The sequence below is a fragment of the Micrasema longulum genome, unplaced genomic scaffold (genome assembly GCF_059751315.1).
Source record: "Micrasema longulum isolate JH-2025_06_02 unplaced genomic scaffold, ASM5975131v1 h1tg000401l, whole genome shotgun sequence".
NCBI classification, from domain to species: domain Eukaryota; kingdom Metazoa; phylum Arthropoda; class Insecta; order Trichoptera; family Brachycentridae; genus Micrasema; species Micrasema longulum.
In genome coordinates, this window is record NW_028277601.1 from 224,301 (window position 1) to 512,658 (window position 288,358).

The 288,358-nt window shown below is 32.3% G+C and overlaps 4 protein-coding genes and 3 long non-coding RNA genes across 16 annotated transcripts; 4 read left to right on the forward strand and 3 right to left on the reverse strand.

Annotated features, from left to right (window-relative positions):
* Positions 1 to 21,334: 21,334 nt before the first annotated feature.
* On the reverse strand, positions 21,335 to 36,711 carry LOC148281907 (uncharacterized). Its single transcript, XM_088225911.1, has 2 exons — positions 36,407 to 36,711; positions 21,335 to 22,679 (listed from the first exon to the last, which is right to left on the reverse strand). Exons 1-2 carry the CDS (start codon positions 36,459 to 36,461, stop codon positions 22,408 to 22,410), a joined length of 327 nt encoding a protein of 108 aa, XP_088082037.1. The 5' UTR covers positions 36,462 to 36,711; the 3' UTR covers positions 21,335 to 22,407.
* Positions 36,712 to 52,409: 15,698 nt separating this feature from the next.
* On the reverse strand, positions 52,410 to 53,700 carry LOC148281908 (uncharacterized). The gene is made up of 3 exons (XR_015822240.1): positions 53,191 to 53,700; positions 52,709 to 52,861; positions 52,410 to 52,616 (listed from the first exon to the last, which is right to left on the reverse strand). It is a non-coding gene; the product is annotated as an uncharacterized LOC148281908 (long non-coding RNA).
* An 8,129-nt stretch (positions 53,701 to 61,829) lies between these two features.
* LOC148281909 (RNA-binding protein 38-like) lies at positions 61,830 to 172,772 on the forward strand. 9 transcript variants are annotated; one of them, XR_015822233.1, is made up of 7 exons: positions 61,830 to 63,041; positions 90,910 to 91,036; positions 122,146 to 122,205; positions 155,699 to 155,762; positions 157,671 to 157,870; positions 169,040 to 169,269; positions 169,694 to 172,772. XR_015822233.1 is itself a non-coding variant. In XM_088225915.1 (6 exons), the coding sequence occupies exons 1-6, from the start codon at positions 62,814 to 62,816 to the stop codon at positions 169,840 to 169,842; spliced, it is 858 nt and encodes a 285-aa protein (XP_088082041.1). In that variant the 5' UTR covers positions 61,830 to 62,813; the 3' UTR covers positions 169,843 to 172,772. The 9 variants fall into 9 exon arrangements, 6 of the variants coding, with proteins under 6 accessions (XP_088082041.1, XP_088082042.1, XP_088082043.1 ...); XR_015822234.1 differs by lacking the exon at positions 122,146 to 122,205; XR_015822235.1 differs by lacking the exon at positions 122,146 to 122,205 and having other exon boundaries at positions 169,040 to 169,260.
* LOC148281910 (uncharacterized) lies at positions 70,972 to 73,503 on the reverse strand. 2 transcript variants are annotated; one of them, XR_015822236.1, is made up of 3 exons: positions 73,470 to 73,503; positions 72,791 to 73,044; positions 70,972 to 71,229 (listed from the first exon to the last, which is right to left on the reverse strand). It is a non-coding gene; the product is annotated as an uncharacterized LOC148281910 (long non-coding RNA). The 2 variants fall into 2 exon arrangements; XR_015822237.1 differs by having other exon boundaries at positions 72,791 to 72,925; positions 73,470 to 73,499.
* Positions 172,773 to 174,880: 2,108 nt separating the features above from the next.
* LOC148281911 (uncharacterized) lies at positions 174,881 to 184,742 on the forward strand. Its single transcript, XM_088225922.1, has 6 exons — positions 174,881 to 175,100; positions 175,237 to 175,331; positions 179,230 to 179,540; positions 180,898 to 180,970; positions 183,199 to 183,339; positions 184,479 to 184,742. Exons 1-6 carry the CDS (start codon positions 174,980 to 174,982, stop codon positions 184,704 to 184,706), a joined length of 969 nt encoding a protein of 322 aa, XP_088082048.1. The 5' UTR covers positions 174,881 to 174,979; the 3' UTR covers positions 184,707 to 184,742.
* A 2,769-nt stretch (positions 184,743 to 187,511) lies between these two features.
* On the forward strand, positions 187,512 to 197,848 carry LOC148281912 (mediator of RNA polymerase II transcription subunit 30-like). Its single transcript, XM_088225923.1, has 6 exons — positions 187,512 to 187,979; positions 188,760 to 188,839; positions 189,721 to 189,866; positions 191,670 to 191,742; positions 194,455 to 194,595; positions 197,174 to 197,848. Exons 1-6 carry the CDS (start codon positions 187,844 to 187,846, stop codon positions 197,402 to 197,404), a joined length of 807 nt encoding a protein of 268 aa, XP_088082049.1. The 5' UTR covers positions 187,512 to 187,843; the 3' UTR covers positions 197,405 to 197,848.
* Positions 197,849 to 273,063: 75,215 nt separating this feature from the next.
* LOC148281913 (uncharacterized) lies at positions 273,064 to 275,260 on the forward strand. Its single transcript, XR_015822239.1, has 2 exons — positions 273,064 to 273,253; positions 273,924 to 275,260. It is a non-coding gene; the product is annotated as an uncharacterized LOC148281913 (long non-coding RNA).
* The last annotated feature ends 13,098 nt before the right edge of the window (positions 275,261 to 288,358 follow it).

Here is a 288,358-nt window from a genome sequence, read left to right on the forward strand (position 1 = left end):
AAAATCCGCATAGTTAATTATTTTTTATCTTGTTCCTTGAAAGAAGTGATCCGTCGTTACATTAGTTGCAATACCTCCAACATATCATTTTAAATATACATTGAGACGGAAGTATCATTATTTCAAATATGTCTCGCGCGAGTCACTTCCACACATATGGCACCGCGGTTATTTGAAGAATTATTACGATGAAAAGAAACTACTAAAAAATAATAATCTTACATGTGTCGGCCAGGTGACGTCACATAGAATTATAATAAAATAATTCTGGATACACATCACATGTAAATAAGCGCGAGAGTGAATTGAAAAAATGATATAATATAAATGTATTTGGAGGCATTTCCGTTACTTCGAAATATATTTATTTTTATATTAATGTTACTCTTCGTTTCCTTGATTGGTTAATTACAAACAATTTACATTACAATTTATATTGACTTATAGACAAAAAGACTGGATTTATTAGTCCCATTCGTAATATTTAGTAAACATCAATTCATTAGTTTATTTATTTTATAGAAACAAACAGTCGACAATGATAAAGTAACATAAAAAAAAATACAGTTTAAAGACAGACCAGCTAAGTTTCTAAATCAGAATCATACACATTATTAAATGGTGTTACAACAAAAGGGTGTGTTTATGTGTATTTGTATGAGAGTAAGTGTAGATGTGTGTTTATGTGTATTGGTGTAGGAGTAAGTGTTCAGGTGTGTGTATTAGTTAAGTAAGTATTTAAGTATACCTTGATAAAAAAAGCTTGAATAATTTTGAACCCGGTCGGTAGAAAATCGAATAAGAATCGGGTTGTGGTCCTGTGGCTAGTGGCTCGGACTCACGGACCGAAGGTCCGTGGTTCGAATCTCTCTCTACCACAACTCGATTCGAAAAAAAATAATATTTAAAAAAATGGTTAGAAAAAAGTTTTTTTCTTTTGTTCAGGAAACGTACATTAAAATTACATAGTAACTACTCATTGCAGTACCCATCATTGTTCCCTTTAGATATGCGTGGCATCACAATTTTGCCGGCCAGAAGGAGCATTGCCTTTAAACATCTGAGCGGGTTAATTAATAATCCCAACATTATGAAGCGCCTAAAATTATATGTACCGAGCAACTATTTAAGAGCTTGGCAACACAGACCATTCGTTCTTCCTGAATGCGGGACAAATTTACCATTGATGATGCCTGTGGGTGGAATGTTTGATCTGTTGAGTAGCCTACCGAAAGAGGTGGACTTTTTCCATGCTGGGGATTACCAGTTTAAGACACTTCCTCCGTGTATCATAATGTATCAAAAAAGTACTACCATACAAGCAAATAATATTTTACAATACGATGATATTTGTGCAGAATATTATAATTTCTATAAAAAAACACACAGAATTCGGAAAAAAACATATGGTCAAAACCTACATGAACATGATAACAATATAAGAGAAAAGATAAAAATCAGACTCCCATTTAAAAAAAGGCGAAATCACAAAATTCCATTTTATATAAAAGGCAGTAAAAAAATATATTTTTTTTTAGAAAAATAAATATTTTTGTTATGATTTACCCAAATATTTCATCTTGAGGGCCATTTTCAACTAGTTGTAAATAACTCACTATTAGATTGAGATTTAAACCACGGACCTTTGAGCCGTCAGTCCGAGACACTAGCCACGGGACCACAAACCGATTCTTGATATTTATTTATTTTATTTATACTTTTACATTGTTTGTATTCTATTTTTTATACATAATAATGTTCCCTCACTGGGGTGTCCCGTGCCGAGGGAAACATTTTACAAAATGTGAAACATGCCTTAAATTAGTTATTTAACATAGTTAACATAATAATAATAATAGAAATACGTAATCATCTAATCAACCTAATTATCATTAACATTATAAGAAATATAAACTAAAATAATCATAACAAACATCACCAATTGATACAGATCAATAGAACAAACTTCATAAACACTACACACATTTGACCTATTTGGCTTGATCCACTCATCGTTCCATGCGCAACCCACCTCCACTATCTATTTCTTAATAGCAATTTTATATTGAGAGTACTTACTGATTGTCCTTTTGGATAATAAAAGTAGTAATATGACATGGGGAAAAGCATTAATGAATAAAAAACATTTTAAAATTCAAACTAAAGGTAAAAAAATATAGGTTAACAACGTATAAATTAAATATATGTACCTTGTTATTATCAGAGTACACATTATAATAAGATTCAAAATAAATAATGCGTTAATATTTAAAGCATCATTTTTGCGGTCAAACATATAACTAAATTTTATCAAACATTTTATAAAGCCACTTAATGACTTTTTAAAAAAATCAGGTATTTACTAATTTAAATGCAATTCTTCTCCACCTGTTTACGTTGGAAGAACGTCAAGAAATTAAAATACGACACATTAGGTGTCTTCACAAAAACAAATTTTCCGAATTCTTAAATCATCTTATCAATTTTAATCATGGCTTTAATAAAGATACAGCTTATTTAAATCTTACATACAAATAATAAAGGATTAAAAGCAAATAATATGGAAATATTTCTCATGGGGAAAGCTTTAAAAATAATGTTAAAAGGTGGTTTGATTATTGATCTTAATCAATAAGCAAACCACCTTTTAATACAGTCAATTATACAATGTTCCATAGTAATGATCACCCTATACCTATTAAACTCACACCTCATACCCCTCCCTTCAACCCCCCTCTCTTTTTTCAACTATTTCTCCGACAACATAAAATATTTTCAAAACACTTTGTCAATATTTGTGTTCATACTGTTTGTTTACCGAATATTATTTTTTTTATATAAAAAATACCTAATCAGTGCATGTAAGGGTTACTTATTGAAATGCATGCCATATTGGTTTTATGTACTTGTGCAACAACTATGGTGAAGGTGTATAGTGAGTTTTGCACGTTGGTTTAGTTGGCGTCCTGACGAAGAGACGGGTACGTCTTGAAACTGGTGGACGTAGACAGAAAAGTCGGTAAGTGGTTAAATATAAATATTTAGAAATAATAATATGTATTAGTAACTTATTCGTCTTTTTTACTATCGTTTTTATGGACTCTATGTTGGACCTCAAGGATCTATTAGGCTTTTTTTATGTTTTTGTTGTTAACTATACACTTTACACATGTACATTGTACATTAAAATAAATAAATCAAAATAAAATCAAAATTCTAGGCAAGGTGGTTTTATAATAATAACGATCCTATATCAGATAAAAGAACTAAAAAATATTTGTCAGACTGGTGTCGTCATAACATTATTTTTCATGATGTAGAAAGTCAAATTATTTATGTTTTTTTAAATTTTTATCATCTTGTTTTCATAAAAATGTTTTAAAACTCAACATGATCAATGAAATAAAAAAGATTAGATTAAATATTAATTAAGTGTATAGGTGTAATTCAATTATTGTAAATGTATAATTCAGATAATTTGTGAGAAAAATGTTAGTTACATAATAATCTTGACTCCTTAATCATTAATATTGAATTAATTTGACTTCAATTACGTGGCGCTGGCCGTGTAACTTTATTGTCACAGAAATATTTTGATAAATAAATATATATACAGGTGTTCATTAAACCCTGACACATCCGAAACCACGATGATCAGTATGAGAAAGAAGACATATTGGCACATTAAAATAAATTTTTAGAACAAATAAAATTTAAAAAAATAAAACATCGAAAAAGCAAATGGTTGCTTACTTTTGCAGGGGAGAGACGGGTGGGGGAGGGGGGAGTCTGATACGCCGACAACCATGCGGCCGCGCTCCCCTCGCTTCTCTCCTGCAGAAGTAAGCAACCATTTGTTTTTTTTAATATGCCAATATGTCTTCTTGCCCATACTGATCATCGTGGTTTCGGATGTGACAGGGTTTGAAGAACACTTGTTTATATGTATTATAGTCTAATTCAAAAGGGACTACTCAATATATTCCATTTTTTGAAGAGCGCAATGCAAACGGTTGGCGGCAAAGCTTTTCACATCATGTTACGGAAAAAGGCTTAGGATATAAACATTGGTATTTGCGTTCGCCACAGATACAATTAAAAAAGATTGGTTGTAATTATTTTATGTGACGAGTAGCGAATATTATCCGTTACAATCTATAAAATTTTTCACAAGTAAAAAATCATCGTTTTAGTGCCATAATAAAGGAAGAAAATATATTTGAAGAAACGTCAGACCGCGCATCTTTGTAATTAATCAACTTATTTAAATGACACTCCATTAGCCCTGTAAATGCCAAAACTTCCGTATTCTCTTCTCAAAATGTTTTTTTTCTCTCTCTTGCCAATAACTCATTATGAATTCATGTTGAAAACGTTAAATATTTATGAAATTATAAAGTAATTAACAATATGCTCAGTGAAAAAATAAATACTTAATAAGCTAAATATTGAACATAGAAATAATTCAAAGAAATTAGTTGAGATTCGTTATTTTTTATTAAATATTCCCTCAGTTAACATTGATTACACGTTTCGATTAGACCCGAAATGTAATTTTATAAGGTCGTAGAAAATGAATGACCGCCATTTTTATTTTAATTTTTAAATTCAGCTCGATTGTTGTGAACTCTTGAATTTTATTAACTTCAAAAAACTAATCGAGTTACTAAAAGTACTGAGTTGTTTGCAACTACATACGTAGGTACTAACTATGCACGACACTTTCCGATTCCGCGTTTACATTCCTTAGCCAACAAATTTACTTGTGATATAGACATTTTAAAAGAAAAATAATTATATAATTGTTATCAAAAATATATACACTTTGTGGTATGACATTTTCCACTTATATATTTATAAGTTTGTATAAACATATAAGTGTCAACAATAATTAATCATATTTAAATTTATTTCAACAGAGAGGGAAATCTTTTTTGAGAAGGGAATGTGGAAGTCTAGGCATTTACAGGGCTTATGACCTGTCATTGACTAGTTTAAGTGACCACTTTACACACTGTGTAACATTCACCATTCTGCACATGTTTGAACATCCACATTTCTTCAACTCTTTCATCTGTTGACTTTTGTAAAGTAAAAGAGCTGAAACCTTTTTTCACGTGAGTTATATTGAGGAAAAAACTTTGTATATTTTATAAAAAATAAATTCGAATTATTATCCCATAAACTTGTTTTATTTTGTATACATTACCAAATTTAATATGGAATTCTATCAATTGTGTGCATACACAATAAATACTATCAATTAATGTTACATTATATATTTACTATATTTTTCCCTATTTTATAACACTAAGTTTTACTTTTGATTTTACATTTCTTTTAAACTTAATTTATATGTCTTTTAAAAAGAAATATAAAACGTCATGTGTTTTTTTGAATTTTTATTATTTCATTTTTTTTTACTTTATTTGCACTTACCCGTATTAGTTTTGTAATTGCCCGGTGGGCAAAATGCACAATCAAATTTTCAAAAATAAAATAATAATAACATTTAAAAAATACTGATAATAAAACTCCGACATGCCACGGTAAATGTACTAATGCAGTGCCCTAAACATCATTAAGTCGGATAAAATAATGATGATGATACAGGTAATGAAGTTTTCATAGGTCATGAACATTGTTATGAACGGTAGGTATAATAAAATAATGCACGAAGATCGAAGTTGTCTCTAAGGAATGTTTCATCTAAATGATGGCCTTTAAAATAAATGGCATGGCGTCGCGACGCTGACAGAAACGTCAGGCGTCGGGCCACAACAGCTGTCCGTAATCTTTCATCCAGTTTTACTGCTAATCGTACGAACAACTGACATTATTTCGCTTTATTTTAGGATAGACCCCTAAACAAGACTACATTGTAACTCCTAACTCACGGCTTTATTACGAGTACTTTTGGCCTCAAGACATTTATAATATACGTTTTTTATGGAGGCAGGTAGGTATTCCACACTTTGTATTTAGGGCAGGCTGAATTTTTTTACGTCCACACGGCTAATAGTGCATAAAGAGCTGCATTGGTACATTAAATGCAGCGTATATCGATCGTTACAGGAATGTAAGGTTATCAGCCTCATGCTTCAAGTGGCCGTCCAGGAACATGAAATATTGTAGTAAAGAATAACTTTTCAAATAAATATCTTAAAGGCATTTCCGAAGATAAATACGTAGCGTTAACGGGTTTGTACATGTTAAGATCACTCCGCAAATTATTTAAAATACCCCCCAATGAGGAAGTTCAGTGCTACGGAAAATTGGAAATAAAAATGTTTTCTTACACGCGGTAAAAATGAGAGCATAAATTATACAGCGACGTTTCTCGAAAATGTACTAAAAAATTAATTAAAATTAAATTACTTTAAACTAAGTCTAAAGTTTTTCTGAATCAACAAATGATGAGTGGTTTGATGGATTTTCGGTTTCAGGGATCAGTCCTACCAATCAGAACAACTCGCCAAAGAAAACTAGTGACGTCGTGGGCGGAGTAATTTCAAAATTACGAACCTTTAAACAACCATACCATACATAATTATTATTTTTTTAATTGGCTTAGTTTGGTGGTCTATTAAATATACTTTTTTTTAAACCACTGAAGTTCCTCATTAACCATTTAATGAAATACCCATAGATAACCATAGAAATGCTAGTTCATAAACAGCAAAAAAATACATAAATTGTCCACCTGACTTCATGTAAAATCTATAATGCTTAAGTACGTCGTCGTTAGTAATAATTAAATTAGTAAACTCATTACAATATTTTCATCTATAATTGGAAATGTGGTGGGATTGCCAGGCTGAGGAAGGTGTTGACTGCATTTTTAATCCATATTGGTCGGAGGGAGTCAGAAAAATTGTTGTCCGATGTAGAAGGACGTAAGCTGGTTTCTTATTTTACTAGTAATGACTTAGGACTTAGGATTTAGAAATGTTGGTATTATTTAGGTTTTCCTGGGTATTTATTGTTTACTTTTAAGACTGAAAATAGCACACATAATGATAAAACTGTAATTACTTTTTAATATTATTATAAAATACATAATTTACTGCCTTAGGACGGGGAAGCTATTCCTAGTTAGGCAGTTAAGATGAACCAACAGCAAAAATAAAAAATATATATGTTACTTTTACTACTTAATTAATTTGTTGTATAAATAATAATTACTTGTAAATTGCTGTAATAAATATGTAAAAAAAAAAAAAAAATCAAATGTTTATAAAAATAATGTTTGTGAAACATATTTTGCTAAGGAGCAAGTTTTGGCTAGCGGCCAAGGCAGGCACAAAATATTCCCTAGCATATTTCTGAAAAAGCTAAAGTTGCACCAAAAAAGTAATGATTGACGGAGAAAGTATTAAAAGACACGTTGCAAGTTTTGTTTATATCACATGAAACGCAAAAAAAGAAAATAATTATAAATATAAACTAAACACAGTTTAGGAAAAGGACACAAAATACCAGCATTGTTATTACCCTATCCTGACTCAGTGGTGAATAGGGCATTGCATCGGTACACATTATAGAAAAATAAAACAAAATTGTTTCCCAACATAATAGTAAAATTACATCGGGTATGTATACCAAAACATAATTAACAGTAACGTTTCTACCTCTTTCTACACAGTTTTTACTCTATTTGAGAGGTAAAAAAGAGGAAGTTTGTTTTGCATTCATTTTTTTTAACTGCTCATTAAATTGATTATAAGATATTAGCTTACGGGGTGCGTGTCTGGGGTCTCACCTTCCTGTTAAAGGGGATTGTACCAGAAAGCATAATCCGCGAGGCGAAACATTTACAACATATATTTTTAAATTATGTAATGTCCTGCCGGTAAAACAACTTTGTGACTACAAATTGACTGTAGATCACTTTGTTGATCCGGAATATAAAAAAATAGTTTTCCACACTCACAACACTAAATTAAAAACTAAGGGCTCCCTGATCGTTTCGCGAATTACAAATTACTTCGGAGAGCGAACATTAAATTTCGTTTTTCCAAGGTTGTTCAATGATCTCCGAATTTAAGAATAAATGAAAAAACCAATTAAATAATAAAATATTTTAAAGTTATATACAAGAAAATCGTAAGTACTGTTTCATCCAGCTGGTTAAAGTGAACAAAAAAATGTATATATTATGAAATGTATATGTAAATAAATATAATTACCATTCACCATCTTTGAAAAAGTTCAAAAGGTTTGTTCTATAGGAATAATACCTTACACTAATGAAACCATGAAACCTTTATTGATATGGGTGAGATTCATCTGGATTATAAAAGTTCAGAGGGCGGCACTCATTGACCTCGTGCACGAATTGATGAATTAATGATAAAATATATAAAATAAATTAAAGTTACCCCTGGTTTACTTTTCAAAAAGAAATAATATTTCTATTCACAAATCTTCCTTTCAGAATTTGTGTTTTGATGGTTTTCAAAATGAGTATTTGTATAACCTCGTTAGAATTTAGGAAAAACTAGATTAAAGTAGATAGTCCTTTGAATCCCATGGTGAACTATTTTGAAATCACAGATAGAAATCGTGCTCTTTAATATTTATGAGAATAGAATATATTTACATTAAAACCTTCTAAAACGCAAAAACCCACGTTTACCAACTTATGTTTTGGTGGGGTCAGCGTTTTTACCTAAGGGCAAAAGGCAAAGGCTTTCGTATCCGTTTAGAATCTTTTTAGAGCCCTTACCATTGAAAAATTTAGTTCCAAAATCAACAAACACACAATACTTTAGGTTGACAAAGGTTAAGTGAGTTTGGTTGTTACCTTTTTATGTATTAGGCTTTAGTAAAAATAATTATAATAATTTATTAATCTTTGCTAACATAAGTTGTGTCAGTATTTCTGAATGAAGAGAACTAGAAGACACAACAAAAAAAAATAAAAGTAATGAGTCAATAATGTATTCTCCTTTATTATTTTACAACAGATTACTCCATAATTCAAAGCATCTTCACCGTACACTGCGCAAATATCGCGAGCTGTTTGGCAGCTTTATTCCTCGATTGAACGCGGACAAAAGGAGGTGTCGAAAATTCTCACTGTCGTCTTGACGTTCCGTTTTGAAGGCTTGTAATCAACCGGATTGTGGTCCCGTGGCTAGTGTCGCGGACTCACTGTTCAAAGGTCCGAGGTTCGCACCCCGCTTCAATTTTCTAGTAGTGAGTTTATTAAAACTTGTTGAAAATGGCCACCAAAATTGAAATATTTGAGTAAATCATAAGAACGCAAATATTTATTTTTCTATTTAAAAAAAAATCAAATGACATATGTAACGTAAAAGCAAATACAATATCTTGTAGAGCAGAACATTTCATTTCGAATGACGTCAAATCTTCGCTGTTTTACTTTGGGTGATCATTTTTAAATTTGTAAACTCCAGTAAGCCATCCAGTAAGAATCTCCAATCCGTGGCATGCACCAACCTCTCTGACTCCCTGCGACCAATGTCATGAAAGAGCGAGGTCAACACTTTCTTCAATGTGTTTTTTCCCATATAATATTTTACAGTTTTTGGACGGGTACTTGAAGCGTAAGACTGATCAACGTACCTTCATATAACAAAACATTATCGACATACCATGCGGGTAGTGTGCGAATGCATGTCCATATTCACTTATTAGGTGCGGATAAACAAATGATGACTATACGATTATTTTTTGGTAAAAGGCCGTAACGAAAAAAACCGAATTCAAATATTTACCTACCAATCATTTATGCGTGAAATGCGCTACGTAGATAGCAAAGTTTACGGAGGAAATAATTAAAGGACTAGGGGTGAAAATTAAAAATGCAAGCGCTGTAAGCGTGCTCAAGTAGTGAGTTGATTATCTGATGCTGCACTGGATCTTGAAGCTCAATATCCACTCATGCTCGTCTGGTTTCCGAACTTATTCATTACCCGGTGATACGAGTACATTCAACCCCTCAAAAAATCTCCGCATTCACTGTTTTATGTTAAGCCTTTCAGACCACGTAATCACTTATAAACTTTATTTTAAAATCACTAACTTCTTAATAGTAATTAATAATATTTTCTTAAATCCACTCCTGTCTAGTTTTGAAAATCGTATTCATCTTATTTCACACTTCCCATCTTCACGAGAACAAGATGACAAAAATACGACTTATTAGCTCCATATGTTTAGATTTAATATTTACTAAACACAATGTTTGAGCATGTCCAAATGCATACAGACTGGCTGGATTTCCTCCCTAGGGAGTTACTCATATTAAAATTTATTCAATAAACAAAAGTCAACAGATGGAAGAGTTGAGGGAATGTGGATGTTCAAACATGAGCAGAATTGTGAATGTTACACATTGTGTAAAGTGGCCACTTAAACCAGCCAATGACATGTCATTAGCCCTGTAAATGCCCAGACTTTCATTTTCTCTTCTCAAAAATGTTTTCCCTGTTTGATGAAATAAATTTTAATTCGCTAAACACTGTTAAAATAAAATAGGAGAAGATTCGTAACTAAATTATATCTAGATAAATAAGCTTGTGTACTGCGTAGCTTTGAAACCGGTCGGTGGAAAAAAAAAGTTGTTAAAAACGAAGTTGTTCGATATTCATTTTATTACAAATTAATTAGAGAAATTAAATTAAATTTATTGCAGGAGACTGCTGCTAGATAAAATGTGCTGTCCAGATGTTTATTGAAATATGTGTTTACGTTATAATTTTAAATAAAAAAAATCCTATTATTTGACAATTTAACATGCTTCCACTTTCCATTATGTTGTATCCTAACTCAATACAAGGCTCTTGGCCTCATAGATTTAGGGATACGTTATTATTTTTTTATTGCAATATATGTGTATTTATATTTGAATAACTAAAAAAAAAAATTTTTTTTAATTTACTTGAAAATTATATTAAAGGACATAAACATAATATATTAAAATAGAATCGACAGAGGTGGGGTTTTCAGAGATGACACGGGCTGCGATAGGGAAGTATCACATACTACAAATACCAATAAAGATAAATTAAATGGATTTAGAATAATTAACTGTATTTTCAAAATCAATATGGATGCTGTGGAGAAATCTTTTCATACATAAATGTAAAAAATAAATTTCATAAAAATACGTTGCTAGAAAAACGCGACGTGTTTGGCCCTAGTTGTTGTGACGTCAATATTCGTGATAATGTTCTAAACGAATTTCAATGGCCAGGAACAAATAAACATGAATCGTGAAGTATTAGGGGCGTGGCCAATAAAATGACGGTTTTTGCGAGAATTCAAAATTACAAATTTGAAATATTTTTTATGCTACTGATAATTAGCAAAAAAATACGTTTTTAACGGGACAGTATTTCATTAGACCTTTATTACTTTAAAAACGTAATCAAAAAATGATATTTCTTTATTGTGGAGAGGTGCAGCATAATCCTGACAAATGCGGCTGACTTGTGAAGAGGATGGTGGCGGTATCTGTCGCTGCACATTGAAGATGCAAGGACTGAGGTATCACCAAATATTGCAATTTTGAGATCATTTTCAACGAGTCGTGAATAAATGGGCATCAAATTGGTGTAGAATGGGGTTGGAACCTCGAACCTCTGAACCGTGAGTCCACAACACTAGCCACGGGACCACAACCCGATTCATGTGATAATATGTTCTCAGTATAAATACAATAGGGTATTTTCATAAACTGGGGATATGATTTTTAATGTATCCAGTATTTAAAGAATATTTTTACGATTCGAACCATATTACTATCAAAATCTGAAACGAATGTTTTCATTTATAATTTCCTATTTAAAGTTTGATAGAAATAAAACGGCCCGTAACAGGCCAAAAGGGTTGATGACGTCACGCGTGACTTATATATCCTACGTTCACTCAAATCCTATACTGAGATACTCCGACGCGGGCGGCTTGTGGCTTTTTATTTGTTTTTTCTAGTTAAATTTCGTCTTTTCCTTTGTTTTTTTTTGTTTTCATTTATAAACATCCATAGCATTATGACTAAATTTGGTTTTTTACAAGGAAAGTCCGATAACTTGCCCAAAATAGATATAATCATGATGGGTATTTTTTTCTCATCCAATACAAACTTTTTAAGTTCGAGTATAGAAATGTAAAGGCCGTAAGGTAAACAAATATATAATGTTTGCTTCCAGAATGTATCCATTCAAATAGTTGTATTATTTGCATGTACTATAAATATATTGTTTAGCGTACGTTTAATGCAAAAGGGAAGTAACGTGACTTTGACACAACATAATCCATAAAATACCATTGCTTGTAAACATCTCTGTTGCTCGAGTGCGTGTTAATGCCTTTTTTTATTAAATGTGATTTACTTATTAATATATCAGCTAAGGTAAATTACGGAGACAGTGCCATAGATTACATTCAAGTAAAACGGACGGGTGATATTTGAATGGTAAAAGGTCGAGCCACCCCAGCAGAACTTAAAGTTAGAACCAAATCGTACTCGGTGACGTTGATTTGCGATGAAGTCTAGGAAATAATAGATTCCTGCAAGTTTGAAGACTGTCCAGCGTCTCAAGGTCAGTTGCCATTTTGTAAATGCAATAAATTTCACAAATAAATAAGGTAGGATTTCATACAGGAATTTTTTTGTAATTTTATTTTTTATTCATATAGAAAACCAACAGTTTCACAAATTAAACTAAGTAACATAAGTACAGAAATATAATACAAATATAAACAATAACGTTCAAAGAATAAACTATTTTAGTATTGTAGTACCTGTCAAGCTTTATAAGTGCTAATTTCAGTACCTACTGTTAGTAAATGTTTATAGTCTACAGTCTACACCATAAAATATAGTATTTTGTACTGAACAAGACCTACGGAAAAAAGAATAGTGGTTTGTTTTTTTTAACATCTCGTTTCATAACGTTCAAATGCGTTAAACCATTTTTTCTGCATTTTTTCATTAGGTACTAGGAATGGCGAAAAAAGCTTTATTTTGCGTCTTCACTGTAGTGTTTGTGCACATCGGAATTAAACAGTACTTGTATCTTATAACTAAAGACATTTTATGCGCGTTAATTAGTTAAAACAACCAATTACAACAAAAACAACACGTAGGCTATACAAATTCGTATGAATTTGTTTGAACGGTCAGTCAAATTCGTAACGCGTGACGTCACAAGCCCATACGGCATCCGAATGTTCGTTTTAAGGCTAATTCAAAGTATACGTTTTTAAACCGCTCTGAAAAATTAACGCGTGGACATAAAAAAATAAAAACTGTACAGTTACCATCGTAATTTTTTTTTCTATTTTTTTGCAAAATAAAAAAAAAACGTGAAAATACCCTATTATAATAAAAATAAGATCCCGGAGGGGTCGCCAGATATCTTTTACTCGTAAAGGGGTCACGTATTCAAAGATGTTGAAAAACAATAATATAAATAATAAACGTTTTCCTTTATATAATTGGTACATATATTATTTATAATATGATGTACTACATTACTTTATATTTGTATTTATTATGATATATTTCACTAAATTATTTATGTTTAAGTAACAAGTTCTTTTGGTCATTTTCTAAAACATTAAGAGCCACTAATAGTAACAACCTAAGTTGATGAATTTTGATGATGAATGTGTGAGTAATGGAAAAGATTTTCTATTAGTGCCCTGTCAGGTATCCCTAACGTTGGCAATCACTCTGGACAAAGTCTCTCTGTCCTGTGCTGCCCGGAAAATCTACTCTACAGTCCTGAAGCCAGTCCAGTCTCGTATATTTCGCAGCCAGGACATCTGTCTTCTTCCAGCCTCCCTGTGACCCTCAATCTTGCCTCTCAAAATTATATGAAGCAAGTAGTACTTTTCTCCACGCATTATATGCCCCAGATATTAAATTTTACGAACTTTTATGTTGGTTAAGAGTTCTCTGTTCGTTCTAGCTTGACTTAAGATTTCTGAGTTCGTTTTCAGGTATTTCCAAGATTTATTAAACATTCTGCGATGCAACCACATCTCAAAAGCTTCCAGCCTATTCATAGTGTTCACTTTCAGAGTCCAAGTCTCACAGCCATACAACAATACAGACCACACATAACATTTTACCAATCTTTGCCTTATTTTCAAGTTTGGATTAATATTGCAAAAGAGAGATTTCATTTTATTAAAAGCAGGTCTTGCTGTCTCAATTCTGCATTTAATTTCTATATCTGAGTCAAGGGTCTCTGTTCAAATGCTGCCGAGGTATTTAAATTTGTCCACCTTTTCAATGTCACTACCCTTTAGCTTGCAATTGAAAGAAAATGCGGAGTAATCAAGTCGGCCAAATGTTATCAAATTTTGTTTTGCCAACATTAATTGTTAAACCTAGTTGTTTGCCAAATGCATCCACACTATTTAACAGCTCCTGAAGATTGGTAATCCACCAGCAAAACAGTGTCGTCAGCGTACCTGATATTGTTGATTACAACTCCATTGATCTTCAGGCCTATTTCATTGTTGTTCAACGCTTTCTTAAAAACATAGTCAGAATACAAGTTGAAAAGCAAGGGGAAGAGGATGCAACCTTGTCGCACTCCCCGTTGAATGGGTATTGCATCTGATATTTCATTTCCGCGTCTGATTTCAGCTGTTTGGTACCAGTATAGGTTTTGGATAAACATTTGATCGTTGGTGTCTATATTACACTCCCTCAACATTTCCATCAAATTATAATGTTTTACCCTGTCAAATGCTTTCTTATAATCTATAAAACATTCAAAAATCTCTTTGCTTTGATCACGGCATTTCAGCAACAAAACATTGATATCTAATAAAGCCTTTCTTGTACCGAATGGTACAAGAAAGGCTTTATTAGCTATCAATCAATATCTAAAGCCAAACTGCGTATCATCCAGATCCTGTTCGCATTTATTCCGAATCCTCGCATGTATAATTTTAAGGAACAATTTCAGTCAATGCATTTTTTTGGGTGCTGCTTTTTGGGCAATATCACAAAAGTAGATCTCAACCAGTCTTGGGGATAACCCCTATGTCATAAAAAGCATTAAATAACCTCAGCAGGTAGTCAATATTATCGTCACTGATGGGATTCACTACCTCAACTGGAATATTATCTGGTCCGCAAGCTTTTCTATTTTATGTGTTTATTGCATGAAGAATTTTCGATTTTAATATTGGTGGTCCATACAAGTCATTAGCATTATAAGTTGGGTTGTTAGATATATTATCTTTAAATACTTCAAGAATTTACTTCTCCAATGTAAGCATAATTTACTTTTCGTCTAATATTAATTTATTAGAGTCGTCAACCAAATATGATGGAGTAGTTTTTCGTGCGAAACCTGTTAATTATTTTAGTTTATTAAAATATAGTCAGTTTGACTCCTAACGATGTCATACCTTTGGTTCCCATTTTAAGGTGATCTCAAAGTGTAAAGTCTACGTTTTGGCAGTTTAAACCAGGTATTCAAAACAATCATATTTTTTTCTTGACAAAATTCATAAAGCCTGTCGCCTTTTTGGTTGCTTATACCCAATCCGTATTCACCAACAATGTATGAACGACGGCCTTGACCAATCTTAGCATTAAAGTCACCAATGACACAATTCACTTCTCCGTTTAAGTTTTATAATGTACTGGCTAATGAATTGTAAAAACATTCTACATCATTATCATATCTCTTTTCGGCGGTAGATGCATATTTATACCTGTATGATGTTTATATTTATTGGTTGTAAATGTAATTGTAGAAGAATAATTCTGTCTGAGATAGGTATAAAATTTTTAACATATTTTTCAAATTCCTTCTTGACAAAAATGGCAACTCTATTTCTACGGTTTCTATTCTGTGGGTCACTTCCTGAGAAATATAATTTTCCTTTATCATGTTAACGAGTAGTATTTGCCAGTAGTGTTGCTGATGTTATACAACAGAGCGTTATGCAGTATTAACCAGGCTCAAATTTTACAGCAAGAAGTAAATTCCTGCGACTCCTACTGACCGTTTGAATCCCTTGAAAAGGTAGATATTATAAAAGGTGCAGGACCCGATCAAATACCAAGTGCATTTATACAAAATTGTAGTAATAAGTTATGTATACCACTGCAATTTTTTTAAAATAAATGTCTAAATGAATGTTTATGTGGAAGATTGCAAAAAACGTGATTCCAATAGATAAATTTGGAGACAAATCATTGGATAAACATCATGGGCCAATTCCTTCTTCTATCATGTTTTGCTAAAATTTTTGAGTCGTTGGTCTATGCAGTAATTTTCATCCACTCATTTGTCTTCAGCAACATGGATTTATTTCAAAGAGGTCCATTGCGTCCAACCTACTAGAATTTTGTGATTATATTTGCTCGCCAATGACTCCCAAAAAGCCTTTGATAAAGTCAACCATCATATTCTAGTAAAAAAAATAAGCAATTGGCGTACATAGTAATTTTTTGCGTTGGGTGAAATCATATTTGGAAAATAGAAGGCAGATTGTTTGCATAAATGAATTCGAATCATCACCAGTACCTGTGATATCTGGTGTGCCTCAAGGATCAAATCTTGGGCCGCTTTTATTGTTAGTTTTTATAAATGATCTTGGCTCTCTCTTAAAATGTGATTTTCTGCCGTATGCTGACGATCTAAAGGTATTCCGTAAAATTGAAACATCAGCTGACCAACAAATACTCCAAAGAGATCTCGATGCTTTATGTACTTGGTGTAATCTGAATGATATGCACCTAAATGTTACAATATTACATTTACAAGGAAAAGAACAACAAAAGATATCATTTACAGTATTAAAAATATGAACATTCATTCAGTTAACACGATTCGAGATCTAGGAATAACACTTGCCTAACGCTTTACATTTTCCACTCATTTTAATAATATAAAAAAAGCCCTAAAGATGTTAGAATTTATATTCAGAATATGTAAACTTTTTAAATCTGTATCATTGATAATTTGTCAATTCATAAATTCGTAGTAATTTGGAATTTGGATATGTAGTCTGGTCACCACATTACATAACTCACATTCATTTAATTGAATCTGTGCAAAAAAAAAATCGTATCCTAACATTTAAATGTAACTTAGGCAGAACCCTTCAGTCTTATTATCAGCGCCTAGGACATTTTAATGTAGATAAGTTGGAATTTAGGAGACAGATTTTAATCTTGATTTATGTTTATAAAATAATCCATTGTTATGTTGATTCAACTTTTTGTTTGGAGAATGTACCCTTGAATGTACCCAGTCAGCGATTGAGAACGTACACAACATTTTATTTTCCAACCCTCAATAATAATATGGCGCACTTTGATGCATTATCGCGTATGAAGATTGTATAATAATGTAGAAAGTAATGCGGATATTGATATCTTAACGATATATTTAATAATTATAGGAAAACTGTAACGCAATTTATAAAATCAAATAGTCACTTATGTTAGTTAGGTAAAATAATTTGTAATAACCTGTTAGTAATAGTTTATTGTCATAACTTTTATAACAATCGTAGAATTCAATTCAGCTAGAAATTTAAAAAAAAATATCATAAACATATTTTTTTACTTTATTTTGCATGCTGTGTTCATATATAAATGATGAACAATATCTATAATAACAAATAACAACAAAACAATAACGATTAGTATACCAATGTCATTTGTATTGTTTATTGTTTATGAACCATAATAAATCAAAACAAAAAAAATAAAAAATAATAAGTATTCTTAGCACATATACTTTATATTTATAAAATAATGATTATTTAATTCTAACATTTGATTAGCTATGCATTTATAATAAGGGAGTTTTTTTTTTGTAAACTTTATATTAGTACAGAACTACTTATACTTAAAAGCATGAAAAAAATCTCCATCTTAGAACCGGCTAAGCCATGTAAGATGGAGACTATCCTAACCAGAGGACGCTCTGTATTCATTTTCTAATCCAAGAGAATACAGATTTCCTGGTATTAAACATGTATACTTGGGTTGTGGTCCCGTGGCTAGTGTCTCGGACTCACGGACCAAAGGTCCGTCGTTCGAATCCCACTCTACCCCAACTTGATTCCATTTTCTAATAGTGAGTTATTTATAACTCGTTAAGAATGGCCCTCAAAATTAAATATTTGGGTAAATCATAAGAACGAAAATATTTCTTTTTAAAAAAAAATAAAAAAAATAAAAAATTTATGCAATAAATTTATAAAATAAAATAAATTGTAGGCACAAATGAGAATACTACTTGCAAACCCGGCAAAATCCATCTTTCTTTATTTTGAACAAATCGCATAAAACTGATACAATACTTAACTTCAACTTTTTTTTAAAACTTATTTTTTTATTATTATCAGTGAATATTTTATACGTAAGCAGTGATGACATAAGCATGATTATGTCAAGAAACAGTAGTGAAATAATAAATGAAATTTTATACATTACCAACTTTGCAATACTCAAGTAGAGGTCGCCATATTTGCAACAAAGCCGATAATTTAAAAGTCAAGTCTTACAAATTAAGCCGTATTTTTAACTGAAAATGTTAAAATTATTGTAAAAAATCGTATTCTGAATAAGTTTCAATTAATATATCACATTTTTTTATTTTGGATTTTGCCGGGTTTGCAAGTAGTACCCTCAAATTACGATAACAGTATTATATTATTTTGTTGTTTTAACTTTAATTTATTTTCAAAGTAATTATGTGTAGGTAGGTATGTATCACGTGAATTGTGAAAATCAGATTATGATTATGAAAGGACTATGAAAATTTTACAGCTGTACCTCCTGAAATCACAGCAAAGAATAAATTGAGACATAGGTGGCTTAAGGCGTTATGTAACAAAAACAAAAAGCAAAGATATCTGGGGTTTTTAAAAAGTTGTAGACACCAGTAAAAATATTTTTATTAAGTTAATTATTTTATTTAATTGGAAAAACAACAGAAGATTTATAAGCTATTCACACGATAACAGTAATATGTGAGTCCAATCAAATTTTTTCCCAACTACACAACACTTTTTTTAAACATACTAATGAACAAACAAATATGAACGAGTTCAAAATATATAAAAATATTAATAACATAACACCTTTATTCGCTTTCAATATCGGTTTTTTGACACTTCTTTAAGCTGTAATTGCTTTTATATTACAGGGCAGTACATAAACGTTCATCTATGTAAAAATGTTATTTTTTAATTTGCGACATAAAGCCTTCACCCAATCATGCCTTCAATTGTTTTTGTAATAAAAAAATAATCTCTCTTCACTTTCGATCGCTTATCTTATAAATAAATAATGTCTTCAGCGATAAGATACTTTTGAAAATTCGTAAAAAAAGATAACTTCATTAAACAAAAACAGAATACATTACGTCATAATTTCAATACGCAGAAAATATTGTCATTCCTTGCATAAATGTGGAATAATCTAAAATTATCTGTGGATTTGAACAAGCAATGAGTAAAATTATGCCTTGTAAATTTCAACAAAGTTGTTTTAATCAATAAGTAACAAGTAATCGTCTAAAAAAACAAATGTAAGTGTAAAAAAAATATGCTTAATACATACCCATGTATTAAGCATATTTTAACGGTAAAAAACACACGGTAAAAAAATAATAAATATTTTCAGTTTAAGGTAAAGTATTAATTTATTAACTAAAAATATTTATAATAGTTATAAAATAATTATGTAATAGTGCAAAAATATATTTTTTAAATTAATCATTTTCTTGGTACGTTCAGTGGCATAATAATATGATATTTTATATGAAATATCGAATTCTACCCACATTATATGAACGAATAAAGCCGTTTGATTACTTAAATAATTTGATTGATAGGTATAATTAGTTTCGTGTATGTAACAAAAAATACATTTTATTGTTATCAGAGGTTCTTGAAAAAATATGATTGAATTATAATTCAATAATCGGTAGAAATAATCTCAAAAAATGTCTACTTAATTAGGTTTTTGCTTATTCCAAAAATATGAAGAATTTATTTAGGTGATAGAAATATTTATCGTGTGGTATTTTATTACATGCGGTATTTCTATTATTGCAGTAGTTAAAGATAATATTTTTTTTACATTTCAAATAATTAATAAGACGTTGTGAAGCAAAAATAAACTGCAGTAAATCAAACGATATTTTTCTAAAATCAAAGTAAAGACTTATCGGTATCATTTTTAAACATAAAAACAGTAACCAATCTAGTAAACAGTGACATTTTGGATAATAAACTTAAAACAAGATAAAAAAGGATTATTAATTTAATAACTGTACAGTAGAATTTCTACATTAATATATATTTTTTAAAATAGTATGTACGTATGCATATTTTAAATCACAATTCTTCAACATTTTTGTGTTGTTTCTAAAATAACAACTCACTGATAATCGGATACCTGATCATCGATTTACTGATTACCGATTTTATTCGGAGAAGAGTCTAGTTATTAATATTCTATACAATCTTCATTGATAATAGACTAGAGGGCATTTTATTATATATAGAGGTTTCAGTATTTCTTAGATGTTTATTCGCAGTAAGCGCCGCATATTTTTTATAAAGACAAGAGGGGAGTCATTTTTACCTACTTTGATTTCGCAAAATGCAGTTCTTTTTTATTATTTTATATTTTCTTGTTCACTCAGCAAGAAAATGTAAGATTTTTGAAAAGAAAAACCGGTACGCTTATTTTTTCTCTAATGACTTCTATCCAACTGTTCCGTTAGATGTGTTTATAAAGTGATAAAAATCATCTAATGAATTTACTAATCGAGTAATTAGAAATTGAATTAATAAAATAATTGAATAAATAAATTGAACGAATCATTGATTTCTGACTAGTAATTCATTCAAGTGAATTGCTACATTCGAACTTCCATTCGAATGAATTTAGTAATCGAATGCATTAGATTATTTTCATTCGAATGAATTATTTCCAGTTTAAAACAAATCCTGTTTGTCTGATTGTGGCAAAATGTGAATACATTATTATATTATATTCGTGATTTTAGTAATTTTACCGGCATTGTGACTTTCGTTCTAGTCACATCAACAATACAATCACATATAATATCCGCTATGTTAGCTTGAGGCGGGTAACATGATTGGTAACTATATAATCGATAAATGCACATGAACATTTCAATTATATGTTTTCATTTAGGGTTGTTTTCTGTTAACCATGTTTCGGCGAACATCTGTATAACATATCTTGCCATCCAATTGTAATCGAAGGACAGGTGTTTAATCGACGTGATCGAATATAAAAATAGGCATTGTTGTTGTAGGTGTGATATTTCTTTGGTTATCTGTTGAATTAGATGTCCACATCAAAGATGTTCAAATTTAGGGATACGGACAATGCGGTGTAAATATTTCGTGTAAACAATTTTTAAATATGGAGTGAACGGCCTTCCCAGACCAATCGAAACATTTTGTCACAGAATGCAACAAAGTCGAGACTTTAGCAGTGTGATACAATAAAAAATATGAATAAGACACGTTATTTTTTTAATAGCTTTATCGATGATATGGCAAATATTTCGTTATCCACTACGATTTATAAAAAAAGATAGCAAATCAGGATATACAAAGAAACTATCCTACAAATTAAAATGCCATCTACTGCGCGTTTGTAACTTGTCGTGCAAGTTCTGCTCATTCTAATTGTATGTGGCTTACGTAAATATTTTTTTTCATCGATATACCACTCTGTCCCATTTCATTGAATAAGATTAATAATACTATTGATTGAATCGGCATAAACTTAGTGGAATGACATAATTAACACATATAATTAATAAAAAACTTTGTTTTTAGACCAGTTGAGTTTATTTTGAACTACAAGTTTCTAGCTAAATAGCTAAACTAAGTAGTTTCTAGCTAGTTATTAGCTCCTCTCACCTCTGTCAGTACCTAGATTTTTCATTTCTGTATATTTATGTTAAATTTATAATAACTCTAGTAGATGGAAGTAACTAAAAGTGCTTCAAAATAAACTCAAGTGGTCTAAAAACAAAGTTTTTTTATTAAATATGTATTTTAAGAGTTAATAAATTTAACAATTGCCAACAGTTCTGTTATAAGATCAATTATGTAAATATTGTTGTAAAGCTATTAAAGTTCACAACAATGAGTTTTAGATTTTTTTTTTAATTCATGGAAAGAATAAACTAAAGTTTCATATAAATTATTGGCTATAGTCGTCTGTATTGTTTAATTTTGTACGTGTTTGTAAATGTCTCTCTCGTAATTTGTTATTGAAACCAAATAAATATGAATGTTGTATCCCCTCATTGAAATATAATTGGTCTTGTGAATCTATCAAGTAGTGTCTCTCTCTCCTCAATGTATCTTGTTCTGGTTCCCTTCGCGCACTTAGTCGAACCGGGCCCCGCAGTTGCTACAGCGCTTGTCCCTCATGAGTAGGCAGCACAGAATGCCGATGGGGAAGAAGAAGATGGCGCAGAAGATCCCGCAGCACGTGAAGTCGTCCTGCATGACGCCCGCCCGGCACGACGGGCAGCCGCCCACTGCTATGATCGGGGTGGTGATGATGACGTTGGGTTGTTGGAACTGAGGCTGCTGGAACTGGGGCTGCTGGAACTGGGGCTGGGGGTAGGCTTGCTGTGGGTAGGCGGGGGCGGGAGCTGGAAACGAACAACAAACCATTATATATCATATAGCGGCCCCGTGATGTAATAGTTAAAAAACAAAGTGATTTTATTTTATTTTAAAATATGAAATATTTTATATTTGCAGGACCGGGATTTAGACTAAGATAGACAGGTAATCTTGATTTCACTTAATAAAAGATCTATGTTCATTGTATATTTAACACTGTCAAAGCAGTTTTGAATATTCCAATTTTATTAATAATTTTACCTATTACATTAAACAGATATAGCATTACATAAGTAAACTAATAGACATTTGAATGAAACGAGTTGTGGTCGTATAGCTAGTGTCGCGGATTCACTGATCAGTGGTCCGAGAATCGAACCCCGCTCTTTACTTGTTGACCAATACATATTTAGTGAGTTATGTACAACTCGTTAAAAACTTCACTCAAAATTAGAGCAGGAATATTTATTTCCTTAAAAATAATTTGTCATATGCAAGTAAGAATTTTTATTTTGTGCTTCAGATGCACATCCACGGACTGAAATATTTCAGTGAAAAAAATACTCCAGTTTTCGTAATATAAAAAATCCGTTTTCATCATGGAAGTTATTGTTTAGATTCGGTGTTCCTCAGTGGGTAGGTTTCAGTGCATTAGATGCACATATTGGTTTATATGTGGAGCTACCCCCGGAGAATTTATAAGGTAATGAAATAGGTCGTCTTCTTCCGAAGTTATAGTCGTGTCCCTGCAGTACCAGAGCCCTCCAGAGTAATCTTAGATAATCCAATCATAAATCTCTACAGAGAAACAATGCCTTCAATTACATTCTTCAGCTACAAAAATATGAAAAGGAACCTTCACATGTATAATATTAATACTAGATAAGTTAAACTTATACAACAATGTTCTAAGTATGTCCAAATACTTGCAGACTGGCTGGATTTTATCCCTAGGGAGTTCTCCGAAAACAATGTTGAATTAACTACCTAGTAAAAGAAGAAGTATAAAAATTGAAAAATTGCTTTTAGGCGTTGCCTAGTAGGTGAATTGGTTCAGCCGGATGAATCTCAACCACATAATAAAAGTTTCAGCTCTTTTACTTCTCAAAAGTCAACAGATAGAAGAGTTGAAGAAATGTAGATGAAACATAGGCAGAACTGTGAATGTTACACAATGTGTAAAGTGGCCACTTAAACCAGCCAATGACAGGTCATAAGCCCTGAAAATGAATAGACTCCCATTATCCCTTCTCAAAAATGGTTTCCATCTCTGTTGCAACAAATTTAAATTTAAACTTATACATAAATCTGCACACGTAAAACAGTATCCCAGAATTCAGTAGTATTTAAACTCTATCAACCATGAAACAATAAAAAATGTCCAAAGTGAAAAACAGCAAGGCTGCATCACAAGTTATTGTCGTTTTTACCGACACTAGTATCGTAGTAGAGTTGTAATATATAAGATGGTCGCGGGGCTACTGGGAACCCAAGGTGACAACGGACTGAGGTCAATACCTACTGCAGTGTAATGAGAAATCATTTGAAAGGAAGTCCTCACAAACTACAATAGGAAAATCAATCGGCAATAATAAATTACAGAAAAAGACAAGTCTATTTTCAAAATTGCTTGGACGAAGATATTTAAATTAGATTTTTTTTCAATGGACGATAACATAGTAAACAAAACCAGAAACCCTTGGGCAATGGTTCGATATTTTTTAGGTATAATACTTTCCAGTAGCAAAAAATATTTGCCTCGAAAACATAGTTTCACTAATGTGAAAAATGTCTGTCTCCAAAGTGATCATGTTCAGCTGCATGACTGCTCTTCCGATCGGCATAACCAGTGTCAGATTGGTTCTGAAAGCCGTGAGGTAAGAGTCTGCGCTTTATGCTGACGCTGTGAAAGATATCCATTAGTATCATAAAATTTGATATTCTCTAAAATGGCCGAGTTATCTATATAAGCTCTTACCAGTCTGAAAAAATGGGTCACTGTGAGCCCACATTTCTAAGTTGCAAACTGTCAGTCCCAAGCATGCCCAAGAGGATTATGACTATGTTTGAACATCATTATATCTGTAATTCTTACATCGGTTAATTTTTGTGAAATAAAAAAACCGAAACTTTATTATGCTAGTATTTCGATCCCATATCCGCCACATACGAATGGACGCTCTTTGACTCTTAATTCTAACTACTCAGGGGTACGCCTACCCTCTCAGAGTAATCATTAATTATCTCTCTACTCATCTCTCTACCCCTGCATGCTTTTTAGTTTATATCACAGTTATTTTTGAGATTTTTTTTTACTTATAAGTAGTTTATTACATAGTTTTTGAGACATAAATCCCAAATCCATGGGACTAAAAGTCCTGATTTGAGTTGAGACAAGTGATTAGTTGACGTGGTTGACACAAACATAAGAGTATATCACCACGAATATTATATTGGGTCAAAAACAACAATAATTTTATTAAATAAATATATGGCTCATCAATATGGTAAACAGCAAACCTGGTACCAACATTTTGCTGATATCTCTCCTTATTATTCGACCAGAAGTGTGTAAGTGCTTATTTTAGGTACAGTTGTCTCATATCCAGCACCTTCATTTATTGAAAGAATTGTTCTGACGGGTATGTTAGAGGGCGCCTGAATATTATTCTCAACAATAATTTATGTGTAATTATGATAGGCTTTAAGACGGATGCCGCACAACCCCCCCGGCCAACAATTTCATAGCTTGCAGTGGATTGAAACAGAGCAAAGTACATACTTCTGGACGACCTAACTTAAGTAAAAGCAATACAATATTGGTAACTAGAACGCAAATGTTTATTTTAAAACAAACGGTCTGTTTATAGTATTCCGTATATGAATTTAACAGGAGTATTGTTAAACAAATAAACAAATTAAATAGGCACGCAGTACATACTTGAATGATTCACTATACGTCATCATACAATTTTAAGTTTTAATCAACTTACGTAACAGTTTTAATTATAAATGTAATTAATCATATTTTTTTCTTCTATCAATGCGATAAAAAGGGATTTCGACAAGTTGGTTTGTTTTTTTTTTAGTATTAATAATTGCTGCAACCATTCTTAACAAACTTTCTCTTAACTATTGGGCCCAGTGCAGTACAGTGGCGTAATGGTTAAGATGCTTGCCTCACGCCCGGTGGATCCGGGTTCGATTACTGGTTAAATCACAACACTAAAATTGAAATGTGATGTTTCTCACGTGGCTGTAATTCATCATTGTATTTGGGTTTCTTGGCCCGTTGACATGAAACAAAATTGAATTCTGGTAAATCGAATATAATAAATGTGTAAATCTGCGAAAAATATTCAAAATAGAATAGCAAATTATTATTATCAAAGGTCCTTAACTCTTAAAAGACTGCGAAAAAAAACCCCCGTAAACGGTTCTGTTACATCACAAAAGACGAATGATTTGAAACGCAGGTTAGTAAATATTGGTATATTACCACATACCGACTTTTAATGTCTACAGGTTTCGAGACGTACCCGTCTCTTCGTCACTACTACACATGCAAATACTAAAATTCATTCACTTTCACCTTTAGCATCACCGAAGTACGCATCGTAGTTACGAAAAAATACATAAATTATATGCAGAGTTAAAGGCGATGCAAACACCACCATATCCATGTTGGTGTGGTGAGTGTCCTGAACTCTGAATGTCACTGAACTCCTCCTAAACGGCTTACCCGATATACGTGCGGTTTTCAGCGAAATGTAGACTTTTGCGCTGCGCGTGTTCGTAGATATTAAAATTGTTTATCGAATATGTAAAGAAAAAAGTTTGAACCATAAATCTTTTTTTCATCGACCTACCCAGGTTGCATTCGACGAGAGTGCATTTACAAAAAAATGGATGGATGTTTTTTTTTGTGTTTAAAAAAAGTTTCATTTTGAATGTTTACAAACAACATTTGATTTTTATGGATCCCAATCAGATTCTTTCCTTACATTCCTTATAATTTCTTCCCATTTATTTCTTTTTACTGAATTTTTGGTAATACTAAAATAATATTAACTGGCATTCAATACATTTTTGAAAATCACATTCATGAATAAAGTCCCCCCCCCCGTAGGTGAGAAGAGATGAATTTGACACTTGAAAAAATAATTATATATTTGAAAATGAGGTATTTTATGTTTTGGAATTCAACCACAAACAAGTACCTAGGTACCCCATTTATCAATGAAAAGTCTTATTCTAAGGTAATAGCAGGCAAGCCAACGTTCGGGCAGGACAACGTGTGTCGGGTCCGCTAGTATACTTATATTTACTAACATTAGTTAAAATAATGTTTGACCACAAAGTTATTTTATTTATATAAATATACCATAAATTAGGTGCGAAGGTTTGCACGGTCACTCTTATCTACATGTTTTTTTTTTGGGTGATACCGTGTGAGTTGGATTTGTTCCGACGTTTACCAAAAACAGTTTACCCTAAAGATATCTCCTGCAAGGTAGCCGAAACGTCGGAACAAATCCAACACACACGGTATCACCCAAAAAATAAACATATTGATACTATATATCGTTTAATAATCTGTTTATCATAATTTATATAAACAATCGTACTATTTAGGCTTGCAGTACGACAATACGACTTCATTATTTTTTTTAATGAGAGAAGTATATTAAGTCTTGTATTATTTGTACGCTGTACACTCGTGTTACATCATGGCCACATTAAACATAAAAACACAACACTTATTCATATTTTTACTTTACGACTAGGTAGTAATATTATGAGTAATGAATTTACAATGGCCAGCATTACACTTTAATATTGGTTGTTAAAATACCTACTACCTCTGTCATAAAATAATAATCAGTTTTCAAAACATTTCAGGTGGGTAAAGCGAAAAAAACTCTTGATAGTAAATATTACCTACTTGTTTGTTTGAGATTACTATTTATGGCCTTAATTTTATCGATAAGTTTGAACATTATTTCAACCAGGGTGGCAACTACCATCGCAAGTTAACATAGTTATCTTTGACTGACAATAAAGTAACATCGATATTGATGAAGGAAATGTATATATTTTCTTGCCTCCTCTTTCACAGTAGTAGCCGCTCGATTGTGGAATAATCTACCCACGAATGTTAGAGACACCTCTTCTTTATTTATATTTAAGTCAAGATTGAAATGTCACTATCTAAATATTAAATTGTTCCTTTATCCTTCATCTTTCCTTCCCATCCCCTCTCCTCTCTTCATATAATAGTGTTAATTTTTTTTTAAACTTTGCTTTTAATTTTTGTATAAAATTGTAAGATTCAATATGTCCATGTATTTATAATTTTCTCAAACTGAACGGTTTGGGTAGGTAAAAAGAAATTGCCAAGACAATATGCCCGCCCTTATATGTATATATATTGTATATGTATATAAAGTGTCAAATAAATATATATTTGCATGAAAATTCAAAGTATCTACGTCGGTAACCTGTCATTGTAAACATACTCTATTTTTCATACAGAAAAACATACTTAATTTTACTTTGTTGCTAAAATTAAAGATGAATTGAAATTTCCCATTGCAATCATAAAATATTTCTTACGCATTATTATACTTTGGTTTTATATTATAACTTCAAGTACAAAATATTTTTGGCAGACTTGTAGCAAAAAGAAATATCTTCCAGCCAACCAAAAAACAGACTGATCAAAAGAAAAGATTGTTCAAATTTTTGTACCAAAAAACCAAAAAACCATAAATAAATATCAAAAGATACATACATTTGTTAAAATAAAATAAAACTAATTCATTAAAAATGACAGCGGTTTTATAATTAGGAGATAAGGCTAGCACATATTAACATTAATAAAAAAAATAAGTACATAAATGATAAGGAATGTGGGATCAGATAATGAGTTTGGAAGGAGAAAGAAAGAGGAACCAAGGAAGAAAAAAGTGATAAAAAAATATGTATGAGAAGGAAAAAAAATCAGCAAAAACTCGGGAAGTACAGGATTCTGGGGATATATATAAATGCTTCTTGAAGGTGGCTAGAGAAGGTGCATTTTTTATATGTAGAGGTAGCTCATTCCAAAGTCTAGCAGCTTGGACGGAATAGGAATAGCTGAAAAATGATGTCGGCCTCGTGGTGTAATGGTCAGTGTATTCGCCTACCATGTAAGAGGTCTCGGGTTCGATTCCCGATATGGTTGATATGAAATATTATTTAAAAGGGTGTTTTACACTAGTATATTTTACAGTCCCTGGACTGGTACCTGAAGCGTAAGACTGATCACCTTACCTTAATGTAACAAAAATGATCAAGATACGCTGCGATTGGTGCACCTATGCACCATTAGGTGCGGAAAGGGAATGACGACGACGATGAAAAATGATGTGCTATGTCGAGGAATGGAAAGTGTTCTCTCCTGAGAAGGGCGAAGCGAAAGACCGTGGATCAGAACGGTAAATGAAATTCTCAGCAAGATATTTTGGAGCTCAAGGATTGTGAAGAATATTATAAAGAAGTGAGAGAGATTAAACGTTTATGCGCTGATAAAAATGAAGCCACTTGAATTCGGAACGAAATGTGGTCATACTTTCTGAGATTGAAAATATAGCGGATGCGTTGATTCTGCAAACGCTCCAGACGATCTGTAAGTTTCGTATTGGCGTCAAGATAGCAAATATTAGCATTGCACTGAGAGGACAATAGAATAGATTGGGACAGTTTTTTTGGTTGTGATTGGAAGAAAATTCTGCAGTTAAGCGCAAGGTTTTGATAATGTTGCTACAGAAATTATAAAGGCAGGAGGTAAAATAATTTTTGCATGGTTACACTAGCTTTTAAACGATGTTTATAGAAAGACACTCCTTCAGAGTGAAGGACAGTTTTTCTGCTTCTTTTTGATTTATTTTACTTAATTTTATTTCATTTAAATGTACAATACAGCACTACTGCCAATAACAATCTACATAAATTATATTATTAGGTATTTACAAAAACATGTTTTAAAAAAACACTATAGATTATTAATCTAACGTATAGTCCATACAAACAATAGTAAACAAAGACGAATAAGTCACTAATACACATTATGATACATAGTTAGAGAAGAAGAGTCAAACACTGATAACCCCAGCATGGAAAAGATCCACCTCTCTCGGTAGGCTGTTCAACAGACCAATCATTTTCCACACAGGCATCATCGACGATAAATTTGTACTGCATTCAGGAAGGACTGTGTTAAAGTATGTGTTGCCCGCTACAGCTAGCTAGTTGCTCGGTTTAAATAATTTTATACGCTCCAAAATTTTGGGATTGTAAATTAACCGGTTCAGAAATTTAATGGAAATAAATTATATGCGAGGGAAAGGGCTCTAGGGTAGAATGCGAAAATTATAGAGCATCAGCCTTCAAAGCCCGGTTGCCAAATTTTTGGAAGAATACTGATTGAGAGAGTAAGAAAAGAAAAAGTATACTTTACGAAATATTTTTTTTTTGGACAAAAAACCAAAAGCTATTCTGCGCATTTTTCGACCTGCAAAAAGGGTTTGATATAATTGACAGACATACATAATTATGGTGGTATAAGAGAATGGAGTGAGCGGATATCTGACATGGGCTATTGCTTCTCTGTATAAAGTCAGCACATCATGTGTAAGGGTAAATGGATCACACCCACCGTAGTTTGATATTTCTAAAGGAGTCAAACGGGGATGTGTGATGTCGCCGTGGCTGTTCAACGTATATATCGATAACCGAATGAAAGAACTGAACGGTTCCAGAATGGGAGCATGGGTGTCAACTGTCCTTTGTATGCTGATGGTTCCGTGCTTCTTGCTAGATATAAATAGAACCTGTAATTCTGATTAGTAAAAGTCTACGATATATGCAACGAAAGCGATTTGCTGATGAATGTCGATAAATCGAATGTGGTGATTTTTGAAAGAAATTAAAGTATGACTAAATGTGAGATCACTCGGAATAAGGTTATACTAAAACAGGTAGAGGAATTGTATCTGAAAAGTATTTTTACTAGGAATGGAATAAGTCAGAAAAATATTGAAAGGAGGTCGAGAGCCCAGGAATAGAGTGAACGGTCCATTTAAATCAACTCTGATAAATAAATGTTTGTCGCAGGAGGCAAAATTAGCAGCTCACAACGAAATCCTGGTGCCGAGCCTGATGTATGAAATTGGAAAATCAAGGATGAAATGACTTATTTTGACACCAGAAGAAATATTATTAGTCGTTTTATCATGTTAGTATCTAGATCTTGTAGTAATTATTAATTGGATGTAAGTTTAGGGCTGTAGTCTGACAAAACGCACGCAAAAAGGGGAAAATCATACGTTTTTGCCATTTTAAAACGAATGTTTTTTTTTAATCGCGCAATAATAAAAACCTAAATTAGATAAAAACAAAATTGTTTAAGGTATTTCTGTTAAAAAATGTACTTAAAGGTTTAATGTAACTAAAATGTAATTACTGTTAGACCGGCAGATTACGCCATTTCAAATTTAGACTAAACTTAGGTATCTGGGGTCTCAATAAAGACTAAGTATCGAACGAAAATTTGATGTAATTATTTAAAGATAGTAAATTGAACATGAAAGTGGCCGAAGCAAAACTTTAATTTGTTGTCATGGAAAAGAAATACAAGAATTTTAAATTACGTTTGTGACATTTTCCTTTATTTCAACGTAAAATTATGCCTATTTATTTTAATTAGAAACATCGCTGGTCTGTCTTTAAACCATATATTTTTGGATGTTAATATATCATTGTTTACTATTTGTTTCTGTAAAATAAATAAATATGTATATATTTTTTTATTTTATTATTATGATACGTTACGAATGCAATAAAAATATTAAATGTTTACTACCTGTACAGTATAGGTTTCTACTTTCTACCCCTCGACAACACAAACGTTCAAATTGAAAAGTAATTAAACCATCATAATTTTTATGTTTTGTTAACCTACATAATTACGAGAGACTGTTGAAGTATTGATTTTATAAAAACCACTTAAACTTCCGCCCCAGACACAATTTTGTTTGCTTACTGTTTCATATGCTCCAAAAATAAGGATATTTTTTTGCTAATAAAATATTTGAACTAAACCACACAATAAAGCAAGTGTATAGTAATAGTAAATACGTGTCATATAACTATGTACTTTTTACTCATTTGAATTTTTTTGTGAATAATACACGGATCAATCTAGCGCAGTGCTTTATGCATCATTGAGAGTGGATGAATGTCAGATGTCAAAATTTGCCATGTAGCCATAAATAAATATTGAGGCTTACCTATATTATGTCATTTTTACTCTGGAGCCCGGGTGTAAAGTTATGTGGCATATATACACGGTTTTTCAGGGCCAGACCGCGAAACTTTAGAAGAACATCCCTCATGGTGAGTTTTAAAACAAATCCTATTTTTTTTTTCCAAAAAGCCATTTAAAAAAAATAAAAAAATATAGGGTAGGGGCTTGCGTTAGGGATGCTAGTCCGAGAAATTAAAAATTTACTCCATTTTGAGATTATACATTTTTAAGTGACCTGTTGGAAATTTTTTTTTAGGATTTTATCCAAGCTTACTGTAAGGAATGTTCCTCCGAAGTTTTGCGGTCTGGCCCTGAAAATCGTGCATAAAGTTGAACAATGAGGAACTTCAGCCCCAAGAAAATTGGATACAAAAAATGTTTTCTTACGCGCGATAAAAATTAGAGAATTAAATTATACGGCAAAATTACTTAAAAATGAAGGAAAAAAATATTTTACTAAAAACGAAATACTTCGAACGACGTCACTAGTTCATGTGAATTAACAAACTTAAATAAAAATATAGAAAGTGTTACTTACAATAATGACACGGTGTTTCAGGGCAAGACTAAGTAATATTCCTCACGGTTAACTTTTAAAAAATTCTAATAATTAACATATTAAAACAGAGATAAAGAACATTTTAGAGAAAGTAATATAGAAGTCTTGGGATTTACGGGGCTTATGACCTGTCATTGGCTGGTTTAAGTGGCCACTTACACCCTGTGTAACATTCACACTTCTGCCTATATTTGAACATCGAAATTCCTTCAATTCCTTCATCTGCTGATGTTTGTGAAGTTAAAGAGCTGAAACCTTTATTTATATAGGTGAGATTCGTGTAATTAAATTTTATCACCTGCATACTGGGCAACGCCTGAATATTTTTTTTTTAATTTCTATACTTCTTCATAGACCAGGTGGATTTATCAACAATATTTTGAGTTTTTACTAATTTTTGTAGACAAGGACTGGATTTAACTCCCTGGGGAGCTTATAATATTAACATATTACAACAGAGATGAAGAACATTTTAGAGAAAGTAATATAGATGTAGATGCCTAGACTTCTATATTACCTTTTCTAAAATGTTCTTCATCTCTGCAGTAATATGTTGATATTATAAGCAGAGGCGGTTCCTTAGTATGTGCATAGGTGAAGTGCACTGCCAAGTTAAAATGTGTCTAAATAAATTAGTTATCTTATTGATAGTAAAAATATGTTATAAGTAGGAAGACAGAAACAGGGATTCGTTGCAATATTGTACACGTAAACATCATAATATTCAATACTAGCGCCAAAAGATCTAGCGAAATCGACTCTAGCGGATGATTTTCTCATCTTGTCTACGCATGCGCAATCGTCCCCGTGCATATTCTGTTTTGCACAATCTTTTACCCTGAATTCGTAAGAAATATATCATATCTCCTAAAATCGTCATTTGAGCTAGACAGACAATGATTTGTACCGATGAATGGTGCGTTAGAGGGAGAAGATAATAAACATATTCCGGGCATTGCCAACGCATGTGCAGATTTGAAGTTCGTTTGTAATGTCACTTTGAACATGCGTAATGACATGATATTGGTACGAATTTTGCTAACTATAACGTGCGTATTATATTGAGCGCATTTAGCGTTTCTGGTTCCGCGCGGGCTATCATACTATTGCTCGTTTATCACGTCAGACCTATCATATAATTATAATATTATTGAACTGAATTATAAACAAGTTGACAAAATGTAAAGAAATGCATTGCCAATGTTTTCGGTCAGGAGCCGCCAGTGATTATAAGCTTCCAGGGAGTTGAATCCAGTCCTCGTCTATCGAAATTTGGACAAACTCAAAATATTGTTGATAAATCCTAATAATTGTTTTCAAAAAACGTTTTTTTTTAATAATTTGAAAATGAAGTAAATAATTCATTTCTCGGCCTAGCATCTCTTCCACCAACCTCTTTTACTCCTCCTCTTCTCAACCGCTTTGATTGTCGGCGTCCGGTGCTTATTGCTTCTTGGCGTAAATGCATATTTTTAATCATATTTTTTTTTTGCAGGGGAGGGTTAGGGATTCGTGGAAGGGATGCTTGTCCGAGTAATCGAAGACTTACTTCATTTTCAGAGTACAAAAAAAAAATGTTTTTAAAAAAAAAAATGGATTTTTTTTTTGAAGTTTCACGGTCTGGCAAATGGAATCATTTTGACAAAATATAAAAAAAAAGGCGAAGCGTTCGAAATATCTACAAATTTACTAATAGCGTAAACGCTGACACTGACCTTTCAGTCAACCGACAAATTTAGTATTGTAAAGATAAATAGAGCGTGTTATGTCAGAGGACAACCTTAAGGCTCATATTTACCATGATGAAATAATGATAAAAACATTATTCATTATGTGTATTAAAAAATATTTAAGTCACTATTAATAGTGTTAATTGTTAACAATCTGAGGAACAAGATGCGGATAGCAGGTCATTGATGATTGCAGACAAGGAGCAGAGCATCATCAGGATCACTAATCTTTTGTCTCACTGGCATACTGGCGATCGTCCGTCTCACCGTCTTAATATGAGAATCTTGCTCGATTGAGGTAAAAACGTGAAATATATAAAATGAGTACGTTCAGTACTACGGGAAATAGGGTCTAAAAAATGTTATCTAGTATGCGGTAAAAATAAGAGCATTTAATTGTACAGTAAAGTAGGTATCTAAAAAAAGTATGAAAAAAATAAAAAATAAACTACTTTGAACTACGGCTCATACTGCATAGAGCACTGCATTGGTAAATCAATCGCATTGTTACGTGATCATTTTTGTTTCACGAAGGTTAGATGATCAGTCTTACACTTCAGGTGCCAATCCAGGGACTATGCAATATTTTAGTTTAAAAACACCTATTAAGTCTAGTAGACAGAACGTTCCCATATTGATTTATTATTTATGTAAAACATTTTTTTATCTATCATTGAATACATTTTTGTTATTTTCCTAACCTTTTCTTTTATTTCTTTCTTATTTTATTAACATTTTTTGGATCTTAATTTTTATAGGTACTTTTAATTATCTTATTATTTTTACTTTTTTATGTAGATTTGAATTGCAATTCTTGTTTTACTCTGTTTTATTTTTTTATCTTGTTTTAATTATATTTATGAGCACACACACTATTAAAAATGTGTTTAATTTTTTTCTTATATTTAAAATATATTCTAGTGAATTGCTGTTCTTTAATTTTAATTGTATTATTTCACTCTATTTTATTACTTTAAAAAAATATTCTTTAAACTATTTTTATCTGTTCATTATTTTAATTTATTTTATGTTCAGTATTTTATACGTAAACAGTATTATATCTGTACTATTTTTATTTGATTATTAATTAAAACTAATGTCTGAGCGCCCGATGAAAAACTATTATCAAGTAGTTTATCGGGACAATATATATAAAACAAAAAAAATCAATGAAATAGAATAATAATAGATTTGTAAGTAATTATTTTTTTATTAAAAAAAAATCTTTGAGTTTTATGATTTACCTAAATATTTCAATTTTGGTGGCCATTTTCAACGAGTTGTAAATAACTCACTATTAGAAAATGAAAGTTTGGACATGTAGAACGAATGGACAGCGAAAGAACGGCTAAGAATATTTACAATGCGAATGTTGATGGATGCAGAAATAGAGGAAGACCGAGAAAGACATGGCATGACCAATTCCAACAAATACTTAAAGATGGACATGTCAAAAGTCGGAATAATCGGCGCGCGTGCATAAGAAGATGTATGAATGTAGAGGAAGCGAAATCTGTATGCAAAGATAGAGTGTTGTGGCGTTCTATCCTCTCTGCCTACCCCTGCGGGGAAACGGCGTGATGGTTTGTTTTGGTTTGTTTGAAATCAAGTTGTGGTAGATTGGGGTGCGAACCTCGGATCTTTGATCCGTTAATCCACGACAATAGCCACGGGACCACAGCCCGATTCATTCAATGACATTTCATGTCAGCCATGTCGGGAATCGAACCCGAGACCTCTCGCATGGTAGGCAATCGCGCTGACGATACGATAGACAATATATGTTTGAATTTTTTGGTAGCCTATTTACTAATACAAAAATTGAAAAACCTCCGAACTTCCTCATTTTAATATATGTTTATAAAAATGAAAAAAAATGTTTGGCATTTTTCATTATTTATTATTAAAAAATGGTTTTATTTTGTTATACCTGTACTAGAAGGTAACGTTGGAGTATATCCAATTTAAATAAAATAGTTTTTATCAGCGACGCAGATAAGAAATATCAATGATTTATTATCATTATGGGCGCCTAGAGACTATGATGAAAAAAAACTTATGTTAATTGCGCGGCTGATATTAAATAAGGAATAAATATTTTAAAATATTACTGACCTGGCATTGGCATGGCGTTGTGGTTGTAAGGTGGTGGTGCCATTTTATTTTCCATCTTTGCTGTTTTGAGGACAATATATAATAAATAAATACAATAGCACTGCTTCGAAAATTCGAAAACAACTGTGTTAAATCCAAATTGAAACCGGCGCAGTTATTGGTAGGTGCAGAAATTACAATTATTGATTGTCACGGTATTACGTTAGCCAGGCTAGGCTGTGTTCGAGCAACTGTTAGAATTTAGTGAGTAGTGTATTGTGTTTGTACGGGCGGACGTTACGCCGACGTTTTCAGTTTACACTGGCAATGCAAAATATGGGTATGAAACGAAAGTCCGCTGTGCGAAGCGATGACGAATGACGATACTCGGCACTTTTTCGTTGCTATAGAAAGAACGCAGGGCTATCGTGTAAATACTTGAAGGATTCAACGTTATCTCTGGCCAATAGACAGACGCTAAGAGAGATATCAGATATTATATTGTAGTACGTGCTTAAGATAACAATATTTCCTCGAAAATGAGTCACGAACATTATATTTAATATTCCTCAGCTCTCAGTCTCATCATGCGAATGTTTTGCGACATTCTGCGTTTTGCAACACTGTGTAGTGTAGTCAGGGCCTGTTTTAGCACTACCAGCGCTCTGGGCGGGATTTCTACGGCGCCCCCATCTTCCACCCTTTCAGACCCATACGAAAAAAGGCAAGGTTTATAATGAAATAACCATTTTCGATTGACAAAGATGCCAGGTTTGTGAATCTAGATTGACATATGGTCGATTGTAGATATGTTTTTATCAGTTTAAGCTTAAAAAAAAACTCCTGTCCCTACTAGCAACCGTTACAGGTAGGTATAGTGATCAATATTCGCAACGCTATCCATACATTTTGATACAGTTCTTGTAAGTTACGATCTTTGAAAACATTCAAAACAATGACAGGATTAACCATATTCTGATCAGGCAAAAATGATTTCAGATTTATGAGTTCATCACACAACACACAACCATCTATATCGGATTTAGAATCTACGGTTAATTTCAATTGGAAATCACCACAGAGTTTGAGAAGGTCGGGTTTTTCCCGAATCTGAATATATATATATATATATAGTACAGTGTATATATATATATTGAACAGAAAAGGTCAAGATTTTGAGTACATATTTAACTTTTCAAATCTTTCATTGAGTGAAATTAAGGTAGGGTCCAAAAGGCTGTAGAAAAATTCAACTTCAAATGACTTTTTTGGAGAAGTTATGGGCTCATCATGGGCCACTATAACGAGTTTGTCGCTAGATTTAGGAAATTTACGAGTAAGTTGGACTCGCTCGATGAGCGAGTGGATAAAATGGGGCGCCTACAGCGCCCCTTCATATCTGGCGCCCTGGGCGGTCGCCCAACCGCACCCTACCCTAACGCCGCTACTGAGTGTAATATAATTACGACAAATGCACCTCTGGGCTGGTATTCCAAACGCTCTTGCGGCCGTATTATCTCGTGTATTTACATACAAAATACACAAGAAAAACTGTTTTCTCGTGCCGCGAGAGTGATTCAGAATAGCACCCCTGGGCCGCGATTAAATCTTGTGTAGCTGTGATGTCACACTAGTCGACATTAGACTTGATATATCTCTCTTGTTTTTTTAAACGATTAATTCGTATTTTCACACCCGATTTGGAAAGTAAAATTTGTATTTCTATGCTAAATATTAATGCGAAAAATATTTATCCGTGCTACGCGAAAAATGAATGTCCGCTAATTCAGCAACACATCTATACAGATACCTTATACGAGAGAGAGCACGGAGATACGAGTAGAACTCATAACAAGGAAGACTGAGACGCTGTTCTGCTGCGGGTGTTGTCTATAACAGATTAAGTCTTTAGTCTTCAGTAATGATGGAAATAATCGAAATATTTAGATAATCGAAATACAAGCATTCGAGACATGCAAATAATCGAATTCAAACATCGAATCAATCGAATTTTTTTACCGTGAAATGTCAGAAAACGGCAAAAAAAAACATTGCTTAATGAGAGGGGGGGTAAACAAATACATGTGTAATAACAAAGTACTTCAAAATAATATCGAGGAAGTTCAGCCCTACGGGAAATTGGGTATAAAACATATTTATTACGCACGGTAAAAATTAAAGCAATAAATTGTAAATTTCTTGAAAACGTATGAAAATTTTTTTTAAAAATAAAAACGAACTAATTTGAATGACCGTAAGTCGGCCTCGTGGTGTAGTGGTCAGCGCGTTTGCCTACCATGCGAGAGGTCTCGGATTCGATTCCCGACATGGTTGATTTGAAATATTTATTTAAAAGGGTGTTTTCATACTAAAATATTTCATAGTCCCTGGACTGGCATCTGAAGCGTAAGACTGATCATCTTACCTTCATGTGACACAAAATGATCAAGATACGCTGTGATTGGTTTACCATTGCAGTGCTCTATGCACCATTAGGTGCAGAAAGGGAATGATGATGATGATAGTTATCCTATTTCCGGGAAACAAACTAACAAACATCGCTTTCGTTCTATGAAACATAGTGATAGGGCTTCTCCATAGGTTCACGCATTATTACTCTGAAATGTAGATCGACAAGCATAGCAATCCTTAAATTCAATAATAAATACGGGAAAAGAACACTAGAGTACAATATACCAAAAATGTATAATGTGCTGAAAATCTGGCTTTTAGAACGTGGTTTTTTAAAAAGTTTTTTTTTGTGTTTTTCTTTTTTATGTTTCTACGTGTAACATATTTTTGATGCACTCGGGAATATAGATTTTCTTTGTTTCCATAATAATAAGAGTTTTTATATGTTTTAGAATTTAAGAGATAAGATTATGTATTTATATTAGAACTTAATTATAAGCACCTGCCGACGAACTGCATTTTATGCAATTGTTCAGCAGGACTTGATCATTTGTATTGTAATTTTTGTATGTTTTTGATAAATAAATAAATAAAATATTTAAAAAAAAAAGTTTTTTCAAATAAACAATCCAAATTCAATAAATATCCTCTAATACTTTGATATAAATGACTAAAAATTACAATATTTTTAGTTTTTCCAAATGTTTGCAGACAAAAGACCTAATTTCACTTCCTAGGGATTAACAAATTACATACCTATGATACTATATTAAAAAAACAATTAAATTTTTAAAAAAATTCAATCTAAATAAAAGAATAACATTGAAAACTTATAAAGGTAATATAATATAAATTATGCCTATAAAGTAACAGACATAAACCGGAATAAAAAATAATAATATCATTTAAATTAATATAATATATATAGTACTCGTACATAAAAATAATTGTTATTATAATTTACATATGGTATTTAAAGTATAAATAAAAATAATCACCAAAATAACGGCTTAAACGATATAAAAAAATTAAGGAATCATAAAAATATATGATTTTTTTTTTGTCTTAGTTTGATAGCCTATTAACAAATGAAAAATTAATAAGAAAATTTTTGAACTTTATAATTGCTTGCTATTTTGGGCCCATGTGAGGTGCTACGATGCGCATCCCTGGGGTGGTATTCTGAATCTTCTCTACCCCCTAGAGAGTGGTTAATTTGAGGATTTTTATTTTTTGAATGCGATGACACTTTACTTTATATAATAGCTACACTGATGATTAAACGACAAATGAAATATAAAACTATAAAAAAACGGGAAAAAACGAAGACGATTTGGTCAATTCAACCTAATTATGTAAGTGTTTTGGGTAATGCTTATGGTCGCAATAATGTTCCAAATAATAATCTCTATGTACGGTTTCACGTGTGCGTATTTATTTGACGTTTAATCAGTGTGGCCATAAATGAAGCAAAGTTTAGGTGCATGCAAAAAAATATAAATCCCCAAATTAATCACTCTCTAGGGGATAGAGGAGATTTAGAATACCACCCCTGGGGAAGAATAGATGATGTGCAGAGTTGTACAGTGTACAGAAGTTATACTGGATTTTACCCCCCGATTAATTATTGTTTAAAGAAGTGAAATATTTCTTTATTATTTTTTTTTCCCAAATGTGGTGTGACAAAAATAACGTGACCTCACTGAGGTTACCCGTGCCGAGGACACTTAACAATGTACTTTTTTTGTTTACAAGCGAGAATATACAAAGAAGACTTAATATACAGAGATAAATTACAAAATGTTAAGACAGTTTTAAACACTACATATTTATGTTCATATTTAATATTTGTTTAGATATGTATATTACCATTTTATAAAACGCACAATGAAATACTAAAAACATAACATACATAAACTATACGTTTGTGGAGCAGATGATTGAGTATTGGTTTGGGCGAATAAGACAATCCATTTTACTTCTACCCATATTTGAAATACATTTAAATAGTCCTGAAAATGAGTAAGTTAGTCAATCAAAAGCTAATAAAAACAAATCAATAACTCTGCAATGTAAAACCACCTTCATGGTCATACAACTATCTACACGTACCGTACACACGATGGACTATACGGCACATTGAAACACCAAATGTAGCGTACTTCAATTATCACATATGTAACATGAAAAGGGTGATCAGCTTTACGCTTCAGGTGCTTACGCTACAAGGACAAAAAAATTTGTGCAATAAAAAAAGTGCTAAGCCACATCTGAAAAAATGTTTCGAACCCGGGTCCTCAAGCGTGGTAGGCGAATGTGCCCACCAGTACCCCACGAGGCGGACTTATGCCCATTTTTTTCAGGATAAATTACTTGATAAAAGATTGAGTCGACAATACTCGTGAAGGGTTCTAATTCTATTCCACTCGCATAATTGAATTTTTTATCTGCCTGGACACGCTGTTGTGAAACTAAGTCATTCGAAAATCATATAATATTTCGTTCGTTTCATATAAAGTTACATACAGTTTTACAAATCTGCTTTCCTTCCATACTCTTTTACTTTTATTTGCTTTTTATATATATTGATAATTTTTATGTTTTTCTTATCATGTATTTTTGTATAATTTAATTTAGTACGTACTGTTATTTGGCATATGATTTATTGCTCCTATTCCTTATATTTCTTACTATAATTGAGTGAATTTCTAGAAAACATAACTCAATTATCATTTCAATTATGCTTTTATATATATTGATATTCTTTTTCTGTTGATTTAAATCATGCTCTTATTTTGTGTTTTTTTTTTTTTAATACTACTATATTATACTATTATTTTGTTGATTTTAATGATACCACTATTTTGTATATTTGATTATGTGTGATTCTTAATTTGTATAATTTATATTTTAAAAAATATTTCTGAATATCTTTTTTGCATTGTATTCTTTGGAATTTGATTATTTATTACTCTTACCTTTTTTTCTAGATTGTGATTCTATGTCATTATAATTTGATCTAATTAATTTTACTATGTATTATTATTGTTATTTATTGTGGCTTGACACGGGCATAGCCTAAAAAGCCTTAATAAGTTCATAAATATTTATTTTGTAATTTTGAATGAATAAATAAATAAATAAATACTCGTAAGCGTGCGTCAGTTCCTTTTCAGCTTTGTGAAATTCATATGTAATTAGTAATTAGTAATCAGTATTGTTAAGGTTATTTATATAAATATGTACATTGGTATTTTATGATTACGAACAAATAAAAATTACTGATTTATTCAAAATGATAAGATGATTTTATGTTTTTTTTCTATCATTATTTGCTTTTGAATATCAAGAAAATAAATTCACGTGTAATCTTCTTAATTATTTATGATTATCAATGGCGTTCAATTAAATTGACATGCTACAGGCGCGCAGTAGATGGTATTTCAATTTGTGGGTAACTGTCTTCTTTGCCTTCATTCTCTAACGGACTTTTGTCGTAATCAATCTTGACCCAATGCAAAAAAATGCCTCCTTGTGTGATAAAAAAATTATCAAATGAATCTGCAACTCCGAAAAACCGAACAGATTCTTATATACCGTCATCATAAGCTCGACAGTCCTGGGTAGGCCTTGGCTGAATTCAGGAGTCTCCTCCACTCTTGCCGGTCTGCTGCCCTTCCTCTCCAGTTTCTCACTTGGATCATTGTCATAGATGCAATTCATCCATCGTTTTAAGGCCTTCCTGGTCTTCGTCGTCCTTGTGGCACATAGAGAGTTAGGCGTTTTATGGGATTTTTTAGATTCTTATATATGTATTTATATATTTATTTATCAATTTAGACTGCATTGCTTTACGGGTTGTTTAACCCATCACGTAATGCAGTCTGTAAATATACTATTTCTACTTCCTTTCCACATCTAATGGTGCATAGGGTACCGTATAACTTGTTAAGTTTGCCTTTAACAAGTACCTTTGCCTACTATACTTTTTTTGGTCCTGTAATCTGTTGTTTCCATTAACTCTATTAGTTAGGATGTCAGCATAATCATTGTTTATCTTCAACAATATTACAGTAGTATTGTGCAGTTTACGTTATACCCAAGCGTGATACAGCAATTTTTGTGGACACATTATTTGATTTGTGACTTAATTATCTGAGAAAAGTTTACTCCAGAAGAATACATATTAAAGGTATGTTAATAATTTATTTACATTAAATTGTAGATACTTTAATTTATCTGTATCGATAGTAATATTTCTGATAGCTTCTCAAATATTATTGTTCTATACGAAAATATGACAAATAAAGCAGATAAAATGTAATAATAGTAACTTTGCCTATGAATAGGGTTGTTACTTTAGTTAAATTGTAAACATAAAGTAAAAAAATAACAGTGTTTTCTAATCCGTTAAATATGGAAACTGGTGGAAATACAAGTAACAGTTGAAAAAAAATAGACATATTTAGGGTCAATACAAAATACCACATCTTAAACATTTTGGTGATGCAATTAGTTTGAATTTTATTTTTAGAAATGGCTGGAAATGGACAAAAGCAATCAAGAAAATTGGGAGCCAAAATATATGGCCAAGAAATGGCAGTGGATTTTGTGCAGATAAAACAGTGGAAATGTATAGAATTGCATGGTAGATAAATGTTCTGACCACTAGGCCGACTAATATAAGGGAGAAGTTAATGAATAGAAAGCAGATAGCTGCTAAACTTTTTTTTGTTATTTAGTAAAAAAGATAAATACTTGAGTTCTTATTATTTATTTAAATATTTAAATTTTCAGACCATTTCCTAAAAGTCGTAAATAACTTGTGGTGGAAAAATAAAAATCGAGTTGAGCTAGAGTGGGATTTGAACCTGGGACCTTTGTTCCGTGAGTCTACAATACTACCACGGGACCACAAACTGCCGATATGTACAGAAAAATAGTTCCATATTATCTGCAGATGCAGTATTCAGCAAGCGAATTGCCAAGACACATAAAACAAGACATGAGATCTTGCTCTAGTATAATTACAGGTAATAATGTATATGTTTTTGCAAACATAATATTTTTGGAAGGAAAAATATTATGTTTGCAAAACACTTACATTCGCAACACTGGAAATGAAAGTAAATTGCAAAAAATGTTCATTTAAAGGGGGTACATATACATGTCTATAAAAATATTAAGTATAATTGCAATAAAAGCAAAGGAAATTAATTTCATCAAAAAATTTGTAAGAGTGTTAAAAGTGTTTTTAATTGATAAATGTTATTATAGAATATTCGATAGATGAAACAGAGTAAATTTAAATGTATTTAAAGTAAATAATATAAACACTAAGCACCATAATTAATATTACGAGTGTATTAAACCGTTGTATATTTTCTTCACTTTTTATTTCATATTTTTCAAATTAGTTTTTTATTATTATTATTTTATTTTAATTTTTTTATTGGTAAGACTGTAAAAAATTGCTAGCAACATTAAGTCCACCTTTTAATCATGTATACTTTTGTTTTATTATTTTGTATTTATAGCAATGGTATATTATGGTTAACAAATATTTATTATTATTAATAATTGAAATATTAGGTATATACTTTTAAAGTTATGATTGAATAAGTGGAAATGTAATTATTGATGTACTATTTATTTCTCTATTTAATACTTCACCATAATATGATTTTTTAATGTTCTATGATTTTTAAATGTTTGAATATCGTGCAGTTAATAATAGAGAAAGTATTCAAATGTTTGAAACTATAAATACCAGTATCTTGGAAACCTTACGTGACGGGGAAAAACCGATAAAATATTAGAATTTCGAAAAAAAAAACTATCACAAACAAAAAACATTTTCTTTTGTTGTCCGGTGTAATTAGTATGTCGATAATAGGAGCCAAGTTCAAAAACGATTTAATTTATATGGTTTTTATCAAATTACTAGTGGCATCTAGCGGCACTGTTTTTAACCAAAAGGTTTTTGCTGCATTATTTTACCTTCCACAGGTAAACATTATTACAATCTACAATCTAGTTACCTATATATAAAGTTATGTTTGTTATATTTTGTTGTAATTTTTCTAGATATTAAGTTTTATCTACCCATATTTTATTGTATTTATCTCTTATACGCTATCAGATTTTTGGTGGGTTTTTCTGATAGTGCCTATTTCAATTTCCTACAAAATGTAGGAATTTTATTAGATTGCGTACATGTTTATTATTACAAATATTATTTATACATAAACTTTTGTTGTCTATTGTTCTAGTCCATATTTTTTGTTTTTTTATTTTTATTAAATTGAAAACATATTATACATAATTATATACAATATTCCCAAGGAGTTTTAAAAAAAAACTCATTTATGGACATACAGATAACAAATTTATTTAAAGACGTTTTTATATTTTAAACTATAATATTATTTACAAAAGCAGAAAAATTAAAATTATTGTATTAAAAAGGGTATGAAAATTACTTGAAAATAACAAAATCAACATAATACTAGGCATGGAAATAAATTTAAAATGATGTATACATTATGCAATCTGGGAAAGAAAATTTAAAAAATATAAAAAGTTTAAAAATTACATGGATGTATAAGTATATACAACTGAACTAGTACAAAATATTTTATTTTTTTTAATTAACAAAATATGCGCACACCCAATACAGGTTAATTTTTTTTATCAAAAACCTATTAAAATTACGTATACAACTAAAAAAGTATATAAAAAAAATGTTATTCCTTTCTCTTTGTGTTGTTTTAATGTTGTTTTTATTACTAATTTCTACCTTGGTTTTGTCCTAAATTATCATGTTTTAGTAGAAGGCCCTAATAAAGGGGAAAAAAGGTAACCTTTGCCAGGTAAGTATTTCGTACTTATTATCTGGATATATATTATATGAATAAATACGTAATGCACAAGGAGATCGGCAGGTCACCGCAAGTAGCGTGACCCTCCTTGTATAATGTGTTTCCTTTTTGAATGCAATATCTTTTGTATCCTGTTTGTCCATTATTTTAACATCCCATTAACTGTGCAGAATATGTTGAGAATATTTCTGGCATCTTGAAATTTTATAATAAAGTGTGATTCAACTTTTGATTGAACAAGCAAATATTTATTAGAACGAGTTTGTTGTGATTGTGATCGGACCTATGTAAATAATAGATTCACCACTTTCTTCATTCTTAAAAGCATTTTTTTATATATTTATTCAGCTTGCGTAAAGGTTTTTTGGCGTATATATTGTTGTGCTTTATTTAGTTATAAAGGTGCTAAACTTGCTTTGTTTCTTTGTTGTTCTTAACATGTTTTTTTATGTTGATATCATTTAAGTCCCGAATTGAGTTGTTGTAACTCTTCAGAATGTAATTCAATGTATTATACTTGTAAAATACTTTGTATTATATGATTTATAAATAAAAAATATATATTAATTTCCACAAGTATGGAACGAGAAGTGGTTGGCAGCGTTTACTTTAAAGGTTTGAAAATGTTTAATGAGTGGCCTGAAAGTCTCAGGGAAGCTCGACGCACCTCCACCTTTCGATCAAAATTCTTTTTTTACATAAGGGTCAAATAATATATTATGTTAAATATATATATAAAAAAAAAAAAAATTTTTTTTACAAAAGAAATATTTGCGTTCTTATGATTTACCAAAATATTTAATTTTGAGTACCATTTTTAACGAGTTGTAAATAACTCACTATTTTAAAATGGGAATCAAGTTGGTGTAGAAAAGGATTCGAACCATGGACCTTTGATCCGTGAGTCCGAGACACTAGCCACAGGACCACAACCCGACTAAAGATAAATTTAAGTAAGGTAATCATTATATTAACTAGCAAGTAAATTTAAATAACATTGTAATTTTACAATCTAAATTAATGAATACGTATTTTGTTATTTATTTATTTAATGGCAGACAAACAAACTAACCAGTAGGTACAACACGAGGATGACTAATCTCCAATCGATTTCCTTTTGAAGGATTTTTCCTAAGAGTAGCCGTCGAATAATTTTTAAAGAGTACAATAAATGTCCATTCATTCTAATTTTATTGTGCCGTGTGGATTTGGCCGACATGTCTGTGTGTGATCGGCCGTTATCTTATCGCAAAGCATAAAACCACCTCAAATCAAAATGTATTCAAAATAATCTCAATTTATTGAGTTTCTGGGTAAATTGTGAATTGCAAGATATTATTTTAGTGTGCTGGTTATGAGGTGGCATTATTTTACGATTAATTTCCAGCTTCCACCCTGGACTGGTATAAACCAGGTTGTATGGAGTAAACCAGTATGTTGATGTTATACGTATAGGATGTTTTATAACATATTCCTGGTCCCCGTGAAGTATCTCGGATTAACTTGACGAGTCAGACTTCCGAGTTTCCTTCCTTGCTCTTCAATAAAATAAAATTGAATTATTTTTTTTAATTTTTTTTTTTTAATGTTTTTTTATGTCCCGGCTTGTTAGAAAATTCCGTGTTAAGTCGGGACTCTTCGGTATATAAATCAAAAATATTTATTTACATATTAAAACAATATGCAAAATAATCAAAACAATATACAAAATAATAATAGAAAAATAAAAATAATAAAAATTGATACATGTCGAAAATGGAATCTACAGTTATACAATAATACGTATGACAGTGATGACATACACAATCCTATTTTCTTTATCATCTTTTAAGTACGACATGTAAAAAATTGTTTTGAAATCGAAATATTTTGGTCGATCGTAGGGACGCGAGTATTATTTTAATTTTAAAAAAAATGTCTTGACTAGGTCAACCCTCGCTCACCGTATCTTTGGAGGACCACCAGTCAAACATGAGGATGTTAATGAGCTCCCCCGATACTTTTCCAATCTGGACTTGGAGGATGCCTCGCCTTCCACACAGTAGCCAGGCTCTTTAAACACCTGAGCTTGGAGGGTGAGCAATATTTACGGGAACCGTCATAATAGATCTTCACAGGTCGCAGTGACGTCAAAATTGTATACAGCACTAACCCCCACTTCATAGAATATGAATAAAATCAACTACCATTAGTGTAATTTACGAACAAGAAAATTCTTTAACAACAATTTTCTTGTTCGTAAATTTTGTCAAAAGCAGACAGAACCGAAGGGCATGTATGACAAGATGTATGAATGTGGAAGAGGCTAGGAGTGTATGCCAGAATAGACGTGTGTGGCGGTCCATTCTCTCTGCCTACCCCTACGGGGAAATGGCGTGATGGTAGTAGTAGTAGTATTTAAAAAATCAGGAGATTTTTCATTAGTTCAAATTTTTGTATTCAAAAAAGTATTTCATTTTTAAATCTTCAAGAATTCCCCTAACAAATTGATATCTCCTCAATATTTTAAGTATGCCTTAATAAAAAAGTTGACAGATATCTCAACAAAGATTATTTAAATATTATTACTCTTTTTTTTGCACCACAACAGGCCAGGAGGCCTAATTACAGTGGTGAATTACATCACAGAGCACCCAGGCTTCAGAAAAATCACTTTTTTTTTTGAGTTCTCACCGGGAATCGAACCCGGAACCTTCCGTGCGTGAGTCAAGCGTCTTGACCACTACACCACGGAGGCCGCCTATAATTTCGCCGCCGCCGATTATAATTTCTCCCGTGGTGTAGTGAATAATGCGTTTGTTTCACGTACTGAGGTTTTGGGTTAAATGCCTGGCGAAATCACAATAATCAGATAATGTTATTTTTTCCAACAATGTTTGATTATGTCTAAATGCTTGCAGACTGGCTGGATTTCCTCCCTAGGGAGTTGTTCGTATTTAAATTTATTTCAACAGAGAGGGAAAAAGTTTTCGAGAAGGGAATATGGAAGTCTAGGCATTTACAGGGCTTATGACCTGTCATTGGCTGGTTTAAGTGGCCACTTTACACACTGTGTAACATTCACCATTCTGCCCATGTTTGATCATCCACATTTCCTCAACTCTTTCATCTGTTGACTTTTGTGAAGTAAAAGAGCTGAAACCTTTATCACGTGGGTGAGATTTTTTCCACCCTGAAGTGGTGTACTGCGCATCACTCTTGCACTGTAGCCAGGAGTTCGATTGTTTAATTGTAATATTTGTTTTTCTTTTATTCTGTATATTTGGTGATCAGTGGTTAGACCATCACCCCTTTCGGAACTTTTCATGAACACCTGTTTGTTGATATATATATTTATCAGAGTCGGAAAACCTTTTGAAGAAGGGATTTTAGGTATTTGGTGTAGTCCGCTAAAGAAATTATTTTTGTGTGTATATATATTTTTAATACATTTCAATTTGAAACTACTTTAATCCCACCAAGCCACTTTTTGTGTAACTTATAATAAAATGATCTTTTTTTTAATCAATGAATTTACGTATTTAACAATATACTAATTACATAAATTAGTTATCGAAGTAATTTGCTTCCGAGAAAAACTTTATATTGTTATTTTGTCAAAAATATTGAGAATCGGGAAGCATGTTTCGGCTGTTGCCTGTTTTAGGAGCTTCTCTGCATTTGCTCTAATGACAACGAAAGCACGGAAAATTAGGAAATGGCAAATTGTTGTCGTTCAAAAGTCCACCCGTTCCATTTAAAGGGAGTTCGACATTTGGTGTTCTGCTATCACCGTATTATTATCCTAACTAGTATACCTATCATGTACAATACTACCTCTAATGACAAGTCCTTATGACTTATAACTGTATGTTCATCTTTATCCAGACCGGCATTGCGCATCCAGTTGTAGTCTCCGTAAACTGAAAAGGAGGCAATGCATAGATATATGAGGAACATCTTGGAGAGAAACATCGCCACTTGGGCAAGTGTCGATCTCGGATAGCTTGAATCTGTGCAGGTAGATCATGATCCCACTATGACCCGTCAAGATTTGTCTAAGTTCGTGTACTGCACGCTGCATTTTCCTGAAATAAAAAACATGGTGGCAAAAATATTGTTGCCTTTCCTGTAGATTCTAGTAAATAGCGCTGTCATTCCAGAGCTGCGAATTTCTGCTTCTTTTCTCTTGGTGGAATGTCAGCGAAATCAGGAACCGTCTTCTTTAAATTTAATTACCAGCAATTCCGTAGTGTCCTTGTATCAAGCCAATGTACACATTCTGCGGTAGATTTTTCATCTTCGTGAGATCAGTTCGAATATTCATAACGCGCAAATATTTTTTTACAAACAATTTTAAATACAATAGATCAAAATGATTTTCTTTTCATGTACCTACCAATTTATTTTTTAATTTAATTTAATAACCAAATAGTTTTAGAAGAACACTTTGCTTTCTACAGGGTTATTCACAAAAAAAATACATAATAACACATATAAAAATGTATCTGAGAAGGGTTTTTTTTCCTTCATTTATCAAAAACATACAACAAGTAAAATAAAATAAAATACAAATTATCAAGTCCTACTAAACTGCATAAAATGCAGTTCGTCGGCAGGTGCTATAGTTAAGTTCTAATTTATATAGATAATCTTATCTCTTAAATTCGATCTTTATATATATAATTAATCTGTACGTGTGACTGTACTGACTAAACGGCTTAACCGATTTACGTGGGGTTTTCAGCGAAATTTATATCTTTGCACGGAGCGTGTTCGTAGTTAAAATTTTCAAAAAAAAAAGTTAGGAGCATAAATCTTTTTTCCATCCACCTACCAGGGTTGCATTCAACGAGAATACATGTACAAATAAAATGGAAGGATGTTGTTTTTTTTGTTTAAAACAGTTTGTTTTTAATGTTTACAAACAGCATGCGCTTTTTATGGATCCCAATCAGATTCGTTTTTTACATTCCTTATAATGTCTTCCCATTTATTTATTTTTATCGAATTTTGTTAGTACTAAAATAATATTATCTGATATTTAATAATTTAGACCGACAAGAAAACTTCTGTTTTACACTAAAAACGCGTCAACAAACTATTTTAAACAATCTACAATACCTATAATATGCGACCAATATAATATTAGATTTACCGAGGCTGACATTTTTTGTGACAATGTATGTAAATTTAGGTTAAAAATTATAGAAATTTTGAGAGAAGCAGATATTTAACTTTTTTATTATAAACATATTTTTTCATTTCGTTTCTTTTATATTTATTATATTGAACATATTTTAAATTATTGTAAACAATTTTTTTTGGTGTGTGCATGAGTTTCTTACACTAATACACAAAGAAATTGGCAATATTTGTGAACAAACTGTTCGTTTACCTAATAAAATAAATAAATACGTTTTTGAAAATCGCATTCATGAATAAAGTGCACTAAAGTAGAGCTTGACATTTGCAAAAATAATGCTTTATTTGAAAATAAATTATTTTATGTTTTGGAATCCAACCATAAACAAGTACCTAGGTACCTACTTAAATTCAATATTTAAATATTAATATTTTTTTAGTTTTGGAATTCAATTATAAACAAGTATCTAGGTACCTGCTTATCTATTTGTTTAAATTCCAAGCTTATAGCAGGCAAGCCAACGTTCGGGCAGAATAACGTATGTCGGTTCCGCTAGTAACATATAAAAAAACTATCATTTCCAAATATATATTTCCATGTGCATCGGAAATATGTTACACGTAGAGAAAAAAAAATTGTCCAAACAAAAAGAGAAAAACACAAAAAAAAACATTATAAAAAGCTCGTTCTAAAAATCAGATTTTCTGCAAACTTCTTTCTCTTGAGCCAGGTAAGTTTTTTTGTTTTTTCAATATTTAATATAGCATATTAATAATAGATATTTTGAGTTTGTCCAAATTTTTGTAGAAATGGACTGGATTCAACACCCAGGGAACTGTTAATATTGACATATTACAACAGACGCGAAGAACATTTTACAGAAGGGAATACAAAAGTCTCCGTAGGGTTTATGACCTATCACTGGCTGGTTTAAGTGGCCACTTTACACACTGTGTGACATTTACCATTCTGCCTATATTCGAACATCTATACTCCTTCGACTCTTCCACCTGTTGACGTTTGTGAAGTTAAAGAGCTGATATTTTCAGGCGTTGCCTAGTATGTAAGTGAAATAATTCAATCAAATGAATCTCACCCGCAACAAAAAAGGTGTCAGCTCTTTAACTTCACAAACGTCAACAGACGGAAGAGTCGAAGGAATTTATGTTTGGATGGCTAGACTTCTTTATTCCTTACTGTAAAATGTTCTTCTTGTCTGTTGTAATATGTCAATAGAGTTAGTTTATAATATAGGTAATGACATAAGACCAGCTTATTACCCAAGCAACAATATGGGAAATAAACTTTAAAATACACAGCGAAAAAACTATTAAATGAGATAAATCTGGCATTTACAAGTTAACTAATTATGACTGCAATTAATTTTATACCGAAAAAAACATCAGGCGCATTAACTAGAGTTAAAAAAACATATGAGATGTATTCGTATAAATCCAAATAATGATAACTCATTCAACTTTGAAGATAGTTTCGAAATTTAACACACACACAAAAAAGGAAGTGCACATAATAATCTAGAAATATTAGAAATTAGAAAGGCAATAAATAACGATTTAAATATTATTCATTTGCAGTTTATTATTCGTTTTTTGAGACAAGTCCTAACTAACTTCATGGGACCAAAAGTCACGTGTCCAGTTATGAAGAGTAATAATTAAATAAAAATAAGCAATAGTCCTATTTTTAAAATATTTCCTCTTCGCCCCTCTCCACACATAAACCTTCCTCTTTACTCCCTTAGCCACGTCCGCGGTATTTGATCCACTGTACACTATGCGCCTATTTTGATTTTCTAGTCAAACAAACACAAATTACTAAGTTTGTTTATGATAGTGATACTGTTATATAAAATCAGAATATACGTAGTTTACAAGAAAAACTTACCCTTCAAATTTAGTTTTGAGATACAAAAAAAAAGAAATGGGTGCACCACGCGTTTTCCCTCTGATACCTTTTTTGTAATTGTAGGGAGTATAGGTATACGTGCAGGGTCCTTGATCCACTGTACCCACCAGAGCCACTGTCGCATGTCGGCACCTTGACCCCACAAAAAAGAAACAAAGTTTTTTTTTGTCTATTAATTAATAATGTTCCACAAATTTAGTGTTCAATATAATCATATTTAACCAATAATGTCATACATGTGAAACTATGAATAAAAAAATATTAGATTACCAATGAGGAGAAAAACAGTCACAAAACGCATTGTACAAGGGATTAAAGCTGGTACAATGAGTAACCTGAATAAATAGAAAGCATTGAAATATTCCAAATTCATTTATAAAAATAAAATCTAGAGAAATTTTAATAAAAAAATGTAAAATTATTAGTAGTTTATATTAGTTCTTAAGATATTATGAACTCACTGATAAGGCTGATATCTTTGTTTCTGGACTTGATAGTTGTAAAACAGGTCTAATTTTTTTTCTCTCGCAATATAATTGTGTACTAAAAAGGTTGTTTATTTTTGCTTTTTCATATTTATGTATTTATTTCGTTGATATTTTTGGTTGCTTGAGTATATTATTTTTTTATGTATTGATGTATGCATTTTTATATGTACATAAATGTTTTTTCTTCTTCATATTTGTATTATGTTAGAAGCAATTTATGCCGTTTATGTAAAAATAAGTAAAAAATAACTTAATAAAGCATAAATGAACAAATAAATATTAAAAATACATCATATTCAATTTGTTGCAACAGACAGGGAAAACATTTTTGAGAAAGAAAAATGGAAGTTTAGACATTTTTTAAATATAAATAACGGCTTAGGGAGGAAATTCAGCCTATCTACAAACTTTTGGACATATTCGAAACACTGTTGATTTACAATACTCTTTAAAAAAAGGTTTACTCTCCCTGTTACACGTCTGTCTACTATCTAATTGTCTACTGTCTACGTGTCTACACTGTCTACGTATTTTCGCATTTCCCACAACGGTGACATATGCGATTGCGTTGAACAACATTACCACATGCAAAGTATACTAGTCTCGCTCACACTCGATACAATAACTTTTAGGAGTAAATGAAAAACACTTATTAAGACGAATAATATTTTGATGACGGGTTGTCTCTGTCTATCGCGTGTGAAAATGCGAAAGTGGGGCAGGGACAGAGCAGGGGAGCGATTGATAAAAGCTTAATTGAATTGGTCTCACGTAGCAATTCAACAACAAATAATTAAATAAAAACGTTGAACTCATTAAAAAAACATACATCTGTATTATTTTCGTTTAATCGGTACTTAGTGCTATTTATTTTGAAACAATAACAGATGTAAGCTAGCAAGACATTTAACCCTTTTTAACAAGGGATTTTTTTTTTACTCTCGTATCTACCTAAATTCAAAAGACGTGAGTTTTTTTAAACTTATTGAAACCCTTAAGTACCCCTTTATTTTTTTATACGTCAGTAATCAGCAGTACACTTCTGCAGCAGCTTCTGGTTGGTTTTGTTTGTTTTTGGGGTGAATTCTTGTTGTCATTATAAAAGATATGGAACGCAAGTTTTACTCATATTTTGATAAAATTAAATAAATTTGATTGACTAACATATATAACCCTTTTAAATTAATGTTGTCGGTTGATTATTAATTTGAGACCCATTGTTAATAAACAAAATAATGTTAAATAAATTCCAAAATATAAAAAGAACATTAAACATACCAAAATTATTATTAGTATTTTATTTCTGGTTTTTATTAGTTCTATATTAAGGAATTATTTTTTTTATTACAATTTGTGTGGTTAATTTTATTTGTATTTTATTTTATTGACGTTAACATGTGTGTACATAAGATGTTTTTTATATTTATTAATTTTAAATTTTATTTTATTTTAATTTTAATCATTTATATATGTATTTTATTAGTGTTTACATGTAATTTATGGGAAATAAGTAGAGTCTTTTTAATTTGGATATTTCTGTATATTATCTAATATTTTTCATCGTTTGTAAACCAAATAAATTTAAAAAAAACAAATATTTCCTTTAATACTCACAGAATTAATATTTTTTTATATTCACAAGAATGAATTCAAGTCTGAAAGAGTCAAAAACACATAGGTGCAAAACAAATTATTACAAGACAAATGATCCTAAAAAACTGTCCATGGCTTGCAAGTAATAAAAATAAATAATTTGCCAAAATATCAATTAGAAAGTATTATAGTTTAAAAAAATACAAAGGAATAAAGAAAAGCTGGGTAAAATCAGTATGAGTAAAAATGATGAAAATTTATGTATATTGGGTACTAACCCAATGGGGTAAGCCCTTAAACTTCCGATCGGCTTGATTTATAATCCCAACATTTTAGAGTGTATAAAAGTATTTGTAGGTACCGAGCAATTATTTGAGAGCTGCGCAACACAGGCCATTTGTTCTTCTTGAATGCAGGACAAATTTGATAATAGCTGTGGGGAGGATGATTGGTCTTTTGAACAGCCTACCGAGAGAGGTGGATCTTTTCCATGCTGGGATTATCAGTTTTAGACTATTCCTCTGTAAGTATCATAATGCGTGTTAGTGACTTTGTTTGCTATTGTTTTTATGGGCTACATGTTGTAACTTAATAATTTATTATGTACTTTAAAAAAAAACATATTTCAGTAAATTCCTAATTATGTATGTACATTGTAATAATTAGCCTTGTGATGTATTGTAGATTTAAATTAAATAAATAACAGTTTGTTTTTAATGAATATTCTGTACTTCGTGAAATGATTTTTATATTATTTACAATTTAATTTAAGTAGTCAGCACATTTGCCTACCACGCCAGAGGCTTAGGTTCAATTTCTAATATATATGGCATGAAATATTGATTCGAATATGTGTTTATACGCAATGTTTCACAGTAATAAATATTAGTTAATATTTACAAATGTACAACTATTTACCGACTTTTCGATGTCTACCGATTTCAAAACACACTACTTAAAATAAAATGCAATTCCCACTATACACCATCACCATAGTAGTTGTACAAAAATATAAAACCAAGCGGGGAGAGTCTGAATTTACTAGGTCGGTATAAGGTGATCATTACAATGAAACATCGTATAATGGGCTATATTGAAATGTTATTTGATTATTGATTAAAGGTACATAATTTTTGAAAGCCTTCATAATTTAAAATATTTTATTTATTGAAACGTGAGACCACAAAGTGAATGATTTAAATATAAAAAATATTTCATAGTCCCTGGGCTGTCCCTAAAACGAAAAACTGATCGTCTTACCTTCATGAAACAAACATGGACAATTTCGCTGCGGTTAGTGTACCAATGCAGCACCCTATGAACTATAAGATGCGGAAAGAGAATAATGAATTAATTATAAATTTATTCACACATAATTAAGTATATAATGAACACACTATTTTTTCAACCTTCGTATTTTAGGATGCTTCAAATAATCCCTTAATGGTTCATATTATTTTTTGTGTCCGGGCGGATGAAAAATCCGCCTGAAAAATTATATGTGTGAAATAGAACAACCAGAACCCTGGACGAGTGTTTTTGAGTCGATTTCTAGTCTGAGTCAAACATTCCGTAAAAGGAAATCGACTTGAATATTGGCTCCAAAAGTAGTTCTGCTCCACAATATTTTATTATCCCTGGACTAGGGCACCTGAAGCGTAAGACTAATTAGTAGCAATGCAGTGCCTTATGCACCACTGGGTTCAAATAGGGAAATAATGATGACAATTGAAAAAAATGCAATTTCATAATTACGCAAATACATTTCCGATAATAAAAAAACTAAGTATTTTTAAAAAGTTGGTACCAAAAAAATTTCCAAAATCAGTTTGGTGAAAAAAATGTTCAGATTAGATTTTTTTTTTTTCAAGTGATGGTTTTAATTATTTACTCGGTAACCAGGTTTTGCCATTACCGACATCTAAGTTGAACGTCCGTTGATTCACCCAGTGGGAGCCCGGAACATGTGTGACGACCACGTGACGACGGTGAACAGAGTAGGTGAGTAGGGGGTACTGAATAGGGATGGGAATAATCGGTTATTGTAATTAAATAACTCGATTTATTGATAATCGATTGTCCTACAGATAAATTGGTTATTTTAATTATTCCGGTTTTAAACTTCTTTTAAACCTTATGTGACTTTGTGTTCATAATTTGTTCATAGTTTCTTGTGAATCAGCGGACTCGTTTCCGTGTGGCGATTTCTTGCAACCATCTAATAAGACAAATCTATGTACGTAAACAGAATTAAATAAATTAATAGATAAACGCGTATGCGTATTTCAATAACTTACTTTTAACGAGTCTCTTATATAAAATAATAAATAAAGGAGAAATAAAAAGAAGACTTTGAGATAAAGTTAGAAATTGAATAAAACAGCTGGGAACCCAAAAATTGTGATTTCCAGCAACGCAACGTTATTAAAAAATTAATAACTTTTGAAAAACACAATTGGGGTATGTATTTTATAAATGACACTATCAAAGTATTGATATTTATAATAATAATTGTAATGATAATTTAAATAGCAGTTAGTACTTTTTTTTGGTGGTAACAATTAAATGGGAAAAATTGTGACGAACGAACATCAAATTTCGTAAATTAAGGCCACTAGAATGGGTCTGACGAGCTGCACTTTTCATGTTAACTTATTTATTTCTTAATTTATTTATTATGGAAATCATAGTCTTTTTAACAAAATAAAGGTACAAGAAAACAATTTTAAAAAGTTAGACCAATTACAGATTTCACATGAATGTATTATAAATACAGAAGAAGAGGGAATTTTTTTTTTTTTATAAATAAATATTATAAAAATTAAATAAAAAAGTGCATAAAACGGAAAAGACATGGTAAAGTTCTAACTCCACCTTCCTCCCCCTCTCTCTCTGCTTCCATGAACATTTATATTTATCACTAAAAAATGCACAACCATCAATAATTTTTAAGATTCACAAGTATTAGATGTATGCAAAAGTTAAAAGTTAAGCGGGAGATAAATTTAAAATATCTTTAACAGATCTGATAAAACTATAGTATTTACAGTGTGATATATCGATGTCACTAAAACTGTTATTAAAGGTAGTCTGTATTCTTCAAAGAGTGCTGTTCTTTATATAATTACTATGTGAGCATGGAATGTCACATGTCAAATACTTGTACTTTTTAAATAATTACATGTGAAACATATTTTTTTGTTTAACATATTTTCTATTGTTAGTTACACATTAAATATACTCATTTTTGTACAATCAAAACTTAAATTTACTAATAATAATTACTTTTGCAGCCGAAACGAAAAAAAAACGCTTTTAATATTAGTTTTATGACAGCAAAAATAAAACTGTAATTAAATGTCGTATTCGCGATTTTTTTCGAAAACTTTATTGCATTTCTAAAAAAAACCCTAATGTTTGATGAGTTTTTTTTAAACCTAACTTTATTTAACAAAAGATTTTCGAAATATTTTATTACTTTGTTAATGCAGTTATTTTACAATAATTTAGTTTGACAAACATACATCTTCATATATTACGCTGAGATTGCTTCGCCCTATGCAGTTAATTCGGTGAACAAGCATTTAAAAAATAATTATAGTAATAATTAAGTACTCATAAACGAATGATGATGATGATGACGTATTTATTTATTTGAAATGATTTACCATAATTAATAATAGTTTATTCCTAAAACACACATAAAATATATTAGGCCTAAATAAATCTCAATATGGAGAGTGCAAAAAAAAACAAATCGGGCTTCATTTTAATACAGCGTAATAATCGGAAGTCCAATTGTTATTTTTCCGAATTCGATTTTGTGAACTCGTTGATTATTTCTGTAATCGGTTAATACATTATATGTGTGCATTTCTAGTACTGGGTGTCGGGTACAGAGCACATCAGAACATGTGTGAGGTATATCGCACGACAGCTGTGCTAGAGACATAACCTATTCGCGATCAGTGGCGTAGAGAAAATCATCTACTGAAATACTGATCTGATTAAATACAAACATTAGCTAATAAAGCATGCATCGCAGCGTTTGAAGATTTGCGAGCATTTTGTATATGAATCGATTGCATTCAATTATTATACAATCGATAAAACGCGTATTTATAACCAGGACAGTTCGCCGGCAGTTTATGACTTGAGGACGGGAAGCAGAATTTGCATAGTATTTACCAGACACCATGATTGGTACGGCATCTTAATTTGGACTTTTTTGAAAATTATGATTTAGTCATTTCACAGTTATACAAAATTAAACTATACATAAAAAGTAACAACAAATAATTAGACCAATTAAGGGTTTCACATAAGAAAAACAACAATTACAAATTTTGCTCATGTAACGTTTCTTACGCAATTTTCATGTTTAAATAAAAAAAATAATTTAGTTTTAAAAAAAATCTTGCATAATAAAGTAATTGTCGGATGAGGGTCATACTTCATACTTGATTGATATGCAAAAAAGGTGTATTAATCTGCTATTGAATCTATAGCCCGATCACAAATAACTATTAACGTGCTTAAAAACATACGTAAGCATTTGAGCGTTCACAATGAACATGCTTAAGTTATCGCAGTCATAAGTCAACGCGTGTGTAATCTATAAGTCAACGCTCGTGTTAGTTTGTTTATTGTTTCCCTCGTAAATAAATACAGTTCACTGGCGAAACATCGACGTATACTATAAAAAAATACAATACATTGCATTTGCAAAATAGTAAGGAGTATCTCATACAAAAAAGTGAAAATATAATTACAATTACTACAGTGACTGATTTTTTGACATTTGGCTCGCCAACCTTTGGCTAAATGCAATAAATAACACGATAAATAATAAATGAATAAATAAAAAAATTGTGTTTTGGAATATTTTCAATATTTACACCGGTAGAATTCAAATGCGTGATTGCGCAGCAGGATTATACGTCGTGAAACGTAAATATCATGACATTCAATATTAGGTGTTTACGGATATTTATTTATAATATATACCTGCTCATGAACTTTGATCTTTTTTCGCTATTTATTTTATAATCGTGCACCCACAACCGACTTATAAGTATAACATGCATCGTAAAAGTCAAACATAAATGATACACAAGTTGACATACTAAAAATAATATTTGTCTGATTTATGCAGCACCACATTTAGTTCAAAATGGTTGTTTAATAATTCGTTCATATATTCCTTAATTTTCTAATAAATGTTTCATTGTTATAATGTATTGCAAATTTCGTTTGTCTTTATGTAAATAATATTTTATTTTCCTCGTGTGCAAAAAGTGAATAAAAAATACTTCGCTTCTGTTATTCAGTTTGATATAATAATAATGTCTCATGATACATGATGTCTTTATTTAAGTAATTTGCGACGAATTAAAATACTTTGATTTGGGTCTAGTATCACTATCCATCATTTTTTTTAAATCAACAAAGACAACTACACCTTTTCAGGAATTCAGATTTTAAACATTTTTTCCTCTTATTTATGGAGATGAGTTGGTTTTGTATCAATTCCAGAAGAATTAAATAATATAAAAAAATACAAAGAAATAGGTGATCCATATTCTAATGTCCTTAACTATAAATAATATGTTTTTGTTCAAAAGTTTAATATTGAATAATGATTTTTACATAAATAACGATAAAGTGTACTTTTTTTTTTTTTTTGTTTTATTTTCATAATACCATATCAGGCTTAAATTATTTTTTTATGTGGGTATAAAAATATTTTTACGTACCAGTTATCTAAATTAATTCTTATTAATAATGAATAATTCTTTTGTGTATTTACAATTAATTGTTCGCCTTCAATATAATAATAGCATGAATTTAATTTTTGTAGGGAGATAGGTAGGTACTTATTGTTTATATTAAAGTTAACTTTTTTGTTTACACCTGGTATCATTGTTTTTAATTCTACAAATGAACCAGCCCTGTTCAAAAATAAATAAATAAAATAATTCAATTTAAATTTAGGATGGTGGTACCATGGTAATATTACGGACTGGTTAACCATCTTTCCAGCATTTTACGTATTTTTTCATTGTGAATTATTTTAATATTATTACTTACGTATAATGTCAAAAATAGATGTTAATGAATAATTGAGGGGGTTAATGCAAAACCACCACTGTGCAAGATTACTATTTTCGGAAGACCAACCAAACCAAAAGAAAAAAGACTATTCATTTAAGTTGAATGTGCACATTGAACTTAAAAAAAATAATCATTTGGCTACTGGTTTTGTCGATCTTCCAATAAATAATTTAACACCTTCAATTGTTTTAGCATCATCCATGAAAAAAAATGCAGCAAAATAGGTCCTGCCTAAAATGGGAATTTCCTAGCTAGTGGAGACCTGAAACAATGAACCTCTGTACATTGTAGCAAAATGTGCTTTTTTAATACGTAAAACTGAATGAATATTATTTTATAATTAATATTTTCTTTCTTTCTCTGTTCGGTGAAAATGACATAAATACCCACCCGATGGCAACGCATTCACCAATAATAATTTATAATTTTCAAGTAATTTTAAATGGATTTAGTTATTTGTTCGTTGCTGTAGGAAATATGTAAGAAATAAAGCATACCTATTGTTTCTTGAATTATATTTACTCGCGTCTAAGCGGGGCTTGCCACTGCTTTATGAAGTCTTACATTTAATATGTTATTATTGGAATAAATGTTATTATTGAAAGGTAATTATATAATAATGTAGATAAGCGTATAGAACTGTTACAGTTTCTCGATAACCCCTGTGATGTGTGAAGACTCGATTGGCCGATGAGCGGTGAGGGGTGAGGGGAGGAGAGGTGTATGGTGTAGAGTGTGTCCCGGAGCCGAGTAGCGAGCCGAGCCGCGCGGTCGGGAAAGTGAGTAATCTCCGTCACTGCACGAGCTAGGGGGCTAATATTAGCTAGGGCCGATGCGGGGGGGACACCCGTCCCGCACCCGCGGTAGGCGGCAGCCAGTGCTGCCACTGTCGCGAGCAGACTGCTAGTTGCATTCTGTCCTCCGCGGTGAGCCGCCGTCCCTACAGCCACGCTACCTGCACTCACGTGGTGGAACACGCGCTTCACGAACTATTTTACTCCGACCGGCACCCGATTCGTGCCAAACAATAAGTTCGCGACAAGTTCTACGACCGTCACGACTTCGCGAGTGTCCGTCGAAACTTTCCGACCTTCCGTTGGCAGTTTTCACTTAGCGCGTAGAAAGATCAATCGAAGTTTTGAATAAAAAGAAAAGCGCGCGCGTCACTCGAGCGACATATCCTCGGGAATCAGCGACGCCGACGTGTCAACACTGTCAACATCGGAAAATTGCTCCGTTATTTTTGTGTTCGGCGCTTCGACCATTTTGAATGCCGCAATTACGCGCCACAATATGACAATATACGTAAATAGTTTAATGACTCTAGTCCGTTCCAGTTTGTAAGCTATTCGTCGTATTTATTATTTGCTCAAATAAAAATATTCCTATCCTATTTATAAATCAGCGCGATGAAAAGTTCGCCGACGAGAGTGCAATTTTTCGAGAGCGACTAGAGACGATCGGAAAATTTTGCCGCGCGAGCTTTTCTCGAAGTCGACTAGCGCCGTTCTTCGTACTTTCCGAGGACCTCTCGAGTACCCCACGTTCGCGGTCATTATAACTAGCTGACTGAGGGAAACTGAGACGCCTCTTCACGAGAGCCCTTCTGAATATCCAATATCGAAATAATTGCGCGATTAATTCGGCGGCACTTATTTTCCGCTGCACAAAAAATAATTTCTCGTCGATAAATTCCGAATAACTCGGAGAAGAAATTCCGATCGGCATAAACCCGCGGAAGTAGGGGAAGAGATCCGCTGTTCGGCAAGGCGGCACCGGCAGCAGCGGAGCTGGAGAGCGAGTGGCAGCGGTTGGAAGCGACCGCCAAGATTCTCGCTCAACTCCCTCCGGAGCGCTCCCTGCCGGCGGGCGGGGCGGAGGCTCTGAGGATGCTCATGCCGAGTCTGGGGGCTGCGGAGCCCGAGGGGCTGGCCCTGGCCACGCTGGGCTCGCTGGGCCAGCAGAAGGACACCACGTGGACCAAGCTCTTCGTGGGGGGGCTGCCCTACCACACCACGGACAAGAGCTTGAGAGAACACTTCGCCGTTTACGGGGAGATCGAGGAGGCTGTAGTCATCACAGATAGACAGACCAGTAAAAGCAGAGGATACGGATTCGTAAGTATTATTCAGTCATAATTTTATAACCGAACTTGTGTTTAAATACAGTTAAGCATCCTTGAAATAATATTTCGTAAAAAAACTGCGCTACATAAATCGTCCATGATTATGCATTATAATTAAGATTTGTAGACGTCATTCCGCACACTTTCACAATATTAAGTACCTGAGTATTATGTAGTACATATGTACATGTACACATTTTATTAACTTTTTATGTTTTATTTATTTCGTAAAAGTGAATATCAATATAGAAAAACGATTCTTACACAATTTAATCACTTACATTAATTAAGCAAAAAAATGTAGCAAAAACAACACATCAATGTAAATTTATAATATTATTCTAATGAAACTGAGATTTATTCAAGGTCAAAATACACATTTTATCACACTTAAAATATGTTTGAAATACAAAATAACAATTTAAAATCAGTACTGTTAGGATTGTATGCCAAAATGCATAGACCCTGCGCTGCGTTGGTTGCATTCCATACTTTCTGCTTTTAGTGATGATAAAAAAAGTAAAACCGAAGTTTTCTATCTCTTCACTGTCTGTCGGACTATAAAGCCTAAAACGGCTGGCATCTCTAAGGCTCGACATTAGTTCTATCTCTTCACTGTCTGTCGGACTATAAAGCCTAAAACGGCTAGCATCTCTAAGGCTCGACATTAGTTCTATCTATTCACTGTCTGTCGGACTATAAAGCCTAAAACGGCTGGCATCTCTAAGGCTCGACATTATTTGATATCCCCAAATTCTGTGGGAATTGTAGTTTTATATTATTGGTATTGACATATTACAACAGAGATAGAGAACATTTTAGAGAAGAGAACGAAGTTCATTTGGACAAACTCAAAATGTGGTTGCTTGTATTATTAGCATGGCGAGGAAAATCATAACCTATTGTACCAATTAGATTTTCCTTTGAACGTAAATAAATTTAAACGATTTTTGACAAACGATACAATTTGAATTATACTCAAATGACTAGTAAGTACACCATACTATAAGCAATTGAAAATTATACCACAACATAAATATTACTTATTTTTACAACTAATCATTGCAGTTTTTATTAAAATGAACTCATAACTGATTGGTAATATTATAAGTCTTAATAAAAACTATTAATTAATCTTATTTTTGTACCGAAAAATATTTTTTTTTTCAAACTGTTTTTCATATTTATTTACAGGCTAAGTACAGCTCTCGGTAAAATGACAAAACAACTGATCCAATTAATAAACTGGGCAATTTTCGTCATATCAGATAATTAAATCATTAAATTTTCTGTGTCACGGCGGACTAAGAATAAAGTTCTGAGTGTGAAATAGAACCAGAATTCTGGACGAGTACTTTCGACTCTATGGCTACACTCAGGTAAAATGTGTTGTCACGTTCGCCCGCCATGCTTCGCATTCTAGGACCAATTACCGATGTAAATTATTTTATTTTAAATGTGGTTCTACTATGCAATGTTTCATCGTTCTTGGAGAGTAAGACTGATTACTTTACCGTTTATGTAACAAAAATGATCAAGATACGCCGCAGTCGGAGTGCCTTATGCACCACTGGGTGCTGATAGGAAAATGGTAATGATGAAATCGCTCCATGTTTATTATCACGTAGGCCACTTTCAAACATTACAATTTACGTATTCTTAATAAAAAATGTACCCACGTACTTACTGAATGCGGGATTCTCAATTTCATTACAAATTCGGGAAAATTGTCTCATAAAAAATATGGTTAATACCTTTAACCCCGTTCGTTTGTATCATCAGTTTGAAATCGAAAATGTGAAATCCTTTTTTTTTTTAATCTCTTGTTATGTAAACATGACATGAGTATTTTATCAAGCAATTCAATATTCAAAAACACAACGGAAAATCTCTTATTAAATTTCATTATTACCCCATGTACAAATAACGCTCTTCCTTGGCTGTAATAAATAATTCAAGGTTTATTAGAGAAAAAAACTTCAGTAGACAGTGGATAATGATCGAAATGCGTAAACAATTCTTAGTGAGTAAAGAATCCATTTTTTACACAATAATCATGATATTGTAATCCTCTCGTGTTATCAAGCACCGTAATTTTTCCAAGCTGAAATAATAATATTTATCTTATAAGAAACACGAACGTAACGTATCCACTGTATTAGTGTATTACCTACTGATTAGTGATGTGTGTGTACTGAACAGTTTGTAGAAAATAACCGAATAATATATACGTATATATATGTTCATACTTTATTTCATCGTAATTTATAAGATATACATAAAAACAGTTGTCACCGGAGTTTGCTGCGTCCGTTCTCTCTTTACTTCATTCCGCACAAAGCCAAACCACCGTACATCCAAACTTCTTTTGAGACACCTATTCTCACAACCCTGTATTTTGCTGTTTTGGGCCCTAGTAAGGTGCCACGATTCGCATCCGTAGAGGAGAATAGGTGTTATGCAGGCGTTATATAAGCGGCATTTGATTTTCACTGAGTAAAATATCTGATCTCCAGACAGCTCTAATACTGATGAATGTGGTACTGCTATTCCTAGCCGCACTCCCAGTCATTTTTGGAAGCTGCCATTTTCCGTAATATCTACTCCTTGGTATTTGAATCGACCATTTCGATTACTCCGTTTGACAGAGTCAGGGGATTTTGGGCATCAAAGCATGAATTGTTAAGCTAGGGTTTCCTAGGACAGCGGTGCCCGTATTTTAACGGCCGTAGTGAACGGTGATGCGGTGGACAGCCGTCGTAACGGTGACTAGAGTGTAGTTTCCTAGGAAAACGGTGTTATCAACACCATTTAACACAGTTTCCCTAGAAAACCACTCTCTAGTCGACGTTACGACGGGTGTCCACCGCATCGCCGTTCACTACGGCCGTTAAGATGCGGGCACCGCTGTCCTAGGAAACCCTAGCTTTAGACAATACATGGGTTTTTGCGATATTGTTTTTTTTTTTTTGCGATTTGCGGTACTCCGCATGGCTCGTAGTACGTATCTGCAGTGGCCTGAAGACTCCTGACTGAATCGTCAATTATAACCACATCATCGGCATACTCTCTAGGTCGCAGAGTTTTCGGAAGGAGGAGATGGATGTTCCTCGATCTAGTGGAATTGACTTCCTTAAGATGAAGTTCACGAGGATTATAAAATAGAACGGTCCAAGGACGCAACCTTGATGAACTCCGGTGGTGACCTCAAACCAATTTGCGACAACATCGTAGATTCTGATTCAGCATTCGCTATTTATAAAAATAAAAACCCTCTAAGCCGCAAGACCAGGGCCGCGATTATAAAGACTATCTTCATCGGTACATATCGAGACGAAATAAGTCAAATCGATATTTATAAACGAAAATGTGTACATTAGTTTATAAATTTAAAGTACCTTCGTCGGTAACCTGAAATAGAAAATGATTTTAAAAAAAAACATATTTCGTTTTTCAAATAGAAAACTTAATTTTACTTTGTAGATAAAATTGAAGATAAATGTTAACTTTTTTTTATACGGGTCGAGCTTGTCATCAGATTTTGTTTTTATCATAAGTAGATGTAAAAAAAGTTAGTTAAATTAAGATGTCTAAAAAATAATATCAAAATAAATATCTTTTTATATCTACAAATGTGTCAAAAATTGTCTATTCATATTGCTAAAAATCTGCAGCGGTTATTCGAAATACCACCATCATTTTTTTATTCCAGTGGTGCATAGGGTACCGAATCGGTTCTCTAATTGCTGCGAAGCTACATATCTCGAACATACATGAACTATGAAATAATATTGCATTGTAAAACCACATGTCAAAAATTAATTTATGTACCAGGAATCGAACCTGAGACAGACCCAGGAAAGAATGCTAGGCAAAAACTAGGAGGCAGACTTGTCACAGCTCGACTTACTTCATCCGAATTTTTAGTTGAGTGGTAATTGAAAGTTAAAAAAAAAAATGGTTTGTATTTCAAAACCTCTAATTAAAAACACGGATACAATATTATAAAAATTGTTAACTATAATAACGCATCATCCGAATACTAAATTCACGAATATTGAAATAACCGAGCCTATTCGATTACAACAATCGAATATTTCTGTCACTAAGTGCCGGGTATTATAATATTTTTATTACCTTGCTTAGATAATAATACGATCAATTAATGATAGTCAAAAGAAAATCCAAGGCAGTCAACGATTACTGAAATAACACTTTATAATATCGTTACGTAAAAAAATAACTGTTTAGTCTCATATTTTTGACATTTGGAATTTTTCAGTAAATCAGAAAATGAGAAAAAAAAACTACAATGCAGTGCGCCTGATACATCATTATTCCGATTGACAGATATTTTAACAAATATAAAAACCTTCATGATAAAGCCATATAAAATTCTAGAGATTTAAAGGGCTTTTGACCTCACATTGGATGGTTAATGTCATAGGTTCTCTTTCACCCACCGCCCACATTGAGAAACCTCATAAAATATTTAAATATACCATCTTTTGCCTATCTTAAAAACAGTTATTTCCATTCATACTTTTAAATGTGCCATATCCTATTTCTAATCTCAAGCTTATATTTGAAAGGAGTCTTATTAAAAAGAGCAATCAAAACGCATCTTTTGAGGAGTATTTTCATTAAAATTAAAACTTATCTAATGTGATGGATAAGGGAAACAAACACGGCACACTGGCTTAGAAAGCCGCTATAAATAAAACAAAAACAGGGTAGGAATAATAACGAAATCAATTTTAATTTGAAGTGTAGAGAAAACATAATTTTTCGCCTTTTGAAAAAATCAGTCTTCGCCCCCTTAGACCGCCTCAACGCCCCCCTATTTTTCATAGACTTCGCCCCCTGAAGACCCTCAGCGCCCACGGGAGAGCGTTATCACCCACTTTGAGAAATATTGTTTTAAGTATTTTTTTAAACCAGCCAATGACAGGTCAAACTCAAGTGTGCTAAAAGTTAAAATCGAGTAAAGATTTCGACTTTGTCTGTGACCGGGCGGTTAAATAATGCATTTCTGTGTGTCAAATTTAACCAAAATCCTGTACGAGTGTTTTCAACTCGATGGTTACTCAACTAAAATCCTGAAAAAAGAAATTTAGTGGAGAAAAGTCCACCTCGTAACGTAGTGGTATCGCCTATCTTGCTTGAGATCCTGGGTTTGATTTCTGGGAGAGCCAACATTTATTTCACATATTTAATGTATTAAATTGATTTTATTTATTTATTTATTCACATAAAGATACATATTACAAAAATAATAATAACGTATTCCTAACTCTATAAGGTCAAGAGCGGATACAACAAAAAGAAAGAGGAAACATGCATATTATTAAGGAATACTACAAAAAAATAAATTACAAAAACATAAATGTCTGGACAACACGCTTAATAGTACTATATATAAATCTATGCATTGTCTCGCAGCAGTCTCCTGCAATAGTCTCTTCTCTTAGACAAATACTGTACAGATTTCAGAGAATGCTTCCAGTTTCGCTGCTTCGAGCAATCTATTTTTCTATGGTCCATTCGCATTTATCATACCTATGCTGTGTTTGGGGTTTTGCAACTAAGAGCAAAATTTCTGAGGTGCAGATTATTCAGAATAGAGCGATCAGAAATGTGTTTCACCTACCGTATGATACTCATGTAAGGGACATTTATTTTGAAACAAAAATCATGCCTTTTAGCATGCTTTCCTATTTCGAGATAACTGACACTATCATTAATACTACTCTCGACTCAATGCACAGTAACATAAAGCCAGCTTTCATTGGAGACATCCATCGGTACAGTACTCGATCAAAAAACAATATAAGTATATATTGGATCTGTGAAGTCTACGAAGTTTGGTACTCGATCTTTACAATACATAGGTTTCAAGGAATTTAATAAATTGCCACAAAAATTTAAAGTACCTATTTCAAAATATAGAAACAGGACGTGCGAATTGAAGAATTATTTTTTCCAGAAGTACTTTGAATAAATAATGTTAGTTTATAGAGAATGCGCATCTTGAACATATACCTTTTAATATTTCACCGTTTTTGCTTGTATATGTAATTTTTAATACTATTTAAATGTTATTTGTGTTTTTTTCTTTTTATATACTTTTTTTGGCTTGTATACATAATTTCAATTTTTTCAACGTTTTTGAAAAAAATTAACCTGTATTGGGTGTGCGCATATTTTGTTAATTAAAAAAAATGATTTTATTTTGTACTAGTTCAGTATGTATATATACATCCATGTAATTTTTAAACTTTTTCAATTTTCTTTCCCAGATTGCATAATGTAAACATTATTTTGAATTTATTTCCATGCCTAGTATTCTGTTTATTCTGTTATTTTCAAGTATTTTTCATACCCTTTTTAATTTGTAGTATATCATAATTTTAATTTTTCTGCTTTTGTTAAATAATATTATAGTTTAAAATTTAAAAACGTCTCTAAAAAAATTATTATCTGTATGTCCCTAAATGAGTTTTTTTTTAAAAAACTCCTTGGGAATATTGTATATAATTATGTATAATATGTTTTCAATATAATAAAAAAAAAATTTTAAAAAAAATCCAAACTTGTTCACTTCTGAAAAAAGCTTTCGTTTTGGAGAACTTAATATGTTCATCCGGGACGTTGAACACTCTTGGGGCCACAAAAGAGGAATTTCTCTGAGCGAAAGTCGTACGTGTTTTTGGTATTGAATAATTCAAATTACAGGAAAACCTCGTACGAGCATTCTGTTAGGATTTTCTCTTGTAACCAGAAATGTGTCGATGACACTTTTTTTTAAAATTGTCTAAAATCCAGTTCCCTTATAAATTGAAACGATGTCTTAAATAGGATAGTTGAGGGACATCGAAGCATCACTCTAAGAATTATTTTTTGTAAATTTATTAGGGTGTTCATGATAGACACCGTGCAATCTCTCCAGAGCACTATAACATTGGTAGCTACTGACAAAAATATGAAACATTTATTTATAAGGTGGTTTTTCACTGCAATATTTAACTGTCCCTGGATTGGAACCTGAAGCGTAGGACTGATCGCCTTACCTTCCTGTAACAAATGATCGAGACACAGTGCATGAATTATTCCAATACAGTACCCTATGAACTCCCTATATGTTTGATGATAAAAGATTTGGATATATAGATCAGGGTTGTGGTCCTGTGGTAATGTTGTGGACTGATGGATTAAAGGCCCGAGGATCAATTCCTACTCTACCACAACTCGATTCCAAGTTTTCCATTGCAAGTTATTTGCATATTTTAGGAAATGGCCAGAAAATTAAAATATTCTGATTAATAATAACACAAATATGTATATTGATTAAATCTCCTCTTATTTTTCTTGAGGATCAGTGAGGTGAGGATCAGTGCTATGCAAGCTCCTAACGTCACTGTGACCTGTGAAGATCTGTTGTGTCGGGTCCCCGTGAGTAGTTCTCGCCCTCCAAGCCCGGGTCTATAAAGATCCTGGCTACTGTGTGAAAGGCGAGAGTTTACATGTTGCTAAATCTCCCCCTACAAGCCCTGTTCCGTAAAGTATCGGGCTATTAGGTCGAGGGCGAGCTCTTTAACATCCTCAGGTTTAACCAGTGGTCCCCCGAGGATGAGACTCCTTTTATGATGTAAAGCATCACAATAACATATAACGTGTATAGGCGTATCCTCATCTGCACTGCAGAACCTACATCTAGAAGTTTGGGAAAGGTTCAGTCTAGCAAGGTGTTTGTTCAATCTGCCGTGCCCTGGGCGGGCTCTAGTGATAACCCTCACTTGATGAGACTGAGCTTTATTAGGTCAAAAGCAAAACTTTGCGAGTACCCTCAATCTTAAATCTCCTTACAATATTGTCAGTATTATTTTAATGTGATCTCCCACCATGCTTAAATTTCCATGTTCGATTACTGGCAGAGTTGACGTAAAACATTTATTTATTTTATGTTAATTTTTATTTAACAAATTTACGGACAATGTCCAATTTAAACAAAATAAATAACGAAAAACAATAATAATACAGTAACAAATAATAGAAGGAATACAACAAAGAAAAGCAAAGACAAATTAATACATTAGACAGGCATTATAGAATCCTGGACTTATTTTTAATGTTCTACTATACTGCGGTATTTACGTATTTCATTGTCCTAGGACTGGTACCTGAAACACAAGACATTGTAAAAAAAACCATACCTTATTTGTAACAAAAATCATACAAACCCCGTAATTTAGTACACAAATGCAGTGCCCTATGCCCCATTAGGTGCTGATAAAAAAATTATATTAATTATTTCAATTATATGTAAAAGGGGCCTAGATTTCTTACCCGCAAGACGTGTTATGATAATTCATTGTAAAAGTAAAACTAGAACCCGACCACTCTGTGGATGCAAGACATGCGGGGATATTTACTGTACATCGCCCGTAAGGTGTTTTTTCAAAAGGGAAAAAATAATATTCGAGTTCGCATTACTTGCACAAACATTTCAATTAATTGATACCGAATACCATTGTTCCTAAATTTTGTAAATAACTAGTGCTGGAAAAATGGGAATCGAGTTGTGGTAGAATGAGATTGTAACCTCGAACCATAGATCCGTGAGTTCACAACACGACCACTGGACCACAACCCGGTTTATATATTAATTATCAATATGAATAATAATTGAAAATCATTTTTTAGTCTAGTAAATTTCTAGGAAAAACTTAACTAATTTAAAAAGCCAAAGATAATAAAAGGTAGTTTATAAATACAGGAATTTCATTCGTTTTATTAATTGAGCGATCCTAAGGTTTTTCCTGCATTTTTCAAATTACTACTATAATAACCCGTTGGTTGGTACATAAAACGTGTATTTTGTTGTAACGTTGAACAAGGAATATAACCTTTAAACGCAACGATCTTGGTTAGTAAATAATAAAAATTAGCTTAAACGTTCTAATGAGTGGTAAGAATGCCGACGTAGAATCATTTTCTCAATTTACTCTCAACTGTTCTTAAATAAAACTCTCAACGTCATTATCACTCCTTATTCCGTTCCTAGTGGTGCATAGAGCACTGAGTTGGTAAACCAAATGCAGTGTTTTTCGATCATCTGTTACATGAAGGTGAGGTTATCAGTTTTACTTTTCAGATACCACTCCAGGAAAAAATCAATATTGCAGTTAAAATAATCTTTTAAATCAATATTTCACGTCCAGTCTTCCAGGAATCAAACCCAGGACCTCAATAATGGTACAAGAACTCGCCAACCATTTCAAGTAGGAATTATTTCCACTCGATTGACTTATTTGGGATTTTTACCTGAGAGCAGCCGTCGAGTCGAAAACACTAGTCGTGTGACCTTATAAAGCTATTTTATAATATTTCAATCACGTGCTATATTATTGTCATGAAATGTTCGCAAAAATATAAAGTCAATAAATGATAGTTTTTTTTTTGTATTGCAAAAACGCCATTTGTGTTTATACAAATAAAGTAGATATATATTTCTTCAAGGTTTTTCAGGTACCGCAATGTGTTATTTGCACTTTGCAAAGTATTATAAGTACCAAAAAACACATGGCATCAATCTAACATCAAACTAAATACCTCCTATTTGGCAATACAAAGTCATTTCAATATGTTGTGGTTGCATCTACACACTTAATTTGGGCAGATTTCATTTTTTTACAAATGCCGACACCAAAGGTGAAAAACGAACCGATCTTAAATACTCACATCTCATATCCTCAGGTGACAGTAACAATAGTCTGTTGTTTTGGTCCAGCTGATGAATTGTCACATTAATCTTCATCAGATGCATTCTTGACCTCCATTTTCCTCTCGGCGACATGAACTGTTATCATGTTTTTACTGCCAGAATTCATTATAACAGAAATGTTATCAGTTTCTTGTCATTAGATACAATGATCCAGAAATGTGGAAAAAGCCTTTAAATACTCGTAAATTAGAAAAAGTCTTAGTATTGACACCTGAAATAAAGCCTTTACCTATATATTGATAGACAAAACTGTGAAAGATATGAAGAGATACAAAGCATTTCAATCATTATAAAACACTCATGCGCATATGATGCATGTGCATTGCTAAATAAAATGCAGCGTATCTCGATCATCTGTTACAGCAAGGCGATCAGTCTTACCCTTAAGGTGTCAGTCCAAAGACAATGAAATGCGATTTGTAAAACCACCAATAATAATAAATATTTGATTTCGACCTTCCTAGGCATTGAACCCGGGACCTCGAGCATGGTAGGCGAATGCGCAACCATGCTAACACCAACTTGTACCGAAGTGCAAATTAGTTACGGATATGTCTCCTTACGAAGAGACGGGTACGTCTCAAAATCTGTAGACATATATGTCTATATTTACTAACATTTATTAAAACTGCTTACCGGTCGTGCTTTTTTTCGTCACGTTCAGAGCATGTCAAAAAATCGTATTCTTAAATCAAATGTAATTTCCCAAATTATTATTCAAGCGTCATCAAACAAAATTATGAATTAAATAATGAACATAGTACTTATTTGCTTTATGAAGCATCTTCAAAATTTTATCTGAAGTTCACCCACAGGTTCAAGTATTATCAAAGAGCTCAAAAAAATAGTTTGAATTTTCTAATTGAAAAAGATTATATCGCAGAATATCAATCCTTACATTTTGATACAATGTTTGTAATGGCATGGCGATTTGAATAATTAAACTATTTACATTTGTATATTTTTGTTTTAATTAACTGTTGTTAATAAAACAATATTGTCCTACTTATCAAATATGTAAATAATAAAAATGTTTATTTTTAAATAATGTATTGAACATCCAAATCTTTTATCATAAGCACAAGGAGGGGCTATGTATAGCGTGTGAGCTCGCCAATATATGACAGTAAAATTTTTATTGTCTTTGAATTTCCTAGAGTTAAAGAAGATTGCAAATCAAATCAACAGACAATGGAAATTTGATGTGTATTATTTTAGTAGATTATTTATAACAGAAAAATACATAGAGAAATATGCATTTTTATTTTTTGTAATAAAAACAGTCTAGTAAATTCGAATAAATAAAAATACGCTTTATATTAACAATATTAATTAAAATGCAAAAATAACATTGAATACTTGAAAAATAAATATTATTGAGTGTTACAAACATAATTTAAAAAACGGATAGCGATTAAAAGTAAAAACTATCTTTAGTTTAATTCTTATAGCGATAAATACATAAACATTATAAAACAGGAGTTATAAAAATACAAAAATAATATTGTAACTAGGCGGCTACCTACACGGTTAAATTTCGAAACACCACGCAATTTCTTATCTCGGCTACGCTATGTAAAATGAAAAAAAATATTTAAATTAATAATTTCATCACGTCATGAAGTCGCCCCTGGGTAGCGCCTGCTAACGTCAATCAACAAAAACATCCTCGTTTTAATTACAATATTTCGGCTACGCCATGAATCTCTTTTTTTAAATAATTTCTCACGTTACAAAGTCGCCCCTGGGTAGCGCCTGCTAACGTCAATCAACAAAAACATCCTCGTTTTTATAACAGTATTTCGGCTACGCCATGAATTTCTTATAAAAAATGTCAAAACGTCACAAAGCCACTCTCTGAGTGTCGCTACTGACATCATTTACAAAAACATAATTATTTGTGCTTTTTTCAGGTACGCAACATTTTTTTTTTAATACACCTACCTAACCGATAAAATACTATTAGTAATGAAACCAAGGTATGCTTTAAAGTTCCGTATGTCCAAATAATATGATTTATTATTAGAATATTATTGACATGTAGTTCAAGCATTGCTGCATTCACGTTGCTTTACTTCTGAGAGCTCAACTGCAATGTTTTTCTATGGTTATGTTTACTGTCATCTGTCATGTATTGGCGAGCTCACAGGCTATACTTACGCCCACAAGGAGTTTGTTAATATAATTAAATAAATATAAATGTATTACGTAGGCAAATAAGTTGATGTAATATAGGGTGTAAAATGATCACCTAAATCACCCAATGACGGTTTAAAAGACTTGTGAATAGCCAAGACTTTAATATTTTAATTTTCAAGAGGTTAAAGAACCTCCCCAAAGAGCTCTGTTGAAATATCTGTTAATAATTTATTTATTTATTTGTCAAGTAAGTTTTTTTTTATTTTTTTTTATTTTCTTTTATTTAGGAAACATACAGTACAGTTACAAAGTTCAATATTTTACATACACCGCAAGACAAATAAATTTACGAGTTCTCAAAAAAAACTAAAATTGACATATAATGAATTATTCTTGATATTTAATTAGTTTTTTTTATATTGTTTGACATATGTGATGACTACTCGTTATTTCAAGGTTAAAATAAAAAATCTTACTCATGAATTGTACTTAGAAATTGCCATTATATATCAGGTATCAGATTACCCGAACCTTAGAGACCCATAACGGTTCATTTATGGTCGAGTGTTTGTGATGGAATAATAAAAGACATATTATTTTTTAATTCATATTTAAGAAGTAGGTTCTTATCGCTTTATTTTAAATTAAAGTATTTTACATTTAAACATATTTATAACATTTAAAAATATTTAGTACTTAGTGAATTCACCTTTATTTTTTATAACATGTAAAATTCTATTATTTAGAGAAGCGTAAAGCGAATCTAAAATTTCTGATGTTATTTCTTCTTCCCAAACTTGAATTAAGTTTTTTTTTAATTCCTCAATGTTTTTTTATTTTTTTTTCCCGACTTTTTTTTTCATAATCGCCCATAAATTTTCTATCGGGTTCAAATCAGGGCTATTCCCGGGCCACGTCAACGATTTTAAGCCAATTTTCTCCTTGAATTCATTGATCTATAAAAAAACAATAAATTATTTATCATGTGGTCACAAAATGCATTTAAAAATATATATATTTGTACTCACAGTGCGGGCTCTATGGCACGGCGCAGAATCGTCCTGTAAAATTGGGTCCGCGGTATACTGCGTAATGTCCTCGATTGTTGGAATAATATGTTTTTTTAACACTTTTTTGTACTGAATGGCATTCATCGTACCCTGTACAAAATTTAGAGGTCCTAAACCGTATGCTGTCATGCACCCCCAAATCATCACGTAGGGTGAATGTTTAACGGTTCGAGTGACGCACGACGGATAATATCTTTCCCCCCGTTTTCGTCGAACTATCTTTCTGCCGTCTGGACCAAAAAGGTTGAATTTTGATTCATCAGAGAAAACAACATTTTGCCAATCTTCCAAGGTCCAATTCTGGTGCTCTTTCGCCCAATCCAGTCTAGCCTTCTTCATTTTGTCCGTGAGTGATGGTTTCTTTGCGGGACTCCGTGCTTGGAAACCATGCTCCAACAGCCGCCTGGACACTGTTTTTACTGAAAATGTTGATGTGCTGGTAGACTGCACCTCTGCGTGTATTTCAGGTGCCGTTAAAAATCGATCGCGCATAACAATTTTTTTTATTAAGCGATCATCTCGGGCAGATGTCACGCGCCCCCGTCCGCTTCCTTTTTTCCGTTCTATGGATCCAGTTTCTTGGATTTTTTTAAATAAAAACCTCACTGCACCTTCTGAATACCCAACTCGACGAGATATTTCACAATTAGATATGTTTTCTTGCGACAATGTGATTATTTTGGATTTTATCGCAATCGACATTTGCTTTGCACTTTCCATGATTGTTGTGTTATGTTCACTCAAACGCGGGTAAAACAAGACTGTTGAGACATTTTAAAATGTAAATATTGTAGAAAGGTGACACATAGTGTCCTTAATTTATTAAACAAAAGAAAGAGGTATCGATAAAGGATTTCTTAGAAAAAGGGTTCAGTAAAGTCAAGGGGCGCGGTAGCAGGTAAACTCGTAATTTTTTTTGTCTTGCGGTGTAATTAGACTTAATTCTAATGGACCAGTGAAGTTCTCATATTATAAAGCAATTATATGTAGAGTTAATTATGAAAGTATAATAAAGAGAAGGAAAAAGAAAAACATTGATGAAAGTTGTTTAAAAATTAAAATTTAAGTGAAAAAACGATATTTTTAAGTTTGTAGTTTGTAGTGAGTATTTACAATTGGAAATAATATTAAAAATAAATAAAATTTGTAAAAGTATTTAAAAATTAAGAATTGAAATAAAGAATGAAAAACATGCTCAGATGTAAAAATAAAATAAAATAGTAATAACATTGTTTAAAAAAAAAAGGGAAAACATAGATATACACATACATATTTATTTTAAGGGATTAAAAGAAACGATGAGAAGAATATATTTATATTTATTTTGCATAAAGACATAGCCTCTAGTGACACAATCAGAAACGATCCATGCCTGTGAAAATTGCAAAATTAAAGCAGATTTACTAACTGCACTTTTATAATTAATTTAATCCACAGTATTATTATGAATGGTTGAAAACGCATTGTAATATTCGCCAGCTAATGTACAAAAAAATCTTTAATTTAGCTGAGTTTTTAACTATGGAACATTTACTTTATCAATAACCGACTGGTTTCAGGAACAACCTGTTCCTTTATCAGGGCGCTAAGAACCGTGTGCTTGTTTACACGGTTTTCCTTCTCGAAAAGGTTTTCTTGATAGCTGTATAAGTTAATGGGCAACCCCGCTGCGAACCTTGAGTGCAAACCGCGTCGATCTCCACGTGAAGTATTTATTTCCTTTCATTTCCTACAAACGCTATGGATCCTTAATTTTGTTACACTGGGGAAAACGGAAACAAGATAGTCAAATGGGAACTGCAATTTTTCCGCTGAAAAAGTACTACCTAATACTTTTATATGTAATTTCTTCAAAACGGTGAATTAATACAACGTTTAAGAAAATGATGTAAAAAGTCATTACTTCGGTGCGGTCTAAAATTTAAGAACGGTTTTTCAAAGAGTCCTAAGACAACATTTACGAATTCAAAATTTAGACTGCCATTGTAATAACGATTAAAACATAACCAGCAAGAAATTTCGTTCACTAATTGTCACTAAATCCGATTCTATAAAATTTTAAAATTCCACATATTTCTGGCTGGAATTTTGATGATGGCAAATTAACAATGTGAATTTAAGTGATCTGATTGCATGACTCGAGTCTTAAATCATTTTGACACGTCATAAAAAAAAATCACTAGATCTAATAAAACCGGAGAATACGCAAATAAGTATTTTTCTCGAAACGATATTTCATACTTGGGCCACTTTGAGATGTCACTCTTCAATTATTCCTTTTTTTAAGCCAGAGAGGAAGGTGTATTTTTTTTAAATTTATTTTATTTTGTGTACTTACTCGATAATTTAAGCACAACAATAAAATTGAGCGTATGCGGTGTAAGTATTTTTAAAGACAATATTACATTATTCATAATAGTATTGTATGAATTACTTTAAAATCTGTTTCGCTGTTCCTTTTCATTTAATAGTATCAACTTTCTCGTACAATACAGCACTAAAACTGCCAATTATTTTGTCCTAATTTTAATTACACCAATAATTAGGCGTTTTATAATACTCTGGACTGCATCCAAGGAAACAGTAATGAGGAAGTTCATAGTTTTATTTTTGATACGATTTTTGAAGTTTTGTATTTTTCTAATTACTCCGCCCGTGACGTCACCGAGTTATCCCGATTGTCCCGATTGGTGGGTTGGTTCCCCCGAAACTGGAAATCTGTCACAACACTCTTTTATTGGATGATTTAGAAGAACTTATGACGTCATTTAAAGTAGTTTTTTTTAAAAATACATTTAAGAGAAACTTCGCAGTACAATTAAACGCTTTAATTTTTACCGCGAGTAAGAAAACGTTTTTTATTTTTTGTTATAAATTTTAATCATTTTTTTTGCGTATCATGTAACATTACGAAGTTAGTTCTTCAAATAATAATTTTTTTTTTCGTTTTTTTTTTTTGTATTAATTTTCATGTAAGTCATTATTTATTTTGTAAATATTTTCGGTGATTTTCCTTTAATATAACATTTTTTTTAAAAACCTCTTTGGCGTACCTATACCTAAAAAAACAATTAAATACAGATAAGTATTTAAATACCGTTATAATAAAATTTACTTCTGATATTTGGAATACTATTGATTGCCTGGAGAGCGAATTGGCGATGAACGAAAGTAAGTCAAAAGTGATGGTATTTGAAAGGGATAGTGAGGTTACTGACTGCATAAGAAATGTAAACAACGAATGTCTCGAACAAGTAGAAGAATTTGTGTATCTAGGAAGTATGTTTTCAAGAGATGGAAGAGTAGAAAAATATGTTAAAATGAGAGTGAATGCGGGCAACAAAATGAACGGAGCACTCAGCACAGTAATTGCTAGTAAGAATATGTCAATCGAAGCTAAACTGGCAGTTCACAATGGAGTTTTAGTCCCAACACTTATGTATGGAATTGAAACATGGAACTGGCAGAGGAAAGCCGAGTGAACGCGGTTTAAATGCGATCTCTTAGACGAATGTGTGGGAAATCAATTTATGACAGGGTTACGAATGATGAAATCAGGCGAGAGTGTAAATCTGAGTCAAGTATAATTGATAAGATTAAGAAAGGGTCTCTGAGTTGGTTTGGTCACGTAGAACGAATGGACGACAAACGAATGGTAAAACAAGTATTTATGGCAAAATGAACGGTAACGTGAGACGAGGACGACCAAGAAAGACGTGGCATGATCAGATAAACCAAAATCTTAAGTCTGGTCATGTCAAAAGCAGAATGTCAGACATAACCGAAGGGCATGTATGACAAGATGTATGAATGTGGAAGAAGCTAGGAATATATGCCAGAATAGACGTGTGTGGCGGTCGATTCTCCCTGCCTACCCCTACGGGGAAATGGCGTGATGGTAGTAGTAGTAGTAGTAGCAGTAGAATTTAAGAAAGCGCTTAAAATTATGTTATTGCACAATAATATAAATATGAACTCTAACATTATTGATGTAAAAAACAGCAAAAACAGATGTTTGAAGTACATGAACATTTTAATCGCCAAATTTACAGTTTCCGTATAAACTTTGGAATTCAAATGAAAAAAACAAACTATTTTGATGTCCTAGCATAGTTGTATGAAAACAGATTCAATATTCCGGGCATCCTGTAATCCCGCATCCATACTAATCCTATTCACACAGATTTATATCAGAGTTCGAATTCAATAGCGCGGGCAGCGTGCATTCATATGCAATCTGTGTTAAATGCATCTCTTTTTTGTGTGCGTGTGTTTATTTAAAAAAACCTTCGCCAAACAGCTGCACCCGGACAAAGGAAATGGAACAGCATAGTGTTCCCGATCTAGAAACGGGTATCGAACCTTGTAAATCGAGGGCGCGGAAAAGAAAAGACCATATTCATACGAGTGTATACATCCAACACGATTTGCATGATTGACATTTTTGTTCGGGATTTGCCAGTTTCTAGGTGGTAAGATAAAACTTTGTTGAGCCGTTTCCATGACTACGACGCGTTCCGGCTTTAAATTAAAATTGAGCTATCGGGAACAATCGGATTGGCGGCAAATTAGTGAGTTTTCACAGCATAAAGTGGTTTGTTGAAATACTTAATAAGCGCAGGTAATTCATATTGCATTTTCAGTTTTAACAAAGTTATAAAGGCACACCAACACAACGCGCAAGCATCGCATCCGGAAATTGCTCGCTTTGAAGTCATTATAAGAAAATAACAAACCCGTTTAATTTATTTTATCAGCATGTTTACTGAATTAATGTTTTATTTAGCTTTTTCACAAATTTACGTGAATATTATATTAATACATGTATTTAATAATGCATCTACATTACGACTACTTTGACAGATTATTTATTGGAAATTGTATTCGATGCATGTTATTCAAACCAACTAAAGATTACTTTATTTATTACTTTTTTCTAAAAGGATTTGGCCATCTATGATTAATGCCAAAAAAATCGTAAAACCCGACAACATGTATATATATAGTAAAGTTTTTTCAAATCTATCGTTTCAGTAATATTAAATTTATCATAAAAAATCAAAATAAATATGCATACTATTAAGCATCTTCACAAGGCTAATTCGTCGTTTTTTTTTATCTTGGAAGAATAAAAGATAGATTTTATTGTATCAGAGTGGAAATACATTTTTGAGAAGGGAATGTGGAAACCTTGGCATTTACATGGTGTATGACCTGTCATTGGCTGGTTTAAGAGACTACTTTACACAACGTGTGCAGCATTCTGCCTGTTTGAATGTAGTCATGTTTTAAATCTTATCATAATTATTTAAGCTTATTTAGACTTTAAATAAACTGCGCAAGATGTTCTGTTGGGCTATTATAATGTAAGTTTTAAAATAATATAAAAATCAGTTTACTTCTCATAATGGGGTGTGGTCCTTATTGTACATATTTATGCCATACCTCTGCAAGAGTCGATCTTTATAATTTATTTGTTTATTTGGCTACAAAATCTATTAGGTGTTTATTTTCCAAATAACTTTATTAGCACGTGTCTGCTGCACACGACGTACACTTTATAATGTAAATACGAACTTTGTATATTTATATTTTTAATAAACTATAGAGAGCAATAAAATAGGTACGGAGTCTGTATACAACTCGATGATCTTAAAGTGTATTTGATCTAGCAATATAATTGGCGGCCACCGGGCTGGAGGGGTCTGGGTTCGATTCTCGGAGAGATCACAAAAAAAGATATAATTTAGGCTAAAAAATACACACATTGAAAACAGATTTTTGTAACTGTATTTAATACGAGTAAACAGAGTTTTTGCTACCGCTCGTGTTTGCAATGTGGTCGAGAGTATGCATGATAATATTCGACACAAGCCCTCCATAATATAATTTGCCAAATTCACAGTGAAAGGCAATGAAAGCGGTATAGTGAAATCCAATGAAAATCACGGTTTATGAAAATGAAATCTCTAAAAAATAACTCGTTTATTGACGAAAAACGTTGTTTTTTAGTATGAGAGAAACCGATAGGAAGACCCACGGTCTTTAAAACGGTTTTCGACTATGTGAAGAGAATGCTGTCTCTGTGATTTTGGTTTAGGTTTAGGCATTCACTTCTGTTATTAGGCCACTTGGTCTGTTGTGCGTTTAATACAAATGTTTTTTTTTAATAAATAATTTACTTATTCATTAAGTTCCAATTGCCTTACATTTTTGCGGTTCAAACTATTTTACCAATGTTTTAATTAGGTGTTAACATACGTTTTGTCCGTTTATTCAAAATTTGAAAATGAGCACAAAATTTAAAACAAAATTGTTAAGGTTCTGCATACGTCATACGAACGAAAATTTTCTACTCTACAAGATAAAAAAAATGTATCCACAGGGGAATGTCTTAAGCCGGTTGTTTGATTAGTGGCATAAGTTAAAATTCTAAAGAAAAAGTAACAGTTTTAACAAAATACTGAAAATGGGTTGTTTGATCGTGTGGCACCTCCAGCCGATGGTCGAATTTCTTACTCATAGTTCTACATTATCTCTGACTCATTAGTTTAAAAAATTACCCGTCAATATTGGTCGGTATGAGTATTAGTTTAAAAGATGACGGCTTTATAACAGCTGTTCGCTATAGTGTTTAATTCGTATGTTTTGATTTTTGACAGTACAACGCAAAGCGTGGCGTGGGACAGCAAACCATGAAAAACCGTCGAAATTTGATTTATTTTGTAGAAAAATCATTTTTTAGTGTTGGAACGCGTTTGACCAGAGCAGATTTTAAATTACGTATAAACCGATGCCAAACAATCCGTTTCGCCGTTATTTTTACTTTAACTTTTACCAACGGTTATTTTTAACTAAAGTAATACGTCACTTATACTTTTGATCAAACAACCGGCCCTTAGAGGATTTAGCACACAACTCTCCATTTACCGTAGATTATAAAACCTCGCCGCATGAAACAGTGAAAATTATAAAAAGTAATAAAATCTCTTATCGGTGTTTCGATGAAGTATTGTGGCTATTGTATTTATTGCCTTCTCTTAATCTGCTCAAAACGTTCAGATATTTACCATAAAACTTGGAAACTTTAGAGTATGTTTACTTCATGCATTATTGTTCATTTCTCAATACTCATAAATCCATATAATAGAGGTTTGTGTTCAAATAATTTCTAAGGTTTTTAATTGCATTCGATTAAAACAACAATACTTACTCGTACCTACAACTCTTGGAACTTTTTAATAATACGCAAAAGTTGGAATAATGTTTTTTTATATATGAAATATATAAAATCAATAATACATGATACATGAAGCTAAATTATTACCTTTTATATACATTAACAAAATATAATGCATTATCATCTAAAAACCCAGAGGTCGAAATGATTATTTAAATTGCAACGATTTACAAAAAAAACTAATTTCCCTTTGTAAATTATGAAATTGACATTTTAAATTGTCGTTTTTATACAACCTGCAACCATCAAACAAATGTATATCATTTTAACTTTCGTAACTGTATCAAAATCATTGAATAATAAATTCACTCGTTCATTATAAATCTTACACAATATGCTACAACTTTCAATAGATACAGCTACAAAACAAGAGTATTTACCTATACAACAAGGTTTATGTAGACGGTATATTTTAAATCCTATCCTATTTTTATATTTTCATCCCTTCAAAGGTTAAGCACCTTGCCAGGTGTTCAATAGAGCTGGCACTTCATCAAAAAACCGGATTTTAAAACTTCGTAATTATTGCGCCCCTGAAGTCACTTACGAAAACGGCGCTGTAAAAATTCACAAAATTTATTATTATCATTATATGATTAACTGCTAGTTTAGGTTTAATATTAAATTATCGGTTTTACAATAAAATAATATGAAGCATCAACCACGAACCAACGCTCAACGATTGATAGTAAAAATTACAGTTGTTTAATACATACATTAGTAAAAAGGGAAAATTTCAAAAATCTCGTTTGTATTACATCATACATGTTCAGTTGCAAAAAAAAATCGTGGTACGGATTTACAAAAGCGTAAAAAATGGCTGGTAAAATAGCGAACTCAGGCGAAAGCCTCGTTTATGCAAAAGTCGACAGTTTATTTATGGGGTGTTTTTTTACGCGGTGTCTCGTCCTACCCTTAAGTTAGCCTCGTGCGGTAAACGGCAGATGCAGTTTTAGGCTATTAAACACACGACAAAGCCTCAGCTGTTCGGTAAAGGATGAATGAAGAAATGAAAAAGGGATGACGAATCAACTATATTTATAATATAGGTATATGTAGTAGTTATTATTGTGTGTGTAAAAATATATGTTTTAGCCAGGCGTGTGTGTGTCTGCAAAGCTTTGCGATGTTTTCTTTGTTGTAATATACCGTTGATAGTTTTTTTAATATTTTGTTTATTTTATACTACACATTTAACTGTGGCTTTTTAAAGTAGAAATTTATGTAAAGGAAACTTATATACTATTATCATTTTATTGGTCAAGGTGATAAAAATACACAGAGTTGTTTACGGGTACTCGCCTATCGGACTTGCGCGTTAAGAAACGAATAACGAAAATCTACTCTTAAGGTCAGCATTTGATTCAGGCAAAAGAAAACTGGTCGTAATCCGGCGCTGCCCAAACACTGGGTTCGAAAATCATCGACGGTCCCAGTCAGTTCAGATCTCAACTGATATCTCACTTCTTTCGCTTATCATTTATAATCAGAAAATAGTGTGTAGAATTAGCTTAATGCGTAAAGTTTTGACGGTACAAAATATGATATACTATCGTCTGGTAACAGAGGACTTCATGGATTTCTACAAAACGCCGATATCACATAAGCATGAAACGCGCCAAAAAGTGAAGAGGAATTTCATAGAAAAAAGAGCTCTAAATGCGTATGGAGAGAAAACCAGGGCGTATATACTCCCACGCATAGTAAATAGACTCCCAGACAAAATAAAGAATAGTGATTTATGTTAAAATAAAGTAAAATTTGAGTTTAGTTAGTAAAAAAAAAAGGAACCAAACAATTTAAAACAGTGTTAAAACAAGTGTTTTTGTATTATTTTTATATATTTCGATATCAAAAAGACTTGATTTACTTGTATTTAACCTTTTTTAACTTTTATTTTATTGATTTTAATTTCATTAATACTATTTTTTTTTACTTCATTAAATTAGTTCACAACATCTTCAGAACTAGTATGAACATATGATAACTTCACATTTAATATTAAAATTTATTAAGAAAATATTTTGCTAGCTGGATGCAGAACTATTTTGACTGCCTTTGACAAAAATTTTCAGAAGAGCAATTCAAAGAAAAATGGTAGAAAATAAAACACTTCTCCACAAATCTGAATTATCAATTAAATATTGCGGATATATTTACAAAACTTCTGCACAGCGTAAATAGTACGTTAACGGAGGTAAATGCATAAAGTCACTGTAAATAATATTAATTTAAATTCTAAAATCCCAACCGTCTGCGTCTATGCGTTCTGTAGCTGCAAAAAGTGTTGGGTATTATAAAACTGTCCAGCGCCCTTGAGATGATTTTCACATACATTGGGGTACATAATATTCGTAATAATAACAAAAACAAGCAGTGATTACCTTTTATTTCATATTCAGTATATTTTAAATTCAATCATCGTTGAATAATTATAATTCTAATTCACACTAAAAATCTGAAAAGCTAAGTCCGATAGTAAATTATAATGAGATTCTCACCACATCTGATAAGTGCCTCCGTGGTTAGTTGGGGGTGTCTGAAGGAGGCTTTGGGGGTGCTCGGAGGTCGCAAGAAATGGGATAGAAAGCTGGATGAAAACCTTTTTTTCTATATTAATCATTATTTAATTGATTTATTATTATTATGTTTGTTTAAGAGTCCATCTTGAATATACGTTTGTACGCAAGAGCCACACCATATTTCATTATTGTTCGTTCCCATATAACATGACACAAAATATTTTCTCTCTACTTTTAGTACTATTGATAAGGCTTCAAACTTTTAAGGCTTTGTTTCCGTCATAACATCCGATTATGTTCACCTAATTCATGTTTCGTTTATTATTTTATTTCGAGTGAAGATAATAAATCACAATTTTGAGGGGGGGAACAAGAAATATGAAGGGAAGGGGAGAAGGGTAGATTCCTCGGTAGATAGATCCCTTCCGTCAGTGGGGCGACTCAAGGGCACTCGAACAACCCTTATTCGCAAGAAATCTCAACGATGGAAAATCTTTAAAGAAAATTTTAAGGGTAGATTAAAACGTGCAAAGGTACGGATCGATTTGAAATTCAGCTGAATTAAAAAAGAAAATTCGGATACTTGCGGTGAATGAAACTTTTTATTTTATGCATAACGTATATATATCATCCCTGCTGTTATTACTTTATTTATTCATTAACCATTAATTTATTTATTCAGATACAATTCCCAACTACACCACCAAAGTTCCGTTTTGTGTCGGGATGAATAAAATATTCTACAATAATATTACAATATAACAAGAACGTCATTTAAAAAATAACAATATGTAAATAATCATCATCATCATTCCCTTTCCGTACCTAATGGTGCATAGGGCACTGCATTGGTTCACCAATCGCAGCGTATCTTGATCATTTTTGTTACATGAAGGTAAGGTGATCAGTCTTACGCTTCAGGTACCAGTCCAGGGACTATGAAATATTTTAGTGTAAAAACACATTTTTAAATGATATTTCATATCAACCATGTCGGGAATCGAACCCGAGACCTCTTGCATGGTAGGCAAATGCGCTGACCATTACACCACGAGGCCGACAAATAATACGTGTAAATAATACAAAATAAATTTAAAAAACGCATTATAAATAACAATTGTACAAATCTGCATAGTTGACACGTAATTCAAAGATTAAAAGGGACGAAGAAATTAACAAGATATGACGTTATGGTATATTTCATATTTTTAATGTTAGTCTAGCATGATTTGATTAATTTATTAAGACAAATCTTTATTTGTAAAATCCTGTTGTTTTAAAAATGTAATTACAATTACTGTCCTCTTAAATTGGTATTGAGGAACAAGGTCAAATTAGTAATCAGTGACCTTTTACGGTAGCCGAAGTATCGCAGTCCTGAGCTAGGGGTGTCCCGCGCTGTGGGCCTGCGCCGGCACGGCGAGGGTCAATGGCTCCTCCGCCACCGCGCACCGGTGCGGGGCCCCGACCCCTGGTAACGGCAGCTGCGGTGTCGCTCCAACCCAGTGCGAGTCCCGGCAATCCGTCAGCCATTTTATTCGTCCATTGTTTACCTTTTTTCTACAGAGCAGACGGCGAAACCGTAATCTATTTGAGTCCTTCAGCGGTTTCGTATGTTCCCGCTGGGAAGCCATTGTCGCCTCGTAATCATATTTATTGGTTAATATTTACATGATACCATTTTTGAAAAGTCACATCACTGACATTCAACAGTAAACTATTATTTATTTTATCAATTTACTAAGAACCTTTGTTACTATACCAAAAATAATATAATATCAGAAAGAAAATATCAGAAAAATATCATATCCAACCTTTTAAAACGAGAAAAGGACAATTGAGACTAATAAACCATGGATTGAAATTATACAATAAACTACCAGACAAAACTAAAAAAAAGACTCAGACAACCTTTACAAAAGATGTTAAAAATATTATTATTAACAGTAGAATGTGAATTTTAAAAGTAAAAAAATATTTTTTAATTTATGTAACCTGTAAGGGTTTATCAATGAAAAATTAAAAAAAAAAAAAATAGTAAAAAAAAAATACTCAACGTAACTTTATATAGTTGGATAATTTATACAGCGCCATTTTTTGTGAAAATCACCTCAAGGGCGCTGTACAATAAACAAATATCCCAGCACGTCTTGCAGCTCGTTTCCAAAAAGAGTAAGATTACAAAACGTCTGCAGCTACTAAGCGCATGGACGATTGGAATTCTAGACCCCATTTACAAAATTTAGGTATTTTATAGTTGATATATGGAAGCTAGATAACCAATCATTGTGCAGCTACAAAGCGCATGGGCGAGTGAAATACTAGTAAGATAAAATTGAAAGTATCAATAAATTTACAAAAAATAAACGTAAACATAGAGCATAGTAGTAAATTTGTCAAGTGTTCATGCCAAGAAGTAAGCAACAAAAAATAAATCAATAAAGCGCTGTTTTAACTTTATGATTAACAAAAGGAGATAGGTATCCGACGAGAAGCTTTTGTAGACAGTAGGTAGATACCGTCGCCATGTGGCCTACTGGGGTACTGGCTGCTTGATAATTTCTGGAAACGCACAAGTGTAGTTACTGGGGGATTATGCCTATTGTTCCAATGACTTGGTGCTTATTGACGTTCTTATAATATTACCCATTTACCCATTATACAATTTTATGTTATGAACCCCATAAAGCTGTATCACCGAATCGTTAATAACGGTCCATTTCAGACGGATCGTACAAATACACACGGCACGTTAATGTTACCCAAGATGAATTGTTATTTATAGTATTGTTTTTTAATTATTAGTTTAGTAGCACGCAAATGCACTAACCACACTAACCATTGCGGCTAAATAACTGCCACTCAATTTCCTTTTGCAGTGGTTTTCCTGAGAATACCCACTAAATTAATAAAAATAGTACATTAAAAATGAATTCATTTACCATGTCTTGCGGATTTTTACGACCGACCGGTGTGAATTAAGCCAGTGGGTAATTATTTAAAACATTTTATTGATAGTATAATCAATGAAACTAAGCTACTATAATTAAAGGAATATTTTTTTTTCGTGATGTGTCAATCTCGTCTTACTGACAGTTCTAAATATTATATTATATCAAAATATATAAAACAAATTCAAGTTATGATGTTGCGCCTTGAATCCGGAGCCTATATACGTATGTGCTGTACTGTAGGCACATAATAAAAGTATACTGTATGGTCAGATACATTATTAATATATATTATACTATAATGTGCAACTGTGCGACCGGTATTCAGATGTAGATTTATAATTTTTGTTTATTTTAAACAATATAAATTACATTTTCACATAATAATATAACAAGTTCTCTACGATTAGTTATTTAACATTCTGTGTCATATTTATGAGACAATTATTTATATTTAAGTTGAATCGAATAAATTAAATGTTATATTTTACATTACAACTAGCAAGAAGATGAGTGATGAAACTAACTTACGCTGGAGAAAATCACTAAGAAAATTGTGCTTTCATCATAGTATCATCATAATTGAACAAAAAACGTTTATATGTGTTCTATTTATAAATTGACCTTATTTATTTATTTTTATTTTATTTTATTTATTTATTTTATTTATTATTTTTATTATTATTATTTAAAGCGTTGAATTTATTTTAGTTGGTGTTGGTTTTTTTAGTATATAAATACATAATATGTAAATCCGAGATAGACGGTGGGTTTTCGATTAGGGAAGCAATCACTAGGTACTAGGTAAATAGGTAAAATATGTATTTACCAATAACACACTAATTTGAGTTAAGTGCTTTGAAAAAATTTTTTTTAGCGATAATCATAATATTATATTAGTTATATTTCATACTTTAATATTGAAATACCATCGTTTCAACCGATTGAAGTACTTAATTTGTTGTAAAACCGTCACAGTGTATGAAAAATAATAATATATTCGTTTGTTAGAATTGCTTCCACGGAGCTATTGAAGATCTCAATTTGCGCATGCGCGGACTTGTAAATTCATGCTTATAGGAACCAAAAGACTCATGCAGCTCCTCATTTCAGAATTAGACGGAGCGAAGTGAATTTTACTTCAGCCCGCGCACGACTGCGCATCAAAGGGTTGCGTGTGGGCTTGTCACAATTCTTTGGAAGTTGAATGAACATCGAGCCCATCTCGATCGGTAAAAAAACTAATTAAAAAATATTTGTTGTAGTTATTTAAAAGACTAGTTAACTTATAGCAAATTTTATTATATAAATAAAAATTACTCAGTGATTGTTCAGAATTCGAATTTTTAGGGAAGTATCGGTTCCATCCAATCAATGATGTAAATATTTCAACAATAAAATGTATCGCTCAGAATAATGAATTCATTCCTATGAATATGGGTGTACCAGTTTCATGAGTTAACAATAAAACGGAAAGTCGAAGTGTTTTTTGTAACAGGTCGCCTTTCCGCTTTTTTATCGTCGACTTAGGTGTTAAAGGTCGTAAAGTACCCATTTTGTCGGTCTCTATAGCCCGCCCCTGGATATTTTTACTAGATGTGTGGTGCAAGACATTGCATTGTTTGGAACTGCTAGCAATGGAAGTAAGATGGATCTTTCAAACGGATTAGTCGTTTTAATTGGCGAAAGACGTACGTATTTCTTGGATTAAAATAAACTCTTTATTTCCGGGTCAGAAATGGGTCATGTCGATCTTGATCGGGTCCAGATTGATATGTACCGGTGCTGCGTGTATCGATGACGTAATGGAACGACTCTGCATTAGAAGGTTCTAGTAATAAAATAGTCCAAAAGAAAATAGATAAATCCTTTGAGTATATTTTGACATTTCGTGTTAAAGCAACGCCGATGCTTCCCTTCGTGCAGTGTACCGCAACCTTTCGCAATCATGCGTTTATTATTTTTTTGACCCGGCTAGATCTTTATGTTTTTAATTATTGATAAATCTGATTAGCTTGTGGAAGTTCCCTATTTATCTTTATAGGCTTTTTCTCCCCCTATACTTTGTTGCGGGGCTTCAGTTAAAGCTATTAACTTGCTAATTAGTGAATACTCAACAACAAACAGGCATTTCAGACAGTTCTTTGATTTCAGGTAATAATGGGAGACAGAGCTTCAGCAGAAAGAGCATGCAAAGATCCGAACCCTATAATCGATGGAAGAAAGGCTAATGTTAACCTCGCAATCCTCGGAGCCAAACCACGAGGAAACCTGACTCCTGGTAAGTCAATAATTACTTTTTTACTATCCTTGTCACGCTAAATGGTTTGAGTCAGTTATTCGATTCCCTGTCTAATACATAATATGTACAGAGGAAACAGATATTCACGATGTTCCTATCATCTTTGTTTTTATTATAACAGTCTTGTAGACAGATAACCTTGACAGTTTTCTATTTCAACTGTAGTTTTCATGCATATTTTTGTAATGTCTGCTCTCGCACTAGTTGCGTATTTTGGCTTATTTCCAGTTTTTTTCTGAATGAACTGGAATCGGTATCGATAGTTGTTAGTGTGATATTAAATAAATGATTAGCTGCCATAAGGAAAAGCTTATATATTCCTTTTGTGTCGTTTAGGGGGGTAATTGGTGCGATACGGTTGTTATTCCCAACCATAAATAAGGTTCCTAACAGATGTGTAACCTAACTGCGGTCACGCTCTACGTTACTTCATAAACTCGCACGAAATTCATGGCTATTCATCTTTTTTACTATTTTGCAAAAAAAAAATAACTTCTAATATTTATTCATTCACTGTTACTTTCAACTTATTTTTATATATTTCCTAGTAGTTTTAAAAGCCTTAGCTAGTATTCGGGAAGTATGGATCTACTTGATTTTGTGCATTAAACTTTAATGTTGAGCAGTTCGAGTAATTAGAAATGATACAGAGCGTTATGAAAGCTAGCGATCTTTCTTATTACCTACACACATATGTACATAAATATACGGATGTTATTATCGGGAGCTTTCAGACAATCCATTTGAGGAATCGTTCAAATTGTGATTATGCTATAAACATGTTCGTGTCAGAATCAATCAAGTAAATTCTCCGGGAAGTAGCGAACGGTTCAATCAGTAGGCAGCAAGTAAGATGATAAATATTTTAAGTTCAATGCATCACTTCCCTATCCGCTCCCGCGACGAGCTTTCCGTGTATCTTTCGGACATGCTACGACAGAAAATCTTTCTTCAAAGCTAGCGAATAACGGAATACACTATATATCAAATTCTACGGTTTACATCAGATGTTCGTTGTGTCAATCAGACTTGACACTGCGTCAGGAATTTTAGATCATCAACCGCATGGCATTAATATGACCGCAGATGCATCTTGAGACACTTACAATACAAGGTGAATAAACTTGCACCTCTAAACTCAATAATTAATATTACGAATTACAGTTTATTTCAGCGTTAACACAATGCGTTATAAAATAAGTTTTTTTTATCAATTGTCCCGTTGGTTACGGTGATTCAAATATATTCAACCAATAAACACGTTCATGAGATGCACCATGGAAATTGTTTTCTGTTTATTATTTCTCAATTAATCATTGTCCAACAAAAACAGATTAGGATGAGGCGGTTTTATTTACCACGCATTGTTACTTATAAGTACTTACAGGGAACTGTGTCTACAGATTTTATCAAATTATATTAAAACGTATAGGTATTTGTTATTATAATTAAATGAAATATTTCAAGTACGGATGACATTCCTTTTTATGTTTTAAAACTAACTTTTGACATAAACTTTCAATACGCCCATAGCTATCAAATAAATGTAAACTTATTTTTTTTTTCTAATTGGCAGAGAGTAAGATATGGGGATTTTATTTATTGCACATGGCACATGCGTATTTATTTCCAGGGAATCTATATACCTTTATAATTTGCGATAATTTATACAGCCTCGTTTTCGTGAAAATCACCACAAGGGTGCGTAGGCTTATAATAAACTCCAGACATTGTAAATCTTCAAGTGAGCAGGATTTTCTTATTGCCATCTGCTGTTTGAAATGTTTTTTTTTAACTTTTAGAAATGGTAACCGATCAGGTATTATGTTCAAATTGACAATATTGGCACTTTTGAATCTCATGAAAGATATTCGCCAAAAATATGTTACAAAAGCTTTTTGATACAAGGATTACAATGAATATTGAAATAATCTTTTCAAGTTCCAATGTAGGTACACGAATCAGACAATAAATTAAGTGTGCCATATGCTCGCTACCTGGTCAGCGATCCGTTACTTGGCGCGAGCCCTCGCCAGGTGCACCCCCGCCCCAGCGCTGCTCCTCAACACCGGATATCCGAGGGCACATCCTGCGGACAAGCTTGGTCCTCTTCACGGTAGACCAAAACCTCTGTGCGGAATCAGCGCACCGTATCCACTACCAGCGATATGAGATATGACTACTTTATATCTTCAGTTTCCTAATAATGAATCGCGTATTGATTAGATATCCACACGAGTACAAAAATAGGAAGAAACGCAGTTATAATCGTTAATTAAATTTTGAATTGATTGGTCCATAGGGCGATGCACAGTATCATGCTCATCTGTTACATGAAGGTGAGGTGGCTAAACTCACGCTTTAGGTTCCAGTCCGGGGATAGTGAAATACTGCAGTGAAAGCACTACCTCCACATACCCGTAAACACTTTTAAAGACCAATGGTATTCTTATGTGATTTGTATGAAATTCTGCAGAGTAAAACTACCTTTAGAAGCATTTTAAACGTATTAGGTTTTTACTTGATGCTCTTATTTAGATTTTTTACCCGAGTTTTGTTCAGAATTCTTGTTCTATTTTACAAAATAAATCGTTGTATTCTTCATTCCACCCGGACACGGGAACTATTTGAAAATGCGACGCATAATATATGTTTCTGCCAGAACGTTTCTTAGCAAGAAATTAAAAATTATAGTCGTAATTACATCACCTCATTTTAAGTACTTTAATTTGATTTTATTAAAAAATACCTTTGTTAATTTTTCCCTTTATTCATCGAGCACAACAAAGATTTCCGCAGAGGAAATAGCGCTCAACCAATTAAGAAAAGTAAAATTTTAACAAGTTTGATTAATCATTGTGTGTAATTATTACAATAATTAATAATTAACTTGACTTCTACCTAGAACGAGATGAACAGAATTAGCTATCAATGACGCCTCATGAACCAAATGCTAGGAAACTGATCCTTTCGTTGTATTTATGGCTAAGCACGTTTTTTTTTTGTGAAATTATTTATTTAAAAAAAACACATTTTGCTCTTCTATTACTTCATCGGAATATTTTTAAAAGTCATGGACCAAATTGCCCTTCTCCGTAAAATGGTTGGCATATGGAAAATATTATATCTTTAGCTTAATAATTATAAAAACGTGTACATAATTTCATGTACGTGTGATGTTTTACGTGTTGGACGAGTTCTTTTGTGCCCGTAATATCACATTGTTCGATTTTCATATACATAATCGTACATACAAACACATTATGTACTAGGTACTAGGTACAGTACAGAGCGATGGGTCCTTTTGGCATTACCCATGCGTTAATATTTCGGTAATCAGTACACCACTACACAAACAATTCGGAGGTTGGTGTACCGGGATTGAGCAATCGAATGTTTTAATCAGTGGTTTGCAGCGCTTAAAGACCGATTAATGTTATTCGAGTTACGTAATAAACTATATGTAATTTTGGCATTTTAGAATTTACTGATGCACTTTTATTTTATTTTGAAACCACTAAAATTTTTAGATTATTAAAAAATATTTTTTCAGGCATTTAATTTTAACTCCGTGCGCGGGCGGATGAAGAATACAAATATTGATCATTATTCACCATTCCGCACCTCATGGTGCGTAGGGCACTGCATTGCTCAGAATTTAATTCGACTTCTAAATTGACTTATTTCTAACTTACATTTTCATTATGCTTTTAAGAAAAAAACAGGCCATCTCAGAACGAATCAAAAATGAGATACGAATCTTAATTTTCTCAAGCAGTTGAGGGCAATCTAAATTGTTATTGCATATTTTGTACAGGAAAACGGTATCATTGATGATTCTTCTAGATTGTAAGGTATCGATTTTGTGATGTACTGCAGCTTCTTCATAGTTATTGAAATGTAAATATTGACGATAGTGTAGGTGATTCAAAAAAATTCTTTCAATTCTTTAAATATATTTGGAATATTGAGGAGACCAGACAGTGGAACAATATTCAAGGATACTGCGTACATGTGCAAAATATGGTGTTTTTAATGTCTGAATTGTTAAATGACTTACTGACTATTATTATTAAGCCCAATGTTTTGTAAGCTTTGCTTACTGTCTTCTCTATATGTTCTTCATATGTCAATTTTTTATCCAAATATACTCCAAGGTATAAATTGTATATTTTCATAGTACGTAACGTGATCTTCAAGAAATCAAATTTTAAATATGATTTCGTGATGCCCTAAACATATTTATTATCTATCATTTTTTTTTTTTTTAATTATTCTCATTCGCGGTGATGGCTTGGAAATTTGTAGCTTAAAGTTAAGAGATTCCATACAAGTTAAAGAACCATTGGGTCATTTTGTTTCCCAATTTGGAACAAACCTTCAAAAAAATTCTTAAGTCGTAATTTGAGATACTCAAATTTCAAAGGAATTGACATTGACGATATTGTTATTAATTTTCATCATCATCATCATCATCATCAAACCCTTATTTACACGTTGTAGTGCATAAGGTACTGAATTGTAAAATAAATGTAGCGTGTCTGGATCATCTCTTACAGGAAGGTGAGATAATCAGTCTTAAGTTTTAGGTGCCAGTCCAGTGGCTATCAAATGTGTCAGAGACGGCCACCATAAAAATAAAAATTTAATCATGACACTCCAAGGAATCGAACCCAGGACTCCAAGCATGGTGGGCGAGTGTTCTTATCACTACACTATGAGGCGGACTTTTCTCCACTCCATTTCCTTATTTATGATTGTTACCAGCGAGCAGCCATAGAGTCAAATTAAAAATTCGTCCAGTATTCTGGCTTATTTCTAAACTCAAGACTTGAAAATTGTATTATATTTTATAACCATATATGGCAATAACGCCTTTTATAAAAATTATATATATTTGGTTTAATTAACGCATACAATACTTTTTACCCAAGATTTAGAAACAAAAATTGAACCTGAAAAATACATAACACATTCAGTAAAAGTTTAAAACATTTTTTTAAATTTAATAATAATGAATCATAAAATAAACATTAAACTTTGTAAAACAAGTAATACAAAATGAAGACGGGTTGTGGACTCGTGGATGGTGTCGTGGACTCCGGATCAGGAGGTCCGAGGTTTGAATTCCACTCTACCACACGTTATTTACGACTAAAAGAAAACGGTACCAAAATTAAAATATTGAAAAAGACGTGAAATTGATTTTTTTTTCGGTACGGGGTGGCTAGAGTTGGTAACGCACCCTTTCGCGACACGCGGATAGGAAGCCAGGTGTCCGGCGCTCTGGGCCGTGACACCGCGTGACGTCACACGATGCACGATATGATCCAATTCCGGTAATGTAGCTACCGAGTACCTAACCTGAACAATGTCCGCTAACGTACTTACTGTCTGCCGTCAGTCGGTGCTATACCATTATGCAGATATGCCCACGACTACAAACAACATAACCATACGCGTACCTGTGCTCTGTGTACCAGTACCAACCTATATAATATTATGTATCCGGATTGTAATGATATGCCAGACCGGCTGCTATGGAATAATCTTTTTTTTCTACTTTATATTATTTATTAAAAGAAAACAACAGCCATGATAACCAAAAAAAAATATTTACAAATAAACCAAAATTAAAGGCCAATTATAGTTTTCCATATATCACTAAATACAATGTCAAAAAAAGAAAGAAAAACGTACCTTTGAAAAGCTACTCCGCATCATTCCACGCGTAAAAAAAAATAAAAAATAATAATACAGAAGTAATAAAAAAATAAAATAAAAAGTTTTTTGCTAACTCGGACTTATTATTATGTAAAAATCCTTTCGACGGCGGATCCATACAGAGTAACAATTACAAACAAAATAAATTATTTTAATTAAATTACAAATTTAAAAGCTTCAATTAAATTAACTTAACAATAGAATCACCATGTAAAGCGCCCTTGAGGTATTTTATTACGAAAATGGCGCTGTATAAGTTATCCATAATTAATTAATTAATTAATTAACTCCAGATCACCCTTCCCTCCTTTCTTTTTTCAAACAAGAGAAAATAAAATTTAAAAAATATTAGTTAGGTACACTGATTGAATTATAATGATTATTTTCAATTAGGGTTCTAGCATTTTCTTCAAATTTGTTTAAAGTGAGGAAATATATATCGATTTCAGTAAAAAACGAGTTATAATTATTTAGGATTCTGGGAAAAGATGCATTCTTATTATTATTCGTGCTTGAAATACCATCATGAAACAATTGTTGCAGCCGAGTTCTCAAGCAGTTGAGGGCAATCTAAGTTGTTTTTGCGTATTTAAAAAAAAAATATTATTGCTATTAAACGTTTGATTGAGGAACTTCAGCCCTACGCGAAAAATAAGTACCGTTATTCAAGTATTTGTAGATATCACCATCGAAAATAGATAAAAAAAATTGTTTTACAAATCGTAAGGTGGATTCTTGATTATGGAGGAATAACACACCTTCCATTTTATCAAAACCTGCAAAGGTAATAATTACCACGCCGTATAGCGAGTAAGGTTCGGATAATACCACAGGAATGAATCCTTTCGTCTACAGATAAGGACACGTAACACCGTTCAATCTTATCTGAATTTCTTATCTCGTACCACATTTTCACCCCGTGAACCAACATCATAATCTCACTAGATTGAGATTGTACGAATACATATTTTACAAAAAATTATTCATTTTACAAAAAAATATTGGAATAAATTATTATTAATTTATGTCTTATGTCCGCTTTTCGGTTAATCGACCCCATCTTGGAGGCAGCATAAATCTTATTTATATTTATTCCGAAAGGCTGTCCAAATGTCAGCAATGGCCCATTTTAGCATCTAACAGAATGGCGAGGCCGCATACTCTGTAACTAATAGGCATGATTTATTCCATTGTGAAAAATAAGTTAGTAAAAATAAATATTATTTAAAATTTGTTGCAAAAATAAGAACTGCATTGTGGATAAATGTAATGCAGTTTATAAAATGAGTTTCAACTTTAAAAAATACAATTAGCTACAAAGTAAAGTTTAATTAATTAATTGCCTGTCTTGGAATGGGGTTTATACTCCGGATAGCCAGGAGATGGTATTCCGAATCAGCATCATCTTTTTCCTACCCGCACGAAGTGGTACGTATGGTATACTGAACTGATGCTTTAATTGCAGCGTATCTGGATTATTTTTATTACGCGCAAGGTAAAGTGATCAGTCTCACGCCTTAGGTGTCAGTCCAGAAATAATGAAATATTACAATGTAGAACATCTTTCAAACCAAAATTTGATATTCCTTAGGAATCCAATCCGATCGCGCCAACCACAACACAACTATTTCAATTTTTAGGATTTTTACCTGGAGATAGCCAGTGTAACCATCGCGCATCGAGTGCAAACCACTCGTTTAGGGTTCTAGTTCTATTTCACTCAGAGAACTGTACTTTTCACCCGTCCTGACACGGATTTGCCTATAAAGAATACAAAAACAATGTAAAAAGATGCATTAAAAGAAATAAAACTTCAGAATGATTTTATCAACGGCGAAAAATCTTAAGAATCCAATTTTGAAGCCTAAAACGACCATAGTGAAATTTATTGGGCAGTTTTTTGTGGTTTGCTTTTTACAATATTACTATAGAAAACTAAATGCGAGTTTTTGACAACGATGCTAGGAATTTCTGACTAATTGGAACAGTAGACACAGCTGTATGAAAATAATAAAACACGTGTTACTATGTGAAACGTGGTACATTTTTTAATCGCAGGCATTCATATTATTTCTCGAACGTTCTAGATATCATAAATATTATATGAATATTTTTCTTTTCATTTTGGTATATTTTTCAAGTTCTAATTCCCGTCTAAAAAAAAACTTACTCGTTTACAATAGTGAGAAGTGACGTGTTAGTAATTTTATTATATTATCTTTTAACAACGATTTCACACAAATATATAGTGTATTCAAATATACGTAAAATTAATTTATTTTTGAAAAAAAATCCATATTTCTCACTTTTTTATTACATTATTAACAATATTTGCACTCCAAAAAATTTATTGATTGATTTGGTGTTTATTTTGTAATATTTAAACTTTATAATATTAAAAATCAAACACTGATTTGAATCTACTGAACACTTCATTTTATTTTTACAAATATGAAAAATAAAAATTTCGTGACAATTATTTCATTTACCTTTCTGATCATGGTCCATTATTTCGTTCTTCTTGCAAGATAACACTTACCATTCCTCGACATAGCATATCCCTCTTCAGGAATTCCTTTTCTGTTCAAGGTGCCAGACTTTGTAAACGAGTTACCCTGTCATGTAAAAAATGCCCCTTTCTTGCCCACTTTAAAAAAAAGCCTGAAACATTATTATATGAGAACCTCAACCTTCTTCCATTTTTTTATGCCTTCTCTTTCCTGGACCCCTTTCCTGTGTTTTTCCAAACTCTGATCCTACATCCCTCATCATTTTAATTTTTTAAATACTTAGTTTTTGTATTGTTTAAGTTTATATGTGCAAGCTTTACCTGACCACTAAAATAAATTATGTGTAATACATAAAGCATGCTTTACCTGACCACTAAAATTAATTATGTGTAATACATAAAGCAAGCTTTACCCAACCACCAAAATTAATTATGGGTAATACATAAAGCATGCTTTACCTGACCACTAAAATTAATTATGTGTAATACACAAAGCAAGCTTTACCTGACCACTAAAATCAATAACGTGTAATACATAAATTATTAAATTAAATTCTTTTTAGGGCAAGTTTTGACCAATTCTTATTTTAACTAGTCTGTTTTTCGGTAGGCTGGTAGCCTTCCTTTTTTATATTAGTTTTAGCCGTAAGTACGCAAAAGTTTATTTATTTTTGTACTTAAAGAAAATTTATTTTAAATAAATACTTTTTCCTCACACATTCTCACAATAATTATCGATTTTTTTTAGAACTGTTCTAATAGATAAAAATTTTCAATCCACTTGTTTTCAAATATACCAAGGAAACGATAAATATTCCTTGTCATTTATTAATAAAAATTTAAACATAAATAACTGAAACATTTAAGTTTGTGAGTGAAAATTCTTGATGGAAGTTAATTGTAATTTATTATATAAACAAAAGACGAGTGATACTTTAATCCACAAATTTGGAATATCCAGTGACCGGTTTTATCGTTTTCGCGACATCAGTCTCACAAGCTCTTTTATCAATGTATAATTAATCATGAATCTTATCCTATTTTATTTTTACAGTGATAACTAAATTAGATCGAAACATATTTTACATTTTTTGTAGTGCAGAATTTTATTTCATCATCATCAACCTTACCCGCACCAAGTGGTGCATAGAACACCGAATTAGTACTTCAATGGCAATTTATTTTACGTAATTTAGCATTTAATCATCAGTGTGGCCATAGATGAAGCAAAGTGTAGTCGCATGCCAAAAAAAAATTCACAAATGAACCACTTTCTACTCTGTATCCCCGCGAGAAGATTCAAAATAGCACCCCTAAATTTGTAGGTCAATCGAAATATCGAAATTGAAGCGATTGTTAATTTCAATTGTTGTTATTTTTCCCACCACCCGCCACTTCCCCCGGCCAAGCTCCCCTTCCGCGCCCAACCACGCTCTGCCCACCGGATCCTTCCACCATCCGGTACCGATATTTCTGTCCTCGCTCGAGATCCATCACGTGTTTTATGGGACTATTTTTAGTTCGTTAACGCTTTCGGATGCTGTCGATTACGTCCGTAGCAGAGGTCACCAACCTACGAAACATTCCATTTTGATAATTTTTTTATGTGCATAAATTTTAACATGATTTTGACTTTTTTACTCTAAAATAGTGTGTATTCATTTATTACATATCGGTGGCTTAGAACTAAAATATTGTAAATCTGATTTTTGCCGAAAATGTGTTAAGTACTAAAAAGTATTAAGTTTAAACTATATTTTTATGTGATAAAATGTTGCATCTTCCCAGCCTACCAATCCAAAGATATGTACTTATTAAAATATTTTGTAAATCCTGTATTTTATTTTTTATTTTAAAGTAATTACCCGCTAAGCCTCTATTTTGAGGCTTGTCAGCAGATGGGATAGAGGATTTGGAAGGAGGTAATGAAAAATTCACCACAACACTCAGACCAATTGAGAAAAAAATATTTCTTGGATTTTTTTCTTGCTACTGGCGGGAATCACACCCGTGACGCCAATTTCACAGTTCGCCGTCTAACCAACTGCGCCACGGCGCCTGTCTAAAATATTTTTAAAAGCACAGATATAGTATCTCCATAACAATATATATATATTTATGTCAAACAAATATGAATGGATATGAATCGGGTTGTGATCCCGTGGCTAGTGTTGCGGACTCACGGATCAGAGGTCCGAGGTTCGAACCCCTCTCTACCCTTACTTGATTTCCATTTTCTTATATTGAGTTATTTACAACTCGTTGAAAATGGCGACCAAAATTGAAATATTTGGGTAGGTTATAAAAACGATAATACTAAAATGAAAATAAAAGTACATGCCAAAATAATGTATTTACATCAGATACAAAACCTCATTTCTATTAAGTAAAATATAATCTTCCAAGATGTGCAAAACATCAAATGCGATTTTCTCAGTATTTTAGTTTTAAGCCATCGATATCGACCCCGTTTAGATTAAAACACTAAACCACAATTCGGGAAAAATCGGTTTCACTTTTTCAAATGTGTTTTAAACCAAATGCGTAGGTCCTATATTCATTCTAGAAAAATAATTTGAACTTCTATTGACTTTAATTATTTAGCCAAAATATGTATAAGACTCAGAGTAATAATTCTCTAGACAAGCCTTTAAGCTCTATTGCATAAAATAAAACAGTTTCAAATTTTTGGTTCGGTTTTAGTTTGTAAGCATGTTTTCAAGAGAAAAGATGCTGAAAGGAGAGTGAATGTGGGCAACAAAATGAACGGCGCACTAAGCACAGTAATAAAATATGTCAATCGAAGCTAAACTGACAGTGCACCACGGAGTTTTAGTCCCAACACTAATGTCTGGAAGTGAAACATTGAACTGGCAGAGGAAGGATGAAAGCCAAGTGAACCCGGGTTCAATGCGATCTCTTGTCTGTATGACAGGGTCACAAATGATGAAATCAGGCGAGAGTATAAATCTGAGTCAAGTATAATTGATAAAATTAAGAAAGGATCTCTGACATTGTTTGATCATGTAGAACGAATGGACGACGAAATAATGGTGAAATAAGGAAATATGACGAAAATGAACGGTAACAGTGAGACGAGGGTGACCAAGGAAGACGTAGCATGATCAGATAAACCAAAATCTTAAGTCTGGTCATGTCAAAAGCAGACAGAACCGAAGGGCGTGTATGACAAGATGTATGAATGTGGAAGAATCTAGGAATAGGATAAACGTGTGTGGCGGTCCATTCTCTCTGCCTACCCCCACGGGGACATGGCGTGATGGTAGTAGTAGTTTTACAACAAACGTGTTATGGACGGTTTCGGTTGGCGCTCGCAATTCCCAACCCGAGTACCCACGGCCCATTGTATTGCTGTAATCTGTAGCTAAGTTCCTGTTCCATAATCATAGAATTATTTTTCTTCATATGGGATACTCTATTAAATTATTACTCAAAGGTATAAGACAATCGATTTAAAATAGATTTGAAAAAATTAAACAATTTTTTCCAGAATTGTGGATGCCTTTGACCTGAACACGAACGTCGATACTCCGAGTATCTGTGTAATTAATATTTTATGATATTTATTTTTAAATGTGTTCTACACGAAAATTCTGGACTTGCATCTGATGCGTAAGACTGATTATCTTACTTTAATGTTACAAAAACAATCAAGATACGTTGCGATAAGTGTAACAAAGCAGCGCTTTATGCACCATTAGGTGCGGAAAGGGAATGGTGTAGATGATGATTAAGTAAGAAGTTCAGTGCTATGGGAAATTGGTTATGGAAAATGTTTTCTTGTGCGCGGTGAAAATTAAAGCATTAAATTGTACGGCTTGAAAATGTGCGAAATGATTTAAATATAAAAGAGCTCCTTTGAACTACGCCACTAATTCATGCGAATCAACCAATGGTAGGGTGTTGTGATAGATTTCCGACTTACGGGAAGCGATCAATCACTATTTTTTTTCAATCAATCAATTTACCAACCGGCAGAATTCACCGAGGTGGGCTGCTGACATCACACGCGGGGTAGTTTCTAAATAACAAACCGTAACTTGCGTACCAATCCTGTCTTTGCTGTGGGAAATTATAAAACTAACATCGGAATATTTTCCTCTCTGCCAGGGATCCTCAGAACAGTGGACGAAATCTCACTAAACGGTACTATCGATGTGTTTCTACAGCAAGGGCAGGCATTTAAGAAGCAAGCGGTGTTGTCTCTCCTGACTCGCAATGTCACACTTGTCATTTCCGCCTAGATTATGCTATATACACACATACCTTTTGTTAATTATACACTTTGTTAATTTAAGAAGATTTTAAGAATGTTTAAGTATTACTCATTAATGCCAATGTATTAGGGCTTACTTAAGCCTGCTGATTGGCTTTAAAAAAAAACAAAACTTGAAAAATATTAATATTTTTTTTAAACCACTGAACTTCATCATTGCCAAAAGAATTTAGAGTACCGATTTCTAAATATAATAATAGACGCTAATTTTTTTGATAAGTACTTTAAATAAATAATATTGCTTATAATTCACACGGTTTTATATTTGTAATTTGTAACTTTATTCTTTGTTATAACACCTTTAAGAAAGAATAATACATAAAAATAATTTTAGGTATTTTGAAAAAAAATGTTTAGGACGTTTTTTATGAGTTCTTTTTTCTCAAAACATTTAACAATATTTAATCAAATATAGCTACACCTGTATTAAAGAAAATAATTATTTTTTATATAACTTAATTCATTTTTCTCTAGCATGTCTACACTGTTTTTATTAATCGATATAGTTGATCACTTTGAAAAAAAAATAACTATTAATTATCAACAACATGTTATTTTTGACATACACATGGACATGCATTATGCCAGTTCGACCTTCGACCGTTATGAATGGTCTAGTTTTTACATAATATACCATACACAATATGCAGATTTCATATGCATTTAAAAGATAAAACAATGCATGCATTATTAACCGATATTCTTTTGTCCGTGTCGACATTTTTGTTGACATTGTAACGAGGAAATCTGAATTCGTGAAGCCATATGGAGTTAATATTGATGGTCAAATAATAATATTACCCGCAAAAACTTTTACTGTTGCGAAGTGGGTTCTAACGCCAGAAATCCTTATTTAACAAACTTCAACGCGATACATTTCGAACATTCTTTCATTATTTTGTTTAATTGAATGGGCTTCCATTTTAGTATCCCTGGCAATGGTAAATATTTTGCTGTTATTTCTATTTTATAGTCAAGGTAACTGAGAAAGTCAAGAATAACTACGGAAGACTTTCAATTTCTTTCTGTTAGCCACGGTTGAGGAATGAATCGACAACAATTGATTTTCCTTACTATTTATTTTACTGTGATTTAATCTAATCGAAAAATCTCATTATCTCCACGACCTAGTAATTCCACTAAAAAAAAAATTATTTTCCTCTCTATCTTCGCTCGTTAAAAAATCATCATTCATTTAAACAATATGTAATTATAATTATGAAAAAAAATAAAATTTAACGTTAAACAATTGAACATTTGTTCAAATTGAAATAAAAGCCCTTTAATTAATGTAATAATGTTTTGAGTATGCCCCAATGTTTGGACATACTCAGAACATTGTTGAATTCACTAACTGGTATAAAAACAAGTATAAAAATTAGAACATTCTTTTCAGGCGTTGCCTAGTAGGTGAATCCGTTCAGCCGGATGAATCTCACCCACATGATAAAGGTTTCAGCTCTTTCACTTTACAAAAGTCAACAGATGGAAGAGTTAAGTAAATGTGGATGTTTTAATACGGGCAGCGCGGTAAATGTTACACAGAGTGTCAAGTGGCCACTTAAACCAGCCAATGACAAGTCATAAGCCCTGTAAATGCCCGGACTTCCATATTTTTTTTTTATTTAAGAAAAATAAATTTTTGCGTTCTTATGATTCACCCAAATATTTAATTTTGAGGGCCATTTTCAACTAGTTGTAAATAACTCACTATTAAAAAATGATAATCGAGTTAGGGTAGAGTGGGATTCGAACCACGGACCTTTGGTCCGTGAGTCCGAGACACTAGCCACAGGACCACAACCCGATTTTCCCCCTCTGTTGCAACAAGTTTAAATCTTTAATTAATGTATTCAAATAATTTTAAAAAAATATTTAGAATGTTGGTTTATATTTCAATAGTATTTTTAATAAACAAAAATTTCAAATTAAGTATAGATATATACATAATCGCTATTAATGACATATTCGTATTGTTTGCTTAATTTTTACACGATAATATGTAATTTTTTCACACAAATTATCACCTCCTTTCAGTGCTTCCTGTTCTATTTTTTCCATTTCCGTTTTTCGTCGAACTCTTTTTAAAAGACGAGATAGTAAACTGTTTCCTTTGCCTGCACTACCCCCCTGTTAACAATTTGTATACCTACTGTGTACGGGGTATCGGCGAGAGCACGTTTTCACTTTTAAGTTAATTACTCATTTTGAAGCGTTACAATGTTAGCTTCAATACTAGAACAAATCAGTCATTTTAGGGAAGGACGCCTGTCAAAAATTGAGTATTTATTTCGATTTTCAACTAACACCTACGTCAAAGAAACTACCCACGCCTATAATGTCACTTAACAGTAACAAAGCCTTTAAATTACACGCAGACACGCATTATCCAAATTCAGTAGTTTTCTGATTAATTAGATATACCTAGTTATATGCACAATTGAATGTATGTATGCTGAAAGCAGCCAGTCCTCCATTTTGAAAGAATGAGATATTGGGATTTTAAGATAACATATGGTCAATCCAATATTCTCCCAAAAACAGCCAGACCGGTTTCATAAAAAAACTGTAATAATTACCTTCTGAAAATAGTGCGGATCGCAAAAACGGCATTTCTCAATTTGCAGAAAACACCCACAACCATAAAAAAATATTGAGGTACAGATGCTGCTGGGAAGGTTAATGTTTCCAGATATCTAATTCTCTTACATAAATTAAATTGGATAAATTCCGAAGTCATTTTATAAATTCACTAATTTTAACATACCAGTAATGACAAAATATATTTCAATGAAGAATGTCAACTCATACATTCTATATTTGAATTAGATTCTTCTTCTACTAGTGCCTTGCCGGGTCCCCCCGACGTAGGCGATCACTACAGCGAAAGCATATGTATCTGTCCTGCGCTAATTTTACATTTCGCAGCCAGGACGATTGCTTATTGATGTACTCGGAAAAGATGACCAGAGTGGTTTCCCGTTGCCTTCTCTGGTGGATTTTCTGTCGGGGTTACCTTCCCTTAGCTGGTTGGTTTTGGTTTTGAGGCGCCAAAAACTCGCCTTTCATCCTCTCGTTATCTGCTGTGATCACACCGTTATGAGTGTGATCCCATTGCCCAGGGTTCGCGACGTGGACGCTAACGAGTTGGACTAGTCGGTAGTGTTGCCGGTAGAATGCAACTGGGCGTTCGCAGCATTTTATAGAATCACATCCTCCAGCAAGATGTGACTCACTGCGACCTTACTGACAGTTTGAACCCCTTGAATCAGATATCATTTAATATAAGTTGTGGCTGTTTTCTGCAAAATACATATTTAATGGTGTGTGGTCAGTTAAACTAAAAAAATCTCAAAAATTCCTTCAACACGTATTAAATTATTATAAAAAATATAGTGGTTCTTTATAATTAAACACCCTAATATAAATAAATAATAATAATAATAGGTTCTGGCTGGGCTGGCTGTTTCCTGCAAAATGTACATATTAGATTGTGTGGTCAGCCAGACTTTAAAAATCATTAAAACTGGTCAAATACATAATTGAGTTCTTTTTTATTTTATCAAAAAAACGAATGTATGCGTTATTTATCATTTATTAAAGTAAAAAACATTCCAACTGCTATGTAGATTTAATTATTCACTTTTACACAAAAGTGCTATTATCTCAGTTTTACTTGTATATGGCTGGCTGCTTTCTGCATATCTGTGTTTAATTTATGTATCCAATATGTATACCGAATAAATTTATAATTAAATTATTTTCAATGTAAAAGTAAATAGGAAGCTGTAGATTTATTTATTTTACTTTTTGTACATAATTTTAATTGTACATTGGCGGGCCCTTTGCCAAATGCCAATTTCTTCCAACCAACTAATAGATACTTAGCGGTGTAATATCTACGCAGTTAATATTATGTTTATGTACTGTATAGAATTGATAATATTGTGGCAATATTGTAGAACTTTTCAGAACATACGTTTTTATGAATATGCTTTCAAATTTTCCCTAAAAATACGTGGCTTACCAAAATTTAAAAAAAGCGCTTTCACTTGTTAGTAATAATTTGACGTCAAACTTACATTATTTCCATATTGATTCACATTACCCGTGTGTCTTATGAAAATATTATTTATTTTACTTATAAAACACGCATTAATTTGCCATAAATGATAGAAAAATATTTACACGGTAAACGATCCTGATAATATCTAAAAATGCATAGTATGTATGAAATGTCTCTTTGGTTCTAATCGGTTCGCAGATTCGAACGATTTATAGTGCTGTGGCCTTATGCTGTAACTAATTCGTTTTTTAAGTTCATTCGTATCGTATGAGAGGGAATGAGTACAAAATATGGTTTTGTTTGCATTAGAATGAGATGGATATAATGATGAACGAACGAACTTACGAAACGAAATTGTGACAGAATAATTCTGCTGGATATTTAACAACAGAAATCTTTAGACAATAACATTGGGTTTGTAAACGACGACATTGACTACATTAATTTTTTAACGTAATTAAGGTGTTTAAAACTCTTAATGTGTAGCGTTGATTTAAACATTAATGAATAATTATTTTGGTGTTTTATACAAATTTCTTTTAAAAAAACGTATGTGGTAAGAGTCTCTGATTTTGTGATTTTTAAATACAGATCATTGCATTTTAGGAAGTAATTTCATGCAAGAATAGAAAAAATCACTTCAAATCTTGTTAATGGAATATAAAAATTTAAAAAATTGTGATTTGTGATTTTCGTTGGTTTAATGCATTATTTTTAATCTAACAAGTTTTCGCAAAAAATGGAAATGTTTTTTCATACGTGTTGACTTATCAACTGTTTACTATCACAAGATGTATTTTTTTAAAGAAAATTAACATTACAAATTCCCATTTTATTATTTTTAAAGGACGCTTGCAATAAACAATTTTATAGTTTGTGCACTATAATATTATGCTCTATACTAATGCGTAGGTAATCGATTTTTTCATGAATCGGTAATTACTTTATATGGGGGGATTATTACACTAGGGGAGGCAGATGGGAAAAAAATCAATAAACTTCATTGGGTAGGTACTTCGGACATTTCTGATGTGAACATGTGTAAATACGCTATGTGTAAAGAAAATCTTTAAATATTTATTTATGAAAATAAAGTAACAATATCAACTGAATGGAGCGAAGCTTTTATTATAGTATACTATTACAAATAAATGATATCTAAAAACTCAGAGGAAATAATTAAGATCTTTTACTTTCAGGAGTTTAACTTTAACCCAATTAATCAATTTTTTACAAAGATAAAATGACTTGATAAACAAAACTAATTGAATAACTTGTTTTTTTACTCAATATCATAAATCTTTTCTTTTTTTTATATTAATATTTAAAGTTTTATTTACTACGAATTATGAAAAATAACTACAGAACTACGATTATTTGTAAAAGTATCTAGATAAAAATGTATAATATATTTTCTTCAATTTTTTAATGTTATATTTATTATGCACATGTAAAAAGGAATATACATACACACATACATATTATGATTATTATTAAAAAATACTAGCTAAAGTCACCCAATTCAATAAAATGGCAATAAAAGTCAATATGTAAAATAAAAATATTTATAATATTAAATTAGCATTTAACAATAAAGCAAACAGTATCTAACCGTTAGCACGTTAGCTATTATCATTTTACAGACTGTGATGACTTAAATACTCCCATCGAGGTTTATCGAATTTTGGAAAAGAAACATACCTACATGAAATATTTTTAGCATTACGATGAAAATGCTACATTATTTTCATTTCATTAGCACGCTAGGCAAATAAAAGAAATATTAATTCCCATCAGTGTATCCTCAGTCGTAAGTCCTCACACGCACGGCCCGTCCGAGGATGCCCCGGGGAGGGGAGGCGCCCAGCCCGGCGGTCCTCCGCCCCTGCCGCCCCCGCCGACTCCCCCTTCCACCACTTGTAAGGCTACGTCGGATCTCATTACATCGATCGATCACACTTCGGCTCCGTAATGCTACCACTGTTTAATTTTCCATCGGAAATAAATAAGACACTTGTTTGGAAAAAAAACAGATAACTCTCGAATGCGTTTTAACCTATTGGAAAATACACGGTATTTTACAAGAACTGGGTTTTTAAGAAGTTCTCTAAAACATATTCGACAAAAGTTTAATAATCTAATAGATATTGTTTTTTTTTGTGTTTGAGTATTTTATAAAAGATTTAAGTATTCCTACTGTTAATTATTATAAATATAAAAAAAAGAGAGATGAAAAACTTCTTTGAGATATTCAAAATGCATTTATGCACCGCACCTTGTATAAAAATCAATTTAAAACTAAAATAGGCAATTAAAATAGGGGTGTAAGTCTAGGCAAAGCCAATTGAGGCCTTTTAGTATAATTACATTTTTATGAACATTAAAAATGTAAATTATCCACTTGTTGTTTATCAGGAATAAATTTCATAATTATTTTCTAATTCGATTTTCCATCCAATGATTGAATGAGAGAAAATACAGCCCCCTTTAACCCCGCGGTGGTGGTTTACAAGAACCTCATTATTTTTTATTTAATATTTGACCGGACTTCATAATTTACAAAATTGTCCATTTTATCTTTAAAGGAAACCCATTTCAACCGTAGTAAAAATAGTAATTTACCAAACTTAATTAGCAATCATTTAAACAAAGTTGATTATTTTACAGTAATTTACAAGTGCGCCGATCATACAATCTCGAATATTATGAAGCCTGCGCTCATCGTTTCTTGTGACATTTTATTATTTTACAAATCGTTTCGCCTCATGCGATTATTCAGCGCTTTCAAATACTTTTTTCATAACCTATAAACTAATCTAAAGCCTGAAGAGGGGCCTCGTTCCAGCAGATAGAGGTCACCTTACTTTGCATGTACATTCTAATATGACCCGAATGTAACAGCTATCGCTTTGCAACTTGTTTTATACATATATATATGTTATCGCGTCCTTTCTCCATTACTGACAGGATCTGCTGTGCAAACAGGACCGCTTCGAGCAGGTGACGGTTAAAATGCAAATTGGACTCGACACTGGGAACAGATACATATACAGAGCGTCGAGCCACCGCCACCGATAGGCCGTACAAAGGAAATCCGCCTGACTAACGCAACGCATAACGGTACGGTACGGAAGGTATTGTTCATATAATCGCAGATATAGAGGAGGTTCTTCACCCGAAATGTGATAAACTCACTTTTCCTTATCTATGCTTTTATTTTTGCATTAACCTCTTACAATAAAATAAGATACGAAGGTAGCAGTTACGTCGTATATAATTTACATACTATAAATAATTTCGTTTTTATCGTCGATAAAAATAATTGTCTTGAAAAACGTTTTTTACTTTTTACATCATAATATAGGTAATAGTAAGTTTGAAAAAAGTGCAATTTTAAAAATACGCACTGCTTTAAAAACATGTATATATACAATTACGAATAGTCCAGAAGGAGCGTAGAATAATATTTGAATACATCGTACTGTGTCGAAAAAAAACCCTACTTATTCACCGCGCGCATGCGTGAAGTCGCCGCGTAATATTGCCAGATCGCGAAAAATATAATCATAGCACAAATGTAAGATAATTGTATATTTTTTAAAAGGCGATTTATTAATTTCTCTAGAAATTTATTGTGCACACGGAAACTCTGATTGACACAACAGATTAGATAAGTAAAGGGTCATTAAATAAGATTAATTTAATTTATGAACTTTAAACTTAAAAATGAAACTAATTTTATTTTTCATAAAGCGGATATTTTTATGTCAAGTTAAATAATATTTTATGACATTTTGTCTTAAAGATAATGTCGGTCAAATGTCCACCACGGCGTTTTTTAATCCGAGAGGTCCAATTTGCGTTAGTTCTCTCTTTAGATGAGCAAAGTAGCGTAAAAAATTGACTACCCTTGCAACACTAACGAAATGTTCATTTTGTTTTCATTGATAATCTGACGGATGGAAAAATAATTAAATTTTTGTAGTAGTAATAGTGCATTTTCTACTTACACCTGAAAGGTGATCCCATCCTGTTTTAGTATTTTTTATATTTATTTATTTATTCATATTTTTTGCTCACAAACTATAGTTAATAATAAAAATATAACCGAACCTTAGACCGTTTTTCTTAATCACAATTCACGAATCTCTATTTGATCTAAATATGACAAAATACATTGTTTACATCGAGCGTTCATTGATCTAAAAACCGCAAATCTTCGAATATACCACGCTATGCGTATCTTTTCATCGTTATTATTTCCAATTTGCGCAGTAAAAATCGTTTTATTTATACCTCAAATGAGCGATAAAATATATATCTACGCGTATGTAAATTATTTAAGAGATAAGTCTAGATGCATACGATAACTAATCGATAAACGATGCTTGAATTCAACGATAAGAGTTTGTCACTTATATTAAGTGCAGCCAGGATCTTTAGTGCATACATTTCTTTTAACACGAAGCCATGAAAAGCCATAAAAAGTATGGTCAGATCTGATTAAGTAAGGATATTTTTTATGGTTTTGTCAGAAGTTCCTAACTGAAAATGTGAAATTACGCCATAATATAGGTTCCCGTTGAGGTGTTCGGCCGCTTTGTTCACTTGAATATTTATTCCAAACACACAGAAATGTTTACAAGAATTTACAAACAGCTGTTCACACTTCACACCATATAGACTCGCGGTAAATATATACTCGATATAATAATACATACATATATGCCATACATGCATAATACAATATATCTCGCCTACGCCTACGTACTTCATGGTACAGAGATGTACTGCAATGTTATTTTCAGCTTCGGGTGACGATGAGGACTTTTCGTCTTACGTCCTTTTGATTTTACAACCCAAACAATAATCTTAGTATGGACTATACTGGCTTCTACAGTACTAAATATACGGTAAAAAAATGTACTTATATTTTGGAACCAAATAAAGAATACTTGAGTCCAGTTTCTTTCTTTATTTAAATTTAAGTAAGTTTTGCGTGTTAAATCTGGTAATTATAGGTATAAAATTAGTAGCTGATTTTTATGTACATATGTATATAAAAAATATTATACCCTTAATTACAACAGTTGTCTTTTTTACTTCTACAATAAAATACTGTTATCATCCTTTTATTATAATAAAAAGGCTGTTAATTGTAAAATGCGTAGAATGAACACTGAAAATTTGGATCCGGTTATGTTCCCATGGCTAGTGTTGCGGACTCATGGATCAGAGGTCCGAGGTTCAAACCCCACTCTACTCCAACTTGATTCCCGTTTTCTAATTGTGAGTTATTTAAAACTCGGTAGAAATGGCTCCAAAATAAAAATAGTAAGAACACAAAGTTTCCTTTTTATTAAAAAAAAGGTGATTTGTTTATTTTAACATAAACGGCATAAATAAAATTTAATATAAATAACACGAAATTCTAAATTGGGAAACTTTTACAAAAGTAAACACACATAAGATATTAAAAGCAAATAACATTTCCAAATACAGAAAAACGTCTCAGAATTAAATTTCTAGTAAAAAATGAAGTCAGATTCAATTTATAATTAGCATGTCCAGAACCAAATACATCCGCCTTGTACTCATACTCATTGCCATAATATCTGTGATGGTTTTCATTTCCAATACTCCTAATTTTTTTATAAGTCTCTGTAAAGATTGAAATTGGAAATAAACATTAAATATATATTTTACGTTATATCCGATGTGTTTATTTTTTGTTCAAGACAATCAACGGTACTATCTAAAATTATAAAAAAAACAGACTTTGACAAACTTATTTTAAAAAAAAAACAGGACTCATGGAAATATTTTTTAAATATTTAACTTGACTTTTTGTTGTTATCATATGAAAATTGCCTATGCAATAAAATGTTTTTATGGTACTTGTTTTTTTTTATATGTAAGCATGTATTTTAAACCTAATGCGGTACCTTTATCTTAATATTTACAAATAGTTTGGCCAAATAGAATTGTACAGTAAGTGATTCAATAATTATTTATTTTGCGCGTCTGTTCAAAAGAAATGCGTCATATGTTGATATATTTTAAATTGTCAGCAAGCATCCGAATAATTCATTATGATGCACGAAAAAAAACGTTTGTTACATTAATTGTCGTTTGTTAAAATATATAGAAAGTGCATATCGGAGTTCTCAAACTAAAATTTCGACTATTTAAAAATTCACAGTTATAAGGGTTCTTCAATCCCTAAAACATTAACATGCATGTACGCACGTGCGTATAAAAGTTATCACGAAAACCGTTTTATGTGTTTAGGGGGAGTTTTAATCGCATCCCTGACCCTGAAAACGACGAGCGAATTAATTAATAAGTTCCGTGGATGATGGAATCAGGGAATGAACTCAAACACGTTATCGTATAAACTGAATGCATTTCAGCAATATAATAAGTCACCCTAGGAATAGAAACGCACTTCGATATAATTTTCACAAAAATTGCTGTATCTATCCATTCTTATAATTGCAATATTTTCTCGATAATAAAAAATATATTTTATCGCCGTTTTGAAGGGAAATTTGAATTTACAGAAAAAAAATGAAGTACAAAACTAATTTAGTGATGTGACGTTATATTTATAAATAATCAAAAATATAAAATTCTTAAATATTTAAAAGAAAATATGTATTTAACTTAGAAAGAAATATAGAAAATCACTAACAGATAAATAAGGTTATTCACCTTCGTCTAGAAATGTATTTAGATTTTTTTAAATCGTCCGCCTTGTGGTCAATGCGTTAGCCTGTTTATTAAGGTAATAAAGTAATTTACTTACTACTCAAAAGGGTCTTAGGTTCAATACCCGACATGGTTAACATGAAATATTTTAAAAAAAATCACAGTTTTAAAATGCACAGAGTTTTTTTTCAGGTCCCGACTAGCTAGGAAATTCCTGTGTTTATGAAGGACCTTCTTTTTTTTAGATGTGTTTTTTTTTTATTTCATTAAATGATGCTTATTAAATTCAAATAATAATAATATTCACAATCACATTTCTTTATTCACCAGTTAAGGAAAAGCAAATGATGATGTAAGTTAATTTAGAGTTAGTTAACCAAGTAAGTAAGTTATAAAAATTCAGAGGGGTTATAAATCCAGTGCGAGTACGGTGTTAAATAAAATATGAATTGGACATTTATAAGCCTATAAAAAACACTGAATTTAGTTTTCTATAGTATTTAATTTAAAATTTATACCTAATGCAATTTGTAATAAATCATTTCTACGTAAAATAATTTAAATAAATTAACTGGTGGTGCACCGTAGCGCAGTCAGTTAGACGGCAATTCGTCGCTCATCTTTCAAAAAGGCGTATCTCGAATTTGTTGATTTTTGAGACGACTTTTTAAGAATTTTCTTGGAAAATTTTTGCTTTTAAAAATAATTTTTAAAATAAGTTTTTTTAATTATTTTAAGACAGCATGATGCCCGTTTATTTCATAAATGTAATTAAATTTTTATCAAAATATTCATAACTCAATTTCGACAAAAAACGAGAGACGCCGTTTTGAAAGATGGACGACTAATTGTGAAACTGGCGTCGCGGGTTGTTGCTGGGTGTTGTGATGTATTTTTCATAAATTCCTTCCATATCCTCTCTTATCCACCTGCTGACAAGCCTCTTAAATAGAACCTTAGTGGGTTATTCTTTTTTTTCAAAATATTAATCGAAAAAAAACTCCAAATCCATTCAAACAAATTAACTGATTACTTTATTTGTATCAAAAAATTTAACAAATGACACGTTGTTGTATTGTGCCAAATCGAGTCGCGTCATCTCTCATTTCCCATTACCCATTACCCTGTGTTCACTTACTTTACGGGAGAATCGTCCAACGCGTTAGTCACCCCATTGCAGAAATAATACCAATAAAACCACCCCTTTGTAGTCGTGAAGTGAGTCTGCACTCTGTACTCTATAATATATCTCAGTAAGGCAGTAGTATGTTGGAAGTTGAGCGATTTATTTGAATTGCGAGTATTCTCTTAGAAAGAACATTCTAAACATTAATGAAAACAGTTTTATAAAAAGTTATTTTTTTTAAATGTCACGCTGGAAATGTTTATTTAATAATGCTTCTCTAAACTTTATTGAAAAAGACTACCGGACAGAAAAAATGCGTTGAAGGTTTAATGTAAATGTCATTTACCTTACAGCGAACTGAATTTTAAGCAGTTTTTTTTAGCTATCTTTAATTTTAAGAAATGAAGAAAAAAAAATTTTTTTACTTTTAATGATTAAACGATTACGGTACATTTATTATATTTTTAATTATAATACATTACAAATTAAACATGTTTAGCATTTTGTTATTTTAATGCTGTTAATCTCCAAAAAAGAGACAAGCTTTTGTACTTCGAGAGAGACTTATACTGAGTTAATAGAAGGTACAAGTATTATAAGTATTTTATATAATAAAAACATAATACATTGTCATTTTTCATTAGTCCTTATAAATCATCAAGTTGTTTATTTGCAAAGTGTTCCATTAATTATGTTTTCAATTTATTTATATCTTTTATTTTCTTAATTTCTTAAGTGCGTAAATAAACAAAATTTTGCAAGAATTGTTTATCACGACATTATGGTCAAATAAAATTATTTGGAAATTGCAAAGATTTACTTGATAAACGCGACCATGTATTTGGTGCTAAATTCGTAAATAAAAATAAAAATCGAGTCAGTACCGGCCTACGATACTTCACAATAATTAATATAATATCATTATTAAAAGTTAAAATTGGTTGATTTATTGAGTTGGCTTTAATTTTGTAGAACTTTATCTGCGCGATTATTTTCATTCGTACATACATTTAAAAAATGAAAAAAATAACTGAAATTCGTCCACTCAAATCATTTAATAATAAGATTTTTAAAAATATTATTAAACATTATTTCTACTATTTTCTCTATCCGCATCATATGTGGATAGGGGGGGCACTTCATTGGCGTACTAACCGCGGCGTATCTCGATATGTTTTTGCAAGAGTGCAATTGGATCAGTCTTGCATCAGGTGCCAGTCCAAGATCAGTAAAACATTCTAGTGTAAAAACAACTTTCTAAATAAATATTTCATGTCTACAATGTCAGGGAATCTAACCCGAGATCTCTCGCATTGCAGGCAAACGCTCTGACCACTCGGCCGCGAGGTGAACATTAAACAACAACAGTTATAAATATTACGTTTTATATATTCGGATTGATAATTATTTGTGCACGACCAACCAAGATTCTTCGCGTTAATTTTTAAAATCGCCTCACTGGATTGTCTATTACATTGAAAATTAATATAGCACGAATGTTATATGGAGGATCGCCCCATTTTTACGGGGAGAGTTGTAAGTCAGTCCCCTTCATTCGTACTGCACATTGTCTCCCCAATGCGAGGGGTGCACGCCCCCCACCCCAACCCCTAATGCCACCCATCCCCTCTTCCGAGTACCAACCCTCGCAGTACTCTCCCCTGTAAAGTATTTAGTAGCCCAAGCCGTGTTTAGAATGTCACCAGTACAGGGTTGCCACACTATTGAAATAAATTACCTAAAGTATTATTTAATATTTATATATATATATATAAGATATTTTCTCATTATATAGGTATTTAACGTTCCTACTTCTCTAATGGTGCAAGATGCTTGTGTTAGAGAGGGAGTTCATTTTTAAATTTTTACAACAGATTTTTTTTTTAAAACATTCAAAAACGTTTATTTATTTCATTACAATAATCGATAAGTACATAATTAATAATTACAGTTACGGTACAAGTGTTGCTATCACTTGTACATTATTGTTGTAGTAAATGCCATAAACACAGACCCAACCACAACGTTTCATATAAAAATTCATTTTTTAAATATTTTTTCTTAATTACTGAAACTACTCGTGGTAAAATATTTATTTTACTATATTTGTTTATAGTTTTAAAACATACTAAAAAATTATATCAGTATTTAAAAATATATGCTACGTTATTTTTTGTACATTTATTTGCAAGTATGGGATCAATTAAAATTTATCCAAAATCTTGAGAAAGATTAGAGTAACCCTGCTTCATTGAAGCCCAGGTACAATCTCATATATAATTCAGAAGATCACCTAAATACCCCACTAGCATTAGTGGAAAACATAAATATGGCATGAAAATTCGTGTTTGTAGAAATATTTCAACCGTTTCCCAGCCACAATGCTAGTTTACCTAGAGCCTTAAAATCATGTCCTCTTTTGGTCATACTAAACGCTTAAATAACATAGTTGGCTTTACTTCATTTCGCAAAATTTAACATAAATGAAAATATTTTTTTTAACCCTGCCTGAAAGTGAAAAATCAAGAAAATATTACCATATAACGACGAAATAATACATGTAGGTTTTGCAATATAATTTAATTTTGAATATGTGAAAAATATTTGACGTTTAAATATTTAAAATCACCTGCTTACAAAATACTTAGATTTTTAAAAGTGCGTCTTAAATCTAGTTTATTGAATTTAATTTATAAGTGTTGTATTTATCGTAGTTTTTACTTCTGCTGTTTTATACTTACTTTAGTGAATTGTTATCTGCCTTATCAGTAATTAATACACAATATGGTCTATTACCGAAATAATTAATATTATTATATTGTAAGCTATAAAATATGGTACTTAGCTATTTTTAGGATTTTTTAATGCTTAGGGCCAATTGCATTAAAAAAAGTAAAGCTCAATAATGTTCGAAGTGAAATAATTGTTGCGTTTTCGTCAAAATGGACAAAAGAGTTCGTACAAAGTCAAATAAAACAACTAATTTTGCACATTTTGTCAAAAACGCAAAAATTATTTTACTTTATTCATTTAACTGGCCCTTAGTAATAAATGTTGGAACTCCAGCACCAAAGTAGTGCAATAGACGCAAGTATTTACTGAGCTATTGCTTAATATATTGCCAACATAACAGAACCAATGTTGATAATTCGGTAGGTATCTATCCAAAAAACAAAACGTGACTTATCACATTTTCTAAGTAATTACAATACCTTTAAATGTATATAAATTATCATAAACTAGATTGTTATAATTAACAAATTCAATTTATATTATTTGGTTTGTTTTCCATTTTTTCATATGGCTTTATCACTTTAATTCCCTGGTTTTTTAGTGTGAAAAGTGACACTTTTCACTCCAATTACTTTCACGATTAGAAATGTGACATAATTAATTGCTACCCGAGCACAAACGCCGCAAACCAGTCAGAGCAATTACCAATAAGTATAATTATTCGATATAAAAAGCGATGTTTGATGTTAATGAATTGATAACAGGAGGCGGAACATAAAAAGCGGTAATCATAATCAAAACAAGTACCTAATAATTACTATTAATACGGTATAAAGGGATATTTTTTATCCCTTTTCCATTTGTTTACTTTCCCATACTTACCTCGTGCATATTTAACTAGGCAATAATTTTTATTTGACATATTAAACTACCTCAGTGGGATCAAACAAAAGAGAAATACTTCTACGTATATTAAATATTTTATATGAATTATTGTCAGTTGATTGGATGGTCATATTAAGTGTGCCACGAGGTAATAATATCTTTAAGGTTAATATAACATTTATGGGGCGTTACTCATAAACTTGGCATAAAGTTACGCCTAGGTATAGTGCTAGATTACGGATGAGAATACCACCCTAATTATAGTGATAGAATAAGGATGGTATTCCCATTCTTATTTTACCACTATGGCTAGGCATAACTTAATGCCTGGTTTATAAGTAAGGCCATTTGAATATTTAGATACTTATAATCATCGCATCAACATTAGTTATCAATATTTATTTACATAGCATTAGAATACAAATAAAAGTATAATATTCTTTTTTACTTATAATCAAAGTGAAAATTTTATGTGAAAACATATTATTTAATAACATGAATAAAAAAACATCTTTGTTTTTAACCACATTTTTTTTTCTACTAACCGGTTTTAAAGCTACAATCGCTTCTTTATTAAGGTATAATTAACTTTGAGATTAAATTAGTTAACTATACTACGGTAAAGAAGCTAGTGTAGTTGAAACAGGTCGGTAGAAAAAATAAAAAATAAGCGGTAATGAATAACCACAAATTTAGTTTTTATTTAATAGTTTTGCAATCTATCAAGATATTATATTAAGTACGGTAGCATAATATTTTAATGCAAAACTATTATCTAAATAATTATTGTTGCATTTTCTAATCATTGTTATGAATAATTAACATTTAAGTATTTTGGTTTTAGTATAAATATTGTTTATTTTTCAACAATAAATAAAAACCTTTTCAGTGTGATGGTTAAATTATATTGAGCCGTACTCATAAACTTGGTACAAAATTCCGCCTGGGCGTAGTGGTAGAATAAGGATGGAAATACCATCCTTATTATGGTGGTAGAATACGGATGGTATTTCCATCCTTATTTATCCACTATGTCTAGGCGTAACTTTATACCAGGTTTATAAAGTAAGGCCGATTATGTATGTTCAACATAAAAATAAATATCTTAAAGATACAATTATTTAAAAGCTTTATTGTAATTATAACATTCAAGACAAATAATTCGCTTCGGAATTTTAACAAATAACTATCAACCATTTACGAACTAATAAGAAGTAAAGTATTTTTATAGTGAAGGCTGATGTAGTTGTGAATGAAAATTTATTAATTAATTAGAAATAAAAACCTGTTAAGATGGCCGTAAGATTTAGTGAAAATTATAATTGCAAATATTTTTTTATTTTTTTTACAAACCATTTAATAATTTTACTACAGCCGAGTATAACTAGTATGTGTAAATTGTAGAGGTATAACTAGTTCTTTTTTTAATTTTTTTATTACAAGCTATAAAATAATATTACTGAAGAACTTTCTACTCGTACCGACAATGTTTATTTTGAAATAATTGTTTTCTTCAAACACTTCATCAGTCGCTTTGTAAAAAAATAACAAATTATTTCTTACATTGTGTATAAAATAAACATAAAAGCCGCACCGAGAATGGAGTAGTGGCGGGAAAACCTCATCAGTTATTGACAGCACTTTCATTTAAGTGATTAGACTGTCTGTTAGTGTGGAGGGCTAGTGGTTTACTATGCTGTACAGTAGTGTACAGTGTACAGGTATTAGTAGTTGTAGTTGGTGAATCCCCAATGGGCCACTTTACCCACTCTTTCCCTAACCAACTTGCACAGAACTTACCCTTTATCTACCTGTACTCTGTACACCATCACCCTTGTATATAGTATGTATGTAAATGTATTAACTTTCTGCCGTAATATACATAAAAACAGTATTAGTTTACCGATGACATAATACTATTTTTTTATTGTGTACTGATCGTCTAACTTATTGACGATTCTAAAAGCATTGCAGCATCCATTATCGGGCCTAACGTTAGCTGTTTAAAAACGTAGTTATTTAAAAACTTATATATTTTTTTAAAATGTAGTCGAACATTGAAATTTTTATTAAGAATGTGTTTTAATCAGTCCTGTAGCTCAATCACAAATAACTTTCGACGTGCTAATAAGCGACGCGATGACAATTTCTCACCATGGTTGTTAATCGTATTCGCGATCACCTTATATTAAATGTCAAAACATTTACGTTTCGCGACGTATAATCCTGCTGCGCAATCACACATTTGAATTTCACCGGTGTAAATATGGAAAATATTCCAAAACTGCTATTTTTATTTATTTATTTATTAAATATCATGCTATTTATTGCATTTAGCCGGCGGTTGGCAAGCCAAATGTCAATTTAATTGTAATTTAATTTTAATTTTTTTGTATCAGATACTCCTCACTATTTTGCAAATGAAATATATTGCATTATTTTTTAGAGTAAACGCCGATTTTTTGCCAATGAACTGTATTTATTTACGAGAAAAACAAAAAACAAACCGACACGAGCGTTGACTTAGAGATTACACACTCGTTGACTTATGACTGCGATAACTTAAACATGTTCATTATTGTTCATTGTGATCACTCAAATGCTTGACATATTTTTAGCACGTCGATAGTTATTTGTGATTGAGCTACTGGGTATTCTGTGCTGTAATTCACCACTTTAATTGAGCTTCTGGTGTACGCTATAATTTTCAACAAAACCATGTAGGTTGCCTAGATAGTGACTCGTGTTATTTTGATATCTACTTTATTAGAAAGTGCGGTAAGTAAGCTTATTGACTTCGCTTGCATTTTAATGGTAATAACATCATTGAGTTTTGGACCCTCTGCCCTATAGTTCGAGATCTTACCGTTGGACTGTGGAGCGATTGGCAATTACCATATAAATATCGGTAGTTTGTGTAGTTAGAAAACATTATCGTTGCAGTTGTAAATTTGAGGTATCGTGAATGGAATAAAAGTGTCTCAAATAATAATGTTATAAGAATTGGTTATAATAGGTTGTGTCTATTTGTTTATAGTCTGGTGTCCTGTGTCACTGTCCAGGCCTTCGTCGAGACAATCTGACGCTCTAGAACAAAGTAAGAGAAACCTTCTTGGTGTATTGTACAGCTTGTTATTACCTGTATCGTATGTACGTGTACTCGTATCTTTCAAAATGCATCACTTTAACAGTATTAAATTTCAAATAATGTAGAGTATTTATTCTAATACAATTTAATCAATAAATGACATTTCGCTAATGCTTCGTGTAGAATATGTAATTTGAAAAGGCATTTTCAAATCGTACATTTTTAATATTTTACTATCACAATACATAAATGCTTTTATATGATTTAATTTACAGCCTACACATACTTATTCCCTCGCAACATTATACATTTTTAAATCACTTTTCAATAGGAATATTCATATTCGAATCACATTGATGCAAATTGCTGTCCCTTTTTATTAAAATATGTTTAGTACTGTATAACCTATGCTGCACTTTTTGTAAATGTTTTTTGTACCTCCGGTTTCGCGGTGACAATTGTCATCAAGCGAAGGCGATACGGTTGGCTTGCGGATACCTCCTGAGAGCCACACTTGCCTACTTTACAAAGCATCAGATTTTCGACGTCCTGGACGTTGGTAATTCATTTCAACGAGCGACATAAAAAAAATACATTCAAATATCTACTCGTCATTCCGCTCTTCCGCGGCATACCCTCTTAGTAAGTTCTAATCGGGTATATTTATTACTTGTAAGTTTGATGAAGTAGTCACGTGTGGCGTGTGGTTGGCTTTGTGTTTACCATTTGATGTTTTCCCCACACTGTTTTAGGCGCATAAGATAAGTAAGTGACTCTTAGGAAGGTGTTGAAACTGAGACGGATTCGTGAAGTACCGACACTTAACAACTCGGCACTAATAGTTAGTAATCTGTTTTTTTCAGGCAAGTTGGATCACATAAAAAAACAAACAAACTTTTTTGGTGCGTTATTATTATCTTTCAAATGGATTATTGATGAAATGTACCGTTTTATAATTATGCATTCTTTAATTCAGTCTCGTAAGTAGACATCATCTATTTACCATGTTATCTTATAATTTAAAGACAAGGGTTTTTCTCAACGGGAGTCGAAAGGGTACTCCCGAGCTACGCCAGATGTTTGCTTCAAAGATTATGAAGAAGAACGCCCGAAACGGATTCTTTAAAAGTAAATTAATGATTTTCAACAATATTTTAGTTTGTCCAAATTTTTTAAGACAAGGACTGAATTCGCTTCGCAAACATCAACAGATGAAAGAAAAATAAGGAATATAGATGTTCGAATATGGCAGAATGGTGAATGTAAAACAGTATGTAAAGTGGTCACTTAAACCAGCCATTGACAGGTCATAAGCCCTGTAGATGCCTAGACTTCTATATTATCTTCTCCTTAATGTTCTTCATCTCTGTTGTAATATGTTAATTAATGATTTTTTCATTTAAGTTTTATGGATCACGAAACTTCATCAGCTAAAAAGCGGACAATTGTGGAAATAAACAGCTTACTCGATGTATCACACGTTTTTTATCAAATAAAAATATATGAATTTTTCATGACATATCTTCCGAATCAATGAAATAATCCAAATTTTTAGTCGTAGTAAAACGCTCCAAATAGACAAGAAACTCGATGTTTTCTCAATTGTAAATTGTAATTGTATTATATCTGGTAAGAGAGGAAAATTAGTTTTTGTAACACCTTGAATTTTCGATTCAACGCTTTTGTGTCCGTATTGAACTGAAAGATAAATATTTAAAGTACGTATTGAACTGAAAGAAAAATATGTATATTCGTAGTTTATGCGATCTACCATTTATTTCAATACATATCGATTTCCTTCAGGATTTTAAGCATGGGGAAATATTTAATAAAATTCTTTGAGAGGATAGGCGGTGTCAGAGATTTGATGAACAGATATTTGAACACAGTTTTTCTGTCACTCAGTCGCAAATGCCTCCCCAATATTGCGAAAAGACAACTGCACATCGGACTGATTACTTACTAAAATTGACCAAATTAATGTTTCGTTGTCCCGTTTTCTGCACCCCAAAACTAAACCGATTTAATTTTTTTTAAAAAGAGGATTTGAATTATTTTTTATGTGTCAGTAGCTTTCCCGTTTTTTTTAAATGTTTCATCATATTTGTGAACCGTATGTCCGAGGACGGCAGAGAAAACTTTTCTGGGTTTTGGGATGGTCCCAGCTCACAAGGAACAGTATATCAAAAAAGCAAAAGAGACCCGCTAATGGTGAAAATGCGTAAATACCTCTGTATGAAGAAAAGTCAGACCGGCTTTGCTCATAGTTGAGAATAATTCAGCAATTTGAATATTGATGTGTACGAGTGGTCGATTGCTTCGAGATTTTCTAACCTAATCTTGTCGAGCAACTGACCGTGTTGAGTGATTCAACGAGCTGCAGGATATGACGCGACGAGCGACGAGCGGACAGCAGTAACAAGAGTAAACCTGCGTGGTAATGCCTCGGTGTAATTTTCCTCTGACAAAAGACGGACTTCTTTGTTCGCCTAGAGAGTTTCGGATTACTCTCCATTCTCCTTTCTTCGCACTGTAATTGTTGTAAACCGGCAGTGAATCATTGTTTTCTGTTTGTTTATATTTAGCTCGCGCCCCGCCAGTACAGACATAAATATTTACACTGCCTACGATCTCTAAGGATTTGGGAGAAAACACTGAATTATTCTAATACCGACCTTCGGGCGAGACTGCATAATGCACATATACGCGAAAGCCTCGCTTAGGACATGGCGGTATTCGAAGTAATCGGACTTGATTTTCTCGGTTCGTTCCCCGCGGCCACCGAACTTGGCGAATATTCGGTTCCGCTAATTTGTGCACTTCAAGGTAAATATCGAGCCATGATCGCTGAAACATCGTAACCTAAATATGTTATGCGAGAATACTTATTCCTTATTAATTGTGAGAAAGAAGTGTTCTCCTGTAAAATACTGTTTCTTTCAGTTACGACGTTTTAGCGATCATAGCACAAAAAACAAGCGAGGTTTACATCATAAAAGTCATCGAAACTTTTTCTTGCTGATTTTACTTGTTTGTTGGCATGCTTCAATTCGACGTCAATTCTAGTATACCTTAATTTTACTAAATACATTTCTTTATTTAAATTATGAATAATATTTTTATTAGCAGCATGCGTACATTATACATACCTACTACCTAACTAAAATCCATAATATTATTATTTCTGGATTGTCGCATTACTACACAAATAAAGCGAAAGGACAATTTTTTTAATGACTTCTTCTAGTACAAACTTTATCTGCGTATACGGCGCGAATCTCTATCCCGGTAATTGAATATCCGTAAGCTCAAACCGTAAGAACGGATAGTCGAATAAACGTTAAAATCAAAAAGTTCAAAACTTGAATTTTATATTTAGAAAATGAGCTGCTCTTTTTAAAATTATTTACTCTATGCTGCGTGTGCAACGCGGCGACAAATAAATAATAATTAATATATAATCAATTTTATCTATGCGTGTATTATCATAATGATATTTAACTCTCAATTTATTTTTTTATTGAGTCTACAAGAATATTTTTCATTTTCTTTAAATTTATTATTAAAACTTCGATCTTAATTTCGGAATATTTTTATTTTCTAAGAAAATTTAAATGACAATGAGAAGAAATTTATAAAAAAACAATAAATTTAATGTTCTTTTAAAAATTGCAAAAATTATTCAGTTGTATCCTAAATAACATAATATATGTTTATTATTATGGATAACATATATACCCCCAAAATTAATGAATATTGTTTTTAATTTGTATTATGGATATCTAATATAGCACATCCAAGATCCTAATTAACTGATACCTTAAGTGCAAATCAACTTAAGGCCCGTGAACCCCTTAGAAAAGTATTTAAATTTACTTCAACAGAGAGGGAAAACATTTTTGACAAGGGAATATGGAAGTCTAGGCATTTACAGGGCTTATGACCTGGAAAGTTTTATTAGTAGGGCTGATTTAACAAAGCCAAGATGACCGATTGATTAAGGTCCTAAGGACCGAATTTACTATCATATTATTGTTGACGACAGCTGACTGTTCTGATTCTTCACTTTTAAATTTTAACCACTTACCTACTAACCAAACTTTTTGTGTAGATATTTAATATAACAGTAAATTATGTTTGATTTTGGTAGCATTATTTTAAGTGAGATACTCTTCTTTACCTCATTTAGACTGCTCTATATGACAAATAAAAAATCCGAGACCTACATAGTCGATATTTTTACGTACCCGAGATCCTAATCAACCGAGGCCCGTAGGACCAATAAAACATAGCCAGGAGGGCCCAATGCCCGATTTTTTTTTAGCATGTAACAGTTGGCGATAGCTGACTAGATAGCTAACGTTGCAAAGAACCAAAACATTGTTGGTCGTAGTTTTTTCCAAAATACATTATTTGCATATTTTTCGAGTTTATCCTTTATAATTTAACATCAGAGCGAATTTCGGCGAGAACGTGGAAAAAATATCTCGATTGATTGTTCATTTTTATGTGTTTTTATGGTGATGAAAACATAATATGTGTATCAAAATTATTTTTTTATATTTCTGTTGAAATTATAAATAATTATATTTTTTTCAATATATTACGCTTAGTTTAATAGCTCTCTGTATCCAGGCGGATGAACAATGCATTTCTTTCTGTGAAATAGAATAAAAACCCGGGACGAGTGTGCTCGCCTCGATAGCTACTCTCAGGTGAAAATTCTGAATGCGGAAATCCAGTGGAGATAAGTCCGCCTCGTTATGTAGTGGTTGACGCATTCACCCACCATTTTCAAGGTTCCTGGGCTCGATTCCTAGTAGAGTAGACATGAAATATTAATTTTGAAAGGTTTTTAAACTTCAATATTTCATTGTTCCTGGACTGGCACCCGAAGCGTAATGCTGATCACATTACCTCTGTGTAACAAGTGATCAAAGTCCGCTGCATTTGGTTTACCAGTTTAGTGCCCAATGCACCAGTGTGTGCGGAAAAGGGGATTGATGAAATAAATCATAATTTCTTAAGGTTCACCATTTTCAAGAAATGCTGTCTGCGTATAATATTTTAAGACAGAGCCCAAATCGTTTTCCACACTCAATTAAGAAAACCAGGAAAACATAAACATTTCAAGCACATAAGTTTATCTGAAACATCGTTACATGACAGTTCTATTTAAGTTTTCAGATCCCGTATGCCATTTACGAAACAAGCGTGTCTCTTGTTGTATATTAATTTCCGAATTTAATATATTCCCGAAGAAATGTATCTAAGATATTGCTCTATTAAAATTATATCTATCTTTCTTATGTAGGTTAGAAATTTTCAGTAACACTGAAACTCTTAGGAGGTAGTCCTCGGGGTGCCAAGATTTTGACGGGGGATAATTTATTACATTCTTCTAACTTGATCAGCAGATTGACGTTCTCCATACAGATTTTTCTAACATGGTCAGCAGATTGACGTTTTCTATACAGATCTTTCTAAGGCATTTGACAAAGTAGATCATAAAATTCTCATATATAAATTGCATGCCTTGGGAATAAGAGATCCATTACTCTCATTTATTAAATCGTATCTTACTGGTAGGAAACAAAATGTTCGGATAAATAACTATTTATCAACCGGTGTTGATGTGACATCGGGTGTACCTCAGGGTGCTCATTTGGCACCCCTGCTTTTCAATTTGTTTATTAATGATGTCTTACTCTCGGTTTTGGCTCTTCGCGGACGACAACAAAATTCTTAAAATAATTCAAACTTTACAAGACTATTTTGAATCAGTCGAACATCGCTTGCTTCGAAAATTAGCGTGGATGCTTGGACTAGAGAGAGATAATTATTCTTATGCAGAAATAGAGTCAATGTTAAATATTTCTAGTCTACAAAAACGTAGAACTAATATTGACTCCATATATATGTTCGGCATACTAAATGGTATAATCGATGTTCCATCATTACTGGGTCAAGTAAAATTCAATATTTCGACTCGTAGATTGAGAAACAATGACGTACTGTTCATCGATCAGCATAGAACAAACTATGAGCTTGATTCTCCAATGACCCGTCTTTGTCGTATTATTAACTCAAGACAAGATCTAAACTTTTTTGCTTTAAGTTTACAACGATTTAAACGAGCACTAAATAAATAGTGCAGATCTTGTCTTGATGTCCCTTATGTTTGTCAATGCTTCTTTTCTTTTTTTAAATATTTAAACTATTCTTTTATTGTAATATTTATACCCTATAAATTGTATACATGGACAATGTCCGTTAATAAATAAATAAATAAAAATAATAAATAAAACTTGTCGGAGATACGACGGTCAGCACAATTGGCTACCATGCTAAAGGTCTGGGCCTCAATTCCCGACATGAAATATTGATTTCTATCAAAAGACTGTGGTAAATAATTCCTTTGCGCGCGGTGATGTTACATCGTGTTACCACAAGCTAAAAACGGAATATTCCAAAGTTAACATTTGAAAACAAAAAAAAAGCATGTTAAATACTGATTAATAATTCCTTTTTCATAATTTATAAAAATGAGCATGTATTTAGCCCAATTATAGGAAAATAAATTGAAAATCGTAAATACGTCGGTCATCTTACGTGCGTGCGTGCACTCCCCATCACTGTCAATAACCGACTGAATCTCTTTTCTCACAAACACCGAATGCAGAACAGCGTCTCTGTCTTTCATCTTATGAGTGCTATCTTCGTTCTCTTGTACATATTTATTGCTGAATTGGCGTCACATTAATTCTCCGCGTAGCAAGAATAAATATTTTTTAGGTTCACAAATTTTACTTTCCAAATCCGGTGTGAAAATGTCCATTTGAAGATTACAAAAAATACAATTACATCATTTAAAAAAAATAAGAGATATTCATCAAGTTTTGTATAGTGTGTAGACTAGTGTGACATCACAGCCATACAAGAGTTAAAGATTTGTTTTTACACTAGAATATTAAGCGCAAGACTGATATTCTTACCTTCGGAAAACAAAAATGGTCATAACATGCTGCGGTTGATGAACCTATGCAAGAAATGATAAAAAGAGGGTATTATATAAATTTAAAAGTATCAGTCTTATACGCAGCTAATTTGCAACACCTGATATTGATAATCTTATGCAAAATACACAATAAATGTGATAATATCATGAGATCAAAATGAACTAGCTTGCAGAGCGTTTGAAGGCCATAATATGCATTAATGTTGTGTAAGGAATCGTTTCGAGTTTTTTTTGTCAAAACAATAGTAAATCTGCAAACTTTTTGGTGAAGTGTGGACTGTTTGATTTTTGACAAATAAATCGACTAATCGTTTTTTTCGAATTCTTGATGTACTATTTGATGAATTTTTATCTTTTACAAATAATACTGATTTACTTTAATAAAATAAAAATAATCAAATTTAATTTGTGGCTATCTTCATTCGGGCCGAAATCAAGGAATATTAGACTGATAAGAGATTTTGCAGAAAGAGCGTGAACGGCTTGAACCCTTTCATGACACCCGAATTCACTCTGAACATTGGCGCGAGTTCGGTGTCACGTGTCACCAACATAAGAAAAATAACATTAAATAATAAAATAATTTCTTAAAGATTCTTGATAAAAAATCTAACCACTTTCGTTAGAATTCAGAATAACAGGGCAATTTGGTGACGAATTCTACAAATATCCTGGAACATTCGGCAGTTAAAGGGAGATTTCGGTGAGCGTGCAGTACAAAATATACCGCGAAAGGGCACCCTTTAATTCTTCCCTTCATTCTCAATTACGTTTTATTTATTTTTATTAAAAATTTGGCCTACAGGAATACATAAAAATCCGCTATTATTCAATAAAAGATAGCCTTTACTAGATAAGAAATTATTAAGAGGAATTCGGGGTATTTCAGAACATAAGACAAATACCCTTTTATCAACAATGTTTTGAGTATGTCCAAATGTTTGTAGACAGGCTGGATTTCTTTCATTAAAAGTTATCTAGGTTTGCAAGAGAGTGAGAAAACATTTTTGAGAAGGGAATATGGAAGTCTAGGCATTTACAGGGCATGTGACCTCTCATGGTATAAGAAGTAAAAAAAAATTTTTCAAGCGTTGCCTAATAGGTGAAATGGTTCAGCCGGATGATTCTCACCCACATTATAAAGGTTTCAGCTCTTTTACTTCACAAAAGTCAACAGATGGAAGAGTTGAGGAAATGTGGATGTTTAAACATAGGCAGAATGGTAAATGTTACACACTGTGTAAAGTGACCACTTAAACCAGCCAATGACAGGTCATAAACTCTGTAAGTGCCTAGACTTCCCTATACCCTACACAAAAATATTTTTTTCTTTCTGTTGCAACAAATTTAGATGCTTGTGTGTTTTCATTTTTCAATTTATTATTGTACATACATTTATTTGCGACAGAGACATAGTCAATAGTGACACAATCAGAAACGAACCATGCCTGTGAACTTTACCCTACTCGCTAGAAAATCCATGTTGAGTCGGCACTCAACAAATACTTTTGTTTTTCCAAAACTCTATCAATATTATTTTAATTCCACTGGAAATAAACATTGATGGCTGAGAAATGTAGTACCATTTCACTATAGTTTGTAACATGGCACTCGTAATCACGCATTCATCATTTTATTTATACATAAAATAATTGAGTAGTTTACTTCACATCATAAAGATTGTAAATATCAATTGTATTAACATTTGGATCACAAAAGGGTGAGAAGTGTCACTTTAAGAACGCCCCCGTCCTAAAGGCAATGGGCGTTCTAAAACTAACATGTCGATTATATTTTCTTTTAACGGAATAAATCAATATAACTCATTACTCATAACTCTTGATATTTAATTATGCAATAATATTTATACTCGAACGAATGAACGCTATCTCTTCGATCAATGTTTGTTTTGTACGTGGAAAAGGGGCAAAAAAGCGTATTAATTAAAAATTGCTGCTCATAATATCAATGGATATATTTTATAATCTACTTAGTTAGGTACCCATTTTCCGATGTTATCAGCATTTTATATTTTCCTTCCACAATTGACAATATTTACATCCGTTTTAGAAAACAGTTAAATTATTAAAAACAACAACATTCACCATTTTGCCTATGTCTACATCCATATTTCTTCAATTCTATTGATTTTAGTGGAGTTAAAGAGCTGAAAACTTTATTGTTCTGAAGATATTTATATAATCGTATTATTTCACATATTAGGCAACGCCTGAAAACAATTTTCAAATTTTTAAACTTCTTGGACCAGTTGGTTTTATTAGAATATGGGCCTTACTTATTAGATTTCCTTATACCAGGTTTACATTAAGAAACAACTATACCCGGTTTAACTATTTATAGCCGATATAAAAAAAAGCCTACTTGTAAAAATATTTATTACCTAGAATAACAATTCACAGGTTATTTCACGCTTAATTTTTTTGAACCGTCAACACTGATATGTGCGCGTGCGCAGTAACTTTTATAACAACAAAAAACAAACGTCAAAGTCAAATCGAGACTATTGTCAGTTTAATGGAGAACACGGAGAAAACCGTTAGAAAAAGAAATCAAAATTAGCAAGAAGAGAAGTTAAAAACGATTTCTACAGTTTATTCGTGTTTCTTTTTTTCACAATGAATTAAAACACAATAAACATTTTAAAAAAATGATATTATTAAAACTAATTATTAAAAATCACTTGAATCGCATTGAGAAGGTCGCAGGACTTTGTTTAAAATTGAAAAAAAAACTGATAAACTATCCATTTTGATTACCGAAAAATATGACTTGTGACATCGCTTTTGATCGCGTGCTTAATCGCGTGCGTTAAACCACATAATGTGCACGTATAAGTTTCTATGGTCGCAATCCCAGATTTAAACCGAGTTTAACTCTAAGCGAGGTTTATAAGTAATAATTTTTGCTGTACCATCATTATTCTACCACTATTCTCAAGCTTAACTTTATACCCGATTTATAAGTAAGGCCTTATAACTAATATTTTCGCTGGTAAAAATTTTGAAGTGATCTTTGTCTAATATAAATTTACCACTCGTTTCAAAAACACAAGAATTAATTTGATTTAAGTTACTTATTGACAATTTTTGGTGGGATCCTATTTTAATGATATTATAAATTATATTTAAATATAAGTTACCAATTCAAAATATTTGGTGCACTTCCACTTATTTATTTGACCAATAGCGCTTTCACATTTGAATCGCCATATTCATACTGGAATTAATCATTTGATTTGTTTTAAACAATGTTTTCAAGATGCAACAATAACAAAAAAATAAAGCAAAAATGAGAACTAAAAATAAGGTACATTTTCGCAAATATACATGACAAAATATTAAAATACATGAAAAACGAATCTTCAAAGTAGGTTCTAGGACTATGTACGTTCCATTCTTTACGAAGTCCTATTCAAGGATAAAGTTATTTTGTAAAAACTTCTTTATACTATAAATTTATCGCGTCCGGATCCGAATGGAATGAAAGCTAAAGTTGTGTGTTTGGAATATAACTTAAACACTGGGCAAGTAATAATACTGTTAACAGTTTTATTGTCACTGTTTACCGTCAGATAAAAATCCTATAAAATCAATCGAGTGGAGAGAAATATTTAGTAAACAGGTGATTTTTTACTGTAATATTGTATGGTTCCGGCACTGACGCCTGAAGCGTGAGACTGATCGTCTTGCCGTCATGAACATTACTATTTTGATTTTATTTATTTCAAATACAAACCGATTCACTGGTAAAATGTTTAACTTCTTTGAAATTGCATAACCTTGATTTATTAACAAAAAGAAGAGATTCAGATCTTGCTTTGCAAAATTGTTAATAATAAATTTGATTCCCCAGAACTAATTAATCTACTTACTTACCGTGTCCCCTCCAGACCACGTAGACTGTCTGATATTTTCAATATTCTTAACATAAAAATTAATCATCGGAAACATTCTACCATCTAAGTATGTTAGACAAATAAATTGTAATTTTTGTTAATAAACCATTATTATTATTTTGATTTTAATTATTATTATTATCCCTCGTATGTGTGATAAAGTTAATAATTTTAATAGACTAGATATATTTAACACTCAATAAGCACAGAAGAGATCTAACAAACTTAATTCAGAATAACAGAGAAAAGACGATTTGTCTTTTTTATTGCTATTTATTTCTTGCCATCAAATCAAATGCAATTTTTCACCCCTACTTTCCTCCATTCATCCTCCACCACTCCTCATCAATTTCTTTCTTTTTCCTTTCCACCATCTCATTGTTTTGTCCCTATTTCCTTTTTTTTATTTATCTGAATAATATTGTTTTAATCACTTAGCATTTTATTTTGTATGTGGTTAAAACCATCGTCGCTTTATTTTATTACAATTAAGTGAATACATGTTTGATGTCAGGCCCTACTTTTTTTTGTTCATTTTTTTTCATAGTCTTTATTTAAAATCATTTAGCCTGTACATGTTTGTATTCTAAATAAATAAAATAAAATTTTAAAGAATCTAATAAACAGTAGGGCCTGCCATCCAATTACATAATTGTGTTTACTTAATTTTAATAAAATAAAGAGACGAGACGGTTTAAACAATATAAAAAATAAAATGATAGGTAATTAAAACAATATCCTTAAACAAAAAAAATGGGAATATTCCAATTTTTGTTATATAACAAGGAGAGAGTGGGAAAAGAAAATAAAGAAAGTGACGAGGAGTCTTGGAGGACAAGTGCAGGAAAGTAGAAGTATAAAATTGCATTTGATTTGATGACGAGAAATAAAGAGCAAAAAAAAAACAATACTTATAATCTCTGTTATTCTGAATCAAGCTCGTTAGTTTTCTTCTGTACCTATATATGGGGTGTTAAACATATCTAGACTATAACAAATATTTTTCATTGTTTCAAATATACGAGGGATGGTAGAATGTTTTCGATGATTAGTTTTAATTTTAGGAATATAGAAAAGATCAGACCTTCTAGTCCAGGCCTGGGTAACCCAAATTGCACGCCGGGCCGTATTGACGACCTGAAATTTTCCCAAGGGTCGCACATACAGACATCGTATGAAAATAATTGCATTTTTTGCTTACAACGAATTTCATACTTACTGATTTTTTGTAAGTGTTATAAAATATAAAATACAATGCAAGTACATCAGGGTAACTGTGAAAAAAAAACAATAACACAACCGGATGTGAAAAGAAAACACACATTAAACCGACAGAAAAATGTATTTGTATAGTATTGAACATTTTTAACATTCAAAATTTGATTAAGACATATTCAACAAACAACTTTGCAAATTTTATTTTAAATAAAACCAATTTTCAATGACCACTTCTTTCAGTGCGAGATTTAAGTTTCTTTTCGCTTTCTCAATTTTTCTGAATCTATTTCAATAGTCGAAGTTGCACACCTTAACTGGTTTTCTAAATTTACGTCTGTTATTGATGCCCTATTTTTATTTTTATTGTGTTTCATTTTAGAAAAAAGCTTTATAAACGTATGTAGATCCAAATGCACCAATATTTTTTTGGGCAAAACATCAGTATTTTTTGTTGTTATGTACTTACAATAAAATTCGGTTTTTGGAATCGTGGCGTATATATTTTTTAGTTCAATATTACATTGCTGGTCTATTAAGTCCATTTGTAAAGTTTCTGAAACAGTGAAAACATCAACACCAAATAGGGAACTGAACACCTCAAATGCTTTCTCATAATTTAATAGTTCTAAAAAAAAAATCTTTATACATGACCGCGGGCCGCACGTAAGGGCGCCGCGGACCGCGGGTTGGCCAGGGCTGGTCTAGTCGGTTTAATATTATTTATGCTGCGATTATCGTACCAATGCAGTGCCCTTTGCTACATTGAGTACGGACAAGGCAATAAAAAATGAAGATGATGAAAAATAAAACAGTATATTCAAGATCATGATTTTAATTCCTACCTATAATGGCTGCCGTTTTACATGCCGTGCTACGAGTATTGGCTCTATCCACCGCCTTCTCGCTCTAAAATATTTCTCATTGCTCAAGCTTGAACCTGCAATGTCAGCTCTCTCGCCAACTTTGAGAAGTTTGGCAGAAGACAATGCTTATTGGATCACAGTTGGACGATGATCTCGCTTCGTCACTCGTTTCTGTTATGACACCCGGAGACAAACAATAGACGCCATTATGCTGAAGAAAATGCCTATTTCTAATCGAACTAATTATAACAACATTGTAGGTATCGAGCGATAGACACAAAACTACCGAAAACTTTTAAATAAATAGGTTATTTGTAGAACAAGTAGCTTTTACATGTAAACTCTAACCTTTCAAGTTAATAGCTTTAAACAGCCCAAAAAAAAACATGCAACTTAAAAAAATACTTATTCTTGTGAGTTTAAATATTTTCTGGGTTATAGTTAAACATTAAATCGAACCTGAAGACGCAATGCCCTCAATATTATATGATAACTAATCTGTCATAATCGTATTTTTTGACAAAATATTTTTTTTATTACAAAAATATTTTTTTTGTACCTGCGTAACGGATCTTCAAGATATTTCTTTTCCACTAACAATAATTTGATGCTAATTTTCGGGATTTAGCTAATGATATAAAATGTTATTTCGACCCTGAACATTAGGTAGAGGTTAAAAAACACATTTTTTTTAATGTGTTAAAACTATTGAGATCATAAGGACAGCATAAACTTTTTTTTGTATTCAATTTAAACACGGCACTGATGTTTAATTATTGACAGTTTTAAGTAGTTTACTTCTAATTTTTCCCTAAAAATACTCGTTTTTGACAATTTTCTGTATTGCGTTTTCAATAAAAGGTCTAAAATTAGATTTTTTATTAACAATTATAAATAAATTTCTGTGTTAACATAAGTTGTGTCCGTATTTTCGAAATGAAGAGGACACAACCAAAAAAATAGAACAAATTCGTCAAAAATGTATTCTCGTTGATTTTACAGCAAATGAGACAATAATTCATAGCATCTTTACCCTACACAGCGCATATATCGCAAACAGCTTTACTACCTCGATTAAATGCGAACAAAAAGAGGTTACGAATATGCTCACTTTCGACGATTTGAAATTCCATTTTGAAGGCTTGTAATAAAATAAAATAATATATGCAACGTAAAAAGAAATGCAACATCATATATGATGCTTTATAAAGCAGAAAATTTTCTTTCAAATGACGTATAACTTTTACAATTTTGTTTTATTATTTATGCTAATTTTTAAATTTGAAAAAAAAACAACTTATTTTAACTTTTATTTATTTAATTTATCGACTCGCTCAACAATCACTTCTTTTCTTATGTCGTCATGCCGTAACTTTTCCAAGTTCCTCGTTTTTTGCATCCACACCGTAAATTATTTTAGCTGTTATTTTTCTAACCATCTACGAGTACATGCCCAAACTAACTCAGTACCCCTTTCTTAATTGTGTCTTGTGTCAACTAGAAATTTTAATTTTTTATTTTATTTATCGATAACATTGTGCATACATTTATGGGGGATAGAGACACATTTTATAGCGACACAGTCAGGAATGACTCATGCCTGTGAACAGGCCCGGGGGTACTTGTAATGCATTCATAACTATACATACACACATATATACATACACGAGTATATTCGCATATACACATTCATATTATATTTTATACATTATACCACTTATTGCATTTGACATTTATAAATTATATTGGTCGTTCACCAGTAATTCCACATTCTATAGCAGTAATCCATTCCCGTTCGAGCAAACCAATTACTCAAAACAGATTTGAATTTTGAAAATGACTCAGACTTCTTTGTCGCCTGATCCAGTAAATTAAAAATCTTTGGATCTACCTCAGAGAAATTAATGCCTCTTAGCCAAAGTTGTTTTCCTTTTTGGTACGTAGTAATTTATTTTTATTTATTTATTTAACTTTTTGTACATAATGTTATATGTACATTGGCCGGCTTATTGCCAAATGGCAATTTCTTCCAACCAACCAATAAAATAAAAGTTTTATTTTTATAATTCAATTTACAGAACATATTCAATAGAAAAAATATTAAAAAGCTAAAGATATATAAAAATAGAAATAAACGTATTTGTTTATAAATTACCTTAAATCAAAACTATTACTCAATGGGAAAAAGGAAAAAAGAGGAAAGAGGAAAAAGGAAAGGAGGAGAAATTAAGGAAGAGAAAGGAGATGTTTCTTCAGACGTGATTTAAACAGAGATTATGTAGTAACATCTTTGATGGTGGATGGGAGATGATTCCACAGTCGAGCCGCATAGACACTATATGAGTTAGAGAAGAAAGAGGAATTGTGGATGGGTATTAAGAGAGTGCCTTGAGAATTAGAACGAAGAGGTAAACCCTGAACTGATAAGCGTTGAAATTTTTCACGCAGGTATATAGGAGCGTTAGGACTATGAAGTACATTGAACAGAAGTGAGAGAGTAATTCACGTTAGAGGAATATCTTGTCATCCTATCTTGTTATTATAATTATTGTTTTTATGTCTAGTTATTGAATTATCCTTCATAAATCCTTCTTCATAGGATGAATTGCCTAAATTATTATTTTTAATGTCTAAACCGTGTAGCAGATTTGCTTTATGCACGTACCTCGACATTTGAGCACTTAAACGCGGGCGATTCGTTTTGTCTAGCAAAACAAAATTAATGAAAAAAATACCCGTAAAAGCCGAAACACCTGTCACGACTTTCGAAATTGTTCAATTTCGTTTTCGGTGATTTTTTTTGCGGAGATGGAAAACTAGTAGCCAAAGCCAATAGTTTTACTTAAGAAAACATTAAACAAAGGGTAATCTGCCTTAGAGGTGAAATTCAGTTGAGGGTTGGCAGTATTCCAACGAGCCAGCTGCGAGAATCTGGTCTCGCGCTCCAGGGTGTTGCGCAGCGCAGAATGACCACTAACGACTTACTACATCTGCGTTTGTTTACAGATAAACCTAAACGCGCCGAAACATTTAGAATGTCGGAACAGTTCAATTGTTAGCAACCACCAAAATAAACGAACTTCATAAATCAACAATTCTTATTTTATAAACTAATCTAATAATATCACAAAGAACTAACCCACATAATAAAACATGATATTATTATGATCCGATTTTGAGATCAATCGTCTTTATATTGTTTCAAAATGACGATAAAAATATCGATTGATCAATTTTTAAACACATCGTAAACATACAAAATTGACAAGCAATAACATTACTCGGATTATGTTACCTTTATTATTTAAATTTAATTATTAGAAAACCGTTATTTCTGATACAGTGTCATGAATAGACATATTTTTTCCAGTATTCCTTGGTACGATAATGTTTGAATACAACTTCAGGGAGAGATAATACCTACCATTACTTTTACCAAATAGGAACAGACGTGAATTTGAGTTTATTCATTTACTATTATGTGCTATGTGCTATACATATATATTTTAAGGATACTCATTGCAAATATACATAAAATAGCTTATTGAAACAAATAAAAAATAATCAATATTTTTTTTTACGTATTTATTTTATTAACTAATTATTGTCGGGTATCGAATGAGTAAACTTAATTTTCATCCAATTTTGCGGCGAATGTCGATAATCCGTGCTTTACACGATCGTGTAATGCAATGACAATGTGTAAGTCTGCGTGATGGAGTATCCGCCGTACCGATCGATATGTTTGACCAGAGAGGACAACCCTAAGGTCATTCCACGGCTTTATCGCCCAATGCAGGTACACAGGCACATCACTAAATCAATTCTGGGTCAATCCTTCGCGGACTCCCCCTGCCTCCCACTCCCTACCCGTCACGTGACCTGCAATCATAAAATGACAGGTAGAAATAATAAAATAAATATGCTACCACTTTGCGTCCGCTGTTTAATGAGCAAAACGGAATGCTTTGTCTGTGTTCCAATATTTATTATGGATTTTTACTATTCGTTCGGATACAATATTCTATCCGCGCAGTAATTTTTCGATCTTATCTCCAATTAATCGAATTTAAATTACACCTAAGCTCCATTTTTATAGAACCCTGATTTAATGATTACCTACCCACTGTTTAGCAGTCCATAATTACTAATGCAAGTTAGATCTATTATTAATGACATATTTGCAGATAGCTTTGAGGAAAAGAACTCTACACATTTAATGTAGTTTTTGGGTCAATGCAAATGACCACTGATGCACTACTAAGTAACTACTCAAAAAATAAATTCTAAAAGTAAAAAAACGAGGATAGTTGCATTCTACGGCGGTTTATGAACACAACTTTAGTAACACTTAAGATTTTTTACGTGCAGACTACAATAATAATGATTACATACAAATACAGAAAAATATAATATTAAAGTTAGTATATGACCTACCCTATCGCACAACAACTAAATAACTTTTTTAACAAACTAAACAATTAAATGTAAATGAACTCTTTAAACTAAAATCCTTAAAATTTATTAATAAATTAGCCACTGATGTAATTGTAGACGAAGAATTAAAACTTGAAAAAAACGGTAGTAAACATGAACACAATACAAGAATATCAGAAAAATATTATAAACAACCTTTTAAAATGAGAAAAGGACAGTCGAGACTAATAAACAATGAACTGAAATTCTACAATAAACTACCAGACAAAACTAAACAAAAAACTCAGAAAACCTTTGCAAAAGATGTTAAAAATATTATTATTAACAGTAGAATGTGCATTTTAAAAGTAAAAATATTTTGTTAAATGTATGTAAAATGTAAAGAGTTTATCAATGAAAAAAAAAATACTGAGCGACGTCACACGTCACCACCGAGTTTATGACTAATTAAAACCAAAATCATTTGATTCAGTGAGGATTTATCGGTTTATTAGCTGCCATATTTGCCAATATAGGTACACATTTGCTATCTACGGCATCCCCTGATATTTACCATATCAATTTATTATGTTTAATTTAGCTGCATTGGATAAAACATACTACAATATACATATTTTATCTACGTAATATACATTCGTATAAATCGGAACGTGGGTCGTTATTCGCAAAACAAATTACAAAATACAAACGAATGAGAGGATAGAATATCACATTATAAGTGATTCTTCTGCAGTCCATTCGCTCTACATTAGTCTACATGTTCAATAGAGTGGGCCGATGATGTATGAAGATTTTTATTTTTTTAGACATCAAAGTGAAGTCTAAAATCTTAAAAGCTGCATATTGGATCACATTGAACGCAAAAATTATTGAAAAAAATATTCCATACTACTTCAACCGAGGTTTGAAGTTTATAACTGTCTGAACACTTTGTTAATTATAAATATTGATGCAATTATTTTTTGGTTAGTAAAGATATAACTTAATCACTTAACAAATTCGAACACGTTTTAAAACTACTGAAATGCAAAAAAAAAATACACTCCGCGGAACTGATTCCGTTGAGCGCCTGACTAATATTGACGAAAACAATGCCACCCATTTACTACAAAACAAAGTGCAACTCACGCCATTGGACGCTTATTTAATAAGATTTAATGCACATTATAAAATTTAATTGGAATGATTTTCTTACTTATATCCGAAATGACAGCCGGTTTAGCGCAAAAAATTGACTTTTTCGAAAACTTCAAACTCTGGTTGAGGGCTAAAAGTAGTATCAAATATTTTTTTAAATATTTTTTGCATTCCGAGCAATTCAAAGGGCAACTTTTTAGACCTCTTTCATTTCAAAATTCGGAAAAAAAAAATCGGCCCACCCTAATGTTCAATCCAACGCGGCACCCAGTTTTCAGCCTCGCATACTGCACGAATCTTGACATTTGTGCATCTATAATAGTTTTACCATTCGGCTGATAGATCGCCTTACGACACTATTCGGCCGTAGTTCATTCTTACCTTTCAGATTCTTTACCTCGCTTCCATACGCTAGCGTCGGCGTCGGCGTCGCGTCGGTGCCAGGGCCGTATTACAATGAGATGTTAACATTTATTCTTCATTTTTTCTTCAAAGTAAAACTAAGTTTTCTCAAAAAAAATACAATATGCATACAATTTATTTTATAAATACGTATGTTGAATCGCGGGTTACCGATAAAAATGCTTTAAATTTTCGTACAAATATAAACATCTGAATTATGCTATTTATATAAATTATTAAATAATAAAGTAGACTCTTTTAACCTACTCTTCCTAATTAATCTTAATGTCCCCTTTCGCGTAACAAGAAATAAGTATTTATTCCATCTGCCAGTCTGTAGCACTAACTATGCACAATACTCTTTCCTCTATCGTTCTTGCTCTAACTATAATGCTTTTTTTTCATCTATTGATATATTTAACACGCACCTTAATTTATTTAAAAATAAATTAAGACTGATTATTTCTGGCTGCGATACGATCCCACTTGCTATTTAATGATGCTCACACTTACACACACCTGAACACTTACTCCCACACAAATACACACAAACGCACCTCTACACTTACTCTCATACAAATACACATAAACACACCCTTTTGTTGTACCACAATTTAATATGCATGATTTTTATTTAGAAACTTTGCTGGTCTGTCTTTAAACCGTATCTTTTTTATGTTATTATATCATTATCGACTGTTTGTTTCTGTAAAATAAATAAATAAATCGTAGATGTATATAAATTTTACGTCACAGGCATTTGATGATAACCTGTTAACTTCCTTTTTTAATTGCCCCCCAGGACTCTATTGTGAACTGCAAATATCACGTCCTGCGAAAAATATTTATTAAAAACTAAATACACAATAAGCAGTTGTCCTGGCTGCAGAATCTAATAGAAGCGCACTACCAAGATGTTTTCGCTAAGTGATCGCTAACGTAGGGGGAACCTGACAAGGCACCGCAAGAAGAAATACATAAAAATATAAAGCAGTAGCTCAATCACAAATAACTATCGACGTGCTAATAAGCGACGTAATAACAATTTCTCACATGGTTGTTTATCGTATTCGCGATCACAATGGAACATCCGTGAACACCTAATAATTAATGTCACAATATTTACGTTTCGCGACGTATAATCCTGCTGCGCAATCACATATTGTAAATATGGAAAATATTCAAAAACTACTATTTTTATTTATTTATTTATCATTCATCATGCTGTTTATTGCATTTAGTCGGCGGTTGGCAAGCCAAATGTCAAGAAATGCAGTCGCCATAGTAATTGTAATAAAAATTTTCACTTTTTTGTATTAGATAATCCTTATTTTTTTTCAAATGCAATTTATTGTATTATTTTTTATAGTAAACGCCGATTTTTTCACAATGAACTGTATTATTTACGAGGAAAACTAAAAACAAATCGACACGAGCGTTGACTTAGAGATTACACACACGTTGACTTATGACTGCGATAATTTAAGCATGTTCATTATTGTTCATTCAAATGCTTAGCATGTTTTTAAGCACGTCGATAGTTATTTGTGATTGAGCTACAGAAGGTGATAAAGCTACGTTAATTTTTTTCCAACAAAACTAAAACATATTCTTTAATACTTATATAAGCATGATATTATTTTTTAAGCTGCCAGTACCTAGTAAGGTGTGGTACTTAAGTCATGGTTTTGTAGCAGATTTTCATGCATTCAAGCATTTTCATTCGTTTTATGTAGAAATCTGTTGTTACTCACAGCTGGTAATGAAATATTCATTTTTCTGACTCATGATTGGTGACTACTGTTTGTGAAACTAACACGAATAAAAATCATAATGTTTTTAGTATGTCCAAATGTTTACAGACAGGCTGGATTTCCTACCTTGGGAGTTATAAATATGTAAATTTGCTGTCGTCGGCCTCGTGGTGTAATGGTCAGCGCGTTCGCCTACCTTGCAAGAGGTCTCGGATTCGATTCCCAACATGGTTGATATGGAATATTTATTTAAAATGCTATTTTCGTACTAGAATATTTCATAGCCCCTGGACTGGTTCCTGAAGCGTAAGACTGATCATCTTACCTTCGTGTAACAAAACTGATCAAGATACGCTACGATTGGTGTACCAATGTAGTGTCATATGCACCATTAGATGCGGAAACGGAATGACGAAGATGGTGATAAAATTTGTTGCAACAGAGAGGGAAAACATTTTTTAGAATGTAACAAGGAAGTTTAGGTATTTACAAGTTTTAAGACCTGCCATTGGCCGGTTTAAATGGCCACTCTACACACGGTGTAACATTCACCGTTCTACTTATGTTTGAACATCCACGTTACCTCATCTGTTGACTTTTGTGAAGTAAACCCTTCATCATGTGGACGAGATTCATCCGGCTGAACCATTTTACCTACTAGGGAACGCCTAGAATAATTTTTAAATTTTTATACTTTATTTATATTGATTTTTAAATGGATAGATAAAACAAACTGATATTTTTATATTTTAGCAAACCTTTGCACTGTCTTTTCATAGAGTAGGTACCTACCTACAAATAAAAATAAACAATGTATATTTCGAGTAAATATTCGGATACTTTGAATATTAGCTTCTACTTAGTATCAAAAAGGAAAGTAAAAATATTGATAGACAAATAATTAAGCCTAAAATAATACAAAATTGTGAGGTTTGACAATAAGCTAGATAGGACGCACTTCGTCTTATCAAGATGGTTAAACTCACTTAAACCAAAATGAACATTTTTAATAATTTCAGTTTTCATAAATTTTACAAGCTTCAGAAATTTCATGACGAGCATTTGTGAATGTAAATTTTTATTTTGTTGTTAATCTCAAATGATTTACTGCAATAATTTCCACAAACTGCCGTGATTTATCAAAATAATTATTTAAAATGGCATTGGATGTAGGTATGACGGTGACGTATAGGCGGTAGGCTATATAAATGATAATGGTATACCTGATAATGTAGTTCCTACGTTGACTGTTATAACAGATAAGAACATAGCATGTAGATATACCAAGTAGATATATAAATTAAAAATAAGTATTCAACTTATTTGTTATGTTTTTTTCGCTACATACATAAATAATATTGAGGACAAACGAACGTACAAAATTTTACAGAACAAAGATTTTAAGTAATTTACCCATTCGTACATCTAATATCTACTAACATTTTCGTTTATTTCAAATGTGGAACCGTTAACCTCATGTAATGTAATGGTCAGCGCGTTTGCCTGCCTTGCAATGGGTTTCGGGTTCGATTCCCGGCATGGTTGATATAAAATATTTATTTAAAAGGGTGTTTTTACTCTAGAAATATTTCATAGTCCCTGGACTGGTACCTGAAGCGTGAGACTGATTATCTTACCTAATCAAGAAACAAAAATGATCAAGATACGCTGCGATTGGTGTACCAATGAAGTACCCCGTGCACTGTTAGGTGCGGAAAGGGAATGATGATGATGATAGTGATGATTAAATAATTAGTTTTCTTCCTGAAAAACGAAAAATGTATGGTTTTATGATTGAATTACCTAAATACATTGAATTAAGAATAGTCCAGAAGGAGCGTAGAATCATATTTGAATACTTTGGATTGTGTCCAAAAATCCCCCCACTATGCCCCACTTTCGCCGAGCGCGATGTAAATATAATCATAACAGAAAAAAATATAATCATAACACAAATGTAAGGTAAAAAAAAAAGCAATCTGTTAATTTCTCTATAATTTTATTGTGCACGCGGAAATATTGATCGACACAACAGAGAAGATAAGTAATGGGTAATTTAATAAGAGTAAATGAATTAATGAACTTTGAACTTAAAATATAAAACGGATATTTTTATATCCTGTTAAATAATATTTGATGTTTTAAAGGTCAAATGTCCACCACAGAGTTGTTTAATCCGAGGTCCAATTTTCATTAGTTCTCTCATTAGATGAGCAAAGAAGGGTAAAAAAAAAAATATTACCCTGGCAACACAAACGAAATGTCCATTTTGATTTCTTCGACAATCTGACAGATGGAAAAACTATTCAATTTTCAAGTTATGTATTTGCTACTTACACATTCATATGCTAATTACACATGAAATGTGATCCCATCCTGTTTCTTTAAGATCCTAGCAGTATTTCTACACTTTGAAAAAACACAACACGGCATAGTTTAATTCAAATCAGGAGTACTGAGCGACGTCTATTAAGAAAATAATGGGTCAAAACGGAAAACTACTCATTTATGAGTAGTTAAGTTAACTTCTGTTTGATGCTCGTATGCGGTTTCTGGACTATTCTTAATTCTATGCCTAAATATTTCAATTTTAAGCCTATTTTTTAACCTCTGACCTTCGATTCAAAGTTTACGTCACTACCTCGGGACCGCGTCCAGGTATTTATTTTATGTTTTATGGATCAATGTTAAAAAAACTTAATCATTTTGTGGTTTTCACGATTTAACATTCCAATGTTTTAAAATGGAATGGGTGAATAAATCTTTTTTGCATTTCGCCACTGAAATATTCACATGTTTCGTGCTGAGGCGTCTATTGGATCACAGTTCGACAAAGATACGAGAACTTTCTAGAAATAATTCAGAATATCCCTCTTTTCATATTATTACGTATACGGTATACTTATATTTTACAAATAGAACTGGAGGGGGTAATGTAATCCTATTGTGCCCATTTCACGGGTAAATGCAATGTGCACCTACATAAACCACCATTCCAGGGACAGTGAAATATTGCTGTGAAAAACACCTTAAAAACAAATATTTTATGTTGACCCTGCTAGGAATCGAATCTGGGACTTCGAGCACAGTAGGCGAATATACCAAATACTACACTACGAGCCGGACTTCTCCCCCTTTAATTTATTTTTCAGGATATTTACCTGAGTGTAGCCATCGATTTAGACACGGAAAAAATATATAATCAAAGAAAACTACATACAAAATTATTTTTACCAGATCACTAACTTTAATTACTAACTGACTCACAGACCAAAGGTCCGTGGTTCGAATCCCACTCTACCTCAACTTGATTCCATTTTCTAATAGTGAGTTATTTACAACTCGTTGAAAATGGCCCTCAAAATTAAAAATTTGGTTAAATCATAAAAACGCAAATATTTCTTTCACCTCAAAAAAAAAAAAAAAGTGTTTTATCGTTATCAAACAATATTATATTTGTTCTTAAAATCTAAAAAATTGGTAAAATATATACGTATCGTAATGACGATATCCTTCATTGGCTTTAAATTAATTAATCCAGGAAACAAAATTCACCGATCTGAAAACACATTTCAACAAAAATTACATTGTGATGTTAAAAAAGCACATGTATTTATTATTTCATAAACAGTATTTTGAAAATAGTTAAAACATTCAGTTTATAATTTCTTGGTCAAAAATCTGAGGCTAAATGTATATATTTCTGTTCCGTATTTCAGTCATAATTTATCTTATTTTTTTAAGAGTAACGTTTAAAATAAGGGGACTGTCACCTAAAATAATATTGTTTGAACACCATTAAAAAACGGTAGAATTATTTACGTTCACGAAACTATTTCCTATCTACCTCCGGCCAGATTTATGTGTCGCGTCTTTTCATGTGTGGTAAACTGCTCCAGAAACTGAAACCTGAAAGGAGACCACTATCGCCAGGAGCTATCGGAATTACAAAAGAAATAAAACACCGTTCTGGTGAAGTGGTTCGTTCCTCTCAAGTACCATTTGTCCGATGTAGCCACACGGGTAATAATGGAAATAGTTGCTATTTATATTTTATTTCATTAGCATGCGAAGAATATTAGCGCAGCATGAGAAATCATAACGCCACTGCCAATGTTTTTATCTGACTAACACATTCGTTTTGTGCACCTCTTCGGTATTTTTCAACACTACTAATTATTTTTTTTGCTATTTATATATTATATATCTATTAATACCTAATATATTGCAATTCTAGAGGCCTAAGTTTCTTCCTTTCTTTCTTGCTTCCTAATCTCGGTAAGCTCTGCTAACCACTAGGTTTAATAAATAAATATGCAGAGAAGTTACTAGATACCTATCATCCAATTTCCATATGAGGTTGAAAACATTAAAATTGTAATTTAAATAAATAAAATCAAAATTGTGTTTTAGGTTCATTTTTATTTCATAATAATGTTTCAATAAACTTCCACAAAAAAATCACAAACTAATTTGAACGCTTTGTGTTATGTTTTACTTCAATGAAGTTGATGAAATTGCATATAAAAAACGTTTTCTTGCACGCGGTAAAAATTAGAGCATTTAATGTTACGGTGAAGTTTCTCGAAAATGTATGAAAAAAAATTATAAAAATAAACTACTTTGAATGACGTCGCTAGTTCTCCGAAATCAACCAACGATAGAGTGTTCTGATACATTTCCGTTTACCGGAAAACCAACCCACCATCAGGACAACTCACCGTAGAGAACTTGAGACGTCACAGGAGGAAATATTTTAAAATCTCTAAAAAAAAACATAGCGCTGGTAATGCGATACACAATTTATTTATTTTTAATTCGGCTCAGTTTGATAGTCTATTGATAAATATAAAAAAACCGCTGAACTTCCTCATTTCACAAACTGACAGTTTTCACTTTAAAAAAAAAGAATTTCCAAATAAACAAACCAGCCGCGTGATACTTGACAGAGATTCGTTAGTACCTATTTAAATTTCATAATAATGATATTGACTTTAATAAAAATATCAATAAAAACGCCCGGCTAAACATGTTATTAAAAAATATATATATTAGCGTTCTTATAATTTACCTAAATATTTCAACTTTGGTGGCCATTTTAAGCGAGTTGTCAATAACACCTTACTTTCTTCTTGTTCTTATCTTTCCTCTCCCCGATGGAGGGTGGAAATCATCGCAGCAAATCGTACTTCGTTGGCAGCTGCCCTGAACAAGAACCGAGTGCCGCAATGGAGCCAGTCAACTCACTATTAGAAAATGGAAATCAAGTCGGGGTAGAGTGGGGTTCGAATCTCGGACCTCTGATCCGCGAGTCCGCAACACTAGCCACGGGACCACTTTGTTTATGGCAATTTTATAACTTGTGTAATTTAGTCTCGTATTTATTCAAGTCAGTGAAAGCATGTGCGTTATGTAGTTTATCTCTGCCTAACTTAAAAAATAAAGTTAACAACCTATTTTTATCAAAAAGAGCAAATCATCTTCAGAAGATTGGGTTGGAATAGTTATAATTTGATTGATTAATGTATTTTGTTTTTGAATAATTTCTTTAAAATATATATGTATTTCAAGTAATTAATAATGTGTGCAGTACGAGTATATTAATATTTCATGCTCGATTTTTTAAAAATATTTTTATTTTTAAGCACTCTTTATACCACATATATGTAAATGGCAGAAATGCCGTATATAAATAAATAAATAAATGTGCTATTGTAAATTAATGAACGCTGCTAAACTGAAGACTCCTCCGTCGCATCACTAGGCGCTAGGCACTAGGCACTAGGAACTAGGCACGGACACGAGCACGGGGGTACGGAAATAGCAATGGCTGCCGGGGCGACAGTGTCATTTAACTCGCAAAAAAAAAGAAATACAGCGACTGCGTCGCATCCATCTTTTTCCAGTCGTTTTGTGACGGAAACTAATAAGAATATCCCTCGGAGTACTTACTCCTGGCTAACTTCCAATTATTTATCCGCCGCTAACAACTGCTGATAGTGTCGTATTGTCGAGGAAGTGACCAAATAATATCCCCAATCTTCTAACTCTTACAAATAACACCGAGCGCATTAACCCCCGGTGCTTTCAATATCATTGAACGATTGTGTATGTATTTTATTGTTTTATATTCGTTCAATATAAAAATAGGCTTCGAATTTCCAAGAGTTACACGAACTTGATGTGGGAAAATAAAATATGCACTTACAAAAATAAATTTTATAATATATGAGGACATAAGAAACACATTTCTTGTGTCCTCATATGTTCGGCTCAACCAAACACAAATAAAAAAATATACACTAAATTATGTACACAGAGCATTGTTTTTTTTTCATCTTACAGGCTATGTTTTGTGTTTAGGTCTTTTTCCTGTTTTCATTGAATTAAATATTTTAATCATTCTTATGAAAAAACAACATCGGTTCCCATGAATTGAATTATATGTTTTTTATTATAAATATAGGTACCCATATATTATATTATAAACAATATAGGCATCTCTGGAAAGTTTAAATCGACTCTTCAACATAAAATCCACGTGAAACTTTTAAATATTTTACAATAATATTATACAGTACTCAATCCATTCAAAGCTTAAATACCAAATGTGTGGGTAACAGAAAGTTTGCATCAAAACATTCAAAAATTGTATGCTTACTTGGTACACCGACAGCCACTAACTTAAACATACGAACGCACTGTACAAACTTGTAAAAGAGTAGCTCAATATCTAAACAACAGTTATTAATTTTCAGAAAGCATTGATACTTTAAAAGTCATAAAGGATAATACGAGTATAATTACTAAGTTTTACAAACAAGGGAATGAACTTGACATATCTATTTGGAGAGAATATACGAAAAAGAAGGATTCACCTTTTGGTGAGATATGGCCAGTAAATAATAAAGATAAATAAATGAATCTCTTAAATGGTTTAGAAATATTATCCAGATATTAAATAAATGTTGCGTAATTTCTGTTAAATCTGACATTAACATAATATATATGATGTACAATTGAATAACGATTATTTTTCTGAATAATTAAACAAAACAGATAATAATGGTATTAAGTACTAAGTTTCAGCATGCAATGTTGCAATGATATTTTCACTCGTGTGTGTATAGTTAAATATGTCAGTGATTGGTTGTCACTCGTAACCACCTGTGTCAAGGTGTTATTATGATATTCGGTTCAAGCTGAGTCAATAGTTTACTGTAAATTTTGACATTGTGCCACCGTAGGCACTAAGTACAAACGAATAGGTTTCTATGCTAAAAAGCATGGTTTTTAAGCTTAGAATACCGTAATCTGAATCGTCAAATAAAAGGCAAAATCGCGCGTCTGATCATAAAAATCCTGTACCATAAAAACTACCGTATTGGACATCCTGAATCATAATAACGCGAGAATAGCTGAAAACGTATTATTGCCGCTCCTAACGGAGGTTAGCGACCATTATCTGGACCAGTTTCACCGCGCCCAACCACTGTCTAAGATTTCTGAGACATGATGCTCTTTTTCGAACCATACCCCGCCTGCCCTCTTTCTTTCCTTTCACAATAAGGTGAAGAAGAGCATACTTTTTATAGCGAAATATGTGACCAAAGTATGAGGCTTTTCTTCTTTCGACAGTGTTCAGTCTCTTTTTATTCGTAATGCTTAAAGCCCCTTCATCGGAGACACGATAGTCGATGAGATTCGCTGCATATTCTGCGCAACCGTAGTCCGAAGGCCTCAATTTTGTTCATCGTTGAGACTTCGAGAGTCCATCCCTTCACTCCATACAGCAACATAGGCTTTCAATAACTGCTCTCCTTGTTGTGTTTAGACTCAGATCTCAGTTGGACGAGATTTACTGCATTTTATAGAAGGTTCTGTAATATAAATCATAAAATCAAATTGTACTCGCGTTCCTGTCCGCAAGTTTAAGTACGTTTGCATAGACAAGATGAATAAGTAATAATTATCCCTAACGACTGGCGAGAATTTCTAATTAATCACTCGAATCTGTAACTCCGCCTCAACGATTTGCAGAGAATTCAACTGAACCATTTCTACTAATTGAAAATTATAACAGATCTTATTTAATTTTGATCGAATTATTTATTTTCTCAATATATTATTACATTGAATTATTCCTTATGTAAATCGGTTTTAAAATACATTTACGAAGGTTTTATATTAAATGCACGTGGATTGTGTGCTTGACCTCCCAAATTCCAATCGTTTTCTTTTAAAGTTGTCAGTTTCTCCTCATTTTTTTAGTTGTTTTTCATCTATTTTGGAAAGTGCTTGTAGACAACGACTGCGGTAATAATATATATAGCATTGTCACCTCGGTCCGCCATATTCTCTTGGCAGTTGATCAAACCGAGATGAGAATACCTAAGTATACTCGAGAAGTAGGTGCCTAACGCAACCCGACAGAATTACTGAGACGTCTGTCGCTTGTAAATAAAAATAAAACAATTTAGAATTTAGAACACTATTTTCGGTTTGTTATCATTGACGTCTCTAGAAAACTATAATCATTCTGTAAAACCGTTGACATAGTGATGCCCTGAGCGCTCAAAAATGATGACACTTAACTCATGCCCAAACAAAAATGGAGTAGGTTAGTCTGTTAACGTATATATATTATGTGTTAACATAAGTTGAAAAAAAATATATTAAATTAATATAAAATATAACACTTCATTCGAAAGATAATTTTCCGATCTACAGATATTGTGTTTGTTTTTACGTCGCATAGATTATTTTTTTAGTCAAGTAGACAAAATTGAACAATTTCGACACCTCGTTCTGTTCGCGATCAAGCTGCGAAAGCTGCCAAAGCTGCCCGCGATATTTGCCCAGTGCACGGTGAAGATGCCATGAAAGAAATGACAGCTTGTCGATGGTTTTTGCGTTTCAAATACGGTAGGAAGACATACGACTATAATTCATCTGGTCAGCCAATTCTACGGTGGTTTGAAGGGATCTTCATGAATAATATGGTTTGAGCGGTTCTCATCGAGGTCCACTGGTCGTCCGGAATGCATTATGTCGTTTTTGTATACTTGACATTCCATTTTAAAGGCTTGAAATCAAATAAAGTAATGTACGTTACGTAAAAACAAACACAGCATTTTTTAGAACAGAAAATTTTCTTTCGAGTGACATATAATTTTAACGATTTTGTTTTACTTTTGGTGCTCATTATTTATTTTGGAAAAAACGGACGGATATGAAAATATTATACATTTAAAAGCGTATCTAATTTCTTTGGTGTCTCGTGTGAAATCATGTTTATATCAAAACGCTATGATAGAATTAAAGGTTGGAAAATGTTATTGCATTCGAGGTTTATTAATAGCCTTTTAAGTAAATAATTTCATTTCAACATATCGTCTGTTACCACTAGTACAAAGTAAACAGAAAAAATATTCAAACGTCCATAAATTAAGACCAAAGCAATCATTTTCAAACACTCGTACAATCGACCATATTTATTTAATGTTGAAACCAGGTGTCACACTGCAAAAATGCTAACAAGACATGTTGTTTCGGTGTTAAAATATTTTTTGTGTCCATATTAATATTTTAAGTAAATTATAACAGTGTAAGGTGTTTTTTTGTCGATATAAGTCATTGTTATGGAAGTAGGAACTGTGATTGAGGAGTTAAAATCGCACAGAAATAAAATTATTGAAGTGATTACTAATATGTGAGCCAAACATTAGTTAATAATCAATTTTAAAATTATTATAATTTTTTTTTTATTATTTATAACTTTAAGTACAAAGAATAAGTACTTTGGCGGACTTGCTATTGCTAAAAAAAATATCTTCCAGCCAACCAAAAAACAGATTGGTATAAATTTTGTTCTAAAAAACATGACCTTATCCCCCTTAGTAGATTCACTATTTTTTTATTCTTAAAAGCGTTTTTTTAAATATATTTATTCTGCTTGTATAAGAAAAGGTTTTAGGCGTATATATTGTTGTGCTATATTTAGTTATAAAGGTGCTAAACTTGCTTTGTTTCTTTGTTGTTCTCAATATGTGTTATTTTCTAAATGTTAATATTATTTATGCCCCGAATTAAGTTGTAACTCCTGGGAATGTAATTCAACGTATTATACTTTAAAATACTTTGTGTTATATGATTTATCAATAAAAATATATATATATATATATATATATTGTATCAAAAGATACATACATGTTAAAATAAAGTTTTTAAAAACCTAATTAATTCCAAATAATAGATGTTTTTTGATTGGGAGATAAGGCTTGCACATATTAACATAATAAGGAAATATTTTATTTTTTTAAATTACCTCTTAAATAAAAAAGTCGATACATAATAGACACTTCCAATATAATATAAATATCAAAATAATACTAGTAGCCATCATAATTTCCCTATTCCCACTTAATGGTGCATAGGGCACTGCATTGGTATACCAACCGCACCGTATCCGGACCCTTTTTGCTTCGTGAAGGCAAGATTACCAATCCTACGCTACAAGTGGCAGCCGAGGTACTTTTAAATATTCCACCGTGAAAACGTTTGTTTTTAATAAATATTTCATGTCAACCATGCCGGGAATCGACCCAGAGATCTTTCGTGTAGTAGGCAAACACGCTGATCATTACCACGAGGCGGACAATTATACTGTAATGATTTATGAAGCCTATGTAAAAACTAAAATATGTTAAATGCAACTAATTTAAAAATTACTAAAAATTTATATTCTTAATTAACAAATAATTTTAGACGAATACATGTTTTGGAAATGGAACGTTTAAGTCTAAGCATTTACAGGGTTAAGTTATAGGAGATACCATCTTTTGCTGCGTAATATTCGGCCTGATTTTATATTTATAAATGCCGGTTTATAATCCCACATTTTTAGTTACATAACAAATACATTCACAAAAATACAATTTTGATAAGTTCTAACAATAACGAATAAACGAATATCTAGTTTAATCATTGGTATTTACAAGTATGCACCTATAATGAAATCTCGATATAATTATACTCTAACCGTCCATTATTATGTAACCAAGTGTTCGCTCTCTGGACTTCCGCTGAGTGTCAAATTATTAGAGACACATATTCTATTGCAAGTCTCTGGCTACCTGTCTCATCAAGTTTAGTATGTATTGTGTTCAGTTGTCTCGCCGGACTATTCTGGTTCCAGGTTACAACATTGGAAAGCCATTTTGTCATAAGCGAAATGTAAAAAGAAGTAACATCACGCTTGATAAATGCAACACTCGGGATACATAATATCGTGTAAAATGCTGTTTACCTAATCGTTTGAAATAATTTATACTATTTCTCTTTTTTAACATACATACTTACATTTTTCATTTTCATTTATTTATTTTTAGTTACATTGAGAACATTACAGAGTATCCAATTAATTCTCAACACATTACAAAACATACATATCAAATTTATTAAATAGAAAAGAGAAAAAAAAGTCATGTAAAATGGACATCCCTCCTCTCACTGTCATGAAATATATTGACATCCGAGGCGATACGACTGAATAACACAATTGCTCTACCTACTGGCATAACCATTGGCAGGTTGGTTCTGCATCGTGGTAGGTAGAACAACCTGTGTTGCCTTTGTCGAAAATAATTATCAGGGACAAATAGACCGAATTCATGCAGAATATCGGAATTATAAATGCGACCACCGATGAGTTGAAAAAAGTGAACACCCAAATGAATATCCCTTCTTCCCAACAATGATTGGTAGCTCCGAATTCCCAGTGAGAAGTCAGTCTGGAAAAGCTACGGGTAATATCCGTACTCCCAGAGATACAGATAACACAGAATTTTTTTCTGCGCCCTCTCTATCATTACGGAATATGTGGTTTCACTTAGCGACCAAATAATGGAACTTAATTCCAAGCGACTTCTTACCAAGGAATTATACAATGTTTTCAGAACCTGAATATATTAAAAAATCTCAGCATTTCTAAAAACAAATCTCAAAATTTTACTGTATAATGATATTATGAGTAGATTAAATGATAACTTACCGTCACACAGCACCCTGAGATCCCTGGACGTCGACGCTCGTTCAAGCTTTACTCCATCCATGAAATAACGGAAATAAATTTATTTATTTATTTATTTATTTAATTTTACAATACGCCCAAGGGGCATTTACAAAAAATATACAGTTAAGTACAAACATAGTGCGTAAAATTTTAAAAGATAAACAATGCTTTTTTGTATTCATTTAGAAACAATAAGAAGCATACTGCCATGCAAAATAAAAAGTGAAACTTTACATAGTAAAAAAGAAAAAAATAATTTTATATGGATATAATAAAAGTAATTGAATTAAAAAGCAAATTGTAAATAACTTCTAAAGAATTTAAACAAAAAAATATATACATTTTCATATACTAATAAGTATAAAAAAAATGGTATCAACAAATTATTGTTAAAAACAAATAATGAAAATTAGTTAACAGTAAGTATATATGTGAGAATAATTGTTTTGGACATCTGCAGATACCCCCGGATAGTCGGAATATTTTTATATTTCTTGTCTTGTGACCAAGAAACTACGCCCGACCTTCGAATATCATAATACTGCGCATACTCGTCGCAACAATTTAGATAATATTGTTGAAAACAAATTTCTCATATACCCAAGTCTGTAAAAATAATTTAATCTTTTTATTTTTAGGAATAGCGCCGTAAATTATATTAATATGTAAATATATTTTTTTCAGGTTTTCCATTTACAACTGGCATCCGAGCAGCGGGATACCCTACAGTCCTTCCTAGCCAATACGGGTTAGTACAAGTTTTGCTACAAATTTATGTTTCGTGGCTCCAATTTGCACCTCGTTACTCTGTTTGAGGTAAGAAAAACTGGCGACATATTTGAATACAAGTTCTAATAATAGCATTTTTTATAAACAGTTAAGTCTTATAAAAGTGCTTGATTTTGTCCCCAATTTTTCTCACCGGTCGTTAGCTCTTCCCGCGACTGTACTCAAAAACAAAAATGTCAAAACATAAAGTTTTCCGTTTTATGACGTTACGTTTTCCCGCCCGCGAAACTCCATTCGTGGAACGGGGTCACGCGGGTGGCTGTAAGCCAATCAGAGCCCTCGCGTGTGCGCGCGCAGCGCCGGATGAGGTACAGCGGGGAAGAAGGCTCGCCGACTTGTAAGAGGTATTTTTTTTATGTCACCAATTGTACAGTAAAGGAGTGCGCATTCTGTTATGATATTATCAGCATAAATGATTTTACTGTTACGACTCTTTGCGCGTATTGCCGGCATATTTAAAATACCCCATACATATTATTACTCGTGTCTAGACTGCAATACAACACGACAAGTGCACTTTAGCCGCATCGTAATCGCAACCCTCTAGCCCATGGTGCAGTCAATCGTGACCAGAGATATTATAACAATACTATGGACAGATTTATGGTGATTTCTATAACCTCCGGAATATCGCGTTAGGCGCAACACACGCCAACTTTTGATTTTTTCTTATCGCGTGTATATCCGCGTTTAAACAATAGTAACCTAATAAGTTTCTATCTACATAGTGCCTTTTACTGCTCTACCATTTTATGTTATACCTCGTTGCTGCGTTAAAGTGCATTTGGGTCGTACACTTTGTATTGTTAAAATCGAATTTCATGTTTTATGTTCTTTTTAAATTTCTATTTGAAATGAAAATGACGATAAGTATGCGCATGACTAGTTAACAAGATGGCGACTCTCCGCAACAGCTACATTAGTATCGGTAAGGTGGCCCTCCCAACCTGCAGTAGTGTAATCTGGTGGAGCGCATAACATGCACATGAGGTTTATTGAGAACCATTTTCTTTACATTTCCTTGCAGAATGTCGAACGGCTGACAAATGACCCGCTAAGGAACGAAGCTACAAGCTCGTACGAAAAATGTAAAATAAATAAGATTTTCTATGAAAAGTAAACTGCGTGAGAGTGGGATTGATGTGTTTGTTTTGTTTCTATTTAGTTGTTTTAATTTTTGAAGATTGACGTGTTTTACCGTGAATACTGTTACTATTAAAACATTTAGCAATTACATGGGCGATAATACAGTTACTGACACGTTTCGCTGCTCTTTTGATTTGCTTGTTTACAATAACAAATGCTGAATAAAGTATTCCCAATTGTTCCTTTGGCGAAATTCCGCAAATCAAAGAGAAGCGTAAAACGGTCGAGTTGTTTTAGATTTGATGTTCCTAGAATCCAAGGCACACGTATATCGCCCGTAGTAAGTTGCTGCAGCGGCATTTATCATGTCCCAGTGCTTACTTTGTTAACATCTCGTGGCTCCGGCCTCGGCCGCCAGCGCCAGCCGCAGCCCGCCGAGCCGTCACCCGACACTGCCTCGCCACATTCTTAGGGCGAAATGCTTTCATTCGGTGGTGGACTCATCAACTCGAATCCGCTCCTCCATCTCGCCGAACGCCCTAACATCCTTAACACGATAATCATTCGAACACAACACTTCGCCATAACTCACCGAGAGACCTTTCGCTCGGCATTCGCGGATCAGCCATTCCTTCATACATTTGACCGAGATGGCCGAGTTCGATAAATTGGAAACAAATTGATGGAAACAGCGGCGTTTTGGTATACGAGTATGTCGTAAAACACGCGCAGTAAAAATGGTAATAAACAACCTCTATCAGAATATTTGTTTTTCCTTTAGGCTCGCGCTTGTGTGGTGTGAATCAGGCAGCGTATACTCGTAGTAGAGCACAGAGTAGGCATTAGACTTATCCTTCCCCGTAAGAGTAACCTCAGCCTCTGAAGATCCGCGAAGAGAAAACCACCCAACCTCGAGACGGCACCGAACTCCGAGCTTGGAATACTCGTAGAGTGCTCAATCACCTAACATCAGATCTACCAGTACTTGAAAGTTATATCGTGTGTCATGAATTTTGTGACGAATTTTGGTTTTCTTGTGGTGGCGGGGTGTGGCCGTTTTCTTTTACATTTAATTAATATTTTAAACATAGCGTGTTATGTTTTTGTGCAGTGCTGTTAGCTGATGTTGTATTTGATGTAGACGCAGAGGAAGAGATGCAGCAGTCAAGCGCTTCGGTTCTTGCCTGCTGCATTCTCTCTCGACACTTTTCCGAACCAATGTGTTAAGCTTATTTGTTCGATAAAAATATAATCTGATTTATTATGTTTTAAGATGTGTGTGCATTTTGATTTTCTTAGCGCGAGATTTTCCGGTAAATACAAAATGTTTGGCCCGATGCTCGATTTTAAGCCTCGATCTCTACGGAGAAGTCATATTTGTTTTGCTGTAGTGGAGCATGGATAATGATTTAATATAACAACTTCCAATAATATTATTCTGTTTTGACTGAAGAACTATCGTATTTACTTACCGACCGACCCTTTTACATCGGCTTTGTCCTATTATTTAGGTTAATTTAATCCATAAAGTTTAACTGCTCAAATAATGTGGAAAATCAACAAATAGCGATACGTTCCGTGGATAAAAGTTTTATGGTTTATTGCTGCGCGCAATTCGTCCTTTATATTCGTTATTTACTATTAATAATGTTTTATGTTTTGACTACTGATTTTATCGATCATATCGGATAGGATCTATTTTATACTATAAAACTTAAAATTCGTGTTTTAGGGGGTAGGTATCCTCTTATTTACAGATTTTTTTATCGTTTATTAACTGTATTTATAAGAGCTAATTATTACTTACTCCAAAATAATGTCAACAAATTTTTAGCATAAAATAATTAAAGCGCAATACGTCTGACCACAGACAGTGTATTGGGTCAGCAGTAGTAAGTGAAGTGTCTCACCTATGCACCTGACTGTCGTCACATCTCACAGATATTATGATTATGAGTGCGCTCACAGCAATAGGTGCCTACGCGCCCAGTAGTAGCCGAGGTAGCTAGCACTTGCCACTCTACCTATAAATTAATTTCACTCGCTTGATTGGTTTTCTAGCAGAACATTATTAGTTATAGTTCGTAACAATACATCGTTAAAACGTATGTACTGAATTTCCCGTAAGCTCTTTTGTCCCGAAGTATGTATGTATAACATGTCTCACTTAAAGTTTCATGCGCTGAAATTGGTTTTTCTGACTAGGCGAAGCAATCGCGATAAATGTTTCGGTTTCTTTAGGGACCGCGGAAAGGTTAAGACCACCGGGAAATTTAATGCCAAATATAGAATCCAATTAAACGAATCTCGATAATAATTTATACCTGGAGCCGAAATCAGTTTCAGTCTGAAATATCATCAGGGGGTGGGTGAAGTAGGCACTAAAACTAAACTAGATACTGGTATGTGCTAGTTCTAATACCAGGAGCACATAATGCTCGTGTAGGACACTATACATATACGAGTACATAATGTATACGTTTATGTACATATGTACGTACACCGTTGTACTGCTGCGCGGGAGGCGCTCGTGGCCGATAAATAAATCAATTCAGAAGTAAGCGCCCATAAAAAGTGGAGGCATTATTGTGTCTAAAAACCTTGAATACTTTATCAGACTAACGCACTTATCGATTGTGCTCCACATCGGGCGACCGAAGGTGGACGGTGGACGCACTGAGGAACATACGTTATCCACCTTCACTGATTATTACGATTTTTCAACGGCAAATCGTGACAAAGTAAGAGCTAATAATGGTAATACGATCAATAGTGTAATAACTTTTATCGGTTATCTTACCAAATAGATAATAAAATAGTACAAAAATAAATATTAACAAAACACGTCTATGAAGCGAAGAATAACGTTAGTAAAGTAGGACCTTTCGTCGCTTACGCTATCCAAGAAACACTAACAATTAAATCTAACATTATTCAATCACTTTACAAAGGTCTGACACCCTTGCGTGGAATATTTTCCACCGGAAATTACCGGAAGTAGCCGGAAACTCTCAACACTTGTCGCAAAAGGGTAAGCTGGCGGTACAACATGCAATTTGAGAAGGGTTGATTATATTCTAATAAACTATTTAGTACTAGATTTTCGCGTCATTGTTTAGTCATTTTCATTATTATTTTTTAATTTATTTAAAAACATATATACATAATTTTGTATTGCCAATGAGTTTTTGAAAAAAACTTATTTAGAGACATGCAGATAACAAAATAAATACTTTTGGCCATACTGTTATTTACAAAACCGGAATAAAAAATTTTTTTTTTTTTTAAAAATCAAAAAAACATGTTTGCAGCAAACTTATATTTTAAATTCTAAGCTATTATGAATTATGAGTTTTAAAAATTAAATATATACATAATACAGGCTAAAAAGCACCAAAATACTAATAATTACATACCTACACGTAATTCGAGCTAAAAAAGACTTTTATTTATGTATTTGAAAAATTACTGACCAATATTCTACTTAAGCATAGCTACAGTGCGGTGCGGATTAGTTGAACGGATCTATAGGTACTCGTACCTACAAGGGCAATGACTGTTCTAAGGTACCGATATGTTGCGGCAAAAAAATATACAAAAACTTATTTGCAAAAGTGTAAACAGACAAATCATTTTTAAGTCTACATAAGTCCATATTGTGAAATAAATGTACAATACGATTAAGTATCAAAAATTCCAAGTTTTAAAAATTACAAATATTCACAATACAAGCTAAAAAAGTATGGACACGTATTCAAAATTACCTATACACAATACAGGCTATAAACGTGTGAAAAATATACTTAAAGTTACATGTACCAAATACAAGCTACAAGAGTGTTATAGATATAGAAATTACATATCGTCTTTTCTCGCACAATATATACGAAGTGAGGTTTTTATTTAATTGATAATAATTATACGCATTATGACTTTTTCTGAGCCTTTCGACTGCTCTCGTAAATGTTAACCCACTCAGCTGGGTAGAAAAGGTTGTCAAAAAGCTAACGTTAAAGCAGTAAGTTTTCGATCTTTTATTTTACAACACTCAACAGGTGAAATAATGAAATAATGAAAAAAATACGGAAGTTCAAACGTAGGCAGACTTGTGAATTTTAAACAATGCGTAAAGTGGCCACTTAAACCAGCTAACGACATTTCGTAAACCTTGTGAATTCCTATACTTCCATATACCCTTACTGTTGTTATCAAAATTAAAAATTACGAAGTGTTTCATTTTAAATAAATTCAAAGGAGGCAATTGGAAAAATACGATTCGAGATAGACGGAGTAAAGATATCATGCCTTTTTAAAAATCGATTATGATTTAAATGCACTTTTTGCACGCATTATATATAAAATCCTTCATTTTCATTGCAAAAACACAGGTTAAACAGTTATTATTCAAATAACGTAGGAACTAAAATAGTGTGCTTAGGTGTAATCTGATACTCCTCGGAGCCAACCCTAGAAGTTGTGGGCAGGGAGTATATAATAGGTGGTAGTAGCACCCGGTCCGTGTGTCGAGTTACCCCTCCTGCTCGGGGAATATTTAATTACCTTCATATTGTGTTAAGGCTCAATCCCTTCCGGTACTGAGGAAGTTTTGTCGGTTTCAATTACCGGTAATAAATACTAAGTTCTAAGTACTAATGACTGGAAAAATGATTGTACTTCCTGGACGATAGTTTATTTATTTATTTAATTTTATTTGGGAAATCAACAGTTCTACATACATATTTTTAGTAAACAAACAGATATAGTGTATAAACTCAGAACTAATAACAGATTTCCACATAGTATACAAAGTTAGTAAAGAAAACATATTACATATAAAATAAATACATACAATTTATACATATAAATATGTTATTTTAAGAACATTAAGTTACTGTAAATTGGGCGGGATAAGGACAAAAATGCTTGAAGAGAGGATAAGGAGGGGAGGGGAGATGTACATATTTATTATTATAATGTCTACTAAGTTACATAATACATTTTTAGTGTAAATTTTAAATCTGACAGAGTGATGTTTGTGTAATCTATAATTTTAAATTTTGTATTGTACATTGAAAAAGTCCTACGAAAAAAAGCATTTTTAACATACGATGTTTTACTTATTGGTACATGAAACAGGTGGTACCGTCTACAAATCCATAGTTACGGCATGACCAGCGCCTCGATTATAAATATTCGATACTACTTTTATTGAACTATGTAAAAGTCCATATTCTTTTGGAATATTGCTTAAAAAATACAGCCCTTTAAACTGTTTTTTTTTTTTTGCGAAAACCGTTAATGATTATAATTATGGATGTTGATTTGATCATTTTACAATAATAAAGTAATATTTTGAGATGAAGCCAATTAAAGAATTGTACTTAACTTGTTTAATAAATGAACCCAGCAAGACTATAGTATCACTTCTTAGGACTATAAAGATAAGGTGCCTGTCCAGGAACAATGAAATATTGCAGTTTAAACAACATTTAAAATAAATATTACACTTTCGCTCTGCCAGAAATCGAACCCAGGGCCTGAAGAATATTCAAATTGCAAACGCGCCAAACACTCCACAACGAGGCAGACTTATCTCTACTCGATTTCTTTATTCAGGATTTACACCGGGAAAACACTCATCGAGGATTAAGAGAGTCTTGCTGGAGGCAGTAAGAAAAATATATGCCTAATTGCTGTTCGCCTCAAATGTTTCTATAGCTTATTGAATATTCATTATAGACATTCTCGCAGGTAGTGTAAATTGGTTTCAAACAATTAGAAAAGGGTGTATCTAATATATCTAGGTGATTATAAAAACAAAATCGATGTCCGCAGTATCACCTTCGTGTGTCATCAGACCATTCCATCAAAACTACATCTGACGTAATAACATGCTCTGCAGCACAACTGCGCAATTCCCATTAGCTCAATATTTACCATTTCGGAGCGTTTTTATAGCCGATATTTCCAATCGGAAATTATTACCAAATGATAAAATGGAAAGCTTTCAAAGCAAACGACAGTACCGAGTGCCCTGTCCGAGCGATCATTTGGGGTAGTTATTCTTTCACAAAGTAGTTTTCTATCCCCGGTACCTACAGGTAATAAGGTTCTTGTTATTTGAATACATTTGACATATGAATCACACGAAAATATTAAGACCACTCGAAAAATAATATTCTACGTCCACTCTACACGGAAATGAGCGGTATTACATTACACAGACGCGAACAAATTAGATTATGAGATTCAGTATACTAAAATAGTTATAATGTTATACTTAAAACAATTATAAAATACAATAATAACTTCGAATAAGTAAAAGCATAATATAATTAGTTCAAATTCATGTACACAAAATTACATGCTTTTTAATATGTATATTTTTTTAATGTATTGACTCCAAATTATTTAAGGAAAAACCTTTTTAAAGAATACAAATGTTTCCACAAAATACACATTTCGTCGTGATCGTAGAACAATGACGGATGTGCGAAAAATTCTACATTGACTTTCTTTTATATAAAATTTGATCTTGAAAAGCTTATATATATATATATATATAATGTAATTAAGGCAAGTATCACAGGATATACTGTTGTATATACTTTTAAACCGCTCCCATCTAAAGTTGAATAAAATAACGTACGTCGTTATTCTACAATTATGACGATTTGTTTGGAGATTTATTCTGGATTGTTAATTTAGTATACATTTGTGGGACGAAATTAAATGAATTATTTCGGAATTACATAGAAATGTGGGTTTAAGAACGTTGTAGTTGAACCAATTTCCCGATCTAATTATTTTTTGCATCCGTTTCCTAAAAGGAATTTCGTTAACCTCCGGAATAATATAGTGTTCTAGAATCTAGTTCCTAGACCAATTAGCGCCCACTGATTCTAATCCGAGTGCACCGCCCCCGAGCCGTGATTCTCCCCCTCCCTATCCGGTCCATTGTATCGCAATTCGTCCTTCACGTGAGCGATTTTCAAGGCAAACCGTAGCCGCGAAGCCTTCTTTATGTGCTGGCCAACTGTAGACGGATTAAATCGTTAGCCACCTCCCCGTCGGATGATCCGAGCGACGCCGGCCTGTGATTGGCTGACGTCCTTTCGCTTGTGCGCCCAACAGCCTAAGGCGGCGTCTCGACGCCTTTCAGACCCGAACCTAGATTGGGCACCCAGAGCAACAGTGGCGAAATACGCAATGCGCTTAAATGATACAGTAAATAATGATAGCGAAACAGTAATTTTATCTGTGTGACAATAATTATTTAATATTTTCATACTTTTAAATAAATGAACATAATTATTGCGGCGTACATTTACGAAAAGTTTTTTTTATGTTCAAATTTAGATTTTCATTATTTTATTTATCACGAAGTTCGACAAAATAAACCATAAGTATACCTACCACAGAAAAATAAGTGTAGATACTTAAAAATACGCTAAATATCTTTACATGCACATTATTATCGTATAATTTATATAATTCAATTGCAATAATGGCAATTCGCTTGCTGAATACGGCTTCTGCGGATAATATTAACCTATTTTTTGTACATATCGGTAGTTCAGCAGATATCTGTTTTCTATTTTTTTTTTCATAGAGTCTTTATTTAATAAAATATACACATTATTACAATATTAATACATTATAAAGAAAACAAAATATTAAAATATACCTATTTAGTCCCGATAAACTATTCAATAATAGTTTGTCATCTGGTGCTCATACATTAGTTTTAATTAATAATCAAATAAAAAGGGTACAGATATAATACTGTATACGTGTAAAATAACGAACATAAAATAAATTAAAATAATGAACAGATAAAAATAGTTTAGAGAATTTTATTTTTTTTAATTTTTAATTAATAAAATAGAGTAAAATAATACCATTAAAATTAAAGAATAGCAATTTACTAGAATATATTTTAAGTATAAGAAAAAAATTAAACACATATATAAATAGTGTGTGCTCATAAATGTTATCAAAACAAGATAAAAAATAAAACACAGAAAATCGTAAATTTTTATTCAAATCTACAAAAAAAAAAAAAATAATAAGAAAATTAAAAGTACCTATTAAAATTAAGATCTAAAAAATGTAAATAAAATAAGAAAGACATAAAAGAAAATGTTAACCTAAGAAAATAACAAAAACGTATTCAATGAGGGATAACAAAAATGTTTTACATAAATAATAAATCATTAACTTATCATTCGCAATGTTGTTCTACCTTATATTTACAGACTGCATCACGTAATGGGTTAAACAACCCGTAAAGTAGTGCAGATTACAATTGTGAAATATATTTCGTTAAATAATATTCCAAACACGTCAAGAAATATAACAATTTTTAATGAAATTTCATGCTAAATAAAAAAGTGGGTACCTTTAGGTATATTTTAGATGTTTTTTTTATTAATATGTCAATAACAACACTCGATTACATTTTAAGATTCTGTTCTTACATTCATACTCCTATTCATTCGACAGTCAAAATAAACAAAAAATATATTACTCAGAATATAAAAATAGGCAGGTAGGTACCGACTTAGTGACTAAAACTATGATTAAATTAATTAGTTTTTTGAATATTGTATTTTCTTCTTTGAATCAATTTTTAAGAAGTATGATAACGTAGAAAAACTGTTTTATTTTCTATATTCATAATTCAAACTAAAGTTGTCATTTTGCTATGGGCGTTTTTTGTGTATTAACAGGAATTAAATACCCGTTTTTTCTACCAAGTAAAAAATCAGCAATAATTCTTATTAAAATCGGTGGAAACGCTGCTTTGTAAAGACGTCTATCAAATTTATTTAACAATATAATGGGGTTTGTGTTTGCATTCTGGCTATAACAATATCACGGTAAAATATTTATTTCGGTCGCGGCGTTAAATGTATTTACATTAGTGGTGATCTTCGCGCTCCGACAGCCACAGCCGATTCATTTCTCCATGTCGCTGACAAGTGCCACTTTTCTAAAGAACTCGTCCAGATCTTTGTGCCAGATTATCCGGGAGTATTAATATCTCCTCTTGTCGGTCCAGGACGCTCCAGCCCGAGATAAGCGAGTCTGATCATCTCTCCCGTCCGCCATGAGCGGGCGTAGGCGGGACGGCGAGGTATTTCGGAAATAAAACAAGGGAACAAAACATGAGTCTCGGGACTATTTCTGTCCTCGAGGTTTGTCAACCTCTGGACCTTTAAGCACCTACCAGCACATCCACTGGAACGCGTGTCTCCCGGAGCAATTAACTATTTCGGAATGGCCCGAGTTGATCCAAAATGGAGACCCAGATGTGTTAAATCTTGTTTAAACTGGCAATCGGCACGGGTGAATCAGGCGGTTTCGGTCCCAGGAAAACATTCCAAAAATTACTTTTTCTCGTTCTTCTTTTAAAATAGCACAGAAATAGTACTTACTGTCACGCGCCGTCACGGTAGGTATATCCCGTTAAATTGAATCCTATATTTTGTCTCCGTATTAAGATATGTACAATCTCTATAAATTACCTACGTCACAAATAAACTATTTATATCAAACGCCCTAACCTCGTGTTGCCTAACTCCATACACGAACACCTCACCAGAGTTTTTTTTTTTTACTTCAACCCTTTTTTTTATTAGGTCATTTCAAAATATATAAAAACATTTTTTAAGAACCTGCGCATTTACTATGCACAGGCTGGTAGTCTGACACAGATCAGTGAAACAAGTTGTCGTCCAAGCGTTTCCGTCACATCCACAAGTACATAATATTATTCGTCCGATGTTGAAATTTACCCGGTAATTTATATAAGTCGGACAAATAATAATAAAGATACTTGTGGAGTTTATCTTAGTGAGGAACTTCGGGATCTATTATGTTTATCGTTGCCTTCTGTCTTGTTGGCAAAGGAAAGTACGAAAATATTTTTGGCACCCAATAACACCCGACATTTGACATTTTTCCCGTCGTGACGTCACGCATGTTGCCGTCTGCCAAAATAATAAATTCCCTAATTTTAGCATAATTATCACGTAGATACAAACGTATTTTAGCTACTGCACCGCACACGATAAACATTTTTTTAAATATAAAATAAAACATCAGATAATCATTTATTTTTTTCTTTCCACGGTAAAATTTTGAGATTTATGTACTTAAGAAGAAAAAAAAGTGAAATATAAACTATTGAAAATAGTAATAATGTTTTCTATGATAACTTATATGATGCGGGGTAAAATTTTATTAGAGTGCCATCATTATTAGGTACTTGAAGACGAAAAGGTAGTAAATTAAAATAATAGTTTCCTTCCTTTTCTGTCGATTTTACTTTTCTACGTTCAGTGGGTTTAATACTTTCTTGTAAGCTTTTTTGGAAGAGTCAGTATGAAGAAGAAAATATTTCTAAATGGTAGAATTTATCGTCAATGCAATGTTTAAAAGAGCAGTTAAGAGCTATAATAGATGCATTTCCGTGTCTTTCATTACTTTAACGCATGTCCTTGAGGTTAACCGCTACATGTGGCTTTTTATTTTCGAAATAACACTAAGTGAACTATTTCTATAATGTTTAAGGATTGATGTAGTTTTTTTCTGTTCGATTTGTTTTTATTCATATTATTATATAGATCAAAAAGAACATTCATAATAAAAAAGTTCACTTGGAAACAAAGTTGAATATTTCAATCTAGATAAGTAATTCTTAGTGAACGCACTTTTTTATCACGAATATCCTTTTTGTAACAGTTAGATAAGTAATCAAATATTTCCCTGTAATCTTCTAATTTTTGTATTTATTTAGCACCTTTATCAATATAGTCAAAATAGTCGTGTCATAAATCAAGTGGTGTGTAAATAGAATTTGTTTTATCATTTTTAAATTTTATCCACAAACAAAAATAGAGGATTTGGGAAATAACAACATATTTTTTATGTTTTCAGTAAAATCTATGGTATTGACTATTGACAAATGTGAAAAACGAACAAGTTTGCTTTTGTTTAACGATGCATACGTTATCTCTAATGAAATTTGACGTTTGATATTGTAATGTCAGATAACATAGGTCTTACTGCGTACATCAGAGGCAAGCACATCATTACTAAATTCTGTTTAATTTATTTCGAACTTCATTGCACGCCACTGCTGTACATGCATACCTATGTAAAATTAAAGTTTTGTCATTTATTAAGAAACAAATCTGGTCACAAATCACAACAGTAGCAAACAGAGTTACCACCTTTAACAAAGATCGTGACTTTGTTCCATAATCGCTGCGAGCGATCAAAATAAGGTGTATTAATTATATCACTCTTCCAACTCACGACTCACTTTTACTGTCTGTATAATTTACATATTATTTAAAGTATTTTAAATAATAATAAAACTTTCAACATGATAACTGAATGATGGGTATATCATTTTCAATGTTGCATTGTAAATTTAACTGTTTTAGTTTTGTTGTGCAAAGAAACCTTTATGTACACAATCTAGATGAAAATGGCAGTTACAGGTTTTGAGGTTGTAACTTTAGTGGACAAAAATACAAATATTGATGAGAACCTCTTCGAGAGGAATATGGAAGTCTAGTCGTTTACAGGGCTAATGACCTGTCAATGGCTGGTTTAAGTGATCACTTTACACATGGCGTAACATTGACTGATCGTAAGTCATGTATACATGTAGACATTCGCTTACATTTCATTATTTTATTTTTAAAGAAGTTTCTCTTTTGAATTATCTACTAATCTTAATGAAGTGGGTAGAATTCGGTGCTTGTCTACAAAGATTTTGACATTCTCAAAATATTGTAAAAAAAAAACAACAATTCCATTAGTAGGTAGACAATACTAGCAAAATTCAGGGACTCTGAAATATTGCCATTTAAAACTCTGTAACTTCTGTTTTTAAATTTTGAATCTTAAATTAGGTATACATAAATAAATAAATATTGTCATATCAACGAATCCGAGACTAATCACTAGTTCGAGAGAGGGAGAAATATTTCACAGTCCCTGGACTAACCCAAAGCGTAAGACTGATCATCTTGCCTTCGTGTAACAAATGATCGAGGTATGCTGCGATCGGCTTACTGACGCAGCGCCCTTCAGATAAGGGAATGATGGAGTAACAGTGTTATTGGTGCGCAGGGTGCCCCCGGGATACATGTACCAGCCGCCCGCGTACCTGGCCCCCAGCGGCCTGATGCAGCTACCGTCGGCGCAGCTGTCACACTCGGCGCTCGCGGCGGCCGCCTCGCAGTTCTACGAGTACCAGAGTGCGGTGGCTGCAGCGGCGACAGCAGCAGCCTACCCTAGCCAGGCGGCATATGCCAATGGATTCGATGCTTACCCTTACACGAGCACAGCAGGTAGCTATTGTATGTTTATCACACCAAACTTTAATATTATTTATTTTAAAAACATATTCAGCCTATAATTATTTTGATAAAGGGTACTTGTCAGTGTTAACCCTTTGGTTAGTTTAACTATTTATTATTGGCCATTGAGCACCTTTACCGAAGCAGGCATCATCGAGAAAGAAAAACGGCGATTCCTCTACTCTACTCTACTACCTACATCTTATTCGTATTAAAATTCTTAAAACTTAAATGACTTACAAATAGTACTATCACTTCTATTGATTCATTTTTTAATCTAATTAATTTGACGAATTAGAATCATAGTAATCTGATAAAAAAAATGTTTATAGTAGCAGTTTTTAATTTTAAAAGAACATCAATGATTGTAAAATTACGATGTTTTTTAAACCCAGTTGTACATATGTTTTCATTTATGTTTCAGCTGCCGGAGCTGCAGCAGCCAGCTACATGCCACCGTATGCTGCCTACGCAACCCTTCCTCAGGCTGCTCTACCAGCTGGAGGAGTTCTTCCTGGACTATCTCCGTACCCTCCTCCTCAACCGACCCTGCAAGAAGCGCGAATGCAATAGAATTTTGGTTCTATTGATCGGAAAAAAAATATTTTTTCAAAGAATGAATTAAAAACATAATATCCCTATTAGCTACATACAATTAGCAATCACTTTGCTTATGTTTTTATAAAGATATTACATAAATGTAAAAGCTGTATGAAACCCTCCAGTGACGGTAATAACTACTCATGACTTCAGGCACATACAAGATTATGAGCTAGTGCCAAAGACATTATTTTTTATGCAAAATGTCTGGAATATGAGCTTATATTTATACTTAATTTGTATAATGTTGAAATCAAATATTTATTCTTGATAAAAAATAATCACCAACATCGATTTGGCAGATTTTCAGGAATATAACATGATGAATTTCGAATGGATTGTGACTTAATTAGGTTAATTTATCATTTAAAAGTATAAGTTAAATTGTGTTGACAACACACAAGTATCGCGCCATATCTCCAAAGGGATAGATAGAGACTGTCTGTCCTTCAGTTACTGCTAGGTATTTAGGAGATATAAAACATTGTTATAAGAGCCATATGGTGTAATGTTTTACCATAAGTATAATAGGTTTAATTATTTTGTTCTGGATATACTCCAATTTTTTAATTTAATTTTTTTATTTTAATTTTGGCCCCAGAATACTTAGTTAAAAATCATTATTTTTTGTATCAGAAATAAAGTTATCACATGAATTTTAGTAATAAATCTTGGATGAACCATATTATTTATAAAATGATATCTTCATCAAAGATTCTTATCATTATTAAATTATTTGTCTTATTTTAATAGGTGAATAAGAATATTTTGTAGTCAATTTATTTATTTTGGAAGGTCTGTTAATTAAATTATTCTGCCTAGTATGTCTCGCAGAAAAATATTATCAATAAAAGACACCGAGTTGTAGTCAGAGGACCGAGTTTTGATACTCATTCTACTACAACTTAAATGCTAATTTCCTAAGTTATGCATTACTAGTTAGAAATGGCCTCAATAAAAATGTAATGGTTAGTTATAAAGATAAATATTTAGTAACAATAATCTTCTTTCCATTTATGACTTCCTTGAACACTTCAATTCTACCAAAAATCTTCCAATTTTTATTTGTTTTACCAATTTTATCATATATTATATTATTTTATTATAAGGGAAAAATATAATTGTATAAAATGCTAATAATTTTTTTAATGATTTCATTATTTGAGTAATATACCAATTAAAAAAAAAAAAATGTGTGAATAACTCGTGGATTGATCTATCCAAAGATTTTCCAATGAATCTATTATTTATTTTCAAAATTCTTTTTCTCTAAATTTGATACAATACTTTTTAAATATAGTAAAACATAATTTAAATATGTTTTTAGCACAAAATTCACTTAAACAGTGAATTTACTGAAATTATATTGTTATTTACAATACAATGTAATATGTGTCATTATTTTTTTATTTTTTTTCCTATTAATGGTAATAACTAATAATATAATAAACTAGTCCTTTTAGAATAGGTCTTTCTCTTTTTATTTAATCAATACATATAAATATTTAATAATCTCAATGTATTTAAAAACTTCATATTAATATTTTTTTGTCCGTTATGTGCTAAATTTTCTCAAGCCTAAACTCTCCTGACATCAATTCAAACTATATATAGCACAAAGCCATATATTTTTGTTTTTTTTTTTCACTCTACTACTCTTAATTTCTAAAATGTTGAGACAAATTCATACTTACGTACAATACTTACCAAATATCACCAATTTGACAGCTTCTTATTTTTTAAATGTTTTATCTATACATAAATTATTTTTAAAAAAACCTATTTTATAAGTAATTTAGAAAAATAGCTCATAAAAATTAAATCCCTTAGAAACTACTTAAATAAATATTATTGGGTAAATAATACTTAGTGTAAAATTATTATAAAATTAAATAATATTATTACAACCCTTCTTTACATGTGAAGCCTCTCTTCCTCACTCAGTAGACGATTGCGTTCATCTCATCGGTATGTCAAAATAATCCGTCCAAAATGTGCCTTTTACTGTAGTTTTTGTAACTTCTCAATTTTGAGGAAAATTCTCGCACATTTTGTTTCAAACGAATCTATTTTCATACACTGCTTTTCTTTAAAAAAATTAATGATCGTAATGTTACCTATTAAAATTCAAAACGTAATTCTAAACACGATCAATTTTAACGAAAAGGAGGCTTACCTGCAACATTTTACTTCTCCATGTTTACAGAAAAGGTGCGTGTGTAGAGTTCAAATTGATTGCAAATATCTTCAATTGCAACTATTATTGATACCAATGCTTTTATGCTTACTTGTTTCCTTAAAATAATAAAAAAAAACATTATTGGTACTTTAAAAAAATCTTTCATTAAATTTGCACGCATAAATATTAATTAAAATAATTCATAGGCATATTATATGTATACAAAATTCACACATATTTCTTGCAATATGTAGTGTAACATGTCATACATTATAAATAATTATACTTTTTATTGTAAACTTATTTTACATGTGTAAAGTAAAAAATAATCAAACAGCTGAACCAATGATGACATACATAAATTATTGAGTTGTTTAACTTATGTACGAAAATAATTTTAACATATTATTATATTGTATTGTTTTCAATTGTATGTTAATTGACTTATTTATAGCAATATCTATTTATAAATTTAAAATGACCCTAAAATGTATTTAAGTTAAGTAGGATACATTGTTATTTCCAAATTTTATTATATTCAGTTATCTACTAGTACTCAATTACCTACAATAATTTTTAAGATCACAAATGTATTACCAATTAAATATGGAGACATATTTGGCATTTATCTTTAATAAAGTTATGGTATTAGATTTGGTCTAATATTGTAATATTATGATTATGTACTTAATACACATCTCAGAAATATATGTGATCTAAAATATTTGGTGTTTTTATTTTTCCCTGTTATCACAATAAATTTTAATTTAATTAATTGGAACCAATTCAGCGCGTACATAATCAAAAATAAGAAAGCAGTTTTTGGGATTCGAAGAGAATGGTCAGTATTACTAATAAATCATTCAAACTATTCTGAAAAACAACATTATTAGAAATTTCAGTTTCACATGGTTATTTTTATATCAACATATTATGGTAGAATGAATAGATATTAAACTCAATTTAAAAATAATCGAGGCTGGTTCATTAAAAAGTTAATATGATTTAAGAGATCGTCACATTTTTTATTATCTACCTACTTATGCAGTAAACAGTAAAGAGGTATGTTTTGGTATTACATACTTTGAATTAGTACAATAAATTACATTCTAGTTACTCCCTAGGAGCATTTACAGAGCAAAAATTTAAAATTAAGAATGGGACAATTTTACATTTTTTCAAAATGTATCAGAATTTTATTTCAAATAAATATTTACTTATAGAGGTCATAATCAGGGAATCAGTAAAGATTCGCACCAGAATAAAGAAGGAATCTGTTTTAAATTTTTTTTAGTAGTACGTTATTTGATACACAGAGAGCAGCACTAGCCTTAAACAACCGATAAAATAGAAGTCTGTTTTAATGTTACCAGAATACAAAAATATTTTACCCAACTTTATCACGAAATAAAATAAAACACATGCACGTGTTCCAGGACCAAAGTGTGAAACTTCAGAGGAAAAATCCTCATGGTTTTAGAAAAACTCTTTAAAAAATCCTAATAACTTGGTAAATATATTTTTTATAATTTTATTAAAATTTGAAAAAACAATCATAATGTCTCGGACTAGCATCTTTTCGACAAACCCTTATCCCTCCCCCACATAACCGCTTCCCTTGTCCGCGTCCGGTGGGTATCGTTTAATTGGTCAAACATGTTTAGAGTGAACGGTGCAATTAAATCAACTTTGGCAAATAAATGTTTGTCGTAAGAGGCAAAATTGCAGTTCACAATAAAATCCTGATTCCGACTCTGATGTATTGGGGCGAAGTATGGACTTGGAAAAACAGAAATGAAAGTAGGTTGAGTGCTGTCGAAATGCAATCTCTTAAGCGATTGTGAGGTAAAACTATGATGCACGATGAATGCACAAAAATGTTGACATCCGTACATTATGTAAGGTGAGATGGGCGGTACAGGCAGTATAGGCAATATCGACAAAATCAAGAAAGGAGCTCTGCGCAGGTTTGGAGATGTAGAGTGAATGGACAGCGAAAAAACGGCTAAAAATATTTACAATGTGAATGTTGATGGATGCATAAATAGAAGGAGACCGAGAAAGACATGGCATGACCAAATCCAACAAACAGTTGAAGACGGACATTTCAAAAATCAGAATAATCAGTGCGCGTGCATGACTCTTCATGTACGAATGTAGAGGAAGCGAGATGTGTATGCAAAGATAGAGTGATGTAGCGTTCTATCTTCTTGTCTACCCTTACGGGGAAATAGCGTGATGGTTTGTTGTTATTTTTAAACAAAACCGAAATACAGTTTTCCAAAAAAAATATTTCGATATTTACAATAGTGCATCATAAAAAATCTTTAACTGAAGTTTCGTGACATGGACCTAGAAAGAAAATAGTGTATGTTTTTAAACATACGAAAGTGTAATGTTGCAATTCATACAATAATAAATTATAAATAAAATACAAGTTTTTTGTATGAATATGAAAATGAAATGAAAAACTTCTTATTTTTCAAAGAAACTGTCATCCGTCTTTTTTAATTTAATCTGTAAAAACAGTCTTAAAAAAAACACACTTATTATTTAACTTAAATTTGTAAATATGTAACATACGCTCTTTATGTTTTTGTAAAAAGCCTCAATATTTTTTAATTATTAAATAATTTAAGATGATCAGTCTAACGCTTCAGATACAGTTCAGGTTTTGGTTTCAGGTTCAGGAACTATGAAATATTCAGGTGTGAAAACACCTTTTTTAATGAATATTTCATATCATATATTCCTTCAGCATCGGTACATTTTTTACGACTAGCAACATTTTTACAAATATAAACACAAGTTTTGACAAGCGAATGTTTGGCTATCGCGTCGTCGCGCTGAAGATAGGCGACGCGCTTGATACTATTATAATATAAACTAAATCATGTTTTAGGTGATTACTGTTAATTAAGAAGTAAAATCATGTCTGGGCAAGGACACCAATTCCCCGGCGGTTTTCAGAACAACCCGGCCATGAGGAATAATTTCAATTCTGGTCCCATGGGCGCTGCGATGCCGGGATCCATGGTAAACCCATTATCAGGTTAGAATTGCCTTTGTTTTTCGCATAAATAAAATATTTAATTCACTACTTTGTGTTTTGCAATCTAGAAGAAAAATATAAGACATTTTATTAGCCACTTTTGTAATTTTTCCTACATTAAGTTAACCTCTTTCAGGTATAATGGGACAGATGGGTCCGGTAGGAATGGGACAAGCTTATAACCCTAATTTACAGAACCCTATGGGAAATATGCCGGGAATGCCCCCACAGGTAAAATTCTAACTGTTTTTTTTCATTATCATTTAAGGGTCAGATATTAGAAATATTACTTCCCACCATTTCAACAGAAGCAATATTACTAATGTTCTATGCGGATTGTTAGGTAAATATTTTAGGTATACAGTGATTGAAATCTCAAATTATAATTTTTTAAATCCCACGATAAATAAATGCAGGAACTTACCTAAAGACTCCAAAAATGCATTTTCTTTCCATCCTATTTCACGCCTGCTATAGACATCCACAATAAATCCCGGCGGCCTCCGTGGTGTAGTGGTCAAGACGCTTAACTCACGCACGGAAGGTTCCGGGTTCGATTCCCGGTGAGAACACAAAAATTTAAAATGTGATTTTTCTCAAGTCTGGGCGCTCTGTGATGTAATTCACCACTGTAATTAGGCCTCCTGGCCTGTTGTGGTGCAAAAAAAATCCACTCTTAATCCCATATAAAATAAGTTAAATAATACCCCTGATGCATTAAACCTCTTAAAGTAAATACATTTTCACTGTTATTTAATCAAACTCTGGGAAAATTGCAATACACTAAAGTCACTTGTCTCCATAGAAATTTATATTGAAGTATTCACGCATAGCGTCCTTAATAAAACCGATATATTATCAGTTCAAAGAATTATTTAAAAAATATAAGGTGGCATGTGAAGCTGTGTAAGGACATACAAATACCTAACATCGATGGCCTGCTAGTTTGTTTCTTGGGCCTTAAGTCTGTTATTCTATTCAGATATTTATATTTGTACATACAGATATTTATATTTGTTTAATTGATTTATTTATTTATTTAAACGCCTTTTAGGCTTTTACATGTTTTTACATACATATATACAAAAAATTAAGATAGACATGTATTTTACACAGAAGTAGCAAAAAAATATATAAATGATTTTTAGAAGAAAAAAAAAATATCATTACACATTAGTAGAAAATATATGGGGATACATAATAATACACATATATATTGCAGTGGAGAACAGGAGCACATTTTTTCGTATAGGTTAAATTAAAATAATCTTAAAATTAGAAGAAGTTAGAATAACACTAATTTAGAATACAGATATAAGTCAATAAGCGGTAAACAATTGAAATCAACATAATCTTATTTAGGTATTACAGTTTGAAGATAGTAAATTGATACACTGCCTTATGAAATTCATAAGTTTTGTTAAATATATCTATGTCATTTGCATATTCATTTGCAAATGTATGAATTCTCTTTATAGGCGAGTGTGCAGTGTGCAATGTAGTTTGTTGTAGATACATTTACATAAAATAGTTTATTAAATCGGGTAACCTGGAACTCGCAAGTTAATTAGTTGTAACAGTTCGGAACAATCAAATATTGAATTTAATATTTAAAATAAAAATAACAAATCATTCAGTTTTCTTCTATTTTCTAATGTTTGTACATTTAAATATTTATTTAAGTATAAGTAATTAATATCTTCAACCGAAATACCTAATTTAAAATTAACGAAACGTAAAAGTTTATGTTAAACTCTCTCAATATTATTTATATGTACTTTATAATATGGTGACCATATAACCGAGTTGTATTCAAGTTGGCTACGTACTAAAGCAATATATAAAATTTTCATTACATAAACTGAGTCAAAATCTCTGATCGTTCGCCAACAGAAATCCCAGAGTTTGCATGCTTTTATTTGTTATGCTCTGTATATGTTTAATGAAATTTAATTTTTCATCAAATATAATACCAAGATCGGTCATTTCAGTCATTCGCTCCAAATTTATAGAATTTATGGTGTAGTTGAAAGCTATTGGATTCTTATTTCAGCAAAAAGTCAAAACTTTACATTTGTCAACATTCAGGAATAAATTGTTCCTTTCACACCATACATTCAAAAAAATTAAGTTAGATTGCACAGTTGCGCAATGACTTATGTTTGTTACCCCCTTTATATTTTTATATCATCAGCAAACAGCAAAACTTAATTATCTCGGAAACATGATGTGTCGTTTACAAAAATCAAAAACAGTATGGGACCCAGATGACTGCCTTGAGGAAGACCGCTGGTTGCAAAGAAACTATTTGATAGCGAATTGTTAATTTTAACATATAACAATCTGTCTGACAGGTAGGCACAAAACCAATCGAGAAACGTTCCAAGAAATCTAAACCAAATAATTTGGCAGGCATTACCTTATGTGAAACTTCATCAAACGCCTTGCTGAAGTCAGTGTATATACTGTCAACCTGATGATTTTTGGTGAGAGCTTCACTAATAAAATTCTCATAAAGCATTAAGTTTGTGGCAGTTGATCTTCCTTTAATGAAGCCATGCTGTTTACCATAAATTATTTCTAAGATTTGCGGTTGAATTCGATCAAGGATAAGTGACTCAAACAATTAAGGAATGACATACTGTATGCAAATAGGACGGTAGTTTTCTATATCCGTATCATCGCCCCTTTTGAAAATGGGCGTGACATAGCAGGACTTCCACTTAGAAGGAAAATGCCCTAGAGACAATAATTTATTTAATAATAAAGTAATAAACAATATTTTGAGTTTGTCCCAATTTTTGTAGACAAGGACTGGATTCAACTCCCCGGGGAGCTGTTTATATTAACATATTACAACAGAGATGGGCAGAATTTGGACAAACTCAAAATATTGTTGATAAATTACCTGGTCCATGAAGAAGTATAGAAATTGAAAAAAATAATATTTTCAGGCGTTGCGTAGTATGTAGGTGAAATAATTCAATTAGATGAATCTCACCCGCATAAATAAAGGTTTCAGCTCTTTAACTTCACAAACATCAACAGATGAAAGAATTGAAGGAATATAGATGTTCAAATATAGGCAGAATGGTGAATGTTACACAGTGTGTAAAGTGCCCACTTAAACCAGCCAATGACAAGTCATAAACCCTGTAAATGCCTACACTTCCATCCACTAAAAATTGTTAATATTCAAATATTGAATTTAAGTAGGTACTTGTTTATGGTTGAGTTCCAAAACATAATTTTTCCAGATATGGCATTCTTTTTGCGAACGTCAAACTCCGGTCTTCTCACCAACAGAGGGGCGTACTTATGTAGGAATAGAATTTTGAAAAATTTATTGAATTATATATTATTTTAGTATTACTAAAAATCCAATAATAATAAACAAATGGATAGAAATTATAAGGAATTTAAGGAAAGAATCTGATTGATGTCCATAAAAAAAATGCTGTTTGTAAACATTCAAAAACAAACTTTTTTATACATATAAAAAACAAAATCTTTCCATTTTTTTGTCAATGCATTCTCCTCGAATGCAACCTCGGTAGATCGATGAATAAAACATTTATGCTCTTTACTTATTTTTTACATCTTAGATTAAAGATTTTAATATCTACGAACACGCACAGCGCAAAGATCTACATTTCTCTGAAAACCGCACGTAAATCGGTTAAGCCGTTTAGAATGAGTTCAGTGACATCATACAGAGGAATTATATATATAAAGATTAGAAGGAAATATGTGTGTGTTTTGTCAGATCTGTGAACACATAACATTCACTATTCTGTCTAACTGGACATCCGGTGATTTGCAATCGGATTGTGGGTTGTCTCACGGGGTGCGAACCTCGGTCCTTAACAAAGTCTCCAACCCGCTCTATCGCAACTTTATTTCCATTTTCTAATAGCGAGTTATCTACAGTTCGTTTACAATGGGCCCCTGAAATTGAAATGTTTGGGTAAATTGTAAGAATGCACAAATTTTTTATCAACTAAAAATAATATACTATATTTGCTTTGATTTTCAGAACTTTCATTTATGTTTATTGATAAGAAAACTTGAAAAACCACTGTGTCTACAAAAATATCGAAATGTATAATTCTTGAACTATGTATTACAGAGTATGGCAATAGCGAGTTCCACTCCGTCTCCGAACCAGGGGATGGGGATGGGCATGGGGGCGGTGGGCATGCCCGGGCAGGGCATGGGCTCCGCCATGGGGGCTGCCATGGGTTCGACTATGGGGGTCACCATGGGGGCAGCTATGGGCATCACCCCCGGTGGCATGGTCCCTAACCCCGCCAGCATGGCCGTCCCTGGGACCAGCGTCAATACCACCATCAGCCAGACCAACTCCAGTGCGGCCCAAGTTAACCAAGCTGCTAATCAACCCCAGCAGAATAAAGAATTCAACACCGCTTCACTTTGTCGGTAATTATATTGTTGTGATAATTTTATTCAATGTCCAGGCGAAAGAATACTGTAATTCTATGTGTGAAATAGGACCAGAGTCCTGAACGAGTTCTTTCCGCTCTATAGCTACTCCCGGGTAAAAATTCTGTAAAAAAAAATCCAGTGGAGATAAGTCTACCTACACTAGTAGTGATTGGCAGATTTGAATGTCACGCTTGAGGTCCTGGGTTTGATTCCTAACAAGGTGGCCCTAGTATCTGCTTTCAATTTTTTTTTCTAATTATTCCAAAGCAAATGTGTAAAATCACTTGAATTCATTTAATATGCCGACCGGTTTCAAAAATGACTTATTCTTATTCGTTTTCTGAAAATCCGTACTCTGTATACGGGAACATGTTAGTAGGGTGAAACCGATAACCCAAGCGCAGTAAGTCCAAGTTGGTTGAGCTGTGGCATGCGTTATAGATAAAACAATGAGGAAGTTCAGTGGTTTTTTTATATTTGTTAATAGATTATTAAACTAAGCTTAAAAATTTTTTTTTTAATTTTTATGTATGGTATTATCAGCGCTACGATTTTTGAAAGTTTTGTATTTCTGAAATAACTCCGCGTGTGACATCAGGGGTTTGTTTCCGCTTATTCTCATTCAGTTTTTCCCATTGGTCCAGAAACGGCAAGCAGACCGGAAATCTTTCATAGCTCTCATAACATAGGTTTATTCATATGAACCAGTGACGTCATTCAAAGTAGTGCGCTAGTATTAAAATATTTTTCATTATTTTTTTTGTACATTTTCTAGTAAATTTGCGGCACAATTTAATCTTCTAATTTTTACCCCGCCCAAGAAAACATTTTTTGTATCCAATTTCCGTCAGGCTGAAGTTCCTCATTATTGGTATTATTAGACAAATTGCTACATCAAAAATTCGGAATAATAACGGAAGACTCAACTCAATTTTACTCTGCCTATATGTATTTTAGGTACTTCAATTTAGTAAGCTTTTGTAAGATTACAAATAATTAGTGTTAGTTTATTTTTAAGCTGCCCAGTCTGAAGTCTCCATCTGAACAGTCCTGTTTTAAAACCGGTTGACATGTTAAATTAATTTTCCTGATTTTATAGAAAAAAAGGAATTAAATTATTTAACATGGAAAATAACAAAGTTACCTCTTAAAATATTTATTTCATAGTCATTTCATTCCCAAATTCACAACAAAAATAATCCTAACCATGTTTATTGTGTATACTCTCGATTAAATCATATACCTTTCTCTTTATTGTTAAATTTATTTAATACATCATATTGTTGAAAAATTTTCCACTTTAGAGGTATAATGATAAGAATTATTCACAAAAATATTTTTTTTATTGCAGTTTTGGACAAGAAACTGTTCAAGATATTGTTAGCAGAACGCAAGAAGTTTTTCAAACCTTAAAAGCAATACAGGTATATAAATTATTATCTTATTTTGAGGACCTTAGTCCTAAACAATACTGTTTAAATGTCGTAAGCCATATCTTACAACCAATATCGCAATATTGTCATCTAGCTGCTGTCATTAGCGGTGGATGACGTCATAAAAACAACTGTACAAACTAGATAGTGCAGGTTTCCTAAAAAGCGTTGATTGTGAGCAAAAGGTCAAAAGAGCGGAGGCATCATTTGCAAGATCGCCGTTATAGCGGAACAAACAGTTTTGAAACATTTTTTCATGTGTAGCTGTAAACATTTTTGTGCCTAGAAATGAGTACAAACATGATTTGGACCAAAAAAAATTACTGAATTTTGAGTGATTTTAATTTTGAGAAATCACAAAAAAAGAAAATTTGCATCAAACCTTGAAATGCACACTATTTATGATGATTATTAAACATATCGTTTTCTTCCAAATGATCATGTTTGACTTTTTTCCGAAGACTTCTCATTTTCCAAATATACCTACTTACAATATTATGTCTGTCTAGATTATTCATTTTCCACCGCAGCACGTCTCAGTTTTATAAAAATAAGTTAATAAAATTAGGCAATCATGGCCGCTAGATAAGGGCACCACTTAAAGAGTTAAGTTGACATCTCTAGTCACTGTGAAGACGGCTGTCTTGTTATGCTTACCACCCTAATATATTTTAATGTCAATCACTAGTTAAAAATTCGCTAAAAGGGTAGGTGCATTGGGCACCACTTGGAATCACTGCATCGACAAAAGAAAAATAAATTTAAAAGTATTGGAAAAATAAAATTATTCAAATCCAAATTTTTTAAATCCCTACTTCCAAGCTCTGTATTGATCGATTTTTGTGATAAAATATTTTTATAATGTTTTTATTAAAATATTATAGAAAAAATGTGTAACAAATAATTGTTAAATAAACTCCTCTAAACTCGAGCGTCTTACTCCATCCAGCAGAGAGGTAGAAAAGTTAAATATTCAATTATAGTAATATATAATTTTTATATATAGCTCCGAGAGTGTTCAACGTCTTGGATGAACATATTAAGTTCTCCAAAACAACGTCTTTATTTAAGATGAAGATCCATAGTTGGATTTTATCGAGGGGTAAAGACCACTGTATGAGATTGCTTCGGGAATAAATATATAATATCGACGCTGTCTTCCATGTACGTATATGTGATGCATAATTATTTGTAAATATATATTTTAACTTTATTATTATGTTTATTAAATTACATATTCTACCATATATGTAGATGTGTTACAATTATTACTTTGTTGTATTATTTTGTATTTATTTTTACTATCAATTAATTACCGAATTGAATTATAATATTACTTTAAATTATTAATAACATATTGCCATGTTATATAACTTTTATTATATAACTTTTCTGCATTCCATTTTTCGACATGTATAAATTTTTTTTATTTATATTTTTCTATTATTATTTTGTACATTGTTTTAATATGTCAATAAATGTTTTTGATTTGTATATAGAAGAGTCCCGACTTAACACGGGATCTTCCAACAAGTCGGGACACAAAAAAAATATAATTGTGCCCCATAATAAAATTGTGTATTTTGTGCATTAAATAAAATAAATAAAAAATAGCATATTTATTTATAAAAATGTAAAAAAAAGTTAATTTATGAAATAAAAAAAAACACATTGAAAACCCTGTGTGTGTGAGGCTAGAGTCTTAGCGGTTATACCGCAGGGACTGCCTTGGAAATAATCCGATTTAGTATTTAAACTAAACTGTGTCTGCCTTGTGGTCAAATGGTCAGTGCATTTGCCTGCCACCCAGAAGGTCTAGTCAGTTATGTAACAAAAATAATTAAAATACATTGCGACAGTGTACCAGATTGGTGCCCTATGAACCATTAGATGGAGATAGGGAATGAAATGATGCTAAAAAAAATAGAATGTTTTATCTCTTTAAATTTACAAAAAACTTAAGGTGGAAGAATTGAAGAAATACGGATGTTTGTAAAGTTCTTAAGCCCGTTTAATGTCTAGACTTCCATATTTCCTTCTCTAAAATGATCTCTATCCCGGTCATAATATGTTCATCATAATAACTTAAGGGGATTAAATCCAGTCCTTCTTTACAAACATTTGGCAAACTTCAAATATTGTCTATACATAATTCATATTATCAATCTTATTGAATTGACTGAAATGTATATACTTGACTCTTTTAATTGAATTTTCAGCCTCCAAATGGAACTACGCAAGGTGCCAACACAAGCAATGAGAAAAAAGCCAAAATACAAGAACAACTACGAACAATAAGATTACTTTTCAAGAGATTAAGACTAATTTATGAAAAGTGTAACGAGAATTGTCAAGTTCCGGTAATATATTTATATTTTATCTGTTGTAGAGCGTAAAACCACTGAACCATTTCTAATAAACTGAGTCCCAGTACCGACTTTTATATATATTATAGTTGGAAAAACAAAGACAAAAGTAGGCTGAATGCTGTCAGCATAAGCAATCTCTTAGGCAAATCTGGATGTTGTGACACATGCCGAATGCATCACTGAAACAGTGAATATAATACACGGCACAAAGCAACTGAAACAAATACCTACTTAGACCACTTTTGGTCACAGGGACTTTGAGTATTATGCAATCAAAAATTGTAACCTGCTTCCACTGCCCTTTAAAACAATTAGTAACGAGAAAATTTTAAAAAGGCTATGAAAAATGGATAGTGGAGGTAAGTAAAGTAAAATGAACGAGGAAGTTCATTGGTTTTTAAAAAATATACGTATTTGTCGATAGACTATCAAAGTAAGCTAAAAAAAAATTTCATATATTGTATTATCAGCGCTATGATTTTTTAAAGTTCTGCTTTTTTAATGACTGCCACTGATGTTACAAGTTCTCTACGGTGAGTTCTGCTGATTGGTGAATTGGCTTCCCCCGTAAACCGGAAATCTATCACAACACTGTCATTGGTTATTATTCACAAGAATTCATTACATAATTCAAAGTAGTTTATTTTTATTATTTTTTTCATACATTTTTGAGAAACTTTGCCAAGCTAATTTTTTTTGTACATTTTATAATATACATAAATAATACATAGGTATAGGTACAGAGAGGAATTTAATTTTTCTGTAGTGTTTTAAACTGCGGGTAATAACTACTGTTTTAAAGTTTTGTAAATTATTACTAGTATATTATGTTTTCTATGTGTATTCTCATATGTAAACAATAAAAAGTATATTGTGAAGTATCCTGGCACGGGTTTACCCCCCCCCCCCCCAGTGACGATCCATTATTTTCATTGTTAAATATTGTATATAATGGAAACAAAAATGTACTCTTCGGTCTCAGCCAATGTCATAATAACCTAGTTATTTTTTTTTCCATTTTCAGACACAATATAATATTTCATTTTTGGCGTTTACCTCAGTAATAATTTAAAAAAAGAATGGTTCTAAAACTAAAGTTGGGTCAATATCTCGATTGGTTATTTTTTCAGGGTATGGAGTACACGCATATCGAGAGCCTCATCCCCCTGAAGGAGGAATATGAACACAAGAGTATTGAAGAGAAGAAAGCTTCCGAGGCGTATAAAGTCGTCAGTGAAGAAAATAAAGAACTGACTGAACAAGTTGTGTTGAAAAATAAACAGTTAAAAGAAGTGATAAATAATTTAAGGACAATTATTTGGGAAATCAATGTAATGCTAACAATGAGGAGATCATAATTCTCTCCAAAATAAATTGTTTGTAGAATCTCCAAACTTTTGTTGTTTTATTCTATATTGCTTATCCGATGTCGTCTTTTAAAAAATGTATTATCAGTATGTTGTTTTCACATTTGTCATTTTTAACATTTTTACTTTTCTCTCGCTTTTGGTTATTCACAAAGTAGGAAAATCTAAAACTTATTCATTAACTTATTATGTACATTTAACTTATCTACAAAAATTTGGACAAACTCAACATGTTGAAATACTCAAATATTGTTGTAAGAATTGAAAAAATATGGATGTTCACACATAAACAGAATGGTTGATGTTACACAGTGTGTAAAGTGGCCACTTAAACCAGCCCTGTAAATGCCTAGATTCCATATCCTTCTCTAAAATGTTCTCCATTTCCATAGCAGTCTGTTAATAACTCCCTAAGGGGTAAAATCTACAAAAGCTTGGGCAAACTCTAAATATTGTTCATTATCTTTTTCTTATGAACTTCCCATCGTATGGTTTATATTTTTTTATTGTTTGTGTATTTTAATTTTATTAAAAATAAATCTGTACCTTAAAGCTGAAATGCTGGAAGTCACATTTGGCAAATTGTTCTGGAGAGCGGTTTGAAGTTGTAAAATTGTTTCAAATGTATCCCTCGAAGAAAAATTTAATTTATTGCTGTTTTTTTTGATTTATAGGCTTTTGATAAGAATGTTTAAGAAAAAAACATTCAAAATATTGGACTATCAAATAATTATGGGACTTCAATATTTTTTGTTCTAACTGCCCGTCCCGCACCCAAATTCATCCTCGGACTTAAGTATTAAAAGTAATCTAGAATATTTAATGAAAAACAATGTATGTATAAAACTTTCTTTAGGCAAAAACGTTAAATTACGTAGCATTAATTATTCATGAAAACAGGTTAATATAAATTTAATGACATGATATTAAAAGCGATAAAACAGTTATTGAAAGTAAACAGTATGGGAAAAAAAGCAAAATAAAATAATGAAATTAACAGCAAAAGAAATGACATAATGGTTATGTATGGTTTATTGTGCCAATAAGACTTATCTTGAGCAAAATCTCTCGCTGCGTCAGAGGTTTGTTATAAAAATTGTGGAATTTATTAAGTATCCATCGCTTTAATACCAACAAACCGTTGAATTTTGTTGAAAGCACGAGTATTATTACTGCACTACTGGTATTTTAGAACAAGCTATTTCAGTAGTGGTATACCAGAGGACTCTAATGTTTTTAGCATTAATAGAATCTGAATCTATAAACAAAATGACATTCATAACTCAATTTTGCAAAACATGTGACTTCCAGCCTTTAAGTTTTAAGGTACAGAAATTATGGTTAGATGATGATTTTATATCAATATTTGATAAATCTAGAAACGAGTCTATTCATTTGGTGATTTTTTTATTTTATTTTGGTACACAAACATTTGAAATGAATACATGAAATCATACTAAATGGTAATGTAAAATACGGTATGTATGTGATACGATTACGAAATGTAATCGATATAAATGGTATTCTTATCTATGGTAAAACAATCATATATCCACACATAAATTACCGTTCTTCCATTCTTTTTTATGTAATAAACGGGAAATTAAAAGTATACAATTTCATCAAAATAAGAGGATGAGGATTATACTTCAAAGAAATATGTATTCAAATGTAGAAAGAATGCACAAAGAAATTGGCTCGCTCACAGTAAAGACAAATCAAATATAATGTAAATTTTTTTATTCGTGTAATAATTAAAGGGATAAATAAAATAAAAAATGTAATCAAATTTAACCAACAATGTAATACATACATATGAAACTAGGAATAACAAAGAAAATTTAAAAAAATAAAAAATAAAAAAAACAAATGGTTGCTTACTTCTGCAGGGGAGAAGTGAGGAGAGCGCGGCGCAGTATCAGACTCCCTCCTTCCCCCTTCTCGTTTCACCCCTGCAGAAGTAAGCAACCATTTGCTTTTTGTGATATTTTATTTTTTGAAATTTTATTCGTTCTAAAAAAATATTTTAATGTGCCTTCTTCGTCTTCTTGCTCATACTGATCATCGTGGTTTCGGATGTGATAGGGTTTAAAGAACACTGCATACACACACTCGTACACACACCCATGCACATGCACATACATACATTCATAAAACATAGACAATTTATTTATAATGCGAAACTTCATGATTGCCATCTGTATATATATTTTTTTAAATTATTCTTTATTTTCATATTTTAGTAAGAATCTCCAATACGCGGCATTAGTGAAGCAGTTTTTGCTATTTTTCTCGAAAGCACCAAAATGGGAGTTTGCTTTCTTTGCTTCCAATGCCCTCAACTATCATGTAATACATCAAGGTTAATATTGTAATATGATCTTATTATTCTCGATAAAAAGTCCCTCCTAAAGTAGGAAAGTATTGCTGAGTAGGAACATCGACAGTTTTGTTTTGTATACAATGAAACGAGTTTACAATGAATGATTTATTTACGGACTTATTCAATCCATTATATTAAAGAAAACATATGTCAGCAATTTGGCTCCTTACTTGCAGTTTCTCAACACTAAAATATTTCAGTCGATCACTGTAACACTTAAAGGTTTCACTCAAATCACACTTTAAAGCTAACTAATTTATCTTCTAAATAAATTAATAAATACATTTAGCCTAAATATATTATTAATTTAAAAATAATAAGCAATATATTGCAATAGAAAATATATGCATTTACATATGTAGGTACCAACTTACATAATTATGCACATGTATGCATTTTTTTCTATGTAGGTAATTTTAAATGTAACATTTTTAAAAGTGATATCAAAGTGACAGTGCTATTTATTTCAAAAATAATTTTAAAACATTAAGCATACTAGTATTCATTACATTTGATTCTAATTTAAAATGTCACAAATAATAATACATTACTCAAATAGAATGCACTATCGTTTCTTATCAACATAACCAAGATATAAAATTCAACACACTTACGAATAGAGTATTTTCTTGACAAGTGTTCCAAGGTGATATTATATTTCATTGTTTGTTCAGTGCTGTGAATAGAAGCTACTGTTTGTGAGATTCTTTATAGTTATTTCAACAATAAACATAAATAATCAGTTATGTCTGGACAAGGATACCAGTTCCCCGGATACTTTCCTAATAATCCAGCATTAATAAATAATACCAATAATCATAGTCCTGGAGCTGGAAATCTAAATGCCGAAACACCAGGATTGGTGGTCAATCAATTTCCAGGTTAGTGACACAATTTCACAAAACGTTTTATTTATCTGGATTCCATCGCTTTTAAAGTATTTTGATAACTAATTTAACGAAGAGTAACCTGCGTTGTTTTTATTTGAATCATAAATTGATCATCTACTACAATGATACTGTAACTTGAGTTAAATAAAACAACATTGATAAGAGTTACTCTGACTTATAATGTTAATAATAAACTATGATCATTTTGGAACGAAGATAACACTTCAAAATAGAAATCAAATTAGCTCAACTGCACTTGTTTAAACAGTATGCATAATATACACAACTATCGTATTAGTCCGAATATAATGTGATATTTATTAATACAAATATTTTTCTAAAAAGAATATTCGCGTTATATTCGGGGTTAAGATTAGTGAATTTTTCCCTTTGTTCCTGCTCCAAATATACAGGTCGCGTTATATTCAATATTTTAGTTATTTAATTTTTCTTTTATGAAATTTAAAACACATTTATAAAATTTCCTTACTGCAATACTGACAATAATAAATAAAGAAAATTGATTAACTATTTGTTAAGTAAGGTTTAGATTTTAGATTAAGTAATAAAATATATTCTAGTTAAAATAATCGGTTGACATCGCATATCACATACCCAATACATACTAAACGTTGTGAAAATCTTATGCCCCTTTTCCGTGTTAGCACAGATATTAAGTTGGGATTTCTAAGGCCAATGTGCAGGATGTACAACAATTATGTTTATCTTTTATATATTTTTTAAATGTAACAAATTAATTAATAATTTTAGATGCTGGAGTGGCAGGGATTGGACACTTAGGTACAAACATTCAAAACCCTTCGGGAAATGGACAAGGAAATTTATTACAGGTAGAAAATAATCATCATCATTCCCTTTCGGCACCTTATAGGGCACTGCATTGATATCTTGATCATTTTTTTTACAAGAAGGTAAGATGATCAGTCTTACACTTCAGGTACCAGTCCAGGGACTATGAAATATTTTAGTGTGATAACACCTTAGAGTATATACATCTTTTCTGTATATACTCTAAGGATAACACCCATTTAAATTATTATTTCATATTAACCATGCCGGGAATCGAACCCGAGATTTCTTGCACTGTAGGCTAACGCACTGATCATTACACCACGAGGCCGACAAAATAGGAAATAATACATTATATTAATGATTATGTAATGATATATTTTTAAAAATTTAATTAGTATTTGTCTGTGGTATTAAATTTATCCACATTCTCTGAGCATTCTCACATTTTTGATAATAGAAGAGTATGAAGCAATTGTTGATCGTTTGCTAAAGCTGAGTATGCCTCCTTCCTTATTATTATTTCAATTTAAATCATATGTTTACTTGATTGAACACAGCTGAAAGCTTCAATTTAAAAATAAATATCCATTTGAGGAAAATAATATTTTTTTGGCTTTCCTGGTAATCTTTCAAAAGTAAAAAATAATCCAGGGTTTCGGTCGGACAATCCTAGTAAGGGTAATTATAGGCTTAAGTATGGGTTTTGTCTTTACCAAACACATTGTTTTTCTGGGGGGTTCGGCATCCTAATTATAGTCCTTTGCGTTTTTTCTTTTCAGCTGTGTGATAGCACGGCCAATGAAATTTGATATTACGCCATCAAATTGTTTACTTCGTATCTAATGATTGCACATAAATTGATTACTTCCAAAATTAAAGGATAAAGAGGGTATTTATCAGTATTTATTATTTTAACCAGGGAATGGGAGTCTCAGTGGGCTCACCGGGAATGCCTGTAGGATCTATGGGAATCAACCAACCCACCGAGAATTCAAATCAATCTAAACAAGAAAACAATCCACCCCCACCACCGAGTAAAGAGTTCAACACTGCGTTACTTTGCAGGTATTTAAATTTGTATTATTAAAGCTTACAAACCGTATTTTAAAACATTACCTTTTTGTGAAAAGATTAAACCACTTAGTTCCTCTATTTACAACTAGATAACTCTAACTCTTTGTCTACCATAGGTAGAAATATATACCTAAGTACCTTAAAGTTATTTTTTAAAATTAGTTATTTGAAATTTCTTAATGTCTTTTTTATAGCTCATGTTGAAGGTTCTTAAAATTATATATTTTAAGAGGGAATATGAATTCAGGCATTTAAAAGATTTTAAGCTCTAAATTAATTTATAAAATCAACAGGTGGCGCTAGTGAATTATGAAACTATTTGGCGGCTATATGGAAACAAAGAAAACGCTAATAATTAGCTAATATTTTCATCTTATGTTGCATAGGGTACTTCATTGTTACCCCTATCGCAGCATCACGCTGAAATGCTGCGATTTTTAGTAATTGTATAAATGAAGGAATGTTACAAATATCAATGTTGTAATTATTCTTATTAATTTACGTCTGTGTGGCTGCTTCGATGCTACCTATACTATTTTTCTTTCTTCTGAAGATTTATTTTTATTATGATGTGAGTTGCATTATTCTTTTACCTTGCTTGAAATGTACAAGGTTTATATTTACTTCAAAGGGATAGTTATTTATTTGTTTACTTCAAAAAAAATAAAATATTCTATTAAATTTACTTCAATGAAAAACTTTGTGTAATTTTTTTAGTTGATATAAGATGTAAGGATCGGACGGGATGTTCCGGCTGTGGCCTGTTTCAGGAGCTTCTCCGCATTTGCTCTAGTGACGAGGAAACCACAGAAAACTCGTCAGGAGAAGGAGGACTGTTGTCATTTGTCAACAGACCTTCCGATCCACTTGAAGAGTGTTCGGTATTTGGCGTCTTGCTATCATTGATACCTTTTATTGCCTTTACTATATCTATCATGTATAATGTTACCTCTCTTGACAAGTCCTTATGACTAATTACTACATGAACATCGTTTAAATCCTCATTTATACTTCTGCATCGCGCCTCCATTTGCATTCTCTGTAAACTAAAAAAGGGGCAATGCATCAATAGATGGGAGACATCTTGGAGAGTAACATCATCGCATGGGCAAGTGTTGATCTCCGATATCTTGAATCTGTGTAAATAGCTCATAAATCCGCCATGTCCTGTCAGGATTTGTGTAAGTTCGTCTCCTACACGCTGCAGTTTCCTGAATTCAAAAGCATGGTAAATAGATAGAAAAAACATTTCAGTTACCTTTCCTGTGGATCTGAAGATTAGCAAGCTTACCATCTTTATTTACCTGTTTTTTTCTTTATACCCAAAAATAATAAGTCGGTCCCATAACAGCCTTAAAAGGTAAAGATATTTTTGTAAATTAAAAATGAACACTCGATATAAATACACTAACTATATCACTCTCTCTAGTTGTATGGAATATTGACTTTTTTATTTTTCGTTTGCTCTTGGCAGAGCATTTGTGGAATGTTGCTAGGATCCACCTTCATCCGCTTCTATCTTCGGCGCATCTAGAGACCTCCAGAAGAGAGATGCCAAAAAGTAACTTCTGTCACTGAGTCTATCCATCTTGTAAAACTTCTTCCGCGAGATCGAGTACCCTCTACTCGTCTTTGTACCACCTATTTCTTCTTGTTATCTTGTGGAAGAAAGATGCTGTTCACTCTCCAATTCTTATAGAAACAGTAATTCTATGGGCTTTTTAAAACTACCTAATTTAATTACCATCTAAGTATGGCATTTTTATTTATTTACTATTCTATTTTTTTTTTCAGTTTTGGACAAGAAACAGTCCAAGATATTGTCAGTAGGACTCAAGATGTTTTCAAATCACTTAAAGGAATTCAGGTACTTACCTTAAGCATTAAATTTAAAAATCTGGGAGTTTGCTATAAATCAAATTTATATCCTTTCTAAATTTCTCTTTCTAATTTAACTAAAAAATCTTACTTTCTGCGATATCATATGATTTGTTATTAGAAAAATTGCATACCTATATCTTCGCTTTCACATAGACGCATAGTAGCGGATGTTGTCACACTACATAATATTGTGAACAATGTTATAGATTGTCCATGCTCGGTAAATGAAATGAACTTTAGGATTCCATTTAAGACTACCAGACTTATATGTACTCTCCGCACAAAATCATTTCGAACCAATTATGCTCGGTTCTCTTCATTGCTGGAATTTCATCTAAACGACAACAATCTTTTTGATATATTTGATATTTCACCTGGTTTACTAAAATAAAAAATGATGTCAAGTACAACATAATAAGTTATCAGCAAAAACAATGTTTAAATTAGTCACTCTTGAACTATTATATTGATACTTACTTAACATGTCCAGTTGGATCATATCCTGCCACTCCAAAATGCGGCGATGGATAATGCCTTGTCATTTGTAACAATCAGGTCCCCAAGAGTGTAGCGTTCTCTCATGAGCAGGCATGTCAGTAGATAGCTGTCCTCCTGCGTTGCGCCGCAATCACACAATATATCATCACCAGAGAGGTACCCAATTTTTTTTACATCGTGTAGCACCCACCCGTAGTCTGTTGAGGGCGATCCATACGGAATAGGGTCGGTGATTACCTCCTTAAATACCCTCATGTGGATCCATCCACGGTCTCGCTCTAAGATTCTGTTTCCACAGTTCCTCCCTCCGTTGTTGTGAGGATTCAATAGGGAAGGTGGCTTTGAGAAAACTGTTTCTAGATCTCAGACGCGAGGCTGTTGGTTGGTGGTGGTGTAGGGGAGGTCTAGGATCATAGTTTTGTTTGTACCTCTCTGCTTCTGCGGCTGTCTTTCTTCGGATTTGTGGTGGAGCGATTCCGATAATTGGGTATATTTTGGGTTGTCTTGAGGCATCCTGCTACTATTTGTGCCATTTCATTGACTGCTATGTCCACCTGTTTGGAGGGGGCAGATTTTTGCCACACCGTACACGCATACTCCGCAGCTGATATGCACAAGCCTTGCGCTGAAGTTCTAAGTACTGATGGCGTTACACCCCTGTGAGTTTACGTATTATATTGTTTTTTGCACATACCTATTACTTAGTTTGCATGCAGTGCTCCTTAGACATTTACGTTCTATCAAGGGTGACTTCGTATCGGTATCTTCTCTCCCATCCATTCTACGTTCAGCTCTCTGGCACACGGCTGCCTCTTGGGCAGCCACGGCTGTATCATCGGCATAAATGAACTGTTTGGTTTTTAAGCCAGTGGTAGGTTGGTCTTTTGTATAAATATTGTATAAAATAGGTGCCCGAGGTAGTCCATTTGTTTGAGTCTCCATCTGCTGTTTTTGCCTTGGAGGGTGACATAGAACCTTCTATTGGATTATAGCAAACCAATGATCTGGACGAGCTTATAGTCCTTTGTTATATTGATGAATGTACTCTTCTATACTTCTTTATACAAATTTGTGTGTATGTATTTTAAATTTCTTTATTTTCGGTATTAATAATTTAGATATTCATTTACACTTTTTTACAAGTAAATTGCGTACTCCTTAATTATTTCTATTGTATCATTTTAAACATGTTTTTATTAACATTACTGTTTAACCTTTGTATAGAAGGTATAACTGCTACCTATTATTGTTTATTAACTTTATTATACATTATGTAAGCAAATTTGTATTGTAAAAGCCCTCTGGGCGTTTAATGTGTTAAAAATAGGTTTTTAAAGCGAAAAAAGTCACTATTTTACTAAATTTACGAAAAAAAGATTTCGCTTTGACGTAAGTGTGCATAGGTGAAACACAAGTGCAGCACGAAATCACTATTCCTTCTCGGGAAAAAACATTTAATCAATTAACCTTTAAAAATAAAAATTATTAAAAATGTAAAATTATTCAAATCCTAATTAAAGAGTCATATAAAACCCACTTCATCCCAATTTCCATGCTGTGTTGATCAATTTTTGTAATTTAATATACTCGTAAAAACATTTAAAAATAAATATTACAAAAAAGGTGTCTAAGAATCGGGTTGCGGTCCCGTGGCTAGTGTCGCAGACTCATGGATCAGAGGTCCGAAGTTCGAACCCCACTCTAACACAACTTTTATCATTTTCTGATATTGAGTTTTTAATAACTTGTTGAAAATGGCCCCCAAAATTAAAATATTTGAGTAAATCATAAAAATGCAAATATGTATATGTTTTTAAAATGAAAGCTTTTTCTTAACATGCGCATCTTGCTCCGTTAGATAGGTAGAAATGTTCAATATAAAATTAGTGGTTGTATTGTGGAATCACGGACAAAAAGTCTCAGGTTCAGATCTCACTCTACCACAACTCGATTTTCATTTTTTCAGCACAAATTATTTACAGCTTTTAAAAAATGGTCCGACAATTTAAATATTTTAGTAAATAATAAGAACTCGAGGATTTCTTTTTTTATTTAAAAAAAATCTCTTTGCTAATAAATGTTAACATCTTAATTTTTTTTTCTATTCATCTCCTAATTTTTCTAAAAGATTCAGTACTTTTATACAAAACTTTCAAGTTATCAAACAAACTAAAAAAATATATATATATAAATTTTCCAGCCCCCCAAAGGAGTCATACAGAGTACAATTAGTAGTAATGAGAACAAGGCGAGGATCCAAGAACAATTACGCACCATTAGATTACTTTTCAAAAGGCTGAGACTCATATATGAAAAGTGCAATGAAATTATTCTTGTTCCGGTAAAGTATTCGAAATTCCATTTACCAAATAAATATAAAACATTTTGTGTTTGTAAATTTCTTTTAATCTGAATCTATCTAAATCTACACCAATTATTTGTATATCAGATGTAACTGTAATTGTCTTTTGTACGCTGATGATGCCGTGCTTCTTGCTAACAACAAAGAGGAACTGCAATTCTTGGTAACAAAGGTCTACGATGTATGCGAGGGAAGCATGAATGCATGCAAGAATGAATGTCGATAAATCGAATGTGATGGTTTTTGAAAGAAATGAATGTAGAGGAATTTGTGTATCTGGGAAGTATGTTTACTAGGGATGGAATGACTGATAAAGATATTGAAAGGAGGGTGAGTGCCGGGAACAGAGTGAACGGTGCACTTAAATCAACCTTAGCAAATAAATGTTTGTCGCAAGAGGCAAAATTATCAGTCCGCAATGGAGTCCTGGTCCCGACCCTGATGTATGGGAGCGAAGTATGGACTTGGAAAAATTTGGACGAAAGTAGGCTGAATGCTCTCGAAATGCGATCTCTCAGGCGAATGTGTGGTAAAACTATGTACGGTAGAGGCACAAATGTAGAGATCCGTACATTATGTTAGACTGAGATAAACATTATTGACAAAATCAAGAAAGGACCTCTGCGCTGGTTTGGACATGTAGAGCGAATGGACAGCGAAACAACGGCTAGTAATATTTACAATGCGAATGTTGATGGATGCAGAAATAAAGGTAGACCGAGAAAGACATGGCATGACCAAATCCAACAAATACTTAAAGATGGACATGTCAAAAGTCGGAATAATTGGCGCCCGTGCATGAGAAGATTTATGAATGTAGAGGAAGCGAGATCTGTATGCAAAGATAGAGTGATGTGGCGTTCTATCCTCTCTGCCTGTTGTTGTGGTTGTGGTTTTTATGATGTAAATAATTTTGAGAAGACTACTTTTTAATGTTTCACCTACACAGTTACATAATCCTCCCAAGACATGTGTTGGCAACACCTCATTATATTCCAATAGTCTTTCAAGCTTGTAATTTAATGTAATTTTTAGGATTTGGCATTTTGATGAAATAATTATTTCATTCAAATAAAAAGGTCTTATGCTGTGTAGTCAATTTCATTATGCAAACAAAATAAATAAATAACTTTCAACTCATTGAAAATGGCCTCCAAATTGAAATATTCGGGTAAATCGTAAAAACATAAATACTTATTTAACAACAGTATTCTTGTAGCTTTAAATAAATGTTCGGTCCTTAAGAGCTGAGACAAGTTATACACAAAAGGGAGTTTTTTACAAACTTAGAAACAATAATAACGGTATCGGCTAAGCCCTATTTGTTTTTTTTTAAGTGATTTTGTTTCTTTCTTTATATTGATCTTTTTTTATTTATTTATTGTATACAAAATATTAAATACATCAGTGATACAATATTTTATTAGCAAAATAATAGTACACTTGTATCAGTTAATATCAAAAATGGTAAAATCCTGACTAAATGAATTTTCAGAAACAAAAATTTCGATTAATTTGTAAAAGGACAAGATCTAGATGCCAAGAATGATATTTATGTATTTTATATAAATAAAATGATAACAGATTAAACAGTATCCATAAAAAAATAAAGATTTAAAATGGATTTAACTACTTTGAATATGATGTAGTGGATTCAACTAGTTTTGAAGAAATTCATTAATAAATATAACCAATTTTTATTCAATCCATCATTTATTGCTTATGTAAGGGGTTTTACTACATAAAATTTTTCTTTATAAATGAAATAAAATGAAATTCAACTTAAAAGGAAAATAAAAACAAAAGCAAAAAGCCATCACATGCTCATTGTCAAATGAAAACTAGCATCCATATTGAAAAAATGCACCTCTGTGATTAGCCACATCGGATGTTGCTGGTTTTGAAATAAAACATGGTGTGGATGTTGCCGATTTTGATGTAAAATTAAATTTCAAACTTGAATTACTATGGTAAAATGTTGGATCTTTCTACTTTCAATAAAAACAACCTATACAATCCTAATATTTTCATAGTTTTGCATTAAAAAAACATTTTTACAGGGAATGGGTTTTACCGATTTTGATATACTGTAGGGTTTTTTCACTTTGTTCATTATTTTTATTTTTAAATAATCAAAAAATTGCAAAGGTAACGGTATTCATATTTTTTTTGTGCGATGTCGGATAAATTTTCTACAATGGTTCAGATTAAGCATATTTAGAATTACCCGAAAATGAGATATTACACGCCTTGTGGGATAAATGGCACGCTTGATGTTTTAAATGTTTAATTGAAACGCTGTCGACGGTCATAACGCGTGACGTCAAAATGACGTGATACCTACTATGAGATGTTTTGTATGTGCTCATTTTTAAACCCGAAAATTATTTAAAAAAACTTGTTTTGAATATATTGATATTTATATCATTAGAATCATAAAAATTCACTCTAAACAGATATTATATTTTTAACATTTTTCCTGACATGTGAAAATACCCTATCATTTCTTCAAATTCTTTTGTAATTGGTATGAAATATTTTCCTTTGTAAATTCCAGGAAATAGAGTATGGTCACATCGAAAGTCTCATTCCCTTATGTGAAGAGTATGACCAGAAATCTGTAGAAGATAAAGCTATCACAGAATCACATAAACTCATCAGCAAAGAGAATGCTGAACTTATGGAGCTCGTGATTATGAAGAACAAACACCTAAAAGAAGTTATTAATAAGCTGAGGACAATCGTATGGAGAATTAATACAATGCTGGCTGTAAAAGAATTTCAATAAGAAGTTGAAGATTGATTCTGTAATTCAGTTTCAAAAATATAATATTAATTTCTTTATTACTTAGTTTGATGTAAACATTCACGAACTGAACTGACTGATATTATTTACTGAAGGGAAACGCAATTTTGTATTGTAATTAAGTTTATTTTTTTCTTATTTTTATAACTTTTATTGTGAGCAATTTCGACATATTGTGCGAGTAGGAATATATTTTGTTGATGACTTTTCATCACAAAAATGCGTCAGAAAACCAGTTTCTTTTCAGCACTACCTACTAGATAATTGGTTATAAATTCCCAAAATAATATGTTTGATATGAAAATTGTGTTAGTTTTAATTTTTTTAATATTACCATAATCATTTACATGATTTAATTACTAAGCATAACATTTGACCAAAAGTGTTCTAAGCAATATCTGAATTATATACAATTTTGATCATTTACACTCTTTTTTTAATTACATGTTAGTAGGTACAGTCCATTCAAATCTCTAATGGCCTTTGTTTATGTGTACGTGCGGGAAAGTTTTCAAATATAATATTCTTCTGTGCGTGCAAATACAAACGAAATTTGTATGTATCACGAGATACTTGTTTACCATTGCATTATTCAGCAAGAAGCGCTTTAAGTAAGACATTTCAAAAAAAAAAACAATGTTTTTGAATTGGTAATCAAGATCATCAACTGTCAACACAGTTAAAGCTGAAACTCTTCATTATTGCCGATTCAAGGAATTTTTATTTGAAATGGAGAGTCAATACGCAGATCTTCTGCTGCATAATAAGTCAGTCAATTTCCTCAATGTTCCCACTTATATCTTGGGCCTAAATCCTTTAACAGTCTGCCAAAAACTGTTTGGGACGTATAAAAATACTCAAAATTCAAGCAAGAAATTACAAATATATATGGATAGAAATGCAATTAACCCAAAAACTACGGTAACTCTATAATTCCTTTAATTTAGGAACCCTATACTTGCAGAGTGGAGATTTGTAACAATACATTTGTATTAAAAATCAATTATCTTTTGAATATCTATGTGAAAAGTCTAAAACAAATTATTATGTAAAGTATGGATCACACTAAACTAAAATTTATTGTAAAATATCTTCCTCGGCACGGGTTCTCCCTTTGAGAAAAACATCGATAATTAAATTGTATTATTTTAAACAAACAAATAAACCATCACGCCGTTTCTCCCTAAGGATAGGCAAAGAGGATAAAATTCCACATTACTCTATCTTTGCATGCAGATCTCGCTTCATCTACATTCATACATCTTCTCATGCACGCGCGCCGATTATTCCGACTTTTAACATTTAGTATTTGTTGGATTTGGTCATGCCATGTCTTTCTCGGTCTACCCCTATTTCTGCATCCATCAACATTCGCATTATAAATATTCTTAGCCGTTCTTTCGCTGTCCATTCGCTCTACATGTCCAAACCAGTGCAGAGCTCCTTTCTTGATTTTGTCGATAATGTTTATCTCAGTCTGGCATAATTTACAGATCTCTACATTTGTGCCTCTATCGTACATAGTTTTACCACACATTCGCCCGAGAGATCGCATTTCGACAGCATTCAGCCTACTTTCGTTCATATTTTTCCAAGTCCATACTTCGCTCCCACACATCAAGTTTGGGACCAGGACTCCATTGTGAACTGCTAATTTTGCCTCTTGCGACAAACATTTATTTGCCAAGGTTGATTTAAGTGCACTGTTCATTCTGTTTGCGGCACTAGCCCCCCTTTCAATGTCTTTCTCATTCATTCCATCCCTAGTAAACATACTTCCCAGGTACGAAAATTCCTCTACCTGTTTTAGTATATGAAAATTCCTCTACCTGTTTTAGTATATCCACAGTGATTTCACATTAAGTTGTACTTTCATTTCTTTCAAAAACCATCACATTGGATTTATTGACATTCATCAGCAAATCGCTTCCCTCGCATACATCGTAGACCTTTGTCACCAAGAATTGCAGTCGCTCTTTGTTGTTAGCAATAATCACGGCATCATCAGCATACAAAAGATAATTGACATTTAAATCACCCATTTTCGCTCCCAATCTCCCATTATTTTAAAGTATTAAATAAATTAAAAAACGTTCTTTGGCTTAGAGGAAATGTTTTAAAAAATAAATTTGGGTCTCAAAAGAAAGCTTAATTGTTATACTGCTGATCTTTGAGTCTTTTGACTGATAAGTTTACCGACCACTGATATAGACCATCAAACATTCAAACGCACAGTACATACTTAAGTTTGAAAATCAACAAAACCTTACCCTTTTCTAGACCCATATCCTAAAAATACTACCCTACAAATGAAAATATATTATTTTATATTCAGAGATTCCTAGCTCTTCTTGGCTATTTCCATAAATATGAAATAATTTAGTACCTAACAGTTACCTTTTGATGGTAGAAGAAAATATTTTCTGTGTTTTTTTTAGATTCAATTATATTCAATATTCTTGTGTGCATCTTTATTTTTCGTTCAAGTGTTGACCTGCCATCTAGCGGATTCAGAATGAACTATTGTTGGCATGTTCCGTGTAGGATGTAGGATGTATATAGTGGTGTAGTTCCGATCCGTTTCCGATTGCATTTTTTCAAAATTCATTCAGTGTAGTGTAGAAAGGCAGGAACTGATGAATCGGTATGATCTTAACTCCGGTAACCTAGCTTTATAACGTTAGTATACACTCATACAGCTAGATAACCAAAGATAACACCAAATACCAGATGTAAAACTTAGGTCTTCAGAATTTATGGTAACCTCTTCTGAAGATTCGCTGAAATGAAAATAAAAATGGAATTATTAACGAGTTCAACCGACAAATCATATTATGTAAAAGTAGGTGGTAGGGAGGGATGAAAACGATGCTGCGGTCATGAACTCTCGGAATATTTCTACTAAAGGCAGTCAGCTAGGTAATTTAGTTATCAATCATTACGAAGGTCGAGGTTGTTGACCTTCGATATTAAGTTTGTATGATTCCAGAATAGGAAAAGTAAGTTTCGCGGTCCGCGGGTGAGTTCACCGATAGTCACTTGGACCCATGCGCGGTGTGTCATCGCTTCACCGCTTCACGGTAGTGTCCGCGTTATAATAATACGTATATGTAGGTATATTTAGGCATGAGATCATTGAGATCTCTCCAGATCGCCTCCGCGATTTGCAAAAATCGCGGATTTCTCGAAGGCCGAATGAATGCCGCGGCCAATAAGATCGACGATCGCAAGAAACCGACACGAGCGGTGCTGTACGAAAGTATTGTATCGGAGGCCCGTGAAATGAGAGGCTTCGAAGACCTCTATTTCGTCTGGCTTGTGTATGGCGCATGGAAGTCTACTTCAGGGATGGCCGCGAACCAAAGAAACGACTTGTAAAATTATATTTAAATTAAATGAACACATGCGGGGAGAAAAGTACGAAACAGACCGTATAGATAGAAAATGCAGTGTAGGAAAACGTTCATATTTCCTGGCTTAAAATCTGTAGCTCAAAATTCCTATTCAGAGAAGCTGCGAACAAAATGAAAATAGCTATGATGATCCAACCTCCACTGTGGACCATTCCATGTTGCAACTACCCCAAGAAAAATAATTAATTGTTAAATTTAAAAATAAAATCAGGTTTTATCTGTTGGTAAAAAGAATATATGCACATTTTACTGCCAAATTGTTTCGTATTTAGATGCCTATAGTTTAACGTTACGTTTTACAACCATTAATTTTTGGATTATTAACTCTTAAAAGGCTGTTCTAAAAAATCGCTCTAGAGGCAGTGATTTCACGTCGTGTTATATTAAGAAAAAGACAGCATATTCTGATATACAGGCATTTAAAAACGAAAAATTTAAATATCCTTGAGGTGATTTTTTATGAAAATGGCGCTACATAAATCAGCCAAATATTATTTATACTGTTTAATAATATATTATCATTGACTAGGTGGTAAAAATAATCAGATATAATTTAGGCCTGTGATAGCAAAATACGATTTCATTATTTTTTTAAAATAAGTGAGAGATATCAAGTCTTGTATTCTACATATTATATAGACTCGTGTGACATTATAGCCACGCACAAGGGTTAAACAATGATTTTTTTCTTAACAAATGTTCGTGTGTCTTTTTCTAGTTCCCTATAGTTCAGATAGCAGAATTTAGTATAAAATAAAAAGTGTAATCGTATGTTTTTTAAAAAACTTTTCTGCGAGCCATATAAATTGGCTTAGATCGTAGTTTCCCTGCCCCTGACTGTATCTACTCGTGCAGACGGCATACAGCACGACCTCCGGGTAGCGAGTTAGGCCATCTCGAGCAGTGTGAAGCACAATGGGTCCCGTCGCGGATTGACATTTGTTTTAGAATTTGTATGTTATGCCCGTCGCGGCAATCCTTAATATTCCGCACGCATGGGCCGTGGTTGTGTGAAAGACGCGAGAAAGATTCCGTTGTTCTTGGTTCTCGACAAAGCGGACTTTTCACTTCGTGTTCTGTACTGGGCCTGCGATGTGACCGGTTACTGGTACCGGTGTGTTTTGGCAAGACGGCCAAGTTTTACTAATGAACTGTGCCCTGTATGGCTGTCTAATATTACAATCCTGTATCTGGTTAACACGAAATTCACGACCAAACAACTTGTAAAATCGTCTTTTCTCTCTCGGGGAAACGATTTACTATTTATGTAGAAGCGACTTACCGCTGTTGACTGCAAAAGTAAGCACTATTCGTAACAATATAATGCTCCTCCGAGTGCTTTTCCTGTAAGGTTTGAACGATGCGTAACACTTGAATTCTCTTTTTTGTGGTAAGACTGAACTATTCGCAACTTCTGTGACCTTCTTAAAATAGGAACATCTTATAAATACCAATTACCAAGTTGTGAAACTCGTGGCACACGAATTCCTTTTGTTCATAATTTTGCTCAATGCTGAGCGTCGAGGTTTTCAAGGATATCGGATACTAGATGTGTGATACGTCTTTTTTCTTCCCGGTCCCGGGCCAAGTTGAGGGCTGTGCTCAATGAGGACTCCATTAAATCCTATATTTCGTCGGTTCATCTTGTAGGAGATAGTCCTCTTGCTCGTTTAACGTTAACTGCCCCCATTACTACCAGCTTTTTGAGATTCTCATTCCTCTTTCTTGCAATATGTCCGAATCAGGTTGGCCTGTATTTTTCCTAAAATCATCAAAACCTTATTAGGTTTAATAAGTATTGTTAACTCCCAGTAATGCCCATCTCTATAGTAAATTTGACACGGAATGAATTGAATTTGTTAAATTAACATAAGGTAATGCCGTAAAATATTATAATTGCTAAAGCATGTTTCATTTAATATATTGAACCGTGGTATTAAAATTAAATTGATCGAAGTGGTCTAATAAATGGCCGAGACACTGGCATTTGATTAGCTGGTTTTAAGTTTAATTCCCAACGAGACCACAATTATTCGTAGGTATTTGACAATTATGTAATGTAGGTGCATGGTCAATATAGTGCAATCGGTAAAATAAACCAAAGTAGGGAACAAAATGCCGAACACTCTTCTAGTGGAACGGAAGGCCTGTTGACTACTGTCAACAGGCCGGCTACTCCTAAAGAGTTTTTTGCGGTTTCCTCTCCACATGAGCAAATGCTGAGAAGTTCCTGATTAGCCCACTCTAGAATATCCTTCCTGATCCCAAAAACTTAGCTCAAATTAAAAGTTATTTTACTGCAGAAAAATCCTCTTTTAGAAATATAAACCGTGTATATTATACGCAAGTTAAAAAAGAATGCAACTCACATATTTAAAAAAAATATCAAAAAAATGTAGGTACTAAATTCACCACAGAAAAAGCCTCGTCGCTATTGATAGTGATTCCAGATATATATTTTTTTTAAACCTTGATATAAATCAATATAATCCACTACTTTTATAGATTAACGATTTTGCGTATTTATCTACCAATCAAATACTCTCACCTCCCTCCTCCGATGCACCTAATCCAAAATCGTATAATATTCTAATGATAAAATGAAAATAATCGTATTTAGGTATTCGACGTTCGTCGGGTGGAGCTCGATTTGCATTCAGTGGGGGAGATGTTTAGTTGCATTTTTCCAGAAAGCCTATTTTTAGCGAATCATCGTTCGTCAGGTGAAGATTTGGTATATGCGGCACGTATTATTGGCTCACGAGCAAATAAATACAAAACGTTTATTTGTTTTGTGGGAAAACCAGCAAATGTCACAAAGTTTGCTCTATGAGTTGAGCCGTGTGTCGTAAGATCAAGTTAGTTTTAAATACTTACTAATGTTTAAAGTACACGTCAATACGTTATTCGAGTACAAACTTAGGACTCACTTTTTTGTAAATAATAAATAATCTAAGTTCATTATAAATATTCAGATTATTATGTACATAAATAATCACGCGATTTCCTTAAATGGAATACTTACAGAATATGTTCTCAAACAGTATTCTTTTGTGAAATATTCTTATACGAAACATTTAAAACGTCAAAAATATAACTAGAAAACTTGAAAAATTTGCCTTTAAATCAGGGTCAAAAACTTTGTCGTGCGGTAAAAAATATATATAATCTAGTAAAGAATTACATACCTCAACATCATCATTCCCTTTCCGCACCTAATAGTGTATAGGGCACTGCATTGGTACACCGATCGATCTTGATTTAAAAAAAAAAACACTAAGATAAGATGATCAGGGACTATGAAATAACCTGGTGAGTAAATACCTTTTTTAAATAAATATTTTATACTTATTTATTAACGGACATTGTTCATGTAAACAATTAACAGGTTTTAAATATAACAATAAAAGAATAGTTAAAAACGTTTTAAAAAAGAAAAGAAGCATTGACAAACATAAGGGGCATCGAGATAAGATCTGGACTATTTGGGCTTGTTTAAATCGTTGTAAGCTTAAACCAAAAAAGTCCTGATCTTGTCTTGAGTTAACAATACGACAAAGACGGGTAATGGTAGAATTAAGGCCATAGTTTGTTCTATGCTGATCGATGAACAGAACTTCATTGTTTCTCAACATACAAGTCGGAATATTGAATTTTACTTGCCCCAGTAATGGATGGAACATCGATTATACCATTTAGTATGCCGAACATATAAATGGAATCAATATTAGTTCTACGTTTTTGTAGACTAGAAACAACCATGTCTGGAATAGAACCCGAGCCGTCTTGCATGGTAGGCAAACGCGCTGACCATTACACCACGAGGCCGACAAATTACATACCAAGATGAACTGATACACTGCATATGTTTGATCGTCATTTTGATTAATTATTGAGTTATTTATTTACGATAGAATCAAAAATTTATTTGTGTATAATGTGTTCCTGTTCGTATTATAGTTCGTGGTGTAGTGATCAGCGCATTTGCCTACCACGCAAGAGGTCTCGGGTTCGATTCCCGATATGTTGACATGATATATTGATTTAAAAAGGTGTTTTTTTCAAACAAACAAACCATTACGCCGTTTCCCCCTAGGAGTAGGCAGATATGATAGAACGCCGTATCACCTCGCTTCCTCCACATTCATACATCTTTTCATGCACGCACACCGATTATTCCTACTCTTGACATGTCAATCTTCAAGTATTTGATGGACTTGATCGCTCCATGTCTTTCTCGGTCTTCCATGTTTTCTGTATCCATCAACATTCGCATCACAGATCCTTTAGCTGTTCTTTCGCTGTCCATTCGCTCTACATGTCCTAACCAACGCAGCACCCCTTGATTCTGTCGATACTGCATATCTCAGCCTTACACAGTTCACGGATCTCGACATTTGTGCACCTATCATACATCGTTTTACCACACATTCACCTGAGGGATAGCATTTCGACAGCATTTTATCTACTTTCATAATTATTTTTCCAATTCCATACTTCACTCCCATTGTGAACTGCTAGTTTTGCCTCCTGCGATAAACATTGGTGTGGTGTTTTTTTACTAAAATATTTCGTAGTCCCCCGGATTGATACTCTGTGATCGGTGAACCAATGCAGTGCCCTATGCACCATTCGGTGCGGAAAGGGAATGATGACGATATTCGCGATATTTTATACATCTCCTGTAACTGTTATTAAGTTATTAAATTTATCAGTCAAATTTACATGGAAAAATTCCGGCCATAGGCAAAAATCGTATATTATGTGTAAGCTTATTAATAGTATTTATGCATTTTACCGTTGCCAAAATTATTAATAAATAAATTATGAATCCATTACTTTTTGCTACTGCATAAAAAACACACGAAAAAAAAATTGTTTACAGGCGGATAAATACTACATATAAAATAATACAGCTCTGTGTGTGAAATAAAACCAGAATCCTGAACAAATGTTTTTGACTCGTTGGCTTATCTCGGGTAAACATCCTGATAAAATAAATCGAATGGATCTAGTTTCGCCTCGTGGTGTAGTGGTAAGCGCGTTCGCCTACCGTGCTTGAGGCCCCGGGCTCGTTTGCACTGCATTCGGTTGCATTTGATGTGCAAACACAGTGCCTTGTTCACCACCGGGTACGGATAAGGTCACAACCGTCATAATGGTCATGCATCGCTGTCTGTACCGTACCTACTGGGTGCATTCTAAAACACCAAAGTAAAATTTTACCTTAGAAAAAAGATAAAAGAGCGTGAGTATTACTGTGTTTAAGTTTACCATGATTCCCATTGTGAAGTATTTATAGGTATAATAAAAATGATTGAATAATGATTAAGTTATTTATACAAAAAAGATTTTTTCCAACTCACCGTTAACGTATTTCATAAAACAATTAATATTTTACAATTTGACTTGAATATTTCAAACAAATTTAAATAACAATCAATATACTCCAGGTGAATACTACATTTTAATGAATTTTTTTTCATTTGCATTCAAATAACGATGGATGGAATGAAAAAAATCAACTCGTTAAACGTTAAATGCGAAAGTGTCTTCCTTTGTTAGTTTGTGTCTCCTTCACGTCTCAACGGAGATACCGATTGACATATTTTTTTTGCATAAGGATAGCCGAAGAGTTGAGAAGTAAAGTAAGATACTTAAATGTCAACCCCCCAAAACAATACTATGAAAAAAAAGGGAAAAAAATATAAAATATGTTAACAATGAGCAACATAATTTGAAAATGTATAGGATGTCAAAAATAATCATTTTGAAATTAATTCTTTAAATTTGTACAATTTTATTGATTTGCTTAATCAATAGTTAGTTTGGTTTGCTTTTTAATTTAATTTTGTAGTGGAATTTTGGATTTGTGAACAGAATAACGACGATTTGTCAACTTAGACTAACGGATAATCACATTTATTTCATAGCGATAATTGGAAGACCAAGCTTCTTTCTATCCCGATAAAGCCTTCCACCAGGAAAATTCTTATTGATAAACAAAAACTCTTATTGATAAACGATACAAGTAATTAATTATCTAAATAATTTCTCCGCAATTACCACGCGAGCGAAGCTGGAGGAGAAAAGCTGGTATAGGAATAAAGAATAAAATTTACCATGGAAACGGGTGCTTTATCATTTAATTTCTTGTTATTGCAAATTGAGTTCAAGCTGGCGAAATCGGTATTGAATATTTTTTATATTTACAATATATACATGTACATATGATAGAACGACACTTTAATACGTAAGTGCAGAACTTTCCAGAGACAGAAGTTTACTGACTAAACTAACAAGTTACATACTTGAACTGTACATCGTCCCACAGTTCAGTGGACTTTCAGAGATATTGACTTAGCGAGTATGATCTAAGTAATAAAATAACCATCTTTCACTATTATTACAAACTGAAATTATTATTCATTCGCTGAAAACAATATTACCAACATTCTCGGGCAGTGAAATTTACTTATTCCATTTTCACTTTATCATTTCAAACACAATCCATATTTTACACTACAACACAGGCGTGAAAAAAAGAAGAAAACTACATCGATCGATAAAATTATAATCATGTACAAAAAAACGCCCAATAATCTCGTCCGTGAAACTAATTTATTGACATATAAAAAACAAATCGCAAGATATTCGTAATAAACTGTGAATTGAAAAAATAATATAGTAAAATTGTGAAAGTTTTCATTAATTTATATTATGCAAACGAATGACAAGTTATACGGGCGATAAGTTTATGGATTTTAATCCATACGTTAGTATGATTGGTTTTTTATGAATTATGTAATGTTAAATCACTTGATTCTATCTAAATATGCCAACATAGTCATTTTTATAGTATTTGAAAATGGCACAAGTATTTTTTTAAATTGTGCATTTTGAAATAAAGTGGATATATTTTTCCTTCTTTATGCCGTACGCTTTTTTATGTACACAATGTTGTGAATTAGATCATCTTAATCTTATCACACCAAACTGACGTTCAGGCGCCTTTTTTCTCAAGATGTTCCCAGTAATTTTTCATCCATTCACACACGAATTGCAGATAAAATCTGAATGCTGAAATGATGTATATTTTTAATTGCATACAACTTTATTTCTATAATGGAAAGCTTAATTGCACCGCGTCCTGTTTTACAGACAATTTTTAAAAACTTATAAAATATACCGAGTTCACGAAACACCATTTTTACGATTGAAAATTTACCAAAACTGAGCGAACGTCGATTTGTGAGACCCAAACAAATGAGTTCGTTGTCCGGCATTTTCTTGTTGTTTTTATTATTTCGCGTCTGGAGTTCGGATTCGTAAATCATTTTTGTGTATGCGCAGAACTTTACATCGCATTAACCGTTTTTGTACTTATTGGCGCCATTGTTAACAAAAAAGAAAATTAAAACGGAAACAATACTCCGTTGTTTTTGGCTTCATGTGTTCAGCGAAATCTCTGGCAGAAACCCATTCTTTGCAATTATAATAATATTTATTATAATGCTAAAGCGCGACGCGTTTTGTAAATGAATCACAGTTTTGAGAATACCCAAGTGGAAATACTATGAACAATTCAGATAAACTAGATTTTTTTTGTATTTTAGTCATAATTATTTGGATTAATTTTAAAGTGGAACATACCGGTTGGACTAAGAAGTTTGTATAATGTGTAGATAAAATCCCAAATGTACAATTTTTAAAACAACATTTTTGTTTTATCATCATCATTCCCCTTCCGCACCCAATGGTGTATGGGCACTGCATTGGTACACCAATCGCAGCGCATCTTGATTATTTTTGTTACATGAAGGTAAGATGACCAGTCTTACGCTGCATGGTAACAGTTCAGGAACTATGAAATTAAGATTATTGTGTGAAATCATTCTTAAATAAATATTTCATTTTAACCATGTCGGGAATCGAACCCAAGACTTCTTGCGTGGTAGGCCAACGCGCTGACCATTACACCACAAGGCTAACGATGTTAACACTCGTGTATAAATATTTTATGTGAGAAAATTATATTGATATTGAATGTATAATGTATATAAAAAATAATATACAATATGTTGTTTGCAAAATTGTTCTAACGATTTGTTTGAAATATTTTCGAATTTTTAGATCGTTGTAAAGTAACTAAATACCTAGCAAGGATGTAAAAACTGATAATTAATCAGAAGGACCGGTTTCGCCTAGTTTTTTCTTGTCACATGGTTAATTTCTTAAGCAATTATAAAACTATTGGAAGAAAAAAAATGTTTAAGTAATGTTACTAAAGTTCTATGTGTCGTCAGATGACGACAATAAAAGCGTAAATAAAGAAAAACACTACCCGTCCTTTTCCTTGCATATATATTATTATACATTACGTTCCAAAATATTTTTTAAATGTGTAGTTATGTTTCGTAGTAATCATTATTAATTCGATTTTCTTTGATACGTTTTATAAGGGTTTCTAAAACGTGGTTTATATTATTACATCTGACAATATACATCTATTCCAGAAAAAAATAAATTAAACGACGCATTTTTCTTCACGCTCCTCAAGATTTATCAGCCACCGAAAGTATTATTAAATGAGTGTTCAAATTATTTACAATGTACACAAGTATCTATGTAATTATAGTGAACAATAAATTATACGCGTGTATCCGATGTTACCACATGTTCATTCGTTATTACTCTTACATATGAATTTGTAATCAATTGACTAATTTAAAAGAACAAAATAATTCAATGCCGTATATATTTATGACAAGTTAATATGTTATTCATTGATGAAATAGTGCCCATAGGCCCGTAATTAATTACATTTATATTTTTTGGCGATCAGAAATAACCAAGAGAAATGTAAAAATAAACTTAGTAGAGCTAATATTTGTCGATCAAAAATATCTGAATGAAAATTTATATACACGTTTAATGATTACCTCGTTAAAATATTTGAAATACCATGGACAAAACATATCTGCTTTAGTATCATTTTATTTATGTGATAATGTTTTGTCGGCCTCAAAGCCGTAGTTATTAGAACATGCGCTACCATGCAAGATTTCTCTGGTTCAAATCCCAGCTAGTCAATATGTATTTCTGTCTACCGCGTTTCAGATATCAGACATTATAATATTATAACGATGAATAATTATGCCTCAAACATTTATTTTTTTAATGAAACAGTTAATTTTAGTACATATTTTTTTTCATAGAGTTGCATTTCATATATTTTTTTTGAGAAAAATCTTTTAGCAGTAAATATTTTATTTCTGCGGGATATTTTCAACTAAATTTCAACGCCCTTCGACGGCCGATATGCGTAATAATATTTTTCAAAAAACGAACCGTGGAAATTAAAAACATTATATATTAATTTCCCATTTCGTATACTAAAAATAAATCGTTGAGTATTGCTTCTACAATTTTATTTTCAATTTCATTATTGGGTGTTATAAATATGAGTTTTTTAAGTTCTTGGAGATTTTTTTTTATTGCGTATATATGAGTAAGTAAAAGTTACATCCGTCTCGTGGTCAAATGGTCAGCGCGTTTGCCTACCACGCAAAAGGTCTCGGGTTTAATTCCCAACATGGTTGACATGAGCTATTAATTTAAAAGGTGTTTTACACTAGAATATTTCTCAGTTCCAGGACTGGCATCTGAAACGTAAGACTGCTTAAGGTAATTATGAAGTGCGAGAATAATAACTTTATCCTTAAAAACGTTGATATAAAAATATCTTAGCACCAAGTGTGACATTGCTATGTGCCTTATGCATTATACAATAAGTGAGAAGTTGAATAGGATTTCATGATATTATAGAAAACTTGTAGTTTATTAATTAAAAATATTAATAATTAATATTGTATTATTAAATATCGTCATTTTTGTCAGTAACATTATTTCACGGAAGATATACAATGAACCTGTTATAGCACCGCGGTCTGTCAACTGCGGTCATGAATGGCTTTCGACAGTTTATTCCATTTATGAAATTCGAATATTTAAATTAAAAATTAGAACCTTTGTATGAAATTGTGTTGGGTAACATGTTAATAAGAAAAATAACTCAAACTTCATACTATTTAAATTTTCCGATGGAATACTCGAGTAGTCGTGTAAATGTCGATAAATTTGTTACCGGATTTATATAACGCGGTCGGTAATATATATTTTTGAATACATTTCTTATTTTTCTACATAAGTGGAGGGTGTGGACATCACCAGACGCCTCCAGGAGACCCACTCGCAAGCCACCGATCTCGCTTCTTCCCGCGTCTTTTAGTTCCGCCAAATAAAGCCGAAAGATCGTCATCGACAGCCGTCCGGGACGATGGGAGCCCGCAGGTGTAAAGAAGAGACAACTTGGAGTTAGGTTCACCTGAGGCATGATCCGCAAATGTTCAAGTCAGGTCCTTCGTCGCATGCTCAAAACTCTCGTTCTTTGACTTCGACGCTAGATAAGAAATCGAGCCACGTTATGCCTAATATTCTCCTCAAGTACTTTCTGTAAAAACTCAGAAGTTAGGTGTTTTGAGTTTCGGTGAGGAGCCAAGATTCGCACTTATTCGTATATGGGAGTACTTGCATCCGAGAGTTGAATAATCGGTATTTTGATTTGGCCGAGTATAGACTACAATTCCAGACAACACGAATTGTGATAAAAGTTGCTTCAGAAATTCTTAGGCGAGTTGCGAGCACTTTGTGCATGCTACCATCCCCAGTTATGTGAACTCCCTAATATTAAAAGCTGTCAACTTTCTCAATCCTCTGCCCATTATTATAGAGAAGCTGATTTTTTTGAAGACAGGGTTTATTGCTCATAATCTGGGTATTTTTGGTATTAATGTTAAGACCCAGACGAACAGAGTGTTCCTGCAGGTTTTCAACAATTTCCTTAAGATCACCAACATATTTTTCAAGACGAACCGCATCGTCTGCGTACTCCGAATCACACAACTTTAGGGCGGAGATCAGGTGGTATTGATTTGCATATGATTAAATCCATCAATATGATAAATAAGAACGGTTTAAGGAAATATACTCGTATTTGATTATTTGTACAATTATATATTTAATTATTATTTGTACAATTATTTATTTAAACTTAAGTGATTAAGCATTTTTTTATTTTCGAACCTAATAGTGCATTGGACCCATTGCAACGTTATGTTTATCGATAATTAAGTGAAATAGATGCACCTAAGTGGTTTAAAAGTTAAGGGTCCTTTCAATGGAAATATTAAACGATTTTTATAATTAAAAATCTCTTGCGATATTAAGATCATTGGCCCAGTCTGAAACCGAATCCGTGGCACAAAAAAGGCATAAATTAATACTCCACGAGGCCGACTGAATTCATGGTACGGTAAATCTGTAGAATATGCAAAGCCACCGACCCAGGTTTATTTGAATGGTAAATAATAGAACCTTAAGAGATTGAGAAGTTGTTGTTCGGAGAAGGTTTTCCCGCGCAAAAATCCCCACGGACAATTCGAAAGAGATTTTTTTTTAATAACAAATTCGTTTGTATTTTAAGTATGGACAAATCGATGTAGACAAATACTAATTTTAACTGTTGAAAGAATTTATCAGGAATGTCCGATATTTCAACAGCTACGGATACATTTTAAATATGGCGAAATAGTGAAAGAAGTCAGCCAACGTTCAGAAAATACCTAGACTATTCTTGATCTTGATGTCGTTTATGGTACAAACAACAATAACCTTTAAACGAGGAAACGTTTTCGGAAAACTGCTAAGGAAACAGAAACCTTACGCTTTAGGCAATACTTCAGTTAGAGCGTGTTAAATTTGAAGGTTGAGAGATATTATTTTTCATAAAAAAAGCAACCAATCATACATTACTACGAATGGCCGCCTTGTTCCTAACGAAAACGCACAATACATTTTTTGTTTCTTGTCAATAATGATAACATAAAGGAAGTTCGTTATGCCTGGATACGAGAATATGGTCTCCAACAGGTGGGGTAAGGATTTGTATAGACGTCCTGCAGGTAAACGTATTACAAAGGACACGCGGTGGAGATCCACACGGCGAGCGAGACGTGATATTTTACCTGAGTGTTCGTATTCAAAGTGAGGTCTGCAATGCATGTCTGAAGACTGTAATGGGAATTATATTTAAATTCAGACCTGGCGTTGGACAAAAGACGTGAAATTCTTCAACGAGAACGACCACAATCGTTAGACAATGTCTCTATCGCGGACTATTAGCATATTTCGCGACCGTATGGCAAATCAATCTCGCATAAAAAAAGAAGGAAAAACCGGCGAATCATTAGCGCAAATAAACCCACACAGCGACCAACCACCTCGTCGCGTATATTGGCAGTGCAAACAGAATAATGACTTTAATAAATATGGACATTTTATAGTTACCTCGGGCACGCTGATGTTGAGTCAACATATTCCATTTCTTGGTCCGTGATCTTTGCCGCAGATTGAACATTCACCCCACGTCAGAATAATGTACTAGAAACGTTGGACGTGATTTTTCGCAACGCAATCAAATGTACAATATCTTGTCGGCCTTGTATTTGTTTTCAAGTACTTTTTAAAATGTACGCCTTGACTTCGAGATGGATATTCGTTACTACGGTGGAACTGGTGGCAGACAAATTTAATTTAAAAACTGGCCACTGGATTTGACGGGAAATTAAAATAAGGAGAGGAAACGAGGGATGGCGTAGGAATCTGTGTATTAAATATGTGATTTAGGAATGAAAATTTGAGCGGGAAAGTTTGATTTGTTTGAAATATATGTAATTTCAGCAGAAGTAAATGTTGGTATTTTAAAGGTAATTTTTGTTCCTTTTTACGTGAAATTTAGATGAATGAGTTCGTGTTTTCTCGAAAATTCGAGGTGTGCGTTTGGGGGGTGATCAGGTGTGGAGATGTGTGTCGAGAATAGAGGGTTTTTTGTGTAAATACAGTAAGAACTACCTGTGTCGGGAATGAGGGGAGCGGGACGCGGAGCCGCGCGAGGGGCTCAGGACGGGCCGAGGGACCGCGCGCGAGTGCGGCGGCCGGCCGCGGCCGGGCGGAGCGCCCACCGCGCGCCGCCAGCCGCCGGCCTCCCCACCACCGCCAGCGTGACGTCACACACTCGAGCCTTCCGTAGCCAGTGGCGGGAAATACAAATAACGAAATGCGTCGAGTGGAAAAAATTATAATACGGAACAAGGAAAAACAAGGCATACCACACTTACCTGAATAGATACTGGCTTGTCTTAAACATAAGTTAAACTGCGTTATTATATAGTTCTATTCAAATGGAGTTTATTAATGAACAATGTCTTGAGTATGTCCAAATGTTTATAGACAGGCTGGATTTCCTTCCTAGGGCGTTATTTATTACTTATTATTTATTTATAAATTTATTGCAGAAAGAAAATACATACTTAATAACAGGGAATCTATATAAAACCAATTCATGTAAAATGAAAACGGAGTGTTCTCTGTTTATGATAGTCTCCATCTAACATGGCACAGCCTGTTCTAAGATGGAGATTTTTTATCTTTAGAGCGTAAGTAGTCCTATACTAATAAAACAATAACATAAAAAAGAAAAACTAAAACTACTTAATTATAAATGCCTAGCTAATCAAATGTAAGAAATAAAAAATCATTATTATACAAATATAAAGTATATATATGTGCCAAGAATACATGTTACTTAAACATAAATAATATAGTATAATATATAATAAAACAAATATAAAGCAATGAAATACATAAAAATATAAATAATATGTGTACCAATTATATAAAGTACTACGTTTATTGATTTACATATATTTTTCAAAAAAATCTCTCGCTACACTATTTATATGTGCAGTTATTTTTATTTTACAATTTGTTTTACATTTTGAGTCTTTTATGTTTGGCAATAAATCATTAAATGGTTTTGGAGCAATTACATTGTACTGCTTTTTACCAAAGGCGGTTGATACAAATGGGACAATACAGTTAATTTGTGTTGCTGAACGAGTGTTTATATTCTGTTGGGTTCTTTTGACATCACTTAATTTATCATAAAATTTAAGTAGTAGGCATCTTACAAACAATTGTCTTACATCCAATATCTTTAACTCAGCGAATAGATCTTCCGTTGAATACCTTAAGGGTTTTTTGAGAATGATCTTCATGATCCATTTTTGTGCTATTTTTACTGGTTCAAGGATTGAACGAGAGCAACCCCCCCAAGCTAAATTGCAATATGATAGTTTGCTTTGGCAAAAAGCAAAGTTAATTTGTCTCATAAGTTGAGCATTCAAAATATTTCTTAGGCTTTTATAAATGTATGCTGATTTCCGTATTTGCTTGGATATTTCTATAATTTGATCATTCCAGCTAAGTTTAGAATCTATTATGACCCCTAAGTATTTTATTGAATTTACTTGGTCTAAATTTACACATTTGCACAAAGTATTAGGTATGCACGAATGAACCTTGAGTGAAAAATTTTCAGGTTCTGTTTTTTGTGATACTGAAGCAGATGAATTTGGTTTTTTGTAATATTTAAGGTAAGTAAATTATTGTCTAACAAATTTTTTACGCGTCGGATACCCTTTTCACATTTTTGTTTTGCTTTCATCAAAGATTTAGATCTGAATTTGTTGCAACAGAGAGGAAAAATATTTTTCTGAAGGGAGTATAGAAGTATTAAGCATTTGCAGGACTTTTGAACAGTCATTGGTATGTTTAAGTGGCCACTTTACACACTGTGTAACATTCACCATTCTACTCATGTTTAAATATCCACATTTACTCAACTTTTTCATCTGTTGACTTTTATGAATTAAAAGATCTGAAGGTGATCTTGTGGGTGAGATTTATCCGGCTGAATCAATTCACCTACTAGGCAACGCCTGAAAACAATTTTTCATATTTTATACTTCTTCTTATACCAGTTAGTTAAATCAAAAATGTTTTGAATATGTCCAAATGTATGTAAACAGGCTGGATTTTCTTTCTCGAAAATGTTTTCCCTCTCCGTTGCAACAAATTTAGATCTAATAACATCCGAACTAGATTTTCGTTACAGTAGCAGTTTAATTTGTTTTTATGAAATTGTTTCCAAAGAATAACACATGCTCTACACAGGCACGGATGTAGAAAGTTTGAAAAAAATTAAACTAATTAAACTACTACTCTAACGAAAATCAAGTCCAGGTGTTATTAGATCTAAATTGGTTGCAACAGAGGGGGAACACATTTTTGAGAAAGGAATATGGATTGCAACAAATTTAGACCCAAACAACTCCCTTGGGAGAAAATTCAGTCTATCTACAAACATTTGGACATACTCTAAACATTGTTTATTAAACTAACTGGTATGTAAAGAGGCATACATATTGAAAAATTGTTTTCAGGCGTTGCCTAGTAGGTAAATTGGTTTAGCCGGATGAATCTCACCCACATGATAAAGGTTTCAGCTCTTTTACTCCACAAAAGTCAACAGGTGGAAGAAAAATGATTATGAGATACGCTGGGTTAATTTTGTGTACCAATACAGTACGGATACGGTATGATGATGATATTTAGGAACACAAATATTCCTACCACCTTTTTTTACTTTTCAAAAATTTTTTTTTTTTTCTGAACAATGTTTTGAACATGTCCAAATGTTTACAGTCAGGCTGGATTTCCTACCATTTCACCCATGATGAATGTCACTCACAAAATAATGTTTAAAATGTGGAAGATTAAACATGGGCAGAACACATTGTGTAAAGCGGCTACTTAAACCAGCCAATGAGTGGTCATCCTGCCTAGACTCACATGTTTATTTTATTGTAATAAAACATATAATACATATTGTAGATATTATTCTCCCAGGAGTATAATATCTACTTTAATTATTATTATTCTACTATTATTCCCTTCTCAAAAATGTTTTCTCCCTCTGTTGCGACAAATTTTAATTTTATTTTTTAATTTACCTACGCCTCTGCATTTTTAAAATCCTTGCCGTTGGTCCGTTGAGTTGACCGCTTACCTCCGAATTCCTGGCGAGACTATACCCCCTTCCACCCACTGCCACCCCTTACCCCACCAGTTTTCAAATTCAAATTTTCAACCGCCACCACGGTTTGACCTTTACCGACCAGAGATCGATAAAAATATTGACAGACTAAAATCGTGCCAGCTATCGATTTATCGATACTGAAGATGATATTTCTATAAAGATATTGAAAAAAAACCATAACTAAATGTGATGTTTAAAATTGTGAACAATATTTTGGATGTGTCCAATATTTGCAGACAAATTCCCGATTTAACTTTATGTATTCATTTATTTTATTTTTATTTTACCTAGTCCTTTTTTTCTGAATGAATATCTCACTGGGCACAACCCGTGTCGAGGTATTCATTGTCATTATTTTCTGGTCCTAGTTCTAAAAGTCGGGAGCTTAATAATTTAATGCCATATACATTCACACATAAATTATACACAAACATAAATATGCACTACTACTACCATCACGCCATTTCCCCGTAGGGGTGGGCAGAGAAAATGGACCGCCACACACGTCTATCCTGGCATATTTTCACACATCTTGTCATACATGCCCTTCGGTTCTGTCTGCTTTTGACATGACCAGACTTAAGATTTTGGTTTATCTAATCATGCCACGTCTTCCTTGATCGTCCTCGTCTCACGTTACTGTTCATTTTCGCCATATATACTTGTTTTACCATTCTTTCGTCGTCCATTCGTTCTACATTACCAAACCATCTCAGAGACCCTTTCTTAATGTTATCAGTTATACTTGACTCAGATTTACACTCTCACCTGATTTCATCATTCGTAACCCTGTCATACATTGATTTCCCACACATTCATCGAAGAGATCGCATTTTAACCGCGTTCATTCGGTTTTCATTTTTCCTCTGCTAGTTACATGTTTTACTTCCATACATAAGTGTAGGGACTAAAACTACGTTGGGTATTTCCAGTTTAGCTTCGATTGACATATTTTTATTAGCAATTACTGTGCTTAGTACGCCGTTCATTTTGTTGCCCGCATTCACTCTCCTTTCAACATCTTTTTCTACTCTTCCATCTCTTGAAAACATACTTCCCAGATACACAAATTCTTCTACTTGTTCAAATTCAATATGCATAATTAACGAAAATATAAATAAAATAAATTAAGCACAATGACGGACAACTGAAGATGTATATATGTTCATCCGTAGTCAGAGAGTTGAATGTTACACAGCGTAAATGGTGATCACCTAACCCAGCCAATGATAGACCATAAACCATGTAAATGTTCCATTTCGATAGTCTATAAAACAAACGGGCTAAAGTTTTTAGACTGGAAAAGTTGATGGTCCCTGAACTGGTACCTGGTACTGATCATCTTATCTTGATGTGACAAAAAACAATCAAGATTCGCTGCAATTGGTGTACCAATGCAGCACCCTATGCACCATTAGTGTGGAAGAGGAATGGATAGTGATGAAAACGCTAATTACAGATTTAAATTATTTTTTTTTTGCATATTTTCTTTTATTCAGGAAACATACAGTACAGTTACATAGTTTTATAATTTACACAGTTAGACTTAACTCTAATGGACCAGTGATGTTTCCATATTGTATAATAATTATATATACGGTTATCAATGAAAGTACAAAAAAGAGAAGGAAAAAAAACAAAAGTTGAAGTTGTTTAAAAATTAAAATTAAAATAAAAAAAATGATTTAAAAGTTTGTAGTTAGTATTTACAAATGGAAATAATATTGAAAATGAAGAAAAATATTTTTGTAAAAGTAATTAAAAGGTAAGAATTAAAATGAAGAATGAAAAACATAAATTTACACATACATATTTTATAAGATTCAAGAAACGATGAGAAGAATCTTTAAATGAAATATAAGACAATAAATTTAATTCAATTTTAAAAAATACTTCAAAATTAATGACATATTATAGTAAGAGCAGATATAAATTGATTTTTAAAAAAATTATTTATTCAATTTTACATGGAATAACAGTTATAGCAAGGAATTTTTAAAATTCAAAAAAGCAATATAAGGAGAAGATTTTAAATCAAAGGTAAATATGAAAAGGTTCAGTGGTTTGTGTGCCGTCATCGCTTCGATTTTTGAATCTTTTGTATTTTTTCAATTACTCCGCGTGTAACGTCATTAGTTCTCTTCGATGAGTCGTCCTGATTGAGTAGTTGGCTTCCTGGAAACCGGAAATTTATCACAACACTCTATTATTGGTTGATTAAGGAGGACTTGTGACGTTATTTAAAGTAGTTATATTTTATTATTTTTTTCATACATTTTAGAGAAACTTCGCCATGCAATTGAATGCCCTTATTTTTACCGCGTGCCAATTTCCCATAGTACTGAACTTCCTCATTGTTTATTTTTCAGGAGAGTAGTTTAAAGTGAGATAGGTTGCTTTTTTGTCTTTGTTTTCAAGTCACTTATTTTGAATATGCAACTACGATTTGGGAAGAGACAAAATATTTGTGTTCTAGTAAGTGCAAATGGTACGACATGCTCATTTAATTCATTTGACGTTAAAATGTGCAATCTTTTTTTTCACATTTGTCTTCTAGATATCTAGACTATCGACATTCCCTTCTTAATGAGGTTTTCCATCTCTATTGAACTATATTTTCACAACCTTATGCCAAGCGAGGTTCGTATTTCTTACCGGTGCGAAACGCGGCGTTTCGGACAGTTATGATAAGCATTTTAGGAATCAACTTGAATAACCAAAAACCACCACCAGTAAGAAAAATACTTTTTAAAAATCATATTTATGCAATTTAAAAAAAAAATATTTAATTATTATCACATGGACAACTGAAATGCATTAGATACTAAAATGTTTCAAATTGAACTCCAAAAAATTTAATAATAATAATTTCAAATTTTATTTTTTTATTTATTAATACGCAACTCCATTATATTATCGTAATACCAATTGGTGCATAAGGCACTGCATTGGTACGATTTTATTTTTGTTACATGAAGGTAAGATGATTAGTCTTACGCTTCAGTTACCAGTCCAGGGACCATGAAATATTCTAGGGTACCCTTTTAAATAAATTTTTCCTTACGACCATGTCGGAAATCGAACCATAGACATCTTGCATGGTAGGTAAACGCGCTGACTAATACACCACGAGGCCGACAAAAATTATACTAAAACACAATTATTATGAATTTTCATGTTCTGACTTACTTGAAAGTTCTGTGTTCAAATCATCAAATCAATGTTTAGTTAAAATAAAATATTAAGTCATCATTATGTGTATATCCACACGAGGTGGTGAATAGGGCACTGCATTTGTAAATCAAATGCATACTTTATTGACCATCCTTTACGCAAAGTTAAGTGTCTAACGCTTTAGGTGCCAGTCAAGAAATAATAAAAATATTGTAGTTCAAAACAACCTTTTAAATCAATATATTTATTTAAATCTTCAAATACAAAGAATAAATACTTTAAGGGACATATTGGTATAAGGAATATTTTTCAGTTAACCAAAAAACAAACCGGTCAAAATAAGAGTTGGTCAAAATTTGCACAAAAAAACAAAAATATAAATTAAAAGAAACATACACAAAAATCCGAATTAACTAAAAGTAACAGATGTTTTTTAATATGGAAATAAGGCTTGCACATTAATATTGCAAGTTAATACGTAAATAAAATTACATTTTGCAGTATATATTAAAGGATAATGATAAACAAAAAAAACAAAGGTAGGTAAGTATTTTAAGGACATATAGTATTTTTTTCACGCGTTTCTTGAAGGTGGCTAGAGAAAGCGCATTTTTTATGTGAAGAAGTAGCTAATTTCAAAGTCTTGCACATTGAACAGAAAAAGAATTGCTGAAAAATGATGAGCCACTTGGAGGAATGAAATGGAAATAGCAAAGCGAAAGATATGTATCATGTCATACTGCACAGAAATGTTTTTTTTCTGGATTTTAAACTGAGAGTAGCCGTCGAGCCAAAAACACTCGCCTAGAATTCTGGTTCTATTTTACTAAGAAAATTGTACCTATTCTTCACCCGGAGTGTCAATATCTAAAAGTATCTACTCATATATTTAACGTGTCTTAATCATCATTATGATTTTAAGTCTGTAAATAAGGAATGAAGGAATATTTCTTAAACCTGGGCTGGTATTCTGAATGGAATTGCGCGCGAAGAGATCGTCTGTTGGCGTGTATTTAATACGTAAATAAGCGTTAAAAATGCGTTCAGAATACCACCCGAGCGGTGCAACAAAACACTGTATATTATATATGTATTACGTTTAAATGTTATCGCAGAGTTTTGTAAGATAAAATCGTTCAATAATATTATAATACTTTCTTTGACATAATATTAAGTTGTCTGTTTTTAAAAAATATATATCTCATTATTTTTTTCAATATTTTGTAATTTACATTTGTGTTTTAATGTTCAATACCTAGAATTATTGTATTTGATTTAACATCAGTCAACGAAAAAAAAACATATAACAAAAAAGGTCCTGCGTAATCTCAAAAAAATCCTAGCTAATCGGGACCTGCAGCAAAAAACGTCTGTGCATTGCAAAAGCCATTAAATAAATAAAAAAATACTATGTTTATTCTCAATAATAAAAAAAAGCCATTACGCATGATCGATAAAACACAAGCGTTGTGTATTATTTATTTTTATTTTATTTATTTACTTAAGTTAGTTAATATTACATTGTATATTAACTAATATATTTACAATTATAACAAATACTTATTAAATATTTCTTACATAACTACATTATTACAATAAACATAACATTTTTTTTTTTAATCCGTAAGTTTTCTTTCATTCTTCATACTTTCAGGCATCTCATCATACAGTTTTAACCCTTTATACATTAAGCTATTTTGTGATTTTGTTTTTTTCTTAAGTGGTAGTCTTATCCTATTTCTATTTCTTGTCCTATATTTATGTACATTTCTATTTAATATAATTTCACTTATAAAATACTTTGGCATGAGATTATTAAACACTTTATATATAAAGACATTTTCAAACTTTTTAAATAGAAAATAGTTTATATTCCATTTATATTTCCATTTATAGGCCAAGTGGTGCACCAGCTACTATATTGGTATATGAATTGCAACATATCTGATCATTCATTACATGAAGAAAAAAAATAAAGGTGAATAAATAATAAAAATCAATAAATAATAAAAATCATCATCATTCCCTTTCCGCACCTAATGGCGCATAGGGCACTGCATTGGTACACCAATCGCAGCGTATCTTGATCATTTTTGTTACACAAAGGTAAGGTAATTAGTTTTACGCTTCAGGTACCAGTTTAGGGACAGTTAAATATTCTAATGTAAAAACACCCCCTTTAAATAATATTTCATATCAATCATGTCGGGAATCGAACTCGAGACCTCTTGCACGATAGGCAAATGCGCTGGCCATTTTACTACGAGACCGGCAATAATAAAATTACATTTTGTCTGGGATCTATCTGCATTTGGGGCTCCCGAAACTTAATGTTTATGTTAATCCGCCCCTTAGTTTGTTTGAAGTTGGAAATTGGGGTTGAAGGCTAGAGCGCTGGCTGGCAATAGGGCCTCCTGGAGCCATCTGGTGATGTCCACACGCTCCACTTAGGATGTGGAAAAGGAAAAAAAGTTTGTTTGATAACAAATATATATCTTAAATTAAATTTAAAACCAGTTAAAACATTTTAAGTTGTTCAGGCAATTGCTCAATTTCCTTAAAAATATCTTTGCAATGTACATATTTTTATTTCTTCTGAATCATTGTTCATTAGCAAATTCTTTATGCCATCATACTCCCAAAATTGAACAAATTATCACGGCTGTGTGCGATCATGTATCCACTAAATTGACAAACATGACAAAGAAAGAAATGCTAATTTTACTAAACGATTGATGGCGAGTTATTTTAACCTTTTTGTGCAAAACTAGATTTCCAAGTACTTTTTTAATAATAGTTAAAAAATAAAACTCTAATTATTTCGTATTTACAAAGCATGTACATAATAATAATATTGTATTAAATTCCTTTTTTCTACAATGATACGTCCATATTATTATTTTTTGCACCACAACAGGCCAGGAAACTTAATTACAGTGGTGAATTACATCACAGAACATCCAGGCTTGAGGAAAATCACATTAAATTTAGCTGTCCTCACCGGGAATCAAACCCGGAACCTTCCGTTTGTGGCCACCAAATTAAAACATTATACGTCCGTATTTAAAAGATATCCAAGGCACAATAACGTTCATGTTTAATTACAAACTTTGCCGGGTTCGCCATTACAAATGGTAAATAAGTTTAACTAAGACCGGCGGCGGCGTCTATACTCATAGGACAAGTCTGATCACCTTGCCATTGTAAATATTCATGACCGTCTCGAGTCTCGACTCTGGAGATTTTTACAATTAATAATAAATACTTGCCGTCGTCGAAACAACTGGATCTTTGGCAGCTTAAAAATTGGTCTCTTGACATAACCAGGAAACGAAGTGGCATGTGAGATATTAAAATAAAACATGTGTACATTGGTGAAATCGTAAAATGACTGAAGTATTCCCGTTATAAGAAGTGCTACTGGTTCCAAATCACCTTCGCCTTACTTTGATACATACCAGGGACTATTCTTTTACGAGAACCTAATGTACCAATATCAAGTTTATTGATCTTTATATGATTTTTTTCTCGGCTTAATAAGTTTAGTTTGTGGGTACCATATTCTTCAGGTTGAAGCTGATTGCTAAGCCATGATTTTTAATCAAATGCGCAGCGTACATTATTCGTGATTTATATTTTAAATTGGTATCATTATTCTTAATTTATTATTACGGCTTTAGCTTTGACGTTTTTGAGCTCCTTGTAAGATTAAAATTCAAGAAATGAAAGAAATAATATACAGACTTCAGAGTGACAGCGAATTAGAGCTGACTGCTTCAAAATAACTCATATTGATTTAGCATTTATATTACGTAGGTGCGTGTGGTTGCTAGTGTAAAATTTGTCATTATTACTAGTTGTTACGTTATTTCAAGGTTGTTCAATAATCCGAAAACCATTTAACTCGGAAGATCTCGGAAGAACTGAGGAAAAAATAAATAAAATAATATCTCCTTGGTACTTTGTAGTAAATACGTTGAAAAGTTATTAATAAATGTGTTTTTTATGTGTGTGTAAAATAAACCCGCTTTAGAAAATAGTATCCTACCGGACGGTGGATACAAAAATTATATCAAGCTATAATTTTGGTTAATAAACTAAAAAAATAAAACAGCCAACATCAGCAGATATAAATAAAATGTTTTATAATCATTCTAAAAATATTTTCTGATAAAATTTAATATAATAAATAGTAGTATAAATGAGTAAGGATAAAAATATATCGGCCTACATTATATACACATACAATTTTTACAGAATTCGTAACAATGAACAGTTATGATATCATGTAATAGTGTTTAAAAGACATGTAATCTAGACCGTTAGGTATTGTAAAGGAACTTTTCAGATTAACTTCAGTCGCATGAAAAATAGTACAAATAAAGTGATTTCATAGATTTTCGCGGCCACACATGGCTTGAACAGGCTCTGAAAATTCAGTAAGTTAACAAATAATTATTGTTATTGTACATTTTCTCATCAGCCGCTACAGCAGTTATCTATCAGGCTCCGTATGCCTTATCCAGCTAGCCGAGAGCGGCTTATAATAACACATTACTCGTCTGGTCTGCATACAATGGCGATGGCGGATACTGCGGAGGGTCCATTGCTCTCACGGCCGGGCGAGTCGTGCGGTATAATATAAGGCGAGGCGTATATGCATTGGATTCCAGCCTTGTCTCGAGTACCATCACATTCTCCACCGAGAGGTCCTGCATATATTCTCCACTACTTCTGCTACAATATATCTCCCCTTGGCAACAGCCCTGCGACGCGATGTTGTGGGCGAGCTATATGTAATCTCAATATTTTCAGTCGACGCAAACCCATTACCGGGAAAATAATAAAATGTTAATGTCACACCACCGTCAAAGGCGCAGCGTATTTTACTATCAAATAAATATATTTTTTCAATAAAAGTATTTGATCTTAAAGAGTTTTTCATTTTCATCATCGATGCATTTGTATATGACTTGACTGAAATATGAAAAAAAACCAATAGAAAATTCATCAATATCTATAATTTATTTAGATACAAAAACCACTGGCACTGATTGGAAAGAACATTAATTTTATGTATCATTTTAAGTAAATTGACAGAAACATTGATTTTATTACGATGATTTATTTAAAATTAATATGTAACATGAGTTGGTAGACATAAGTAAACATTTATTTATTCATTGTGTTTATCATTATTTATTTTTTTCTTTTTAGACCACAATAGGCAACATAATTTTTTTTCTTTAATTTGTACAATGTAATAATCAATAAAATTGTTTACTCGCTGAGAATTTTGACATTTAATTGTATGCACAATGACTTATGTATCTAAATAATTTTCAAAATAAACAGAACTCATTTAAAAACACCAAAAATCATTATTTTTGAAGGCTGTGAAGGTAGTATTTTTTTCAAATACATTACAGTTTTATTTCAATACCATGTATGGCTTATGGCTCGGCATGAATTCTTCGAAATAGAGACTTTCGCGGACCATTGTGCAGCTGAGGGGCGCCTGAGGGCCTTGCGAGGAGAGGAGATAAGGGGGAGGACTATTTATAAAGCCAAGGTTAAGCTGATGCTGCAACAGGCACGAGGACACGCCCGCCTTTCTGTGGGAACCCGTGGGTGTATCAAGATTGTAAATCTTACCGATTTTTAAAACTTTTTTTGGCTCTAAGGTGTTACCAAAAACGTAATTTTTATTACCTTACCCGCTGAATAGGCTTAAATATCTTAAAATTTATCTAAACTATTGGGATCAGGAGGGATATATTAATGTGGGCTAATCAGGAACTTCTCAGCATTTGCTCACGTGGAGAGGAAACCACTTAAAACTCTTCAGGAGAAGCCGGCCTGTTGGCAGTAGTCAACAGGCCTTCCGTTCCACTAGAGGAGTGTTCGGCATTTTGTTCCCTACTTTGGTTTATTTTACCAATTTCCGATACTACCTCTCGTGTGAGTTCTTTATTACCTATCACCGATGGGATATCGCATGGATGAATTGCCTTTTCCTATTGTACACTAGCGTCGAAATCAATTTATTTATTTACACGTTCTATTTTATCGTTCATTATTTCTTATTTAAGTTTTCGTTTAGGTGAATATTTTAAGAAGTTATTTTAAAATATTTATAAAAACACTTTTTGCGTAATTATTAAAAAAATATGCCTCGAAAATACTAATCCATTTACTGCTGGGATGTTCCAAGTGGAGCGGCGCATAGCCAGTAACCGTTGAGTCGATTTCATATAGAAAGTATGGGCGAGTCTTCGCATTTAGCCTGCGGGTTGCTTCGTGCAGACTTGCCTAGCCAGACTTCTTTCGGATCCCCGCTGCAGTACGATAGTGCAAGAGAAGCGAATATCTCGAAAGCAGAGCGCCCACCAGAAAGCAGCCAGATTACATTGCTGTTTTATTAGCGCGCGAAATTTACTATCTTAGCATGTTTAATGCTGGTGCTATACTTTGACTAGGTTTTTCAAAATAATTATGGATATGTTCCCAAAAAAAACCTTCATCTTTGTCTTACCTAATAGTTTCTTCGTCTCTTTTAATATACATATTTACTTTTACTAGGTATATCTAATCACTATATTTACCATAGTGTATTTATTTTGTGTCCAGGTGGACGAAGAATATAGCTCCATCTGTTAAATAGAACAAGTACCCTGGACGAGTGTTTTCAAATCGATGGCTAATCTCAGGTTCGTGAAATCGTGAAAAACGAAATAGAGTGGGGATAAGTCCGCCTCGTGTGTAGTGGTCGGCGTCTTCTCCTATCATTATCGAGGTCTTGGGTTCGATTCCTGGCAGGGCGGAAGATCAATGACGAAATACTGATTATAAAGGTTGTTTAAACTGAAATATTTCGTTGTTTCTGGACTGGCACCTGAAGGGTAGGACTGATTATCATGCCTTCATATAACATATGATTTAAATATACTGCATTCGGTTTATCAATGCAATGCCGTTGCACCACTGGATATTTAACAATATTTATCAACTATTGGATTCGTTCCTTTTATTTCAAGTAAGGGTACTTTTTTGGAGCTTTTGTGTTTTTCATAAATTTATCAGAATCTTCAGAATTTCTTTCTTTCAGAATTCGTTTCAGTCTTTTTGAAAATGTATTTTTGATTTCTGCCTTGCAAAGCTGCTAATACAAATAATATGAATGCACGTTCATTAAATAACTTAATATCTTGATGATGATGAGTCTATATAGAATACAAGTCTTGAGAAGTATATATCTGTTTTTTTTAAATAAATAATCAACTTGAATTTTGTTCTTACTAACGTAGGTTATATGATTATTTTTATGCAGCAGAATTCATAAATTACATTTTGTGTTTTTATTTATTTTCCTGTATTTCAAATATCTCGTATTTTGCTTACACGACGTTAGAGCACCGATTGCCGTGGTTTTTTTAGCACAGTATTTTAAAAGTGGAATTGATTAAAATTGCTAAAATAAATTGGTGGAAAATTCAGGATGCTATTGCTAATTATGGCATCACAAGAAAAAGCCTCAAACATGTCCGTTGAACCTTTCGAAAATATCACAAGAGAAACTTCTTATCACTTCGCTGATCACAAACTGCACAGAGCAGATATTTAGATCTAATATCGATAGCAGCTACAGAGTCACACATAAAACATGGCATCAGGTACGCTCAATGTATCGCTAAGCAGTTAACTTATCTGTAATCATTTATTATATATACATTGTATGAACAATGAGAAAGATGGCTTTTAGATTTTATGTTCATGGTACCAATACCGATTTGAAATAATTTGGAAACCAAAGGCTTACAATGTGTTTCTCCTATACAAATGACTCCCATTAAATTACTTAACTGTTTACGTGATAAAAGTCAATATTATTACTTTTTAGAGCTTACCCCTACGTTAATAATTAAAGACTTTATTTATCAAGAAATGCAGAATAATTATAACATATTTGAGGAATCTAAAATAACATTTAATTGATTGAAAAAAAGGTTACATAAATGTAGGTAATTTGGTTGCTTCTCAATTTTATTTTCTTTAATCTTAATTAGAATGAGCACTTATATGGAAAAAAGCTGTCTTGAATCGGATTAAGTGATTAATAATTAATTTCTCGCGATTCGTCCAAACTAAGAGTGTGACTAAAGCGAAGTGGACTTGTTTCACTATACTCGGAGTATAATATTCCCAGGAAAAATGAGCTCGCTCAGCAAGAGCCCATTAGCTCGGTAGGGTAGTTGTTAGCGATCAGGTTCTGGATTCCGAGAATGTGGAGATTCTCAATCACGGCCATATTCTAGAAAGATCTGCCAGGTTTCCCGCCATCGCCATTGACGAGAGGGGGTTTTTGCGGTCGCTTCGCGGGATTAGTGAGATCATCACGTGGTCATAGTACAATCATCATCATTCATTAGTCTCGCCCCATATATATACACTGCAGCGTCATACAATAACGTGTAGAACTAATGCGAATATGTACATGATTATTTCAAAACAAGTTTTTTTATCCCTTATTTCTTTCGGTGCATTGTAATAAAGATAGGCAAACGCTATAGCCACTATAGTATAAGTCGGACGTATTTCGACTCGATTTTTTATTTTCGAGTCCAAAATACAAGCTCAGAGTTCTGGTTTTATTTCACACACTGAACCGTGATCTTCATCCACTCGGACACAGATTCGATTCCTGACAGAGTAAACTTAAACAGAGTAAACTAAAATTACTGGTTTCAAAGGAGGTTCTAAACTGAAGTCTTTTATTGGTTGAAAATGAATTTTTATTCCTAATTAAAACGACAAAAGATGTTTAAAGCTATAAATACATATTGAAACAATTAAACAGTAATTTTCTGTCACCATAATATTTTGATCAGATTATTGCAGTACCTATTCGTAAACAAATACAAAGTTTCTCAAATTTGAATGTGATCGTCGAAAAATCGAACAAGCAGTTTCAACTAACTTACTAATATACTTCACCCTGTCCGATGTAGACGATCTGCTACATATCAATAGGCAGAGTAAAAAAGTGATTTCAAACATTTTTATCACTCGGCGACCACTGTATAATATTGTATTCATACTAGCCTCCATAATTTATTTTAAAATCGCCACCTGGGTAAAAATGAGTGATAATTTTTTTTTTTAAAAGTCAGTTGCACGCGATCTGTCAAAAGTATAATTAAGCTAATGTTCAAATGGTGATTCCTTTGTACATATTTAAAAATATATATTTGAAGTCAGATGCAGAAAGAACCATCTGTATTTTTTAAGTTTTCAACAGTTTTGATAAATATTTCAGTGAATGCACATGAAAAAAAAAACAAAAATGGGTAGATAATTATTGAAAACTAAATAAAGCAACAAATTAGTTTTGTATTGATCAAGGTCTTGGATATTTTTTTAAAATACAGATGATCGCTTTTGCCATATGACTACCGAATTGTTTCGGCCAATTTTGTTTTTAGATAAAGATATGTTCATACAAAACGATATTTCTGTTTTTTCTTGTATTTTCAAACTTTTTATGCTCGATGTAGCGTATTGTCTAAAATAAATAGTTAATTATACACTTCGCTAATTTAAGTAGATTTTAAGAATGTTTCGATTAAGTATTACTCATTAATGTCAATCTATTGGGGCTTAGTTAAGCCTGTTGATTGGCTTAAAAAAAATATAAAAAATACCTCAAATATCAAAACAAAACTGAAATTTTTAAAAAAAGTTTTCTTATTTTCCCCAGTATCGACATAAAAAAACATCCACAATTTTTTATTTTTTTTAGAATTAGATCAATTAGGCAGTGAAGAATTAAATGGATGTGCTTAAAACACATTAATCAAGATTAAAAAAAAAAACTTATGATTACCTATATTTAGGTAAAAGTATATTCTTATCCATGAACAAAGTAAATTTTAGGGTGTGAAGTAACGGGTGGGTTTTAATTTATTTACTTAAACAACTAAAAGCTTTTCTGAAAAACTCTTAAAAGAAAACATTTTATTTTAATGGTACTATAACAATATTGCAGTTCTTCGTATGGATCCATTTTAGTTTAAGTATAAGCTTATACAATACTATGGAGCTGTACTAAACTGCATATACCTGTAAATTTATCTAAAATATCACATTCATACACAGTAACACAGTCCCTCGGCATTGTGATGCGGAGAGAGATATATTTTAAAATCAGTTTTGCAGTTATAGTAAACATTTTTAAAAACTTCAGCGATGAATTGTTTCACAGCAATTGATGTTTTGTTGCATCTCAAAGCAAGAGACAGAAAACAAACATGTCTTATTACTCTTACAATATATGCATATTTAATAAACACCTTACTAGAATGAACCCTCTTGAAACTTCTAGATGTAGGTTCTGCAGTGCAGATGATGAAACACCTATAAATATTCATGAAACCTGAGGATGTTAGAGCGCTCGCCCCTTAACTAATAGCCCGGTACTCGGAGGACCTGAGCTTGGAAGGGGAGATTTATCAATATGAGAAGACTTGTCATTTACTCAGTCAAGAATTGGGTTCGGAGGATGAAAACTATTTTACGACGACCCATCGCAATAGATCTACACGGGTCGCAATGACGTCAGGAGCTTAGATAGCATTGACCCTCACTTTCCAGAATAAGAATACCCTTATACTTGTATGCATCCAATAGTCAATAGTAAAAAGGGTACTGTATTGGTACGTATACCTAATCTGATCAATGAATTCACTAATTTCAGCGTACCTCGATGATTACTTTATGAAGACACACTACATAGCATCCAAAACATGGCGTTAGATTTAATATTTGATAACTAAGCTACAGAGATAAGTGAAAGAGTGAAGCTGATTAAACTTCCATCGATAATTGAAAAGCGATTTTCCAAAGTAGATTAAGTAAAAAATTCGGTTAGAGAAAAAAAAAACATGTTTTTTTATTTAATTACGATCCAATTACCCAAATACGTCCAGGGGACTTTTACATGATAGGTATAATATTAAAATTAAAGAGTTATATGGTACAGTAAGTTCATTTGTAGGTACTTATTTTATAAATAACGATAAGAATAAAATATATCTATGAAGCATTGGTATCAAATGACATTGCTATTAGTAAAATTTATTTAAAAAAATATTTTTCTTAAACTCTAAGTTAAGTGAGTAAAAAAAAGGGGGAAAGCAAACAATTTAAAACAGTGTTAAAAAAAGTGTTTGTTTATTATTTTTTCTATATTTTGGTATTAAAAAAGACTTGATTTGCTTGTACTTATTTTTAAAAAAAAAATTAAAGCGTAGGTAAGCAAAACAGAAAAAATCCTAAAATAAAATAAAGACCTTTATCCGTACCTGACGGTGCATAGAAAAATGCATGGATTCATCAAACGCAGTACTTTTGTTACATAAAAGCAAGATCAAACTCAAGATCCATCACATTATAAGCTCTAACTATTAGACCAACTTTAACATGATCTGATAAATGGAAATTTTGGTAGTGAAAAAAAATGCTTTTTTGGATATTTAAATCTATGATTTACTATGCCAAATGAATTTTTATTTATTGCAACAGAGAGGGAAACCATTTAAAAAAAACTAATATGAAGATCAAGACGTGACTTATAATATTTATGTTATTTGCTGGTTCATCTAGCCACTTTATAACAATCGCTATTCTGCCTAAGTTTGAAGCAGTTTTTCTCAACTCTTGCATCTATTGAATTTTGTGAAGTAAAAGAGCTTAAACAATTATTGAAGCGAGTGAAATTCATCGGGCTGAATTATGTATCTAAATGCCTGACAAAGAGTTTTTAATTTTTATAATTATGTTCATACCAATTAGTTCGATGGTAGTAAAAACCCGCTTCACTTTGGACATACTCGAAATATTGTTGACAGATGAATTTGATTACTGGTTTCAGTAGCCACCAGTGCTCCATCCCTGCGTCAGGTGAACCCAGAACCAGTCCGCGCTAGAAGGTGGAATGCTCCCCACGGGGGAGTGGGTAGTCGGTTACCTGCCACGCCAGGTACCGGGTACTGGGTACTGGGTACTGCAGGCTGCAGGTACCTGCCTGAGCCAGAGTATCTCGTGACGCCAGAGCCGGACTATTCTCTTATTAAAATCTCTCTATTAATACCTACTTCCAGATACTTGAACATTTCATTTTCTGTCAGATAGTTTTATGTCAAGGCGGTTCTGACTAACTTCATCATCATATTCCTATTCACACCCGATGGTGCATATGGCGCTGCAATAGTACCCCAAATGCAGCGTCTGTTGCATCAAGGTAAGATGATCAGCCTTACGCTTCAGGTGCTAATCCAGGAACATAAAATATTGCAGTTTTGAACCACCATTCTCAACAATTTTTCATATCGAATCGAACCTGGGGCCTCAAGTATAATAGGTGAACCCGCTGACTCTCCACTCGATTTTCTCATTCAGAATTTTTACCTGAGATTTGCCATCGAGTCGAAAGCACTCGTCCAGGATTCTGGTTCTATTTCACACACATTACAGTATTGTTAATCCGCCGGATACAGAAAAATTAAATAAAATAATGAATACAATCCAACAAAATGCCGAAAAATGATATGCAACGAGCATTAACTTTAGGGTACTTCAAAGTACTACTCTTTTTCAGAAACATTTAAGGATATTAGGTCACGAGTATTTTAATATGTTAGACCCTGAGATAAAAAGGTCTGCCAGAAGCAATGTATATAGAAGATGGTGAGCAGGTAAATAAAATGTGGATCTTTCAACATCATGTGATTTGTTTTTTATGTTGACATAAAATTTCGTTTGTTTTAATTCAATCACGTTATTTTCGATTTACTGTAATTCATATTTCTGATTCAATCATCCAACGAAAAAACTAATGTAAAAAAGGGTCTTGTCTAAACACAAGAAATTTATACTTAGTCGGGATCTCTAACAAACGATGCTTTTTGTTAAAGACAAACATTTATATAAGTAAATAGAGTATCATCGGAAAGCTCCTGGATTTTATAACAATGTTTTGTTTAATTATTTACATAAACATATGCATATTGTTTATTAATTAAGGTATACCTAAAATAAATACATCCTCTGTGCAGTGCAAAAAAGGAAAATAAATAAAATAATCAAGTCCTGTATTTTCAGTTCGGGATTTTACTTAAAAAATACCGATTTCGTAAAAACACAGTCGTAAAACTTCCTGATCCACTGAGCTGTATGCTTACATATTAAGATATATTAAGAGAAAATATATTTGACATCAAAAAACAATTGTGTAGAAAATAAGTTAGTCTCTTGAGTACAGTTTACTCATTAGTACAAATAAATGATAATAATGTTTGTTAGTACTAATTGTTTAATATATAATAAATATATTGTACCTGTCGGGTAGTGGTCCCATATCTAGGTGTTACGGACTCACGGATCAAAGGTATGAGGGTCGAACCCCGGTCTACCACAACTTTTTTTTTTCTAATAGTAAGTTATTCACAACTTGTAAAAATGAATCCTTAAATGAAAATATTTTGGTATTATAAGTTAAATTATATTACAATATGTAAATAAACTAATATTGAAACAAAAACTTTTTAAATTCATTAATATTCTTTTTATTTTTCGTACATTCAGGCAAGTTAACATACATTTTTTAACCTTTATCCATAATGCAATTTTGGGATTCTGTTTTTATTAATGGCAGCCTTATTTTATCTTTATTTCCAGTAACATGTTTATTGATGAAGTATTAAATTTGGGCATCAGATTGTTAAATATAAAAACAAGCATAATATTTTATATTATTTGGGATTTAAATGGGAATCAAATAAATAATATTATACGTAAGTCTTTTTTATAGGTATCCAATTGATTTTTCCTAACATTTTTTCCATTTTATTATATCTATTTTTCTCTAGCACTTTTTACATGGGTCTATAGGATCTACCAAAAAAGTTTTTTTAAAGATTTTTAATAAATCATAAGAACATAACAAAAAATATATATTTACCCCAGTGCCTCTTGGTTTTCTATGTTCTTATTTATACACAAGACACGGACCTTACTTGAGAGAAAACACGGGAGAATTCCCACAGACAGAGAGACCGGGAATAATTTTGTGGTTACCATATGCTCCACCCAGGAAGCGGTCATGGATTACGTAAGTTCCTTTTTTAGAATATTCTATAATTGTTGATAACACTTATGATTCCCAATCCGCCCCTAACCATACATCGTAAGGGGTATATAAAAAAAGTTACAGGTAGTATTCACCTTCGTCTTCCCACTTCCCCTCTCTCACCCTTCATCGTGCATTGGACCCCAGGGAGATCTTTCTTCTTTTTACACTTGACCATATTTTTTTTATAAATCCATTAAAGGAACAAGGTCCCCGAAATGGTTTCTACAAACTCCGGACTGTAGTGATTATAATTATTAAAGTTTGGTAGGTACAATAAAATATAAATAAAAAATATGCATTCTCTACGTTTCAGCTATAGTCAGATAAAAAATTAGGAAATCACGCGATTTTGCCATTTTAAAACGTCGTTTTTTTCGAAATCTTGCCAGAAAACTATTTTAATCTATGGTAAAAATGGCCATGATCAAAATTTTATTAAATTTTTTTATACAACTAAAACAAAATAACTTTTCAAACACCAGATTTTCTAAAAATCTGTACTAAGCTTAAAAATATTGGTAATCATAAAAAGACGATGTAATTTAGTTAAGTTTGTTTTAATGATTAAAAGGTAATAAATTAAACTATGAAGTTATTGAAGAAAAAAAAACATGAATTTTGGGTTTTAAAAAGAAATAAAAGCATTTGAATCACACGAATTTTAGGGTATTTTTCTTAACTTTTTTACTAGTTGATGCCTAAAATAATCGTTGGAAAAATTTTAATATTTTAGTTCAAACAGTTTTAAACGATATTACTTTTTTTTCAACAAGATCATTTTGTTTTTAAATATTCCATTTCTATTGTATATTTTTACTGTTACATGGCCTATGTAATATTTCAATTTTTCTAGAGTTGAAAGTAGTCGTTCATCCCGTATTTAAAAGAAAGAATGTTTATTCATAAATAAGATTGTCTTTAGGTAGATTATTCTTACGGCATCTTAAGGAAAAAAATTTTTTTTCATACATTATATAAATTGGTCTCCTTCGATACATGCGTGCCTAGTAAAACTGAGGAAAAGAGAAAAAAGGAAGTAATGGAATTAGTTCAAATAATAATTATTAAATTACTATTTTTGCTTTTGTCCGACTCGCGATGTAGTGCATAGTGCGTGTGGACCGAGCACGACGTCTGATGTCCCGGATTATATTCACAAGATTAATTTTTTCAACAAAAAACATTTATTTTAATTATTATTTTTTCAAAACTGTATTTCAAAATTTTGCAGTTTTTTTAAGATTTAACATAACCACAAAATATTATTCCAAAAATTTTGAGTATGTTAAAATTTCCACAAGTACTGGATTCCTTATAATGATTAAAAAGATTACAATATTTTGAATTTGTCCAAACGTTGGATCTCATCCCCTAGGGAGTCATAAAGATGAACAAATTGCAACGGATATGGAGAACATTTTAGAGAAGGGAATATGGTAGTCTAGACATTAACAGGGCTTATGACCTGCTGGTTTAAGTTGCCACTTTTCACACTGGTTATTGAAAACAATGAAACTGAAAACAATTTTCCAATTTTTGAAGAAGTTTAAAAATTGGATAAGTCTTTTCAGGCGTTGCCTAGTATGTGAAATAATTCGATCAGATGAATCTCTTCACAACAATAAAATTTTCAGCTCTTAAACTTCACTAAAATCAACAGGTGGAAGTATTTAAGAAAGATGCATGTTCTAACATGTTCTAGTGAATTGTAAATGCCTAGACTTCCAATCCCAGTTTTAATTAGTTGATTGATAATAATGAATTTTATTAACATGTATATCTAAATTAAATTATTGTTATGTTTTATTATTTTGTGTATAAACAAACGAGCGCTTTCGCCAAGATGACATCTTCAAGACTGGTAATGCCAACTTGGGAGAAAGTTTTATCAAGAATCATCTTCTATTGGGTGTCGGCATAAGCACTAAAAGTGAAAAAAATGGTAAAAGTTAAGCGTCATTCGAGGAAAAATTTTAACTCAACAAATTTATTTTTACGTTACACATATTTTTTTATTTGATAAGAAGCCATGGAAATGGAATGCCAAGTAGACGAAAGTGAGCATTTTCGACACCTCAATCTGTTCGCGTTCAATCGACGGAATAAAGCTGTATACGCTACTCGCGATATTTGCGTAGTGTACGGTGAAGATGCTATGGATTAAAAAAAATACGTTACTGACTAATTTGTTTGAGTTAACATAAGTTGTGTTCATTTTTTTCAAACGAGCAAAGCAAGAGGAAACAGCAAAAAAATACAACGAATTAGTCAATGAAGTATTCTCCTTTATTGTTTTACAACAAATTAGTCAGTCGTTTAACGCATCTTCACCTTACACTTACACTACGCAAATATAACGAGCAGTTTTATTCCCTCAATTCAACACGAACAGAAGCAAGTATCAAAATTGCTTAAATTTGTCTTCTTTCCATTATATTTTTAAGATTTGTAATCAAATCAAATACTAAATATAACGTAGAAGCAAATACAATATATTGTACAGCAAAAAAAATATTTCACATGACGTATTTAGCGTTTAGCGTTTTGTTTTACTAATGGCGCTTATTTTTAATTTTGGAAAAAAACCGAAAGAACTTTTGTAATACAAAAAAAAAATACACAGACGGATGTTTTTTGTACAGAAAATATAGACCTGTAACTATCTAGAACTTTCTGTAAATATTTTTTTAGGGTTTTCTTTATTGAAAATATATGTATTTACAAAAAATACACTTCAAAAAAACTTTTCCCTTTATGCAAAAAATATCAAAATTCCTCTGAACTGTTGTAATAGGAAATCAATAATTAGGTTATTTTAACATTTTGAAATCCCCTCAAGTCAATGCATTTCATAATATTTTAATATATCTGTATTTCTGTGAAAAAGTCGAATAAATCAAACGAAGGACGTTAATGAAAAAATAGGGTCTTAAACATCACAGTAATCCCTTGTTCCCAGAAATGTTAACAAAACCACCAGCGATTACTGTTAATAAATAGTGCCACGCTTTCGCATACAAATGAGGGCCAAATACCAACTTTCATGGGGGAATATTACACCAAGTTATAAGTGGGTTGTCAGATATCCATCGGCCGTGAAATGAGAAGGAATTAGGCTAATTTACTGCTAACTTCCTTTTAAGGGGACAACAAATTAAATTAAATAACAAATAGTAATTTAGTGATTCCGTCAGGTGTGTCGAATGAAGGATCCGAGTAGGCTTAATTGGAAATAATCGTTTCTAAATATCGGCGTTTGATAAATTCTGACCACGGTAGGTACTCTCATAAATTACAACTGCTTAGAAAAGAAGTATTATTCATGTAAAACCAGAAATCATATTCGATTTAGTTGACGTAAGTATGGATTCTTTTAAAAATGACGTTATATTTATTTTTACATACTGTTATTTAAGCGTTCGCTTTCACAAACTAACGTGCACAAATAATAGTTTTTAATACATGGTTTTAAAGTAAAATGCTATTCTATTTACCACTTATTTACGAATAAAAAGTAAAAATAATTGTACTTACTGAATAATCACTTTATAAATTATATTGCTTCATAAAAGTCTTTTCTGTTAAAAAACAAAACATCGACGTTACTAGACTTAGAGAATTATACCAAATTAGCGTTAAAAAAAAATCTATTTTCGAAGGTACTGCACAGAAAATAAATGTTAAAATGTTTCCAATAGAGAGTTATTAATAAATGTTAAAAAAAAACTAACGTGCTTACAGTAAATAAAAGAAAAGTATATGTAACTGTTGAATAAAATATTGTTAATTACAATATCTGACATTAATAAAAATAATAATAAATTTTATTCCTGTAAAATGACAAAATATTGCAGAGCCAATTCTACCATATAAAACAAAGAATATTTAGTTTTTATATAACAACGTAGAAATAACTAACAAAATATGTAAAACAGGTTAGTAAAAAAATTTAAACCAAAGGAAACAACAAAAATTAATAATGTTTATTAACTTCTAAGGAAAGAAAGGATAAAAAATACAATTAAAATAAAGTAAATTATCTTTTATTATGTCCTTATGGTGGTCTCAGCATTTCCAGCCATCACTCGAATAGGGGTGAACGGATCCACCCTGCAGGGGCTTGAAGAAGCGTGTGGTTGGAGCTTTTCAGGCGTTCCCATAGACTCAAGGCTCTTTGGCGAAGTTTTGTTTTTAGAAGAAATACTAGAGTTCTCATTATTTCCTAGAAGTCGTAAATAATTTGTGGTGGAAAAATGGAAATCGAGTTGTGATTTGAACCTGGGACCTGTGGTCCGTGAGTCCACAATACTACCGCGAGAACACAACCAAATGTAGGGCAGCAAAGGTGTTTACCCGTCCAGTTGTACACATTTCGGAGGCACTGCAGTACCTAGGCAGTCCAAATAATTGCCTGCATGCATTGTTATAGGTGATCTTAATTTATTTCTCGCTGCTTGCGTATAATTGTTCCATATATTGATGTGAGTTAGACGTATCAATAAATGTTAAATTAACATGTTAACACTTAGCTTCTGGATTTTTCTCAAACTAAACCATAAAATATCGCACCAACATGTGTTTTGTATAAACACTTCGCGCTTTCATGTTCATTAAGCCAAGCGTTCAAAGTGTTATTCGCCTTAATAAATTTTCTCTTTAAATGTTCTTCCGGAGTACTTACAGCTTACAGTCGAGCAGCTATAAAGTCAAGTCCGCATTATATTACCTTTGACATTAATATTGACCTACATAACGGTGGCAATAACCATTGAAGCATAAGTTAGAGTAAATATAGTATAATAGTTTACTGTATTTTTATTGAGGTTTATACCGCTAAGTAAATTATAAATTTTAGCAACAATGTTAAAAGGTTTTAAAAAAATGCAAAAATAATTTGTCTGTGTCTACTGTTTTTAATAAGAACAGGAATTAATTCGGTTTTGATTTTATATGGTTAAAATCATTGTACGAAAAGATAAAACGTACAAAACTCGTGTTCAGGCCGTCATGGCCGAACCCTTATAGAGTAGAAGAAATTAGAGTATAAAAATTCGAAAAAAATCGAGTGTATTTATTTGTGTACTTATTTATTTATTTATGTAAGTATTTATTTATTTATTTAAATGTTCAATACAGCGCTACTGCCTATACACACATTTTGATACATAATTAGAGAAGAATAGTCTAAAAATGGTAATCCCAGCATGGAAAAGGTATACCTCTCTCTTTAGGACCAAGATAGCAAGTTTTGTATCCAAAATTAAAATAAATGTATACATTTTACAAAATATTATCAATATTCTAAAACAAAGAACAATTTTTGAAAAATAACGAAGTATCTTAAAGAAATTGAATAATATCTCGAATATTTCGATACTCATTTCATATTTTGGTGGAAGATCTTAAACAAAACAAAATAATAACGTAAAATGAAATTTCCGTTTATAATATTGATATGTTCTGCGTAACAATCGGGTTGTGGTCCTTTGGCTAGTGTTGTGGACTCGCGGATGAGAGGTTCGAAGTTCGAGCCCCACTCTACCCCAACTTCCCATTTTCTGATAGTGAGTTATTTACAACTCATTAAAAATGCCCCCTCGAAATCGAAGTATTTATGTAAATCACAAAAACACAAATATTTATATAAAAAATAACATTAAGAAAAGGCTAACTCAATATCTATAAAATATTTCAAACAATTTTTTTTAGAAAGGCATAAAGCGTCAAATTCGACAAACCGTTTAATTTTGAAAGTAGAATATTAGTATGTTCATATTTTTTTTCCATAATTTAAAATTGATATTGGCGAGGTAAATTATTAAAAACCTTTTATTTATGTTTGAGGATAAAAATATTTAGGAGTCTTAAATAACTATTAATCTTAAAAATAATTGGTCAGTAATAGCAGTCAATAGCAGTAAAAAAGATATGCATTTTGATTTGTAAATCTTACATAGGCACACATTGTTAGACACAAAAATTCAGTGAAAATAAAAATAAATACACATGTATATGAGTATATTGTACAAACAGACTGAATCTTTTAGTTTTAAGCTGAAATGGATATGAAATGATTATCGCGTCCCACTACTTTTATTCGAAGTGCTATTATGAAGACGTTGACACATTATGCACTCCGCGCGCAAATTCTCTGGAAAATAACCGAACGCATTCGTTAAATATTTATATGGGGTCAATTCTCATTCACGGCCGAGAACTGCTACGAATATCATGAATTTCCACGTGTCTGAAATGAATAATACAGGTAACACATGTATTTAGCAACTGTGAAACGGAAACCGTCTATTCCACTTTGTTTAGGACTGTCGATACGGAATATAAAGTAACTACCTATGATGTTTTAAGTAAAAGTAAGGCCGCAGTGAAACTTCTAGAGCAATAATATCCATCCAACTTGTATTTGACAGTGTGTGTATTTGACCAATTTAGTATTCTTCCCGCGAGACTCTATGTTTATAAGATTTAACGTGTGAGATACGCAACGAATATTTTGACTCCTTTTACATACAAACGGTATTTATATATGCATACGAGTACATATATAATCAAAATCATATAAAAATAGTTATTAAAATATGTATTCAAATTATGTTTAAGCAAATTACATATTAAAGAATGATTTGATGACAATATTTTGTCTCTGAACACTGAAAAAACATAATATATTATATCAAATTCACATTGAAAAAACAAGTTATACTTCCTGTCAATATTTGTATTCACACTATAAAATGCAATGAGGATGTCAGTTTCAAAACGATAATTGCCTGTAAATTGCTGTAAAAAATAGCATTAAATATTAAGGCATAATAATTAATAAAAATATAAAATGGAAGAAGCAAACAAATAATATTTTAGATTTATTTCAACAGAGAGGGAAAAAGTTTTCGAGAAGAAACTTGGAAGTCTAGGCATTTACAGGGCTTATGACCTGTCATTGGCTGGTTTAAGTGGCCACTTTACACACTGTGTAACATTCACCATTCTGCCCATGTTTGAACATCCACATTTCCTCAACTCTTCCATCTGTTGACTTTTGTGAAGTGAAAGAGCTGAAACCTTTATCACGTGGGTGAGATTCATCCGGCTGAACCAAATCACCTACTAGGCAACGCCTGGAAACAATTTTCCAATTTTTATACTTCTTCTTTTACCAGGTAGTAATTCAACAATGTTTGATTATGTCCAAATGCTTGCAGACTGGCTGGATTTCCTCCCTAGGGAGTTGTTTATATTTAGATTTATTTCAACAGAGAGGGAAAAAGTTTTCGAGAAGAAACTTGGAAGTCTAGGCATTTACAGGGCTTATGACCTGTCATTGGCTGGTTTAAGTGGCCACTTTACACACTGTGTAACATTCACCATTCTGCCCATGTTTCAAGAGCTGAAACCTTTATCACGTGGGTGAGATTCATCCGGCTGAACCAAATCACCTACTAGGCAACGCCTGGAAACAATTTTCCAATTTTTATACTTCTTCTTTTACCAGGTAGTAATTCAACAATGTTTGATTATGTCCTTCTTTATGCTCTTTCACTTCACAAAAGTCAACAGATGGAAGAGTTGAGGAAATGTGGATGTTCAAACATGGGCAGAATGGTGAATGTTACACAGTGTGTAAAGTGGCCACTTAAACCAGCCAATGACAGGTCATAAGCCCTGTAAATGCCTAGACTTCCAAGTTTCTTCTCGAAAACTTTTTCCCTCTCTGTTGAAATAAATCTAAATATGAACAACTCCCTAGGGAGGAAATCCAGCCAGTCTGCAAGCATTTGGACATAATCAAACATTGTTGAAATAATATTTTAATTAGAATGAGAAAAATTATGTGCGTATTTATTAGATTAAAAAATATATTGACCATCGAAAAATTAAAATAAATTTACTTTGCATTAGCCAAATCCATATTTTAGTACGAAATAATCGGTAGGGTAGTGCTTTTAAAACAAGTATTTTACTGGTAAAAAAATACAAACATAAATTATAAAAGTTATATTAAAAAACCGTCAACTTTTCCCAATGTCCTATTTTCTTAAAATTAAAAATGTATTTTAGATAAAAATCGTTATTTAAAAATAATTATTTCCATCAAATCTAAAAAGACAACATAAATAGTAGTGTTTCTACGTCACAAAACGTAAGTACGCGACTTAGAAAAACTGTTAACATTCCAAAATGAAAAACAACTACCGCGCATCATTATACTTACAGAGTAATGTTTTTCTTTAATAAAATGATCCCGAATTAAAAATAAGTTCAAATTAAAAAAATTGTCACTATCAACAATGAGCAACATTATTTGAAAATGAGTAGACAATAAGGTGAGGATCAAAAATAATCATTTGGAAATAAATTCTATAATTATCTTGGTTAGTTTGGTTTGCTTTCCGTTTTAGTTTTGTAGCAGAATTTAGGATTTATGAACAGAATAACGATGTTTCATCACCATAGACTAACGGATCGTCGTATTTTTATCAAAGCGATAGTTAGAGGACCAGCAATCGATACAATTTACTTTCCATCCCGAAAAAATACATTATTTCACCGAAAAAACTCTTATTGCTAAACGACAAAAGTAATTAACGACAAAAGTAATTACCTAACTAATTTCCCCCTGATACTACGCGGGCGAAGCCGCGGGTAAAAGCTAGTAATAAATATTTCTAGCCCAAAGCAATAGTGAGATATCTCTGAAAAACCTATTCTCAGATAATCGGACTTTGAAGTGTGCGATGTATATTATTCTTCTTCGCGTGTCTTGTCGATTCCCCCTGACGTTGACGATCATTTGAGAAGAAGCTTCCATATCCTGAGCAGTGCGAAACAGCTCCTCCACAGTTCTAATCCTGGTCCATGCACAGATGTTTCGAAGCCAGGAAAGCTATTTTCTTCCAACTTTTCTACGTCTCTCGATCTGCCCCCTTCATAACAAGCTAAAGTATGGCATATTTATCACCTCTCAACACATGGCCAAAATATGAAATCTTACGGAGCTTAACAGTGGTGGATAGTTCTCTATTAGTATTGGCTCTACGTAATACTTCATTATTGGTTATCATATCAGTCTAAGATATTCTTAACATTTTACGGTGGATCCACATTTCAAATGCTTTAAGGCGGTTTATAATATTAACTTTAAGAGTCCACGCCTCTACACCGTACAGTAAGACAGGCCATATATAGAATTTGACCATTTGTTGTCTCAGCTTAAGGTTTACATTATCGTCACAAAGAAGATTTTTCATTTTGTTAAATCCTGTTTGGGCTGCTTCTATTCTGCATTTTGTTTTAATGTCTGGGTATATATTTTCAGTGATGATACTGTTTAAGTACCTGAACTGTTTCACTCTGTCAATATTGACACCTTTAAGTTGGAGATTTACATTTGGATGTCTCTCTCGGCTAAAAACCATAAGTTTAGTTTTGTTGCCATTAATATTTAAACCAATACGTTCCCCGACGGAGTTAATCTTATCAAGCAGTTTTTGAAGGTCTTGTTAATTGTCTGCATTTAGAATGGTGACATCTGCATATCCAATATTATTGATAGCTACACCGTTTACATTTACACCGAGATTTGTACCAATCAGCGCTTCTTTGAAGACCAAGTCAGAGTACAGGTTAAACAAAGTAGGCGAGAGAACACAACCCTGTCGGACCCCTCGCTGAAAAGGAATACCTTGTGAAGTTTTTCCATTTTCCAATTTAATAATAGCGCTCTGGTCCCCATACGGATTTTTTTTATTACTCTCTCATCATTTTCGTCCGTACTGCAGCTAAGTAACTTTTTAATCAAATCCGAATGTTTTACTCTGTCAAATGCTTTTTTGTTATCAATAAAACAAGCATTGATGTCTTTTCTATGGTCAAAACAGTGAGGTGGGTCTGAAGGAATTCAATTATTTAAAGTAGATTATGAATTCTATATTTTCACATAGGTTAACTATCAACTTCAATATTTTATTATCTAAAAACATTAATTTATTTAAGTTATTAACCTATCTGCACGTGTATCTCAAAATCAGAAATTTTGGGTTTATCTCACTGTTGCTTTGGGCTAGCGATATGTATTATATACGTGAATATTCATTTACCGCTCAAATGATTAATTTGTACTATAAAACAGCTACCGTTAATATGGAAAGATATCAACGCACGAATATGCACAAAACCTGGATGTGGCTTCTTCAACGTGTAGTGTAAATATATATATATGGACATTAATGTCTTAAGAGTTTACCTCTTTTGTAGATTGGTTACGGAACTATACCAGCATGCATGTGGTCTGGACTCAATTCATTTATTATTTACATTGTACTTAAATTTATGAAGCGCTGACCATGATTTCAATGTCTATTTTACCAATAATGTAAACAGTCAATACGTATTTATTTAATTTAATCATATAATTATATTAGATCGTAATTTTGATATATTTTATAAATATAACATATTTCGATAGAGTTTAATTTAGAAATAATAAGTAAATGACGGATATTTCAACAGAAAAAGCAAACTTCTATGGGATTGAAATAAAATTGACAGGACAAATTCAAGAAAGAATGATTTTTTCAATAGATCGTGTCATCATTACAATACCATTTTATACTAAATATAGAAGTTTCTTTATAGACGTTGATAATACGCCTGTTTAATTATATGAGAATGTCATTCAAAATCTATGTTCATGATTATGTTTTGTACCCTCTTCAATATTTTTCTTCTTCTTATTTACAAATGTTTTTTATAAATGTACTTATTCATTGTGCATATATTTTATTCATAAAAATTATTATGTTTTTTACTTTCACCATTATTATTTATTATTTAAACTCGTTTTACTTGCAGATTCTGAATTACGAAGATTTCTTAATTTTTAATTAATTTTATTTTATTGCTGGGTTTATTATAATGTGTACTTATACTTAATTAATAACTTGCTTAACCTAACAAAAATGAATATTGATTGATTTTACTGATTTTATTTAAGTTTCAATAAACCCTTATCTTCTATTTTTTTTAAAATATTGATAGTTTTTACTATTTTTATTGATACCCTACCATAAGCAAAAATTAATAATAATAAATGTTTTATGGAACAATTATTTAATATTTTGTACATGTGATTATCTTAATTTAAAAAAAAAGAGAAACCCTAGGATTGATGTGCCAATATCTTCCAAAAACTATATGAATAAAATGTAAAAACTCTGGTTTTTTTCCCAAACAAAAAATTAAAAAATGACTTTACTTTCATAATTCTTTCGTTGAGAAGTTCCCTTTATCAATTGAAATATCTGTTATTTTAATTAAACTCCTAAAAGTGTAATCCGATGTTTAAACACAAGCATTTTGATACAATTCAAAGACCCATGTTAGTAAAATCAATTGATTTGCAGATCAAAAGTTTTCATATTCAAGAAGTAATAATAAATGTTGAAAGGGAAAAAAATATAGTTATAAAAAAAAAACATAACTTATTCGATAGTTTTCTCTGATAGATAATTAATGTTTGATATATTTTTATAATATTTTTTGTTTTTATTTAAATGTAAGTCAATGTTTTGTTTTAGTGTGTTTGCCCCGCAACAAAGTAAATATATAAATTAAACTTAAGTAAAACATTTAACATTTAAAATAATAATGTATTTATAAATTGAAATTTGATATTTTAAATTGATAACGTGGATGCCCGATACCGCCACGAAGAAAATAGCCGTTGTAAATAAATACAGTCCTCCACAGAAAATAAATTAGCCGATTAAATGAATACCAGTGTAGGATTTACTGTTATGTGACTGCATCGTGACAACAACATCTCGTTACATCTCCAAATATTCCACGAACGTCACTAGCAGTGGGCGCTGAGCGCTGAGCTACTAAACCGAGTAGGGATGCGATATTATTTCGATACACCGATGTATGAAACAACCGATTTATAAAATCATCACCTTGACGTTAATTTTATCTACCTCGAAGTGCAGTGTTTAGAAGTTTGCATTATAAGTCAAACGATTTCCTCTTTCAGGGTTTTAACATGAGAGTTTACACGCCATAATCTTGAAGCAGAATGCTGGAAAGATGGAATATCCTTAACACTGTCGTTAAAAGTAGTTATTACGCGCCATTGTTCTTGGACTTTGCAACAATGGTGATTGGACTCATACAGGTAATAAACCAAAATCAGTGATCAAACATCCCATTTCCAAAATAAACAATAACGATTTTTCCGAGTACCTTAGCATTGTACATGACACGTAAAGCTACAAAATACAGGGGTCCAAATATATAAATATTAATATATATTTTTTAAAACATAAGAGTAGCCATCGAGTCAAAAACACTCATTGTCCTTTTTCACGAACAAAACTGTATTCTTCATTCACTTGGACACATAAATATTTATAAATGTTTATGTATTTACAACATCTTTATATCATGCGTGGTCCGGTCTGTCCATAGATTGAAGGAACTGCGTAAGTCTGTTGAATCCTATGAAGCGGTCACCCAGTACTAAATTCGCATGTCCGCGCATGCGCAAATTTAGATCTTTAGTAGCTCTGTGGAGGAAGTTCTAAGAACCCAATTCATGTTTATTTTTCATTATATTGTGACTTACCACTTAAATCGGTTGATACGATGGTGCTATAATATTTTTAAATCAAACTCTTTTAAGCTAAAATTATGTCATGAAATTGCTTTTTAGTTTATTTCAAAGCACTTAATTCTATGTACTGTATCAATAGAAGGCCCATATTTTATTACCTATGTACCAAGTGACTGATTCCCTAATCGAAAACCTTACCGCACGTTCCTGGTGCATACATATATATTTTTCTAAAATAGCATCAATTTAACATATATAGATTTTAGATTGGTGTCTTTTTCAAATCAAAACTTGAAAACAATTTTTATAGTTTGATTTTTCAACGATGCATCGAAGATTTCAAATAAATTTCGTACACATCCCTACTTTGAGGACATTCAGGTGGCCATACATATTTAATACGGATTTATACATTCAGGATGTCGGTTGGTTTACAAATTAAATGTAGGTAAAACTGTAAACGCCAAATACAAGTGCCGTTGAACACAAAAAAAAACATTGATTCTATTTAACGGGTAATTTTCCAAAAGTCGCGTAATAACGCGTAAAACATGTTTTTGTAATAAAACTTTAGCGCTACAATATTTGGAGTATTTCCAAATGTTTGTAAATAAGGCTAGACTCTTTCGCTCCATAGGACGTTATTAAAAAATATATTTCTAGACAAAATTCAACAGAACTAGGTTTTTTAATTCATTAATACGTGATCCAGAATTAATAAAGAAGATATACCGGAACTTTTCGAAAAGTAAGGGTGCTTGTTCATAAATGCTATTTTGTACGTAGGTTGACAAAACAAGATATTTTTGGCATATCATATTTTGCCATTTAAAACAATGGAGACAAAACAAGACATATAATAAATTGTCAACCATTACCACATTTTTAAAGATGGTATGTCACGTCTGTTGTTAAGTTGCATGTCTCAATTTGCCATCTCATTTGTCATCATAAATTGACACGGAAAATATTTCCCTACCCCTATTGAACGAAGACTTACCATATTTTGCCAAATTGTAAATCTCATTGTGACGAATCTGGTCATATATGTAAATCAATATGACTAAAAAATGACATATTTAACATGGTCATCTTTCAACTTATTTGAAATGTATAGTCTTAAAAATGGTAACAGTTCAAGTGATTTTCGATGGAAATGATAGTTAACTTTTACCAACACCGAGAGATATCATCCTACATAATAATTTTCACATAACTACCATGTTCACACCTATAACAAAAATGTTTTGAATAATGTACGAGATTGCCCAATGTGCACGGTGAGATTATGTGTGGTGATTTTAGCGTGGGCTGGAAAACGGCGGAATATTCATAAAAACACGAACGTGTCGGCCATTGGGCTTTATTATTTTTGAATCAAGAATAATAATTTTCTTCTCTTCATTGAAGGCTTTTGTAAAACGCACGAAGGAACCAAATTACGTCGTACTTACATACATACATACATACGTAAGCTTCAAGTTCCAATTATTAGGTATTCAATTTCATATTCTGTTTTTGTAGCAACCATGCCTTTATTTAGAAGTTTTGTTTTATTTATTATTAAAATAGTACAAACGTCATTAATTATGAATGTCCTAATATAAACATAAATTTGTAAAATGTAAGTAATTATCAAATTTTAAGCGTAAGACTGATCACATTACCTTTATGTAACAAAAATGATCAAGATACGCTGCGATTGGTGTACCAATGCAGTGCCCTATGCATCATTCGGTGTGGAAAGGGAATGATGAATTATCAATTTTAGTACTCTATGCACAATACACTTTGGGTCTTACTTATAAATCTGGTATTTATACCAAGTTACGAAGTTACGTCTTGGCATAGTAGAATACCATCCTTATTCTATCACTATAATAAGGATGGTATTCTCATCCTTATTCTACCATTATGCCTAGGTGTAACTTTATACCAAGTTCATAAGTAAGGCCCTTTGTAATTAACTCATTACCTACACATGTATTCTTTCAACTTATATTGAAATTAATTAAGGTTTTTTTTCCTATTTCTAATGGTATTTATTTATTTATTTATTTATTTATTTACGGACAAAGTCCATTATAAACATTACAATTAAAAGAAATTTTTACAAAGGAATAAAAAAATATAAGGAACAGAAATAAGCAGCAAAGACAGATGATAGATTTTTTAGATTAAGTAAAAAGCATAGGCTAACTATACAGATTCTTTAGCTGATTTGTAAAGAAAGACATCCTTACACCATAATAATCAAGATCTTGATGATCGTTCACCCGCCTGATCATTCTGGGCAAAGGCGACTGTGCACCATAATTGGTCCTGTAGTGACCGAGGAAAAGCATTTCATTATTTCTTAGTCTACGGGTGGGAACGTTAAAAAGAATCTTTTGCAAAATTTCAGGGGCATCAATGAGACAGTTCATAATTTTATACATGCAGATTATATCTGCAATGCATCTGCGTTTTTCAAGACTTGATATGCTTAAAAACCTCTCCATATCAGAATATGAATAGTCTCCTCTTTCCAATCCCATCTTCCATGCAATTTTTCTTATAAAACGATGTTGAACTGATTCAAGGCGCTTGATATGAACAGCATAATGAGGGGACCAGATTACAGATGCATATTCAAGAATAGGGCGAACTAAAGAGCAATAAAGTGTTTTAAGTGTAAGCATACTTTGGAAATCAGACGTAGTTCTATTAATAAAGCCTAAAATTTTTAAGGATCTGTTTACTATATTATCAAAGTGTTCCAGAAAAGTTAGTTTATTATCTAGGATCACTCCAAGATCTCTTATAGAGGTGACAATCGAAAGAACTTGGCCATTAAGTTTATAATCAAAAATAAAAGGATGTTTACATTTATGGTATGAAATAATTTTGCATTTATCGATGTTAAGTTCCATGTTATTAGTTTTGCACCAAGTATGAAATGCATTTATGTCTTCTTGGAGTCTGACACAGTCATCAATATTTTTAATTAGCTTAAGTATCTTGTTATCGTCAGCAAAAAGCCAGAATTTTGTAAAAGAAAAAACATTAGCAGCATCATTAACAAACAGATTAAATAGAAGAGGGGCCAAGTGGGCACCCTGTGGTACACCAGAAGTTACTAGGAAGCTATTTGATATGAAGTTATTGATTTTTACACTTTGTTTTCTATGTGAGAGGTAGGATTTTAAAAACGATAAAAAGGGATCTCTAATGCCTACAGCACGAAGTTTAGCACATAAAATGTTGTGATCAACTTTGTCAAAGGCCTTGGAGAAGTCTGTATACAGTACATCAGCTTGAAGATTATTCTCGAACGCTGTAAAAATAGTATCAGTAAAAGAAAGCAAATTGGTCGTCGTTGATTTGGCTGTCCTAAATCCATGCTGCTCCTCAATCAGCACATTTTTAAATATAGGTGTTATTTTTTTTGTAATAATTGATTCGAATAGTTTAGGTACAGGAGATATCATTGAAATGGGTCTATAGTTAGTTACGTTAGATTTATCACCAGATTTGAATATCGGTCTTATTATAGAAATTTTCCAAATATCAGGAAATACACTCGTTGTTAAAGACATATTAAACAGTAAAGACAGAGGCTTGGCAAGACTAGATTTACAATTTGATAGTAGTATTTCAGGAATACCATCTGGACCAATACATTTACCATTACCAAGTTTACTTAGAGCGATTCTGACATCCTCAGCTGACACTTCACAATTATTCAGGTCTACAGTATTAGTATAGCTAAATAAGGAATTAACATTGGAAGAATTATTAACATATACTGAAGAAAAATGCGTTGCAAAAAGATTTATTTATTTCTTCAAATAAATGTACAGCTCGGTGAAATGAGTTCGGTGATTTTGCCCTTTTTACGAAATGGAGGCCATATTTCATTTTAATTTTTTGTTTACTTAAAGTGGTATAAAATTTGAAATAATTTTGTTTATTCGTAAGTTTTGACTTGTATTTTGCTCTTCTGTACGATTAAAATATTTTCATTTATCTAATTTTTTGTTATTTGCATTGACTTTCTTAACAAACATTCTTGTTAGAATTTATCATTTTTACTGCTATTTATCCTTTTATTTTTACTTTATCGTCATCAAAACTATAAACCGGCTGAAGACATTTGAGATGTGACTTCACAGAAAAATGCTTCGTATACCGTGGACAGATTTAGTCAGCAATGTAGACGTCATAAGGAGAGCTAATTACAGCAGTGAAAAGTATTAAGGTCCTTAAAATTTCAAATCTGGGTAACATCCTGCATGGACAAATATAAAATCCTACAACTTATATTTCTAGGCAAAATTGAGGGTCAACGTGGACCTGGCAGAAGGCAAAAGTCCTGGCTGAGATTGGACCGGAATGAGGTGTGCGGAATTGTTCCGGGTAGCGCGGAACAGAGAGGCCTTTTGAGAAGAGATTACCAATACCAAACCCTTATCCGCACCTGATGGTGCATAGGGCATATTTGGTCATCAAATGATACCACATATTCCTTAATGGTAGAGATGATGCAGAAAAATTCCAACTAATTGGTGGTTGCATAAGCATACATAATTCAGATATTCTTAATGAATTAAATCTATTTGATCCTGATAATTATCTTCGACAAAGGCAACACGGATTGTTCTACTAACCACGATGCAAAACCAACCTGCCAATGGCTATGCCGATAAGCAGACTAATCTTGTTAATCAATGGGATTCCTCTTAGGAAAGCAATCTAAAAATTGTAATATGTATTTTTTGCTAAAAACCAAAAGCTTTTCTGCGCATTTGTCGATCTGCAAAAAGCGTTGACAGAGAAAAATTATGGAAGGTGTTATCGGAGTACGGACTAAGCGGAAATCTAACACGTGCTATTGTTTCTCTGTATAAAGACAGCACAGCATGTGTTAGGGTAAACGGATCATACACATCGTGGTTTGACATTCATAAATGAGTGAAGCAGGGATGTGTTATGTCACCATGGCTGTTCAACGTGTACATCGATAACTGCATGAAAAAACTGAAGGGCTTAAGAATGGGAGCAAAAATGGGTGATTTAAATGTCAATGGTCTTTTGTATGCTGACGATGCTGTACTCCTTGCTAACAACAAAGAAGAACTGCAATTCTTGGTAACAAAGGTCTACGATGTATGCAAGAGAAGCGATTTGCTGATAAATGTCGATAAATGAAATGTGATGGTTTTTGAAAGAAATGAAAGTATGACTAAATGTGAAATCACTGTGAATGGAGTTATACTAAAACAAGTAGAGGAATTTGTGTATCTGGGAAGTATGTTCACTAGGGATGGAATGACTGAGAAAGATATTGAAAGGAGGGTGAGTGCCGGGAACAGAGTGAACGGTGCACTTAAATCGACTTTGGCAAATAAATGCTTGTCACAAGAGGCAAAATTGGCAGTTCACAACTGGTCCACAAACAGTGAAATATTGCAGTGTATAATTACCTGTTTAATGCAACATTTTTGAACCGTCTCTGTAAAGCTCTCACCAGTTCGGTAGTGAATTTTTACAATTTCTTTGCGTTGTTCGATTAAAAAATGTTGCATGACTTAACTCGAACTTTGCTGATGATAATGGCAAAATACACGCGTTTCATGTTGAACAACGAAAATTATTCGAAATTCAAAATTCAAGTACGATTAGAGACCCCCAATAAAATAATAAAAATACTGTATTTCGTTTATAAAGTGGAATAAATCTAAATTCAGTATTTTGATTAATGTAAAAAAAAACGGGTTTTTTTTTACTTAAGAGGAAAGGCGGTCTGATTTTTCTTCATATAAACATATTCCCTTATTTTTCCTTGGATTATGGAACTAGAGCAGTGAATTTTGATATTTAATATTGGCGTATTTCTTATGTTTTGCTTTGTAATAAATTGCTCGGACCATCCAAAAACCCCAAAAAGCTCCCAGTTTTATCAGCCGTCTTTGGACGTATGGTAATCAAATACGATAAGTAATTTTAATAAATCGGAAAATCTACTGACACAGAAAACATCATTTTGAAAAAACAAAAAAAAACAACCAAATCGGTTAAGTTTTGGGGTGCGCAAACGGGACTAGAAAAAATCAGTCCAACGCGCAGCCTGTTTTTGCACGGTATCGGGGAGGCATTTGCGAGAGAGTGTCAGAAAAACAATGTTCATATACCTATTCATCGGAATTCCGAGACACCGCCTATCTTCTTAAATATTTTTTTTGATGAATTATTTGTAGAACAATTCATCATCATCATTCCCTTTCCGCATCTAATGGTGCATAGGGCACTGCGTTGGTACATCAAAGATGATCAGTCTTATGCTTCAGGTACCAGTCTGGGGACTATTTAATATTCTAGTGTAAAACACACTGTGAAATAATATTTTAGATCAACCATGTCGGGTATCGAACCCGAGACCTCTTCATGGTAGGCAACTGCGCTGACCATTACACCACGAGGCCGACAAAATTTATAACGAAATTTAGACCAATTAGTACTTTAAAATATAGTCTTGAATTTTGTTAATTGGAATAACACTATTAGGACAAAACTAGTTTATAACAAAGCGTCCCAGACGAATATAAAAAAGAACTGCAAAGAGCTCATCAGAAAACACCAGAACTTGTTTCAATAATAGGTACCATCGATAAGATTGCCGTTGGGTCATCCCATAAATTTCCAGTCAGCCACTGAGTCTTCTATCTCCTGACCCCATACAGGCGCATATTTGTATATGCATGTAAAATTGTAAATATCCTAACGCATACACACATAATATCAAGTTAAACCAGATAATACGTACCTATCCTATCGTCTTGTGTTTGACTCTGGCTTAACCTCCGAAAGAAACTTCTAGAGCATCTCGTCTTAAAGGTTGCGCTTTGTCATGTTTAACATATAACAAAGATAATCTAGCCATTGTTAAAATGATACAATTTTTCAATACATTTCCTTTAAATTGTATTTTAATTGATATTGCAGAATTGATATCTTCCTTAATATTCATGAATTAGAGGCACTAAATGGTGAACCTAACATTGCACAATTTAGAAAAACAAGAAGATTACAATAGTTGCGCCATGTTCATAGAATTAATGATAATCGTACCCCAAAAAAGATTCTTTATACCACTCCGGAAGGCAGACAAAGCAGAGGCTTAAGATGGCTGGATAATGTGGAAAGTGACATTAGAGCTATTGTCCTGACGAACTGGAGAAGAGCCTCAGGGTGCAGGGAGGAATAGAAACAGATTCTAGAGGAGGTCAGGGCTACCACGGGCTGTAGCGCCACTGATGATGATGAATACAGAATTGAACGTAGTTATGCAAAAGTAGCCAGTTCACAATTTCGTAAAAAATAAGAAATTGGAGTAATCGGGTGCAGTAAGGCCGGCAGCCAGGCCGCTTTTAAACAAAAAACTGTAATAATTACCGTCTGGCTAATCACAAAAACGGCATTTTTCAATTTGCAGAAAACACCCACAGTACTTAAAAAATCATACGGTATGGATTCTAATGGGAAGATTAAAGCCTCCAAAAGTCTAGATCTCTTAAATAAATTAAAATGGATGTTATTTACGTTCAACGCATTAACTTTGTCGTCAAACATTCTAACTAATGTTAGTAAATATAAGTATATAACCACTTACAGACTTTTTAAATCTACCGGCTTCGAGATGTACTCATCTCTTCGTCAGGACACTCACCACACCAACATGCGAATACTAAAATACACCTCCACCTTCACCATAACCGTAGTAAAAATAAAGTATTTTCAAAAGTACATAAATCACTTGCAGATTTATAGAGATGCAAACACCACCATGTCTACACATGCACTAAGCTTAATTAAAAAATATTTTATCTTATGTTGAAGAATTGGTAGAGAGTTGTGAGGGAGGGGGGGTAGAGGTGGGGTTACAAGATTGGTTATTTTTTTTATTCAAAAAGAGGGCTGTACTGAAAATTTATTTGATTATTTATTATGTACGAGTATTTAATATATTTTTTTAGGGCTTTTTTAAAGTGAAAAATCCCCGTATTAAGTCTTTTCTCTCCCCTCCCTCTCAATTCCCTACCAATTATTTAATATAAAATATTTTTTAATTAAGCTTAGGGCATGCTTGGACATGGTGGTGTTCACATCTCTATAATTCTGCATATAATTTATATTTTGGGTTGTGTGGGTCAACTTAAAAAAAAACCCTAATATAATATGAAACAAAATGACACAGCATACAGAGTTTTACTAGGGCTGGCTGTTTTCTGCAGAATGCAAACCTTAGTTTGTGTGGTCAGCCAGACTTTAAAAATCATTAAAACTGGTAAAATAAATAATATTCTTTTTGTATAAAAAAAAATACGAATGTTTGTATTATTTATCGTTCGTCAAAGTACATTCCAGTTTTGCGTAGATTTGATTATTTACACTTTTTACAAAAGTGCTATTATCTCAGTTTCACTTTTCTAGGGCTGGCTGATTTCTGCACAAATACATTCAATTTGTTGTGTAGATGCAAATAGGAGTGTTTTTTTTTCTGGGCAGTTTTCAAACCCCATCATTAACATACCTTTCTAACCTCGGTATTAGGAAAAATCACGTCTGAAGAAACATCTCCTTTCTCTTCCTGAATCTCTCTGAGTATTTATTTGCAAATCTTAGAGTATATATACGTATCTATATACTCTAAGATACAAATACAGCTCTTTCTATTATTTTTTTTTATTTTTTATTTAACTTACATAATGTTATTTGTACATTGGCGGGCTTATTGCCAAATGGCAATTTCTTCCAACCAACCAATAAAATAAAAGTTTTATTTTTATAATTCAAGTTACAGAACATATTCAATAGAAAAAAAAAGATTAAAAGCTAAAAGTATACAAAAATAGAAATAAACGTATTTGTTTATAAATTACCTTAAATCAAAACTATTACTCAATGGGAAAAAGGAAAAAAAGAGGAAAGAGAAAAAAGGAAAGGAGGAGAGATTAAGGAAGATACAGGAGATGTTTTTTCAGACGTGATTTAAACAGAGATAATGTAGTAACATCTTTGATGGTGGGAGGGAGATGATTCCACAGTCGAGCCGCATGGACACTACATGAGTTAGAGAAGAAAGAGGAATTGTGGATGGGTATTAAGAGAGTGCCTTGAGAATTAGAACGAAGAGGTAAACCATGAACTGATAAGCGTTGAAATTTTTCACGCAGGTATATAGGAGCGTTAGGACTATAAAGTACATTGAACAGAAGTGAGAGGGAGTGGTAGTCTCTCCGTTGTCTAATTTTGAGCCATTTCAGTTGCCTACGATAATCAGAAATGTGGTCATATTTCCTAAGACCAAAAATGTACCTTATGCATGTATTCTGAAGTCGTTCAAGTTTATCGAGTTGCTCACAGCTTAAATCAGTCATGGAAACATCAGCGTAATCTAGAATGGGTAGTAGTAATGCTTGTACAAGGGTGCATTTAGTACTAATGGGTAAGAATTTTTGCAACCTTCTAAGTGAGTGTAGACTGAAAAATATTTTGCGGCTTAATTCATTAGTATGAGCTCGCCAGCAGAGGTGTTCATCCATTTGTACTCCTAGATTTTTTACGGATTTCCTGTATTGAATATTGGTACCATTGACAATAAGAGGATTCAGTGAAGGTATGTCTAGATTACTAAGCAATCTTTGACTACCTGCAAACATAATTTGTGTTTTAGATGGGTTTATTAGTAAACCATACTCTTTTTTGTATATCTTAAGCTTATATTTTATTTTCCATTTAATTTTATGAATAAAACTTTTATTTTATTGGTTGGTAAGAAGAAATTGACATTTTGCAGTAAACCCGCCAATGTACAATTAACACTATGTACAAAAAATTTAATAAATAAAAAATAAAACGACACGACATAAAAAATCGACTCTTCAGGTCAGCATTTGATTCAGGCAGAGGAGAATTTATTGAACTCCTACGCTGTCCAAAAACTAGGTTCGGAGATTGTGCTTTTGCCGTTATCGACCCATTTACCTGGAACCAATTTCCTTCACTCATACGAATTACTACAGTCCCAATTAGTTCTGATCTCAGCTGAAACCTAACCTTCTTCGTTTATCATACTCTTAATTTTTATATCAGAAAATATAATGTAGTGTAAGCTTATTTACAATGAGTATATTTCAAGTCGACCCTACCAGGAATCAAACCCAGAATTTCAAGAATGGAAGGCAAATATGCCGATCCAAAACAAATTTTTAGAAATTAATGTAACAATGGAATCACTTCTCTACAATATCGCAGAGTGTGTGCGGACCAACTACTGCTTCACAAAATTATGACAGGAATAGTTGACTTTGCAAAATTACTTAGTTTAATAACAATATATGTGCCAGCCAGGATTTTTGGACGATGCCACCTGTTTCATATACCAATAATAAGTAAAACATCGTATGTTAAAAATTCTTTTTTTCGTAGGACTTTTTCAGTGTACAATACAAAATTTAAAGATATAGATTACACAAACATCACTCTGTCAGATTTAAAATTTAAAAAATGTTTTATGTAACTTAGTAGACATTATAATAATTAATATGCTCATCTCCTTTCCCCTTCTTATCCTTTCTTCAAGCATCCTCGTCCTTATCCCACTCAATTTACAATAACTTACTGTTCTTAAAACAAATAAAAAAAATCTTAGATCCTTGAAAAATATTTACGAGTACATAAAAATAATATTTTAATATGTACAAACTTATATATATTTATTTAATATTTCTTTACTAACGTTGTGGAAATCTGTTATTAGTTCTGAGTTTATACACTATATCTGTTTGTTTACTATAAATATGTATGCAGAACTGTTGATTTCCCAAATAAAATAAAATAAAACAAGTAAAAATATAACCCCAAAACTTTACAAATAAGAAAGCCGCATAACGCTTCCACTATACGAGTATTATTTACCTTCATGTACCCAAAATAGGAGTTATTCATTGGCAATGAACTTAGAATTTAGTTGCGGATGTCTGTTTGCATAATTAGATAATGCTACAGATGAGTGGAGCCTCCGCAGCCTCTCCGTGGGCGGAGGACCACTTCGTATATTGCTCTTCAATTTATGTAATCTCTCGGCCTAATGCTACGCATTGATCAACCTTAAAGCACAGATTATCGTCATCTTTGGAACAGCTTTTTTGTTTAGCTTATTGAGAAAAAATATTAGTATATAATATTACAACTAAATAATTTTTTACATTAATTTAATGCATATATTTACATCGCTTTCCGTTACTTAAAAGAAAAAACAATTCTTGTACACATAATGGGAAGTGACGTCTGATAATAAAGAATTTATTTAATTTTTAATTATTAAATATTTTTAGTATGAAATATAAGGTACAAAAACAAATACATGGTGTTTTCAATCAGTGCTACACAAAAAATACGAATATAACTTTTTACTTCTTTCTTAAACATATTGCATTCCTGACTTTTAATTTTGGAATTACCAGTTGTTCTAGGTGGCGTACCAACTTACAATTGAACATTGGGAATAATAGATGGTTTTTGAAATGTAACTTTTGTAAATATTTTTTTTTTTTGACCGGTAAAATATTTGTTTTTAGAGCACCATCCCATCCGATTATTCCACGCTGTACTGTTTTAAAATGTAAAATAGTAATACATTAAAATCACCACTATACAAATTTAATAAAGTCCTTTCACTGAGATATTCAGTTCTAAGGAAGTGTGCTGGTGATGATTTTTCATTACTATTTCTTACGAGTCTTTCATGAACTAATTTCTTATTGGTTTTCCATATTCTTCAATCAATAAAAAAAATCAAATGCATGATTTGCAATCCTTCGAGTGAGACATAATATGTTGAATTAAAAATTTTCAAACGCGAAGTGTATTCATAACTAATAAATTTTGTAAAGTTGTTGCCTTTTTTTTTAGATTCAGTGATGGAACATACTTGAAATTAAAAAAATAAGTGCTCGACGTGTTTGCAAGAAAATTTTCTTAGCAGCTTCAAAAGATACATAAACACACGTTCTTATGCTACATATAGATATTTATAATATGAACATATAAAAATAATAAGAATATGGCCACTTTACTCAGTGAGTAACATTCACTATTCTGTTTATACATCCGTAATTCCTCAACTCTTCCGACTGTTGACTTTTGTGAGGTAAAAGAGCCGAAACCTTTATCTCGTGGGAGATATTAATCCAGCCGAACCATTTCACTTACTAGGCAACGCCTGAAAACGTTTTTTTCACAAAAGTCAAACAGATGGAAGAGTTGAGAAAATTTGGATGTTTAAACATAGGCAGAACGGTTAATTTTACAGTGTGTAAAGTGGCCACTCAAACCAGCCAATGACAGATCATAAGTCTTGTAAATGTCTAAATTGCCATATTTGCAACAAAAAAATGTTATCCTTCTCTGTTGCGACAAATGAGTTATTTTTACTTCAAAACTATAATTTTATTGGAGGCTAATATTGCAAAAGTGTTTAATTACAGTAGTTCAAAATATGAAACGAAGTATTTTTTAAAAGTCGATATTAAAATATTCGGCGTCTAGGCAGGTGATTAATCCCAGTTCCTAGTCACACAAGTCTCGTGTTGATATTAAACGTTATTGCGTAGGTGCTGTTTTAATTCCTAGAAGACGTCGCGTATTCGGCGGTTATGTACAGCCTCCGGCACCGCCACTCTGCCATACGAGACTTGTAACTCCAACACTACTTAGCGTTACCATCGCAACATACTAGCACAGCCAATTAATGCTATTTTTATTTTATTCTATCAACTTGCGAAAAATATTACGTTAGCGTCTGAAATGCTATTAGAATACAAAATTAGTTTGCGCTACAAGGGGCCAGGGGGCTAAATGAGTAACTTTAGCCCTACGGGAAATTGCATACAGACAATAGATTCTTGCGCGCTGAAAAAATTAGAGCATTAAGTTTTACGGCAAAGTTGCTTGAAAATGTACGAAAATAATCATTAAATATATTTTAATAAAAACCCAGTACTTTGAACGACGTCAGTGGTTCATATGAACCAACCAATTATATAAGAGCTACGAAGGATATCCGTTTTGTTTACTGTAAACGAACCCATCGGAAGAACCGACAGAGAAGAACCTCTGACGTCTTATTCTTATTATTAGAGGTAGGAGTCAGTGCTATTCAAGCTCCTGACGTCGATGCGACCTGTGAAAATATTGTGACGGGTTCCCGTGAATAGTTCTTCCCCTCCAAGCCCAGGTCTATAAAGAGCCTAGCTACTGTCTGGAAGGCGAGAGTTTACATTTTGCTAAATCTCCCCCTCCAAGCCCAGATCCGTTAAGTATCGGGCTATTAGGTAGGGAGCGAGCTCTTTAATATCCCTCAGGTTTAACCAGTGGTCCCACGAGGATGAGGCTTCTTTTTAGCCCTACGGGAAATTGGATACAAACAACGAATTTGTGCGCGCGGTAAAAATAAGAGCATTAAATTGTACGGCAAAGTTTCTTGAAAATGAACGAATTTTTTTAATTTAATAAAATTAAATCGCACTACTTTGAACGACGTCACTGGTTCATATGAACCAACCAATGATATGAGAGTTATGAAGGATATCTGGTTTGCTTTCTGTAAACGAACCGGTCACATCACCGGACGTCACACGGGGAGTTATATCAGAAATACAAAACTTTGAAAAATATAACGCTGATAATTGAAAGCAGCTGGATATATGCGATAATTTCTGCCTTTTTAACTTCAAAATGCCAAAAAGCGGACTCTATTTATATGCCTCCACTTGATGTGTTTTATTATTATATTTTTCAAAAAAAAAATGTTGAATGATTAAAATTAGCTGTTACCAATGATTGTGAAATGATTACTTATTCACAATGCTAATTAACATTATGGCATCACTAATACTCACACATGTACAGCCTTGGAGGCTCTATGGCCTATGGCGGGAGTGGTAGGGAGAAGTAAGGGGGGAGACGCCCACATACACATATATAATACTTTGCTATTCTAAGTGCAATCGTAAAATGATTTTACATCAACGTACTTTCATTTGAAATTAAAAAATAATATTTTAGACCCTGTAATGATAATATCAGTAGTTATAGAACGATAAATCATTATTTATATTAGTTGATAAAAAAAAATTGTAGCAATAAAACGAACTTATTAAATTAGATACAATTGCCTTCTATCTTTCTAGAGTAACAACATAAATATGGTGTCATTTAAAATATGGAGAATTGAAGAAATGTGTATTTTCAAACATAGGCAGTATGGTGAATGTTACACAGTGTGTAATGTGGCCAATGAGGGATAAAATAAATAATGTAAATGTTATTATCTGGACTTAAACATTGTTTTCTCTCAAATGTTCTCCATCTCTGTTGTGATTTGTTACTCTTAATTTGTATCAGAGAAATATTCTTTATGGTATTTTTTTTTAAATCAAAATATTTTTTTTCTAAAATCCTTTTTTTTATCATTTGAAAATAGAGACAATCCTTAAATTCTCTTACTTGCATCCCTTCCACAAACTCCTACTCCTCTACCCAAATTTCCTCTGGAGTTTCGCGGTATGGCCCCGAAAACACTTATTTAAAACATAATAAGTTTTTGACTGTTTAGAACCGGGTTACTAACCCTAGTTACAGTCAGGGTTTATATCACTGTTTTAATTTTATGTATCTATAACACGAAAAATAAATCAATGATAACTCTCTAAGGGGTAAAATTTCCCTATTCGCAACCAGAAAAAAAAATAGTAGGTATAAAACATAAAATGAAAAGCTCATACAAGTATTTTTGATTTTCATCATCATCATTCTTTTTCGCACCAAATTTGTACTCCAATCGCAACGTATAAAGTTGCTACTTTAAAAAATGGCTGAGTTCTTGATATAACCTATTATCAGTCTGAAAAAATAGATCAGTCCGAACCAATCCCTCCTCAGTTGCAAAACTGTAGGTCTGCCGCCTGCAAAAACTCATCTAACATGAGGAATTAACTCGCCTCATGTAAACTCTACAATATCCCCTCTATACTATGCCGTCCCTGATTTAACTTGACTGATATGTATGAATGTATTAAACAGGTGTACGAGATTGCAGTCTTCTTTTGTTTTGGCGTCTAGAAGACAGAATTATTTTGTTAATTCTCTAATTGTCAGACCATAGCGGTTCGAAAACAAATATGGAAAAATGGATATATATCGTTTTCCATCGTCAATCTTTAGAGTAAAAATTCTTAGGGCGATAAAATAAAAATAATTTTCGTCATTTGAACACACTTGATCGTGCATCTACCTACTTTTATGCAGTATATATAAAGCGCAATGTGATTTCATACTTTATTATTAATGTCGTTTATTAGAAACGTACCTATAAATTAACTTGCTATACCATAAAACTCTTTAATTTGAATTTTACTGCTGCCATGTAAAAGCCCTCTGAGCGTATATTGATACGTTTGTTGTATTATAGAACTATTTTACTGTACAATGACTTGAACTTTAAACAAAATATTTATAGCGTTCTAAACATAAATTATTCGTTAAAAAATTGCGAAGAAAATTATAAAAACAATTATAATGTACAAAGAGAAAAAAAATAGTTTTTTTTACTTGAATAATTTATGCATTTACTTTCAGGTAACCAGTCATAATTATGTTCCCTTTAAATTTAAGCTTTTGATGTAACCGAATAAAATAAAATCGGTTAAAAGTGATTAAATGTAGCTTGAACTAAAAAAAGAGTAAAATTTCTACTGTTATTCCGTTCAGGGCATCACGTAACACCTCTGTTGGTCACGTGACAACTTTTTTGGTCACGTGACATCTGTAGTTGTCACGTTCTGCTGTTAAGTAGTGTGAAATCAACAAAAAATGCCGCGCTTCAATGGATGTCGCAGTGGCCATATGCCCAAAATGTGAATAAAAAACCTTTTATTTTATTCGCCAAATTAAATGGGCAATTTGAGTAAATTACAGTAAGTAGTGAAAAATTCCTCGGAGTAAATTAATATGCAGTATAACATAACAAGGAAAACTTACAAATATACATGCAATAAACAAATTGAAACTTATATCAGAAAACCTAGTAATTTATTTAAAAAAATCTAAACTGAAAGGGAAAAAAAGGAAAAATTATATTTACGCTAAAGTTAGCGGAAGCACAAAGGAAGTCAATTTGTTAACAATTAATCGATAAAATCTTCTCAAATTTTCTTCGTTTGGAGAAGATTTGGCGAGATCGAAGTATATCAATAAGCACAAAAAAGTGGTTGATAGAAGCCCTGGTATTCTCCGTTTTCCTATATGAGGCTGAAACGTGGACAATGCGTGCCTACGAGAGGAAGAGGATCGATGCATTCGAGATGTGGTGTTGGAGAAGGCTGCTGCGTGTGCCTTGGACAGCCAGAAGGACGAATGCATCGATACTGGAAGAGCTCCATATTACAACTCGTCTATCAGTGGTGTTTTTGAGAAGGATTACTGCCTTTCTTTGGACACATTGCTAGACGTGAGTCAGACAATCTAGAAAAGGCAATAATGTCTGGCCGAGTTGAAGGTAGGAGAAGCTGGGGTAGAATCCCATATAGATGGACTGACCAAATAAAGGTGGCTACGGGGCTAAAATTTGATGAGTCAGTACGTCGGGCTGAGGACAGACTGGAGTGGAACAGACTAATTAGAAGTGTTCATGGTGATCACGATCCTCGGAATTGAGGGACCGACTTCTTGGAAGAAGAAGAAGAATCGATAAAAAAAAAAGTTTCTGATCAGGACATTTGCCGATATAAAATATTTATTCAAAAATGTGTTCTTACACTTAAATATTTCATGGTCCCTGAACTGGAAATTAAGGCGTAAGACTGATCATCTTATCGTCATGTAACAAAACAATTTAATGATACGCTGCGGTTGGTACATCAATGTGCTTGACTTATGCATCATTTGATGCGGAAAGATAATAAATCAATGAATGCAAGAATTCTGCGTAAATTAGAGTAAAGATCGGAATTTAAGTGTGTAAAAGTTGATTTTTGTGACATGTAGGTACCTATATAAATATTTTAATGAGTATACATCAATTATAAATAAGTTATTTAAAGAAATAAATACGTAAAAATTAACTAACAATAAAGCAACATAAATTGATAATCTTAAGTAAAAACTCATTTGTATTATAAACAATGTTCTGAGTTTGTCATTTTTTTTTTTGTATACAAGAACTGAATTCAACCCATCTGGGAGTTATTAATATTAATATATAACAACAGAAATGAAGAACATTTTATAAAAGAGAATATAGAAGTCTAGGCATTCACGGGCCTTATGATCATTCATTGGCTGGGTTAAGTGGCCACTTTACGCAATGTGTCAAATTCAGCATTCTGCCTATGTTTGAACATCGAAAGCTGAAAATTTTATTGATGTGGGTAAGATTGCGCTCAGAATCATTGTTTTATATCTCTGTTGGTAAACAAAAATATTCAACAGGCGCCGTGGCGCAGTTGGTAAGACGGCCAACTGCGAAACTGGCGTCGCGGGTTCGATTCCCGCCAGTTGCAAGAAAAAAACCCAAGAAAGGTTTTTTGCTCAATTGGTTTGGGTGTTGTGTTGTATTTTTCATTACCTCCTTTCATATCCCCTCTATCCCACCTGCTGACAAGCCTCAAAATAGAGGCTTAATGGGTTATTCCTTTTTAATTATTTTTTAAAAATAACACTTTACATCATATTCCTAAGAGATTCTAGCAAAAACACTCATAGCAGCAGTAAAATTACGGTACATATTTCAAAAAGACTCATAGGTATGCAAACTAATGTAAAATGTTAAAAATAATATTTCAACCCAACGATTTTGAATACAGGTACAGAGTAACCGATTTCAAAATCGTAAACGTATTTTGAAACCACAAAATATATTTTTACGCACCTGGTCAGTTCGAGAAAAACAGATTGTATTGTTGGTTGCTGGCTGACAGATCCATACTATTCCATTTTTATGACTTTGACTGGAACCTCTGTTCTGACTCGATGTGCGGAGCAGTTTGTAGTATCCTGGTGCTCTAATTCAATTAATATTTTCTCCGCAGACTTCACCAGAGATAGAAAACCAAAACCACGAGCGTGAAAATGAGCCTGGACGAATATTTTTGGCAAGATGTTTACTCTCAGGTGGAAATCCCGATAAAGGAAATTAAGTAGAGTAAGATTCCTGACAGAATAGATGCGAAATATTGATTTCAATCTTAGAGTAATAATACTTAGAAATATATGAAATTGACTAAATACTCTTACAATTAAATATTCTGATCGTCTAGAATACTTTCAAATTTTCCGTTTAGAGTTAAGAAGGCTTTTGGATGGTTAAATATTCTTTCACAAAATTATGTTATTACAAGAATTTCCAAATAAACAAACCAGCCGCGTGATACTTGACAGAGAATAGCATATTTAACACATATCATCTTAATCTAAACGGCACGGTAAAATTATAGTGGATCGACATTTATTAGATTCCTTTGTACCTATTTAAATTTGATACTATAGATATATGGAGTTTTTTTAAAAAATAAAACTCAATAGTTAGTGACTTTAATAAAAATATCAAAAGAAACGATCGGGTTGAAATATTATTTTTTTTAAAAAAAGATATTTTAGCGTTCTTATAATTTACCCGAATATTTCAATTTTGGTGACCATTTAGAAAGTGGAAACTCACTATTAGAAAATGGAAATCAAGTTGGGGTAAAGCGGGGTTCAAACCTCCGTGAGTCCGCAACACTAGCCACGGGACTACAACCCGATTAAAATAATATATGTAGTAAAACTTAACAAAAGTGATTTTAATGATACTTTATCAAGATCATTATTTAAATTTAGCGAGTACTCTCAGGTAAAAATTCGGCAAAAGGAAATCGACTGGAGATTAGTCGGTCTCGTGGTGTACGGAGTACTGGTTATTGCGTTTGCCAGGAATTAAATAAGTAAATAATTGTAAAACAATAAACATCGTATAAATACCGTATTGTATTTTGTCATGGAGGTTTGGAGGTTTTTGGCATTTAAACACCACGCTTGCCAGACGGGTTGGTGAGTTTGGATTCAGCCGCCCTTAACATAGTGAGCAGACGCTGTTTGTAGCCGCCCAATCTGGGTCAGACGCTACGTATTTTGTCATGCCGTGTAGAATTTCGCCGTGGTGTGAAATGGCCCAATCATGCGATATCACGCAGTGGGCTCGTGGTTTGCACGTGCACAGAGATCCAGTCTCCGTGAATGAACGGTATATATGTAGATGCCCATTATATCCTTGCTTAGATCAATGTTAATGTGCCTCACCGTAATTTGCGTACCAATGCTGTCTTTGCTGTGGAAAATTTTAAAACCAATGTTGGATTATTTTCTCCTCTGCAAGGATTCTCGGAACAGTTAACAAAATATCACTAAACAGAACTGTCGATGTGTTCCTACAGCAAGGCGCAAGCATTCGACACGATGCCATGTCTGCCTTTGACCAATAGAGGCTAATACTCAGGTCGAGAATTGCAAGCACAAATCGAAACCGTCCATTACACGTTTGTTGTTAAACTAAAAACCAAACCATAAATTTGCAACGCTTTAGTTCTATGCTAAAAGGTAAATGGCTTCTCTAGCGAATTATTACCCTGTGGTTTCAACACTGGTAATTCAACATTTCATTACATGAATACTAAAACTTTACAAAAGTAGAATATAATAGAATCGCTTCATAAAGTAATTCTATGAATATTGACTCTAATTTGACTTAAATGTAAAAACGTGTAGCAATATTTTTTCTCTAAATTATTTTCAACAGAAAGGGAAAACATTTATGAGAAGATAATATGGAAGTCCTGTCATTGGCCGGTAACATTCACCATTCTGCCTTTATTTAAACATCCACATTCCTTCAACTTTTCCATCTTTTTTAAATTTATATAGGAATAACTCCTTAAGCCTCTATTTTAGAAGCTTGTCAGCAGATGTCATCTGTTGTAACCAATTTTGATGTAAATAACTCCCTATGGAGGATACAGCCTGTCTACAAACATTTGAACATACTCAAAACGTTGTTAATTAAACTAACTGGTTTAAGAAGAAGTATTAAAAAAATGTCTTCAGGCTTTGCCTAGTAGGTGAAATGGTTCAGCCAGGTCAATCTCACCCACATTAAACTCTCACACTATTTCTTCTCTAACTCATATAGTGTTCATGCGGCTCGACTGTGGAATCATCTCCCATCCACCATCAAAGATGTTACTACATTATCTCTGTTTAAATCACGTCTGAAGAACCATCTCCTTTCTCTTCCTTAATCTCTTCTCCTTTCCTTTTTCTTCTTTCCTCTTTTTTTCCTTTTTCCCATTGAGTAATAGTTTTGATTTAAGGTAATTTATAAACAAATTCGTTTATTTCTATTTTTATATATCTTTAGCTTTTTAATCTTTTTTTTCTATTGAATATGTTCTGTAACTTGAATTATAAAAATAAAACTTTTTTGCACGTTTTATTGGTTGGTTGGAAGAAATTGCCATTTGGCAATAAGCCCGCCAATGTACAAATAACATTATGTACAAAAAGTTAAATAAATAAATAAAATTTAAAGATTTAGCTCTTCAGCCCTGTAAATGCCTCGACTTCCATATCCCTTCTCAAAAATTTTGTTCCTCTCTGTTGCAACCAATTTAGATCTAAATAATTCCCTAGGGAGGAAATCCAGCCTGTCTACAAACATTTGAACATACTCAAAACATCGTTGAAAAATTATCATATTATGGTGTAAATGCAGTATCCGATGCACCACTGTGTGCGGAAGTCTCACATTTTATTTTAGTTTTTTCACCGGGAATCGAACTTGGAACCATCTGTGCGTGAGTTAAGCGTCTTAACCACTACACCACGAAAGCCGCCAATAATGTTGATGATTAGGTATATAAGTTTCCAAGGGTTTCCCGGTTTTAAGACGTACCGGTCTCTTTGTCAGGAAACCGATAAAATTTTCACCAGTTTAATTGGTGCCCTGACGAAGAGACGGGTACGTCTCGAAACCGGTAGACATATAGAAATCGGTAAGTGGTTATGTACAAATATTTAAAAACATTTAGTAAAATGTTTGTCCACAAATTTTAATGCTTCAATTAATTTATTTATTTATTTATTATAATTCCTTTTTTGCATTTACAGTACTTATACATTAATTACAAATACACAAAAAAACTATTACATGAACATTTAAAAAATCCCACAAATGGATGGGCTGTGTGTAGGTGTATATATTTTATTTTTAATTGAAATATAGGCTACTAGAAGAATACCATAGATATCAATTAGTTAAAAAATGAGTGGTGATATTAGAACACAGTTTATTTGTCACTAAAAATGAGAAAAATATAGTAAAAGTATATTCTATTCATTAAAAAAATAAAGTATTCAAATCCGTTTTTTATACATAACTTCTCTTTCGCTTAAGTGAAAATTTTATTCCGCTTGCGAGTTTTTACTTGTAACAAAATTTACACCTTCATTAATTTGTGGCATCACCCTGAGAAAAATCGTTGTTCTTTAATCTTTTCATGGACGATTTCTTTACAAATACAAAACGTAAAAAGTAGAACATTGTGTTTCAATTTCTAATGGAACGTGTCCGTTTTTTAGTCGGTTTCCTCCATAGCCAGGTCTTTCAGACAAAACAAGACGCCATCCGCATGTGCCGTGGTGTGGGATGCGACATGCGACTCGGGCTAAGATTTCCTTCGAACCAAAACTGGTTTATTTACATACCTCTAGATGCCTATATAATGTATATCGGGGCTCGATACTTGTTCGTTATGTATATTGTTTTTTTTCTTCCACCTCTCTGTAACGGCCGAGAGATATTCGGGCGCGCTCTCTCATTGGTCGGATCTCCCGCCATCCGCCATTTGCGAAATCCCATTCCCGCCAAACGAGATTCGGCCATTTTTTATGCGCATCACTATCTCACATCGGCGGAGATTGTATTACACGGGTATGCGGATACGCAACTTTACTTATCGATTCGTTTTAGTATGGGCTTTTGCACAATAATCATTCAACTGCTTCCTGCAAATAAAATTTTACCGTTGCTTCCAAAACAAAACAAAAAAGGGTTCATTTAATCTAATGATCTATAAAATCGCACTGAGAGTATTAACTCTTGTGTGGCTGTGGTTTAACACGAGTCTGCATAGGATATAAGACCTGATAAAGTGTTCTTATTTATTTAAATCAGATTAAAAAAATAAAAAATAAATTAATATTTGAAAAAAAAAATAAATAAAAAAAATAAAATAAAAATAAAATAAAATAACGAAGTTGTATTTTTTGTAATCTTTAAATGGACATTTTTACACCGGATTTGGAAAGTAAAATTTGTTTAAATATGCTGGATTTTAATATAGAAAATATTTATCCTCGCAATGCGAAAAATAATTACTCAAATAAAAGAGATGACAATTCCACAATAAATTTGTCTAGCTGTGTAAGAAAGAGCATGAAAATAGAACTTATAACAAGGAACACAGAGACGCTGTTCGGTGGCCGGAGTTTTTTTGAAAGAGACAATAACAAAAGAAGAAATTCGTTCAATCATTCGGTTATTGGCAGCGATTAGGAGTGCATGCAGGCTTTTTCTATAACAGGCCTAAACTTAAACTATAAAATATTTTTTATGAATTATGGAAATATAATTATTTAACAGCAAGTCTCTATGATTTTTATTTTATCAAATGTCCTAATTTCGGAATATTCTGTCTATTATTTGAGGTAATACGATGTTACGTCACTGCGTGTAAAAAAAAAATTTTCGCACAGCCTTTTAAAAGTCAAAACCTGTTTTCTTAAGCAATCAGATTAAAAAAATAACGTGACGTTTTCATGTCGTAGGTTAATAACTCAGCAACTCATTGCTTTATAAAATTGTAAATAATCTAAAGGCGGCTTTACACGCAGGCTAATACTTGCCCAGCATGCTGATACGCGAATCGGTAATGAAATTGCTAAACTGCCTACACATTGGTGAGTCGTTCAGTATCTATCAGTGTGAGTCAATGTGAAGACGTCAAAAGCGCACAAAAAATCACATGCGCCTTCTCTGATAGTTTCTAGCGTACTAAAAGCTGGGCCAACGCCAGCGTGTAAACGCGTTGACAAGCGTTCTGCCGGGCCCTTTAATCAGTGTTGAAAAATTAACAACTGCTATGTCTGCCATAAATATCTCCCTCAACACGTTTGCCAGTACGTATTTGCCAACGTACGGGCAAATGCATTAATCGGTGAATAGAGCTACCTTAATAATTATCCCAAAAGTTTGAAGAAACATTTCGTATCGAATCCTAGTCTGTAGAACTCATCATTCTGCACTATTCGACATTTCACGCTAACAGACTAATTTATTTATTTACATACATGTAGTTTATTACACATTATTTGAGACATAAGTCCCAACTCCATTGGACTAAAAGTCCTGTGTTGAGATGGGACGAGCAATAAGTAGACACAGACACATTAGTATATTACCACAAATATAGGATCAGAAACACATTAAATAATATATTTTAAAAACACATCAATATAGTAGACAGTAAGACAGTAAACGCAAACATTCGTAAATCGTCATTAAGGAGTTTTCTACTGAAATCCCTCCCATTAAGGAAAATCCAGTCCTTAACTCCTCTCTTAAAAATATTTTTTGTCCTTGAGAGATTAAAATACTCTTTCAAAATATTGAACACTCTCGGTGCGACAAATGAGAGATGTCTCTGACCAAAAGTCGTAAGGGTATGACATAATTCGTGCTCTGGGAAAACCTCGTACGGACATTTTGCCGAGATCTCCCTTTATTGTTCGACCAGAAGTGTGTAAGTGCTTCTTTTAAGTATAGTTGTCTCATATCCAGCACCTACATGCATTGTAACAACTATTCTGACGGGTATGTTGGATTGACACAGAGAAAAGTACACTTTTCTGAGAGTGCCAATATCCAGAATGTCTCTAAGAGAGCAGAAGAGATGGCACAGCCTTCTCAACCTAGAGTTTAGTGGCTGAACCTGAGCCTCCCATCACAAAGTTCTTTAAATTATAACACCATTACATAAATAACAGCACTCGTCAAATAAAAAGTTTTGGTAACATATTAGGTATATTGTAAATACAACTATTTGATAAAGAAGGACATCGTAAATATATATTTTACTTAACTTTGACGCATACCACCTACAACGACACGGATTGTTTTGAAAGTTTTGTTACATATTTATTATTTATTTATTTATTTATTTTACAGAAACAATCAGTCGACAATGATATAACAACATAAAAAAAAAGTACGGTTTAAAGACAGACCAGCGAAGTTTCTAAATAAAAAGTAAACATATTAAATTGTGGTACAATAAAAGGGGGTGTTTATGTGTCTTTGTATGTTAGTAAGTGTAGAGGTGTGTTTGTATGTATTTGTGTGGGATTGTGTATAAATGATTGTATAGTGATATTGTTAGAGGACATAAGTAAAGAGAGTTCTATTAATTTTTTATATCAAATACATTGGTGCACGTGATGATAAAATTAAAATAAAACAAATTACATTACGTGAATTATTGTACGTTGTCGGCCTCGATATGTAATGTTTAGCGCGTTTGTCTACGGTTCGAGAGGTCTCGGGTTTGATTCCCGACATGGTTGAAAAGAAAAATTTATTTAAAAGGGTATTTTTACACTAGAATATTTCATAGTCCCTGGACTGGTACCTGAAGGGTATGACTGATCATCTTACCTTCGTTACAAAAATGATCAAAATACGCTGCGCTTGGTGTACCAATGTAGTGCCCTATATACCATTAGGTGCTAAAAGGGAATGTTGTTGTTGTTGTTAAGTTATTTTAATTGACGTTAGCGTTGGTTCGGCAGTTTTCTTCCAGAAATAACATGTGTTGCCTAAGACGTCTTTGTGGTCTATGAAACTTTATCAACTCTTAAAAGACTGTGGTAAATAATTCTCTTGCGCGCGGTGATGTAACATCGTGTTACCACTAGTAAAAGACGGAATATTCTTAAGTTCAGACATTTGAAAAAAAAAAACATGGAGACATACTGCTTTATAATTCCTTTTCCACAATTTATGCAAATAAACATATAATTTAGCCCTGTTATAGTAAAATAAATTGAAAATAGCAAATCCGCCACTCATTTCTTTTGCACCACAACAGGCCGGAGGCCTAATTACAGTGGTGAATTACATCACAGAGCACCCAGGCTTGAGAAAAATCACATTTTTATTTTTGTGTTCTCACCGGGAATAGAACCCGGAACCTTCCGTGCGTGTTACGCGCGTGCGTCCTCCATCACTGTCATCAACCGACTGAAGACTGGATCTGCCTTAGACAACATCTACCGCAGAACAGCGTCTCTGTCTTCCTTGTTATGACCTACATCTTCGTGCTCTCTCTCGTATAAGGTATCTGTATAGATGTGTTGCTGAATTAGCGAACATTCATTAACATTTATCATAGTTATACAAATTTATGTTTAAAAATGTTTAAAATGTCCGTTTAAAGATTACGAAAAATACGAATCCATATTTTTTTTTAAATAAGGGAGATATATGAAATCTCGTGTCGTATGTCGACTAGTGTGACATCACAGCCACACAAGGGTTAATTGTACAATTTCTGGGCAATCAAATAGAGAGTTCACTATTTTATTCAGTAACATTAAATTAAACAATTTTCTTCTGTCATACAATGAAGGTAGTTAGAATTCTCCTTGTTATTCTTTATAGTTAATGATATACTCGTATATTGGGATATTGAGCTTGTAGTTGATGTGTCTTAGAAATTTTCTCTCTACCGTTTCAAGAAGTTTAAGTTGTATTTTTTGGAAAACATGAAATGGTTTAATTGAATGAATCTGTGTAAAACGGACTTCTCGCAAACTACAGCGAGACTACTCACTCTACACACTCTACACACTCACGACGACTTTGGTTTAAGTTGTTTTAAATTTGATACGTGTCTCTCTTGTACTACGCACACCCACACAATAATACAAGCACTCTTAGGTATATAACTACATCAGTACCCGAGAGATCGTGTATTGTAAGAGTGCGAACTGAAGGGAATGTAACGGATTTTTACAATTAAGTATATAAAGATTATTAAGGTTTTCAAAGAAGACCTTACAATCTCTTTTATGTCTTAAAAGTAAATCAAAGGATCGCTCAAAATGATATAAAAATACCCAATACCATGTATAAAATTAATTTTTATCGGTCATTAACAGGAGCATGATAAGATATGTAAGTTTTTAATGCAACAATCAATAAAATCGAACAAAGAAAATTTTACAAATACTAGTTTTGCATGTTTTTTCAAGTAATTATTGAATATATATCGTAAAATACATAATTTTTATTACATTGTAACAGTCGGCGACATCTGACTGTTATTATTTCAAATTACAGATTCTTTATCATTCAATTTTAATCGCTTACTAACCACACTTTTTCCGTAGATATTGATAAATATCTAAATTTTTGTGTAGTTTCTCGAAATGTAGTAAAAAAGAATTTAAACTATTTAAGTTTGTTAGTGAAAATTCTTGATGGAAGTTCATTGTAATTTATTATATAAATAAAAGACGAGTGATACTTTAATCCACAAATTTGAAATATCTAGTGACCGGTTTCATCGCTTTCACGACATCTTCGAGACTGGTATCTTTATTAAGGAGTTCAATCTGAATTATGTATCCTTACCTCTGTTTTGTATAAATACATTAAACTCCTTAATAAAGATACCAGTCTCGAAGATGTTACGAAAGCGATGAAACCGGTCATTGGATATTCCAGATTTGCGGATTAAAGTATCACTCACCTTTTATTTATATGGAAAAAAGAATTTACTACATTTAGATTTCTCGGAACAGCAAATAATAAATTGCGAGGCCTATATGGGTGATATTTCTAGGTGTCCGAGATCCTAATCTACCGAGGTCCGAAGGGCCGATGAAACGATGGCTGGAGTGCCGATTACATAATGCCCCAAGAGCCGAATCTTCTAGCATGTATCAGTCGGCAATAGCCAACTGCTTCCTGATAATTTCAAGTGATGCACCAACGCTACAAAATGAACTTAAAACGTGTTTTTTTTAATATGCGTTCTTTGAAATTCCGATAAAGTTTACAAAAATAGTAGGTATATGGTTGGAAACTTCCATATTAAAATCATTTATCATTTATAAATTATGCATACTAACAAGTTTGGTCAACGTGAGCTAAGATTTATTTCTTACTTGTGCTTTAAAAAAAAATAATGCATAATTTTCGGTTCCGGATCCTGTTTTAATGGCGCCACGGCTGATTGCTGAATTGAAAATGTCTCTCACACCCAAGTGAGTCTAAAGTACTTTGTACAATAAACTTACAAGTTTGTTGTTAAAATTTGGTATTAAATGCAACGACTCGAGTCAGACCGGGAGATTGATTCCTGAGTATAATCATTTACATACAATGGAACTAATCAGAGACTTATTTGGGAATGTGTGTTCACTTAATTCTTAATGATGGCGTAGGTAGGCTCAACATGGTTACAGTTATCCGTTTCTAGGTTAATTCCAGAGTTGGACTTGCAAGGAAACCTATAAACTTTAAAATCATTTGAATATTAAAAAAATATATCCGCGAGTTGCCTTCAGTTACGGTAAAATTTTACTGGGTGGATTGATATTTATTGTATTATATTCATTACTTAATACCAGACAGACACAATAACCAGTACACCGCGAGGTCTAATAATCTCCATTCGATTTCCTCTTTCAGATTTTTTACCAAAAGTAGCAGCCGAAAATATTTCAAGTAAATAAAAAAGAATACAATAAACGTAAATTCACCCTAATTTTACTGTGCCGCGTGGATTTTTGACACGGTGTGAAATGGACCTATGAGTCATAAGTTATCCTGTTATTAGTTAACCGTTTAAGTGCAGATAAATTCAATAGATTTTGGAACGCCTTTGAGAAAGGATAAAAACCATTTTCAAGAGAGGAGTTAAGAACTGGATTGTCCTTAGTGGGAAACTCCTTGATGATTTTCCGAATGTTTGAGTATATTCTGTTTACCATATTAATGTGCTATATATTTTGTTTTTTTTTTTTTAATTTTGCTATGTTTCTGATCCTCAAACATATTTGTGATGATAGACTCACGTGTCTGTGTCAAATAATTGCTATTCCCAACTCAACACAAGCCTTGTCTCAAAAAATATGTAGTAAATAACCTGTAAGTAAATAAATAAATAAAGAAAAACACAGTCAATAGGGATACGCTGTTATGCGGAATCAAAAGTGGAATGGTCTCTGTATTCATTTTAGGCAGTGTGTTTATTTGGCGGTGAAACATATTCTAGATATTGATATTCGAATGTTCATGGTACACTGTACCATGCGCGAGTTATTTTGCTTCCTAAAGGGTTAAAAGTTTATTCTACAATCAATTAATTTAGTTTAACGCCTCGAACTGCTATTGTCAAATTTAAAAAAAAATTAGGTATCATTTCCATCGATATTTTGTATTTATTTTTTAGTATTCAGTTTTATGACGTTCCAGCTACAAAAAAAGGAGTGAAATACACGTTTTTAAACTCTAAGAGATATATTTATCGCAAGCCGGATGCCTAATCTTATATTTTTAATAATTGCTCATCAAAAAACGACAATAGAACTTCCAATAAAATGTGTTAAGTTAAGACATTTTTTTTTCTACTTTTCGTGACAAAATGCAACAACGATAAGTCATAAAACCCCTATCCACACCAAATTGTGCACATGGCACTGGATAAATTGAGCGTATCTCGAGCATCTGTTGCAATTAGGTAAAATGATTAGTCCTAAGTTTCAGGTGCCATTCCAGGGACGATGAAATACTTCAGTGGAAAATCACCCAAACAAATATTTCACCCAACATGGTAGGTGAATGCGTCAATCACTACACTGCAAGACGGACGTTTTTCCACTCGATTTCTTTTAAGATTTTTTTTTATCTGAGAGCATCCATCTAGTAAAAATATTTTTTTCCGGATCCTGGTTTTATTTCATACACGTAACTGTATTCACAATCCTGGAGCATATTGATGTACGGTTGTGAGACATGGTGACTTACCGAAAGAGATAAAAAAAGACTAGAGTCCTTTGTGATGAGGTGTTACACATATTTCCTGGAGAAACCACATCACTAATGAAGAGGCTATCAGCAGAACCGAAGAAGGGAGGCGCCTGATCAAAACCATCTCAGAGAGGTGAGCCCGATGGATCTGCTATATAGTGCGCTATGACAGTCGCCTGCATGACAATATAGAGGGAGTAACTGAGGGGACAAACCACAGAGGGCGCTCCCGACGGCAGTATTTAAAACAAGTGTTCGAGGATTTGAATTGCGTCTCATATGTTGAGCTGAAGGGCTGCAGAGAATAGAGAGCGGTGGAGGACGAGATGCAGGACTTTGCTGCAAACCAATTAAAGAACTGTATTGTTCATCCGCATGGACAAATACGTGTTCAGAAAAAAAGCTGCTATGAAAAAAGGCATCCGCGGCAAAAAAACTGCATTTAAATGCAAGTAAATACCAAAGGTTTAAACGTACAGTGAGAATACCCAAATACGCCTCTGTTAAGAAAGTCAGTGTCTTGTTACAGAACACGTCTTCAGCGAGAGAGAGGGAGAAAGAGACCAACTGAATCGCGAACTGAATATGTCCAATCACGATTGACTCGGGCTTGGTCCACACATTGCGGGTCACAAGTTGCGGCCAAGCGGTACAGGCCAACAGGGCGCCTGCGAGAATGTGGAAACTTCTGAGACAACCGGCAGGTGGACGAGATAATTCTTCTAGTAGAAGAACATTACAGAAATATCGCAGAAACAATCCATATTACTTTAAAATCGGCGGCCTCCGTGGAGTAGTGGTCAAGACGCTTGACTCACGCACGGAAGGTTCCGGGTTCGATTCCCGGCGAGAACACAAAAATTTAAAAATGTGATTTTTCTCAAGCCTGGTTGTTCTGTAATGTAATTCACCACTGTAATTGGGCCTCCTGGCCTGTTGTGGTGCAAAAATACTATAATGTTAGTAGAAAGGGTCAAACGAAAATCAACATCAACATATTACAACAGAGATGGAGAACATTTTGGAAAAGGAAATATGAAGGTCTTGGCATTTACAGGGCTTATGACCAGTCATTGGCTGGTTTATGTGGCCAATTTACACACGCTGTAAGTCGTTTTCCTACGTTTGAACACCCGTATTTGTTTAATTCTTCCATTTGTTGATTTAAGTGAAGTTAAATAGCTATTAAATTACGAATTATGTCATACCCAAAACCCGTACGATTTTTGCTCCGAGAGATCTCTCTTTTATCGCTCCAAGAGTGTTCAATATTTTGGAAGAGAGTATTAAGCTTTCAAGGATAACAACTATTTTCAAGAGTGGAATTAGGGACTGGATTTTAGTGGGACGATTTGAATGGGGATGATTTTACGAATGTTTGAGCTTACTGTTTACCATATATTTGTTTTTTGATTGTTTTTATTATTGTTGTGTGTCTGATCCTATTTAATATTTGTGATGATATACTCTTGTATCTTTGTCAACTGATTGCTCGTCCCATCTCAACACAGGACTTTTAGTCCCATGGAGTTGGGACTTATGTCTCAAATAATGTAAAATAAACTGCCATTTAGTTTATAAATAAATAAAATAGATAAATAAATATCGACTTGCAGAATCTGAGATAATCCTTAAGCTGTTTCTCCTCATTGCTGGCTGTTTTTATGTCAGTCGTTAAATTATATTTTATGTAAGTATTAATAACGAAAATTACACGGTTGTGGTTGTGGGTTTCAATCGCCGTCTTGAACTTCCCTATAATTAAGTTGCAGTTAAATGGAATGCACTCTGAGTGCAAAAGCTTATTTCGTTAGAAGCAATTTAACAACGACAGTGTTTTGTACTTCAATTTTCTTCGGGTACTCGCTACAACAGTAACTTACATATTCCACAAGCTCCAATATTATTTAAAACATCATAAAACAATAAAATTCTCTAATTTCAAAACGTGTCATGCATTTTCGATATTCATTTCACCCTCTTAACACATTCCCTTATTATTGTGCATTTAATATAACATTGGTTTAACATTGGTTGCATCATTAACAGCGTATCTTAAAAATTTGATTGAACCTTTCTCATGCTTGAAATTATTCAGATTATACATTAAAATATTGTTTATTTAATCTTAAACCAGTACATATATTTTAATTATTTTATTTTATTTATTTTGAATACAAACAGATGAACAGGTCAAATTAATATAATGAAAAACTTTTAAAAATGTATGCATAGTATGGCCTAACATCCAATTATATGTATTCACTAAATTTGTCTGCAGCAAAGCGACGACGGTTTAAAGTTTAAATTATATAAAGAATAAATATACTATACATAAAAATAAAAGAAATATGGACAAAATAAGGAGAAGTGGGAAAGAAAAGAAGGATTTTTTTTTAAATTTTTTTATTTATTTTATTTATTTCGAACACAAACAGATGTACAGGTTAAATGAATATTTTTTAAAACAAACTATATAAAATGTATACATAGTAGGGCCTGCCATCCAATTATATGTATTCACTAAATAATACTGTAATAAAGCGACGACGGCTTGAAGTTTAAACTATATAAATAATAAATATACTATGTATTAAAATAAGATAAATATGGACAAAACAAGAAGATAGTGGAAAGGAAAAGAAGGAAATTGATAAGGAGTGGTAAAGGATGATTGAAGGAAAGTAAGAGTGGAAAATTGCATTTGATTTAATGATTAAATGAATTATGAATGAAGAGCATGAATCAAGCCCATTAATTCTCTTCTGTACATATTGTATGGAGTTTTAAATATATCAAAACTATTTAAATTTAAATTAAATGCTTCGCATATAGGGAGCGTAGAATGTTTCCGATGATTAGTTTTATTATTACGAATATTAAAAATATCAAAGAGTCTAGTTGGTCTCGAAGGGACATTGTGAGCAAGTAGATGAATTAACTCTGGGGAATCAAATTTATTATTTACAATTTTGTAAAGCAGGATTTGATTGAAAATATCTCTTCTGTGTGCTAATGAATCAAGGTCATAAAATTTTAAAGAAGATATATAATTTGGTAAATGCAAATGAAATTTGTATTCTACTTGTTTCAGGAGTTTTTTTTAACACTCGATTCTATTGATATTACATTTATAAACAGAGGACCAGATATCAGTGCAATATTCAAGATGGGGGCGTACGAATGTTATGTATAGCGTTATAAATGTACCTAAGTTTTTGAAAGATTTACACAGGCGCATGGTAACTTTCATTTTGTATGCCTTGTTAATTATTGTTTCTCTACGATAATTGTAATTTGATTTTGAGTCCAAAAGAATTCCTAATTCACGTATTTTGTTTCACGTGTTGTTTCTCTAATCGTATTTTCATTTATCATGTAGTCATATTTTATTTTATTTTTATTTCGAATGAAAGATATTTTGTAATTGATATGAAGTTTGTTTTCAATAAAGTAATTTGATAATGCATATAAGTCTTGTTGCAATTTTGCACAATCATCTCTGCACTTGACTTTAAGATTTTTTATCGTTAGCATAACAAAGGTAATGGGCATTTTTAAACCATAATCGAATATAATAAATATAGGCATTAAATAAAAGTGGCCCGAGGTGTGATCCCTGTGGTACACCAAACGGAATGGAGATGAAATAAGATTTATATCCTTCAACAATAATTGACTGAAGTCTATTTACTTGTAAGAGATGAACCATCTGTATAAGTCACCTTGTATTCCCAGATGTTCTAATTTACGCATAAAAATTCGGTGATCCACCTTATCAAACGCTTTAGAATAACCTGTATGTTATAATTTAAGTATATTTAAATATTAACCCAAAAGTATTGATATCAATTATAAATCTCTCTTTAGTATAAAACAGCATTTATCGATATTATTCCTGGCCGATTACCTTACATCAAGATAGAAGAAATATAAAAATAGACCATTTAGATTTGGAACATTGTGAACAAAATTTTGACATTACATTAAACATTTCATGAGAATTCTTGGAATCGTCGCGTGTCGTTGTAAAACTTATTATAATAAATCGTTCAATATCACAATTCATAGTGAGCTTTCATCATCCAGTGTCCAATATTGAAGGACATCCTCGTAGCATCATTCGAAGGTCCATTTCCGTACTCCTGTCCTTTCTTCAAATATTTCCAACAAGTCGCACAGTGTGTATAGTGGCCACTTAAACAAGCCAATGACAGGTCATAAGCCCTGTAAATGCCTAGACTTCCATATTCCCTTCTCAAAAATGTTTTCCCTCTCTGTTGCAACAGATTTAGAAACATAATAATATCATTTCCGACATCCGTGCAGCTTTTTATGCAATTTGTTCTTCCCTGACTTTTGCATCCATTAATATTTGCGTCTGAATATTTAATCTGTTTTTATATCATAAAATACGATGCCTAATTTTCCATTATAAGCAATATTATCTACTAAAATTTCTAAATTGAAAACTGAAAAAAAACCTCTCAGAAGGCCGTAAATCCCTCATCATTAATTCAATTTAATTGCCTGGTGTTATTATGTGATTCCTTATGGTGCCCATTGTTGGTATAAACATATTTGTGATGCCTCCGCATCAGATAATCCTCACCCATCCATCTACCCGCCCCTCCCCTGACGCTTTATCTATGGTTTATTTCTTTTTTCATTTTAACCCTTCCGACCCCTACATCCCCCCCCTTCAACCTGCCCCTCCTAGTACTGCCCGAATGACCGTTCCAGGTATTATTATAAAAGAATAGCCTCAGGGATTCTCAATATAAAAAAGATTTATTTTTTTTAAATATTAAAATCAAACCTAAAATAGTTTATTTACTTTTAAACACGAAAACGAAAATTCGGACAATTGTTTCGAATTGTTAGGGTATTTTCAAATAAACGTCATTCGTATAATATGGTGTTCTACGAAATAAGTATTATTCAATAAATAAAGAAACTTCATGTCTAAAGAAAATTCCGATAATAATTATATTGTTGAATGGAAAATTAAATAAGAAATCTTCATCATTCCAATGGTGCATAGGGCACTGCATTGGTACACCAAACTCAAAGTATCTTGATTTTTTTTTTTCCATGCAGGTAAGATGACCAGTCTTACGCTTCAGGTACCAGTCTTGAGACTATTGAATATTCTAGTGTAAAAACATAATTTTAAATAATATTACATACCAACCATGTCGGGAATCAAACCCGAAACCTCTTGCATGGTAGGCAAATGCGCTGACCATTACACCAAGAGGCCGACAAGTAAGACCCATGTATCTAATTTTTTTTCAAATATTTTAAACAAGGCCACGAAGTACTAAAAAAAATCATCATCAATGTTCCCTTTCCGTACCTAACGGTGCATAGGGCGCTGCGCTGGTACACAAATCTCAGGGCATCTTTCATAAATATATTTGGATAATTTATATAGCGCCGTTTTTGTGAAAATCACCTCAAGGGCGCTGTACAATAAAGAAATATCCCACCACGTCTTGCAGCTACAGAGCGCATGGACGGTTGGGATTCTTGTTCTTCGTCTCCAATTATGATATACAGGAGCTAGATTACAGCACGTCTTGCAGCTACAGAGCGCATAGACAATAAGAAGTCTAGCCCCTATTTACATTAAAGTTTAGAGATTTAGTGATATTAAAAATTTAAAAAAAACAAATTTAGAAAAATAGAAGTTATATTACAACAAGTCTTGCAGCTACCGCAGTCCGAGAGCTCTACATGGTAAGCAAACGCGCTGACCATTATAACACGAGGTGGAATATTGTCATTTATAAACCAACTGTAGACATTTCATTCTTTCTGCATTCTTTACTGTATTATTGTTTTTTTTAATGAATTTATGTTAACTTTTTTCTGTCTTATTCTCATTCATTTATTTAAATAAAGTTACTTTTTCTGTCTGTATTTTCTATCTTAAATTAACATAAATGCTTCGAATTGTACTACTCGCACTTACACCTTATATATATATATATATATATATATATATATGTTTTTTTTTTATTTGAAATTTTATGTATAAACCAAAAATATTTTTGCTTTTTTTAAACTCATATTCTACAGTTAACGATAATATTTTAAACATCTTGTGTAAAGGTTGTCTGAGTCTTTTGTTTAGTTTTGTCTGGTAGTTTATTGTATAATTTCAGTCCCTGGTTCATTAGTCTCGATAGTCCTGGTCGATATTTGATTTTTTTTTTTGATCTTGTTGATATTTTTCTGATATTTTCGTATTGCGTTCATGTTTACTACATTTTTTTAAAGCTTTAGTTCTTTGTCGACAACTACATCAGTGGCTTTTATTTATGCAGGCAGTTTGTTTATGAATATTTTTTTAGGATTCTAGTTTAAAGAGTTCAGTTACATTTAATTGCTTAGTTTGTAGAGTTTTTTAGTTGCTGTTAGATAAGGGAGGTCATATACTAACTTTAAAATTTTATTTTGCTGTCTTCGTAGTCTGTTTATATCATTTTGATTTCCGGTTCTTCATATTAGTAGCTTATCGTTGTTGCACATCTAATATGGGGCATGTGACTTATAGAACATTCTGAGAAAATCGATAAAAACGATTTAAAAAAAAATCTAAACTGAAAATAACCCTTTTGTGTATAGGAAAAATACAGTGTTTTTCAATAAAGTAATATATTTATTTAAAATATTAATTACTTTACGCCAAAAAGTCGCATTTTGATGATTTTCTCAGAATGTGCTCCGAGTCACATGGCCCATATTTGATGTACAACGACGATATAACGTATTTATGTTTTTACATAGGCTTCATACATATTTTTAATTCCGTTTTTCGAACAAAGTTTTTGATTAAAAAAAAGACTTGATAATATCGTCACTTTGCTAATCAAGTTGTTGATGTGAATTGTCTAAGTCAACTGTCTGTCTATTGTTAGTCCCAAGTATTAAACATGTTCAATTTTATAATATTCTCGTATTGTGTCCATATTTGCTACAATTTTTTTCAAGTTTTAGTTCTTCGTCTACAATTACATCAGTGGCTAATTTGTGAATAAATTTTAAGGATTCTAGTTTAGAGAGTTCAGTTACATTTACTGTGGGAGGCTATTGAACCGAGACTGGTTTCGTTTTGACAATACCAAGAATACTCAGGCTCACGATGAGGTGTCTGAAGAAAGCTCAGTTATCATTTTTAGTCAAAACGACGCCAGCGGTTTCTGTACCGATTCCGCGATCGGCCTCCCCTGCATTACGGCATCATATACGTAACAAAGGCAAAAGCCAGCATTCTCTCGCCGATACCGGGCCGTCCGCTCCCCCGCCCGCCGACGGCCGCATGCGCCGGGCGGGCGCAGGCGACTGTGCGCGCTGCGCGGCCGGCCCGAGGGGCGAGGTCCGCGCGCGCCCCCGCCGGCGCTTGCGGCGCGGACGCGCGGCCCGCGGACCGCATTCCTGCGGACCCGACACGGTAAAGGAACCATTATGTTGCCACCCGAATATCGAAGGAAAATAAAATTATATAAAATAATGTCTGATCGCAAATGTCTCGCGGAACTAATGGACTCGGCTGCGCGGCCGCGCTGCGTGAAGCTTTATGAAAAATTATTATTGCAAAATTCAATTCAACATTTCGACCCATCTTCGGAGTTACACTCGCATCAACAGAAATGGACACGCTTTAAATGCTCGAAATTTGAGAGTATTCTAATGTTTGTTGCTAAATAATGTTTATTTATTAATAATACGTTGTCACGTAAAATAAAAATAATAATAACAATATTTGGCTGATTTATAAAGAGACATTTTTGTGAAAAATCACCTCAAAGGCGCTTAACAATTGTATACTTAACATTACATTCTAACTAAACTAAAGTGACATATTATATTTTCTGATTTAAAATTGAGGGTCTGATGATAATCTAATGAAGTGAGATTTTAGTTGGGATCTGAACTGACTGGGACTGTCTATGATTCCTAATTATATAATCGTAGATTATATAATTCTATAGAAAGTAATGCTGATATTGATATCTTTAACGATACATTAAATAATTATAGGAGAACTGTAATGCAATGGATACAATTACATAGTCCCTTATGTTAGTTAGGTAAAATAATTGTAATAAACAACAGTTTAACAAACAAGTATAATTTAGTTTCATAACTATCATAATATTAATAGAATTTAATTAAGCTAGTCAATTTTGAGAATAAATTTAATATACAAACTGGTTTTTTACTTATGTATTTGCGCATGTTGAGTTCCCATTTAACTGATAAACAATAAAATAGTGTGATTATTATACCAATTTCGTATGTGTTATTAATTGTTTGTGAACCACAACAAACAAATATAAAAATAAAATAAAAACTAAAAAGAAAAAATGTCATGCATACAAAAATAATAACAAAGGTGTGTATAGTCAAATGGCGGACTTATTGCCACAATCAATTTCTTACAGTCTTACCAAAACTAAATAAAAAATACAATAAAAATTAATTTTAAAAAATTTAGATAAAAATGTATAAAATAAATATTTATGTACCAATTTAGTGCCCTATGCACCATTAGGTGCGGAAAGAGAATGATGGTGAAGATGATATTTAAAACACCATTTCGCATCATTTCAGCAGAAGCAATATCACTGGCGGATAGTTAAGTAAATATCTACATAAGGTATACAGCGATCGAAATTGAGCTGGGCACCCTAATACTTTTGGTCTGACAGAAAAGATTTGTATTTTGTTTGAGACCCGACCTAAACGCAACAGGTGGAAACGAAGAGAAAAACCTTTGAAGCGCTTTATAATCTAAACAAAGGATTTTTTAAATTCCAGAACGATAGACAAAAGAAAAATACGTTTTGCATTAAAAACACAGATCTATAAAAATACGCATCATTTAAAAATTTCAGTGCTTTATACAGAACATCTTTATATATTTAATTCTTCTGTACGTGCGATGTCACCGAACTCCTCCTAAACGGCTTAACCTATTTACGTGCGGTTTTCAGCGAAATGTAGATTTTTGCGCTGCGCGTGTTCGCAGATATTAGAATTTTCAATCGCTTCTGTAAAAAAAGTTAAAAGCATAAATCTTTTTTTCATCGACCTACTAGGATTGCATTCGACAAGAACGCATATACAAAAAAGGAAGGATGATGTTTTTTGTGTTTAAAAAAGTTTGTTTTTGAATGTTTACAAACAATATTCGCTTTTATGGATCCCAATCAAATTTTTTCCTTAAATTCCTTATGATTTCTTCCCATTTATTACTTTTTACTGGATTTTTAGTAATACTAAAATAATATTAAACATTCAATACATTTTTGAAAATCGCATTCATGAATAAAGTGCATCCCTGTTAGTAAGAAGAGCCGAGTTTGACATTTGCAAAAGGAATTCTATATTTGAAAATGAACTATTTTATGTCTTAGAATTCAACCATAAACAAGTACCTAGATACCTACTTTAATTCAATATTTGAATATTATTTTTTTAGTTTTGGAACTCGATCATAAACAAGTACCTAGGTACCTACTTATTAATGAAAAGTATTTTTCCAAGCTAATAGCAGGCAAGCCAACGTTCGGGCAGTACAACGTCTGTAATAATGTGAGTTGATTAAATGATTTGAAATAGTATATTGAGAACTCCTAGATCATACACACTTTTTTTCGAAATTTAAATTTCATTCAATTTATAAACAAAAAAAAAACATATGCTCATAATTTAAACTTTATTTGTAATACTTTATGGTACAATAATAAATAACTGCATGCATAAGTCAGTGCTTGGCAAATCTATTCACTATCGGAAGATTTGAATAATTTTTCAATATTTCATATTTATTTGAGACACAGGTTAACCTAATTAAAATTATATAAATATTATTTGTTATATTTGGCCATGTCTTTCTCGGTCTTCTTCTATTTCTGCGTCCATCAACATTCGCATTGTAAATAGTCTTAGCCGTTCTTTCGCTGTCCATTCGCTCTCCAAACCAGCGCAGAGCCCCTTTCTTGATTTTGTCGATAATGCTTATCTCAGCCTTACATAATGTAGGTACGGATCTCTACATTTCTGCATCTATCGTACATAGTTTTACCACACATTCGCCTGAGAGATCGCATTTCGACAGCATTCAACCTACTTTCATCCCTGTTTTTGCAAGTCCATACTTCGCTCACATACATCAGGATCGGGACCAGTATTCTATTGTGTACTTCTAATTTTGCCTCTTGCGACAAACATTTATTTGCCAAGGTAGATTTTAGTGCACCGTCCATTCTGTTCCCGGTACTCACCCTCTTTTCAATACCTATCTCAGTCTTTCCATCCCTAGTAAACATACTTTCCACCTACACAAATTCGTCTACATATATACTCTTTACATTCAATTTTAAATATATTTACACTATTCTATTTTTTTATGTTTTCTAATATTTCTTCAAATAACTTTATTCCCTTGTACATAAAGCCGTTCTAGGACATTGCCATTGATTTCTTTTACTAACCTTATATAGTATTTTAGATCCTCTTGTTGCATAGTTATGAAAGAACTCATTCTTTTTTAGTTTGTTTATTTTTATAATTTCATTAGCAACATTGGATTTGATTATCTAATCAATTGTGATATCTAGAAGTTGAATCATATTCTAAGATAATAATAAATAAAAATCCATATTATAAAAAAGTAAACAAATATCGGGTGAATTAACATTAAATTAAACTAAATCAAAATTTTGTTTTAAAACTATACTTATTAGATAACTCATGAAACGTTTGACGAAATGAAGATATTGTTGTTGTTCGACATTATCTATAAAATTTTAAAATGCATTGTTTAGTAAATAACAGCATGATTCCCATCCTTCCCTTGACCTATTCTTATAGTACCTACCTTACATCAAGGGAGAATATATTTAAAATTAGAACATTTGGATTTGGAACAAAATAAACATTTTTGACAAATTATATTAGAATGTATAAAGTTCTTGGATTCGTCGAGCGCCGTTCTATAGTTATTATAATTAAATTGTTACATAATTCATAGTGCATTTCATAATACAGTGTCCAAAATTGAAGAACATTCACATCGTATCAAAGGTAGGTCCATATTCCGTGTTTCATATCCTTTTTTCAAATATTTCCAACCTTTTGCAAAACTGAATGAAATTCGTTTTTTCGCTACAGTCCGCTTTTCGTAAACACATAACAAAAAAAAAACAAATAAGAAAATAATAATATTTTATTAAATTTATTACAGAAATTTTATTGCATTTTAAACTATTCATTTCTAGTTCTAGCGGCTCTGGAAAAAAATAATAATAAAGAAAAGATTAAATGCACACTTTTTTTAAAATAATGAACGGGGAAAATAATAACAGTCCGCGAAATTGTGAACGAATTACATTTTGGTCAAAGAAATACCTATAATTTTTTTGTGAATGTCAGGGGTGCAGTTTCCCAAACTCTTGCCTGAACACAAACCACTGAGTACCGAACAAACCAGTTATGGAAATGACCATTTGTGCTCCATTACTTATTCCACTTCGTTTATGGGATCAAATGATCTTGCTGGACCACAGAATCACGAGCCACATTAGCGATGATATTGTATTTCAGAAATCACTATTATTTCACATTTACAAATACACTCAGCTCGGCAAATCCACGAAGTGAATTTAATTCCGCGTAGTGAATTTTAACTAAATTAATCAAAAGCAGACAAAAAACCACTAACTGGAAAAGTTAGTTTGTTTATTTTTCATATTTAAAAAAAATATTTTATGATTAATTGTTGCATGAAACAAGAACTCATTTGAAATTTTATAAAGTGACGCCTGATAAACTTACGGAAGGTCTGTCTGTAGAGAATTTTAAGAAGTAATAATAATAGCATTTAAATATTTGTAACGCTTTCAGACTATCACGAATTATTTGAGAAACCTGATCATTCTCTTCTGAAGACTGGCTGTAGAAACACTATAATAATGTAAATGTTCTCGGAACTCCAATAAAGCGCAGCCGCCGGACCTCGGCAGACCGACTCTAGAGTCTAGAGGCGAGAAGCGAGAAGCGAGAAGCGAGCAAAGCCTCGCAGAAATATTTAACGATCTTTAAAATTGGTAACAATTTACGATCGTCCACTCCTCTCGATATTCGGCGACTTTGAGAGGCCGTCACGAGTCCCGAGTTCCGACAGTCGGAGTTGTAGTCTGGCCGCTAGGAAACAATGGGCCGCCAATA

What these genes read in the sequence shown, in the direction of transcription:
- LOC148281911 (XM_088225922.1), top strand. Translation starts at nt 174,980, where the DNA reads ATGTCTGGGCAAGGACACCAATTCCCCGGCGGTTTTCAGAACAACCCG. An exon ending in CATGGTAAACCCATTATCAG is followed by an intron (nt 175,101 to 175,236) that starts GTTAGAATTGCC and finishes AACCTCTTTCAG; the next exon opens with GTATAATGGGACAGATGGGT. An exon ending in AACACCGCTTCACTTTGTCG is followed by an intron (nt 179,541 to 180,897) that starts GTAATTATATTG and finishes TTTTTATTGCAG; the next exon opens with TTTTGGACAAGAAACTGTTC.
- LOC148281909 (XM_088225915.1), top strand. Translation starts at nt 62,814, where the DNA reads ATGCTCATGCCGAGTCTGGGGGCTGCGGAGCCCGAGGGGCTGGCCCTG. An exon ending in ATCTGACGCTCTAGAACAAA is followed by an intron (nt 122,206 to 155,698) that starts GTAAGAGAAACC and finishes TATTTTTTTCAG; the next exon opens with GTTTTCCATTTACAACTGGC. An exon ending in GTCCTTCCTAGCCAATACGG is followed by an intron (nt 155,763 to 169,039) that starts GTTAGTACAAGT and finishes ATTGGTGCGCAG; the next exon opens with GGTGCCCCCGGGATACATGT.
- LOC148281907 (XM_088225911.1), bottom strand. Translation starts at nt 36,461, where the DNA reads ATGGAAAATAAAATGGCACCACCACCTTACAACCACAACGCCATGCCA. An exon ending in CAACGCCATGCCAATGCCAG is followed by an intron (nt 22,680 to 36,406) that starts GTCAGTAATATT and finishes GTTCGTTTCCAG; the next exon opens with CTCCCGCCCCCGCCTACCCA.
- LOC148281912 (XM_088225923.1), top strand. Translation starts at nt 187,844, where the DNA reads ATGTCTGGACAAGGATACCAGTTCCCCGGATACTTTCCTAATAATCCA. An exon ending in GACAAGGAAATTTATTACAG is followed by an intron (nt 188,840 to 189,720) that starts GTAGAAAATAAT and finishes TATTTTAACCAG; the next exon opens with GGAATGGGAGTCTCAGTGGG. An exon ending in AATCACTTAAAGGAATTCAG is followed by an intron (nt 191,743 to 194,454) that starts GTACTTACCTTA and finishes TAAATTTTCCAG; the next exon opens with CCCCCCAAAGGAGTCATACA.